Source organism: Phoca vitulina, unplaced genomic scaffold (assembly GCF_004348235.1).
Source record: "Phoca vitulina isolate PV1807 unplaced genomic scaffold, GSC_HSeal_1.0 scaffold22, whole genome shotgun sequence".
NCBI lineage: Eukaryota > Metazoa > Chordata > Mammalia > Carnivora > Phocidae > Phoca > Phoca vitulina.
Genome location: NW_022589725.1, coordinates 14,027,472 through 14,301,241, shown reverse-complemented (window position 1 = coordinate 14,301,241; position 273,770 = coordinate 14,027,472). Strand labels below are relative to the sequence as shown.

The window sequence follows — 273,770 nt, the reverse complement described above, 5'->3', positions numbered from 1 at the left end:
TGGCGGGGGCTCCTTCTCCACAGTTTTGGGAGGGTTGGGAGAATTTCCTGCCACAGCAGAAGGTGGGATAGAAACGTGCAACTCAATACAAAGACAAAGATAATAGCTGCCTTTTGTTGGGTACTTAGAGCAAGCCAAGCCCTATGCTGTGCCCTTTGCATACCTGACTAAAATAATCCTCACAACAAGTCTGTGAGGTAAGTATTTTTAGCTTTACAGATGAGGAAACAGGCTAATAATGGAGAAAGAACGCAGTTTCTATAGAGATGATGTAACACCATACAAACTATGGTTTCGTCAGAGGACAGCAGGCATCATGGCACACAGCAGGACAGACTAGGGAGCAGTTTGTCTCCTTTCAGTTTCCAGAGAGGGCCTTCGAGAGTTTTTAGAAAGCATTTGTGTTTGGGGTACAGAGCCTTAGTAATAGAAGAGATTCCTGAGGTGAGAGAACGGTGGCCCAGGATGTGGTGGTGGAGGAGGGGAGCGCAGGGGGTACTGGTTAGAGGGGATGTGCTGTGGGTTGACTGTGAGGGAAAAGGGGAAGGCTGCATTCTGGGGAGATGTTGTGAAGGGAAGGAAGCTCACTCAGAGGCCTGAGAAGTAACATTAAAGGGGGAAAAAAAAGAAGTACTACTCAGGCCCCGTGCGGAAAAGAGGCAGACACAGTGTAGACCTCGGAGACGGCACTGCATGTACTCACACACTTTGTATCAGACACTTCATCCTCCATGAGACTATTGTCGGTAAGGAGAATAAATCTTTAGTTTAGAAATTGAGGAAAAGGAGATTCAGAGAAACAAAGTAACCTGCCCATGGTTTCACAGCCAGTAAGTGGCAGCTCTCCTGATAGCAAGTCCAAGGTTCTTTCCACGCTGCCTCCCTCTTCAGATCAGGCGCCAGAAGGAATCTTTGGATGAAAATATACCGAGTTATACCAGTAACTGGGAGGGATTGATTGTGTTTGTTTTATGGGAACAGGTTCCGTGAGCTACTCTACAGTTGTTAAGGTTAGAGTGTGAGACCAGAAGAGCAGCTTTGAAAGAGAAGCAGAATTCTTTCAGTTTTGCCGAGGAAGAAGTCTGAAGGAGAGAGGCCCAGGAATTTTCCTGGAGGAGAGGAGTTTGCAGACAAAGGACAGAGGGAGAGAGAGTAGATTCCCAAAAGGGTTCCTAAGATAACACTGGCAGCTTTGGTTATCCAGCAGGCTGTTGGTGAGTATAGGTAAGGACTTCCACTGTGCCTTTTTAAAAGGGGGGAATAGGATCAGGGTGCTGGCTGTTTCCTTTTAAAGTCATAGCCCCATTAAACGCAGATCAAGGCAAGCACATGGCTGCCTCCATCCTTTGGTTCTGTCAGTACAACCTCGTGAGCTCTCCTTAGCCACCACTGGCCTCTTTCCTAGAAGCCCATTACTCACGCTTTCAGAAGCAGCGTACTAAACTGCTGTGTCTTGTTTGTGCTTGTTCAGGAGAACAGAAGAGGTGGACGTGTGGGAGGTGGGGGACGTACTGTTCTCTTTCTGAGTTTTTGTGGAATTTCCAGGGCTAGGCTCCCCTCTCACATCGGCCAAAGTGATGCGACTTGCTTTCCTCTGGCTGCCATTCCCAACTTTCCAGGGGCTGAGGTGCATGATTTTGGGTAGCAGGGAGGAACAGAATTTGACTTTGAGGGTAGGGGAAATTCCCTCCAAACTAGATGTTTAAACTCGTGCTTGCTCTCTACCCAATTCCAAGGTGCGTAGTAATCACTGGCATTATAAACAGGTAATTCCACCCTTGAGAAGAAGGAAGGACTTAAACCATGAAAGGCAGACGTCAGAGGCCTTTGAGATTTATAGTGAAGCAGGCAAATACGCCACGATACTTGAAGGCTCAAGTGGGACTAGTTTTTAGTGCTGCCTACCCCTTCCCAGCACATGACTCATGCAAAATGCAGCCACCTTTGTGCCGATCTTTCTAGGCAAATCTCCACTCGTGATGGGGAAATGTTTATCATATTACACTGCAATGTTTCTTCAACAAGAGGAATGGTTCCTGAACAGGACTTAGCTCATGTTAATGATGAGCAAAGCTCTCTGGGGCATGAACCCGCTGATCCCATCATCTCGTTCACGGCCAGTCTGTTGGATGAATGGTCACTGTAAGCAGCAGGTGCTAACGAGCTGAGCAAGCATTCTGTGGCCCACAGCTGTTTGTGCGGTTGGAGCCATCCCCAGATTCTCGTGGACAATCCCCAGATACCCCCTTTGCTCCCTTCACATGGAAAAGCCTCATGACCAGATTTTGGCATGACCTCTTCAAAAGGAATCCCCCTGTTGTAGCAAGTTGCTTTGCAGTTGGTAATCTGTGAGGAGTTTGTGAGTGATAGGGGTCTGTTGTCCCCCTTTTGAGAGTCCGTACAATAACTCCCATCCTCTCCCTTTGAGTTGATGTCAGGAAAAAAGCTCTGTCATCTTTGCTGCAGTTTTCCCCCTTCTCACACCCTCCCCCTGCCTCAACAAGAGAAAGGATCAGACTTCAAGATATTGGCTCCCCACTTTGGAAGGGCTGTGACCCCAGTTTAAATTAGAACTTTCTGAGCATAAGTTAGCCTTGCATTAACTTGCATTCAATGACTAATTTACCCATCTAAAAGAAAGTTGAGAGTCCTTTTCTAGATGCTAAACGTGTGGAAATGAAAGAACTGTGATACGACCCTTCAAATAGTTTGGTGAGGAGTTCTAATGCAAGTATGCTACCCGCTCATAATGGAGAAATGCATATGTGCTATGAGGGTCTGCTCGGGGAGGGGGGGTGGCACTCAGCACCTTGGGTGTTGGACAGGCTTTGCTAAAGAAGCATGGCCTGGGACACACAGAGAGGTGGTGGCGGGTAGGATGGGACCAGTACTGGTTTAGGGGAAATGCTGAATCTGCTGTTGCCTCCTTAGGCAGAACCTCTTACTGATGCTCTGCTGAGAAACCCGTCTGGCTCCAGGGCTGACTTCCCAGGGTGTAAATTCCTAAGCAAAGTCTTCTTCCTTCCCTGTTGCCTTTTGGGCATTTTATTGCTCTTTAGCACCTCCATGAGGAGGAGAATTGTGGAAAGTAGTGGGTGAGGGGGAGGTAGGGTAAAGAGGAGGAGAAGCTGCTAGCTCTAAATTTAGTGGAAAGAATATAAAAGTGGAGTTGGAAGAGAATAGTTGGAGTTTAGGGCTTTGACTTCCTCAGATTATCTTGCTTACTATTAGCCTAGGTAGTACTTATAATAATAGTTACCATTAAGCGCTTACTAGGTGCCCAGCCTTCTGCTGAATACTCTCTCTTCATCTCATTCAATCCTCAAACTATTCTTATGATTTAGGAGATTATTAAGCCCATTTTGTAAATAAGGAGAGCTCAGGGAAGTAAGTCAGTGGCTGAAATTCACATGGCTTTGAAGTGGAAGGGCTGGGATTGGAACGGGATCTGTCTGCCTCCAGAGCCCATGTTTTCATGGCATTGGGCTCCCTAACCCCAGGTGTTCTGATGTTTCAGGTGAAGAGATTGTTTTCTGAAGGCTGCGTTGGAGGCCGTGACAGAGCAGAGAGCCCGTGTGGAGCTGATGGGGAGGCTTTCTGAATAACATGGCCCTTCGCCATTAGTCTTGCCATGACCACATTTTTCACCAGCGTCCCCCCCTGGATTCAAGATGCAAAGCAGGAGGAGGAAGTGGGCTGGAAACTAGTTCCCAGGCCTCGGGGCCGGGAGGCGGAGAGTCAAGTGAAGTGCCAATGTGAAATCTCGGGGACGCCCTTCTCAAATGGGGAGAAGCTGAGGCCTCACAGCCTCCCCCATCCAGAGCAGAGACCGTATAGCTGCCCTCAGCTGCACTGTGGCAAGGCTTTTGCCTCCAAGTACAAGCTATATAGGTAGGTGACACTCCCATACCTCTTCCTGCCCTGGGGGTCCCAGAGGACAAAGCCAGAGGGACTTCACTGAGTATGAGGCTTTATCTGTGATAGAAGAGTAGAGGTTAATTGGCCCATAAGTGTACCCTGGACGCCAACCATTTGAACTTACTCAGTAAAAGCTAATACTGGTATTTGTATGCAGACACTAGACTCTGATGGGGAAATATCAGACGGTCATAAACAAACCAGATTGAACAATTTTGTCATTACTACCTTCCCCACCTTTCTCAGGTAATGGTGAGACTCTTAGCCAGAAATTATGAATTAGTCTTAGAACTTTAGAAGGAAAAGGAGACCCTCTGGTCCAATCTGTAAATTTTAAAGTAGAGGCTCAGAGTGGCAGTGCCTCTTCTTCTGAACCAGCCTGCTACTCACATGATTACTTCTGTCTCTGTAGAATCCCTGGTGTCCTCTGGGTCAGCGGCTGTTCTGCAACTTGTAAGCGCAGGAGCCCTACATAAAGTGAAATGGAATGTGAAAGTCCTGGTATAACGTAGATACGGCAGAGCAGCTTGGAAGGTGGGGGTGGGGGGGCGCTGCTCAGATTTTATCCTTGCCTTTCCATCAGAGGAACAGGAACATGCCCTTTACAAATGAGATAGACTACCCGATGCACACCCCTTCATCCATTCATCTAGCCAGCTATGATTTATTGAGCTCCTGCTACATACTAGGCACAGTGTTCAGTGCCAGGGACGCAGTAGTGAGCCAGACAGATGGGGGTGCTGGCCCTTCTTGAGTTCACTATCTTAATAGTGGGGACAGACAGCAAACAAGTAAATTCATGAACAAGATGACCACAGAACGCCTTAGTTCTTTGTCTGGAAAACAGTTGATAGGAACTAAAACAGGTAACAGGGTAGTGGGTGACCAGGATTGTCCTCATGACAGTTCTGTAGTTCTCAGGAATGCTTTGATTCTGTGTGCTCCTGTGTCTTAGGTGGACTCCAGTTGGGTCATCCTCTTAGACTTTCTTAGTGCGATCTGGGTGTCCATGGGAGGCTGCGGGAAGGATCCTGTTCTGGGGGGCACGAGCCCTGACTCCAGCTGTAGTCACTGTGTGAGCTTAGGCGAGGTACCAAACTGCTTAGGGCCTCAGGTTCCTCACTTGTAAAATGGAGGAAATGGACTCACTCATCACACCTCCCTATCATTTGTTATCCTGTCTGTTATGTCCCAGGAGGCTCGCAGTAACCCTCAGGCGTGGGCACTCACGCAGCATGAGTGTAATGGCTATGTTTGATACCTTCCAGGTCGGAAGGATCACCGGGTGCTGTAGTGAGGGCAGTGGTAGCATACCTAAGGGAAATCAGGTTTCAGGAAGGATTGTGTTCAAATTCAGCCTCTGCCACTTACTGACTGGTGGGTGGAGCTGTCCTGTGCTTTGGCCTCTTGTGGAGAACAAGCTTAATGACAGCTCACGCAGGGCCTGGTAAATATGGGTTCCTGAAGTCTTACTGAGTTGATTCTGAATGTCCTGTGGAGCTCTGGATTGTAACTCCTGGACTCTGAGCTGTTGTCCCTCCAGAAGGGAGCAGGTAAACCATGGGAACACTTTTTTAAGTGTTGCTGGCTTATATGGCAAACACTTTAAATGGTACAAATGGGCACTCAGTGAAAAATGAATTGTCCTCATGCTGAAAGCTACCATTTTCCTCCCCAGAGGTGTCCAGTGGGGTCAGTTTCTTGTGTATCCTTGCTAAGACATTGAAACATGTACTCCCTTCCCTTTTTATTTTCACAAGGGATTGTATTACACACACTATACTGAACTTCCTTTTTTGACTTAGCCCCTTACATTTTGGGATTGTTCTAGATTGGGAAGTTTAGATATATTTCATTTTCCTTTTATTGTGTCATTTAAAAAAAAAATTTTTTTTTTTTTTAAGATTTTATTTATTTGACAGAGAGAGACACAGCGAGAGAGGGAACACAAGCAGGGGGAGTGGGAGAGGGAGAAGCAGGCTTCCCACTGAGCAGGGAGCCTGATGTGGGGCTCGATCCCAGGACCCTGAGATCATGACCTGAGCCGGAAGGCAGACGCTTAATGACTGAGCCACCCAGGTGCCCCTTAAATATAATTTTTTGAAAAGGAAATACATGCACATAAAACAAAATTCACAAGGTACCAAAAGGTATATGATGGAAATTCTCCATCACACCCATAAGCTTCCTATCTCTTCTCCCCATGGGCAACCAGTGTTGTTAGTTTCTTGTATATCCTTCCAGAAATATTTTTTGAGTGCATATAAGCAAACATACATCATTTTCCCTCTTTTTCCTATGCATAGTACCATTCTGCCTGCACTGTTCTGTCCCATTGCTTTTTACCACTTCATATATCCTAAGAGCTTGTTCCCTGAGGGTACATATAAAGCTGCCTTGTTTTTTTTTTAAAAAGTTGAGTCTTCATGAACTAACCATAATTTATTTCACCAGTTCCCTATTGATGGACATTTAAAAAAAAAAATTTTTTTTTAAGATTTTATTTATTTGTTTGACAGAGAGAGACACAGTGAGAGAAGGAACACAAGCCGGGGGGAGTGGGAGAGGGAGAAGCAACCTTCCCGCCGAGCAGGGAGCCCGATGCGGGGCTCGATCCCAAGACCCTGGGATCATGACCTGAGCCAAAGGCAGACGCCACCCAGGCCACCCAGGCGCCCCCCCCACCAATGGACATTTAGATTGTTCCTGACTTTTTACTACTACAAACAGTGCCACAAAGACTAGGAGTACGTATGTGATTTTGCAGGTGGGCGAGGATATCTATAGAATTTAGACACTGACTGGCACAGTATCCCATTGCATTCCATCACGTGGCTTGACCATAATTTTTGTATCTAGTTCCGTCAGTGGACAGCTTTGTTGTCTGGCCAGCCCTTGTGATCTCCCTTCTTTCTTTCTCCTCTATCCTCCATCCCTACCCCCAGGCACATGGCCACCCACTCAGCCCAGAAACCCCACCAGTGTATGTACTGTGATAAGATGTTTCACCGCAAGGACCATCTGCGGAACCACCTGCAGACCCATGACCCCAACAAAGAGGCCCTTCACTGTTCTGAGTGCGGTAAGAATTACAATACGAAGCTAGGCTACCGGCGCCACCTGGCTATGCATGCCGCCAGCAGCGGTGACCTCAGCTGTAAGGTGTGCCTGCAGACCTTTGAGAGTACCCAGGCCCTGCTAGAGCACCTGAAGGCCCACTCACGCCGAGTAGCAGGTGGTGCCAAGGAGAAGAAGCACCCCTGTGACCACTGCGACCGGCGGTTCTACACTCGCAAGGATGTGCGGCGGCACCTCGTGGTGCACACAGGCCGGAAGGACTTCCTATGCCAGTACTGTGCCCAGCGGTTTGGCCGCAAGGACCACCTGACACGTCATGTCAAGAAGAGCCACTCGCAGGAGCTGCTCAAAATCAAGACAGAGCCAGTGGACATGTTAGGCCTACTCAGCTGCAGCTCCACAGTCAGTGTGAAGGAAGAGCTGAGCCCTGTGCTGTGCATGGCCTCTCGGGACGTGATGGGGGCCAAGGCCTTCCCTGGCATGTTGCCCATGGGCATGTATGGCGCCCACATCCCTACCATGCCCAGCACGGGCATGCCACACTCCCTGGTGCACAACACGCTGCCCATGGGTATGAGCTACCCTCTGGAATCCTCACCTATCTCTTCCCCAGCTCAGCTTCCTCCAAAATACCAGCTTGGATCTACCTCATACTTGCCTGACAAATTGCCCAAAGTGGAGGTGGATAGTTTTCTGGCGGAGCTTCCTGGAAGCCTGTCTCTCTCGTCCACTGAACCCCAGCCCGCCTCACCTCAGCCGGCGGCAGCTGCGGCCCTCCTAGATGAAGCACTGCTCACCAAGAGCCCCGCCAACCTCTCCGAGGCCCTCTGCGCTGCTAATGTGGACTTCTCCCACTTACTGGGCTTTCTTCCACTCAACCTCCCCCCGTGTAACCCGCCTGGGGCCACAGGAGGCCTGGTCATGGGCTACTCCCAGGCCGAGGCGCAGCCCTTGCTCACCACTTTGCAAGCTCAGCCTCAAGATTCCCCAGGAGCTGGGGGACCACTGAACTTTGGACCTCTGCACTCCTTGCCTCCTGTCTTCACCTCTGGCCTGAGCACCACCACCCTGCCTCGTTTCCACCAGGCATTCCAGTAGCCCCCAAGGAGGCCCTCAGTCCAGTCTTAGGCTCTGTCAGGGAGCCTCTGTACCCACCCTATCTGCATCCCCCATGAAGGCAGCTGAGCTTTCAGAGCTGGGTTCAAAAAGAAAAAATTCCAGTATCTGTATGGAGCACTTGGTTTGGGGGTTCAGGCTCCAGGATCAGTTCCAGGAGGAGCCCTGAGCCCCAGCCTCATGAAAAGATCTCATACCATAGAACTTCAGGTATTTTTACTTTTACTTTTTTGATCTGAATCGGGAGCCACACTTAGCTAACCTCTCCCCCTCCAAAGCATCAGAACCTCCTTCTCTTTGGAGAAGGAGGCGGTCTCTTGGAGAGACAGAGGGCTTTCACTTTGGATGACCTTGAGAGAAATAGCCCAAGAAGCCCGCCTCCTGGTCCCAACCTGCAGACCCCACAGCAGTTGGTCAGGCCCTGCTGCAGAGAGAGGGTCATTTGGCTCCGTCGCCTGCTTCCAGCCAGTGGGCAGGAGAGAGGGCCTCTTCTTCCCACCACCCCCGTCCCTCCTGTTCCGACACCTCCATTTCCAGTCAGTGTTGTCCGGCAGCGGTACCGTTTACACAGTCGTCTCAGACACCCCATTCACCTCCCTCGCCAAGCTGTTAGCCTTAGAGTGATTGCAGTGAACATTGTTTACACGCCGTGAATCCATTCCCACCAGTCCATTCCAGTTGGCACCAGCCGGAACCATTTGGTACCTGGTGTTAACTGGAGCCCTGTTTACAAGGCGGAGTCGGGTCTTGCTGACTTCTCTTCACTTGAGGTCACATTTTTCCCCTGTGGGGAAATAAACTGACTTTGGACTGCTTCAGTCTCTGCCATCTTCCATGACTGTGTCTGTTCCTGCCTTCCTCGGCAGTGTCCGCGAGACAGGCAAGAAGACTGGAGCCGTTTTCTCCCAGGTCTGCAATTCTGTTCTTCTCCAAGTACATCATGACCCCCCCCCCCCCCTTGAACTGGAGAGGGGAAGACATGAAAGGCATGCCCGCTTCCATCGCCCCCACTCCCCAACCCCTACCCCAGACATCATGAACTGTTATCATTAGTCTCAGTAGGAGGGACTCGGGTTCTAAGCTGGTGTGGATAGCAAAGGAGAGGGTGTGAAACCCTGATTCATCTCTCTCCTACTTGTCCCTTTTCCAGGAAGTTGTGGAATTGTTGGAAGAAGAGTTTTCAGGAAGTTAGGGCTGGGCAGACAGTTGAGTCCTAACCTGTGGGTACGTCATTGGCTCCCATACTAACCTTTTCTCTTCTCCACAGTGTCCCCCTCTCTCCACCTCTTTACAGTTACCATGGACTCAGGGCCACTGTGCCTAGGCCTCTCTGCTCTCCATCAAAGGAATTCCACCTTACGCTTGTGCTCCCCCCACCCCGCAGTTTGCCCCCAATACTTAATAGGGTTTCTTGCAACAAATGATTGGTTCTCTTCTGGCTTGTGGGGCTCCCTGCCACAGACCACACAGCCCTTGCCCAGCCGAACCCCAGCCCTGCTTCATTTCTCAGTTCTGCATGGGCTTCGCTCTTCCCACTCATGGGAGGGAGGCAGCTCAGGGACCACCAGTGTGGGACCCTCATGAGACACCTCCACTCTGATTCAGAAACACACTTCTACCTCTTTACTGTTAACTCCTACAGATGCGGTCAGTCGTGTGTGGGCACCTCTCCGCAGGGCCTCGTGCTGGCTTCTCCACTAGGGTTTCAGGACAAACTACCAAGGAACTGCCTCAGCCTCCTCCCAGTCCTCCTGTTCCCCCTTCCTTCTAGAAATCACTTTGCTTTATCATCAGGAACTGAGCAGGTCCAAGACCCAGGCTTCTGCTTCAGCCCAGGCCAGTACTCTTTGAGGTGAAAGCCTTAAAATGTAGCTCCCTGGCCCTTGATTGGAAGCAATGTGGAGTGAATAAGCATGTTTTGATTTAGGCAGGGTAGCTTGGGATACCTTTAAAAAAAAAAAACAAAACTAGATATAAAAATGTCTGGCAAGGTTAGAATCAGACTAGGTGATTTGCTTCTGAAAACTAGTTTCAGTGAGTCCCAGGGACTAATTAAGGTTTATTTTTAAAAGCGTCCCCCCTTGGTACGCAGCCACCTCCTGCATGCTGTGCATGTTACTGGGACTCGTATTACAGGGAATGGTGGTGAGGGTCCACGCAGGACTCGGTGCTCCCATTCTCCTTATCGTCTCTGCTCTTCATCACTAGACCCAGCAGCCCTTCACCTGCTCTCTGCCACCTTCCCTGCACCCCTCGTTTATAGGGGCAGGTGGGCCTCTGGCCACAGAATAGAAAGTCTCGGGCTTAGAGGAGTCCACTCTTCCCTGCCTGTCCTTTCCTGTCCCTTCCTTGAATTCTCTCCCCCATTAATGATGTTGGGAAACTCCTAGAACAGGCAGAGCAACTATTTAAAGCCTTGTAACTGGGGCCTTGCCCCTCCCTCCCCCTCCATCCTGCCACCCTCCTTTCCTCTTCCTTCAGTGCCCTCACCACACAAGGAATTTCTCTATCACTGTGAACTTTGCTGGTACATAGGAATATCTGCCTTCACCTTTTCTTGGACCATAGCCACCCAGCCGTTTCTTAATCTTCCCTTCCCCAAATTTGAAGGAAAAAAAAAAAAAAAAAGCCTTATTGGCCTGGTTGTTTGAAGGATAAGAATAGCTTTATCCTGCACTCAGTACCAAACCCACTTCAGTACCTTTACTGAGGCCATGAGAGCCTGAGGGGTGTCTGCCCAGGACAGGAGCCATGGCATGTGGCAGAGACCAAACAGGGACCAGGAAAAAGGGGCGATGCCCCCTTTCCCAACCACCTCCTCCAGCTTCAGCGATGAGCCGCCCTGAACGACGGGGCAGGCACCTCCCATCCTGCATATAGCTGGTCAAGGCTGAGTGCAGTCCTGGGGGCCAGGGGATGATCTACCCAGCTGTGTCAGCTCCAAGGATCTGTGCACATCTTAAAGAGGGAAGAGGTGGGAAAAGGAGCACCAATGAGTTTACCCCCCAACCTTTTACAAATGGCATTTAATGGAAATCCGGGAAGCAGGTGTGATTACTTTTTTGCTCGTAGATATTGTCCTAAGTTGAAATTCTTCCACTGCCCTAAACTTCCCCTAGTAGTCTGAATCCCTGCCCCCCTTCTTTTTGGTAGCTGTTTTCCCCATTCCCTCTACCTCCCCTCTTATCTAGGAGCTGTTTTTAAGCACGATTTTTTTAACAGTTTATATTGTACAGGATCAATATTTTGCTTTTTAACAAGGATATTTATGTAATAAAAAACTTTGCCTTAGGCAGGTGTTGGCCAGAAAAGTCCAGATTCCTCTGGGACCCCACCCTGGCCTCTCCTGGAGCTCTGAACCTGCTGTGGAAGGAATTGGCTATGACCTTCACCACTGGAGTAGGGTCTGCAGCAAGGGAAGGGGTGTTCTGGTTCTAACAGGAGAAGGATTCACCATGATGATGTAGTGCCTCTGTGGAGGGGTTTGGAAGAAGTATCCCAGCCTAGTTTCTTCAGATGCATGCTCACTTCGTAGCTGCCCCCTCCACCTCTGACTACTTGGCACCAGAACTCCTGAAACACCACTTCTCATTCGCCTCCCTCCCTCCCAGTGATCAAGGCTTTGGGGCCACTCTTTCATAATGCCAGATTATTTAAAGAGAGAAAAATACAAGACAAAAGCCTTCTAGCACTTTGTAAACACAGTGAATAACCTCTTGGAGTATTTTTGGCTTTATATAAAACAAGGTTTTTAATTGTAAAGTATAAGTGCCATTAGAAAATGCACAGGGCGTATCTTTGTTAAAGTAGATTTTTCAATGTTTTACAGAATTACATTTTCAAAAAAAGTTTTTATAATGAAGTTGTTTATTAAAAACTTCTGAATGATGTGTTTGGAAGTTGTGAACCTGTCTGATTGGGAAAGGGTTGGAGAGAGCCTGGGAAACCAGAAACTCCAGACATCTCTAGCCTCCAAGGGGATGGTGAGTGTAGGGTAGACGGTAACAACCCTTCACATTAGCACCTACAAACTTTGTACTTTAAAATTAAAGATCTTAATGGGATGTCTTTGAGGTAAGCGGCATCATACTATCACTTAAACTTGGATGCAAGGGTCAGAAAGATCAAATTGGCTTAATGAAATTTCACATAACTAAAAATGCCAGATGTAGCACAGTTTTTAGAATTAGTTCAGCCACTCAGACATGGTTGGCCTTAGCATTCCTGTGTCTCTTGGCCCTATCTTCTGTAGCTGTGACTTATCCTCAGGCCCTACAAAGTGGCTCATCCCTTTGTGTAGAAGTAGATTGCTGCCATGATTCCATCCCTGTCATCCTCACACAGTGCTGACCAGGAAGAGAAAGGAGAGAGGAGTTCTTGTATTCACAAAGCCCCACGAGGCATCTCCTGTCTCACTGGCCTTGATAGGGCTCTGTGCCCTCCCCCAAACCAGCCAGCGATGACAAGGCTGAGTGAAACAGAAGGAGTGGTTTCTCAAAGGAAACAGGCTACAGTTAGGGTGGGGAACGAATGCTGGTTGTCCCAAGAAAAGACATGCCATCCATTGCCCAGGGGGCACAGCTGGGAAGTGACAGCTAGGACCTGACCTTGCTCACACTTGGGCCTACCCACTGGGTTCAAACAAACTGTTGGGAGACTGACATAGCTTCTGACTTTGCCGCTTGGCCAGTCTCTAACAAAGGTGGTCATCACCATCCTGGGCCCTGTAGCTCTTCCTGAGATCCTCCCGCCCAGGGCTAAGACTGAGTTTGCTTTTCTGTGGTCTAGAGCCAGTGTCCATAGCCACGCAGTGTAAGTCACTCCTGAGTCCAGTCCAGGAGTCCGTGGGACAGTAACAAGTGTTAATGTGTGTAACAGGTGTTTTGTGTACAAAGGCAGCGTGCTGGCCCTTCATCTCTTTGGCCTTCCATCTACTTCATAAACGTTCAGTGTTGACCCCAGTGCGTTCAGATCCCTGGCCAGGGCCCCAAGGGAACCCACCTCACAGTGGGTCCAAGAGCTCAGAGTGATCTTGTTCACTGGGCAGGAGTAGGCTGAAGGCTCTCTGGAGGAGGTGGCCGGGACTTCCAGGCAGAGGGGGCATTAGGTGTGCTGACCTCCATAGGCCACAAGTTTGGGAGCCAAGACCACAGGAGCACAGATGCATTTGCAGGGCTGCATGGCTGCTTCATCCAGGCTCATCCTATCCAAGCACATTCCCTGTAATTCAGACTGGAGTTCACACTGGTGAAATGTCTGGTATAGAGCAAAGGTAGCCTGGGCCTAGGACAGGGAGGAAGTGTCCACCTTTCTGTCTACAAGCCCAGGAGGATACAGTTCCTACATACCGGTGGCAGTTCGCTCCAGGTTCACAGCGTTTGAGACATTCCCTTGCCCAAGATCCTTATACTCCAAGTTTGTTTCTTCCTTTCTCTGTATAAATACTTCCAGCACCTCCCTGTGCCAATCAACTACGATCATCTGCGGCTCCCAGTTTGAGTCTGGTTAGCCTGTTCTGCATATGCTGTTGTAGTTTATCCTGTGCAAAGCTACTAGTTTCCGACAGCCCCCCCCAAACCACAGTCGAGTGCGGGCGCCCGGCGGCCCCCACTGCCCACTGCAGATGGGGGGAAGAGTAATCGCTTGGTGTGGTGGCTGTGATGGAAAGTTCTTGGAAAGTTCTATCTGTCCGTGACCGGAGTTATGCCTGATCCTTGGTGCCCGCTCTGAGCTGCTCCTTGCTTGGTACACCCCTGCACTTCACCCCACTTCCACCTCCAGCGCCCTCCTAATCTGGGGCCAGTTATGTCTGGCGCTCGCGGTCGCATTCCCACCAGGCAGCCCCCTGCCACTCCGCCAGGCTGGCAGGCCCCTCGTCCCCCGCAGCCTGGGCACCCCTGCGAATCACACCCCGAAATGGGGCGCGAGGGGCGGAGCGCGCCCCTAGGAGACCGCGCCTCTCCACCTCGCGCCGCGCCGCGCCGTCCCTCTGGCGGGACCCGCAGTGTCGCCCATGCACCCTGAGTCCCTCCAGGCCAGAGGCTCCCGCAGGTGATGGCGGCCGAGGGGGCGGGGGGGGGGGGGGTGTGCCTGGAGCCGCCACGCACCCGCCACCCGACCTCGCCGCTGGGGTCCGCGAAGGTGCGGCACGCGGGCCCCCCCCCACCCCGAGACCGCCCCGCCTTTTCCGGGGCGCCGGGCAGCGGCCTGGCCCGGGCCGGGGCCCCAGAGACCTGCGGCGCCAGGGGGCGGGGGGCGCGGGCGGGAGGTGGCGGGAAGGCCGAGGAAGTGACGACTGGGCAGGGCGCCATCTTCATGGAAGAGGCGGAGGGGTGGAGAAGCCGCAGCTCGGGGAGGAGTTGGAGGGGGGGAGCTGGGGGGGGTGTGGGAGGAGGAAGAGCTGGAGGTGGGAGCCGCGGCGCAGCAGGGCCCGGGGCCCCTAAACCTGGATGGGCCAGCGGTGGACCCGCTGGAGGCCATCCAGTGGGAGCTGGAGGCTGGGAGTGCCCAGGCAGACAGGGCCTACCTGCGGCTGCAGCGCAGGTTTGGGCGCATCCGCCGTCTGCACCTGGCCCCTAGGAGTTTCGTCGTCCGGAATATTCCTGGCTTCTGGGTCACCGCCTTTCTGAACCACCCGCAGCTGTTAGCCATGATCATAACTCGTGATGAAGACATGCTCTGCCACCTGATGCATTTGGAGGTGAGGGAGCTCAGGAACACCAGGGCCCAATGCAAGTTCAAGTTCCGCTTTTGGAACAACCCCTACTTCCGGAACAAGGTGCTCATGAAGGAGTATGAGTGCAGATCCTTAGGACCGGTGGTGTCAGTTGGAACTCGAATCCGAGGGCACCCGGGCCAGGCACGCCCTGTTCTGGTACACCGGGACACTGTCTGCAGCTTCTTCACCTGGTTCTCGCAGCACAGCCTCCCAGAGGCTGACAAGGTTGCCCAGATTATTAAAGAGGACCTGTGGCCCAAACCCCTGCAGTACCACCTGCTGGAGGATAAGCCCCACAGAGCCAGGAGAGGCCTGGCAAGGTGGCCCACAGAGGCCCCTCCTAGGCTCTACAAGTTCCAGTTTGGCTAAGTCCCTCGCTAGGACCTGGCCCCTACATAAGACTCCCTTCTACCTGTGCTTAGGCCAATGACATAACCCTCTGTCTGCTTGCACTTTCATGCATCCTGGCCCCTCTGAACATTCAGTGGACTCTGATCCAAGATTGTGGCCTCCATGGCCAAGCTCTTCGGTTTCCATGTGGCCTTCATGCATCACATGCCACAGTGTCTACCCAAGCACCCAGTGCTATGGATGGGTACTGCCATCAGCTTCGTGGTCCGGGCCTACCTCTGATCATGGCCTTCCTTCCCACCCATTTTTTTTTTTTTTTTTTTGAGTAAGCTCTATGCCTATCGTGGGGCTTGAACTCATGATTCTGAGATCAAGAGTCTCAAACTCTACCGACTGAGCCAGCCAGACACCCCCTTCCCACGCATTTTTGACACGGGCACCCGCAAGTCATTGCTAGAAGGACCAGTGCCTCTTTGAGGCCTACTTCAAGGCCACAACATGTTGGGCTTCATATTTATGAGGGCAGAATATTGGTTGTGGCAAACTGAGTCTCATCACCCACGAAGAAGTAGGTGCGTCTGGTGCTGGCTGTCAGCCGGCCTCGGACACTCCATCCTCAGGGCCTCAGGACTGCAGGACCACAGGCCCAGCTTCCCCAGGCTCCTGGCTCCTGGGCAGCTGGTAGAATGGTCACACAGCCAGTAGACAACTACTGGGCATGGCTGAGGTCAAGGGCCGGAAGCAGTGGGCAAGGCATTCTTTATAATCACACTGCTCTTCTTACCCGTGTTAGTACTACCGCACAGCCTGCTATCTGCTTCTCAAGATCTGTGGTACGGTGCCCGTGTCTGAGTTCTGCCCGGGCTGCCACCAACATTGTTGCCTGCTCCCAGGTCTGTAAGGACCTCAACAACCACCTGCCAAGGCACAAGAAAGCCCCCAACTTCCTAGGAACTCTGGCACGCTGGCATAACTGGGCATGTGCTTCAGGCAGGGGCCATGATGGGGGGCCCTCCCAGAAGCCTACCTTCCTGAGCCCCAGTCACTGGGCTCACACGGAATCCAGCCCCCCACCGCCACCCCCAGTCTCTGCCTGTTTTTAGGCTGCCAGGCGGCAGGTACAGGAGGGGTGTTTCTAGTCATGGGGCCTGCCCAGATCGCACATCTTTCTTTTCATTTTCTTTAAAATGACAGCTCAAAAACAAATAATTGAAGAAGCAAAGTTTTAAAACAGCTAAGGAGGCCGTCTTTCTTATTGAATTTGCCCCTCTTTGACCGGCTCTAGAGAAGGAGGGGCGTGCCGTAGACTGCTGCGCTGGGTCTTCGCAGCCTCTTTCCCGTGCCCCGCCCCCTTTAACAAGCACCGCCCCCCCCACCCCGCCGGCGGGGCTAGTTCTTTGTTTTGTTCTGTGCTGTGTTCTTTTAGACCAACTCCTTTCTTCTCCTTCCACCAGGTCCAACCTCCACTGTGGGATTGTGTAGGTGGAAGAGTTTAGCTGCCTTCCGAAGTCCTCCTTCCGGTAGAAGGCCTTGTCTTTTGCTTCCCAGGACCTGGGGAAGCCTTGACACAAAACATGGTGGCAGATGCTCTCCGCAGGGGAATGCGATGGAAGCAGAGGCAGCTGGGAAGGTTCGGGTGGCTGAGAGACCATGGGGTGCAGGGAGCAGAGTCCCCTGGTTCTTCTAAACTTTTCTGATTCACCAAAATGTTTTTTAAATGAGAATTATTAACCGACCACTGAAATTTGAGAGGTTCTCTTGGTCCAGGTGTGACCTGTGAATGTGGAAAGTGAATGCTATTTTTCATTTCACTGCTTTTAAGTAAGACCCTATGCATCTCCTTCCCCGTTTCTGCCCAGTGGAGACATTGAGCTGGCTAGGACTGCTTATTGCTTTTAGTTGAGAACATTTACAAAAATGTCCATGTAATTTCTCCATGCCACGCCATTTGGAGACTTAGGTGGCTATTCGTGGTGGTGATCAAGTTGTTGTGCCCTGTTAATACAGCCCAGTACTCAGACGTAGTATGAATAAGGTGGTTCTGTAGGACTTAAAACTGGGAACTGTTAACATGTTCTGTTAACATGTTTCTTTCCAGAAAGAAATCTGTAAGGTCCTGATGACTGTGTGCCCTGGTCGCCATGATGTAATGGGCATTGCTGTAACTGGTGTCTCTGCTTCTAAACAGAGAAATGTTCATGGGATGGCTTTGTCCAATCAGAAGAGGATTCATGGCACTTTTGTCTTCTATCTGCATGGTTAAAAAATAAAAACCTTTCAGTCTGGGGAAAAAATAACTCAGATCATGTTACTCCCCCCCTCCAGAATCCTCCATTGGCAGAAAAAAAAAAGTCCTAATTCCTTAACAGGGCTGACAAAGCCCAGCACTGTCTGGCTCCTGCCGACATCTCCCATTGATCTCCTCTTCACTCACCCCTGCACTCGCCTCTCTGCTGCTTCTTACGGAGCACATTCCGGCCTCAGGGGTTTTGCACTTGTCTTTCTCTCTCCGGAATTTTCTTCCTACAGATATTGTCCTCTCTGGCTCCCTCCATTCTTTCAGGCCTCAGTCAAACGCCACTTCTCCGGAGGCCGTCCCGGCCTTGCCTGTCTGAAGTCATTCTCTACCTCCTTCCATCCCTTCTTCCCGCCCCTTAGTGATTTTCTCCACATCACTGTAACTCTCTGAAATGGTCTTGTTTTCCTCTCTTCTCCTTCCTCCTCTGATGGGGCAGGAGAACAGCGACACTGACGGGTCGCTATGTGATGTGTTGTGCAGCTGGAGCATATCTGGGAGTGAAAGGGCCACTACTAACAACGACTCCGGGACAAGAAGCCTGACTGGTACAGGACCGTCACCCCAAAGAGACAGAGAGACAGGAGCCTCCCCTGACGGACACAGGAGCTGGGCCGTCACTGCCCAGCTGAAAATCTTTGGGCAGGAACAATGCCTTGTTCTTTGCTCGGCCGGGGCCCGGGACAATACTCTGACACATCTGGATAAAGTCCAGCTTGGCATACAGCTTACCCCAAATGTGTGTGATGGGGGATCAGAGGGTGGAGACTCCCCTGACGTTGGGACACGGGAGCTGGGCCTTGAGGCAAAGGCAGCAGTTTAGGTAAGGTGGGGCTGGATAGGGAATTCCTGAGGGAGCCAACGGCATGACCAAAGGAGATGCCCGATGTGTTCAGGTGCCACAGTGGGGACCCTGGGTGTGGCTGCTTGGAAGAGACAACGCTGGATGGGTAGGGTAAGGCCATTTTCTGGAAACTCAAACTCTGAATGCAAAGCCAAGGCGTTAGCCCATGGATAGTGGGGAGGGGTATCAGAGGTGGTTCAGAGGAGGAGAGCTCACAGGGCAGCTGGAGGCAAGGGGAGGGGAGTGTCTGCAACTCCAGCTCTCTAGTATCTTCAGTTTGACCCTAGGCTGCAGCTCTTCCAGGAAGCCCTCCACGATTGCCCTTGCCTGCAACAATCTCTGCCACCTCCCAAGTGGCAGCCTTGAACCCCAACTTTGGATACTACTGCCTGGCTGGGCTACCTCGTCTGGGTTTCTCTTTTGTGTCGGACACCTGTTTGTGATGCTCCCAAGGGTATCAGAGTGAGCTTCTAAGCATTCTGGTGATCCTGGAAACTGGTACCCCAAGTCATTTGCCTGCCCTGCACCTGGTGGTTGGCAGGTGCACTTTGGCTCTTACAGGCCACATTTGGGCCCAGTCGCATACCACACATCCTTAGGCCCTAGACAATGGTGCTTACCAAAACGGGCATTTACCTGATCTTTCTGCTGCATGGCCAGTGGTACGATTCTTTCACTCTGTGACTGATCTCAGCAAGGGGCCATGCCAACCGTGTGTCCCAGCCACCCATCTGGGCCAGGAGTCTTGTCCTCAGAACCCACTTCTGCTTGCTCCCTCATTCAGATCCTGAGTCACTTATTTGTTTATCCACATATTTTAGCAACCACTCCATAATGGGCCCTGGGGGCACAAGAGGACTATTCTGATCTCTGCCCTCAGTGACCTCAAGAGCCCAATGGTGAGGCCGAAAGCAGTGATACTAACCACTGACGTTTAGTCAGCACCTACTACGTGCCAGGGGCTTCCATGGACACAGCAGCCAGAGTGGCTCTCTAGACCTGAGTCAGGCCATGTCCTTCCTCTGCTCCGAACCCTCCAAAGGCTCCAATCACATGCAAGAGGAAAAACCAACGTGCTCCTCACGACCTGCAAAAGCCTCATGATCTGACCTCTTGTCACCTCTCTAACTTCATCTCCTCTGGCTCACCTCCTCCAGATCACTTTTCTGCGACACCACCTCCTGCTAGTCTTCAAACCTGGCTCAGAAACTTGCTTGCTCTGCCCTGTGCCTGGAACCTTCTTTTCCAGATACAAGTATGCAAGGCTGGCTCTTCTATTCCTTAAGGTTTCTCAGCTCATCTGTTACAATTTCATCTCTTCGGGAAGCTCTCCCTGATGACCCCTTCTCAAAACTGCCCTGTTGGGATGCCTGGGGTAACTCCGTCGGTTAAGTGTCTGACTCGTGATTTCGGCTCAGAGTCGTGACCTCAGGATCATGAGATAGAGCCCTGCGACAGGCTCCGCACTCAGAATGGGGAGTCTGCTGGAGAGTCTCTCTCTCTCTCTCCTTCTCCCTCTGCCCCTCCCCTCATGTTCGCTCTTTCTCTTTCTAAAATAAATAAATTGCCCTGTCGCTCTCCCTCCCTTTCTGTGGTTTGAATTTTGTTAGAGCACTCACAACCACCTGACATTATATTCATTTATTCACTTACATACCTGCTTTTTTTTCTCCCCTTTTGGGGACTTTGTTTTATTCACTGCTGAATACCCCTCACCTAGATAGCCCCTGGCACATGTGGGGGTTCAGAAACTCTTTGTGGAATCAGTGAATACTTTACACACTCAAGGTTTAGGAGGGTCTTCCGGGTGGGCAAGGGGAAGATTATCTCTAGGAATAGGAACCCTGTGCGGCCAGTGTAGCCTTTTTCCAGGGAGTGTCTGTGCGCATTCCTGGTCCCTCCTCCAGAGAGATGGCTGCCTGCCTTACACCTGCTGTAAGAGGGGAGGAGGGGTTTCCTCCTCTGGGGTGGAGAGCAACACGAGCCTCTGACCCCAGGGCTTTGCTCACCTCTGCTCTCAGGAGTCCTCCCTGTTCTGTTGGCCTGGGAAGGAACTTTGGACAATTTTTACAATCAGAAAAATCTGTCCCGAAACTATAGTAATTAGTTGTTACCTGTAACTGCCCTGATTACAGTTTGGGGGACTTTGATTTTTTTCCTCCAAGGACATGATTTCAGCACAGAAATTCAAGGAAGTCTCTGGTATCTGTTTGCCCTTGCTCAGCAGAACTGAACATTGACTTGGGTCGGTGAACTTTGAGGCCCCCACCCCATTGCCCCCCCCATCAATGCTGACTCAGGATCTCAAGGGCATGGGGCTGTGGTGGAGCAGGCACCAGCTGGAAGGCTGGTAGGCCTGTGTGTTCTTGATTCCCCACTGTGTGGCCTTGGGCACGGCTTTCTGCAGTTCTCAGCCTGTTTCTCGTCTAAAGGAGAACTTGGAATTCCTTAGCAGAGGGAGAAATTCCCTGCAAGGTGCCTTACCTCCATTTACACCTCCAGCCTGCCAGGTGGCTGGCTCAGCAACAATGCTTCTGGTTGCATCTAAAAGAAACTCTAACTTTAATTGACCTAAACTCTCTTTTTTTCCTTACGTGAACATCCACAGGTGAGATGGGCTTTGGGGCTGTTTGATTCAGCAGCTTTAAGGACTTAGACCTTCTTCTCTGATCTGCCGTCCTTCCTGTTGGTTCCATCCTCAGCTTGTTGCCAAGATGGGGGCACTAACTCCAAGAGTCACTTTAGGAAGTGGCAACTCCAAAGAAGGCTGATTGTGTCTTCCCATGGCTTCCTTAAAACGGAAAAAACCTTTCACAGTAACTACTCTAGACTTTCTAGATCCTTTATCTAATTGGCCAGAACTGGGTAACATGTCCACTCTTGAATGCGTTATTGGCAAGGGGGAGCACAAAGCCATGACTTGCTTGGAACAAGCATCAGGGGTGAAATGGATATCTGCCCACAATGTCCAGTAACTTAACTGTCACAGAACAAAGCTCAAGAGTATTTGTAGGATTACAAAAATACCCAGCACCTAACAAGATAAAAATCACAATGTCTGGCATCCAATCAAAGATTAGCAGGCCGGGGCTCCTGGGTGGCTCAGTCGTTAAGCGTCTGCCTTCGGCTCAAGTCATGATCCCAGGGTCCTGGGATTGAGCCCCACATCGGGCTCCCTGCTCCGTGGGAAGCCTGCTTCTCCCTCTCCCACTCCCCCTGCTGGTGTTCCCTCTCTCGCTGTGTCTCTCTCTGTCAAATAAATAAATAAAAAACCTAAAAAAAAAAAAAAAAAAAGATTGGCAGGCAACATGATCCACATTGAGGAAAACAAGCAATCAAAACCAATCCACAACAGAAACAGATGTCAAAATGAGCAGATTAAGGACATTAAGTTATAGCTGTATTTCATACATTAAAAAAGTTAAATAGGGGTGCTTGGGTGGCTCAGTCAGTTAAGCGTCTGCCTTCAGCTCAGGTCCTGATCCCAGGGTCCTGGGATCGAGCCCGCATCGGGCTCCCTGCTCGACAGGAAGCCTGCTTCTCCCTCTCCCACTCCCCCTGCTTGTGTTCCCTCTCTCGCTCTCTCTCCATCAAATAAATAAATAAAATCTTTAAAAAAAAAATTAAAAAGTTAAATATATTCTCACACACACAGTCAAATGACCCTGAGATCAAGACCTGAGCTGAGATCAAGAGTTGGACGCTTAACCAACTGAGCTGCCCAGGGGCCCCTATGGTCAAAGAATTTTTGACAAAGGTGCCAACCATTCAATTGGGAAGGGACAGTATTTTCAACAAATGGTGTTGGGAAAAGTGGGTATCTACATGCAAAAGAATAAAGTTGGACCCTTACCTTATACCATATACAGAAATTAAACTCAAAATAGTTCACAGACTCAACTGTAAGACCTAAAGCTATGAAGCTCTTAGAAGGAAACATAGGGGAAAATCTTCATGACATTGTATTTGGAAATGATTTCTCAGATGTCACAACAAAAGCACAGGCAACAAAACAAATAGATAAAATGGGCTTCATTAAAATTGAACTTTTGTGCATCAAAGGACATTATCAACAGAAGGGACAGAGAACCCAGAGTATGGGAGAAAATATTTTGAAAATCACATATCTAACAAGGGATTAATATCCAGAATATTTAAAGAACTTCTTTAACTAAACTAAAAAAATGGGCAAAGGACATGAATAGACATTTCTCCAAAGACATACAAATGGCCGATAAGCACATGAAAAGATGGGCAATATCACTTATCATTAGATAAATACAAATCAAAAACATGAGACATCACTTCACACCCACAAGGATGGGTATTATAAAAAAACAGAAAAATAAGTGTTGGCGAGGATGTGGAGAAATTGGAATTATCATAATGAGAATGTAAAATGGTGTGGTCACTGTAGAAAACGGTATGGTGGTTCCTCAAAAAATTTAACATAGAATTACCACATGATCCAGCAATTCTACTCCTAGGTATATATCTCCAAAGAATTGGAAAGCAGGGATTTGAACAGATATTTGTATACCAATGTTCATAGCACCATTATCCACAATAGCCAAAAGATGGAAGAACCCAAATGTCCACTGGTGGACAAATTGATAAACAAAGTGTGGTATATACATACAATGGAATATTACTAAGCCTTAAAATGGAGTGAAATTCTGATACATGCTACAATGTAGATGAACCCTGAAGACATGCTAAGTAAAATAAGCCAGACACAAAGGGACAGATATTGTATGATTCCACTAAAGTAGTCAAATTCAGAGATAGAAAGTAGAATAGTGGTCACCAGGGGCTGCAGTGGGAAGAGAATGAAGAGTCAGTGTTTAATGAGTACAGAGTTTCAGTTTGGGAAGATGAGGAAGTTCTGGAGATGGCTAGTGGTGATGGTTGCACAATATTATGAATGTACTTAATGCCACTGAATTGTACACTTTAAAATGGTTAAAATGGTAAATTATTGTATGTTACACATATTTTACACAAAAAGTTAAATAGACATATGGAAGATATAAAAAAAAACCCACTTAAATCAAGTTTCTAAAGATTAAAAAGGCAATGTCTGAGATGAAGACCATACTGGACGGGATTAATGGCAGAGCAGACATGACAGAAGATTAGTGAATTTAAAGGCACAGCAAAAGAAACTATCTAAAATGAAACACAGAAAAAAGAATTAAAAAAAAAAGAAAAGAAAAGAGGCTCAATGGGCGGGTATTAGTGGTGAGACAACTTCAAGCAGCCTAACATATGGGCAATTAGAATTGCTGAAGGAGAGACATAGGGGACAGAAAAAATATTCAGATATAATGGTATAAAACTTTCTGAACTTACTGAAAATAAACACACAGTTCTAAGAAGCTCAATGTACCCTAAGCATAAGAAATATGAAGACTCACCAACGCATCCGTAATTGAATAGCTCAAAACCAGTGACATAGAAAAAGCAGTCAGAGAAAAGAGACTTGTTACATACAGAGGGGACAAAGCTAAGGACATCAGATCTGTTGTTGGAAGCAAGGCAAGCAATAAAAGACAGTGGAGTAACATCTTTAAAGTACTAGGAAAGGGGGAAAAAATTTGTCAACCTAGAATTCTATACCCCGCAAAAATATCTTTCAATAACAAAGGTAAAATTGAGATGTTTTAGACATATAAAAGCTAAAAGAATTAATCATCAGCAAATCTTCACTATGAGAATTGTTGAAGGATGTCTTTCAGGCAGATGGAAAATGATACCAGATGAAAATCTGGATCTATACAACAGAATGAAGACCACTGGAAATGGTACCTACCTGGGTACTTACCTAAGATTTATTATTATTCAAATTCTTTAAAGACAACTGCTTAAATAAAAATAGCAACAGTATATTGTGGGATTTATAAAGTAAAAAGGAATGATAACCATAACATGAAGGCTAGGAAAGGAGAAATGTAAGTATACTATTTTAAGGTTCTTATACTATATGTAAAGTGGTTTAATATTACTTGAAGGTAGACTGCGATAAGTTAAAGATATATATACAAGCCCTAAAGTAATCATTAAAATATCAAAACAAGAGGGTATAGCCAGTAAGCCAATGAAGGAGATTAAAATACAGTAGGGGTGCCTGGCTGGCTCAGTTGGTAGAACATGTGACTCTTGATCTTGGGATCGTAAGTTCAAGCCCCATGATGGGCGTAAAGCTTACTTTAAAAAAAAAAAAAAAAATACAGTATTCCCCCTTTATCTGTGGGGGATACATTCCAAGACCCCCACTGGATACCTGAAACCCAAGAGAGTACTGAACACTATATATACTATGTTTTTTCCTTACACATACATACCCATGATAAAATTTAACTTAAAATTAGACACAGTAAGAGATTAATAATAAAAACTAATAATAGAACAATTATAACAATATACAGTAATAAATTTATGTGATTGCAACCTCACTTCCTCTCAAAATACCTTATTGTCCTGTACTCACCTTTCTTCTTGTGATAATGTGAAATGATAAAATGTCTACATGTCAAGATGAAATGAGGTGAATAACGTAGGCATTGTGATGTAGCATTAGGCTACCATTGACCTTCTAATGATATGTCAGAAGGAGGATCATCTGCTTCCAGACCATGGTTGATTGCAGGTAGCTGAAACTGTGGAAAGCAAAGTCACAAATAAGGGGGGACCACTGTACGTGACTGTCCAAAGGAAGGCAGAAAAAGAAGAAAAAGGAAACAACAGATGGGACAAATAGGAAACAACTGGCAAGATTAGAGACTTAAACCTAGCCAAATCAACAATCACATGAAATGTAAATAATCTAAGTATTCCATTTAAAAAGCAAAGATTACAAGGTTGGGTAGAAAAGCAAGACCAAACTATATGCTGCCTATAAAGAAACACTTTATTATTTTATTTTTATTATTTTTTAAAAAAGATTTTATTTATTTATTTGACAGAGAGAGACACAGTGAGGGAGGGAACACCAGCAGGGGGAGTGGAAGAGGAAGAAGCAGGCTCCCTGCTGAGCAGGGAGCCCGATGTGGGGCTTAATCCCAGGACCCTGGGATCATGACTTGAGCTGAAGGCAGACGCTTAACGACTGAGCCACCCAGGTGCCCCCAGAAAACCACTTTAAATATAAAATGCAAATAGGTTAAAAGTAAAAGGATGGACCAACATACACATGAAAAGATGCTCAACATCACTCATCACCAGGGAAATGCAAATCAAAACCACAGTGAGATATCACCTTATACCTGATGGAATGGCTAAAATCAAAAACACAAGAAACAACAAGTGTTGGTGAGGATGTGGAGAAGTAGGAACCCTTGTGTACTGTTGATAGGAATGCAAACTGGTGCAGCCACTGTGGAAAACCATATGGAGGTTCTTCAAAAAATTAAGACTAGAACTACCCTATGATCCAGTAATCCCACTACTGGGTATTTACCTAAAGAATATGAAAATGCCAATTCAAAGGGATATAAGCACACCTATGTTTATTACAACATTATTTACGATAGCCAAATTATGGAAGCAACCTAAGAGTCCTTCGATGGATGAATGGATAAAGATGTGGTATGTATATAATTATTATTATTCAGCCATCAAAAAGAATGAAATCTTACCATTTACAATAACATGGATAGATCTACAGAGTATAATGCTAAGCGAAATAGGGCAATCAGAGAAAGACAAATACCATATGATTTCACTCATATGTGGAATTTAAGAAACAAAACAAATTGGGGCCCTGGGTGGCTCAGTCGGTTATGTGTCTGCCTTTGGCTCAGGTCATGATCCTGGAGTCCCAGGGACCTGGAGTCCCATTTCAGAGCAAATACTATTATTAGGAATAAATTTATCCAGAGGACAATATGCATCTAATAGAGTTTCAAAATACATACAGCAAGAACAGAACTGCAAGGAGAAATACGCAAATCTAAATTGTAGTAAAAAATTGCAATACCCCTCTCACAATCACTGATAAAACAAGCAGGCAGAAAATCAACAAGGATATCATAGACTTGAACAACACTACCAACCAACTTGCCCACAGCACTACCAATCAACTTGCCCTGATTGACATTTATAGGACACTCCACCAAGAACAGCAGAATACTCATTCTTTTCAAGTGTACATAGACCAGATAGACCATATTTTGGGCCATAAAACAAGTCTCAATAAATTCAAAAGGTTCAAGTCATACAAAGTCTCTGCCCATTATGGTTTCTGCCCACAAGAGAATTAAGTTAGAAATCAGTAACAAAAATCCTTGAAAAAAATTCCCCAATATAGTATTTATAAACTAAATAATACACTTTTAAATAATGAAAAAAAAAAAAAAGAAACCAAACAGAAATTTAGAAGTATCTTGAGCTGAATGACAATGAAAACATAACATATCAGAATTTCTGGGATGTCACTAAAGCAGTACTTAGGAAGAAATTTATAACACTGAACACCTGTATTAGAGGGGAAAAAAAGGCTTTAAATAAATGACCTCAGCTACTACCTTAGGAAACTGGAATAGAGCAACTTAAAGAGAGATGTCCACTCTCACCATTCAGCTCTGCATTAGAAGTTGTAGCCAGTGCAATAAAGCAAGAAAAAGAAACAGAAGGCATTCAGATTGAAAAGGAAGAAGTAAAACTGTCTTTACTCAGACATGATCATTTATGTAAAAATCTGATGGAATCTACAAAAAAAGCTCCTAGAACTAGTAAATGAATTTATTAGCAAGGTTTTCAGGCTATAGGATCAATATATAAAACCTTGATTGTATTCAACGGTATAATGAAAAAACAGAAATAAAAAATACCATTTATAATGGCATCAAAAATATGAAATACTTAGGAAAAATCCAACAAAAAGATGTGAAAGACCAAAACACTGAAGACTACAAAATACAGCTGAGAGAAAATTGAAGGTAAATAAATGGAGAGGTACATATTGTTCATGGATCAATTCTTCCCAAATTGATCTATAGATTTAACAGAATCCTGACTGAAATTCCAGCAGGTGTTTTTGTAGAAATCAACAAGATAGTTTGAAAATTCATATGGGAATCAAAGGGCCTAGAAACCCTGAGAAAGAACAAAATTGGAGGGCTAAAAACACCTGATCCTAAGAATTATAAAGCTACAGTAACAAAAAGTGTGGTATTGGCATAAAAAATAGATCAATGGAACAGAATAGAAATTCCAGAAATAAATCCACAAATATATGGGCAACTGATTTTTGTCAAAGGCACAAAAACAAAAGAGAAAAGATAACCTTTTCAATAAATGGTAGGAAAAATGAACTTGGACCCATACTTTGCATCATATACAAAAATTACCTGATAATGGATCAAGACCTAAACATAAAACCTAAAACTATTCATAGAACTATGAAAGTTCTAAAAAAAAAAAATAGGAAAGGGGCGCCTGGGTGGCTCAATTGTTAAGCGTCTGCCTTCGGCTCAGGTCATGATTCCAGGGTCCTGGGATTGGCTCCCTGCATCAGGCTCCCTGCTCCGTGGGAAGCCTGCTTCTTCCTCTCCCACTCCCCCCTGCTTGTGTTCTCTCTCTCTCTCTCTCTGTCTCTTTCTCTGTCAAATAAATAAAATCTTAAAAAAAAAAAATAGGAGAAAATCATTGTGACCTTGGGTTAGACAAAGATGTCTCAGATATGACACCAAAAACCAAATCCATAAAAGAAAAATTGATAAATTTGACTTATTCAAAATTCAAATTTTGTTCTTCAAAAGACACTGTTAAAAGAATGAAAACCCAAGCCACAGACTGGGAGAAAATCTTTGCAAAGCATATACTGATAAAGGACTTGTGTGCAGAATATATAAAGAATTCTCAAAACTTAAAAAAAACCCACAACCCAAGCAACTCAATTAAAAAGAAAGGCAAAAGATTTGGACACTTCACCAAAAAAGATATATGAATGACAGATAAGCACAGGAAAAGATTTCAACATAGTTTGTCACTAGGGATACATAAATTAAAATCACAACCTGATAGGGGGCGTCTGGCTGGCTCAGTCAGAAGAGTATGGAACCCTTGATCTTGGGGTCATGAGTTCGAGCCACAACATTGGGTGTAAAGATTACTTAAAAAAAAAATCACAATGTGGGGTGCCTGGGTGGCTCAGTCTGTTAAGCATCTGCCTTCGGCTCGGGTCATGATCCCAGGGTCCTCGGATCAAGTCCCGCATCAGGCTCCCTGCTCAGCGGGGAGTCTGCTTCTCCCTCTGGCACCCCCCCCCCATATTTTTTCTCTCTCTCTTCTCTCTTGCAAAAATAAAATCTTTTTTAAAAAAATCACAATGTGATATTATGTACCTGTTAGAATGGCTAAAATTAAGATTACCCACAGAAAGCATTAGGATATGGAGCAACTGGAATTCTCATCTACTGGGATGGGAATGTAAAGCGCTACGGTCACCTTGGAGAAGGGCTTGGCAGTTTAGTTTACACGCCCTACCATATGATCTAGCCATGTCACTGCTTCACTTATTCACAGCAGCTTTATTTGTAATAGCCCCGAACTAGAAACAACCCAAATGTCCATCAACAGATGAACAGATCAACAAATTATGGCATATCCATACCATAGAATGATACTTGGAAATAAAAAGGAATGAACTACTGATGTACTTAACACCATGGATGAATCTCAAAATACTTATGCTGAATGGAAAAAGATGGGGGGAGAAAAGCATACCGTATTTATACAAAGCCCTAGGAAATGCAAACGAATCTACAGTGTTAGAAAATAGATCGGTGGTTTCTTGGGGAGGGTTAGAGGCTGGAGGGCAGAATTACAAAGGACACGAGGAATCTTGGGTTGATGGGTATGATCACTATCTTGATTGTGGTGTTTCATGGCATATGTACCATGGTTTCATTTTATATATATACACAGGTGTATAGTTCTTTTAAAAAGGCAGGTATGGTAGTGGTTGGAAGAACACATTTGGGAGTGTGTTTCAGCTGAATACTACTCCAGCACGCACCTGCCATGAGACCCGCAGCAGGCTACCTCAAGCATGGATACCTCAGTTACCTCCTCTGTAAAAAGGGGCTAATAACAGAACATGCCTTAGAAGATCATATTCAGGAGTAAATGGGCTAATAAATGGAAAGTGGAACAGCGTCTGAGCACTGGAAATATTCCTTGAATGGCACCCAGCACGCTTCTCATTGCAGATGAGGAAATTGAGAGATGGAGTTGGAGGGGGTGGGGTTACAATAGGCAACTGGCTGTTTTTGTTTGCTTGCATCCCTTACTGTGGGAAATTGTTCTTTCCACACATTCCAAGGGATTTGGGTGGGGCTAAAACTCGCAGTATCCAGTATCCTTGGAGTATGCAGCCTGTAAACAGAACTCTGTCTTCCTGTTTATAGTGACTGGTTCAAGATGTGCAAACAGGAATCCAAGCTGGGCCCATCAGAAACCTTCTCTGGGATTTACCTATATTAAATCTACTGAAGTAGGGAAGGAGAGATCTTTTTCCTCTAGGCTTTCCAAGTAACGTAAGCCTAGAGTGATCTGTGACCTGCCCTCACCACCTCCTCATAGGGAAGATTTTTGACAATGGAACCGAATGGGCCAGGAAAAAGCACAGTGGAGAAAGGGAGAACCCTACGGCTACCCCTGGAGCCCCCAGATCTATCCAGACCTGAAACCAAACCACTCCTTTCCTTGATGACTTATGAACCAATTTCCCTTGGGACATAAGCCAGTGTGACCTATGTTTCTATTTGAAGGAGTCTTAGATGACAGAGAGGTGAAGTGACTTGGCAGTAATATATTGGAGCTGGGAATCTAAAACCAGGTCTCACTGCTACCAAAGCTCATACCTGACTGCCCTTTCCTACTCGTGGGAGCAGGGCAGATGCTTGTGATTGAGGCTGGAGGGACTGAGCGGATGGGAGGTTCTGGACTTGTACCACACAGGGGAACAATAGTGGCCGAGCCCTGGAAAGCCTGACAGGAGACTGAGTTTTGAGGGAAACCCCTCGGCTCAACCCATTTGGGAAGTTGTCTCACCTCAGGCTCCTAACCCTTGCAAGAGATTCCGGAGACATGACAACAGGACAATGGCATATTTATTTACAATTGGACCAAAAAAAGGCATACAGGCATCTTTCAATTAAAAATAATAATGATGATGATTAAAAAAGTCAGAAAAATCGATGATGTTTGAACCGTTTGTGAGGAGTCCATTTCCCTACTCCCCCCGCAAAAGAGAATCTCTTAGGGAAAAAATCCGAGATTTGAGTGAACAAAAGCCTGCAATATCATTGTCTACTGCTTGGGTTCCCTTTTCTCCAACCTGATTCTTGGTGGACACCACCTGGCGATACGGAGTCACTGTGAACAAGGTCGAGAAGCTCACTGGTTTGACTGGTGGAGCTGGTAGGGGCTGCTGGGGGGAATCTGGAGTCAGGGTGCAGGGTGTTAAGGGGGTGGGGTGTGTTCCTAGCTTAGCCAGCATCCTGAGCTTTGTCTTGTGGTGGGAGTCCCAAAGGGGCCGAACCAGGGGTGAGTGGCTGTTACTTAAACCCTAATCCCAGGGTGGGTTTGGTCTCTTGCAACTTGAGAACAAAGTTTGGGACATGCACGGGGTGGGCAGGGGGTTGGGCTGCCCAGGCCTGCCACGTTAGTTCCTTCTTTCTACCTTGGCTCCTTGCCTATTCCTGGGAATTGGAGACAGAGCAACAGAACTGACCTTCCATCTCCCTTCCCACAAGCAGTTTTCTGGGTGTCCCCCAAAGGAGGCAAGAAACCAATGGGAGGCAGAGGCAGAGGGGATGGGACTGGCTAAGAGAGCTGGGCATGAACACTGAGGCTGGGGGATATCAGGGAGAGAACACCTCTCCCCAGCCACCTAAAGGAGGGCATGTGAGGTCTCCCAGCCTTGTTCTGCCCTGGAAGGGGGAGGGGAGAGGGCCCGCCACCAGCACACTTTGCAAAGAGCAGCAACCCCCCGAGGAAAGTACTGGGGAGCAATCCTGAGGGGTGAGGACCCTCATTCCAGACAGACATGTGGATGCTTGGCTTGACTCTAAATACTTGGCCCTGGATCCAGGGTTTCTTGGCACAAATAGTTCACTGCAAGTCTCTTCTCTGGTCCAGCAAACTCCCACTGCTCTGAGCAGGGGTGAGTCCTGCTGTCCTGGGGCACGTGGCCCCGAGTGCTTCCAGGGGATTTTCCTTGGAGCAACCAAGACCTGGTTGACCTGGAGGCCTGGCTGGAAGCCCTGCCTTGGGCCGCCCTGGGCGGGGGCTGGGGGAAGAGAGAGGAGGGAGGGGCAGGGCCGGCAGAGGCTGGCTGGCACTGAGGACGCGTGTCCGGGCTAGAGCTGTGCTTTGTCACGGCGTCAATGGTGAGCACGGGCCATGAGAGGCTCGGAAACCTCACCGAAGCCCCAGAAGGCCAGGCATTTCCTCTTCCAGTTAATCGTGGGGTGGCCAACAGCCTGAGGAACTGAGGTGGAGACAGTGCCCAAAACCCAGTGTCTTGGTGATTTATCCATCCTGGATCCATATGTTAAAAAAAACTAAGGAGAAAACCCCCAACCAAAAAAAATAAACCTGAATAAACAGGTCTGAGAGTTCCTGCTGGAGGGAACTTTCTTAGCACTGAAGAAAAAACAACCCACAAAAACCTCATCCCCCACAGAACTGGAATAAAATGATGAAGAAAAGTCCCAGATTTATCTACAGGCCCTCCCGCCCCCCACGCAGCCCCAGGATCCAGGAACACTGTGCCAGGAGTTACATTCCGAACGAGCAGGAGGTACTTTATTTGCGTGCCTGCAGCTCCCCACGCAGAGTGGCTTCCTGTCCGTGGACGGAGTGGGCCTGGCCATGGGCCACCCCCATCAGTCTATCTTCACAGCAGCGTAGATCTTGCGCACAAACATGTAGGCTGCATAGAAGCCGATGGTGCCCGTGAGAAGCCAGAAGGACAGGACCATGAGGGCTGTGTAGCCAAAGTACAGGAGAGAGGGGATGAACTCAACGATGTCCAGCTGGGGCGCGGGTGGAGAGAGAACAGAGCGGGGGACGCTTAGTGCCAGTCCACCATGGCCAACCGGTCCCCCCCGCCCCCTGGCCTTCTCACTGATCTCGTGGCGAAGCCGAAGCCTGGGAAGGGGAAGGGGCTCGCTCCTGGTGGGCAGTGAGGGGCGGGCAGAGCTCATAGCCACGGCGAGCCTTCGTCGGCACATGACCACCGTGGCAGCTTATGAACCTGCGCACAGATGGGGCACAGAGGGGTCCAACCACACCCACAGTTACCCAGCTAGGAAGCAGAAGGATGTGGGATTTCCAACTGGGGCTGGAGGGCTCGGGCGGGGGGGTCTATGGCCCAATTCCTCTGACTTGGGCCATTTCTTGGTGGGGAGAGGAGGGGGCAGGAGTCTTTCTGGAGCAGGGCCTGGGAGCTCACTGGGAGACAGGGGGCACTCCAGGGGCCAGGGCCAGAGTGCCTTAGGCAGGAAGGGCCACAGCTGTGTCACTTCTTCACCCTCCACAGTCCCCAGGACAGCACAGCGACATTCCGGGATGGCTGGAGCGGCCAGGGAGGGGAGGGAGGAGAGAGGCATCCAAGGCTCCCAGCTTGAAGAGCAGAGAGCCTCTGTAGGCCAGCCTACAGTCCTCGCCTCCTGACAACGCGTCTGTCACTTCTGTTAACATCTCCCAGGGGTTTCATCGGGGAGCACACTAGACTGCTCTGGAGAGTGTAGCGGCCTGGCAGGGACGCCAGAGGCCTGTGCTATGCTGGTGTTTGCTGGGCTAAGTGGAGCTAGTCTGGAACCTTGCTATCAAGACCTGCTCGGCACACCAGGGCCCGAGTGGGGACTGTGCCAGGGCTCGTGGACAAACACATGGACACAAATGTCAGGAGCTCAGAGCAAGTCAATAAAGACCTTCTCCCTAAGATCAAACATCCTCAAACTAGGGGGTGAAGGCCATGGTTTCAGGCTCAACCCTCCTGTTTCACAGGCTTTCTCAGGGCTGGAGAGGGGGTGAGGGAGGTAGGGGACAGGGCAGTGGTGAGTCCAGTGGTGAAACTCGGACAGGGAGGCAAACAGGCATGGCCAGAAAGGCCCTTAGAATTCGACAGGCCAAGGCTGTCATTTTACAGCCAGGCTCTGGGACTAGGGGTGGAGGTCTTTAGAACAGAGAGGAAAGAATGGGGCACAGGGAGGAAGGACAGGAGGTTTTGATATGACCCCGGGGGCAGTACAGGAGGCCATGTAGCTAAGTTTTGTTTGCCCAACACTGTCTCCTGTCTTCCATCTTCCCGGGGTTTTGGGGTACCCACTCCCTACTCTGTGGTCCTGTTGGGGCTGTCAGTTTTAATACAACAGCTAAGCTAGTTGATGAGAGTGCACCATCCCGCTGGGTAACAGTGAGGGATGGCATGTAACCTGGGCTGATGAGCAGCTTCCCTGGGACTGATCACTTGACAGTAGAGGAAAGATGTTCTTTTAGCTCTAGGGCTGTGAGGCTGAAAAAAGAAGACTCTAGGGCTGCCACTGGTCTTTCCACTCTGAGGCAAGATCCTGCGTGCAGATTAAAGCCAAGAAAACACACAGATCTGAGGCGTGGATACGGAGCCCCAACATCCTTTGAAATGCTGGATCTAACCATGCCTGATGCTAGAACTCCAGCTTCTTAAACCTTCCAGTGCTACCAGTCAGTACATTCTCTTTTTGCTTAAGCCAGCTGGAACTCAGTTTTAGTCACTTTCCCCTCAGGAGTTCTGATGAATATGGGCTAAAGAGGAGGGAAATCAGATTAGTTCTGAATGATTCTAGGACTGAGACTATGGCCTAAAGATGGAAGTGACAGGGTGGCAGATTTCAGTGTGAATCAAGGAAGACCTTGATAATGCCAGGAGCTAGCCAAAGAGCATGAGAATGCCAGGAGGGGGTGTCTCCTGTCACTGGATGTGCCACAGCGGGGGTCAGCACGCTTCTGCTCAAAAGGCCAGGTTATACAGAGCTCACGTTTCACGGGCCATGTGGCCCCTGTCACAACTACGCTACGTTACCACTAACACGTGAGAGCAGTGAACGAGCACGGCTGTGTCCCAATAACACTTTCTTTACGGAAACAGGCCCACCGGCACTCGTGCTTGAGTTTGCTGAGCCCTGAGCTCTGCGATCACTTGTTGGGACAGCTGGAGAAGAGGGGCACGGTCAGCAAACTGGGAGCCGCGGTGGAGCACCATCTTAGGATGATCCACACCATCCTTTCTAAGCTGACCATTTTGAGAAAGGGCGTCCCAAGCCTCCACCAACTGACCCGTGACTCTGGTTTGGGAACACACCCTGCCTGCAAGCAGAGGACTGCCTGGCTTTGGGTTCTGGAGACCCGGCCACTGGTGCACCCTGGGGGACACCCTCTTCGGTGGTAGCCTTGGGAGTGAGGGGCCCACCAGAGCGAGCCTACATTCCTCTCGGGCCCACCTGGCTTACGTGTCATGCGTGAACCTACCACAACTGGCGTGGCGAGTGGGGATCTGTTTATATTTTGCCTCACGCCACTCTTGGGGGCAGTGAGCTCTGGGGGTGTACCTGAGTTCCTAAATTTGGGCGCTAAAGGTGATTTCAGCATTTTCTGCTTGTATCTTTATTAACTCCTTCTCAGCTACTTTCTTTATTCTTTCATATTATTGCTCTTTTTTTCCTAGCTTGAGGTGTCCCTCGTATTTATTATGAATAGCACTTTAAGGGGAGAGATTTCCTTTAAGTTCTGCTTTGGCTGTATCTCACAGGTTTTGCATGCAATATTCTGTCACTTAGCCTACAGGCTTTCGTCTCCCAAAACACACAGAACACAGATTCTCTCTGTTCTAAAAAGATGCACGTTCTAGAACAAAATGGCTTTGGTTCTCCCCATTCTTGGCAGGAGAGACTCTGACACTTGGGTTTTTCCCTAGCATCCTCCTCTCCCCCAACCTGCCCTGAAAGGGCTGGGGCCTTCCTCACCCAGGGCAGTACCTTGTTAACAAAATAGAAGATGGCATAGACGAGGACGTAGAATGCAGATCCCCCGGAGACTAGGAAATTCCTCCACCACCAGCGGTAATCCTGAAGAGGAAACAGAGTAGTCCTTATCTCCAGGTGTAATCTCTTGCCTGAGTTTCACGGTCCCCTGAGGAGCTAAAGACTTGAGGCAAGAACAGTAATATTTGGGGTGACGGGAATGTTTTATATCTGGACTGTGACAGTGGTTACAAAAAAACCATACGCATTTCTAAAAACTCACTGAACTGGAGACTAAAAAGGGTGAGCTTTACTCTTCATAAATGAGATCTCAATTAAATCACCAAGGACCACAGCAAAAGGACAGTAATAACAACAACTAACATTTCTTGAGCAAACGCTAGCTACGTGCCAGGCACTATGCTAAGTGCTATACGTGAATCAGTTCATTCCCTCCTTGCAGCAGGCCCGAGTCAGGCCCTATTGCTGCCCTGTCACATGACGAGGGATGGAAGGCACAGACAGGTTAAGCAACTGCCAACCAGAGCTACTAACAGAGGAGCCGGGGTTTCAGCCCAGGCCGTCTGTCCCAGAGCCCCTGTCAAGGGGCTCTGCCAAGAGCTAGTCCCCAGAGGGAGGGAAGGTCACCCAATCTGCATCAGCTACTGGAGAAAACACCACTGGAGTGGACTCTGTACTGACAAATCTACCAGCCTTCTCTCGTGTTGCCATGACGACTTCATGTGACTATGCTGTGAGGTAGGGATCATTAACTCCAGTCTACAGCTGAATAAATGGAGGATCAGTGAAGTGAAGTGATGTACTTGCCCAAGACCTCATAGGCAGAGGAGGGAGGCCCACATGGGAAACCCAGACAGCTTCACTGACCCATTCAATGCTAGACCCAGCTCTCCTCACCCCCAACTCCTGACCCCATTCCCCTCACCTCTGCACAGAGCTGGAAGTACACCATGACGATGCTGATTTGTGAACACGACACCACCAGGATGATGAAGACAAGGAACAGGAAGCCAAAAAGGTAATAGAACTGATTCTCCCAGATGGCCTGCGGACACATCACAGCTGGTCTTCAGCTTGGCTTGCCTCCACCCAGCATACACTGCCTGTGCTCAGAAAGCCATCCCGCAGTTACGACTGCCACACCACCTGCCACCAGGGCAGGTATGGAGAGCCACCATCATGATACCACTGGGGCCTGTGGGCCTGGCATGTGGCTCTGACTGGCCCTTGCTCCCTGAGTGAGCCAGACTGTTCTCAGGGAAGGGCTGGGGCATGGCTGACCCTGCAGTGGGTGGGCCCCAGCCTGAACTCAACAGCTTGTGGCAAATAATGAATCCCACCCGTCCCAACCAAAATTACACAGCAACCACCTCCACTCGGGCAGCCTCCCGCGTGCCGGGCACGGTGCTCCATGCTTTATGTGCATCTCCAAATGTAAGCCTACGAAAGTGTGGCCATTCACGGATGAGGAAGCCAAGGCTCAGAGAGGCTGGTGATTGGCCCAGAGTCACACAGAGTAAGGTGGCCTCCTGGCGGGGGGGGGGGGGGGGGGGGGCGGGCAGCCAACCCATCCTCAGACCCTTTGCCTAGGCAGGGCTGGGTGGGCAAGTGGGTCTCAGCAGGGAGGGCTTGTCCAGCACAGGCTTGGTGCACGGCACCGAGCTGGGTCAGCCAGGCGCAGATGGCTCTGAGGAGCCCTTCCGCCAACTTCCATCTTGGCACGGCTGGGACAGGAGTCATCATCATCACGACAGCCACTATTTAACAAGTACTGCCTGAAAATCAAGCATGTGCCTCTTACAGACATTCTCACTCCAGCCTCACAGTGATCCTGAGAATTAGGAATCATTCCCCCCCCTTTCCTGAGAGTTCTGAGTAGCAGGTCAAGATGTGTGGGGGCCTGGAACTCTGGCTGCAACGTTACCGAAGCAGCCCCTACTTCCTGAGCGCTTCACACACACCAGACCCCGTTCACGTGGCCGATCTCATATATCCTTCCAAGCCATCCTGAGGGGTGGAGTGGGGACCCCGAGAGGTGAAAGGGCCCGTCTGAAATCTCATGGGTGGTGAGAGGCAGAGCACATTAAGTGGAGGGATGGGGACTGGGCTAGCGGTGGGGGGGCGGGGGGAGGCTGTGTGGGGAGGGGCGCGGGAGCACCCCCACCAGCCCCCTGGGGCTGACGAAGCCCTGGGGAGAAGCGGTACTCACGCTGAAGATGAAGAAAAGCTCAATGAACATGGCGCCGAAGGGCAGGATCCCGGCCATGAGAATGCTGCAGCAGAAGGGGAAGGTTAATGCGGCGAGGAGACCCAGGCCACCGGGGGGGGCCCCAGGCTCCTCCCAGGTGGCACAGAGGACAGTGCTCACGCAGCTGCGGTGGTTCCAGTTCTCGGGCAGGCTTTCGTACCATTACAGCCTCCTGAGAGGGTGGCAAGGTGAGCATCACTCTCCCCATTTTACTGATGGGGAAACTGAGGTAGAGAGGTAGGGTGAGTTGCCGAGATCGAGTGATGGTCTTAACCTGTCTCACCCGTACTTTTCCACTCCTCCCTTCCCTGTCCTGGTTCCCAGGCCAACACCAAGTCTGGTTACAACTTGGTCCTCTTGAACCTGCAGTGGAGTTAAGCTTTCATGAAGTCTACCAGAGCCTGCTGGAGCTGCAGAACACCAGTCACAAGGCCCCTGGGGGAGGGGACTCGTTCCATGTCCTCCTAAGTAAATGGCTCCGGGCAGTGTTGGCCTTGCCCACTCCAGAATTCCCTGGCCTTGCCCCTACCGGAGACTCACCCAACAAATCGGTTCATGTACCACCGCTGTTCAGGGATCTGCCGGGGAATCTGGTTGGTGCGCACAGGGTTGTCATACGGCTGCTTGCGGAAGCCGAAGTAGTAGCCCAGGTAGACAAGGGGCAGGGAGATCCCGAACCACATGCACAGCAGGGCCACCATGGTGGGGAAGGGCACCTGTGGGCACAGCGCCATGAGCCCCCCCCCCCACAAGGCCCTGATGCCCAGGGCCAGGGGCTGTGCAGGGGGAGGTGGGCCCATTGGGTCCCACGGAAGGAGGGCCACCATGGTGGGGAAGGTCCTGCAGACCCACCCCCACAAAGCTCCTGGCCAGAACCTCCTGGGGCTGACCAGCCCCGGGGGAAAAGCGGAGGGCAGATGGAGGACCATTTGGGCTGTGAAGTAGAGAAGGAACCATGGCATCCCAGAGGAGCTTGTCAGCTGGGAAGTGGGGAAAGAATGAAGAAGGACTGAGAACATGAGGGGAAGATGAGGCCAGAATGAAGGGGAATTATGTGGTATGTGAACTGGAGACAAAAGGGAAAAAACAAAAGTGCACAAACTGTGTGTTCCCGATTTTGTTAAAATAAAACACCATAATATACTACAAAGTAAAAAAACCAAGTTATAGAACTGTATGTATAGGACTCCATTTTAACAGAAGCATCCCAATATTTATGTTTATGTGCCTACAGAGGGCTCTGCCCAGAAGTTAACAGTATTTCCTCAGACGGGATGTAGCCCTTAGAACTGACTTTTCATTTTCTTCTTTGTCCTATTCTATTCAGTATTATGTTTTTACAAGAATCATGCAAACTGGAAGAAGCGAATTAAGATATGCAAAGCGTTTAGAATAGTACTTACTCCAATGTAAGCACAATATAAATGTTGGCTATTTCATCATAATTTTAAAGTTACATCATTCCATTTTAAATATAGCTAAAAAGACTACAAAAATATACTAAAGATTACATCAACTTCTCTGGACTTTCCAAAATTTCTACAATGAATGTTTATCATGAGCGGTTGGTAACTGGGAGGAAAATGTTAAAAGAGAGAAGGAACACAGGTAGAAAAGAGGAAGTGAGAGGAAGAGCATGACTCTCTTTCCTGAGGGCGGCTTCCCCGACTCTGCGAAGAAGCCAGTCCTCTGGCACCCCGGACTCCCAGCCTCACCCCACAGCCTCTAACAAATGGGCACCTGCAGGTGAGGGGAGGCGGCTCTATCCACTAAGGCTGGGATGGCGAATGCCTGCCCCACTTCCACTGCAGCCCTGCAAGGGAGCGAAAGCCCATCTCCCCACCCCCGCTGAAGTTCACAGTCCTTCTCAGTGAGTCCTGGGCAGCTGCTAGCAATCACTGGGGCTGGCAGGATCCCCGCGCTGAGGGCAGGACAACCCGCGGGGGCCGGTGCCGAGGGGCAAGGACAGGAGGAAGGAGAGCCTTGTTTGGGATACTGACCTAATAAACTCGCACCAGGCAGTTTTCCCTTGGCTGAAGCAAAGGGAGATTCCCCAGCTGGCCCCTGGACTGTGGAAATCTCCCTTTGGAGAAGTGAGCTTTGGCCAGCTGTCTGCAAGAGCCCACAGGAAGGCCAGGGCTGGGGCACGGGCAGCTGGATGAGCAGGGAGGGGGGAACCCCGGGTAGCCCTCGGGCCCTGGGGCTGGGAACAGAACTCCGGGGATTCAGAAAAGGGAAGAGAACAGCAGGAAGTAATCTGCCTGAGTGACCGAGCACAGCTGGTCCCCCCCTTACTTACTGCTCCTGATGAGTGCTTTCCCCAGATGAAGCAATTCAAAACGAAGCAGATGCCAAAAACCACGCCAGGGTAGAGCGTTGCCGTCTGGAAGCAAGGGAGACCAGGCTGGGGAGCTGCCACCTGTTCCGGTGGGGCCCCCAGACTAGAGGCTCTCAACCCTCCTTGTCCTTCAGGATCCAGCTCCAGGGTAATTCCTTCCAGGAAGCACTCCCTGAACTGCCCGCTCCTTGCCCTCATCCCCGTCTGTGACTATGTACTGTTACCCGGCCAATGCCTGCTGACCCCCAGAGACTCTTAAGCTCCTTGGGAGGGGTGTGTCGTCGTGTCTCCCCCCACGCTCCCCCGTTCACTGATGTACGCCCAGCGTTTACAACACAGTAGCTGCTCAATAAACATTTGTTGAACAGGAATGAATGAATAAAACTTTTACAAAACACTTATGTGTGGGGCCCAACCCAAACTGCCTAGAGTTGTGGGTAAGCTTTAATTGAGTCTTAGGACTGGCGGGTGCTGGCCTCCACACACATCAGCTCACCTAATCCTCACTATGGGATTATTAAAGAAGAGGACACTGGGGCACTTGGGTGGCTCAGTCAGTTAAGTGTCTGCCTTTGGCTCAGGTCATGATCCTGGGGTCCTGGGATCGAGCCCCGCATCGGGCTCCCTGCTCAGCGGGGAGTCTGCTTCTCCCTCTCCCCCTGTGCTCTCTCTCTCTCAAGTAAATAAATAAAATCTTAAAAAATAATAATAAAGAAGAGGACACGGGGGCCCAGCAATGGTAAATACACACCCCAACTTCATACAGTTAAGGGTAAATCAGAGAGGTTCAAACCCAAGCAGTCTGACCCCAGGGGCCAAACCCGTGACCCACTGCGCTGTATTCCATCCAGTCACAATCTCTCGGGCTGGGGCCCAGGCACGTGGAACCAAAGCCCCAGACCTACAGGAGCCTCCTTCACTGCTGTGGCTGCCTGAGCATCCAGGAGGGCCACTGACCACAACGCCTGAGGCCCCCTGCAATCTGGTACTCAACCTCCAATGCCAATTTCACCTTTAGCCCATAGCTCTCCCACACCCAGTAACTGGTCGCTGCTCCTGCACGTTGCTGTCCCTGGGCCACTATGTATGCCGAGTTATCAACATCTCTGGGTATCTGTCGCCTGAGTGTTAATGCTGTGCCAAGGGCCTTCCACGTAGTCTCTTTCCATCCACAAAACAACCCTGAGAGGTAGGTACAACCATCCCCCACTGGAGAGATGGGGAAACCGAGAAAGAACAGAGCCAGGATGGGGATCTAGGAGATTCCAGAACCCCAGGCCGCCCTGCTGGCTGCTTCGGTCCATCTGAAACCCTCCCCTTCAAGGCCCAGCTCAGACGTCATTTCCTCCCTGCCTGCATGTTCCTGCTTTACTCTGCTGTATAGCAGGGCATTCGTCTGATGAAACGTACAGACTGGACATTGTGCTATAGATACCGGGAGTGAGAACAGGCAGAAAGTTCCAGTGAGGCAGACCGACCCCCCAGTGGAGAACCACCTCCATGGGACTACTTGTAGGCACAAGGCTCTTGCCTAGGCTCCTCCGGGGTGCCAAGGAGGACACGGAGGTCGGAATGGGGGAAGAAGGGGAGGAAGCTTCTAGAGGGTGACACTGGAGCGAAGACGTAAAGGATGAGGTGAGGGGAGTGAGGGAGTCGTGTGCCCAGGCAGAGGGGAAGACAGAGGCTGGAGAGAGGAGCAGTGGGGCATCTGCATTGCCGCGGGCCACAGCACATGCCCTCCGGTGTGTGGAGGGAGAGCACCAGGGAAGGGTCAGGATCTTGCAGGACACCAGGGACGCCTAGGACAGTCAAAGGTCTAGGTGAGAGGCAAAAATGCCCAAAACCTGGGCAAGAGTTCTAGAGCCAGAGCTGGAGCTGGGAGGGAATTTATGGACTATTTGGCGGGAAAACCCTCAACATTTGTTGTCTGAGAGGAGGCGGGCAGAAGGGAGTAGGAGGTAAGGAAGCAACCCAGCGGTCTGGCCTGGGGGTCCGGGAGAATGCTGCTGCCACCAGATGCGAGGAGCAGGTGCGGGGCAGAGAGGCGGGGTACGGCGTGGGGTCTGCGGAGGGAGGTCCTGCGGGTATCTGTGGGAGGCCTCCCAGGGAAGAGCTGCACAGGGAGTTGCCGGGTTCCACACGTCTGTAGGTCCCCAGCTCTTGGCCCACAGTGGTCTGAGGAAGATGCTCGATGCATCAACAATTCAGGGCCTTTCTCTGATTCTTCCAGAAGAGTCACCTTCGCAGCTCTTCTATAGTGAGGACTTCCTCTATGCCGGGGGTGTGGCAGCCAGAGCTGAGACGCCCTGGGCTCCCCGAGGGCTTTCGACAGAGTGAGAATGGTTTCAGAATGCTAGGACCACAGGCTTCTTCCAGTCTGGCGCCAAGGGCTTCCCAGGGCCTGAGGGGCCTCACTTGTCTGGGAGAGGGTCAGGGTCAGGGCTCCCTGGCAGGTAGGGTTAAGTCCCAGGAAGGTAGGGTCAAGTCCCAGGCATCTGCCAGTTTCTATGGTCTTTTCTGCCGCCAAAAACTCTCCTGACCACCAGGAGGACAGAGAAGGGCAGAAGTTGTCTTCCCTGAAGAGGAAATGTAGGCACCAAAGCCCGAAGATGGGCTGAAAGCAACATGGGCCTGGCAGGTAGTTCTCTCTACTCCACTGGGTAGGGTGTCCTTCCAGCAGCCCTGCTGATCAGGTTTTGGCCTTAAACTTTGACACCTAGGCTTGGTGTCAAATCCTGTTATTCTGAATCTTCTATTTCTTCTCTTGTTTGAACCGTCAGACAATGTAGGCTAAAAATCACCTAAATTCAATCCGCTCTTCTTACGGATGCAGCAGCAAGGGCCCTCAGAGGTCCCAAGGTGCCTGTGGTGAGAACCCAGGGCTGCCTACCCGTGGGTGTGTGCCCCCCCCACTCTATCACATTACCGCTCTGCCTCTGGTTCTAACCCCCACACAGACTGCCTACACTGCTGAGGAGCCCAGGAAGAAGCTTCTCAGCTCCACACCAACACTGCAAGGAGGTTAGGACACTTACACAGAACGCTCCTTTCTTCCACCGATGGCCTTTCAGAGTACGGTACAGACGGCCAGCAGAAAATCCACCAAACACCCTGTGAGGAAACGGCAGGGGTCCACACCATGGGGATTTGTTAGCTGGAGGGCAGGGTGCCTGTGCCAGCCCCGGAATCCACTCAGACACACCTACCCCATGAACATGAAGAGGAAGCAGGCTGTGGTCATGAGAGCTCCCCGGCTGGAGGGCGACAGCATCCCGAGCATGGCCACGACTGTGGAGGGAGGGGGAGAAGAGACAGACAGGGTGGCTGATGGCCAGGGTCCTAGGCCCCAGCCCCCATCCCAGGCTGGCCCACAGGGCCCAGGGCAGATGAGGCTAGATGAGGCTCCCTTCTCCCTTGGCCTTCCTGACAGCATACTCCCTTGCTCTCTACAGGAGAAGACCGGTCTTAGCTGGGGTTCACAGGGGAGCAGCAGTTGCTGGGCGCTGGCTGCCCACATCTTCACTGCAGCTTCCAGCCCACAGCGCACTTGCAACCAGCCCGGCACCGAGCTGAGACCGTTCTGAATGCCAGCTCACTGCACCTGCCTTATCAGCCCTGCGAGGTGGAGGCTGGTTATCCATTTCTCAGATGAGAAAACTGAGGTTCACAGAGGTGAAGTGAGTTGTCCAAAGTCACAAAGCTTGGAGGTATGAGCCTGAGATACAAACTCAGGCAGATCAGCTGCTAAGAGATTAGATCTTAAATGTTCTTATCACAAGAAAAAAAATTATGTAACTATGTGCAGTGATCAATGTTAACTAAACTTACTGTGGTGATCATTTCACAACAGACACATACAGCAAATTATTGTCCTGTACATCTTAAACTTACACAGTGTTATATATCAATTAAAAATATTAAAATGGTAAAAAAATTTTTTAGGCAGACTGACTTCAAAACTGTCTATAATTACTATATATTAGGATTTTGGGGAGTTGTTTTCTGAGAAAAGACCTGGTGCTGACTTGCGTAAGTCACTTAACGCCTGACTGCGGAGGGAGGCCAACCTCACAGCACTGATGTGTGGCTTCGCTGATGGAGTGGACGTGGTAGGCGATCCGCGGGGCCGGAGAGCTCTGAGGGGCAGCAAATCACCAGAGCCTGGTGCTGAGAGGACCCGGCCCTCCTGCTGCCATGAATGACTCTGTCTGGCCCAGTGATGCTGACGTGCCCCGTTCCCCAGGGGGGGAGGCCACCCCTCTCTCAGACTCAGGCCTGTGCTCTCTGGTGACAGGACCCCACCCTCAGCCCCACCAGGCCCACTCACAGATGACGATGAGGATCATACAGAAGAGCTGAATGCCTGAGCCCAGGAGGGAGCTGAGGATCATGGGGTACTGGGGGGGCCTGAAGACGTCACCGTGCACCAGCTTCCACCCAGACTCTTCCATGGTGTCTTCCTGCAGCAGAGGGTCAGAAGTGAGGCTGTTTCTTGGGGTCCAAGAGGAGGCAGCTCCTGCAGGGACCCACGACCCCTGACTAGGGCTGAGGGTCCCTCAGGTGTCAACCAGCCTCCACTCTGACAGGAGTGTAAGCGACATGAGATAGTACTCCCCAGAGAAGTGTCACATGGAAAAGGAGGGCACAAACGCGAGGCTTATAGCTACATAAAAGGCAAACCTCCTCCCCAAATTCCGCAAGCCTGATGCATGGAAAAATAATGTAAACATCAACACACTGAAATGTTAACTGTGAGAGTTTTTGAGTGGTGAGATTTAGAAGCCTTTTTTTTTTTTTTTTTACTGATTATAAAAGTAATATGTGCTCTTATGTAATAAAAAAGTGAAAAAAAATTTTTGGCATATGGCATGATATTCAAATGAATAAGAAGTAATAAATGTTTACAGTAGAAAATTTTTTAAAAATCTGGAAAGACTGAACAAAAGATCTAAAACTCATAAGTAAACATTCAGAAATTTAAAAAACCCCAGAAAGACAGAGAAAATACAATAGTTTATACTCCCGGCACTTACTGATACCATTGTTTTGATGCATTTCCTTTAGCCCTTTATGTGTGTGTGTGCGTGTGTGCATGTATATATATATATATTACACACACATATGTACATATATATATATGCATATGTATATATAATTGTTAAACACTAAAATTAGAACCAGACCCGGGGCGCCTGGGTGGCTCAGTTGGTTAAGCGACTGCCTTCGGCTCAGGTCACGATCCTGGAGTCCCGGGATCGAGTCCCGCATCGGGCTCCCTGCTCGGCAGGGAGTCTGCTTCTCCCTCTGACCCTCCTCCCTCTCATGCTCTCTGTCTCTCATTCTCTCTCTCTCAAATAAATAAATAAAATCTTTAAAAAAAAAAAAAAATAAAATAAAATAAAATAAAATAAAATTAGAACCAGACCCTATTTACTGAGTACTTTGTTATTTTCAGGTGATGCTTGATCATGAGCATTTCCTCATTTCCAATAAGTACTCTTTGCAATTAATATTCTAATGTCTGTACAGCTTTCCATTGTATACTGCACCATCTCATAGCCAATCCATTATTATGGAATACCAGGCTACATCCAGTCTATTTAAATTATAAATAAAACTATAATAAATATTTCTAGACCAAGTCTTTGTGGTTTTGATGGTTTCCTTTGGAAAATTCTAGAAGAATTACTGGGTCAAAGCAAGTTAACTATTTTATAGTTCGTGGTGTATAGAGCCAATTCATAACTCTTCAGAAAACTACCAATGTATACTTGCATGGGTGGTGTGGAAAGGTGCTTAGCTCCCGTCAACCTTGCTGCCAACGACTACTATATGAAAACACACTTGGACTGATTTGAAGGTCCCAAACTGTCTTCTCATAACTGTTTGAATTTGTATTTGGCAGGGGCGGGGAGAGATAACCATCCCTGAGGTAAAAATGGTTTTTCACATGTTTCCTAGCCATGTATAGTTCCTAGTCAGTAAATTTTTTGTTCATTCTCAGATTCGAGATTTTGGGACTTTTTAAAACCAGTTCTTTTAACTATTGCCTCTTTTTTCAAGTTTGTCGCAAATACTGTTTGGCACTCTTCTGTTTTGTCTATATATTCTGACATGCAGAACAGTTTGTAGACTTTTCTTTTTAAAGTAGGTCTGACACCCACCATAGGGCTTGAACTCACGACCCTGAGATTAAGAGCTGTGTGCTCTACCAACTGAGCCAGCCAGGCGCCCCCAGTTTTCAGATTTTTAACGTCATATTCATTAAGTTTTCTTTCTGTGATTTCTCCCGTTGTTTTTATGCTTAGCAATTAAAATGCTTATCCCTATCATTTTGGGTCATTAAACATTTTTTTCCTTTTCAAACTACTCTATGACACACACACACACGCACACCACACACACCACACACACCCTGGGTCATTAAACATTTTTTTTCCTTTTCCAACTACTCTATGAAACACACACACATACACACACACGCACGCACGCACGCACACACACCCCACCCCTTGACCCTCGGTCTGGTAGGCCCGGAACCCTACTGCTAGTCTGCCCTCCCTCTCCAAGTCCATCCCTCCCCAGCCAAGATCTCGTACAATGTCATCCTCCTTGTTATAGTTGGCAATGTCCTTCCGGAGGGTCCGAATGATGATCATGCTCAGGATGCCTGAAACAAATAGGGGTGGGGAGAAAGAGGCATGAGCACTGCCAACGGAGTCTTGTGGGCTGCATGCCCTCCTGCGCCTGGGGTTTCGCTGAGTGCCGGCTGGCACGCCTGGCTTCCTCCGGTGGGCAGTGGCTAGGCGGCTGCCTCAGGTCCTCTGCTGAGCAGAGCTCCACCTCAGCTATCCAGAGGTGGGCACACGGAGGGTCACTCCCCTGGCAGGGGAAGGAAAGAGCCACTGGGATGGGTTTGGGCAGTCCAAGGACACTGCTTTTTATTCCAGGGAGAACAGCACCCCAGCTGCTCCCTGTCTTGGTCCTCCTGACCTCTGCAGCCTCGCTTCCTCCCGGGCTTACCTCCCACGCCGCCCTGCTTGCTGTTCTGTCATCAGTTCACAGCCTCCATGCCTCTACTGGGGCTGCTTCCTGTTCCCTTGGCCCGCGATGCCCCACTCTGCCCTGACGGCCGCTCCCACTTCAAGACTTACCCCAGGCATCTTCACCTTTCCACACCCCAGATGGCTCAGAGGCCCCCCACTTGTACCTCCACAGCACCCTGTTTCCTCTCCAGGCAGCCCAGTATAGTGGCTAAGACAATGGGTTGTAGGACTTCAAGCTAACTTAACGTTTTAGGCTTGGCTCATGGAACCTGAAGGACTGAGAGGTTTGTGAAGTGCTTATGAACACAGCAGCTGGCCCCTCAGTAAATGTTTAATAAACAGCACCTAGCATTATCTCTGCTTCCCATATGACACTGAAGCGACCGGTTTCACTCCACCTCTGCCCACTACCCTCCCCCTGGCTCGCCGGCCAGCTTCTCACCAAGCTTGTCCCACTGCAGGGCCATGACCTTTGCTGGACCAGTCGTTCCCTGGGTCTCTGAATGGTGGCTCCTCCCCACTCAGAGAGGTCTTCTCTAAAGCAGCCTTCATCCTTTCTCAAGAGTTGTGTATCTGGTCACCCTGTTTATCTGCTCTATAGAACTTATCACTGTCTGGACTCAACCACTTCTCTGCTTTTCTGTCTCTCCCACCACCAGAAGAGACTCTTTGAGGGGCTGGGCTTGCTCAACACCATATCCCCAGCATGTGGCACAGCGCTCGCACGGACCAGCAACAACGAAATCTTGCTGAATCAATCAGTGAAGGTGTGCACGAAGGGATGTATCCGTCTTTCCCTAGGGAGCTCTCCAGAGTAGAGACTGACTCTTGTTCGCCTTTGCATAGCTGATGCCTAGCACTGACCCTGATGTCTGTTTCTGACCTACATGTGGCCCCAAGAACACCCTAGAAGTCCCCCTTCAGTCGTGTGATGTCTCAGGCCTTCATCCCTCACCCCCTTGTCTCTCCACCTCCCATCCCACAGATCTCTCACCTGATAGGAAGAAGACCACCACGACAGAGTTAATGATAGAAAACCAGTGGATCTGTACATCACTCATGGTCAGGTAAGTATCCCATCGAGAGGCCCATTTGATGTCACTTTCCTGGAGGGGGAGGGAGACAGGGTGGAAAAGCAGCACTTAGAGTCAGGCCTCGTGTTAGACCACTCCTGCCCAGACCAGAACCCTCCTCCCCTGCCATGGATTCCGGCCCCTTCTCACCTCCCAGTGTACAGAGTAGGTGAAGTACAGCTCATTCTCCTTGCTGGGGTCAATTTCCTGGGGTGAGGAGTTGGTACCCTCAGGCAGGATGCACGAACTCTTCTCATCTGCTTTGATGTCTGTGAGAGACAGAGACTCAGTCTGTTCCTGTGGGGACCAGTGCCACTACCCAGGGCTGCTCTGGGGGGGGTGCCCTCGAGGCTGCCTGCTGCTGGAACCCAGGGTCTGAGTGGAGGCAACAAAGTTATTAAACTTCCTCCCCAGAGCCCTGACCTTCCTAAGAGCCTTTGGAGCTGCCGGGTGTGGAGGAGGGGCTCTGAGTCCCTCATCTGATCTCTCTTCACGCAATTCAAGCATTCATGTATTCACTTAATCAGCCCCACTGAAGAAGAAAAACACCACCGAACTCCTGCTATCATGTTTACTCATTCATCCAGTCCCCAAAGTCCCAGCACGTCAGTAACTCAATCACCCAGATACTTCTTTTTTCATTTATTCCTCCGTTCATCCCATTATCTGTCCATCCATTCAACCAACCACCATTTAATAAGCACCTACTCTGTGCCCAGGACCCTGCTGGAGAGATAATGGTGAGAAGGAGACAGAGTCTCTAAACTCCGGGAAACGGTTGAGGGGAGAGATGATGTCAAAAATATCATGCAATAAATGTGACGCTGTGCTCGTGGCCCTCACCAGGACGGGCACTATAATGCTCTGAGAGCACAGGATCCATGTCTTACATGAGATCTTTGGATATGATTTTGTTTGAAAACTAGGTTCCATAGCTTTAAAAAGAAAAAAAAAAAAAGCCAGAAACCCACCACCACTGTGGACAAAGGCCAAGCCTGCTGAACTGAAGTGTGCCCTGGGTGAGCACGGGCAGACAGGTGAGAAGCTGGACCAGCTCCTATCACACCTATAGGGCTGGGCTCTCAGATATCCCGCAGAACTGTTGACCCTGGGCCAAGTCTCGTCTCTGCCAATCACTTACACAGAGGAAGAAACACAGAAACCAGTTGCCTGACTGCTCTGTCTGCATCCCTGCCCCTTGTTCTTCAGCCGAGGGGAAGCTGGCTGGCTCTTCCGAGAGGCCCAGGCAAGTCCTAGTTGCTGTTTGTCCTCGGCCAAGTCACCAACCTCTCTGAGTCTCCAGTTCCTCATCTATAACTACCACACACTTCCGGGGGTTGCGGGAGGTGGTAAACCGGGAAGGCACCAGGCCAGGACACAACCAATGTCAGCTCTCCCCTTGCTCACCGCCTTCTCTCACGGGAATGCAGGGACCCTACCTTGGCTGGGCCCATATGCCACACTGTGGCCTATCAGCCATCTCAGAATCAAGTGCGAGAAGACCCTGGGTGTGGAAGCCCAGGCCCATCCAGCCCTGCCCCTCTGGTCATACCTCCCCACTCACCCTCCAGCCTGATGCTCTGGGGAATCACCTCGAAGCGGACGACGCGGTATGTGTGCTCCTGTTCCTCTTCCAGGTCCTCCCGGTGGTAGTAAAGGATGAACGAGAGGTGATTGTGCAGGTAAATCTAAAACAGCAATGGCGAGAACAAAATACCTAGCGGTCGAGAACCAACCAGAAAATCATCCCAGGTATCAGGTCCCTCCCCTTGTCCAGCAGGCCCAGCCGTTTCAACCTGCTAAAAGCACTGCTCTCACAGCACTCCCGCTCAGAAACCCTCCAGGGCTCCCTGGGGCTTACCAGATAACAGCCCGGATCCCTCAGACCTGGCATTCATGGCTTTCTATCATGTGCTCACAGCCCGTCCCTGCCCCGTGAGCAGTCCCCACGGTGCAGCTCTGTTCCCGGCATTCACGCCGGCTGGGATGCCACCCCTGTTCGCACTCAGCTCAAGCCTCCCTATTTTTCAAGGCCCGCCTCCGCCGTGACAACCTGAATGCACAATGAGCTCTTCTGAGCTCTGCTGGCGTTGAGCTCGGCACGAGCACCATCAGCGATGGCAACTGGGACTTAGGACGCAGGGTCCTACATGGTCAGTTCTCTTCCCAAGTGGGGTCGGAAGCCCTCTGAGGTCAGGGGCTATGCCTCAAAAGAAACGGTTTTGTCCTTTATTCCCTAGTAGAAGGCGCTCAGTTTAGAAAATTAGAAAGACAAGAGAATCACTGTTACTATCATTGCTATTATCAGCTATTATTAGCATATTTCTCAGAGGCCGCGCTATAAAGTAGCAGACACACAAATCATCCGCTTTACTCTGCTTAAACAGCCCTAAAGGGCAGCTATGCACACTGCATGCATTTTACAGGTGAGGAATCAAAGGCTCAGAGAGGAAACAGGCAGGCTCAAGGGCACTCAACAACTAGTGAGTGGTGGAGGTGGGGTCCAATACCCAGGGAGCCAGCACGCTCCTGACCACTATCCTACCTAGCTCTCCTACATACTGTTGAAATTCCATCTTTGTTTGTTTTTTTGTTTTGTTTTAATCTTATAAATACGGAATCTGACTTTTTGAGGGACTGGGCCTTCCACTTCCTGTGTAGCATCTGCCAGAGCCTTGCCCAAAGCACAGACTCTTCACAGACCACACCCAGGGGCACCAGGAGAAACCTGCCTTGGTCATCCCACCTTTTGTTATAAACCTAGAGCTAAATATTTCCACCTTCCCTGTGGCCCCAAGGGTTCGTGACTTACCAGGTGAAACTCCCCCAGCCCTTCGAGCACGCCGAGACACTCTACCTTGTTGACATCTGTGAAGCCGAGCCGGTAGCCGTGTTCAAATTGCACATCTTTTTCCTTCTTCTTGTCATCACCGTCGCGGTTGGAGTACAGCTCCAGCCGGGTGGCCACAGGCAGGTTGTCGGCGATGCTGGAAACCCAAGGCCCCGCTCAGTCCCCCTGGACCGCCTCTCCCATCTGTGCCCCACCCCACACCAAGTCGGGGCCAGCAGGGAGCAGAGGACAACTTACAGGTGGACATAGTAGTCTTCCGTGATCCGCTCGGCCACAAGCCGGCTCTGCTCCACGGTCAGGGTCACTGGCTTGTTGGACTGGCTGCACAGAACCTCACACTTCTTTTCGCTGTTCATTAGCACCTGGAAAGGGGTGTTGACAATCCGGTCCCCTCTCAGCACCTCTCCTGCCGTAAGAGAGACACATGGATCTCAGAGCTTCAGCCCTGAGGTTGCTGAGGTCAGCAGAGCCATGGAGACACTGCTGACTCGCAGGGCCCTTGGCAGTTCCACAGCCTGGCACTCGGTGTGCTACCCTACCTGGAGAGAGCTGGCCCCTCCAACTCCCACCTGTCCTCTCCGCCCCCTCTGTGACATGCCACCAGACTTCCCAGGGCACATCAAATATGCCTCTAGGCCTCATGTGCCACTTCTTGCCCGCGTTCCTGGGTAACTCCTCCTCACCCTGTGAGCCCAGTTTATGTTTCCCCTCTGGGAAGCCCTTCCTGACCTCTTCAGGGCTGAGCTCGTCACTCTCTCCACTGATTTCCCTCTGTGTAGAGGCAGCATCGTACAGCGGTGTAGACAGGACCGGCTACCGAGCCCTTGCACTTAACTATCTTAGCGGTCTTGGCCAAGTTACGTAACCTCAGTGAGCCTCAATTTCCGTATCTGTAAAATGGGGATAATACCAGTAGCCATCTCACAGGGTCCCAGTGAGAAATCAAGTACGAGGCACAGAGCAGGCCAGCAACAAATACCATCTTTATCGTCAGCATCACCTCCGCACCGTTTCATATGCTGACGATGTGACTTTGCGTGACTTTGCACCGTGCGCTGCCATGTTAAGGGTCTGCCATCCCTGACTATGAGCTCTTTTAAGGGCAGCAATGTTTCCCATTGATTTCTGTGTCTTCAGATCCCAGTTCGGGCAGGGAGGGAGGTGGGGTAAAATCCAGCACCTGAGATTTTTAGCCAAAACAGGTTTTTACTAATGAACTGGCACACAGTAGCGGCCAGGCGCGCAGGCGCGGAGCAGCTCAGGGCTGCCAACGACAGCCAACGACAGCCAACGGCACTTCCATTCTGAGCTGTTCCAACGGTTCTACCGGGATGATGTGACACTGGGGCAAGCTGAAGACTGACCAAAGCCAACAGACGAGGCTAGCGCCTGCACACACACGGAGTCCAACACGGGCCTACCAGCAGGGACCTGCCTGGAAACGGCCCTCTCTGCCTAGTCAGTCATTCCTTCATTCATTCACTCATTCCCAGCATCTACCTGGTACTGCTTATGTGCTGGGCCCTGAAGATGCGTTGCTGAACAAACTCACGGAGCTTATGGTCTAGTGGGAAGACAGACTTGGTGAAATCATCATGTAACAAGAGGAACTTGCTCTAGACATGGGGAGCAGGTCTAGGAAAGTTTCTCTGAGGAAATGATGTTTGAAGTGAGCTCTAAAGGAAGAGGGGCATTGACTACGTAAACAGACAGAGGAAGAACATTCTAGACAGAAGGAACAGTACGTGCGAAAGCTCCTGGGGGTGGGAGACGTGTGCTGAGCTGGAGAGGCCTGTGTGGCTGCGGTGGAGAGAGCAAGGGGGAAAGTGACATAAGGTGAGCCCAAGAGATGGGCTGGAGCCGGACCTCAGGGCCTGTGGGCCGTGGCCGGAAGTCTGATCTTTATCCAGAGAGCGAGAAAAGGCCGTGAAGGGTTTCTTTTTCTTTTTTTTTTTTTTTAAAGATTTTATTTATTTATTTGAGAGAGAATGAGAGACAGAGAGCATGAGAGGGAGGAGGGTTAGAGGGAGAAGCAGACTCCCCGCTGAGCAGGGAGCCCGATGCGGAACTCGATCCCGGGACTCCAGGATCATGACCTGAGCCGAAGGCAGTCGCTTAACCAACTGAGCCACCCAGGCGCCCCGGAGCAAGTCTTTTAAACCCTCGAAGCTGCCGTTCCCACTACTAAGAAACGGGAGCAATGATATTGGTGAGGGACTGGGGCAAGGAACTGTACTTCCTTTTGCCTCACTTCTCTTACCTACGTCAAGGGGATAGTAAGAGGAGCTACTTAGTAGGGTTGTCGTGAGAATTAACGAAGTTAAAGCACAGAAGTGCCTAGAACAGTGCCCGGCTCACGACGAGAGCCCTGTAAATATTAATGGTGGTGATGATGAGAACACAGAGTATAAGGCTTCCCATCTAACAGGTATTTAACCAAGGAATTTTCTCCTCTATTCAGGTAAGACACTAACATTGACTGAATCCTACTGTGTCAGACATGGGTCAGAAGTGGGAGAGAGAGAGGACTATAAGGCATGATCCCTCCACTCTAAGAACCCGTAGGCCATGGAAGGGAAGCATTCTACAAAGACAGAATGAGATACAATGTAACAGGATAGCTTCTGTACATAAAAGTTTCCATTTCTGTGAGGCAGAACATTCCCCAGCTTCATGGAGGATGCAGCAGTGGCTCAGAGAGCTTAAGGTCACCCAATATCACACCAAGGTGTGCCCAACTGCTGAGCCATGGGCTGCCAACGAGTCCACACCAGCTCATGGGCAAGGGAGGAGCTGTTCTGTGGTATGGAAAGGGAAAAGAAGGGTAAGTGAGCAGCCCAGAGAGTCAGTGGAAGTCAGCCCAGGCCCCAAGACAACAGTGCGAGGCAAGAAGAAGGGACAGGAGGTGCTGCCTGCTTTGGGTTAAGCTGACTGCAAGGCCTGCCTCCTGCTGGTCTGGGACACCCAATACCTGGTCGTAGATACACTTGTCAGCTAGGGGTTCTGGAAACATCTGAGCCAGGGGTAGCTCTGACAGAGAAGGCAGACCTTTCGGAGGCCTGCTCAAGAACCAGTTCTCGCCTTTCTCCTTCCTAAGCTATAGGAGGAAAGTCTCCTAAGTTCCTTGAGGTCAGGGACAGCATCTACCCACATTTTTATCTCCAGGACTCAACACCAAGACGGGCACAGGGTAAGTACTAATAATCGTGTCAGGAATAGAGGCTTCCAAATGTCTTTTGCTTTAAGCCTGAAATTCTACCAAATGGAGAATTATCTGAATTAGAATAAAATGGCTACTATTTATGGAACACATATGCCAGACACTGCGTTGGGTGCTTCACACATTATTTGAGGCAAGTCTTGCACAGTCACTTAGCAAGAACTACAGTGATGTCTCTGCTTCCTTTAGGGCCGGAGGTAACGACTCACTCTTTTAATTAAAAGCAGAAGAGGTTGCAGAAACCATGAAAGAGAAGGGAATATCTAGAAATCAAGGTGAGAGCCGGTCTGAGCAGTCGCCCAGGGCTGCAACTCTGAAGTCCTACTACATGGACTCCAAGCCCAGCTTAGCTGTTAATTAAAAACATAACCAGAGGCAAATCACTGCACCTGTCGAATGGGCATAAACACGGCAACTGCCTCCCCAGGGCTGTTATGAGGCTTGAATAAGCCGCTATGTACGTAAACTATGTAGAACGGTGCGCAGCACACAGCAATGTCAGGGTTAACTGCTACCATCGCCACGTGAAGATTCGGCCTCCCCTCCGGGACAGGCTGACAGTGAGAGAGAACTTACCCAGATTCTCTGCCTTGTAGGTTATTTTGCTGGGCTGGCAGAAGGGCAGCGAGTAGTATTCATAAGGTAGCTGGGTTCGAGAGCTGGTCAGCTTCACAGCCTAGTGGGAGAAGAGAGGCTGTTGCTCATCAACCCAGAAACCCAGACGGCTGTTTCAATAATCCACGCCCCGCGCCCCGTACCCACACACACTGGTACACTAGCAATTCACTGCAGCACGTCAGAGCTGCGGTACACTGGGTACTACACGGTCTACAATTCTGAGTGATTTCATGTTTCATTTAGTTTTAGACTATATTATAGATCTTGTTTAAAATAATTACCAAATTTAATACATACTGAGAGTCTGGTATCCTTTGACCCTATAATTTCACTTCTGGGCATCTTTCCTAAGGAAATAACTCCAAATGAGAATAAACCTTAGGAACAAAGAGGTTCACTTCTTACTCATAACCACAGTGCTCTCCTGCTTGCAGTTCCTCGAGCCCGTCCAGCTCTCTCCCACCCCAGGCTCTGCACCTGCTGCCCCTCCCCACCTGACTCCATGCCTGTCCGGCTCCTTCGCACACTCAGGTCCCAGCTTACGGCCCCTCGCCTGGAAGTCCTCCCTAACTAGCTCAGCTAAGGGCATCCCCCCATTTGCTCTATTCCAACATGTGCAGTTTCCTAGGTAACATGTCTGATAAAACATAATTATTTTGTTTACCTGTTGTCTTAAAAAAAAAAAATCAGTCTCCTCCTAGAATTTAAGAGTTAGGCTCCATGAGGACAAGGACCTATAGAGCCAGGCACACAGCAGTGCTCATTAAATGTTTGCTGAGTGACTGAAGACAGGAAAAATGGGAAAACAAGTATAAGCCCCCACAATGGGAAACTTGTCAATAAATCATAATATACTCATTCAATGAAATATGATGCAACCATTAAAAACAAGGTTTAAGAAGACCATGAAGGAGGGGTGCCTGGGTGGCTCAGTCATTAAGCATCAGCCTTCAGCTCAGGTCATGATCCCAGGGTCCTGGCATCAAGCCCCGCATCGGGCTCCCTGCTCCGCGGGAAGCCTGCTTCTCCCTCTCCCACTCCCCCTGCTTGTGTTCCCTCTCTCACTATGTCTCTATCTGTCAAATAAATAAATAAAATCTTAAAAAAAAAAAAAAAGACCATGAAGGAAAATGTTTAGGAAGTGATGCACGCACACAGAATATAGCTCTGGAAACAGTGACTGTCATAGGCAATGCCAAACCATAGATAAACAGAACTAATCAAAATGTTACAAAAAATAAATTCTGATCCACATGCAAATAAAATTATCTTGGCTATTTAGAAACTACCAACCATTCCTATGCACCATCTAAAAAAGTGTAAATAATTTTTAGAATCCAGGTCCACGATTCTTATTTAAAACTCATAATTTGGGGGGCGCCTGGGTGGCTCAGTCGTTAAGCGTCTGCCTTCAGCTCAGGTCCTGATCCCAGGGTTCTGGGATCGAGCCCCACATCGGGCTCCCTGCTCCGCGGGAGAGCCTGCTTCTCCCTCTCCCACTTCCCCCTGCTTGTGTTCCCTCTCTTGCTGTGTCTCTCTCCGTCAAAAAATAAATTTAAAAAAACTTTAAAATAAATAAATAAATAAATAAATAAATAAAACTCATATTTTGGAATTAGGAATTATTTTGGTTTTAAAAGGGCAGTATGGACAACGCCCCCCCAGCTGGATCTGGGGCAGTACCCCATATTTAATGACTATTTGCGCAAAGAAATGCAAAAATATTCATTCTAAGTAGGATAAATAAAGTCAAACACTTCAGGCCAAGGCTTGTCTATGAGAGCCTAGAAAACTGGGTTTCAGAGGTTTTTAGATGTTGGACTAAGGGACTGAGGACTACTATTAAGCATTTCATAAACTGCTTGAGCCGAAATGGCCAAAAAGTTACTGTCTATTATAACAGCTTGTTATTTTGTGTTTCTTATATTCTCTCTTTCTGAATAATCAAAAAAGAGTCCACGTTACAAAGAGATCGAGTCCCACCTTTATGTTCCCTCCACCCCTCCCGCCCCTCCCTCCCCAAAGTGTACCCTCTCACACCCCCAGCCTGTCAGGCCTGGAAGCCAGAGCCACCCTCTCTCCTCCCTGGGCCACAAGCTTTGCTCTGGAGGGGGCTTTTGGCAGAAGCACTGGGAAGAAGGGTACTGCGGTAGGTAAGAGATGGAGTAGTTAAGGACTAACCCTATGTCTTCCTCACCACATGACCTTGGGCAAGGTGGTTTACTTCCCTGGGCCTTGGTTTCCATACCTGTGAAATATACAGTATCTGCTTCAGAGGGTTCTTGGGGGGCATCTGAGTTAAGTCACTCACCCATAATGCCTGGTATGTAAATAACCCTCAATAAATGTTACTTTAATTACTCTTCCTGAAAGTTACAAGTCTGACTTGGGAGGAAGAAATATGCTCACAATAATGCAACACATGTAATGTTACGTTTACTCATTAATTACTGCTTAGTTCTAAATGAACTTTTTAAAAAAGATTTTATTTATTTATACACATTATTTACTTATTTAGAGTGAGCAAGGGGAGGGGCAGAGGGAGAGGGAGAAAGAATCTGAAGCAGACTCCACGCCGAGCGCAGAGCCCAACACAGGGCTCGATTCCACGACCCTGAGATCATGACCTCAGCCAAAATCAAGAGTTGGATACTCAGGCATCAGAGCCATCCAGGCACCCCTAAATGCAGATGCTTTTTAATAGCCATTCGTCAGACATATTTATCCACCCTGCCAGGCTATGTATTAGGAGCTCGTAACACAGCAATAATTGGGACAGAGAAGATCCTAGCTCTTTTAGAACTTGATTCCTAGTAGTTTTCATTTTCTTTTTAAACAAATGTATTATTTACATATTTATCCTCTTAACTGGTTAATTCCCCCTGGATAATCACAAGTTGCTTGTATGTGATGCCTCAAATAAGCATGACATGTAGCAATCTGCAATTTCACTAATACCTAAAATGTGACGGCAAACAAAGGGGCATGTACATGACGGCACATCTGTGGCTGGTCCTTTGTGACCCTGTCTTCTGCTGTGATGCTCAGGAAAAGATAAACACTTGATTTTCACACAATCTTACTGCTTTGCTTTTGCACAGACCAGTTAAGACGTGGTTCAACACAATAAGGAGGCAAGAAATGTATGTTTATTTTAGGAACAGAATTTATTTTCATAACCTTATAAGTTTTGTTAGCCCTTTTTACACAATCACTAAGGGTCTGAACGACTACTTAAAAATTTCAACTACACATTACTTTGCCAAGGGAGGAACAAGTGTGGTAGTCAAGTAGTTGGGGATTTACGGAGGTGAGAGAATGCCAAGTGTCCTACACTGTAAACACTGCACAGAAAAAAAACAACCCAGAAAAATACCAAAGTATTAAAAGTGGTTATATTTGGCTGATGACAGAGGAGAGTCCCTTTGGCTGGGAGCCCTTGTACAAGGTTACGCCCCTACCCTGGTGGTAGTCTGTATCCAATGACTGCTTCATGGAGGGATACAGAGAACCAGTCCTCTTGCTTCAGTCTGGAACACCTCCAAAGGGCCAGGCATTCCAGTTCTAGAGCTTCCCACAGGCCTCTGCTGTACCACGGCTCAGTGTCTCCCTCTGCCCTGTCCTGCTTCCCTCACTCCCTCCCAAGTGCTGACCCTGAGAGCTTATCCAGGCAAACTGCACCATATCTCCACCTTGGAGTTTGTGCCCTGGGAAACCAGATCCAAGAAGATCCACCACCAACCCCTACCCCTGCTTGGGGCTCTGAGAAGGCCACCAACACAGTACGCTGTTAAGAGCCATTAATCAACATGCCAGCCTACCCACTGCCCCCGATCAACCATATTTTAAGTGACTCCCTCCCCACCTTTGCCAGTTGATTGACCCACAGTGGGCATCTAGCTTGAAAAGCAAAGGTGCCTGGTTGGATGGCTTCTCTCTAGACTTGAATCGTTCATGCACCAATTTGCCTCATCTACTTACCATTGATTCTACTATTTATTTGAATCTGACTCATTTTTAGAGAAATACATTTATTTAAGGAGCTAATACTACATCACTATTAAAAATGGAAAACCAGGGGCGCCTGGGTGGCTCAATCAGTTAAGCGGCTGCCTTCGGCTCAGGTCATGACCCCAGGGTCCTGGGATCGAGTCCCGCATCGGGCTCCCTGCTCGGCGGAAAGCCTGCTTCTCCCTCTCCCTCTGTCTGCCGCTCTGCCTACTTGTGCTCTCTCTCTCTCTGTTAAATAAATAAATAAAAATCTTTAAGATAAAAAAAAAAAGGAAAACCAACAATAGCCATAAAATCATGAGTTGAAGTAGCAGCTATATTTCTTAATATATATTAAAAGAACATAGGTATTAAAATAAAATATATTTGTCAACTCCTTAAAATCATCTCATATGCCACCACTCAGACAGGCCGGACGCAGTTTGGAAAACCCGAACTAAAGAATCCAGCTGGTGGCAGAAGCTGCAAGTGAAAACACAGAGGCCGTAACAGGCTGTGTATGTGCAGACAAGCTGAGTCATGTGGAGAGAAGCTGGCAACAGAGAGGAGGATGGAGCCAAATGAAACAGGGAGGCAGGCTGAGAGAGACAGACAGACACACACACACACCTAGAAACCGAGGCACGCATGAGGGTGACAGTGAGAAACAGAGCCATGGAAAGAACCAGAACCAGAGCCAGAGAGAGAGCTGAAGAGAAAGAGAGGGACACAGCGAGAAGACACGCGCACAGGCAAAGCCGCAGAGGGGGAGAGAGAGAGATGAAGAGGCAGAGCTGCTGGAACTGTGGGTTCCCGAGGGCACTCCCCTTCCAGCCACGCAGCAGGCAGCAAACCTGCCTTTTGCCACGGTAACTGGCACTGGCTTTTGTTCTCTGCAAGCGCAGGACGGACAGCACCATCTCACCAGGGTCCTCCAGCCAGGCTGCCCCGCACAGAGGCTCCCACAGTCCGGCATCGCACCTACCTTGATTTCTACAGGGTCGTTCTGGTGGAAGTTGATTGGTGCAACCCCAGGGACGTAGAAGGCACGTGTATCACACGTGAGAGAGAGAAGCAGCAGGGACCACGGCAACCAATCCTGCTTGGAAGAAGAGAGGTCATAGTTGGAATGGGGGAAAGAAGTACGTATCTCTCTGGGCAGATCAAGTCATAGCACCTCCACATCTGCTTTAACTGACCCAGTCTCATCCCCACGCTGTAAGCGCTGTCTTCCAAATGCCCCCCTGAGTCCCACAAGGCACTGATTCTGCACTTCCAGAAACGAGTCACAAAACGAGTGAAGGACTTAACATGGGGACAAAAGGGAAGACTGTAATCCAGTAGCCACAGCTCCCCACTTCCAGATCAATGTTCTTCTCACTATTTCACACTGTGTCACTCTCCAGTATAGTTAGCAGGAAACAAAGCTCCATCACGTTCCACCAATTCCCTTTTCTCTATACAGCAAGAGGCTCACTTGGTCAGGAAGCTCCGATGTGACCAACATATTTTCCTACAAGCCTTCTCCAGATTGTACTGACCTCATCATCTGCCACTCTCCTCCTCACTCAGCCCCAGCTACACTGGCCTTCTTGCTGTCTCTTGTCAGCAAGCCCTTCTCTACCCCTCAGGGCCATCACCTTTACTGTTCCCTCTGCCAGAATGCCCTTCCCAACATACCTGCGTGGCTAACCTCATTCCTTATTTCATTCCGATCTCTCTCAAATGTCAGGTTCTCAGAGAAGCCTTCACTGCCGATCCTACCTAAAATAGCGTCCTCAGGGCTCCCATTCCCCATTCCCCACCCCTATACTTCATTTCTCTTCATGGACTTATCTACAGACATGCACAATATGCATGTACATTATCTTATCATGTACAATATGCATTTGTTTATTTGTGCAGTCTGTCGCCCTCCACTCGAATGTGACCGCTGTGGGAGCAGGGACTGCGCGTCTCCAGGGCTTGGCACCCAGCAGGCGCTCAGTAAATGACCTGCATGCAGGATGGTCACCTGGGAATTAAAGGCAAGAAAGACCAATTACTGGCCTCAAGAAATGCACTCCATCAAAATGTCTTTCCCTTCATTAACAACATGCTTCACCCCCTCAAGGAACTAGATGAGCTTCCTGATTCTCTCTCCCCACCTGGTGTGAACAAGGAACTCTTACCCAGACACCTGGATCCAGGACTCACTGGTGCTCCCGCCTCTGCCCTCTCTCTCCATCCCCTGTACCGGCTACAGCTATGCAGACCCTCGTTCCTGTCTGCCGGACACTGGCCACAGCCTTCCGACCACCCTGCCTTCACAGCCCCTCCATCCTTCAAGTTACCACCACACACACACACACACACACACACACACACACATTCTCTCTCTCTCTCTCTCTCTCTCTCACTCACTCACTCACACTCAGATGATTCTTTCTGGAACTCAGCTTTATACGGAATCAGAATCACTAAGGGGCTTGCTAAAAATGGAGACTCATCTGCATTTTTACCACTAATCTAAGGGTCTGAGCTTGGTGCACTTTTTGTAGATACATAGCTTGGTCAAAGTCTTTTTTTTTTTTTTTCAAGATTTTATTTATTTTTGAAAGAGAGAACACGCATGAGTGGGGGGAGGGGCAGAGGGAGAAGCAGGCTCCCAGCTGAGCAGGGAGCCCGATGTGGGCTCGATCCCAGGACCCTGGGATCATGACCTGAGCCAAAGGCAGGTGCTTAACCAACTGAGCCACCCAGGTGCCCCCCAAAAAACTTTAATTTTAAAATAAATTTGTATTTACAGAAGAGTTGCAAAGGTACTGTGAGAATTCCCATATACACTTCACTCAGTTTCCTCTAATGTTAACATCTTATATAACTACGAGCAGGCAAGGCTTTTAAAAAAATAATTAGTTTAAAAACAATTTGAAAAAGTAGCACATACACAGTAAATAATTCAAACACAGTACAAATGGGTATACCGTGAAAAATAAATCTTCCTCCCACTTGGGTTCCCCATAGACAACTGCTATCACCAGTTCCTTGAAAATCCCTCTAGAGACATTTTACTCATTCACAAAGGGAAGGGCTTAGTAGTAGTATGGGTATGCCTTGAATACAACAACAACAAACAGAATTTATTCTTTCTGTGATGGAAAGCCTTCTGACTGTGGGCTGACTGCTGCATCTGATTTCCTCTCGATCAGATAATTTCCTCCAATTGACCTGTTGGCAGAGATTCTGGCCCTCCCTCCCTGGAACCCCATGCTAGGCCTCAGTCTTTAGAAATATGAGCGCTTCCAGTGAGAGAAATAAGCCCTGTCCTCTTTGTACATAAATTCCAGTTAACTAAACTACAAGGAAAACAAATGCTATAGTACTGGCATAAACTGCCACATAATGTTTGTTTTATTTTGTTTTTTAAAAACTACACAACGCAACTCTGAATTTTTGAAAAATGATGCAGACAGATAATCCTCGTACAAAGATACAATCAACAAACCACAGATCAATTGATCTTAGAGGAAGGATCAACAGACAAAAAATGGCAAAGGATATTTCCTAATGTGCTACAATCTTTGAATAATATAAGTTGGCAACCAAAAGCAATTCAGAAGTTCAGTTTAGAATTAATGACAGCATCACAATGACACTCAGTTTTAGATATTAAAATGTCACGATTTTGATATTCTCATATGGCTAGAGGGATAATTAGAACACTCCTGGGGGAGCAGTCTGGCACTCTATCAACCACCCCCCCGCCAAGTGTATACTCTGACCCTGCAATTCTACTTTCAGACATGTTAAGAAAAATATGGCAAATATCCCAAAATGTACATAAAAGGATGTTCACCACAGCATTATCTAAAATAGTGAAATCAGGGGCACCTGGATGGCTCAGTCAGTTAAGCGACGGACTCTTGGTTTTAGCTCAGGGCAGTACCCCAGGGTTGTGAGACCAAGCCCTGCGTCGGGCTCTGCTATCAGTGCCGTCTGCTTGAGATTCTCTCTCTCTCTTCCTCTCCCTCTGCCCCTCCCTCCCCCTTCACACATGTGCATGCGCACTTTCTCGTCCTCTAAAAATAAAATAATAATAGTAAAATAAAAATTAATAAACAAAATAGTGGAATCATTCACTACTTTTAATAGTAAAATATCCAATATTGGTGGAATGGGTTAAATTATGGTGTATTCACTTACCCATTTAAGTACTCATTAAAAAGGAAATATATCTATATTTTAAAGATTTTATTTATTCGAGAGCGAGAGAGTGCGTGAGAGAAAGCACAAGCAGGGTGTGGGGAGAAGGAGAAGCAGGCTCCCCACTGAGCAGGGAGCCAGATGTGGGGCTCGATCCCAGGACCCCGGGATCATGACCTGAGCCGAAGGCAGACGCTTAACCAACTGAGCCACCCAGGCACCCCTAAAAAGGAAATCTTTCTTGAGTAGGAATGTTTAAGCTTTAGATTTAAGTAGAAAAAGCAGGGGCTAGAACACTGCGTAGCAGGATCTCCTCCCCCCCTTTAAAAAAAGTTATCTTTGAGAAAATGTTTAGCAGGCAAAATGGGTTATCTGAGTGATGGACTTTCTTCCTTTCTGTATATCTCTATATTCTATTTTTTCTTAGGGGATTATAAAGCATTTATATCACTTAAGAAAAATAATAGAATAAATCAGGAAAAAAAAATCACCACTCTAAACACCTAGGTTACAGTAATTCTAGCTCAGTATGGAAGGCCCCCCACCTGCTGGCCCCAAGATACCTTTCTATCAGCACCTTCCACCTTTTCCTTCTAAGCCTTCAAGAAGATCCCAAGATTGTCCTGGGCCTTGGGGAGCAGCCTTGGTCAGGTGAGGCTGCCTTCAAGCCTCTGCTCAAGCTGTTTTTGACACCTGCCCTCACCTTATTCAAGTTCCACCTACCCTTGAGGCCCAGTGGAAATGTTTCTTTCTTCAAGAAACCCCTCAGATCTCCACAAGGGGAATTATTCTTTTCCTTTCTTTCCAAGGCACCTTGTAAATATCTCTATGATGTCACTAGAGGAAGAGATGGAAACTACCCAATACCCAACTGAACTTTCACAACTATACATGTTCAAGGATTAGTGCTTAAGTTAGTTGACACATATTTAAATATGCACTTGTCTAAAGCACTGCTATAGTACATTTCATGTTAAATGATGGTCATCTAAGTTTCTGCCATCTCTCCACCTCCACTAATTGCTTGTCTAGCTTTGTTATGGGAGTACTCAAACAAATTAATAATAAGCACTAACCAACCTCTGATTTATAAAAATATAAAACCATCCACTCACATAAGATTGACTGCTATGGTTTGTTTGTTTCGTAAGCACCACACCTAATATGGGGCTGGACTTCATGACCCTGAGATCAAGAGTCACATGTTACACTGACTAAGCCAGCCAGGTGCCCCTGAATACTTTGGTTCTTAATCTTTGCTGTATCCCCTTGAGAATGATATTTTTTTTTAAGCCTCAAATTTAAGGAGTTCTTGATACCTCCCACCTTTCTATCTCCAAGGACCTAGTCTGAGACTCCCTGAGAACATCTATTACCCCTATACCCTATTTGTACATCTAAGATAGTGGTTCTCAACCCTGATGCATATTAGAATAACCTGGAGGGTAAGTGGATTAAATTCCCAATCCAAACTCATACAGTGGCTGAATGGATACAAAAATAAGATCCAGCGATATGTTGTCTACAAGAAACTCACTTTAGATCTAAAGACACACATGAGCTGAAGATGAAGGTATAGAAGAAGATATTCCACGTGGTAACCAAAGAAGATATTCCAAGTGGTAACCAAAAGAAAGCAGGGGTGGCTAAACTTATATCAGACAAAACAGACTTTCAGTTAAAAACTGTGTCTAGGGGATGTCTGGGTGGCTCAGTCCATTTGGGCATCTGCCTTCGGCTCAGGTCATGATCCCAGGGTCCTGGGATCAAGTCTCGCATTGCTCAGCAGGAAGCCTCCCTCTCCCTCTGCTTGCTGCCCACTCCTGCTTGGCACGTGCTCTCTCTCTCTCTGACAAATAAATAAATGAAATCTAAAAAAAAACCTGTGTCTAGAAACAGAGATGGTCATTATATAATGACAAAACGGTCAATTCAACAGGAAGATATGAGTTATAAATATATACATACCCAACATCAGAGCACCTAAATGTATAAAGCCAATATTGACAGATCTGAAGGGAGAAATTGACAGCAACACAGTGATAGTAGGGGACTTCAATATCCCACTTAAAATAATGGCTCGAACCTCCAGACAGAAGATCAACAAACAGCTGACTCAAAAAAACTACAGACCAAATGGACAACAAACATATATGGAACCTTCCACCTGATAGCAGAATACACATTCTTCTCAGGTGCACACAGAACATTCTCCAGGACAGATGACATGGTAGGTTCACAAAATAAGTCTTAACAAATTTAAGAAGACCAAAATCATTCCATGTATCTTTTCTGATTGCAATGGAATAAAGCTAGAAATCAATTAACAAAAAATGGCAAATAGCCAAATATGTGAAAAGTAAACAACACATTCTTGAACAACCATTGGGTCAAAGAGGAAATCAAACAAGAATTTAAAAGTACCTCAGACAAAAGAAAAATACAACATACCAAAACTTACAGAATGCCACAAAAGCAGTACTAGGAGTAAACAACTACATTAAAAAAAAAATCCCCAAAAACCTAACTGAACACCTCAAGAATCCAGAAAAATAACAAGTGAAGCCCAAAGTTTGCAGAAGAAAGGAAATAATAAAGAAGAGGCAGAAATAAATAAAAAGAAGAATTTTATTTATTTATTTATTTATTTTTTAAAAGGAGAATTTTAAAACTAGAAAAAACCCCTACAACAGAGGTAAGTTGGTTTTTTTGAAAAGATAAAAATCAACAAATGAAACGAAACGAAATTTAACAGCACCGAGAAAAAAAAAGAGGGAAGAAGGCTCAAATAAAATCAGAAATGAAAGAGGAGACATTATAACAGGTGCCTCAGAATTAAAAAGGATTATAAACAATTATACATCAACAAATTGGGTAACTTAGAAGAAATGGGTAAATTCCTAGAAACACATATAACCTCCCAAAATGGAATCAAGAAGAAACAGAAAACCGAAACAGACCAATAAAGAAGGGGGATTGAATCAGTAATCTAAGACCTCCCTTCACAGGTGAACTCTCCCAAATGTTCAATAAAGAATTAACATTAATTCTTCTTAAACTCTTCCAAAAATAGAAGAGGTAATACTTCCAAACTCTTTTTATGAGGTGACCATCACCTTGATACCAAAACCAGACAAAGATACCATGAGAAAACTATAGGCCAATATCCTTGATGAACATAGATGCAAAAATTCTCAGTAAAATGCTAGCAAGCTGAATTTAACAGCACATTAAAAGAAGCATACACCAAAATCAAGTGGGATTTATCCCTGGGATGCAAGGATGGTTCAACATATGCAAATCAATCAGTGTGATACACCACATTAATAAAATGAAAGAAAAAACCACGTGATCATCTCTATAGACACAGTAAAAGAATATGACAAAGTTCAACATCCATTCATGATTTAAATTCTCAACATAAAAGGTATAAAAGGAACTTACCTCAACACAATAAAGACCTTATATGAAAAGCCCACAGTTGATATCATTATTTCTAGCTAATCAAAAATTTTTCCCTCCCACAAAGCCAGACACCAGACCTTTTTGCCTTATCTAATACGTGATTTGAAGCCAGGGCAGAGGATTACAATCTCCTATAGTCATCAAGCCAATTAAATCTAAGAAGTTACTCCAGCTCTACCTTCTTGTGAAACAGAATTCTCCAATCTTAGCAGAGAGATGCTGCCCCGGACAGCTGAAGTGCTCCCTGACAGCTTAGGTTGCAAAGAGATTAAAAGCAAATCCTGAAAGATTCCAACAGGCTTCTGTTCCAAAGTCTCAAACCAATAGCACGAGTATACACACAAAAACCAAAAACAAACAAAAAGACACAACAATGAGGGTAATACTCACCCTAGCGGAAAACAACAAAAAGCAACAAGTAGTCATAGAGTCACTGAGCACCGGCCAAGTAAGTACAAGTCACTGTGGCACACAGTCCTTTCCTTTTTTTTTTAAATTAAATTAAATTTTATTATGTTATGTTAATCACCATACATTACATCATTAGTTTTTGATGTAGTGTTCCATGATTCATTGTTTGCGTGTAACACCCAGTGTTCCATGCAATAACGTGCCCTCTTTAATACCCATCACCAGGCTAACCCATCCCCCCACCCCCTCCCCTCTAAAACCCTGTTTCTCAGAGTCCATAGTCTCTCATGGTTCGTCTCCCCCGATTCCCCCCCTTCTCCTAATGTCCTCCATGCTATTCCTTATGTTCCACAAATGGGTGAAACCATATAATTGACTTTCTCTGCCTGACTTACTTCACTTAGCATAATCTCCTCCAGTCCCAGCCATGCTGATGCAAAAGTTGAGTATTCATCCTATCTGATGGCTGAGTAATATTCCATTGTATACATGGACCACATCTTCTTTATCCATTCGTCTGCTGAAGGGCATCTCGGCTCTTTCCACAGTTTGGCTACTGCAGACATTGCTGCTATGAACATTGGGGTGCATATGGCCCTTCTTTTCACTACATCTGTATTTTTGGAGTAAATACCCAGTAGTGCAATTGCTGGGTCATAGGGTAGTTCTATTTTTAATTTTTTGAGGAACCTCCACACTGTTTTCCAAAGTAGCTGTACCAACTTGCATTCTCACCAACAGTGTAAGAGGGTTCCCCTTTCTCCACAACCTCTCCAACAAACAAATGTTTGAAACAACAAAGTTTCTTGCCTTGTCAATTTTTGCTATTCTAACTGGTGTAAGGTGGTATCTCAGTGTGGTTTTGATTTGAATTTCCCTGATGGCTAATGATGATGAACATTTTTTTCATGTGTCTGTTAGCCATTAGACACTTTTGAGAAGTGTCTGTTTGTATCTTCTGCTCATTTTTTGACTGGATTATTTGTTTTTTGGGGTGTTGAGTTTGAGAAGTTCTTTATAGATCTTGGAAATCAGTGCTTTGTCTGTAGTGTCATTTGCAAATATCTTCCCCCATTCTGTGGGTTGCCTCTTTGTTTTGTTGACTGTTTCCTTTGCTGTGCAGAGCTTTTTATCTTGATGAAGTCCCAAAAGTTCATTTTCGCTTTTGTTTCACTTGCCTTTGGAGATGTATCTTGAAAGAAGTTGCTGTGGCCGATGTCGAAGAGGTTACTGCCTATGTTCTCCTCTAGGATTTTGATAGATTCCTGTCTCACATTGAGGTCTTTCATCCATTTTCAGTCTACCTTTGTGTATGGTGTTAGAGAATGGTCGAGTTTCATTCTTCTGTATATAGCTGCCCAATTTTCCCAGCACCATTTATTGAAGAGACTGTCTTTCTTCCATTGCATATTTTTTCCTTTGTCGAAGATTATTTGACCATAGAGTTGAGGGTCCATATCTGGCTCTCTATTCTGTTCCATTGGTCTATATGTCTGTTTTTGTGCCAGTACCATGCTGTCTTGGTGATCATTGCTTTGTAATATAGCTTGAAATCCAGCAACGTGATGCCCCAGCTTTGTTTTGCTTTTTCAACATTTCCTTGGCGATTCGAGGTCTTTTCTGATTCCATACAAATTTTAGGATTGTTTGTTCCAGCACTTTGAAAAATGTCATTGGAATTTTGATTGGGATGGCACTGAAGGTATAGATTGCTCTGGGCAGCATAGACATTTTAACAATGTTTATTCTTCCGATCCATGAGCATGGAATGTTTTTCCATCTTTTTGTGTCTTCTTCAATTTCTTTCATGAGTGTTCTGTAGTTCTTAGAGTATAGATTCTTTGCCTCTTTGGTTAGGTTTATTCCAAGGTATCTTATGGTTTTTGGTGCTACTGTAAATGAAATCAATTCTCTAATTTCTCTTTCTACAGTTACATTGTTAGTGTATAAGAAAGCAACTGATTTCTGTGCATTGATTTTGTATCCTGCCACATTACTGAATTGCTGTATGAGTTCTAGTAATTTGGGGGTGGAGTCTTTTGGGTTTTCCACATAAAGTATCATGTCATCTGCAAAGAGAGAGAGTTTGACTTCTTCTTTGCCAGTTTGAATACCTTTTATTTCTTTTTGTTGTCTGATTGCTGTTGCTAGGACTTCTAGTACTATGTTGAACAACAGGGGCGAGAGTGGGCATCCTTGTCGTGTTCCTGATCTTAAGGGAAAGGCTCTCAGCTTTTCCCCCATTGAAGATGATACTCACTGTGGGTTTTTCATAGATGGATTTTATGAAATTGAGGAATGTTCCCTTTATCCCTATACTCTGAAGAGTTTTAATCAGGAAAGGATGCTGTATTTGGTCAAATGTTTTTCCTGCATCGAGAAGACCATATGGTTCTTCTCTCTCCTCTTAATTAGTGTGTTCTATCACATTGATTGATTTGCAAATGTTGAACCACCCTTGCATCCCAGGGATAAATCCCACTTGGTCGTGGTGGATGATCCTTTTAATGTACTGTTGGATCCTATTAGCCAGGATTTTGTTGAGAATTTTGGAATCCATATTCATCAGGGATATTGGTCTGAAATTCTCCCTTTTGATGGGGTCTTTGCCTGGTTTGGGGATCAAGGTAATGCTGGCTTCATAGAGTGAGTCTGGAAGCTTTCCTTCTGTTTCTATTTTTTGAAACAGCTTCAGGAGAACAGTCCTTTGCATTTACAAGTCCCTACTTTGTGCCAAGTTACAAACGCTGACTTGCACCATTCCCACAGTTGACTGCTAGTTAACCCGAGACCCAGAGATTAAATAACTTGCCCAAGGTCAGAGGCAGAGGAACAGGTATGCTCTCTTCAGGCAGGTGAGCTGCATTAAAAGATGATGAGCATGTAACGATGATCCTGATAACAATGGCAGCTAACATTGACTGAATGATGATTATGTTCTACTAAATATTAAAATATAGAGCTATCCAATTTTAGTATATGTGCTGCCGAAGCGAGCACAATATAGAGCTATCCAAACTGGTACCGGAGAAGACAGAAAAGACTTAAACACACAAACTGAAATAGAAGTGTGAGGAGAAAATACAGATATACTTTTAAATATTTTATTTTATTTATTTTTTAGAAAAGCAGGTGGGGAGAGAGAGAGAGAGAGAGAATCTCAAGCAGGCCCCACACCCAGTGCAGAGCCCGATGCAGGGCTCAATTTCACAACTGAGATTGGACCTGAGCCAAAATCAAGAGTCAGATGCTTAACTGACTGAGCCACTCAGGCGCCCCAATACAGATATACTTCTAAACAATCTTGACATGGCAAGTTTCCTAAGAATGAAACAAAACCCAGAAACTATAAAGAAAAAAGGATACATAGGAAGAAGGAAGAAAAATTTAAAAATATATACATCATAGACAAAGAAAAACACAATTTGGGTATAAATATTTACCACACACCTGACAAAGGACTATTCTTTCAGTATACCAAGAGCTCTTATAAACCAATCAAGGACAAATAACCCAAAAGAATATGAATGGGCAGTTAAAAAAAAAAGTTCAAAAGGCCAAACACAAAAAGATGGTCAACATCATTCATAATTTAAAAAATGCAAATCAAGGGGCGCCTGGGTGGCTCAGTCGTTAAGTGTCTGCCTTCGGCTCAGGTCATGATCCCAGGGTGCTGGGATCGAGCCCCACGTCGGGCTCCCTGCTTGGCGGGAAGCCTGCTTCTCCCTCTCCCACTCCCCCTGCTTGTGTTCCCTCTCTTGCTGTGTCTCTCTCTGTCAAATAAATAAAATCTTTTAAAAAAAAATGCAAATCAAAATAATGGCTTCTGATTTTTTACCTATTAGAGTCACAAAGCTTTAAAAAATCTGAATATACTAGCTATAGGTAAACTGGCACAGTGTTTGGGTAGGGCAATTTAGCCCTCTATACTTAAATGGAAGGTAGAACTATTTTCGAAGGACTGCCAACATAAGTTATAAAGTATAAAATAAATAAGATGCACAGCAGTGTGTGTATAGTATAATCTCATTTATCTAAAAAAAATTTTATTTTTTTATTTTTATTTATTTATTTTTTAAAAGATTTTATTTATTCATCTGAGAATGAGAGAGAGAACACGAGAGGAGAGAGGATCAGAAGCAGAAGCAGGGAGCCCGATGTGGAACTCGATCCTGGGACTCCAGGATCATGACCTGAGCCGAAGGCAGTCGCTTAACTAACTGAGCCACCCAGGCGCCCCTAAAAATTTTAAACCTGTACCAAAGCCAAAGACATCACAAGAAAAGGAAACTTACAAACAGTCCTCATGAACACAGATGGAAAAAATCCTTAATAAAATATTAGCAAATCATACCCAGCAATATATGAAAAGGTTTATACATCATGACCAAGTGGGATTTACCCCAGAAATGCAAGGTTGGCTCAATATCTGAAAATCAATGTAATACACCATATAAAGGACAAAACCACACAATCTTCACAAAGAAAAAGCACTTGACAAAATCCAACAGATATTCATGATAAAATCTCCCAACAAATTAAGAATAGAAAGGAACTTCCTCAATCAGATAAAGAGCAGCTACGAAAAACCCAGAGCCAACACCATACTTAATGGTGAAAGACAAATGCTTCCTCCTAAGATGACTGACAAGGCAAAGATGTCCACTCTTGCCATTTATATTCAACATTGTGCTATATAAATGCAAATAATGTTCACTGAAGCAAATAATTAAAGGCATCCATACTGAAAAGAAGTAAAGGAGTTTTTATTGTAGATCACATATCTTGTATTTAGAAAATCCTAAGGAACCCCAAAACAACTACTAGAACTAATAAAGTGAGTAAGGTCGGAAACTACAAGATCAACATATAAAAATTAATTGTATTTCCACATACTAGCAACAAACAACCCCAAAATTAAATTTAAAAAATAGCTCCATTTATAATACCTTCAAAAAGAATAAGATATTTAGGAATAAATTTTTTTTAACATATATTTATTCTAGAGACAGAGTATGCACACAAGCAGGGGGAGGGGGAGAAGGAGAGGGAGAGAATTTCAAGCAGGCTCCGACTCCCTGCTGAGCACAGAGCCTGATGCAGGGCTTGATCTCACCACCCTGAGATCAGACCTGAGCAGAAATCCAGAGTTGGCTGCTTAACCGACTGAGCCATTTAGGCTCCCCAGGAATAAATTTTTTTAAAAAACTTGTATACTGAAAATTACAAAACATTCTAAGTAACTGGAGAGACATTCCATTTTCATGGATTGAAAGACTCAATATTGATAGGATGGCAATTCTTCCCAAACTGATCTACAGATTCAAGGCAATCCTTATCAAAATCCCAGCAGGCTTTTTTGTAGAAACTGACAAGTCAACCCTAAAATGATTTGGAAACACAAAGAACCCAGAACATCCAGAACAACTTTTAAAAATAACAAATTTTAAGCTTATTTCATTTCTAAGCTTATTATAAAGCTACAGTAATCAAGACGGTGTGGTAAGGATATGCAAAAAGATCAATGGAAATTAAAAGTCCAGAAATAAATCCATATGTTTATAGTAAATTGATTTTCAACAAGTTGCCAAGGCAATTCAATAAGAAATGGATAGTCTTTTCAACAAATGGTTCTTGGACATTTGGGTAGCCGCATGCAAAAGGAACCTCACACCATACACAAAAATTAACTCAAAATCTATCTTAGACTTGAATAGACAAGCAAAAACTATAAAACTTCTAGAAGAATAGTTATGAGAAAATCTTTGTGACACTGAGTTAGGCAAAGATGTCTTAGATACAACACCAATAGCACAATCTATATTTAAAAAATTGATAAAATTGATTTCATCAAAATTTAAAACTTTTACACTTCAAAAGATATCATTAAGAAAATGAAAGACATGGACCTAGAGGGTACTTTGCTAAGTGAAGTAAGTCAAACAATAACAAATATCATATGATGGCACTTATATGTAGAATCTAAACAACAAAACAAACAAATAAACAAGACAGAAACAAACTCATAAATATAGAGAACAAACCAATGGTTGCCAGAGGAGGTGGGATGGGGGGATGAGCAAAATAGGTGAAGGGGATTAAGAGGTACAAACTTCCAGCTATAACATAAGTAAGCCTGGGTGGCTCAGTTGGTTAAGAGTCTCCCTGCTTCAGGCGCTTTGCTCAGTGGGGAGCCTGCTTCTCCCTCTCCCTCTGCCTGCCACTCCCCCTGCTTGTGCGCGCACACTCTCTCTATTTTTAGTATATGTGCTGCCGAAGCGAGCACACGCTCTCTCTAATAAATAAATAAAACCTTAAAAATAAAATAAGTCATGAGGATGTAAAGTACAGCATAGGAAATGGAGTCAAAAATACTGTAATATTATATCTTTGTATGGTGACAGAGGGTAACTACACTTACAATGGTATCCATTTTATAATGTATATAAAATATCATATCACCATGTTGTACAACTGAAACTAATATATTGTATGTCAATTATACTTCAATTTTTTAAAATTAAAAAAAAGAAAGACAGGCCACAGACTAGAAGAAAAATCTTTGTAAATCACATATCTGATAGAGAACTTGTATCCAGAATACATAAAAAATTCTTACAACTTAATGATAAAACAAACAATCCAACTTAAAAAACTGGCAAAAGATCTGTATACACATTTCACCAAAGAAGATATACAACTGGCTAATAAGCACATGAGATGATGTTCAATATCATTCGTCATTAGGGAACTGCAAACTAAAACCAAAATGAGGCACACCACACATCCATGAGAATGGCTAACCTCAAAGACACAGACAATAACAAGTGTGGACAAAGATGGACAAAGTGGAACCCTCATGTATTGATGGGAACATAAAATGGTACAGCCATGGGAAAGTTTGGCAGTATCTTTAAAAAATTCAACATAAACTTAATCATACTACCCGGCAATTCCAATCCTAGGCATTTACCAAGAGAAGAGGAAACAGTTGTCCATACAAAGACTTGTACATGACTGTTCCTAATAGCTTTGATCAAAAAGTCCAAAGCTGGAAACAATCCAAACACCCATCAATTGGTGAAGGGGGAAACAAAATGCAGTACAGCCATGCAATGGAATAGTATTCAGCAATAAAAAGAAGTGAACTACCAATTCCTTTACACGATTGACAAACCCCATAAACGTAATGCCAAGTTAATGAAGCCAGATGCAAAAGTCTATATGGTGTATGATTCCACTTAAGTGAAATGCCCAAGAAAGGCAAATCTAGAGACAGAAAGATCAGTGGTTGGCTGGTGTGGGAGCAGGGACTGACTCCAAGTGTCAACCCCTCTGCTGCAAGGGAACCTGATGGGGTGACAGAAATGTTCTAAACTTTGTGTTATTGTGATGATGATTGCATAGGTCTATACATTCACTAAAATTGAATGAACTATATTCATTGAACTACACACTTAAAATCAGTCATTTGAATGATAAATTAATGAACTATATTATTCATAATATTCAGTTCATAAACGGAATGAACTATATTCATTCAACTATACACTTAAAATCAGTCATTTTATGGTGTTAAATGACACCTTTATAAACCTGAAGAAAAAAAATAACCAGCTCAAGAGAGGACTTGTCACAGATGAAACAAGTCTGGCAATATAATGGTAATTCTTGAAGCTGGGTGATGGGTTATGGGGGTTCCTTATACTATTTCTTCTACTTTTGTAGATGTTGAACATTTTTTATAATAAAAAGTATTTTTAAACAGACATTTTCATGTGTACAAAAATGTTCTAGGGAAAAAAAACTTTTCAATCAATGACTATGTACCTCTGATGAATGCCTGGGGGTAGCGGGGTGACTTTCATTTCTTTTATAGCTTTTTTATCCTAACTTTTCCATGTACATGGATCACTCATATTCAAAATAAATATTTACATTTTAAGATGGGGAAGGAGATGGGCTGCCTCTGAAAATACTTGGGCAAATTCCCCTGAAAATGTACAGAAAATGGAAGCTATAAGGTAAGAACAATGCAGAGGGGATTCTGGCAGGATGTGAGTAACCAGTGCTCATTTCGGTAGCACATACACTAAAATTGGAACGATAAAGATTCGCATGGCCCCCAGGCAAAGACGTGTGAGTAACCAGACCAGATCAGTAATCCTTAACTGTAGGGAGAGTATTGCAGACCCCTCTGAGCATCTTATAAGTCACCAAATGAAAGGTACAGCACAGGGAATAGTCATGGATATTGTAACAATGTTGTATGGTGACAGATGGTAGTTACACTTGTGGTAAGCATAGGTTTAGAGTTGCTGAATCAAGTTGTTGAATCACTATGTTGTGTGCCTGAAACTAATACAACATTGTGTGTCAACTATACTTCAATTAAAGAAAAAAATGCTATAGACCCTGTTCCCAGAAAAAACACTCCAAACACAATCTGATGTATGATTCCAGGAGGATCAAGGACCTAGAAGTTCATGGGCCCCAGGTAAGACCCTTGTACTGGTTACCATTCAAACCTCTTTGTGACTCTTTCACTTCATTATCTCTGCAGCTCAGACAGCCTGATAGAGGACACTGGACCCATAGTTCATTTCTGTAAGGAAGTTGGAGAGTAGCAAAATACCTGCTTCTTGGGAAATTCCTTTGTATCTTCCTTTAATTTTCAATTGATCATCATAGGAACTTCCATGCGAAGTTCAGTCTGAAAAGCCAATTAAGTATTTAGCAAATGCCTGTTCAGAGCTAAGAAAGGAATGGGAGTGCTAACATGTGAACCAGCTCATTCAACGTTATTTTGCTTCACTTGGTTTCCAAGTCACGAGATAGCAAAGGCAGCATGTCAAGAAGCAAGGTGATAGCAATCTAGAAGCCCTTCATGCTGTAATCTAACACCCCACCACTGGCAAAGATATGGGTGACCTGGAAAGTTATAAAGCTCAAGAGACCCAAGAATCAAGGTCTTGGCCTCCCAATGTATTTTATTCTTGGGGGGCTGGGCATGCAGAAAAAACTCTCCCAAGAGCCCAATGAAGAACTGCTAGAACTAAAAAGTACCCTTCACTTCCTAAAATTTGCTCCACCCAGTTTGAAAGGTGTGAACAATGAACTTCTTCCAAAAAAAGAAGAAGAAGAAAAAAAAGAAGTTTCCTCCTGCAAACTAAAAATTAGTTCATTCACTCACATTTCTCTGTGGCCAGAAGTTAGCCTTTTCTCTTCTGGAGCCCCCTGCCTTGCAGTCTTCTTTCCCGTAAACAGCATCACCTAGCGATTGACTCTGGCCTGTCTGTGGACAGCCTTTCTGGCTCCTGGTTCCTATCCCATACATTTCCTGCCACAAAAGCAGCACCTTCCTCAACAGTAAGCTAGATTCTTCCATTTCCTTCTCAAAGATACAGTCACCATTTTAAGATCATGTAGTAACTGCTCCCCAGATTAAGAAGAAAAGAGAAAAAAAAAAAAAAAAGAAAGAAAAAGGCTGTGGGGCACAGTTTGCCAACAGTTAACTGAAATCAATTACCCAATCAGCTAGAGCTCCCCAAGAATTCAACCACACATGCAAGATGGCTAATGACAGCTCAGGACCACTTACCAAGCAGCCCCCATGGAGCTAAAGAACTCACAGAGGAAAAAAGAAAAAGAAAAAGAAAGAAAAAAAGAACCAAATTAGCCACAGGAGGCTCTGAAAATGTAGCCTTTATTTCAGAGCCCAGAGATACAGAGTTGCCGTTGAGCAGAGATACATAGAAAGACTCCAAGCTGTTCTTTGGGAGTAGGGAAAAAGGGGCAGCCAGCTGTGGAAATCCAAGTGAAAGTAGTCACTACCCTCACCAAGCAACGGACAACCCGACCTAAACCTTGAGGCCAGAAAGGGCAGAAATAAAACACAAGAACTGCACTGACCTTCCCTCTCCCCTATGGGCATTTATAAAAGAACGCTCAGTTAGTTGAAGCAACCGGCTTAAATGGTTTGCCTCTGGAAGACTTCAAACCTTGGAACAGAAAAATTAAGAGAGCTCTCTTTGTGCCATGAGCTCTCATCTCATATTTTATTTAATAATCACAACAATCCTTTGAGGACAGTGTCACCCCTCACTTTAAAAGTAAGGAAATCGATTCAGTAAGGGATAATAAAAAGTTCTGAAGATGGATGGTGGTGAGGTGGTGGTTGCACAACACTATGAATGTAATTAATGCCACCAATCGTACACTTCAAAAACTTCAAACGATACCTTTTGTTATATATATGTTACCACACACGCACAAAGATTTTTAAAACGGTTAACTGCGGTTTAAAAAAAAAAAAAAAGCTTGTCCAAAGTTATTAAATCAATCACAGGTCCTTAGACCAAGCCTTAGTTTCTTCACCTGTAAAATGGGCTTTCATAAGGATCCCATGGAATATTGGATGGGCATATAGTTTATCAACTGAAATGTATCGTGAGAGTAGAACCTTTTCCCTTGAAGTCAGGTCACATAGGGGATTACCACACACCTTTAATAGTTTTTGAATCAGAATGTCAGAGTAGGAAACACTTTATAGAGAGACTATCTTATTCAGGAGTTGCAAATTCAAACACGTAGCAGGACCATGCAAGTGACCTAAACAGTGAGACCGCTCCGGAGTGATACAGCAGGGTGCCAAGACAGGAAGTGATGAGCTGGGCCCTGTGTGGAGCATGCCTCTGACAGGGAATCTTGGCCCAAATTCTCAAGAGAAAATGAAAACCTAGCTTTTAAATGTGAAATCTCCCCAATTAAATGTTGGCAACCAACTCAAAAACTTTTAAGTCTGGTGCCAGTCAAAAGCAAAGCAAAGCAAAGCAAACCAACCCACCCCAAATCAAGTCCATGTGGAGATGTGGTCCACGGACTGCCAAATTTACAGCATCTGATGTACCATGAGTAGAAACTGAGGCTCAGAGATGGTAAGTGACTTGCCAGGGTACCCAAACTCCCTTCTAAACTGGCTTAAGAATTCAGTTCCAACTTGTGCTTTGATTTTGTTTTTTAAGAACTGCTAGCAGCACTTAGCATATCCTCTGAATACAAAACCTGGGGACTTCAGATAGTGGAAGGCCTGTTAGTTTAATGCTCAGGCATAGGTGAGAAATCATGTTAGGAAGGCAGAGAAGGAAGTAATGAAGAGGACTGAGATGGAAGTCCTGGGTGTCCCCAACAGTGCCCCATGTGGGAAACACTAGTGTCAGCAAATGGTTCAGGGATCAAAGCAGGTTGGGGGGTGGTAGGTGGCTATCATTCTTCTGTGGCCAGATGGCCCTGCTCATCCTGGCTCCTTCCCACCTTCCTGCCAGTGCCCAGAGATCAAAACTCGACCTTCTCCAACATTCTGCGACCTGTTTCTTTAATGCCAAGATCAAAGGGGAACTTTTGTCCAAGTTGTAAAAGAGAAACCAAGAGGCAACATAATGTTGTCTCAGCCTCCTCTGTACTTCCTGAGAGGATGAAGGCACTCCTTTAAAGGGACTGCTCAGAGAAACACATCTGACCCAGGGCCTGGTGTTGGCCCCTTGGCTCCAAGGGACACAGCAGCTCCTGCAGAATTCATGCCAGGTAGGGCAACTGGAGAGATCAAAGAGACAGCACAACCAACAGACAGCAGCTTGGAAAACCTACAGAAACTATGATCATGGAAAACAAACAAACTCAAATTCGAGTATTCTAAACTACAGAATTTTCAACCTGAAATTTTGCAACCATCAAGTCCAAACCTTCATTTCATATGTCATCCGTGGCTACAGACCAAAAAAGCCAAAGTGATCTGCCCCAGGCCACAGGGTAGGTCAGTGTCAGTGCTGGGGCTAAGCCCAAGACTGCTGACTCCGGCTCTAGGCCTCCATCCTCCATGGGCTGATCCCAATCCACACTTGAGGCCCAGACAAGACTGCAACTTCGCACACATGGGACCGGTGGCAGAGTGCAGGCCTCTACCGTCCAGACTTCGCCACGAGAAACAGTGCCTGTGCTTTTGACTGGGGCTGCGGGGCTTGCCTAGCACGGCCTCCATCTGCTCAAGTGAACGCTGTGGCCATTCAGCCCATTCCCCTGCCTCCGGACTGGATCAGAGCACTGTCAACTGACCTAGCAATTCTAAACCTAGGTACGTGCCCAAGAAAACGGAAAATATGTGTTCTCATAGAAACACATATGTGCACATAAATGTTCACAGTAACATTCACAACCTCCAGAAAGTAGAAAAAAAAATCCCAAAGTCCATCAACGGATGAAGGGCTAAACAAAATGTGGTGTATCCGCATAATGGAATATTATTCGGCCATAAAAAGGAATGAAGTACTGACACTTGCTACAACATGAACTTTGAAAATATTATGCTGTCTTAAAAAAAAAAAAAAAAAAAGCCAGATACAAAACACCACATACTCTATGATTCCAGTTATATGAAATGTCCAGAATAGGCAAATTGTATATAGACAGAAAGTAGATTAGTGGTTGCAGGGACTGAGGAGAGTGGGGAGTGGGAAGCCATAGCTAATGGGTTTCTTTTTGGGTGATGAAATGTTCTAGAAGTAAATGGTGGTGAAGGTTGCACAACTTTGTGAATATATGAAAAAGCACTATAGTGTCTACTTCAAAAGGGCAAATTTTAGAGTATATGAATTATATCCAATAAAGAAAGGAAAAAGATAAAACCCAGATAGTATGGACAATGATAGATGTGAGAGAAGCAGTTTTATTCTCCAAATGGAGGTTTCCAGACTCCTGCGATGCCTACAAATGTACTCAGAGGACACTTTCCAAGTTCCACCAAAATAATATTCCCCAGAGCATATGCCATATGCTCAGTATTTCCATAAGGAATGAGATATGAGCCTGCCTCTCACCTAAGACCCAGGTGGATCAACTCAGTATCCTGTAACTTTATAAAGTCATCTAAATCCAGGGTAGGAGGAAAGCAGGAAAAGTAGAGAGAACTTCTGCTGACACCAGCTAAATCTCTGCTATTGTGGGAGAAATGTTGCCCTGCAGGTTTAGGAAACACCCATTGCGCTAACACATCTGAGAGGTGGCAGCCAAAGCCCTGGGGAAGAAGAGCCGTTCACTAAGAAAAGCAAGGGAGGGAAAAGCCAATAACATATCTCTAGAAACCCATAACCCTAACTTTCTTTTTCAAAGATTTTATTTATTTATTTATTTGAGATAGAGAGAGCAAGAGAGAGAGCGAGCGAGCGAGCAGGAGCCGGGGGGAGCTACAGGCAGAAGGACCAGGGTTCGATCCCAGGATCCTGGGATCATGACGGGATCGTGACCTGAACTGAAGGCAGACGCTTAACCGACTGAGCCACCCAGGCGCCCCCTAACTTTCAAAATCTAAAAGACAAACCAAAAACCTAGCTTGTTCCCACGGTCACTGAATCCACTAGCTTAATTCCTCTTTGGTTGTATGAATTGCCACAGAAACTCATATACCCCAAAGCAGATCCACACCCCCCATCCCCACCAGTTGTGAAAGTTAATGTATACAAGGGTGTGGGGACTGTTCTGACTTCCTGTAATAAAGTGCTTGACACAGCCCAAACTCAAGTCTATCTGTGACCCCACTTTGCCTGTTACACAAATCCCTCTGTAATAAATTCACTTCCATGCATTTTCACTATTGCATCAAACATGAAGTTTCTCATGTGCACCCTTTAAACTGGCCTCTGTGGGTCACTGTACACATTACATCCTCAGTTTCTTAACATCAGTTACTGTATCCACCATGAAAGCACACAGGACAAGACTCCCAAGTGACATGATATACACTGAATCACTGTGCTTTCCACTCAGCTTACAATAAAATCCCAACTCCTCTTCATGGTTTTTTGCAGGCTGAAAGCACGCCGGCTCCCCTAGCGTAATGTTCTGAAGGGTAGGAAGGGGGGAAGCACCCTAACAGAACAGTCTATTTCAACACACAGCCCATAGACTACAAACTGGAGACTACAATCCACTGCAATTATAGGTGGGCTTTTAGAAACACAGCTGCTCCTGCCTCTCTCCAGTTTCATCTTGTATCAATCCTTCCCACCCTCACCCCTCACCATACTTCAGTCCCTCCAGCCTTCTGTGTTCCTCCAATATACCAAGCTCTTTCCCACGTTGGTCCTTTACACTTGCAATTTCCTTTGCCAGGAACACTCTTTGCCTTGCTGGTTCCTTCTTGTCAGTGGGGTCTCAACTCATGTCACCTCTGAAAAGACTTCTCTGACCATTTAATCCAAAGTAGTTGTGTCACCCCATCACTCCCAATCACTATCACTTCGCCCCTTGCTGTCTTCACAGCATTTACCACTATCTGACGTTATCTTGTTCATCTACTTGTTGACTTGTTCACTGCCTGTCTCCTCAGACTAGAAAAGCTCCACAACGGTGGGCATCTTAACCCTCTACTTCACAACTACATTCCTAGGTCTTGGCACAGAGCAGACACTTGTATATTTGTTGATTAAATCAGTGTGTGCCAGAAATATGTACTGCTAACTTACTACCTCTTAAAAACCTCTGAACGGGGTGCAATGCTATAAATGCCACTTATATTAAGTTTTTCCCTATGGCAAGGGAGGGTGTGACTTTTCCTGTTACATTCTTATACCATGCTTGTTTTTTTTGAGGTTCTAGCAGGGGAGCGCAGCTACTCGTATACCCTTGACTGAAGAACGGTCCTCCTCTATCGGGGAAGGTCGTCCTCTTCGACCGAGCGCGCAGCTTCGGGAGGGACGCACATGGAGTGGTGAAGGAGGAAGGGGACACCTGCCTAGCCAGCCAGATCAGCCGAATCAACCCTGGCGATCAATGGGGTGACAGATGTCGCAGCCAGATCACCCTCACATCCTACCATGCTTGTTCTGAATGTGGTCCAGAAAAAAATTTGGTTTCGACATCTCACTCACTCATGGTTTAAATCGAAGTCTGAGACCACAGAAATCAGGCAAGGCTGGGAAATCTTGTACCTGACCTCAGGTTCTAAATAAGGAATCCCTCGTTAAACAACAAGGATGTTATCTGTTGGGGCGCCTGGGTGGCTCAGTTGGTTAAGCGACTGCCTTCGGCTCAGGTCATGATCCTGGAGTCCCGGGATCGAGTCCTGCATCGGACTCCCTGCTCAGCGGGGAGTCTGCTTCTCCCTCTGATCCTCCCCCCTCTCATGCTCTCTGTCTCCCATTCTCTCTCTCAGATAAATAAATAAAAAATCTTTAAAAAAAAAAAAAAAAAAAAAAGGATGTTATCTGTTGGTTAACAGAAGGAGGGAAGCTCATTGCCGGCCAATAACCTACCCTTGTTTGGAGAAAGCCAACACCAAAGAATTTAAACAAGAATCTGCCTTTGCTAAAGTCAAACATCACCTCCTTTTTTTTCCTGTGTTTTCCTTTTCATTCACTCCTAGGATGAAATTATCTGCAGAGGAAGCAACATACAGAAGACCTAGAAAATCACTCTGGACAAAGTGACTTCAATTCTGGTTTTGGTCTCTTGACAAGCAGAATGCGAGCTGAGCTTCTGGAAGAAAGGCCACTCCTTCATAGGTCTACTTCCAGGGTTCTGTGCAGGAGCCAGTAAGTTCTGACCCACTTTCCAGGCACCGCTCTTTCACCTGCACCCTTATCCACGTACAGCCTTCATCTTAACGAGCTCCGTTCTAACCAACCTTTTCCCTAAAGGGTTGTGTGGTCCTGCAGGGGCACCCAAGGGGGAGGCAGCCAGACAAGGCTAGTAGAGTGTTTTTCAAAACATAGTTCACAGATCACCTGCATCATAATCACTGGAGTGCTTATAAAAGTGCAGATTCCTGGGCATCACCTAGACCTACTGAATTAGAACTTTGAGAGTGGGGCTCAGGAAACTGCATTTTTAACATGCCTCCCCCAACACACCCGAGTCTTATGCACAGTGAAGTCTGAGAACCAATGGGATAAAAGCTCCCCAGGAGAGAGGCAGACAGTTGATTTAGAGAAGACCGCATAAATGTTTAGGAAAGGTCTGGAAATAGAAAATGGACGAGAGGGGTGTAAGGGCATGCTCCAGGGTAGCGGCAGTCAAGACCTGTGCGCGGTGGGAACAGTTATTGAAGGTGGACATGAGGACAGGGCTCTGGAAAGGATCTGAGACGGGGCTTGAGCTGGGTGGCTGGTCAGTGGTGAGGTCGCATCCGCGGACTGGTCAGGACAGAGGGGAGGCGGAAGGCGGAGAGCAAAGTCTGGACGTAAGGAGGAGGAGCGAGGGTGGGAATACGGGGATCTTGGGAGAGATCCGGGCTGGGACGTGAAAATTAGAAAAAGGGGGTCACAGGAGGCGGAGACCAAAGCAGTAATAGGAACCGGGGGAGACGGTAACCGAGACCTTTTCTCCGACCGAGTGCCTCCCCCAAAACTCCGGGCCTTGACAAGCCTGAGTGCGGGGCCAGGGTCGGGGAGGGGGAGTTTGGGAGAGACAAGCCCAGTCAGGGACATCCCTCAAGCCTGAGCTACGGGACCCGGAGGTGGCTCGGGCCAGGCATGGGGCGCTGGAGGGTCCTGGGATCCCCCGGTGAGCCCCGCTCCAGCTCTGGCTCCCGGAGTCTCCTTCACTCACCATCGCAGCCGCCATCTTGGATCCACGTGTTGCCGTAATGACGTCAGCGGAAGTGGTGTTTCCCTGGTTACGGAGTTTAACTCCGCTGGGTGCTGCCTGGCTTCAAACTCTCCTGTAGTCGTGGTCAGCGGAGGGGTAAGAAAACTTTGCTCCTGATCCGCAGCCTGGTCTGGGCAGTGAGGCTGCTGATTAGGTGACGAGCGGATGCTGTAACTATGGGAGCCATATTAACTCCTGGCAGAAACTGCTCCTCCTCCTCCTCCTCCTCCCCCCCCATTGTATTGTGGGTAGGGGGTGGGTATACGCGTCTGTTCTCTGGACGCCATCTTTACTATTGGCAGGAAGACCAGTTGCCAGGGTTACCTGAGGCCTTGATTTGATGGGTGGGATTGGTACCAGGGCTCCAGTAGCAGCCCAACTCCGGGAATAATTTGTAATTAAATGTATAATTATTTACTTGACTACTTTATATCCTCTCTAATAGACTGTAATCCCTAAGAGGGTAGGATCCTGTCTTTTATTTAACCTTACTTTACCTTATTTTCATTGGCAAAATAGGTAGGGGATTATAGTAAATTTATGATGAGGATTCAATGACATAATGTTACATAGTATGTATTCAATAAATAATTGTCATTATACACTTATGTATACTTCTTCAGGTAGATGGTAAGTGCCTAATACAATACACTACTTATTAAAGGAATGAATGAAAAGCAGTGTCTTTAGTAGAGGAAGACATCTTTGAATGCAGACTTCACCGTGGTCTGGTTAGCTAAGAGTGTGACCGAGGTAAGTCACTCAGTCTTCCTAAGCCTCAATTTCCGATATCTGGAAAGGGGACTCAAAGAGTCACGGTGTTAAAATTGGGAGAGGCCAGAAAGTTCATTTATTCCATGTATCACTGTAAAGTGGATACAGTACCAGTGCTACCAGTGACTGTTTCAGAAAGTTGTTAAAATAATAATAATGATTAAAAATAATCAGCACTTACTGAGCATTTGCTGCGTGCTGCAGCCCTTAGCATTATGCTAAAACCATTCATAAGACTCTCTTATCTAATCCTACCTCTTGGCAGGGGGCAATTGAACTCTGATCCCCACCTATGAGTGCCACTGTAGTGGATTGTCACAAACAGGGCTGCCAGCAAGTCCTCCTGTCTTCGCATGAGCATGCTGTTTCTCCCATCAGGAGGTAGACTCTATTTCTCTTCCCTTTGAATCTGGCTGGTCATGTCACTTGCTTTGACCAAAGCATGTGGTATAAATGACTCTGCTAGTTCTGGTTTAAGCCTTAAGAGGCTTGGCGGCTTCGGCTTCTACTGTCTTCCACTGTGTCTCCTACTGGAGAGCCACATGGAGAGGGAGGGAGGCCCAACCAATTTGAATCCTCAAAATATTCTAGAAACTTCAGCTGAGCACTACACATGTGAATGAAGTCATCTTGGACATTTCACCCCCAGCTGAACCGCCAGCTGAATGCAGCCACATGCATACCCCTCATCAACACCATGTGGAACAGAAAAACTGCCCAGCTGAGCCCAGTTGTTTAAGATTTTGGAGTGGTTTCTCATGCTTCCAAAGATAATTGAAACACACATCCATTAATTCTTGTGACTCACACAACCATCCTAAAGAATAGCAGAATTGATATCATCCCCAAGGGTGAGGAAAGATTTAGAGACTAGGAGGGATTTTCCTGGAGTCTCAAAGCTGGTAAACCATAGATTCCAAACTTGCAACCAGTTCTCCTGGTGCTTGAATCCTGGGTGTTTCCCACCATTTCTGGATGCCTAAAGAGGGATGACTGATAAGGAGCAAAGCTCCATGAATGGCATATTATTCCTCAGTATTTCCATTTCCCCCCCTCCTCGTACTTTCCATTTCCCCAGAGGCCTTTCATATCTCAATCTCTTTTGGTAACATACACCAGAATCCTAAAGCTAGACTGCCAGGGTTCAGATCTCATCTCTACCACCCACTAGCTCTATGACATGGACAAGTTGCTTCTTGAAAACGTTTTCTTTTCATTGTGGTAAAATGTACACATAAAATTTAGCAGGGCGTATACTTCTAGGTACCTTCAAAAATGCTTCTCCAAGGAGAATGGGAAGGTAGAGTTGGGATTAGGAGAAGCAAATCTGATCCTTAGGTGTCTCCAAGGAGAAGGGTATGATGTACTAATCTGTGTTCTTTTCACACTGGTTTCATTTATTTATTGCTAAATAACCCAGCACCCTAAAACTCAGTGGCTCAAAACAACAATATTTTATTATTTCTCTTGACTCTGTGGGTTGGCAGTCTGGGCCATTCCAATTGTCTCACCTGAGATCTCTCATGCACTTTCAGCAGACGGCTCAGCTGGGGCTGTAGGGTGCATGGTGCCCTCTTATGTCTGGGTGTTTGGTGCTGGCTGTCACCAAGGCCTCTCTCTCCATGTGGGCACTCATCCCCAAGGAGGGTAGCAAAGGATCCTTCACGTTATGGTCTCAGGTCCATGGTGGTGAGTGAAAGCTGCAAGGCCTCCTAAGGCCTAAGTTTCAGAACTCCCACAGCATCAATTCTGCCACACTCTGTTGGTCAAAACCAGTCACAAGGTCAGTCCAGAGTCAGAGTGGGAGGGGACCACACAGGGCATGAATTCAGGGGGGCATGATTTGTTGAGGGTCATTTTGTAACAATCCACTGTGCCATCCTTGCTTCACACCCCCACCCCCTGTCCATGAGGCCTCTGTGGCAGCCTTCTATGTGGCTTCTTCCTGCTTGCTGCTCCTGTCACCTCTAATCTTGATTCTCCATTTAATAGCCACTGTGGTAACATAAAATCTCAAGTCTTCACCATGGCCTGCAAGGCCCTGCATGATCAGGCTTGTCTCCTACAACTCCTTCCCTCACCCACAGGGTTCCAGCCACACAGATATTCCTGGAACTGGCCCTGCTCATCTGCACCTCAGGACCTTTGCACTTGCAGTTCCTTCTGTCTGGAAAACTCTTCTCTCAACATTTTGTGTGGTTAGCTCCTTCTCATGTTTGGGTCTCAGCTCCACTGTCACCTCCTTAGAGAGGTATTCCCTGGCCACATACAGATATAGATACAATTTGGTCATTTGTTATTCTCTATCTCCCATGAAGACTTGGACTGGATTTATGTTGTTACCGACTGTGTCCCTATTAAGTATGTGCTCAAAAAAAAATTTTTTTTTAATGTTTGCATTATGAATTATCTCAAGCCTCATCCTATCAGTTAGGAAAAGATCCAGCTGTAAGGAAGAACCCCCCCAACACACACACACTAAAATAATAGTGGCTTAACAAGTCAGAAGCTTACTTTCCTCTGTCTTAGCTTGGCTTCCTCCAGAAGCCAACTCTGAAACAAGGATTCAAGCCAGAGTAGTTTATTTGGGAGGTGAAGGGACACCAGAAGTCAATGGCATATGCAGGAGCTGGCTTATACCGCTTGCAGGAGCCAATAGTTAAATTTTTGGGAATTTCGTGAGCCAACTGTTGGCCAAGGCATTATTGAAAATTAAGTTATGTAAATTTTAAATTAAATAAATGATATTAAAACCAAAAGTATGAAATATGCAAAACTCTACTTCCTAATCATTTTACTATATTTTACCTATGCTCAATCTATGCTCTTGAGGTTATTCATACCTATTTTATCTGTACAATAGAAATACTATGAAATGGTGCACTACTGCACGTCTTTCCCCAGTTCTGAGTTCAGTAGCACTGAATTGGTAGCAGAGCCAACTTATCCATTAATGCAGTAGGCACAGTACACAAGGCCCACTCCACTTTTAGAGGCCATGAAAAGAAATTAATTTCTTTTAAAATCAGAAGGAAAATATGAATTTTGGGGTTGAAGGGAAAGTGTTCATATGTACTATTGGTATATTCATCTTTCTATCAATGCAGTTGTTGACTATATATTTAATATTTGAATAAATATTTATATATATTAAATAGGTAGATATTTAAATAAAAATATTCTTATTTATATTTATAAATATAAAATATAATTATATATTTTATAAATATAAAATATATATTTTATAAATATAAAATATAATATTATATTTTATGAATATAATATATAAAATAAAATAAAATATAATATAATATATATTTGTAGGGTCCTACAAAGGCAGAAGTGCCTAAGGTCCGTGCAAGTCATAACGCATTTCTGGTTGGAAGCTTGAAATTGGCAATGATGAGAATATTTATACTCCCCTAAATCAGCAAATGCTACAAATCAGGGCTTGAACTTTTGTTTTGCTACCAAACATTTTCTGTAAAGGGCCAGATAATAAATACCTTAGGCTTTGTAGACTGTGTGATTGTGTCATAATTCTCAACCTGCCTTGCAGTACAAAAGCCACTACAGTCAACAAATAACGGGCGTCACTGTGTTCCAATAAAACATGGTCTGCCCTAGTTTGCCAAACCCTGGTCTAGACTTCACGTGCTAAATAAAAAAGCAATAGTGCAGATTAAGGGTTTAGTGTGCTGTATCTGTATCTGTTACATTATGATCAGCACAAAAATGTGACAGTATTTGAAGCTCTTACCTGAGCTGGCAAAGAAGTTGCTCATGTCATTGACTAATGAGTGAAGTTCCAATGTACATCTTCATTATTTCATTTCCATTTTATTCATGAATATAAATGAAACTATCAACCCACAGTCATGTCAGAGCTATACTTGGGGAAGGTATGTTGTCAAGCAACTTACCTCTGTGAGTAACTGAAGCGTAATCCCATGGGGAAACTCTGGGAAGCAACCCAAAACACACACCTCACAGTTACCGCACCAGGGGAGCAAGGGAGCTGGGGTATTTATACACCAACTCCCAAAAGTCATTAGTTGAGGATTTATCCCAGAGTGGGTGAATTCCTCAGCACTTTTGGCCTTCTGGGAACACTGGCAGCTGAGCTTTCTGCAGCTTTAGGAAAAGAGCCCTCAGGCATACAGTGGTGCAGGTAATGGTAGCTAAACATCTAATCCCTTCGAGGGATCCTGACAGTGCATGCCACACCCTCTGAGGTAAAAGTTGGAGGACCTTCTAGTTGCTATGGTGGTGTACTTAAAATATTTTAAGAGATCTAGGCCCTATCCAGCTTTGCCATCCTTTGAGTTAATTCATGTTCCTCAGGGTCCAAGGTGGTAGCTAGAGCTCCAGCCTTCACATGCATATTCTAGGCAGCAAGATAGAGGAAGAGATGAAAAATAAGGGGCAAAGAGCCCACATCAGTTGTCTTTTAAGAAAGGATACTGAAAGGTGCTATAGCACACTTCCACTTACAACCCATTGACCAGAACTTAATCACCTGGCCACACTTAGCTGCAAGAGGGAGTGGGAAGTGCAGCCTTCATTCTGGGTAGTCATGTGCCCCTGATAAAAATGCTATTTCTCTGGAAGAAGGGGGAACATGGATATGGCAACAACTAGCAGTCATTGCCAACTTCCAAAAGGAATGCAAATTGATATAGCCTTATGTCAGAATATATGGTGATGAGGACAGACACATGACAAAACTGAGGGCCCAGGTCAGGGAATAAGGAGGCAGTTTTATTTCAACTCACAGGGGGAAAATGAAACAAGTACTTTCCCTGTGTTTAAACTCAAAGGCACAGCTAGATACTAGATTACAGCAAGTCATTGACATCTTAGAATGGGGCACCTTATCTATGCCTTCCTTTGATGCCTCCCAGGGGAGGAGTGCATGCAGTTTTCCCAAAGAATTGGTGGCATTAAATTTATCTCCATGTCTTTGTTTGCTTTTTTATTGAACAGACTTTATTTTTTAGAGCAGTTTTAGGCTTACAGAAAAATGAATAGAAAGCACAAAATTCCCATATGCCCTCTCATCCAGCCCCCGGTTTCCTCTATTATTCACATGTTGCCTTAGTGGCTACATATGTTACAGTCGATGAGCCTGTTGTTATTATTAACCTAGGTCCATAGTTTACATTAGGGTTCACTCTTTCTGTTGTACATTGAGTTTTGACAGATGTTATCTATCATTAAGAGTATCATACAGAATAGCTTCACTACCCTAAAAATCCCCTATGTTCCATTCTGTTCATCCCTCCCTCTCTGCTAAACCCCTGGCAACAATTGATCTTATTATCTCTGCAATTTTGCCTTTTCCAAAATGTCCTAAAGTTGGAATCTGTTAGTATGGAGCCTTTTCAGATTGGTTTCTTTTACTCAGCTACGTGCATGTAAGTTTCTTCCATGCCTTGATAGCTCATTTCTTTTGATCACTGAACAGTATTCCATTATATGGATATACCACAGTTTGTTTATCCACTCACCTGTTGAAGTGTATCTTGGTTGCTTCCAAATTTTGACAATTATAAATAAAGCTACTACAAACATTAGTGTGTAGGTTTTTATGTGAACAGAAGTTTTCAAATTGTTTCAGTAAATATCAAGGAGTGCAATTACTGGATTGTATGGTAAGAACATGTTTAGGTTTTTTTTTTAAGATTTATTTATCTGACAGGGGCGCCTGGGTGGCTCAGTCGTTAAGCGTCTGCCTTCAGCTCAGGTCATGGTCCCAGGGTCCTGGGATCGAGCCCCACATCGGGCTCCATGCTCCGCAGGAAGCCTGCTTCTCCCTCTCTCACTCCCACTGCTTGTGTTCCCTCTCTCACTGTGTCTCTCTCTGTCAAATAAATAAATAAAATCTTTAAAAAAAAAAAAAAAAAAAGATTTATTTATCTGACAGAGCACAAAGAGGGGGAGTGGCAGGCAGAAGGAGAGGGAGAAGTAGGCTCCCCGCTGAGCAAGGAGCCTGACGCGGGGCTCGATCCCAGGATCCCGGGATCATGACCTGAGCCAAAGGCAGACCTTAACCGACTGAGCCACCCAGGTGCCCCAGGAATATGTTTAGTTTTGTAAGAAACTGCCAAATGTCTTCCAAAGTGGCTGCACTGTTTTGCATTCCCGCCAGCATGAATGAGAGTTCCTGTTGCTCCCTGTCCTTGCCAGCCTTTGGTGTTGTCAGTGTTTGGATTTTGGTCATTCTAAGTAGTGTGCAGTGGTATTGTTTTAATTTGTATTTCTCTAATGACATAAGATGTTGAGCATCTTTTCTTTTTTTTTAAAGATTTTATTTTTATTTATTTGGCAGAGAGAGAGAGACAGCAAGAGCAGGAACACAAGCAGGGGGCGTGGGAGAGGGAGAAGCAAGCTTCCCACGGAGCAGGGAGCCCGATGTGGGGCTCGATCCCAGGACCCTGGGATCATGACCTGAGCAGAAGGCAGACGCTTAACGACTGAGCCACCCAGGTGCCCCTTGAGCATCTTTTCATATGCTTATTTGCCTTCTGCATATCTTCTTTCGTGAGGTGTCTGTTCAGGTCTTTGACCATTTCTTTATTGGGTTGCTTGTTTTCTGATTGTTGGCTTTAGGGTTCTTTGTATATTTTGGATATCAGCCTTTTATTAGATATGTGCTTTGCAAATATTTTCTCCCAGATTGGAGCTTATCTTTTCATTTTCTTTTTTTTTTTTTAAAGATTTTATTTATTTATTTGAGAGCAAGAGAGAGAGCACAAGCAGGGGGAGTGGCAGGTAGAGGCAGAGAGAGAAGCAGGCTCCCTGCAGAGCAAGGAGCTCGATTTGGGACTTGATCCCAGGACCCTGGGATCATGACCTGAGCTGAAGGCAGACACTTAACCGACTGAGCCACCCTCATTTTCTTAACAGTGTCTTTCTCAGAGTAGAGTTTTTAATTTTAATGGAGTCTAATTTATCAATATTTTCTTTCATGGCTTGTGCTTTGGTGTTGTATCTGTCCCCATGTTTTAATCTGTCTTTCCTGTGACCAGAGGCATAAATCACAGTATAGGCAGTGTAAACCGAAAGAGCAGGAGGATGCGAATTGACCCCTGGTCTTGTCTATGTAGCAATAGGCTCCCTCTTATGGATTACTGAACAGCAATACAATGTACCACAAATTATGAGTGCAAATTCCTACTAAAGGAGCCTGAGCTCTGCTTTCAGATACCCAAAGACATATCCCAAAGGAGAAAGCAGGAGAGAAATTCCGTTACCAACTAGGTAAGTTGAAACACTGCTACCTTCATTTTCCACAGCTTATTCCCAGTTCCTCTGTGCTACTCAGGGGTGCAGAATCAATTCAATATAGGGTTCCAGGGGCCCCTGGCAGGTGCTGTGATGTAAACCCTTCAGGAGATGCAGTAGTATAGAAAGGTGTCAATGGTTCCCCATCTCGCTCTCCACCTCTTCCCAGCATTCCCCTTACAACGAAAGCTAATGCTTTCAACTGAAACAACATGCAGGAAGGGCCCACTGCCTCCTTGTCTTCTCCGCTTCCATCCCACATCTCCCTCCGTTCCACTGAGAGTTTCCCATGCAGGCTACCAGATACCTCTCAGCAACCACATCTCCAGACCCTGGTATTCCTACAATGGTGGGTACCATCTTAACAACCATGATGGCTGCTTGGCCATGGGAAATGCCCAGGCTGCGGACAGCCCTGCAGCCCTAGGGGAGACCCAGACTAATCAGCTCGTGTATCAGTGCAGGTTGTCGGGAAAGTCAGGGCCCCAGTCATGAAAAATCATTCTCATCATCTTGGCAAACTCAGCTCTTTGGAGACAAAAACCCATCCAGCGTCCCTGTGCCAGTGTGATAGGCAGAATAACGTCCCTCCTCCACACCCAAGATGTCTGTCCTAATCCCTGGAACCTGTGAATGTGTTGTCTTACGTAGCAAAAAAGGGCTTTGCAGATGTGATTAAGGATCTTGAAATGGAAAAGTTAGCCTGGATTATCCAGGTGGGCCCAGTGTACCAACAGGTGTCCCTACAAGAGAAAGAGGGAGGCAGGGGACAGAGAAGGAACTGTGATGACAAGCAGATTGGAGTGATGAGTGTAAGAGAAGCATGAGTTGGGGACGTGTCAGCCTCTAGAAGCCGGAAAAGCCAAGGAAATGAATTCTCCCCTAGAGGCTCCAAAATGCACACAACCCTGCCAAACCCATTTCAGACATCTGACCTCTGGAACTGTAAGATAATGAATTTGTGTTTTAAGCCACCAAGTTTGTGGTCATTTGTTACAGAAGCCATAGGAAACTAACACAGCCAGTGACTATTTGGGGGCAGTTAGAAACCCTGGGAGCCTTGGACCCCACTTGTCTTCATACTCCTGGTCTTTGGAAGGGTCCTTCCCCCCTTTCTGACTCGTCATCCAGCAAAAGGGCAAATAGATGATATTCAGGAACTGGCAGGACAGGACAAGCTGATCTGTCAGTAAAGCCTTTAGCATTTGTATCTTTTATTTAAATATTTATTGCATTATTTTTAAAGTTTCCCATCCAAACCACAGCTGTAACTGGAATCCAGCTGTCCCAGGCAATAGAAATATCAACTTGGGGTCTCCTGAGGGGGGCAGATTGTAGATTGCTGGAGTCAAAAAGAGATTGTTCCGGTTCAACCCCTTGACAGATGAGGAACTGTGGCTGGAACTGGGGGTGGGTGGTGTCTGGGACTGGGAAGGCAGGTGGCGCTGGAGGCACCTCTTAGACCCCGCCCGGGTCCACCCATCACGGCTGCTGTTGGTACTGGCTCTCAGTGGCCGTGTAGAAGTCGTCCAGCACACTCTGGATATATTCGAAGGTGGGCCGCTCCTCAGGGCGGTTCTTCCAGCAGCGTGTCATCATTTTGTAGAGCTCCTCAGGGCAGTGCTCTGGTCGAGGCATGCGGTATCCACGCTCCAGTGCCCGGATCACCTCAGGGTTTGTCATCCCTGAGAAGGAGCCATGGAATTAAAGAGGGAGGGACTGGGACAGGGAAACCCGGGGTGACAGAGACTGTTGCCTCCCCAGCAGCTATCACTTCCCACCTCCCCTGGTAGCTGAGCCCCCCCCCCACTATGAAAGTCAGGTACCCCTTCCCCAGCCTCCCCTACAGCTAGGGCAGGACCATGGCACCCAATTTTGGCCAATGGGAGCTGAGGAGCATTGTCCCAGGAGACTGCCAGGAAAGGTGTTCCTCCCTTGGAAGATACACCCTTCCTCTTTCCAACGACACTGAGAAACGACATGATCCTTGGAGCTGAAGCACCACACAGGGAAGACAATCACAGAGAAGCGAACCCACAGACCTGAGTGCTGTTGAGCACCTGAACTAGCCAGTCACCAATGCCAGACTCCTTATCATAGAGGTTAATAATTTGCCTATTGTTTCTGCCATTCTTAGTTATTTTCTTACTTAGAGCCTAATGCATCCTAATGGATTTGGTTCCATAACCCAATGCCTGGCTTTTACTGGTGTACTCTCAAGACAAAACAGGCAGGCTGTCTCAGTGTCACTCTGTGAATGGGACTATTTCCTTGTTCAATTGAAGTTTATGTTAGATATCCTTAAGAACAATCTTCTACATGTCTACAATGCCCAATTTTACATTATCAGTCTAGAGCTCCAAACTCATATATCCGAGGGCTTCCTTCAATATCTTTACTTGGATGTTACAAGTCACCTCAATGTAAAAGGGCTAAAGCAGAACTCTTGAATTTCTAACCCCAGACTATCACCCACTTGGCTGCTCAATTAACCAAGAGGATCAACCTTGATTCTTCTCTCTCTCACCTTCCATATCAGCAAGTCACATTTTTCCTTCTTTTGAAAGATATTATCAACCCATCGATTTACCTCTGTCTCCACCACCTCTCCCTATCCCACTGCTGTGGCTGCTACCTTCTCCCCAGCCCCCAATCCACTCTCCATGCTGAACCAAAGCATCACTTAAAGATGGAAATCAGATGATGCCACTTCCCTGACTCAAACCCACTAACATCCACAGTCCACAGTTTTCAGCATGGCCATGGGCCCTCCCTGATCTGGCCCCTGCCGACCTCATCATTCACCATCTGCTCTCATTCCTTGTCTCCAGCTACCAGGCTTCCTTGTTCTTTCTTCAGACACACCTCAGAGCCTAGGAGCTAGCAGTGTCTTCTACCTGGAATCTTTCCCCTAGTTCCTCACTGAGCTGTCTTTCAATTCAAATAGGACCTGCTCTGACAGGAGCTGGGGAGCACCACAGGTGCCCCATGTCACTCCCTCTCACTCACCCTGCTTCATTCTCTGCTCAGAAGTAACCTCCAGCTGAGAGTGTGTGTCTGTTGTGTGTGTGTGTCCCTCCAGGCTAGAATGTGCTCGACTCACCATATCCCCAGTGCCTAACACACAGGAGGGATTCGATCAAAACCGATGAATGAACCAACTGTCTATACCTCTTACTTCTAATCTTCACAACCACGTCTGCAAGGTAGACACCATTACCTATATTTGTTTAAAGGTGAAGACACTAGGGTAGGAGAAGTGAAGTGAATTTCTCCAAGTGTAATTGCTGATGGGGTGAGATTCAAGTTCAGGATGGTTTATATACAAAGTCAGGGATTCTTTATATCTGCCTTTCTCCTTCTCCCCAGTGTTCTGGCTACAGAACAGGAGACATCTCAACCAGAAAGGAACAGAGAATAACATTATTTATGGACTCTCAGGCAATCTACATGTTGGGTATGTCTTTGTGACTACCTGGTCTACTCAGCGTAGGGTGCTGCCCGTAGGCATGGGGATAAATTAATCCATTCAACGAACAGTTATTAAGAACCCACCATGTACCAAGAACAGAGGTGGGCAGTACACATACTCTAGTGAGGAATACAGACATGATTTCTGACCTCACGGAGCTCAGTGTCTGGTGGGGGAAAATATTAAACAAATCTGTAGTTGTCAATTGCAACGAATACTATGAATGAGACAATATGGGGTATTACGAATGAGAAGTAGGGGTCATGTATGATACTTTAGATGACTGGATGGTGGGGTACAGAATGAGATGAAGCTGGAGAAGTAGGCAGGGGCTGGATCATGTAGGACCTACAGGCCATAATTAGAAGTTTGAGATTTTGTCCCAATTACAATGAGAGACCATTAAAGAGTTAGAGGTGGAGAAGGGACAAGATCTGTTTCACAATTCTACAAGGATCCCTCTGGCCTCAGTGGAGAATGGCCTGTCGGGGAGAGGGACAAATGCAGGGAGACTGCGTAGGAGGCCACTGTACCATCAAGGTGGGAGATGATGTTGGCCTGAATGTGGGTGGAGACAGTGGAGTTAGACATGAGCATGTATTTAGGAGGCAAGTGGCCAAAACCTTGGGACTGCTTTGGATGTAGTAAGGGGTGAGAGAAAAGGAAGGGCCAAAGATGTCCTCAGATTTTCAGCTTAAGAAACTGGGTGGATGGTGGTACCTTTAACTGAGATGGGGCAGATGAGGGGAGGTTGGGGGCAAGGATCAAGAACTCCATCTGAATGAATACACCGACAAGAGAAGAGACCCAGGCTGGGCCATGGAAGCAGCTGCAAGCTGATGCCCCCTTCGCTACCTGGGTAAGGGATCCGGCCATAGGTGACGATCTCCATCAGCAGAATACCAAAGGACCAGACGTCTGACTTGATGGTGAAAGAGCCAAAGTTGATGGCTTCAGGGGCTGTCCACTTGATGGGGAACTTGGCCCCTGTGGGATTGGACAGAGCAGAGTCAGAGTCTGGGAGCAGTCAGGGCTGGGTGTCTGCTAGGGTGAGGAGCAGGACAGGGGCAAGGCTGCTAACATCTGCCCCTACGTCCAGCCTCCACGGAAGCAAGGGCTATCCATCCTGAGGACAGATGTCTAGAGTGGAGAGGAAGGGGCAGAGGGGTTTGGGGTGTGCCAGGGGAGCTGGCACTCTGGACTATCTCATTGATTCAGCCAATATCCCAGTGAACTACAGCTCCCAAAGAGTAGAGTCCTTGAGGACTTCTATAAATGGAATCATACAATATGCAGTCTTTGTCACTTAACACGATGTTCTGAAAGTTTATCCACAGTAAGCATCTAGTCCTTCCGTCCTTTATTGTGGCCGAATAATGTGCTCTTATTGCTTCTACTTTTTGGCTGTCACAAATTATGTTGCTATTCATACACAAGTTTGCCTGTTTATGAATTTTATGTAAATGGTGCCATCCAGCTCTCCTTTTTTTTTTTGGTCTGATTTCTTTCATTTCAATATTATGTCTTTGAGAGCCAACCATTTGGTTGGATGGAGCACTGGTTTGTAATTTTTCATTGCTGCCTAATATTATATTACATGAATGTACCACAATTTATATATTGGTTCCACTACTCATGGATATTTGGATTCTTCCCAGTTTTTTTCTATTACGCATAAAGTTGCTCTCACCCTTAATTTCCACATGCATTTGGCTAGCTCAGCCTAAAATTGATCAGAGTCACTTGGTGAGAGTCTACAGACCAGGATACTCTGTCCAGAAGGACTCCAGCAAGCTTACTAACACATAGCTAATACGGAGACAGACACATGTCTTGACTCTCAATGCTCACAATCCATCCAAGTGGGCCCCATGGGTCCCTTGGCAGCGCTCCCTACCTTCCCGAGCCATGTACGCGTTGTCCTCGATGACACGTGCCAGGCCAAAGTCGGCGATCTTACACACCAGGGACGCAGAGACCAGGATGTTGGCGGCTCTGAGGTCTCGGTGAATGTAGTTCCTCTGCTCGATGAAGGCCATGCCTTCTGCAATCTCCACCCAAAACAGAGACATCCTCATCTTCACATCTGGCCCAGCCCAAGGCGGGTCCCACCCAAAAACACAAGAGGAGTGTCTAAGTTTGAGAAAATGGGAAAATGTGTGTGCCAGCTTCCCCTTTCTTGTGGAAGGGTCCTGAGCGCAGGTTGGCATTTCTCTATCTCCCCATCTAGGTTGGGGGGGAATCTGAGGGCTGGGTCACTTTAGAAGCTTCTTTGGGATTCTAAGACTTCCAGAGACTACTTTGAGGAAAGAGCAATGGCGTTATTTCCTCAGGACCTACATACACACACACCAGAATACTATGAGGTCCTCTCATCCCCAGCCTTCTTTCTGGAAGACAAGCTAGGCTAATGTCATATTCTGCTGTATCTCTTGTACCTTCTTCATCCTCAAGCCTGGGTAGGGAAAATTCATGTATTCATTCAACAGGTATCTACTGAGTGCCTCACGGGTGCCAGGCATATTATTTGAACAGCTGGTGAGCCAGGCAAGACCACTGCAGGTAGTAGTAAGTGCCGTAAAGGATAAAGCAGGATAGCAGGACATGAAGTGTAGACTGCGGTTTTGGATTGAGTAGTCAGAGAAGGCTGCTTTGAAGAGGTGAAATTTTAGCAAAGATCTGAGTAGTGACAATAAGTGTGTCAAATAAGAGCATTCCTGGCAGTAAGAACATCATGTGCAAAGGCCCAGAGGTAGGAATGAATTTGGTGTTCATGGAACAGGTGGCTGAGCAGAAGTTGCCACAGAGAGATGGGGGCGGGGTGGGGGGAGTTGAGGTTGAGAGGGAGGCTGCTGACTGTGAAGAACCTTCTAGGTTTGGAGGGGAGGTTGGATTGTACACTGAGCGCAATGGGAAGATGGTAGAAGTCCTCTAGCAGGAGTGTGACATGGTCTGATGTATATTTTAATGCCATCATGGCTGCTGAATGAATAATAGACTGTATGGAGAATTCTCATTCACATTGGGTCCCTGGAAGCCTCTGATGGAAAGATGTGGGATCTTTCCTTAGGGACTTTTTTTTTTTTTTTTTTTTTAAGATTTTATTTATTTGCCAGAGAGAGAGAGCGTGCGCACAAGTAGGCAGAGCAGTAGACAGAGGGAGAAGGAGAATCAGGTTCCCCGCTGAGCAGAGAGCCTGATGCGGGGCTTGATCCCAGGACCCTGGGATCATGACCTGAGCCAAAGGCAGATGCCCAACTGACTGAGCCACCCAGATGCCCCCTTAGGGACCTTTTTCAAGGGCTTGTGCATTAACCCTCATAAAGAGGTTTATAATTAACACTCAGACACCTAGAAAACAGCGCTTATGGCTTACAAACTGGCCTTTGAGCTCCTCGAGCCAAGTGTTATTACAATCTCGGTTTTACAGAGCAGGGGACACTTTTTCCATATCATCCCACCAGGAAAATTCTCAATGTCAGACTCAAACCAGTCTGCAGATTTCCAATCCCTGTGCCCCATGTTGCCTCTAATTACTGCAGAACTCCAGCGCTCTGGAGGACTGCAGCTGGGTGCAATCTGGTGCGATTTGTGGGGTGGGGTCGGGGAGCCTGGCAAGACAGACCAGACCAAGACACAAGCCTGCTCAAGGTCAGAGGCAAGGGGTGGCGCACTTGCGGGAAGTGGTCAGCAGGGGGAACCTGGTGGCTACCAGAACCGAGGTGTGAGGCTTCAGACTTTGTAACAAAAACTTGAGACTGATTTTGCTTGGAGTCACAAGCCTGGGGTGAGATGAGACAAGGTCTTGTGGGGGGCAGAGGGGTGGGGAGGGGAAGGGATTTATCAGGAGTCCTCAGACAACAGAACAGTTAACAAGGGCTATTATGCTAATGGCAGGCACTGTAGCTTCCTCATTTACTATGAGAGGATACTTGAGCTTAAACAGCATTTGCTCTGTGCTTTGGGGAGGTACGCCTGCTATCAGCCCTACGTCACGGGCAAGAAAGCTGAATTCTGGAGAAATAAGTAACTGGTCCAAGTGGAGACCAGTAGTGGAACTCCAGCATCCCTGCCCAGGGTCTGGGCACTGATCCATCACGCTACCTGGACTTTTGGCCTTGGATTTGGCACTAATGCGGCTAGTTACCATTTTTTTCAGTACCCACAGGCAGACATTCATGTTATTGATTTTCGCATGCACTCAGGGGGGCAGGTGGGATTAACCCAATTTAGGAGACTGTAGAGGATACTGCCTAAGTAACTCCGCAATTACTCTGGAGTTGGACCAGCTCAGCCTGAGCCCCACAGCTCTGGGACCTCAAGCAAGCTACTTCCCTTCTCTTGCCTTACTTTTCTTCTCCGTAGAAGGGAGGACATCAACAGAACCTGCTTCTGAGGGGTCATGTGAGGATGAATCCTCTAAGTCTACATCAAGGGTGTAGAACAGTGGCAAATAAGTATGCACTTCAATTGTGGCTCTTCATGCTCCCTGGTGAGGAAAGTGACATTCAGAGAGGTTAAGCATCTGGCTCAAAGTGACACAGGCAGAGCTGGGTTCAAAACCAAAACTCTATGTGACTCCTAAGCCCAGAGGCTTACATAGTGTTGTTTCTCAAGGATTGAATGAATGAATAATGGAGAGGTTCACTGGGCTCAGGGTTGGTCTAAGAGCTAGGGGTTGATGAAGTGGTGACATTTCATGACCACCAAGCAGGCTGCCCTGATGTTGGGCATTAAAACTTGGGTTTGAAAAAAACAAAAACAAAAACTTGGGTTTCCTTCTGAGAGTATCAGGGAACCACAAAATCAGAGCTGGAAGGGCCTAATCTGGGCTCTTCCAACTGAATCCCACTGATTCCTTGGGGTTGCCGGTGGGGGGGAGTGGGGGGACAAAGCAAAGGGCACCCTCTTCAATCTGAGCAGCTCTGTTTTGACCTATTTTAAAATGTTCAGCTGCTGTATAAGATTTCATTTGACCAACAGATTTATGGCTTTATAAAAGGCTTTTGAACTTGAGAAGCACAGATGTGGTCTAATTCCCTCATTTGACATATGAAGACCCTGAGGCCTGTAGTAGGTCTGAGGCCCATACAGCCAGTGGGTGAGACATGTTCTACTACACCGTCTGCCTTTCTGGGACTGGAGGTGAAGACCTGGTCCCAGGTTGCCTCCTTCCTCTCCCTGGGCCCTCTGCTCCTGGTTTCTGTTCTCCCATCTGTGAAGCAGGGAGAGTGGCGTTTGCCCAGGCTGACTCTCCCCCAACAAGAGTTCTGCCAGTTTGATGGTTATAATTTAGTTATAGGCCAGACTGTTGTTTCCCTAGGGACAGGGACCACTAAAGTGAAAATGCCAGGCCTTGATTTCCATATGGCTCTGGCATTCCAGGCTCCAAAATTTAAAGCCTTTATATATATCTCTATATATCTCTATATATCTCTATATATCTATATCTGAACATTCCTCTCCTGGGATTTGCATACCCCCATGAGTTCTGCCTTAGGGATCTCCAGAAGGCCCTAGGCAGGTCTCCCTTAACACCCTCCAGGCTGCAAACCACACCCCCTTCATCTTTGCCAGCCCCAGGTACGGGCTGACCAGGCCCAGCTCTTTTGCTTTTTCCCATGGGCTTTGGCACAGGCTGTTTCTTCCATCTAGAGTACCCTCCTCTCTCCAATGCAGCTGTCTAACTTCCACTCGTCCTTCAGGGTTCAGCCCAGAAGCCACTTCCTCAGGGAAGCCTTCCTGGGTTGCTCCTGGACCAGGCTAATTGTTCCAGCCACGACCTCCCACAGCATGCCTTTCCTCCCCCGTTTTCCAACAGAGAGGAGAGAATGAGAGAGGACAAAAGCGAAAAGCACTCAAGCGGGGAGTAAGAGGAACTGCAGAGAGTGAAGGGAAAATGAGAGAGAAAATAGGATTTTCAGAAGTGGTCCTTTGGTTTGTGTACATTATTTATTTTGCTGGATACTGCATCCTTCGGCACTGATCCAGGACCACTTGGGTAATGCCTCTCTTAGAGATCCAATTGTTTAATGTCTATAAATTCTGGGAGGACAGAAATACTCTCCATTTCATTCGCTGCTGTATCCTCCCACCTCAACACAGTAATTTAGGCAAACTACTTCATCTCACTGGGCCTCAGTTTCCTCATCTGCACTCAACTGCTTCGCAATGCCTTACTTTCCTATTCTGTAAAATGGGATGACCTGTCTGTGGCTGGACTGTTAACATTGGTGGCCCCCAATGGACTGTGCCTCCTGGGACTCATGCTCTTATGCAGCCCCCTCCGATCCTGAACCTGGGCTGGGCCGTGGGCCATGCTTTGGCCAATGAAAAGTAGCAAAGCATGATGGGAGCAGAGGATTCACAAGTGCTTGCACATTAGGGCTTGGTCCCTTGGAACACTCCCTCTTGGAACGTAGCCACCATGCTGTAAAGAAGCCCTGGTTGGGGGCGCCTGGGTGGCTCAGATGGTTAAGCATCTGCCTTCGGCTCAGGTCATGATCTCAGGGTCCTGGGATCGAGTCCCGCATCGGGTTCCCTGCTCAGTGCAGACCTGCTTCTCCCTCTCCCTCTGCCACTCCCTCTGCTTGTGCTCTTCTGTCTATCTCTCTGTCAAATAAATAAATAAAATCTTTAAAAAAAAATAAAAAAAAAAAAGAAGCCCTGGTTGGACTGCTGAGTGACGAGGGGCCACGGAGAGAGATCCCAGAGGCTGAGCCACCATGCCGGACATTCTGGCCCCAGGCAAGCTCTCAACAGAATGCATCCATGTGACTGACCTCAGTCTAACCACCCAGCCAACCCCAGTCAACGCACAGCATCACAAGAAATAATAAACTGTTGTTGTTTCAAGCTACTAAGCTTTGGAGGAGTCTTACATAAGAATAGATAATAAAGGGGCGCCTGGGTGGCTCAGTCGGTTAAGCGTCTGCCTTCGGCTCAGGTCTGATCCCGGGGTCCTGAGATTGAGTCCCTGGTTGGCTGGCTCCGTGCTCAGTGGGGAGTTTGCTTCTCCCTCTCCCTCTGCCCCTTCCCCACCTCATGTGCTCTCTCGCATGCTCTCTCTCTCAAATAAATAAATAAAATCTTAAAAAAAAATAGATAATAAAAATCCCACTCTCTAAGTTTGATGTGAGGACAAATGTGTTAATGCCTGCAAGACACATACAAAAAGTGTACAGTTGACTCTTGAGCAACGCGAGGGCTAGGACCCCTGCACAGTCAAAAACCCACATACAACTTCCCTCTCCCCCAAAACTGAACTACTAATAGCCTACTGTTGACCCCAAGCTTCACCAGTACCGTAAACAATGGATTTATACGTGTTTCATATGTTATATGTATCATACTCTGTATTCTTACAATAGAGTCAGCTAGAGAAGAGAAAATGTTATTAAGGAAATCATAAGGAAGAGAAAATACATTTACATCACTGTATTTATAAAAAAAGAATCTGCTTCTAAATGGACCCAGCGCAGTCCAAACTCACCTTGTTCGCGGGTCAACTGTACGTTCATACTGAGCACTCAGTGCCTGTCACCTGTTATTGCTGGTACTATTATAGCCCGAGCCCAATAAGCATGTGTTGAAGAAATCATTGAGTTCCTGCCTCCCCCCCACCGCAACGTCCTCCTTCGACTCTCACCTGGGCTGAGAAGTCAATGAGCTTGGGCAACGGCTGCTTGCTGCCCTCCGCACTTTTCAGGAAGTCCAGCAGGCTTCCTGTGGGGGGAGGGGAAGCAACACGTACTACTCAGTACTCACGCTCCCTTGGTGTATGGTTAAAATTGCTCGTAGTCATGGATTGAAATAGGGGCACCTGAGTGGTTCAGTTGGTTGAGCATCTGCCTTCCGCTCAGGTCATGATCTCAGGGTCCTGGGATCAAGCCCTGCTTTGGGCTCCCTGCTCAGCGGGGAGCCTGGTGCTCCCTCTCCTTCTGCCTCCTCCCCCCTGCTCATGCTCTGTCTCTGTCTCTTTCTCTCTCTTAAATAAATAAATAAAATCTTTAAAAAATAAAAAAAGTAACAGATTTAAATAAGAATATTTATTTACCATGTCTAATATTTGGGAACTAGAATTTCGGTGTTTTAAAAATAACTGTGTGATTACTGGACGGGGACAATCACGATTTCTTTGACTGAGATAGCTTTCTGAGCCTGGTTAACTGGGGGGGGGGGGGGGGGTGCTTTCCTGGGGCTGGCATAATTGTGTATTTAGAAAATGAAAAGCGTTTTGAGATTTCAAAATCACACCCAATGAGGTTGTGTGAGATGTTTCTGTTTATCGAAAAATGGGCAAGGATTGAAGATGGTGGTGAAGTGGTGGCCTTAAAAAAAAAAAAATCCCTGGGAAGTCTTGGATCATGGGCGGGCAGGGTGGGGGCAACCTGGAAGGAATGCTTTGCCAACTCTCTTTTCCAGAGCATTGGTCCAGACCCGGAAGACTGCAGGAGAGGCACGGAGCTGCCCCCAGCCTCGAAGGCTTATCCTAAACCCATAAGCCTTTCCTACCATCACCCAGTCCCCTCTCCTGTAGCCCCGTGAGCTCCCCTTCTCCTGGCATCCCCTTAAATGATTTCACCCCATTAACCAGGAGAGCTGGGCCATTGCCTGTCAAGGCCCAAGTACTCAAGTTCAATGAGTACTTGTCAGAAGAGCTCCTGGCCAGACTGGAGGGCAAGAACCATGTCAGGATCACCTTTGAGTGTGCAGTTGACCAGTATGAACCAACGCCTGCATCCCCAGTGCCCAGAGCACAGCACCTTTGGCCATGAACTCCGTGATGATGTAGATGGGTTCCTCTGTGACCACTGCATGCAGCTTCACCAGCTTGTCATGCTGCAGAGTCTTCATCAGGTTGGCCTCTGCCAGGAAGGCCTCCACAGACATGCTCCCTGGCTTCATCGTCTTCACAGCCACCTTGGTGTGCTTGTTGTAGGTGGCTGGAGCAGGAGAGGGAACAGGAAAGGTGGTCAGAACCCACTGCTCCTTCCCCCATGGCCCTGGGAGGCCCCGCTGCAGAACTGCTTCCTCCAGAACGCCTTCCCTGTTCATCTCAGCCCTCAGAGAGGGGAAGGGAGACGCAGGCTTTGGCCTCAGAAAGATGTGGATTAGAAGGCTGGTTCACCACTTCTTAGCTGTGTACCCTTGGGCAAGTCACTTAACCTCTCTGAACTGTGGTCTTCTCATCTGCAAAGTGGAAATGATCAGCACTGCCTTTCAAGGGCTGTTGTAGGGATTCAAGAATAACCTCAGAACCTCACTCAGATTGTTCCTGGTGCACACACATACACACCACCTTTGCTTTGTTACTCACTCATACACACACACCATCTTTGCTTAAAATGCTTTAATCGCAACACTTCTCTCAATTAAATGACCAATCTCGTCATGGTCCACAAAACCCTGCAGGATTTGGCCTCGCCCACCTTGCCAGCTTCATCATCCACCAAACACTCCCTTGCCTTTTGCGCACCAATCAGCCTGCATATCAGTCAGTCTCAAGCACCCAGCTCCCCCTCCCACCACAGGGACTCAACCCACCCCACCCCTGCCTCATCTTGTTGATCTTGTAAATCTCATAATTACTGTGTTTCCATTTTTGCCTTGGCTGCCAGGAAGCTCAAATCTAGATTTGAGGTCTTCCTGTAGTGAGAGTCTAAGGCCTTATATAATATTTTTAGTTTTCCAACCTTATCATTCAGATCCACTTTACATTCTTTATAATTTCTCTGCCACATTCTCTTATTCAATGCCTGGCACACAGCAGAGTCTCTGTAAATGTAGTTGAAATGTGTGGATTTTAAATTTATTTTTTCTGGCTGAATTGTTTGCATCTCTGTAGGTTGTCTTCGCTCCCACTTGGAACATGGTGGAGTGCACCAGGCATCAGGCCAGGCATTGCACCTACCCCGCATTCCACAAAGCAGGCATTGCTGTTCTCAAGTTATTAGGGGCAGGACGGCAGGGGTGATGCACGCCTTTTTGGTGCCCCACAATGCCCTCGCGTGGCGCTGGGCACATGACGGGTGCTCAGAGCAGCTTGCTCATCAGTTGCCAACACTGAACGTACCTGAAAAGTCTCCAAACTACATTTCCCCACTCTTAGTTTCCATCATCCTAAGACGCCTCTGATGATCTCAACCCCAAACTGGTGGACTGTCCCAGCTCCATACGAGGGAGGGGGAGGGGGACCCCTCCTGCCCAGAGGGGAGATTTGGACCCCAACAAACCTGGCCTCAAAGGCAAATCAGCGTTTGCATAGCAGGATAATGTGGTTGCTTTCAGAGGAATTGCTCCTTTACGGTTATTATTCATATCTCCCCTTCCCCCCTTGGTGGCATCCCCACTTTGCCTCCAGCCGTTCCTGGAAGCAATGACCTCCCTCATTCGGCCCTCCCTCCACCCTCTGGCCCTGGGTCCTTACCCATCCAGACTTCCCCAAACTGCCCGGCTCCAAGTTTCTTCTCCAGCTTGAGGGATTCCCGGGGTATCTCCCAAGCATCTTTCTCCCACGGCTTCTGGGGCTTGGAGGACACGCAGGGCACTGTCAGCTTCTGGCAGAGTCCATCACTCCCCTCTGGAACACAGCCCCTGGTCAGTCGAGGGCAGCCAGCCAGAGACTTCCCCTCGGAGGCCTCCCTGCCCGGTCCACTGCCTGTGGCCAATGTTCCAATGGGTTACCGCTATCGGGGACACGAGCACAGAGCATGATGAGATGTCACCTTGACCCTCCTGTTCAACAGGACTAAGACTTCCAGAGACTCAAAGCAGCTATTTGTCTGGGGAGGGTCAGGAAGAGCTCAGAAGGCCTCAGAGGCTGCAGCGCACCCTTCACTAGGATTCCTAGGAGACGGGTCCAACCTGGTTGGGATGCAGCCCTGGGCAGGACTCACTCTTGTAGTGGGCCACCAGCTCCTGCAGGGTGCTGAAGGTGCTCCGTGGGGAGATGTAGAAGCCCCCACCGTCCAGGGTCCGGATCTTGTAATGTTTCACCGCGTCCCTGTGCTGGGGGTCATAGTCTCGCACAGACAACGAGTAGCTTCCTGCACGGGCCAGAGAAAAACCCCTCAGGAGTGAGATCTCAGAGCCCGCCACCTCATGTTAGCACCCTGACGCCTGTTCCTGGCACCCCCGTGGGGGCACCAGGGCAGCGGAGTGCAGGGGAAGAGTGGGCTGTGGGGTCAGGCTCTCTGGTTCTCGTCCAGTCTCCTCCATGTCCAGCTGTGAGACCCTGAACAAGTGACCATGTCACTGCTCTGTGCCTCAGCTTCCTCATCCGTAAAATGGGGTTGGTCATCATACCTCCATAGCTCATCACATTGCCTGATGATTAAAAGAAGTAATGCTGTAAAGCACTCAGGATGTGAACACTCAGCACGTGTTGGCTCTCATCAGCATCTTCATTGTCTCGATCTATCTATCATCTATCCTCTATCACAAAAGCCAAGACACCACATCAGATTGGTAAACAGGTTACTCAGAAACAAACAAAAAGATCCACAACAACAAACGCAGTCTGACTCTTGAAATGTAAACACTGAAATGTAAATGTCAACATTAGATGTCATGGTAGGCTGAACAACAGCCCCCTGAGATGTCCGTGTCCTAATCACTGGCACCTATGACTTTGTTAGTTTAAAGGGACTTGGGGGATGTGATCCCGGTAAGGATCTGGAGATGGGGAGATTGTTGTAGGTTGTCCAGGTGGTCCCGAGGGAATCACCGGGTCCTTATAAGAGGAGGTGGGAAGGTCAAAGTCAATAGTAGGATAGGTGAAGATGGAAACACAAGGTTGGAGGGATGTGAGAAAGGGGCCATGAGCCAAGGAATGCTGCTGGCCTCTGGAAGCTGACAAAGGCGAGGAATCAGATTATTTCCTGAAGCCTCTAGAAGGAACCAGCCCTTCGGACACCTTGACTTGAGCCTAGCGAGACCAATTTCAGACTTCTGACCTCCAGAACTGTAAGATAATAAATTTATCTTGTTCTAAGCCACGAAGTTTATGGTCATTTGTGACAGCAGTAGTAGGAACCTAATGAGCATGACATCACACAGACCAGAAACACACAAGTCTTTCAGTCCCTGACCATGCTTCTGCATTTGCAAGCTGTGCATCATTGGGCACGCTATTAGCCTCTCTGTCTCTCATCTGCTCTGCGTGCACTGTGGGTACTATGTCATAGGATTTTGAGGAGTACAGCTTCCTCATCTGTATGTATCTCGATGATGTATCTCATCATCGAGATAATAATGATGCTGATGAGAGCCGACATGTGCTGAGTGTTCACATCCTGAGTGCTTTACAGCATTAATTCTTTTAATCATCAGATATTGTTGCACGAATAACAATTGACCAGATATGCCAGCCACTGTTCTAAGAACTTCGTCCAAATAAACTGTGAGTGAATATGAATAATTGTCACAAAAATGGATTGTAATTATATGAATATAAGGCATTATGTTATTCATTATAGTGAATGAATAACCCCATGAGGTCAAGGTTTTAGATCACCGTCATTTTAGAGGCAAGGAGACTGAGGTCCAGGCAGGTGAACTAACTCACTTGCAGTCATGCAGCTGGGAAGGGGCAGAGCCAGGATTCAAACCCAGGCAGCTGGCTCCGGGCCCCACTCTTTGCCACTCTGCTGGGCCAAGGTGAGGCTGGCTTGACTGATACTAGATAGGGGTGGGGTAGAATCCGAGAAGCAGCAGGATGGGATTCAGGGCACTCACGGTGCCAGTTTTATTAAACTGGCTCAACTGGCCCCTCGGGTCCTCTGTCTGGGGGGACCTGTGAGAGTGAACCAGGCTCACCTTCCTGCCCTTCAGGGCTGGGGTGGTTTCTCGTCTCCCCAGCCACTATCTTCAGGATGGACCAGCTCAATCAATCCCCCAGCTGTCCTGGGAGCAGCTGGAGAGAAGCTGGGGACTGTGTACAGCTTTGCCTTTTTTGTCCTATTTCCCTTGCCCTGAGGCTTGAAGGGGGCTGGTTGCGTGGGAGGAAATAAAGCCTAAATATGCACTGGCCTGAAACAGTGATGGTGAGTGGCATTATCCTACCACGTTCGGGCTTGACCAATTTGGATATCTAGGGGTAGAGAAGAAGGCCACGCAGATGCCTTTGATGGATGTCCCCAAAACTGCTCAGGATACTGTGAGGTCACACTTTATGCAATTTACTTGCTTAATCTGAGCCAAGCAGCTTTGAGACCAAACATATTAGTTAAGGTGCACCCCACGTGTGAAGTCTGAAATCACGAGACTCCTTCTTGACATCCATTCCTTTGGAAAAATTAGCCTCAATGGATGCTAGTTTATGTGATGTTTTTGGGTACTGTTCTTCCTTCCTGGGTGACAACCCAGCAGAAAGCCCCCGTCATAGCACAGGAATTTCAGGAATTAGTTCGCCAACATGAAAACTTCCAAAAAACATCAAAAGAGCCAGTTTAAGCAGAGTCTCAGAGGAGCCTGGCCTGGGGCTCTTCCTGCGGCCTGGTCTACCCCTTCCTTATGGAAGGAGGGGGAATCAGGCTTCTGGACAAGATATACTGTGATGGGTATTTTAAGTAATATAAGCTAGTGAAGGTCAAGCTTCAACAGAATATTGTTTTTCGGGGTCCACAACCACTTGGGCCTACGTCCAGGTACCCAACCAGGAACTACAGAGGCTGAGGACACCTAAACCAGGCTCGAGCAAAGGGCAAGAGAAAAGTTGGCAGTCTGGTGGGCTGGGTGAGTGGCTCAGCCCTCCCGGGGCATTTGCAGAAGGAGAGTGGTGGCCAGTCATGCCTGGGGTACCCCTGCAGGGTGGGGCAGGGTGGGCAAGGCTGGCGTCACCTTTGGTGGTCTCGCTGTCCCGGATCAGGAAGGAGCCCAGCACGTTGCCCGGGGCCAGGAGTTGGCGCTCTGCATCCTTCCGGCTGATGTCCTTGAAGAACCACCTGGTGGAGAGGGGCGGGAGCAGCGTGTGAACCTGGGGTAGGGGGTCCTGCCCCGTTCACACCGGGCACCAAGAGACTGAGAGCCTGGCTTCCTGTAGCATCGATTTCCCCACAAGATTCTTTTGGGGAAAATAACCATTCTTTTGATACGGAAACAGACATTTTACCAGGAGTGAATTCAGTTTGCTGAGATGGAAACTTACGCAGTTTGGGGAGCTTTCTTGAAGAAAAATAATACCAAAAGAAAGATTTCCCCCAAAAAAAAAGTAAAAAAAAAAAAAAAAGAAGAAGAAAAAACTTTTTTTTAAAGAAAAAGAGTACAGCATTACAAATACAAAATGCCCATGGGTCATTTCATTGCCACCCAATGTGAGGGATATGGTGATGGATAGAAAAACTGACTGGTAAGATACAACAGTCTCAACCAACTGTGGTCGAAATCTTGCTTTTGCCAATTTCAGAGGTACACATGAGCATCCTCTCAGGGTCTCAGACGTCCATGTGAGTGGGGGCCTGAACTTTGTAAACTTTACAATGTATCCTCTTCTGTGTGTGCAAAGTTGAATACAAAGTCAACATGAATTTTCAAGCTAAAATGTGAGATTTCAATAATTTTATACTTGGACCTTTGCATTTTTCTCCCTGAATGTTTGGGATATTGAGTGGAAAAGCCCAAGCTGCAGCAGCAGCCAAATCCATTCCTACCCTCAGCAGGGTGAGGAGTGGTTCGTGTGCTGTAACGGAAAACGTCCCAGACCTAAGGTCAGCTGGCCTTGCACCTGCCACAAATCTGCTGTGTGACTTTGAGCAAGTCACTCTCCCTCTTTGGGCCTCTGTTTCCTCTGTATCAACTAGGGGAGAAAGACAGCTAACACTCATCAAGTTCTTGTTATCCACCCAACAACTGTACGGAATTATGGCCCTTATTATCCCCATTTTATAGATGGGGAAACTGAGGAACAGAGAGAGCAAGTTACTTGACTGGTGTCATATAGCTAGGAAGTAGTGGAGGCAGGATTCAAGTCCAGGCGATCTAACTCTGGAACCCACACTCTTCGTCACCATGGGACACTGCCCACCTGCCTTCCCTGCTTTCATTTTTGAACTGATTTGTGCTATGGTGAAATATTCAAGCAATATAACAGGGTACACGGTAAGAGCTGTCTCCCTGGCAATCCCACCCCTGGGAAGTTATCCCAGGGATTTTGCACAAGGAAGAAATGACAGATGCACAAGGAGAGTCACTATAGCCCAGGATTGGAAGCGGTTTCAGTGACCACTGAGAGGGGACGGTAGGGCGTCCGCATGATGGACACTGAGCCTGTACAAGGAAGGTGCAGGACGGTGTGTGTGGAAACTGCCACTGGTGTAAAATAAAGGGAGATCTATGTATTTTCTTACACAAGTATTAAGCATTTGGGAAGACTCATAAGAAACTGGTTGCTTCTGGGGAGGGGAAGTGGCTGGTTGGGGATAGGGTGGAAGGAAGACTTTTCACTCTGTTCTATGTCCTTCCGCACTATTTGCATTTTGAAACAAAGTATTGTCTACTTCAAGGAGGGGGAGGAAGATTCCTCCCCACCCCCCTTCCTTTCCAATGCCCTGCCCACCCTCCGCAAGGCGCCCTCTGCTGGCGGTTCCTTGACGCAGACTCAAGAACGTGGGAGTGCACTCGGCAAGCCCGATGTCTGTTTCGGTCAGTGGTTCTCAAGGTGAGTCCCTGGACCAGCAGCATCAGCCTCACCTGAGAACTTGTTAGAAATGCAAATTCTGAATCAGACAGTTGAGGAGCAGGGCCCAGAAACCAGCATTTTAACCAGCCCTCCAGGTGATGGTGATGTACTCAAGACCGAGAACGACCTTTGTTCACAAATGATAGCCCATAATACATGTTGTCTGCACCCTGCCTTTTCCATTTAGCAAGAATGCTGCCTTGAGGAGTACCACCAGCAGGTGCCTCCTCTAAGGCTGCTGGGAAAGGTGGGGTGTGGGCATTCTGTGAGTGTTCAGATCCTGGAGTCTGGGAGCAGACCACTGGATGCCCCAAGAGAAAGCCTAGAATGAGTAAGAAGGAACCAAGCCCCGCCTGCCGCGTGTAGGGGGTGTGCTAGGGGGTGGTCCAGGACAGAAGGGTCAGAGGTGGGAGAGGGGCCTTCCTCACGGCCACAGAGGGGCCAACTTCACATAGCAAAGAGGTTTCATGTGCACTAAGAAGGGCATGACTTTAAGATGGGGAAAGCCCAAACATTTTAATTTTTAGTAGGTCAGCATTTCAAACCCTCAACACCATTGAGCCAGAGGGAGGAGGAAGAAGAGAGAAAACTATAGGGACTGCCATTTCTTAACTTTTTGAATGGCTGCTTGTGAACGGGATCTGTCATCACCCCGTAGCTTGGCCATCCTTTCACTCGCCAATCTCGCCCACCACGCTGTGAACATCCCCAGGGAGGAGCCCTGGGTCACCTTGTGTCCCTGGAACAGGGCTGCTGGATGTTCAACAAATGTCTGTGGGGTGATGAGACGGATGCATGAATGCCCTATAACTGTTTATGTTTTCAGAGTCAAGCTAGACACAGAGGAGAACTTGCAGCCTAGCCTGCCATGTTACAGGGAGCTCTCTGAGGGCACGGGTAGTCCCCTGTCTGGCACAGGGCTTGGTGATGGGCGGGCACATATTTACTGAATGAACCAAATGAGGGATGGCTGACCAGGTGTGGGCTGGCTCGCCTCTCAGAAGACCCTCTTTGGTGTGACCATATCCTTCAGTCAACAAATACGTATTGAGCACCTACTGCAGGCCGGCTTGTGCTGAGGATGCCCTGGCAGACAGACAAGGTCCCTGTCCTCAAATGCTCCCACCTAGTGGGGGACACAGGCAGTGAAGGTGTGAGCAACCACAGAAACAAGATTGTTCTTGCTAGCGAGAAGTGTTCAGAAGGGAACAAAACAGGTCTCCACGAGAGACAGAGGCCCACAGGGGATCTGCCTTAGACAGGGCGGTGGCCTGAGACCTGAAGGGCGAGAAGGAGCCAGGCAAGAGCAGACCCCTAGGAAGAGTGTGTCATGCAGGGGAGACAGTGAGTGCCAGAGCCCCGAGGCAGGAACAAACCGGATTTTGCTCATACTTCCTTCTGTGGGGCAGGAAAAATGGAATACTTACTCCTCTGTCTCCAGAGAGTCAATGCGGGCAACGTAGTTGCTTGGGATATAGCCTTCTTTCCGGGTGGCCAGGGATCGAGCCTTCCACCATTCCCCAGACCTGAGGACAGGAGAGAGCAAAGGAGTCAGGGAGCAGAGGGAATCCCCTGGTCCTCCTGGGCCCCCCATCCTTGGCCTAGAATACCTCCCCCCCAAACCCAGGAAGCAGATAGGGTAAGAGGCAGGGTCACCACGGTCCCAGCCCCCAGCACGCACTCCATCATTAGGGTAGGGATCTTTATAACAGTCCCCACTGTGCATCCGAGGGTCTAGAATCAAGCCCCGTCCCTGCATTCATAGCCCACAGCCCTAGGCCTCTGGCCCCACTCTTCCCCCGGACTTGCAGTGGTCCATACTTAGGGTATGGGGTCCTGTGCCCATGGCAGACTCATTTGGGCTAACAGCCACAGAGAGTGGTGTGACCAAGCATAACCACTCCCATTCTTGAGCCCCAGCACACAGTGACACTACACGGAGGGTGAAGACTATAGAGGACTGGAGGTAGGAAACTTCGAGATCCAGAGATTTGTGAATGCAAAGGTACCTCCGCAGGGTCTGGTCTACAGATAAACCTGTAGCTTAATTACAGGAGCCCGAGGAAGGCCTCCCTGAGAAAGCACTTTCACCTGTTCATTGTTGCCTGGATGTGCACTGCTAGTAAGTACACAAGCTCCTTTGTTGTGGCTCTCGTCCAGGTTAACAGCAAACCCTTCATCCTCTATCATGATTCTTATCAGCCATTTACCCTCTAGTATAAGATAGTCTATCAGGTTCTTTATTGACACACAAAAGAGAGCATGATTGAGTATTGGAGGTAGCTATGTCTTAGGAGTGGGATAGAGACTCACTCTTCCAGGACCACCATCTGATCTCCCTTCTGGAAACTGAGGTCTTCGTGGTGAATGGCGTCATAATCATAAAGGGCAATCACAACGATGTCATCAGGACCTGCTGGGAGAGAGACACGCAGGATGGTAAGGCTTTATCTGAGCACCACCACGGCTCTGGGTGTTTCCTATCCCAACAACTGGCACCCAGCCCTGGACCCACTGACATGTCTGTTTCATGGTATAAATAAGGATTTTGCCATGTGGGGTGCGATTCTAGAGTTTAAAGCTAAAGGTTTGCATTAGTAGACAGTGTAATAGAAACAAAATAGCCTGTACAAAGTACTTTGGGAGCAATTTAAAAGATTTGCAAGGGTGATTTTGACTGTTTGGGATTTTTGCCTTAATCTCTAAGCACCTAACCTAACCCTCTACATGACACAAGACTCCACCACATTACGTTTGCCAAATACTTACCATCTGTGGACCCTGGTGGGTTGTTGTTGCTGTTGTCAGGATGCTGTGGGGAAGAAATGGGAGAAGGGGATGAATCTAATAGTGTGTGGGGAACCACAGAAGGTCTGTGTCAAAACGGACACCCAAGAGTATCTCATCCCAGCCCTGTGTGTCACGGGAGGAGGATCTGAGAGGGCTGGGGACATAAGTGAGGTCACACAGCCCATGAGGGACACCACAAAGATCCAGGTCTCTTGGGTTGTGGCCTTGGCCTTGGACATACTGGGGGCCTCCCTTGACGTATGGTAAGGGGGTTGGTCCAGATCAGTGTTTTCTAAGATATGTTTGAAGAAGCTGTAGGTCTACCAACATGTTCCATGCATAAAGCCTCCATTATGTATATGAAGGACCCTAAGTGATCATCCAGAAGGGATCTGATGCCTACATGTGGTGCTCCAACAGCCCTCAGGGAAGTGGAGCTTCATTCCCAGCACAACTAGGCCTTAAAGATACACTGTTGAGTGAACAAAGCTAGTTCTTCAGAATGAGAAACACGATCCATAGAGAACACGTACACACACATCCTAAATACGTTCTGTGGACACAAACTCTATGTGTGTGAGCAGGACATTGGTCAGAAGAAACTGTAGCTTTCACTGTAATTTGTGATTTTTCTTTTCAAGGGGAATGTGTTTGTATGTTGCACACTTAAGTAAACTTAGAGAAACAGGTGTGGGAAACAATGAGAAGTTTGTCTTTTGGGGGGGAGATCCACAAAGCCCCTTAAGATTTATAAAGCTCTGAGGACTCCCACAGGGAAGGAGCCTGTTTTGTCCAGTATTTTGTAAACTGATTTGGCCTGGGAACCCTTTCTCTGAGGAACACTTACTAACTTACCACTGAACTAATGCCCTGCAGGAGAACGACAAATGGCTGATAAGAGCATCCCTTAAATATGATGCTCAGAAGACAACCAAAAACTGGTGGGAGAAAACCCTCTGTTTCCTACTGGTGTCAAGCTAAGAAGGCCTTGGAGAACCTGGAGCCCTAGCCACAGAAAGGGCCCAGGGCCATGCAGGTTAGGAGAGAGAACACATCTATGAGTGACTAAGGGTTTAGGATGTCAGTTCAGGACATCACTGGTGTGAGAAGCTCATATCATCTCAGGATGTATTAATAGAGGTCAAGTGTCAGAGGGAGGGAGGTGACAATTCCACGCCCCCCCCATTCCCAAAATTAGCCCTGTTCTAGACATCATGCCTGGAGAAGGGCAAGCAGAATGGAGAGAGGCCAGGAACCCACGTCGTGTGAAAAGATGATTTGGAAGGAATGGGTGGGTTGGGATAAGATCTTTGCCTTCATTCTCTAGTGGTTGTCCTGGGGCAAAGGGAGTGGCTGTATTTGGTGCGGGACTAAGGGGTAGGTTTGGGAACAAGGGGTCAGGGTTATGAGACAATAGGCCTCCCTTCAATCTGAGGAAGAACTTTCTAAGGGCCTGCCCTGGAAGGAGAGAGCACCCCAGCCTCGGGGTTAGAAAGACCCAGCTCTGCTGTTCCCAGCTGTGTGGCCCCGGGGAGGCATTTCACCTCTTTGAGCCTTAGTCACAGTCACAGTGGCATAACTGTTGCCTCACAGCTTTTGGTGAGGACTAACGGTGTAGAAGCGCCTCGCCCCAGTGCCTAGAACATAGCAGATTATTACAGCCATTCCTGCAACTATAGTACCGTCACCACCACTCCTGGTTCTGTTACTGCTACTGCCACAGCCTCTCTTCTATCACTCTCATGACTGCAGTCCCAGGGGCCCTGCCGCCGTGGCAACTGTGACCCCCATTATCACCACGAGTACCGCCCTGACTGCGGTTCCTCATTAGCATTTGCCTTCCGCCTCTGTTTCTCCTGCTCCAACCCCTGGTACTTTGGCACTTGCACGGCCCAAGTTTGAATCCTGACCCTATCCCTCACTACCCGTACGGCCTTCAGCACGTTATTAAACTCTGTGTCTCACCTGTGTAATAAAAATTGAGACCTAGGATTACTGTGAGGCTTTAAGGTGTTGATAACCGTAGAGCACTTAGGACAGTGCGTGGTCCGTCGTGAGCCCCGAGTAAGTAGAGGATAAGTAAGCAAATACCTCTACTAGTATGACTACTTCTCTTACTTACTGCACCTGCGCTTGCCATTATACTCCCGCAGATCTTGCTGTTACAATTGTTATTACGGTTATTGCTATAGCACTAATACTACCATTACCATCACTACTTCGACTGTTGTTGTTACTGGTCAGGTCACTGACTACTCTCAGCACTGCTTGTGCTACTGCCCAGGCTCGGAGCCGCTGCCCTGCCCACCAGGACCTGGTCCCTGGAGCCCGGGTGGAGGGGCCAAGGCCTGGGCAGCCGGACAAGGAGGAGTGATGTCATTGCCCCAGGTCCTTGGTGCAGATGTATTCCAGAGAGTTAGGGCACACTGTTGGTGACGGGCCAGCTCCATGTCACCCCAAACATACCCTGCTGACAGTTGGGAAAACAGGAGGCTGTTAGGGCAATTTGGGACAGCATGGGGCAGCCCCTCAGGCGGCCAAACCCCTTTCTTGCCCCACTCACCCGCTTGCTTGCAGACGTGGGATCTGGCACATACACAGGGCTGTGTGGGTTGGTACTGGGCTCGGTTTTTGAGACCTTGCCTCTGTCCTGGAGGAATTTGGACTTCATGCATCCCATCCTGCATCAGAGATAAGGGAAGTGAGCTTGGCTTGCCCAGAGCCCCACACAGGGAGTCCTAGATGCTGGGTTCCAGGTCCCCTGCCCTCAGGCTGGCTCCCTCTCCCCTACCCTGTCTCCCCCCCCCCCCCCCCCCCCCACCGCCCCTGCCAAGCCCACTCAGTCCACCCTTGCCACCTCTGGGCTTCCCCACGTCCTTGTCTGCCACATACCCACACAGAGCTGACAAGTTTTCATAGTCATGCTACCAAGGACCCCTGCAATAGGGAGTTTATTCAGAGAATAAATCATGAGGATGATCAAAATTCAACATGCAGAGCCTTGGAGCAGAGTGGGTGGTAGTTACCACAGGTTCTGGGATCAGAAAGCCTTGAGTTGACACTTTACCCCTCCACCCCACCAACACCTCACTCATCACTCACCCTACTCCTCAGTCTCAGTTCCTCATCAGCAAAGTGGGGATAATAATAATACAACATACTCGCAGGGTGTTGGAAGGATGAGAAAACATGTAGGCAGGGAAATACTTAGCACAGCATGGGACTCAGAGCAAACAGTAAAGTGAAACTATACTATCATGTAATAAATTACCATTTTATATTAAATGACCAAGATGAGGTCACATAATATGGCTCAAACAATCTAGCTAAATAATAGTCAAGGCATCATCTTCCTTGTATCATTTTATAACTGCCTTATAATAGTTTCCTTCCTCCCTCCCTCTCTTTTTCTTTCTTCCTTCTTTCTCTCATAAGTTTATTTGGTCATTCATTCCTTTGTTTACTCAGTAAACACTTACTGAGCACTCTTCTACACCATGAATAAGATAAGCGAGTTCATGCTGTTATGGAGCTCACCCTGGGGATGAATGGGAGACACAGACAATAAACAGGTAAAAAATACATAAGAAGGTAAATTTAATTAGTGAAAAGTGTGAGGACAATCATCAAGGATGTGATAGGAAACAACAGTGCAAGGCTTTTTTAGACAGGGTGATAGGGGAAGGCTTCTCTGAGGAGGTGACATCAGACCTGGTACCCAAATGGCACAAAGGAGCCAGTCATGTAACACAGTGAGGGAACAGTGTTCCAGGCAGAGGGAACAGCAGGAGCAAAGGCCCTGAGGCTGGAATGTGCTTGGAGAGAATGAGGTACTGAAAGGAGGCTGGTGTGGCTGGAGGTCACAGGCAGGGAAGAGGAGTGTGGTTTGGGACAAGGCTGCCACATCTTTTACAGCCAAGGAGGAATCTGGATTTGATTCTAAAGATGATGGGAAACCTGGAAAGTTTTAGGCAGGAGAATGATGGGATTCATTTGCATTTCAAATAATGGCTGCTGGGTGGAGTAGGGACTCTAGGAGGCAGGGCAGGGAACCTGGTCCACCGCAGGAGTCCAGGCATGAGATCATGGTGGCCTGGCCCAGGGGTGGTGACCACCAGGGAGGTAAGCAATGGACAGATTCAGGGGGACATTTTGGAGGTAAAGCTGACAGACTTTGTCAATGGGTTCATGAAATTTAAAGATACTTAAAGAAAACATGTTTATTCAGATCAGAGTCAAAACTTAATTGCAAATGTGGCAGAAATATTTTATTTCCTCTCTCAAAATGCTCACATGTACTTGCTGAGAAGATGAGCCATAAGCAGCCACATGAGAGAGTAATTGTTTTCCTCAGCTCTACACAATTGTAATTCTCTTCTAAATCAGAACTCAGTTTTCTTATCTTGTTAAAATAAACACATGTTTGTGGTTTAAGAAAAAAAAATCCATATTTCTAGGCTTAGAGGAGTTATTTTTTTTTAAAAGATTCTTTTTATTCACAAGGATGTTTTTGTCTGTCCTTGTGGGAATTGGCAACAATTTACCACTTCAAGACTTAAGCGGTTTCTGCCTCATTTGCCCATTGTGAATAAAATAAGGAACTTCTTCAGACTCCCAGAGTGCTGGATCATTAATTTGAAAAATTATCACAATTAATCACTGCTTTATAATGTACTTATATGCATTTAAAACACCTCTCTTTGACTTGTGATAAATGGGTATTACAGTTCTGGAAATAAGACAGCATATTGTGTGGTTCTGTATGGCATACAATCATATTACATTCCATATTTTTTTGATTATATAAGAATGTGTTGGGAAGGACACTACTGTGTGATGCAGGGCAGCTCCTTCTGCTTCTCTGAGCACTTACTGAGTATCATTTATACCAGCAATTTACATATTCGAGAGGGCCACAGGGTCCTGAGCGACAGGACTCTGCTGTCCTCATGTTGATGCATGATCCAAGGCCACCTCTGAGAAAGGACACCGGGCTTCTACCGCACAGGGTGGTGGTGAGCACGGAATGAGTTGAAAAATGTAAAGGTTCCTGGCACACAGCAAACACTATAGAAATGTTAACCATAACCAATTCTGTTTACTAGCAAACGTGGACCTGCCCTGGAGGATAAAGCAAACACAGATTGCAATTCCTCTGACCCAGGAGCTTAGAGATACAGCAACACTTAAGAAGTTAACTTTTTATTTGTATTTTATTTTATTTTATTAATTAATTAATTTATTTTAAGTAAGCCTGAAGCTGAACGTGGGGCTTGAACTCCCAACCCTGACATCAAGACGTGAGCTGAGATCAAGAGTCAGATGCTTAACTGACTGAGCTACCCAGGCACCCCAAGAAGTTGACTTTTGAAAATAGGGAGTTCCCATTAGTTCAATTTTTGCACAATAAAATATGATTTTAAAAAAGTTATATACTGGCAGGAGTCAAATTTGTATAAAATGTGACTGTCCCCCTAAACCAGGAGAACTGTTCCACTGCTTGGCATGGCGTGGCCTCAGACATGCTCATTTTTGTGACCACCAGACCTGGAAATGTAATGGGAGCCATGTATATAATTTAAAAATTTCTACAGACATATTTTTCCAGGTAAATAGAAATTTTAAGGTACATTTATTTTCCCTAACATGTCAAAAATTATTAACATGTACTCAGTATAAAAATTATCAATAAGGAGCGCCTGGCTGGCTCCGTGAGTAGAGTATGCGACTCTTGATCTCGGGGTCGTGAGTTCAAGCCCCACATTGGGCCGAGAGTCTACTTAAAAATAAAAATAATAAATGAAATTTTTAAATGTTAAAAAAATTACCAATGAGATACTTTATACTTGTTTTTTGCACACTAAGTCTTCCAATCCCAGTGTGTATGTTAGAGGTATAGCCCATCTCCCTTAGGACTCACCATGTTTCAGGTGCTCAATGGCCAACCTGTGGCTGGGAGCTGCTGAATGCAACAGTGTAGACACAGAACGTCTCCATCATTGCAGCACAGCAGAGGCTGGTCCTACTCCTGCCTGTGTCCCTCAGTGCTTGTCTTAGCATCTCCCTGGCACATAGTAGGAGCTTAAATCACAATTAGTGAATAAATGCATGCCCAGAGCCTGTAATCAGTCCAAAATAAAAGCATCAGGACATGGTTCCTGTTCCAGGGACTGAGTTGAAAAGGGAAGACTGAATATACAGGATTATGTTCCAAAGTCACAAAGAAGCTGTTACATTTTGGCAAAGACCGTCAAAGCCGTGCAAAGATCGCCAAGACACTTAATGAGTAAAAAAACAAACTTCAAAAGATATATAATATCAAGCCATTTTTGTAAAATGAATACATCTGGGTTCTGCTACTAACATGTGTATGTTAATATGTTCATAGAAAAAGCAACCTGTTTATAATAATGAACAGCAGGATAACATTTGGGTTTTGAAGAATGGGGAGGATTTCAGTCAAAGTCAAGAATGTTCTAGGGGCGCCTGAGTGGCTCAGTTGGTTAGGCGACTGCCTTCAGCTCAGGTCATGATCCTGGAGTCCCTGGATCGAGTCCCACGTCGGGCTCCTTGCTCCGCGGGGAGTCTGCTTCTCCCTCTGACCCTCCCCCCCTCTCATGTGCGCTCTCTCTCTCTCTCATTCTGTCTCAAATAAATAAATAAAATCTTTAAAAAAAAAAATTAAAAAAACTGTTACATTTTGGATGTTCCAAAGGGGCACCTGGGTGGCTCGGTTGGTTAAGCGTCAGACTCTTGGTTTCAGCTCAGGTCATGATCTCAGGGTTGAGAGATTAGCCCTGCATCTGGGTCATGCTCAGCAAGGAGTCTGCTTAAGATTCTTTCCCCCTCCCTTTCCCTTCCTCTCTGCTCCTCCTCCCTCCCCCCAAATGAATAAATAAATAAATAAAATCTTAAAAAAAAAAAAAAAAGAAATGCAGAATCACAGCCTGCCCCCAATCAGAATGTGCATTTCAACAAGGTCCAGATGATTTGTGTGATCATTCTAGTTGAGAAGCAGTGAACACTATTTGCTCTTGCTTCCTCAGCATCCATCCCACTTCTGATAACAGCACCTGGATTTTCCTTGAGAAATCAGCCTTCTTCCACGCAATGCAAGGAGCTTCCGAAGGCTAACCCCTCCCTTGCCTTCAGGGATTGACAACTTGGTACAGGTCTGGCCAATCAGAGGATTCCACGTCCCCCTGACAACCAGCAGTGGTTGATTCAGTTATAGGTATAAATGTGATCCCAACTGAGGCCATCAGAATTGGCCCTGGCATTTTGCTGGGAAAATGAGGAAAAAGGCACTCTATTTCTATAAGAATAAGCTGATGTAGGTGTAGGTGTAGGTGTAGATGTAGGGAACTGGAGCACTTGGGAGTCATTCTGACATCATGAAGGGAGGCACGGTCTTAGTGTGAAGCCATTACAGAGGTCAGCAGAGCTGAGCGATGGAGACAGAGTGATTCTTGAAGACATGTATGAACACCTGGATCCAGCGATGCCTGAAACTTGCCAACCTCAGGATTTTTCCAGTTTATGAGCAAATAAATTCTCAATTTTGTCTAAGATAGTTTGAATCGGATTTTTACTGCTCGCACCCAAATAGTCCTCACTGCTTCTTGCATATCCCTGGGCTACAATTGGGACTGAATGAAGCAGAGTCTCTGGGGATGAGGGCCTGGAATCTGCATTTCTCATAATTCTTCAGGAGCTTCTTATACACCCTAAAATGTGAGATCCACTAATGTAGTGGCGTGAGGGTTGGACTTGGGGTCAGAATACTTGGGTTTCGATCCTGGTTCTGCCACTGGCTGGCTGTGTAACCTTCGGTAGGTCACTTCCCCTGAGCTGCATTTTCTGCCCTGTAAAGTAGGAGGCCCTTGCTTCTCAGGCATGGCCTGAGGTCCTGGGTGACAGGGATGTGAAAAGTTTTTTAAAACCTCTGAACACATGATTCTTGTCTAATGTGACTCAGAACCAGGCTCTGAGAGCAGAAGTTGCTTGCCTGGTCCCAGACTAGCTTAGAACTGCTGACCCCTGGCAAAGACACTTCCTCAGATCACTGCGAAGCTCCTGGAAACTGAAACCCGCTCCTTGCCCCCTCAGCTTCTGCAGGCGTTACACGGAAGGGAAATGAGAAAGGTCAGTTTATTTGCCCTGGGTGCTTCCCATGGTCACCATGCAGGCTGTGGAACCTCAGGGACTCCTCCTGCATGCTCGGAGTGAAACCCAAGGGGGAGAGGCCAGGGTGCTGCCTGGGCATCCTGTGGAGTGGGCAGGAGATGGTTTTCAAGGAGCTTTTTGGCTCAAGCAGAGGCCTGTGAGGGCTGGGACTGAGGAGCGCTGGATTCTGGTTTCGCCTCTGCCATAAGCTCACTGTGTGAGCTCAGGCAACTCCCAACCTCTCTCTGGGCCTCAGTTTCTCCAAATATGAAGCAAGATGTTGGATGATAGTTCTTTCCTGCATAGTCTCCGCTCCCCCTTTTTCCGAGAACAGCTCCCCAGTCCTCCTTTGGGAACCACCTCTCTCTCATCCTCATTTCATGGATTGGGGTAGAACTGACTTCAACTTCTGGCTGTAGGTGTGTGTGTGTGTGGGGGGGTGTCTGTGACCAAGTCTGACCAAGCAGAGTTGTAGTAACAGAAGCAGAGGTAGACACGTGACTCCATCCTGGACATTAAGAGTCATCCATTGGCCTTTGGCTGGAAAAGAGTTGCAAAGCAGAACCAAGAAATGGAGAAACACAGATTCGCAAGCCCTTGAATGCAGCCCTTCCTGAAGCGGATGTGTTCGTGGACTTCCCAATAATCTCCCTCTGCTGCATGGGCCAGTTTGAGTTGGACTTCTGCCCTCCTTAAACGTCAAAGAGTGTTGCCCAGTGCAGAGGAAATTCTTACCAGGGATTGTAATTCATACCTAAGTGTAAATGGCTTATGGCAAAGACTTCATAGATAGTAGGTTCTGATGGATGAGAAGAGGGTACTAGATCCATTAGAATAGGTGAGGATGTATGGAATATGGACCCCAAGAAGCTGATGGCACTGACGCCATGCTTAGAAAGTGTCTGGCATGTATTAAGCCCTCCCTATACATTTGTGGAGTAAATATACTGTGTTCAACCTTCTACAGGCCTGACCATACTTGGCTGAAGTCAGCAAGACCAGAATTAAGAGCCCATTTTACAGATGGGGAAATGGAAATCCACGACAGAGAGGTTTCCCAGGTGGTCAGTGGCAGGTAGAATGAGAAACCAGCTGTCTTGCCTCTCATCCTCCACTGGGGTCAACCCCAGAGGCTACAGTGGGGAACTGCACGATGAGGATGAGGAACCCAAACAGGAAGTTCAGGAAGGTAGACCTCCAGGGGCCCAGGGCTCAAGACTGTCCAATTAGAGGAACTTTCCCTTCTCAGTACAGCTCAGCCATGGAGGTGGAGAAAATGTCTTCCCCCATCAGGGACAGTTTCCGGAAGAGTTTCCAGGTGTGCAGAGCCCTACGGATCCCCCTCCTCTGGTTCCCTGACTGTTTTCTCAATGAACCACCTAAACACCCTAAGTGACTGTTATTCCTAATGGACATGTGGGGCTCACCCCTGACTCCTCATCTCTCCCCTTTCCTGACCCTCAGCTTCTTTCTGATCAAAGAGCTCAGAACTTGGACTTTGCAAACAGGAAGGGGTTGGAGAGACCTTCATTATACAGGTGGACCAGCAACCCCGGAGAGGGTGAGCATTGTGCCCTGGTTTACACAACAGCAAGTGACAGAGCAACATGCTGAAGAGGAACTCAAGGCCTCTGGTCACTCGCCTGACTCGGCCAGAGGGCTGGTTCTGACATGCGTGTGTGTCAACTACTTGTTCTAAACATGTAGTCAATTCCTAGCATGTTCGTTGTTACCTCCGGGTCACCTGTTCAAGTCCAGAATTCAAGAGCAATTGTGAACCTCCTTAGAATAATTTTATCTCTAAGGTAAGCACGTGGCAGGCAAGTTTGGGAACCTATAGGATGCAATTTGATGTCACAAAGAGCCGGGTTTGAATCCCCATTCTGCCTCTTATAGACCAGCAAGCCTTTTAAAATATAAATCAGGTCATATGCCTCCTCTGCTTAACAACTCCTGGGACTCCCATCTCACTTGGAATAAAAGCCCAAGACCCCTCTGTGGCTGACAAGGCTCCATGATCTGGGCTTCCCCCAACCCTGCAGTCCTGCCATCCTCCTTTGATGTTTCCTTTCCAGCCACACTAAGCCTCTCGCTATTCAATTCCCCAAACATGCTTCCACCTCAGGCCATCGCACATACTACTTTCTGGAATGTTCTTCACCCCAAACGCCTCTTTCACGTCACCCAAGTCTCTTTGCAGATCTCACTTGCTCCGAGAGGCCTTCCCTCATCACCCTGGTTAAGAATAGGAACACCCGAGGCGCCGGGGTGGCTCAGTCGTTAAGCGTCTGCCTTCGGTTCAGGTCATGATCCCAGGGACCTGGGATCGAGCCCCTCATCAGGCTCCCTGCTCCGTGGGAAGCCTGCTTCTCCTTCTCCCACTCCCCCTGCTTGTGTTCCCTCTCTCGCTGTGTCTCTCTCTGTCAAATAAATAAATAAAATCTTTAAAAAAGAATAGGAACACCCACCCTCAACTCCCATCACTTTCTAGCCCTTCCCAGCTGTATTCTTCATGGCTTTACCCGCCAGCTGATGTGGCGGCCATGAAGATGGGCCTCTCAGATCTCCGACTGCAGAGAGTGGAACTGACCAACGGCCCCAGCTGCCATCCATCATCCCTATTGCCATGGGCTGTTTCCAGCCAGTGATGGAATGTGGCAGGGATATTGAAGCAGCGGGACCTCTGACAGGAGGCTGTGGCTAAGGGCTCCCCAACAGCCTTGCCAAGCTTTCCTTGGAACTGCACTGGTGTCTAAGATACTTCCGCCTCTCCTTCACTTCTTCCTTCCTGCCCTCCTTCCCTCCTTCCCTCCTTCCCTTTCTCCTTTATTTGGAGTCCAACATGCCTTGCCATGTGCTGACTCTCCTAGCCTCTCCTAGTTGCCCCCACATGCATTCACGCTGATATATTTCTCGCATATTTAATCTGAGATGAGAGTCTGCTTCTCAAAGGACCTGAACTAACACTAATAAATTACCTAGGGATCTGTTTATCATCTGTCATCCTTGGAATGTAAGACACATGAGGGTAGTGATTGTTTTGTGCACTGCTCTATCTCAGTGTGTAAAACGAGGACAGAGTAGGTGCTCAGTAAATTCTTGAATAATTTCAAGCTTCCTGGGTGCCCTGATTTGAAACAAGTTATAAATGTGTGTTTAAACTGAAAGGGATATCCGTGTTTCTTCATCTCTGCTTGGAGAAGAATGAAGCCCCTCCTTGACTGGAACTGAGTGGAGATTGCCCCCTTGAGACAGGGCAGGGGGGACCAACATTTAACTCTAATTTCCCATCATGCTCCAAGGTCAGCTGCCCCCAAATCTGTCCCCCACAAATAGAAACCTTGAAGCCGCAACAACGCATGCTCTGACCTTTCGACAGCTGCTTTTTTATACTTGACAGAGTCTCAGTTTCTTTTCTGTTTTGGAGGGTATGTATTTTGTTTTTAAAATTACCTTTCATCACCTGGTGAGACAGTAAGTACATCGTCCTTATTAAAAAGGAAAGCCTTACAGATAGATCTAAGGTGCCTTTGGATTACTCCGTTGACAGGCTCTCCATGGCCACCCCTTCCCCCTCAGGTCGCCGCTGCCTCTGCATTGACTCACATGCGTATGGACGCACGCACGGCTATCTGTCGGTGCGCCACCCACCACTCTGCCCTTTACCGTCTCAGAGCACTCCGGCTGGCAGCCTCTGTATTTCTTTGCCTGAGAGATTTCTCTGTGGCCATTGGCACCTGCTCTGCCCTTGAGCTTGGCAAGTGGAAGTGCTAGAGAAATCCCCCAGGAGCAGCCTTCAACCAGTGACTGACAGGAGCAGGAGGATAAATACCTCAATTCCCTCGCCTGCCGCGCATGCTCACTGGCTCCCAAGTTCCCTCACCTGCCGCGCATGCTCACTGGCTCCCAAGTTCCCTCACCTGCCGCGCATACTCACTGGCTCCCAGGGCTCCCAGCCGAAGTGATCTCCCAGTGCCCACGGTAGTGACTGGCTTGATAACACACTTTTATTGGCCGCCTTCTCTTCTGACTCACTTCCCCACTCTCCTCCCAGGGGTTTCTGGGATCCTCTCCCAAACAGACTAAATAGTAAATGCACATGGCACCTTTTCGAGGGTCTGCTTCTAAGGAAACTCAAACTAAGACATACAGGCCTGCAGAAAATATGGAGTATAGTTTTTTGTGTGTTGACATCAAAGGACTTGTACTACGTGAGTTGGGAGGTAGTATCCTTATTCCCATTTTTCAGACGAGGAATCTGAGACTCAAAGAGTGAGGGGATTTGCCGAATGCATCGCAGCTTCTATGAGGCAATGTGGGCACTCCCACTCAGGTCACCCGTGCTCTATTTATGGTTCTTCATTTCTCTGGCAGAGATGAGGAAAGGTCTCCTATTTGCTTGGCTGCACCTAAATCTCCCAGACCAAAGGATTTCAGGGTGATGGTGAGAGCTTGGGTGGGTGTCTTAGGGTAGTATCAGGACTGCAGGCCCCAGGGCAGTGCCATTCGGAGGGTGGAGTGACACGCAGAGGGCGCGGCATGTGTGGCCACAGGCACCGGCCAAGAACAAGGGCGCATTTTGCAAGGGTTTCTTGTGCATCATTACCCAGGCCCCCGGAAGTATACTAAAACTCCCAGCCCTGGGGTGGAGGAAGTGGGAGACACGGGGTGGGGATCAAAGTGCTGTGGGGGTTGTTTAGAAACATGGAGGCTAAGAGAGATTGTACAGGTAGTGTGCTGTGTAACTTCGGGAAAGCTACTTAGCCTTTCTGGACCTGACATTCCTTTTCTATAAAAGGAGAGGCCTTGTCATGGTTGGGGGGCAGGACTTGAAAACTCAAATGGCCTTAGGGGCCTACAGGGGTACCCACTTGAGGAAAGTAGTCCAAGAAAAGGTGGTGCAAACCAACAGCTCAGGGTAGTCTACAGGGCAGCCCCTGCAAAACTTCACCTGCCATGAGTGAATAGCAGAGGGGCATGGGAGACAGAGTCTCTAGTCCCACGATTACCAACTTTCATAGTTTTTCAAAAGACAGAAATCCAGATTTGTGTGAGTTCCCTTGACATTAAAACTTGGCAACTAACTAAAAAGAATCACGGGCGCCTGGGTGGCTCAGTTGGTTAAGTGACTGCCTTCGGCTCAGGTCATGATCCTGGAGTCCCGGGATCGAGTTCTGCATCCTAGAAACCCCTGGGAGGAGAGTGGGGAAGTGAGTCAGAAGAGAAGGCAGCCAATAAAAGCTGCATCGGGCTTCCTGCTCGGCAGGGAGTCTGCTTCTCCCTCTGACCCTCCCCCCTCTCATGTGCTCTCTCTCTCTCTCTCATTAAAAAAAAAAAAAGAATCACTACGTGGGGCCAACTGAAATACACCTATGTGTTGAAGTATCTCAGGCAAGGAAGGGGAGAGGTTGTTCAACATTCCTACATGCAAAGTTTCTGAGGCCCTACTATGTGCCAGGCACCTACTATGTGTTAGTGATACAGTGGTTTAGGAGACCAACATGTCTTTGCCCTTACTTTCCAGGAAGAGTTTAAAGTGCAAGACCTGGCTGGTCCCTTGAATGCAGACAATTTTCTCCTCACCCTCAGGAGTCAGGGCCCCCAGGGAGCAGCCTGGTTGGGGTGAGATTAAGATCCATGCTTCCCATACCCACTAGGATGGCTATAATAATAGGAATTTTTAAAAAAGGAAAACAGCAAGTGTCGGCAAGGAGGTGGAGAAATTGGAACCCTTCTACATGGCTGATGGGAATGTAAAATGGTGCAAAACAATCTGGCAAATTTTCAAAAAGTTAAACATGGAATTACCATATGACCCGGTGATTCCACTCCTAGGTATAAACCCAAGAAATTGAAAACAGGTGCTCAAACAAATACCTGTAGGCACATGCTCACAGCGGCACTATTCACAACAGTCAGAAGGTGGAAACAACCCAAATTTCCATCTACAGATGAATATATAAGCAAATTGCAGTATATACATACAATGAAATATTATTCAGCCATAAAAAGAACTGAAATACCAATACATACTACAACTTGGGTGAACCTTGCAAACATTATCTTATGTGGAAGAAGCCAGAGTAAATTAATCCAAAGATACAAAAAGCAGGCTGGGGGTTGCCATGGGCTGGGGGGAGGGAGGAAGGGGAGTGACTGCTTTAATGGGTTCAGTGCTTCCTTTTGGGGAGATGAAAATATTTGGGGACCATACAGAAGTGGTGGTTGCACAACACTGAATGGACCAAATGCTACCGAATTGTTAGTTTTAAAATGGTTAAGTTCATCATGCTATGTGACTTTTGACTCCAAAGAATTTACAAATTGTAAACTACATAAAAGTGCTTTCCTAGGATGGTTAAACAAATTATAGTGTACCCAAACAGTGGAATAATATGTGGTCATTAAAAAATCCAAGGGGGGCGCCTGGGTGGCTCAGTCGGTTAGGCGTCTGCCTTCGGCTCTGGTCATGATCTCAGGGTCCTGGGATCGAGCCTCACATCGGCTCCCTGCTCAGCGGGGAGCCTGCTTCTCCCTCTCCCTCTGTGTGCTTGCTTGCTCTCTCTCTCAAATAAATAAATCTTTTTTTTTTTTTTAAGATTTTATTTATTTATTTGAGAGAGAGAGAATGAGAGAGAGCGAGCACATGAGAGGGGGGAGGGTCAGAGGGAGAAGCAGACTCCCTGCCGAGCAGGGAGCCCGATGTGGGACTCGATCCAGGGACTCCAGGATCATGACCTGAGCCGAAGGCAGTCGCTTAACCAACTGAGCCACCCAGGCGCCCTCAAATAAATAAATCTTAAAAAAATAAGAATAAAATAAAAAACAAAAAAAATCCAAGGATATTTTGGGGCCCCCGGCTGGCTTGGTTGGAGGAGCATGTGGCTCTTGATCTTGGGGTCATGAGTTCGAGCTCTATGTTGGGTGTAAAGATTGCTTAAATAAATAAATAAACTTAAAAAATAAAACGCCAATTTAAAAAAATCCTAGGATATTTTAATGACATGGGCAAATGTTTACAATGTAGTGCTAAGCAAAGAAGTAGGATGAAAATTGTATACCCAGCAGTTTACTGATTATGTTAAATAAAAAGTGCACAGAAAAGAAGACTATACAAAAATAAACTAAAATATTTGTTATCCAAAAAGCTTTTTTTAAAGGAGTCAGGCTTCCATTGCTTGAGTTTCTACCAAGTGTCAGGCAGATGAAGATCTTTCCTCTCCAGCAGTGGAGAACAGGAAACCGGGGACAGCGACCCTGAGAGGTCAGCAGACCCAGACACTCTGTCCTCTCTGACCCAGACTCCCTGGGTGACCCTTCCAGGCCTCAGTCCTCCTCCCACACAATGAGAGAGGGCCACAGATGCCCCCTCTGGAGACCCATCCAGCCTCTTGGGGTTTTCCCAAGAAACACCTGCACCCTCCCACCCCCATCAGGGCCATACATCCAGGATGGTCCCAGCACAATAGTTTGTTGTCATAAATACCTTGTTCCACACCTGAATGTCCAGCAACGGGGAAATGAGAAATAAGGTAGGGTGGTCACCTGCTGGGACACTCCACTGAGAAGGAATGAACTATTTATGCCTCTGTTTCTCATCCTGGCTAGACCCTGACAACTTAATGATCAGGCAAGGAAAAGAAAAACGACATTGCAGAAGAATCTCACAGCTGGGTAGCATTTTTGGAGATCTTTAAAACGCAGAAAAACAATTCTATGTATTATTTATGCATCCATATCTATGTAATAAATTCTTAAAGGCACAGACTAGAAAAGACTATATTTCATGACAATGGTTGCCTCTGGGGAGGGAGAAAAGCAGGACTGAGAGAGAGACAAGGTGGAGAGGCTTCAATTTTATCTGTCACTTTTAATAAATTTATTTAAAAAAAATCAGAAGCAAACATAACAAAATGCTAACATTTAGTACTGGGTGGAGGGTTCATGGGATAGTTAGTATATTATTCCCTTCACTTTTCTTTATTTTAACATTCCCCCCCCCCCAAAAAAAAATGGATAGTGAAGAGAAAGCCATGGGATAAAGGAACCAATATCTATTGAAGCCTTTCTCTGTGCTGGCCAAAGTCTACAGCAGTGGTTCTCAAAGCGTGGTCCCTGGACCAGGAGCGACAGCATCACCTGGGAATGTAAATTCTTAGAGTCCCAGGCGGACCTACTGAACCAGGAACTCTGGGGTCAGGGCCCAGAAATCTGTGTTTTAACAAGCCTTCCAGGTGATTCTGGTATACTGCCAAAGTTTGAGAAGCACTGGGCTAGACTGTGATAGCTCTGACAATAGTTCACCTGTATTAACATGTATACCTGTCATGTTGTGCTCTAAGAGCTTCCCATCAATAACAACCTAACCTTCAAAACGACCCTGTGAGGGAGTCATTATTATTAATATCCCCATCCTAGAGGTGTAAACACGGAGGCACAGGAAGGCCAAATCCCTTGCTCAAGGTCAACAGGCAGGTTGCTCCCAGAATCCCACTTCCCCTTGCATGACCCCCATGGACTCTAGCTCATTATAGCCTTGGAGAAAGAATAATAGCCCCATCTGACAGAGGAGGAAACTGGAATTGGGAGAGAGAGAGCGACTTGGCCCAAGGTCTGACGAAGAGGAAAGTGACGGGGCAGACACCCTGTGGTCTGTCCGGGAGGTTTTGAGTTTTGACCCAGACCTGCTGGGGACCAGCGCCTAGCGCGGGAGGAGGCGGGAGCGCGGCGAGCCCGCCCAGCTGCAGCCCAGCCCGGGTGTGGTTCGCACATCACGCTTACGGCCATCTGTCCCCTTCCCCACGACGGCTGCCAACCCGCTGCCAACCCGCCGTGACCCGTCACCCACCCCCACCAGGAACCGTAAGGGCCTTCCCCTCCCGGTCTCCGTGAAGCCCCATCCCTTCCTTCTCGTTTTTCTTTTCTCTTGCAGAAAGGGAACCTGGACGGCTCCGAGAAGTGGAGGCTGGATGGAAGTCACTCGGTGGCCAGAGCTCCCCTCCCCAGAACTGCTCCAGGTTCGCAGACGGGCCATCTCCTCCGCCCGCCCCTCATCCCCTGCCCGCCCGCCGCTCCCCCCGCCCTCCCCTTCCCGCCGCACCCCAGCCGGCCCTGCCCACCACCCCGGGATCCCCCCGCAGCGAAGACCCTCAGGCAGCGCTCAGCGGCCGGGTCCGCGCCACTCACCTGGGCGCCCGCTCCTCGTCCTGCGGGCAGCCCGGATCCTCGCAGCTCGAGCGCCCCCCCAGCTTAGCAGCCCCCGGGGTCCCGGGGCGCCCGTGCCCGAAGGGAGACGGGCTGACTTTCAAGAAGAGGCAAGGGCCCTGCTCTGAGGGGCCTGGGCGGCGCGCGGCTTCTCCGGCTCCCCTGACGCTGAACCGCCCGCGTCCCCTCCCGCTGGCCTCTAGGCCTCGGTGGTGCGTCCCGGCTGGGACCAGGGACGCGGTGGCACCCACAGGCCATCTGGGTTCCTTAGCCGCGCCCTGAGCGATTCTAACCCCACCCCCATGCAGCCTAACCCCGCCCCTGAAGGGTCTAACCCCACCGCAGGGACTCTAATCCCACACCCCACCTCCCAGACCCTAATCCCACCGCCCAAGGACTTTTTTTTTTAAAGATTTTATTTATTTATTTGATAGAGAGAGAGACGGTGAGAGAGGGAACACAGCAGGGGGAGTGGGAGAGGGAGAAGCAGGCTTCCTGCGGCGCAGGGAGCCGGATGCGGGCTCGATCCCAGGACCCTGGGATCAGGACCTGAGCCGAAGGCAGACGCCCAACGACTGAGCCACCCAGGCGCCCCTCACCAACCAAGTACTTTTTTAAATAAAGATTTTATTTGTTTATTTGAGAGAGAGCAAGAGAGAGAGCGAGAGAGAGAATGAGAGCAGGAGCAGAGGCAGAGGAAGAAGCAGATTCCCCGTTGAGCAGGGATCCCGGTGAGGGACTCGGTGCCAGGACCCCGGGACCATGACCTGAGCGGAAGGCAGACGCTTAACCGACTGAGCCATCCAGGCGTCCCCAAGGATTTTTTTTTAAACACCGCCCACCCGAGGCTTCTAACTCTGCCCCTAAGGATCCTAACCCCGCCCGGAAGGATAATAAACCCGCCCCTAAGAATTTTAATCCGTCCCCCAAAGATTCTAACCCCACCCCCTCCTCCAAATACCTTACACCTGCCCTAATGCATTATAATCCCCGCCTCCCCAAACCCTAATGCGGTCCCCAAAGGGATTAAACCCGTCCTCACAAGAACTGCAACACCATCTCTTCCCAAAATCCTAATTCTGCCCCCAAAAGGATTTTGAATCTCACATTTGAAGGATTTTTTAGCCTCACCCAACAGGAGTTTTCTAATCCTGCCCCCAAGGATTCTAATCCAGCCAACCAAAGGAGCCTACCCCTTCTCTTCAAAGGATTCTGACCCAGCCCTCCAGATTCATAACCCTAACCCCAGGGAATCTAATCCTGCTCCTGGATAATCCCAATCTTGTTCCCAAAGGATTTTAATCCACCCCTCAAGATTCCAATCCGATCCATCCAAAAATTCCAACCCTACTCTCAAGGATTTTAACCCCTCATCAAAAGATTCCAACTCAGCCCCCAAGGATCCTAACCCCTATCCTCGGCACTCTCACAGGATTCTAATCGCCCCACCCCCCACCCCCGCTTAGCATTCTAATCGGGTTTTCCCTACCATTTCAATCCACTCCTACGAGCCCAGGCCCCTCCCCCACACCGTGTCCCAAGCCTTCCGGGTCCTTCTGTGGTCTGTGGGTTCCGCTCCACAGGCCCCGCGCTATTCAAAGGGCATGCAAAGTTTCTCACCCGCAGGCACCGCCCTGGCTCATTCTTGGCCGGTTTCCGGCAGCTCGGATGACTTTGAAAATTGAGGGGGCGGGATGCCCGGCTGGAGGGTCCCACATGAATGAGATGTGCCCAGGACCAGGCAAGGACAGAGCACATCTGCTCCTGGAAAAAGAGAGGTATTGTCGCACTAAATTCTGCCAAGTACACTTCCAAGATGTGTAAGAATCTTACAGCCTTTCTGTATTCCCACTGCTACCAGCCACTTCAGGCTACCATCATCTCTTCATTCACTCATCCATTCATTCATTCATTCATTCATTCAGCAATACTCTGCTGAGTGCAGGGCTACACAGGGCTTCTCAACTTCAGTACTATTGACATTTGAGCTGCATAATTCTTTGTTGTAGGGGGGTTGTCCTGGGCAAGGTAGGATGATGAACAGCATTCCTGGACTCCACCTACCAAATGCCAGTAGCAACCTCCTTCTCCACTTGTGACAACCAAAAATGTCTCCAAACATAACTAAATGTGTGTGTGGGGGGGGAGGGGCGGGCAGAACCATGAATTAAAAGATAATGACCCTGCTCTAATGTGTTTGCTGTCTGTGCTCAAATACACATACGTGATTTTAAAAATAAATTTTTAAAAGATTTATTTATTGATTTTAGGTGGGGAAGGGCAGAGGGAGAGGGAAAATCTCAAGCAAACTCCACGCTGAGCGCGGACCCCGATGTGGAGCTCCATCCCAGGACCCTGAGATCATGACCTGACCTGAAACCAAGGGTTGGACGCTCAACTGACTGAGCCACCCAGTGCCCCTTTAAAAATAATTTTAATTCTGTGTTTAGTTTACTTTAATAGTACTTAATTTTGTGCTCCCCCCCATTCCATCACTGTTATTAACATTTAGCCACGTTGCTAAAGGTCATTGTCTACATCTCCACAGTTTATTTGTCCATCCCCCTAGTCATGGACACCTAGATGGCACACAGCTTTGGGCTACCATGTCCCTGGTGGACTGGTGTAAGAATTTTGTAAAGATTTGCTTTGCCAAGAATGATGGATGCTTGCAGATGGCTGCTGCCAAAATTCTTCTCCTAACATTTCCCCACATCTTTTTTTATTTAAATTAATTCAAACAGTCTTATAGAACACCCAGTGCTCATTACATCACATGCCCTCCTTAATGTCCATCACCCAGTTACCACATCCCCCCAACCCCCTCCCCTCATTTCCCCACATCTTGACTGACTCTTGGTATCATCCATCAGTCTTTAAAAAAAAAAAAAAAGATTTCATTTATTTATTTGAGAGAGAGAGAAAGACAGCAAGAGCAGGGGAGGGGCAGAAGGAGAGAAGAAGACTCCCCGCTGAGCAGGAAGCCCGACACAGGGGCTCAATCCCAGGACCCTGGGATCATGACTTGAGCCAAAGGCAGATGCTCAACCAACTGAGTCACCCAGGTGCCCCTCATCCATTAGCCTTAATTTGAGTTCCCCAGAAGTAGACCCTAGACATGGATTCAAGTGAAAGTAGGTTATTTTTTTTTAAAGATTTTATTTATTTATTTTGACAGAGAGAGACACAGTGAGAAAGGGAACACAAGCAGGGGGAGTGGGAAAGGGAGAAGGAGGCTCCCCGCTGAGCAGGGAGCCCGATGCGGGGCTCAATCCCAGGACCCTGGGATCATGACCTGAGCCAAAGGCAGACGCTTAACAACTGAGCAACCCAGGCGCCCCTGAAAGTAGGTTATTTGGAAGATGCAGAAAACACTGGTAGGGGTGTAGGTGGATAAGATAGGAGAGGGAAGAAAGCCAATTAAGAGAGCATTGCAACCAATTACAACTGTGGGCTCCTGGAACTCACTCCTGCTGGAGAGGGAATTCTGGAGACACTGTAGTATTCCCACTTCATAGTTACCTTTCCTGGAAGATGAGGGCGCTGAGGCATTTATGTACCAACTCCTGGCAGACATTGGATGAGGGATGCTCCTGGGGGGTGTTAATCCTTCAGCACTCTGGCCTGCCCCATGCATACTCCAACCACCAGAGAGAGAGCCTCCAGGAAGAGAGATACATGTTCTGAGGACACAAGAGGGTCATCATTAGCATCAGCTACACCTTCTTCCATAAGTTTGTCATTCTGATGGCAAAGGACCACAGACAGCTGAAACATTGTCCTGTTAACAGCCAATTCCACCTACCCCTCTTTTTGCTATTGAAGTAATGCTGCAATAAAAATCTGTGCATGTTTCCAAAGCTCCTATCAACTTTACTATGGCATAGTTTTATACATAAAATGCACCATTAAAATACTCAGCTTGATGAATTTTGGTAAAGGTATACACCTGTGTAACCACTACCCTAATCAAGATATAGAACATTTCTACCACTCCAAAGAGTTCCCTTATACCCTATTGCAGTCAACTTCTCCCCCCCTTCATTGCCTGTTTTTGGCTTTTTGTCTATTGTAAATTAGCTTTGTCTTTTCTAGAACTTTAAATAAATGCAATCATACCATATGTTTCTTTTATGTCTGTCTTCTTTTACTTCCATATTACTTTTGAGATTTTCCATGTTGTTATATTTTGCAGTATTTTGTTCCTTTTCACTGCTGAGTAGTATTCCACAGTATAGATGTATCACTATTTGTTTATCCATTTACTTGTTGATGGACATTTGGGTTGTTTTCAGGTTTTGGTTACATGAATAAAGCTGCTATGAACCTTCATGTACAAGCCTTTGTATGGACATGCTTTATTTCTCTTGAGTAAATACTTAGGACTGGAGTTGCTGGGTCAAGTGGTAAGTGTATATTTTAGTATATGTGCTGCCGAAGCGAGCACGGTAAGTGTATATTTTAACCTGATAATACACTGCTACATTGGTTTTCAAAGCAATTATACCATTTTGCATTCTGACCAGCAATGTATGGTTTCCAGTTTCTCCACATCCTTGCCTATTTGGTATTGTCATTCTTTTTAATTAAAAAAAAATATCTCCCGTCTAACTCATATTAGCATCAAAGAACATTTATACAATTACAAATTTATCCTAAAACACTGCCTTACCAGTACTTGGGGTGGCAAACATTTTATCCATTCATTCATTCATTCATTCATTCATTGTCATGGGGAATATAGCTGACCACAAGAAGTAGTGCTAAATGCTGCATCTTTGGCATCAATCTAGAGTTCAAACCCTGGCACTGCCATTTATCAACTGAATGACCTTGAACAAATCAAATCACTTCTCTGAGCCTCAGTTTCCTCATCTATCGAGTGGAAATGACAATAGTATTTATCTCAGTGAATCATTGTGAAAATCAATTGACATCTTATGTGCAAGGGTGATAGGATTACAAGAAAAATAAATCAGAGCAAGAGGGTGGGATGTGACTTGAGACAGAGTGGTCAGGGTAGACCTCTCTGAGGAGGTAGCATGTAGCAGGGACCTGCTGAACTGGGGGAGTGAGCCATGTGATAATCTGGGGGAAGCATGTTCCAAACAGAAGGAACAATAATGGCAAAAGTCCTGAGGTGCAACCGCACTTGGTGTGTTTAAGGAATAAAGAAGGCCATGTAGCTGGATCAGAGTGGGTGCAGAGGAGAGTGATGGAAATGACGTTGGAAAGGTAGTGAAATCAGAATGTGAGGCCAGGAAGTCTTGGTGTTGATATAAAACTTTAATTGACACAAGATGGGAGCCATTGGAAGGTTTTGAGCAGAGGAGTAAGCCACATTGGCTTGTGTTTTAATGGGATCTGTCTGGCTGCTGGGTGGAGAATGGATTGGAGGGGCATGAGGAAAGCAGGGAACCCAATGAGCAGGCTGAGGCAGTCATCCAAGGATAATATGATGGTGGCATGGGCCAGGGTGGTGGCAACTGACAGTTGTAAGAGCTCAGAGAGAAAAAAGATCAGAATACCTGAGACTTCATGAGTATGCACAAGGGAAGTCAATACAGCACCACTTTTACTAGGAAAGGGTTGGAAATAATCCAGATATCCATCATTTGGGGACTGGGAAAATAAATGATAATACAATAATGGAGTACCAAGCTGTTGTCAAAAAGAATGAGGATGTATAAAAACTAATTGTATTTCATTTATTTATTTATTTATTTGGGTGGGGGGCAAGGGGAGAGAGGGAGAGAGAATCCTAAGCAGGCTCCACACCCAGCACAGAGCCCAACATGGGGCTTGATCTCACGACCCTTGATCTCTTGATCTGAAATCAAGAGTCAGACGCTCAACTGACTGAGCCACCCAGGTGCCCCAAAACTAATTGTATTTCTATACACTAGCAATGAACAATCTGAAAATAAGGTTAAGAAAACAATTTCATTTACAATATCACCAAAAAGAATAAAAGGTTTGGGAATAATTGTAACAAAAATAGTGCAAGATAATTTAAAAACTAAAAAATCACCCTTGAAAGAAACTGAAGAAGACCTAAACAAAGTCATCTCATAGGATGGGAAAGATATCTCATGGAAAAGACATTTCTTCTTAGATTGGAAGACTTAATATTGTGAAGGTGATGATAGTCTTCAAATTGATCAACATAATTCCCATCTATTAAAAAAAATTGACAAGTTCACCCCAAAATTTATATGGAAACGCAAGGAATCCAGAACAGCGAAGCAATCTTGAAAAAGTAAAACAAAGTTGGAGGACTCTGAAACTTACTATAAAGTTACAGTAATCAAGACAGTGTGGTACTGTCATATAGAAATATGTAACAATGGAACAGAATTGAGAGTCCAGAAGTAAACCCTCCCATTATGGCCAAGTGATTTCCAACAAGAGTGCCAAGACAATTCAGTGGGGGAAGAATAGTCTTTTCAATAAATGGTGCTAGAACTAGATATCCCCATGCAAAATAATGAAATGGACCCCTACCTCACACCATCCACAAAAATAAGTCAAAATGGATCATAGACCTAAATGTCTGAGCTAAAACTATAAAAATCTTCATGATTTTAGGTTAAGCAAAGCCTTCTTAAATGTGACACAGGTAGCAAAAACAACAAAAACTGATAAACTGGATTTCATCAAAACTAAAAACTTGTGTAGCAAATGAGACAATCAAGAAAATGAAAAGACAATGCACAGAATGGGGGCGAATACAGATCTCCTAAGGGACTAGTATCCCAAATATATATACACTACAACTCAACAATAAAAAGACAACATAATTGAAAAGTGGACAAAAGATTTGAATAGACATTTCTCCAAAGAAATTATACAAAGAGCTAACAAGCACATGAAAAGATGCTTATTATCATTAGTCATTAGGGAAATACAAATTAAAGCCACCATGCGATGTCACTATATAACATTAGAATGATTCTAATCAAAAAGACAGATAATAACAAGTGTTGATGGGCTGGGTGACAGAGCAGGGAAGGAGGCTTACTGGTCCTAGTATACCCTTTGTACTCTTGAATTTTGGACCACTTGAATATATTAACTACTCAAAAATTAAAAGTCAATTTAATAATCAGAGACTTCAGGGGCGCCTGGCTGGCTCAGTCTGCATAGCATGTGACTCTTGATCTTGGGGTTGTGAGTTTGAGTCCCACGTTGGGTGTAGAGATTACTTAAAAATAAAAAATCTTAAAAAAGTAACAGAGACAGAGGTAGAATTGAGGCTGGGTAGGATTTTTAGAGGATGAAAAAGTCAAGCAAAGTTTTTGGTGTGTACTTGACAATGGGTCAGGGATGGAGGAACGATGGAAGCAAAGGCATTGAAGCTAGACTGAGTACTTTTCACTAGCTGTGATTTTGCTTTCTCATCTGCAAAGTGGAATGATAAGAGTACCTACTTCACCAGATCATTAAATTATTGCGTTAAAAGCTCTTATTATTGTGCCCTCACTTATATCATCTGATTTAATCTCTTTTTTTTTTTTAAAGATTTTATTTATTTTTATTTGAGAGAGAGAGAATGAGAGAGAGCGAGTACATGAGAGGGGGGAGGGTCAGAGGGAGAAGCAGACTCCCTGCCGAGCAGGGAGCCCGATGCGGGACTCGATCCAGGGACTCCAGGATCATGACCTGAGCCGAAGGCAGTCGCTTAACCAACTGAGCCACCCAGGCGCCCTGATTTAATCTCTTTGAGATAGGAATGATTATAAATGGATGGCTCAGAGAGGTAAAGACACCTGCCCAAGGTCACACAACCAGCTAGCGACAGAGCTGGGATTCAAACCCAGGTCTGTGAGTCTCCGGTGTACCTCCAGAGCCCGTGCTTGTAATGAGTACACAAACTCAGTAAGTGTGCCCTGGAGACTGAGGAGTAGAGAGACAAATTTGGATTAAAGGACACATCCCAGGGCTCAGTCCTGGAGGGAGGGCAGGAGCTGGGGAACAACGCAGGCTTCACCTTCACCTTGAGTCAGATGATGGCTCTTTCAAAAATATATTTTCCTATCTCAGAAGGCATTTGCATTTCATATTTCAAATTCTTTGGGACCACTGTTGATTGTTCTATATTCAAAACAGTATGGGGGATGGGGAAGAGAGCCACAATCATTATTTCAGGGCTCAGATATTTCCCCTTTTATTTGCAAAGTAGCCAGTGCTCATTTCACAGCAATACCCTCCCAGGCAGGTCACTGCTGCCCTCATTTTCCAAGAGAGGCAAATGAAAATCTGTGAAGACCAGCCCCTGAGAAACTCACAACAACACCAACAGGTCCTTGATGCCCCTTCCTAAAGTTCCCCCATTCTCCATCACCTCTAGTTCCTTCCCTCACCCTGCCTTAGTTTTCTCCAGAAAACTTTTCATGTACGTATTTATAATAAGTTAATGTGTTTATTGTCTGTCTCTCCTGCTTATTTGCAAGTTCCATGAAGGTACTATTCATGTGCCCATTTTACAGATGAAGAAACTGAAGTTCAAAGTTTGGAAACAGCCAGTGAGGAATAGCACTGAGATCCAAACCCTTCATTTTTTGATTAATTCTATTAATATTTATTAAGGGCTTATTGTGTGCATGTCTGCCAGGGGCTGGAAGCACAAAAAGATGAACAAGATAGTTTTCAAGCAACATCCAAATGAATTAGGGAGATAAAAACTTAAACTGATAACCCAGATACAGAGTGGAAAATGCTGTGCATATTGTAGGACCAAGTAGGAGGGATATTGGTCCAGCCTGGGGTGCATCAAGGAGGACTTCTTGAAGGAGGTGATAGGTCGACATTTAAAGGATGTTAACAGAAGATCATGGCAAAGGGTTTTTCAGACAGAAGAGATAGCCTGACAAAGACTGGAGGAAGGAACAGCCTGGCTTGACTGATGAACCACAAACACTTCTGTGTCCTCGGTGCCTGAAGCCCCTGGGCACAGACAGGTGGAAAATCAGCCTTGGAAATGGCAGCAGAAGCTGATAAGGAACTGGGGCTTTCTCCTGTGGCTGAATGGGTAGACTACGGGTGTCTTGGAAGCTTACCTACACCAGGTACCATCCTAGAGTCAGCTGACCTCCTACTCAAGAGTATGGCGGGACTGGGCAGGAATGGGGGTGCTGAGGGGAGCCCAAGAAGTTGTTTTTCTGCCCCCACCTGCGTGGCCTCCTCCAGCTGACGGGTTTCCCCGTCCCCCCCCAAGGGGGTTGGGGGACAGTTCAGTTTCACAACCCCTTGCCTTCCCCCAGCGTCCCCGGAGGGTAAGAAAAGAGGAAGCACTCATCGGACTTCCTCCTGGGTCTGGGTGCACGCAAGCTCAGGCAGGTCCCCTCAGGGGGCGGGGGTGCTAAGCCAGACCGGCCACCCGCACCCCAGCATTCCGCGAAGTAACAGGGCCTGGACTGCCCCCATTCAGTGGCGGTCACTCCCGCGGGGTGCGCCCAGGCCCCAGAACGAGGAGAATGGGTTCCCGTCCCAGCAATTCTGATACGCTGTCTGCCCTTTGACAAGACCTTCTCTCTGAGCTTTGCATCTTGAACAAGGCACATCCTACTCAGCAATTTAAAACTGAGGCAATGTGCACAAATTGACATGGAGAGATCCCCAAGACACACTTGCAGAATAGTATGAAAGTACACTCATTTAAAAAGTAACACGGTTTTGTATTTACCTATATCTGTATGTAAACGCAAAGAGAAAGGTGTGGAAACTTTACAGCGGACAAGAACAGAAGTTGTCACTGAAGAAGATAGGAACGTTGGAATCAGGGGGAAGAGATGGTGACTGTTTCTCAGGTTTTTTGTTTTTGTTTATTTCATTTTTAACCTAGACTGTGTTTGCTTCTTTTTTTAAAGATTTTATTTATTTATTTGAGAGAGAGAGAATGAGAGAGAGAGAGCACATGAGAGGGGGGAGGGTCAGAGGGAGAAGCAGACTCCCTGCTGAGCAGGGAGCCCGATGCGGGACTCGATCCCGGGACTCCAGGATCATGACCTGAGCCGAAGGCAGATGCCCAACCATCTGAGCCACGCAGGTGCCCGACTGTATTTGCTTTTATTTGTGTAATTAAAATAGTAATAATAAATGAGAGGACTGATATATGCGGTTATTGAAGGTCTTTTCCTCAAACATTTTGCTATGAAAATTTCCAAACATACAGCAAAATTGAAGGATTTACAACAAAACCCCTACAGTACTTACCATTGACATTCTACTTGCTTCATCACAGTCGGTCCATCTAGCTATCCATCAATTCATCTTGTTTTTTATAGATTTTATTTGTTTATTTGAGAGAGAAAGAGAGCACGAGTGGGGGGAGGGGCAGAGGGACAGCAGACTCCCCACTGAGTGCCCAGCAGGGTGGGTGGGTGGGGGGCTCGATTCCAGGACACTGAGATCATGACCTGAACCAAGGGTAGACACTTAACCGATTAACTGACTGAGCCACCCAGGTGCCCCATCATCAGTGCATCTTTTTAAAATGCATTTCAAAGTAAATTTCTTCAGCCCACATATTATTAACTAGAGTTCAAAGTTTGTTTACAGAATTTTTTTGGGGGGGAAGGGCAGAGGGGGAGAGAGAGAGAGAGAGTCTCAAGCAGGCTCCACGGCCAGCGAGGAGCCCCATGGGGGGGGTCTCATCTCAGGACCCTGACATCATGACCTGAGTGGAAATCAAGAGTCCGACGTTTAACCAACTGAGCCACCCAGGCGCCCCTGTTTACAGTATTTTTTATGTAAAATTTACATATAACAAAGTGCATAAGATTAAGTGTACATTTGCTGAGTTTTTACAAATGCATATGCATCAGTGTAACTTCAACCCCATAAGATATACATTTCTATCATTCTAGATAGTTCCCTCTTGTCCTACAGTGTATTTTAATTGCCAACATTCTATGAGTCAGCATTCAACACAGGGCCAGGTATATAGTAAGTGCTCAGTAAATGTTAGCTGAGGGGTGCCTGGCTGGCTCAGTCAGTGGAGTGTGTGACTCCTGATCTTGGGGTTGTGAGTTTGAGCCCCACGTTGGGTGAAAAATAAAATCTTTTAAAAAAATAAAAATAAATGTTAGCTGAAGGTATGAATGTGCACATGGCCTATTTCCCTGAAGGCAGAAGCATTTCTTTTTCTCTTGCACTCCCCCACAGAACTGAAATTCAGTAAATGCTTAATAAAGACTTATTGATTGCATCAGGTATATATTGTGTAACAAACTACCCAAAATTTAGCAGCTTAAAACATTATAAAGGGTTATTATCTCACACACAATTTCTGTGGGTCAGGAATTAGGGGGCAGCTTAGCTCAGTGGTTTGACTTGAGATTTTTCATGAGGCTGCAGTCAAGAGCAGCCTGGAATTATCTGAGGGATTGACTGGGGCTGGAGATCCATTTCCAAGATGCCTCCACCCACAGGACCATTGGCAGGAAGCGCCCATTCCTCACCAAGCGAACCTCTCCATAAGACTTGCTTGAGTGTGCTCCTGACAGGGGGGCTGGCTCCCCCCAGGAGGAGTGATCCAGGAGAGCAAGGTGAAGTATCACAATGATTACACAGGCCATCCCTATCCCTATTCAATGTGGGAGTAGTCTACACAAGAGCAGGAATACTATGAGGCTAGACTAACTGGGGTCTTCTTGGAGAAGGTAGTCATTATGAACACGTATTCAAATTTTCTGAGCACTCGCTTTGTGCTGGGTGTGATGCTGGGCTCCAGGGAACGCAAGAATGAGTCAGAACTGACTATCCCTCTTCTCCTCACACGATGTATGTGTGTACGTGTGTGTGTGTGTGTGTGTGTGTGTGTGTGTTGGAGTGGCGGATGGGGGGGAGATCAGACAGACATGGAAACAGATGGTGTTACAGAGTACAATAAATATCACAATAGTGGTTTTACAAAATTGCTTTTCTGTAATTCATATTTGTGGCACAACATTTAAGACACAGCATGAAAGTTTCCTCCTCTCCTTATTATATAGCTATACACTCTTCCAGCTTAGATGCGACAACTGGAACCTATTTCATAGATCCTTCCAGAACTATTCTGTGCATATACACAAAGAAATTTCCCACCCTCTTTAAACAAAAAGACAGCACTAATCAAAGTGCATTCCTCTGCACCCGGCTTTTCCTCCCTTACTTAATCTTGGAAATAATTTCCTATCAGTTCATAGAAAGCTTCTTCATTTTTATTAATGGCTGTATGGCATCCTATTATATGTGTGAGCCTCGGTTTATTTAACCAGTCTCCTCTCATTGAACATTTGTTTATTTCTAATCTCAACGATTTTCCTTGCACATCCATCACCTCCACTTGAGTAAGTGTAAACGTAGAAGTTCCTGGCAGTGGAATTGCTGCAAGGGGTCCATGCATTTAAAATATTGTTAAGTAGGATTGATAACAACGTACCCTTCCGCCAGCAATGCATGACAACGTCTGTACTCACACGCTGAGTGACCAGACTTTCCAAACTTAGCCAATCCAGAGACTGAACAACGTTCTCTCCATGTGTTAATGTGTGCTTCTCTTACTATGGGTGAGGTTGGCACTTGCCACATTTCAGAGTTACTTGTGTTTTCTTTTCTGTGGACTGTACAAATAATTTGCCTATTTTTCTATTGCACTGTGGGTGTTTATTATTTATTTGAAGGTCCTCTTTACATATCAAAGGCACTATCCCTTTGTCTACACGACAAGCTTCAAAAACAGGGGTTTTTTGGGTTGTTTGGAACAAGTCGCTTTTAGACAGAAATGAGAAGTTTCTGCAGGTGCTGACATTTTCTGGGCATCACAGCAGAGCTGCCCAGGGTCTAAGGGAGCAGCTGTGCCCTGTAGGGTTCTGGTGGTGGGGGGTGGGAGGTGGGGTGGGCAAGGAGTCAGTCGTTAACTCTTGCGCTGAATGGAAAGGGCTATCACAGAAGACAGTGAACCCACCATCACAGGAAGTGGGCCAGACAGGCTGGCCTGGCTCTAAGACCCTTTGCCCTTCATCTGAAATGTCTGAGGATAGACAAGAAATGGGAGGACACACCAATAGGGCTGCCAATTTCTGATCATTTAAGCCTGAATGGGTGGAGACTGCATCCAGAAATTCCAAGCAACATTACTTAATAGAAATATAAACTTTCTAGAATGTAAACACCATGAGGCCACGGTTTAAGTGCTAAATACATAGTTGTGGAATGAAGGAAGGAAGGAACGAATGAATGAATGAATCTAATCAAAGGATGTGAGAGGCAGCGTTTCTGAGCGAGGAGGGAGCCCTCTTACCCCTGCCCCTCCCTGAACGTGCTCTCTCCTCTTCTTTCCTCCATCTGAGTCAGGTCTCAGCCTCGGTCATCAGGTCCTGCCTCAGCTCCCAGGGCCCAGGCTCTCCTCGGCTGTCCAGTCAACCCTCCTCCCCTTCAGTAAAATGCAAGCCCTTTCAGTCACTCCCCTTTACCTGCACTTCGAGGGCCTTCTCAATCTGCCCATTCCTCTGCTTTTCTCTCCTATAATCCTGCTCCTCACCCTCCACACCCCATGTTCCCAGCAATAGTTATGATCACATTTATTGAGCACTTACTGTATGTCCCCTTACATGGATCTTGCTGAAGTCTTGCAACAAACTACGAGATCTATGAGGGTGATGCTATTATTATCCTCATTTTATAGATGAGGAAACCAAGACCAGAGACATTTAGGAGCTTATCCAAGGTCACCCAACTAGCAGATGATAGAATTGGGATTCAAAACGCACTCATTCTGACCCCCAGGGCCGTGGTACCTAACCACTGCAGTAGAGCCAACTGGTTATCAGTTTTGGGGTGTGCCATGCTCCTTCGAGCTCCCTGTCCTTTGCTCGTGATGGCCCTACCTGGAGGGCTCTCCTGTCTACCTTCCTCTACCTGCCCAAAGTCTTGCTCATCCTTCAGAGTCTTGCTTGTAAGTCACCCGCCCCCCACCCTGCAAAGCCTTTTCTGTTTTCCCTAGGAAGAGCTAGTTGCTCACTCTTCGATTTCACAATTGAGAACTTTATGCTGTAATTATGTGGGGACCTGTCTCCCCCATCAAGCCGTGAGCACCCCGGGACAGGAATTGTTCTATATCTCCCTCTTGTCTAGCACAATGTCTCTAGTGCATGCTCTTAGTGCATGCTCTCTAAACATTTGGTGACCAAAGGACAGTGGCCCGAGGACGACTCCCCAACATGCCGCTGTGAAGGTCTGCTAGGAGTCTCTGGCGGGGGGAAGCTGGGAGGGAGTAGGAAGTTGCAGGACCCCAAAACGAAAGGAGCCACACTGGAAGGGGCAGCTGGAGACAATTTCACTAACGTCACCACTTGTTCATGGATCAAAACTGTCCCCAGGAGATCTAGCTGGAAGGGGAGTCCCATCCTTACACCACCCCTAGAGGTCTTTGGGAAGCAGCTGTCCCACCATCCGGGGTTTTCCCCCTCTTGCAGTGCCAGGAATGAAACCATAATGGGAAGTGATCCTGGAAGGGTCTCTGGATGCTACAGTAGGAAGTGTGGCCAGAGTTCTCATGCTCGGAGCCTGGACTGCCCCAGACAGGGCCCTTTGGACCTCAGCTACCAAGGGGTTACGTGGCTTTGGTAAGAGGGTAGTTCCGGGATGGGTGGGGACTTCCTCAGCGTGTGAGGGAAATTGCTCCATCCCTTGAACTATGGGGTAAGAACTGTCCCAGTGACTCTCAGGGGCCCTGTCACTGCGCTTCTCCCTCGGTGTCTCCCTTATGCAGGAACTTATTAAAGTTCCCCAGAGTCTCAGGACAAATGCCTCAGCGTGTGGTCACCACATCCCAAAAGCTGGTGGACAGGATAGTCAAGGAGTTAGGACTATGGGCTCTGGAGTTGGCCAGATATGGGTCCAAATCCCAGCTTACTGTGTGACCTTGGGGCATTCACTTCATCTCAAGCTCCAGTTCCCTCATCTGTAAAATGAAGATAAATAAATTGAAAACATCAAAATTAAGGATTTATTCAATGGAACAAATTTGTTCAAAGGACGACACAATGGGCCAGTGGTTTGCCAAGTGTGCTCCCTGGACCATCAACATCACCTGAGTATTTGTTAGAAATGCAGAATCTGGGCGCCTGGGTGGCTCAGTCGTTAAGCGTCTGCCTTTGGCTCAGGTCATGATCCCAGGGTCCTGGGATCGAGCCCCGCATCGGGTTCCCTGCTCCGCAGGAAGCCTGCTTCTCCCTCTCCCTCTGCCTGTTGCTTGTGTTCCCTCTCTTGCTGTCTCTCAAATAAATAAATAAAATCTTAAAAAAAAAAAGAAATGCAGAACCTCGGGCCCCAGCCCTGCTCTACTGAGTCAGAAACTCTGGGGTGGGGCTCAGTGATCTGTGTTTTAACAAGCCTTACAGAAGATTCTGGTGCATGGTAAAGTTTGAGAACCACTACCCCAGACAAACCTGACATGAGCAACATATTAGGAGACGATATTGGGAACATCAACATCCAACAAGGCATTAATATCTAAAATTTACAAGCTACTTCTGCAAATTGACAAGAAAAAGACAGGAAACCCAATAGATGATGGGCCCAAGACATGAATGGACAGTTCACTGAAGGGGAAGTCCAAATGCCTGACAAGTGTAGAAGATTCTGAATCTCATATTATCAGAGAAATTCAAACAATGAGATGCCACCTTACATCCAAACTATAGGCAAAAATTACAGTCGGATAGTGTAAAAGCAAATGAAAATGTGGGGAGACAAGCATCTTTCACATGCCACAAATAGAATTTAGTGACATTTAAAACACATATGTGATTTACTAATTCCACTTGGGTATAGGGTCCAAAGAAATTTTCACATAGGCCCACAGGGTCATGTTCAAAGATGTTCATCACAGTGTTGTTTGTGGTGAGAGGAAGTTGGAAGCCACCTTGGTGTCCATCCCTGGGGTGGGGGTGGGGGTGGATAAATAAAACCATGGATGCTCAGCTGGGAATGCTTTGCAGCAATTTGCTGTGATAAGCTAGATATTCCCACAGCAACATGGGTTATCTTAAAAATCATATGATAGAGTGAAAAGAAAGCAACAGAATGAGATCTTTACACAACACCATTCATGTAGGGTAAATACACACACAAAGCATTGTGTATTATATGTTCAGGGCCATATATCAACACGTAGGGTGGGTGCGCACAGTGGGAAGGGGAAGGAGTGTGGGGAATGTGTGGCTAGAAGGGGGAAATAAACCAAAGAAAACATCAGAGGGCCTTGAAGGACTAATTATGATGGGATGGCCATTTGCTACAAACTGGGTATAAATCATGGAACTCTGGACCTGAAGCCCTAATAATGTTACTTTAAAATTGGTGATAATTGTACCTACCTCACGGTCTCAACATGGAAGGCTCTGTAAAGTTTTGCAAATGAATTTTAGCAATTCTGTGTGAGTCTCTGACATTCTCTCAGGACTCATCCCTTTTAGCCTCCAAGCCTTTACTCAGGCCGTGTTGAATGTTGTCCTTACGCTGACTTCTCTACCTCTCCAACCCTGCCATCAGGTTTCTTCAACGATCACGGACTCCCATGATGGCAGCCTGTGAAGTCTTGGGGACTTTTCATTTGCGGCTTGAACCCAGAGCCAGGGTGTCATAGAGCCGTGAGGAGCAAGTCCTATTTCCTCTTCACAAACTCCCCCAAGGGTCTTCTTACAGCCCACCCCCCACCTCAGTTCCCACCCCACTGCTCCCAGGCAAGACAGACAGACCAAATCTGAAAGTGTTAGATGTGGAAGGGAACAGCTTTTATTGGGTGCCTATCATGTGCTGGACCCAGCACTAAGGTCTTGACTTTTGTTAGTACCCAGAACCACCCTGTGAAGCGGGAGGGGCCCACCTCATCAACAGATGAGGGAATGGAAATCACCAAGAGGTGAGAACACTAACCGGACAGGAGCCCTAGGTCTGTCTGGCTCCAAATCCAAGACCTGAACAAGCAACTTGTTCAGAGTCTTAGGGCCAGGACTGGGACCCCGATCACCTATTTCTGACTTAAGTGCCAGTAGAGAAAAACCTCTATTTCACACTGATGATCCAATTCCTGCCATCAGGGGAGGGGCGACCCTGCCATTTAGAGCCCTAAAAAGACCCTCGACGCTATTTAGTATGGTTAGTTTGAAGTAATATCTAAGGAGAAATAGGAGATTCCCTCAAGTTTCTTCCCCTTCTTTGAACCTCAGTTTCTCAAAGTGTAAAACAGGAGGCACAGCGGTCTGTGGGCTCTGGGAATTCTTTTCTCAGTCCGCCAGCAGGTGGAGCCCACCCGTCATCCCTCCCTTGGCCTCCAGAAAGCTGCGGGAGTCGCGGGAAAGACGAGTTGTCCTGGGGCCGCGCCTGGGGTTAGTGGGACAAAGCAGGGCGCTGCCCAACCGGGTCTGGCCGAAGGGCCTGCTGAACCCCAGGCGACTGCCCAGGACTTTAGGGTCCCGCCTCCTGCAGGACATTCTCGGTATTGCAGGGACTGGAGCCCCGAGGGTAGGGACGGACACCCCGGGGAGTGGAGGCCCGCGTTCGGTGCGAGGGGGGTCCCAGGGCCCGGGATCCCACAGGCGGGAGTGCAGGTGTGTCCCCACCGACCGCATGGGCTGCGGCTACAGGTAGTTGTCCTCAGCTGCGTCGCCCCCGCCAGGGGAGTCCCGGGCCTCCTCGTCCGTGCTTTCGTCGTCGGGGGCCAGCGCCTCGATGTCGTGCGTGATGTCGGCCAGCAGCCGGTGGAAGGCCTGCGCCTCGGGCCGCTGGGCCGCGCCGTCGTAGCTGCGCACCGCCGACGCCGACGTGGAGCTCATGCTGCGCTTGATGCGCCCGAAGCTGTCGGTGAGGATGCCGCCCTCGCGGATGCCCACCCCCTCCAGGAAGCCCTCGAAGTAGCCGATGTCCTGGTCCGGGATGAAGGGCCGCATCCCTGCGGGGCCGACAGGCAGGGGGACTCCTCGAGGGTCAGCCCTCCCCCTCCCACACTGGAACCACCTTCTGCAGAGATCTGAGTTCAAATCCCCACCCCGCCGCTGGCTGGCTGTGTGGCCTTGCACAAGTTCCTCGACTCTGCTCCAGAGAATAATGACCTAATGCTCGGCACAGAGTAAATGCTCACTACAGGTTAGCTTGTTACTGTAACAGTTACATTCCCAGTTATTCGTTGTGTGATCCTCATTAAATAGCTACTCCGAGCCTTACTTTCCTCGCCTGTGAAACGGAGATAATTGCACCAGTTCTCCCGGTAGGGATGTGAGGAGGTGCTTAGCACACACACTGAGTGTCCCAGACAAGTCAGCTTGTTTGGCTTCCATCTCTACTCATTAGCTATGCGACTTCAGTACTTTACTTTGCTTCTCTGAGCCTCAGCTTCCTCATCTGCAATATGGGGAGCCTCAGTTTCCTCATCTGCAATATGGGGGCAATAAGGTTCTACTTTCCAAAACTGGAGCATTCAATGGGATGATGCTTGACACAGGGTAACTGCAAAATGCCCGTTAGCTTATTAGTACTATCATTCCTGGTGCTATTATTAGCCTTCCTTACCAGCTGTGTGACCTTGGACAAGCTCCCTAGCCTCTGTGAGCCTCAGATGCCCCATGGGGTAAATGGGGAGAATCATCCCCTCACCCAGCTTTGCTATGAAGGTGAATGGTTGTATTAGTGCTCTTCTTAGGCCCCATGACTGCAAGCAAGTCCATCCTCTGTTCTGCACCTTTCTCCTCAAAAGCACCATGGATTTCTCGATCTTGGCTTTATTGGAGGCTGAAGAATAAGAGTGAACACTTCTAGCCTGATGCCTGATAGGGAATGTCATGGACCATGTAGGGGCCTTGGCAGACCTTGGGGGGGGGGGGTTGGCAGGTGGCTCACCAAGGAGGAGAAACTTGCGCCGGTCTCCGTAGAGCTTCAGCAGGCCTGCGCAGTAGTCCTGGATGGGCAGCCCCAGCCGGTACTCCCTCAGGAGCACCGCAAACTGCTGGATCTCAGGGGGCCCCAGTTTACTCCGCAACTGTAGGGACAACATTCAAGATCAGTCCCGGGGAGCAAGCCCCACCCAACCTTTGCCTAAAAGACCCAGAGCCCTATCTGTAAGGGTATATTTGGCCAAGACCTCCCTTGAAACCCTCCCATGGCCTACTGGGGGGCATCAAGACCCTCTGGGCTGCATCTAAGCATGGGATGTGGACTCAAGCTGCCTGAGTTCACATCCTGGCCCCTTGGTCAGCTCTGTGATCTTGGGTACGTGACAACCTCCTTGACCCTTACTTTTCTTATATGTAGTGAGGATAATGGTGGCACCTCCTACTTTGGTCATTAAGAGGATTAAAATAAATGCATAAAAAGTGCATAGAACAGTGCCTGATACAGAGCAAACACTCAGGTAATGCTAGCCGACACTAGCTAAGGCTTTCACAAGCTGGCCTCAGTTTACTCTCCTAACCTCATATCCCGCCCTGATCTTCAACGTCTGCTTCAGTTATGTCCAGGATTATTCATGATTCCTGAAATACTCCCTGTGCTTTCTCCAGCCTCCGGGCCTTTGCTTGTGCTGTCCACATTGCCTGCCCCAGCTCACCGTGACCATGTAATCTTGCAACTGCTCGAGGCCCAGGCCGCTGTGGTCACTGCCGCTGCAGTGGGAGCCATGGAAAGAGGGTGTGGACGTACCACTATAACACGCTTCAAATGTATCCTGGGAGCCATTGCTGCAGAGACAGGCAGAAAGGGGGGCCCTCACTCAGCTCCCTCGAGCTCCTCTCCCTGTAGCAGGTGGAGCTGGGAAGGCACAGCTACTGATGCTCTGGGCCCAAGGCCGCATCCTGGATCCCATTTTGGCCTCCAAGGCCCCACATTATCTGGCCCCGGCTGCCTCTGTTGCTGCACCGCACCCTTGCTCTGCATGCTCAGGCCACTCTGCCTTCTCTCTTCTCCTCTAATACTCCAAGTGCCTCTTCACCCCTGGGCCTTTGCACATGCTGTTCCCTCTAACTCTTATTCATCACTGGAGCTTAAATGTCACCTTCTCGACAAAGTTTTCCCTGACCCCCTCTCCCAATGACTGCGTTAGATCCTCTGTCAAATGTGGTCACAAACCCATAAGTCTAGCCATGACATGAGAGGCCTTTCCAGATCCCCCCATCAATGTCCATGGCGGCCTCTTGGCTTCTCCTCAAATGCACCAAGCTTCATCCTGCTTCAGAATCCTTGCACTGTCTGCCCCTCTGCCTGGGGCCCTCTTCCCTTTTCCTCCTCTGGGTCTCAGTTCAAGTGTCCTCAGCTCTGAGAGGCCCTCCGGACTCCCCAGATGAGGAAGGCTCCCATGGCCTCTCTCTCAGTACCCTGAGGTGCTTATTCTCTTTCGTGCTTATCATTAATGCTTATTTCTATTAAATCATGATTTCATTGTCTCCTGTGCTAGACACTGTGCTTGCGCCATAAACCATGCAGAAGCAGGGACGTTGGTTTCTTCCTTTGTTAAGTACCTGCCCTGTGCCAAGCACAGGTCTCATCCTTGTCTTGTTCCCCACTGTAACCCTAGCACACAGCACAATCTCTGGCGCATGATAGGTACTCAGGAAATCTTGCTTAATAAAAACTCAACCTGGGGCACCTGAGTGGCTCAGTCGGTTAAGCATCCGACTCTTGATTTCAGCTCAGGTCATGATCTCACGGTTGTGGGATGGAGCCCCACATTGGGCTCCAAGCTTAGCTTGGAGTCTGCTTGGGATTCCCTCTCTCTCTCACCCTCTGCCCCTCCCCCTGCTCATGCACACACACGTTCTCTCTCAAAATGAATAAATAAAATCTTTTTTAGAATAAAAGATTCTCTCTCCCTCTGCCCCTCCCCCTGCTCTCTCTCTCTCTCTCTCAAAAAAAAAAAATTTTTTTTTTACCTAAAATAAAGGTCAACCTGCCTCCTGGTTTCTAAATTGTTCCAGAACCATCTTGCGTTATTACCTACAGAAAAGCAGTATAGCATAATGGTTAGGGGATGTGGACCTGGAGCTAGCCTGCTCAGGTTCAAACCTCAGGCCTACAACTTACTAGCTGCTTGACCCTGAGCAAGCTGCTTAGCTTCTCTATTCCTCAGTTTCTCCATCTGTAAAGTGGGATGACAAAAACCGATGTCACAAGAATTAGAGGAATCTCTTCATATGGCACTTAGAGTCATGGACTACAAACAATAAATAAACAAGAGCCACTGTAATGTTGCTATGTTGATTTTTTTAAAAAGATGCAGGGCTTGGGGGCACCTGGCTGGCTCAGTCGGTAGAGCATGTGACTCTTGATCTTGGGCTCATGAGTTCAAGCCCCATGTTGGGGGTAAAGTTTACTTGAAAAAAAAATGAAGTGCTTTATAGAATAGCACTAGGCACACAGCAAGCTCAAAGGTTAGTCATTATCATGATTGCCATCTCTCCCGGGGATATCATCAGGTTGTTTAAGGACTGGCCCAAGAGCACACAGTATTAAGAAGGCGAATATATTGCCACCAAAGAGGAAAAAAAAAAAAGTAAGGCATATATTACCGGCAGAGATTGCTACCTGTCAAGTCTAGACCTTAGCAGAACCAGCATGACCCACTTGTCCCAGTTTGCCTGGGACTTCCCTGGTGTTTGTACTGAAATTCCCATGTCCTGGGAACCCCCTCAGTGCTGGAGGCAGGGGTTGGTCATACTAAACAGAACCCTGGACAATGTTCCCAGGTGAGTTTGTTAATACGGCACTCCCAGACTTGCTGGCAGCTCGTGGTGGCCACGTGACCAAGTTCTGGCCAATGCAACACAAGCAGAGGCATGAGGTGGGACTCCCAGCAAAGCTCTTTACCGAGCCCCCTGGCAGGCCACCGCGATGACTGGAGCTATGACCATCATCTTGGTCCATGAGGTGACTTTGAGGATGGGAGCAAGCGCCAAGGAGTGGGGAGAAGAGAAGCCTGGACCCCTGCTGACCACAAGGCCATAAACTCCTGGTTTATTTTATATAAGAAACAAGGTGGAAAAAAGCTATCTTGTTTAAAGCTCTATCTTTTTTTAGGGTTTTCTACTATATGGAATTAAAACTAAAGTAAACCAAAATTATTTTTTGGTATTAGCTGTGGTTTGGGCTCTGCAGGCCACTGTGTCTGGATGACGAGCAGAGAACTGCAGGCCTACATGGGCCCAGTTCTGGGTTCTGGCTCTCCCCTGGGCCTGTCAGAGTCTGGGTCTGGATCCTCTGAGCTCACTGAAGCCCACAGAGATCAGTTTACCTATGCCCTCCCCCACCAGGGCCCAGGGCATCAGCACAAATCGAGGTGGGGTCATCTTCTCCCACCCTCTCTTGCCCACGGGGGGCTCAAGAATGCCCAGAAGAGTGACCCGGTTTGTGCAGGGGTGTAGGAGGGGGGCAGGGTGGTACCCACAAGGAGCTGCAGCAGCTGAAGTCGGCGTCGTAGGCGTAAGTCCCATCTGTGCGGCAGCTCTCACCTGGGGTCAGGAGACAGAGGGGCGGTTAGAGGCAGCAGACCAGGGACCAACATCCCCAGCTCCCTGAGGCCCCAGCCTCAGCCCCTCCCTGTGGTTGGGATGGTGGCTGGAGCATGGATGGCCTTGTAGGCACCCGTAAGGGTGTTAGCTTTTACCCTGAGTGAAATTAGGCAGCCACTGGAAGATTTTGACCATGATTCCTACCCCCACCACCAACACACAGCCAACCTTGGGCAACTTACCTCCTCTCTCCTGGCCCTCAACTTCCCCAAGGTTGGGACAATACCACCTTCCTGCCTGCCTCATGGGGGTCTTGGGAATAGCAGGTGAGGGAACAGGTGAGGTAATGTTTTGAAAACTGTGTTTGAGGCAAGGAAAAAAAAAAAAAGAACTTTGAGGGAAAGAACCTCAAATCTTGAGAGGATAGAAGCACCATTTACAGAGAACTTGCTCTCTACCTAGCCCTGTTACCTCTCTGAATCCACTAACCTTACCCTTCTGATCTTGGCTCACTCAGTGTCACTTCCTTGCGACACCCCCCTGACTTCCCAGGTGAGGCCGGTTCCTCAGTCTGTGTTCTCAGAGTACAACATGTGGCTACATTTTCCTTGTGTAACTATGTAATTACTGTGGGCCTACCTCAGCAAAGCAAGCCTTGTGAGAGCAGGGCCACGTCTGGTCCTGCTCCCCGGTACATCCTGCTGATAGCAGGTGCTTCAGTAAATATTTGTTGAATAGAATGAATTTGTTGAAATACTTGTTGACTTATCTCATTAATTTACCCATCATCCTGTGAGAGTTGATGAACCATCCCAACTTCCCAATAACCACGGTTCTCACGGATGGGAGTGCCTCCAGGAGGAAAGAGCTCTGTTGCTGGAGCTATGCAAACAGGGAGCACATTGAGGGGGCTGTGGCTGAGGAAAGTCACTTAGTGGCCTGGAAAGTAGCATGGGAGGAGCTGCAGGTAGAAGCTTTAGAAATCAGACACACCTGGGTTTGAATCCCGACTCTCCCACTTACTCGCTGAGTAAGACCCTGAGCAATTTACTGACTACTCTGAGCCTTCATGTCCTCATCGGTAAAACTGGAATCATAAGGCTTCAGAGAGTTCTTTCATCTACTCAAAAAACACTTGTCGAGCATCTGTGGTGTCCCTAGTCCTGTGCTAGGCACAGGGGATACAGTGGCAAATAGGACCGACAAGGTCGCTATGGGGATTAAATAAGACTTGGCACATTGGTACTGTGCTTGGCACATAGTTGGTGCTCAATAAATGCCTCTATTAGCTCGTTCTCATTCTAGCCCTTGATTGCATTCAAGGGTGGGTCTGGAAATCTTGGTTTTCACCTAGATTCCTAGTGGAGCTAGACAGCTCAGTGAATAGACAATGCATGTGCCTGGATTTCTGCAAAGCAAGGACATCAAAAACGAAAGTGGGGAAAAAAGTTCAGCTTTGAGGGGCTCATTCTGAATCTGGCAACCAGAATATCTGTGAAGAAGCTAAGTTTGAGGTCATAATGAAAACTGACATTTTATTTTAACTACATAAGGGCAGCAGGGTTGGGGGAGGACACTGTAATTATGGTAGAGCTCAGGACCCCTAAAGGCGTTCATTGGCCCTGAGTCCTGGGGCAGCCCCCCTCCCCGGCCTTTGGGATGTTTCACAGCGGGGGGCGGGGGGCAGCCAGTTCCAGTACTCACTGCGACTGCAGAGCCATGGCCGCTCGGGCGTGGACGTGTAGTGGTAGCCAGCCCGGTCCACGCACTCAATGCTCTGGTCCCCGTAGATGATCTGGAAGACCTGACAGATGAGGGCACAGGACTCCTCGGCAGCATCCTGGCCCAGGGAGGAGGACAGAGCGCTCAGGCCTCTCCAGTGCTCAGGACACCCCTGCCCCCTTAAACAGTGTGAGGAGGCTCGGAGGGCCACACACACACCTATGGGCACCTTTAAATCAACTTGGAGGGCATTCCCCATCAAAATTGTATGGCCATCCTCTGGATCTTGAACTCTGTAATAGAGTCCAGCAGCAACTCTGTCTTCTGCTCTGAAAAATGCAACCCAGATTTCTAGGGGATTCATAGGACCTTCTAAAGTTTATCTAAAATAAGCCCTAGGGGCACCTGGGCGGCTCAGTTGGTTAAGCATCCAACTCTTGATCTCAGCTCAGGTCTCTATCTCACAGTCATGAGTTCAAGCCCCATGTTGGGCTCCACGCTGGGTGTGGAGCCTACTTAAAAAAATAAATAAATAATAAAATAATATAAGATAAAATAAGCCCTAGTTTAGTTAAATTCCGGTAGGAAGTTGAGGCTCAGAGAGGTGAAATGATTAGCCAGGACTAGAACCCAGGACTCCTGATACCTACTAGGAGGAGGAAGAATTACATGTATGAAAATTTTAGGCTCAACATAGTTACTACTACTGGATGCCATATTTAGATCTGAGCTTTCTGGCACCCAGGGCAATAATGGAAGTAGGATGAATACATAAACTTCAGTCTCTGATAGGAGGCAGGAATTTCAATTCTTGGGTGAAAGTTTCTTGAGACTGCAAATTTGAAGAGGAATTTGCCTTTCTAATTTACCTCTTTATGTCTTTTTTTTTTAAAGATTTTATTTATTCATTTGAGACATAGAGATACAGAGAGAGAGAGAGAAAGAAAGCATGAGCAGGGAGAGAGGCAGAGGGAGAGGGAGAAGCAGGCTCCTCGCTGAGCCAGGAGCCTGATGTGGGGCTCGATCCCAGGACCCTGGGGTCATGACCTGAGCCGAAGGCAGACACTTAACCATCTGAGCCACCCAGGCGCCCCTACCTCTTTATGTCTCTAAGCAAGAGATCCAGAAAGACAATCACTGATGAGACCATCTTCATGGTACCATTTCCTATTTTGTGCCTCTAAAAAGCCTAGGGTATGAATTAAAATGTAACCCAGGAGAGGCAGGATTGATCCTTACAATAACCCTACAAAACAGGGGAGAGAGTATCCTTCTTTTATAGTTAAAAGCACTGAGGCTTAGAGTGGCTAGGAGACTCTTCCAGCTCACACAGCAAGTTCTTAGCATTAATTACTACTGGCACTCAGGTTTTTTGATTCTAACTCCTGTGCCCTCCTTGGGACCACAAGCCCTTGGATAGGAGGCCAGAGAATCAGATACTCCTGAAAAACAAATCTTCATAGGATAGGACTAATTCTCATGTAGCCCTATTTTAGGCACTGGGCCAGACTCTGAGGTCTCAGGGGTGAATTAGATGAGGTCTGTACCCTCAAGCCCTCACAGTCCAGTGAGATAGACAGGGAGCACTGTTCCCTCTGCTTGGAATTCATTTTCCTACCAATTCGCCTTGCTGACTCCTTCCTCCCCTTCACATTTCAGTTTAAAAGGCACAAACTCACTTTCTCTATGGAAAATGGATCTCCTCCCTCATTATCACTGCAATCTGTTTGTTTTCTTCTTGGTCCCCATCACAAGGTATAGGAATATAATACGCATCACTTTATCCATTCATTCAATATTTATCACGTGCCAGGCACTGTTTTAGGTGTCAGAGATACCATAGTGAACCATCCAGAATGCACAGGTCTCTTGCACTCTACAAGGACACCAGTCTGGCTGGAATGAAGTGCAGAAAGGGGGACCTAGAAAGAGATGAGGCCAGAGAGGAAATGGGCTTCAGCCACCACGATAAGGTGGGAGGCCTTATAAGCAGTTGTAAGGTCATTAGCTCTTACTCTGAGTGAAATGGGGAGCCACGGTGAGATTTTGAGCCGTGATATGATGAGACTTATGTGTTAACGGGACTGCTCTGACTGTGGGGGGATCAGGTTATAAGCAAGAGCCGAATCTGTGATCTAAATGCATGATCTGGATGATAGAAGATGGAGCGTGGACCTGGGTCGGGACAGTGGAGGGTGGGGAGAAGTACATAGGCTTGGGATAGATTTTAAAAATAAGGCAAACAGGATTTATTGACGGAATGGATATGTGTTGTGTGAGAGCAAGATGAGTCACAGATCACTGCCAGGTTTTGATCTGAACAAGGGAAGGACAGAGCTGCCATTAATCAACACAGGGAGACCAAGGGAGGAGCAGGTTTGGGGGAGAAGACTGGGCGCTTAGCTTTGGATGTGTTAAGTTTGAGATGGTCATTAGCCCACCGTATGGAGAGGCCGATTGGAGAAACATGCCTGGAGATTTGCTGAGAGATAAAATTTGGAGTTCTCAGTGTTTTAAATGCCATGAGACTGTTTTGTTCGCTAGGGTACTACGGGGTGGGGGGAGGGGTTGGGGGCCCTGGGCCAGAGGAAAAGTTTAGACAACTCAGGACTTGATGGTGTCTGCTAGATTGAGCTCCCGAAGGGAGGGCACCAAATATGTCTTTGCTCATCTCTGCATCCATAGCACTTAGCCCAATGCCTAGGACAAAGCTGGTGCTCAATAAAGATGGTCAAATGAATAAAAGCAAGGGTGAATATGGAGAATGGGGGCGAGGGGAGGAAAGGCAAGAATGGAAGGCTTCTGCCTTGGATGACTGCCATAGTTAACAAGAGTACAGGCTTGAACTTCCCTGGTCTCTGTTGAAACCACCACCTGGTTCCTGTGTGACCTTCCACAAGTTACTTAGCCTCTGGGTCTCACTTTCCTCCTCTCTAGAATGAGGAGGCTTGTAATGTTTGCCTCTAGGGGTTAGTGAGAGAATGAAATGTGTTAATGCTGGTTCCTTGCCTGGCATGCGTTGGCATTCCATTCGTGCTGGTAATGAGTGTCCTCATGATTGTTACCGTGGTAGTGCGGACATTGACAACGCGGGAGAAAGCAGGGCTGGAGGAGGGGTTCGATCCAGTCTGTTTGGGCTGTTTGGAGTTTCCATCCCATTGGGATGGCAAGGGGGAGGTGTGCAGGCTGGGGATTAGAAGCCCTTTGGCGTCGTGGATACACAGGTAGTACCTGAAGTCCTAGGTAGGGCCTCAGGAGGGAGAAGGAAAGACCCCAGGAACGGAGCGGGGTGGGGTGGAGAGCGACGCCTTCCAACCCCGGACGCGGCCGGGAGGCAGGGCGCAGGGGCTCCGGGTGCCCTCGGGCTCACCCTGTTGGCCACAGCCAGGATGACAAGGTTGCAGTAGGCGTCGGGGCTGGGGTCCTGCGGGTCGAGCGGGTTGGAGCCCGGGTGGCGCCGCTCCCAGCTGCCGCCGCCGCCGCCGCCCGCCTGCCTCCGCTCCCAGCTGCCGCCCGGCTTGCCCGCGCCGCCGCCGCCGCCGCCGCCGCCGGCGTGCCTCCGCTCCCAGCTGCCGCTGAACGTCTGCCGCCGCTCCCAGCTGCCCGACGCCCGCGCCCCGGCGCGCTGGCGCTCCAGGCTGCCGCCGCCGCTGCCCCCGGCTCGGGCCTCTGCGCCCGCGCCCCCGCCCCACGCCATCCGCCAGTCCAGGCTGCAGATGGTGTGGCGCCGCTCCGTGGTGCCCCCCCGCCGCTTCTCGGGCGCCGCGCCCGGCTGGCCCGGGTCGCGCCCTGCGCCGCCGGGGCTGGCGTCTACGCCGGCTGGCACCGGGTCCACGCCCAGACCTAGGAGAGGCGGGACGGCGGTCAGGAGATCCGGGCTAAGAGCCCCCTCCCGAGACCAGCTGCGGACCAGCGGCGCCTGGCCCCACGTCTGCCTTCAAAGTCTCGAGGCCAGATCCGCCCCCCGCGTTGTCCTTACTTTTGGGGCCCGCCCCCGGCCTCGGCTCCACCCTAGTCTTGCTTGCGGTCTGACCTGTCCCACCATCACTCCAGCCAGGAGCTCCGCCTCCTCGGCATATGGTCACGCCCCTAGCTCAGACTCCGCCCCTCGCCCGAGCTCTTGGCGCGCCTCTGTCTTGCTCAGCTTCACCACGCGCTTTAACTTCAAGTCCCAGAATTTGGGCTCCTCCAGCCTTCCCAGCCCCGCTACCTGGCCTCAGGCTGGTGGCTCAAGCCGTCCACCCTTCAAACTCAACCTCAACCTGGGCCCGCGTCTTCTTGCGTATGGCCATGGCCTACTCTTAGTCTCGGGGTAGTGTGGTTGGCCTTTTCCATCACACACCATCCACCCTCAGCAACCCACCCCCTCCCCACCCCAGGTCACTCCTTTCCCAAAACTAGACGCTGGGCCCTTTCTCTCCGCGTTCACCTCCCGGCCCTGCCCCCGGCCCCGCCCCGCCCGCTGTACCGGTCTTAAGCACCAGCAGGTGCAGCGCGTCGTCCTGCAGGTAGGAGGCGGCGGCGATCTCATGCGTGGGGATACGCAGGATTAGCTCTTCGTTGTCGCGCCAGGTGAGCAGCAGGCAGCGGGCCGACAGGCTCAGGATACTGTCCTGCTCCGCTGTGGTCTTCAGCGGCAGCTCCTTCAACTGCTGCAGGGGGTTCGGATCTCTTGGGTCCCCGAGGGGCTCGGGTGGGAGAGGAAGAAGAGGACAAGACCCAGCCCTAACCCTCCCCAGGGCCTCACCCTGGCCGTGTCCAGCAGCTGCAGGAGCTCGTCGCGGCTGGAGGGGTTCAGTGAGGAGGTAACCCAGGTGAGGTGGCCCAGGAACTGGACAGGAAATGGGAGGTAGGGGTGGGAGAAGGGCACAGAGAGGTCACCTTGAAGCCTTGGATAACCCAGAACTCCTCACTGACCCAGTGAATATAGACTGAAGTAGAAATATCTGAATTGATCATAACCTGATGATAGCTATTAAGGTGGTCACAGAAGCCAGACCCCAAAAAATGATGCCCCAAATCAATATAATAATTCTTCATTCATTCTTAGTTGAAACTTAATGTTATCCCGAACTTTAATGTTATTCAATGTAAGAAATTAACTTTATTTTTAGTTTTGTTCTTCTAGGTGAATTCCACCAATCAAACCTTTTTCTTCTTTTATTCTCTATGAAATTTCAGTCCCCAATATTTAAGTGGATTTATTAGTTAGCTTTACCCTCCATATATGGTAAAATACAAGACGCCAGCTAAATTTGAATTTCACATAAACAGTGAATACTTTAAAAAAATTTTTTTAAAGTATTTTTAGTCCCATGCAGTATTTAGGACATATTAATACTAAACAAGTACTCGTTGCTTTTCTGAAATTCACACTTAACTGGGCAGCCTGTTTTTGCCAAATCTAACACTCCTACCCCCATATCAATCTTCCTTGGGTAATGAGGATTCTCCATTGCTCCTTCATGGTGCTCATGAAACAGTAGTAAAACCCTTGAGGGACCTTAGTCCCCTCTGGCTTGCTGACCTGGGTTCCTATAACAAGTTCATCTACTATCTGAGTAGCAACAACATTACTGCAGTAAAACCTCACAGAAAGGTATGGCTTTTCCCATCTGCTCTCTCCTGTGAGTAGGTTTTGAGCCCTGTGTTGAAATGGAAACACTGAGGCTGAGTGGGTGGAGGTCATTTGCTGAGGGTCCACAGCATAAGGCAGGAGCTAGGCTGTCATGAACCCAGGTCTCTTTCCTCTGAGCCTCCCCTGTGTGAGACCGGGCTGGTCAGGGCTTGGTGTGAGAGAGGTACAGTCTCTCCTGATGGGATCCAGAACACACTACCCCCAAATATGGCACGTTGGCATATTGAATATCTTAAGCTTGAAGGAGTTGAAGAAAATGGTAGAAGCAGGAAGGTTACTCTGACCTTCCCCCACCCTTCTTACCCGAAAGCAGGAGAAAAATCTCCCACCTGAAAAGTACCCTCCCTGTACCTGGAGGGAGACCTCCTTCTCACCAGACACAGGGAATTTAGGGCCAAGAAGGCTGTAAAAACAAACCTTGTTATTTCTTCACCTTTTACTCCCCTAGCCCAAACCCTTCTCCCTTGTCAGCTCTTCATAAATTTAGTGTCAAAAAGATATAAAAGCTTCCTGCTCTGGTCACTTCTTTGGGTCTTCATTCCCTTGCGAAAGCTCTCATAGACATGTAACCATTTAATAAAATGTGCACACTTTTCTCCTGTTCATCTGTGTTTGTTGGCCTCATTATCAGACCCAGCCAGAGACCCTAAGACAGTTAAGGAAAACCTTACCCCTCCTTTACTCCTCACCCCAAGATTCTGCCCACCCTTCTCCTCACCCTACACATACCTTGACCTCTTTCTCCAGATAGTCACACAGCAGAATCTGAGGGTCGATGAGGTAGTCAGGGGGGTAAAGGGGCATCGAGTGCAGGGGCCGGCGACTCACACTGGTCCGAAAGGCAGCCCGGCGCCCAGCCTTGGGGAACACCAGCCTCCGGATGGGGGATACAAAGCCCTGGGAGGGGGGGAGGCAGGGAGATGTTGGGGGGAACAACAGTAACAACAGCAACTGACTTTATTGAGCACTTCCACATTCGGCATTTTACTTACTTACCTAGTACCTAATTTAATTCTCATAGACTCTGCAGAAGGGGTACCTCTGTGATCCCCATTTTACAGATGGAGAAACTAAGCCTCAGAGAGATTCCCTCTCTCGCTGTGTCTCTCTCTGTCAAATAATTAAAATCTTTAAAAATAAAATAAACACCCAGGTGAGGGCAGAGGGCGTGCTAAGGCCCAGGCCCAGGCCCAGACTGAAGGAGTGGGTCTAGACTGGGGCAAGTAAGAAAAATATTAAGAGTCGATGTGGCTGAGTGGTGAGTGCACAGGTATTTGTCATGCTATTCTCTGTGCTTTCCCCCAAATTAGAAATGGCCAGTAAGTACGTTTAAGGAGAATCCAACAGACACCTGCACAAAAAATGGCCTACAGCAAGATTCAAGAAGCCAGTTCTAGACTCCAATGCAGCCCAACAGAATCTAAATCTCACAGGAAAGTGTGAGCACCATTTTAGAGCAGTTCTCAGCGAGTGTGGTTCCTGGGTCAGCAGCGGCAGCACTGAGGAACTTAAGAGAAATGCATATTCTCCCATTCCATCCTAGATCTACTGGATCAGAGCTTGGGGGTGAGACCCAATGATCTATGTTTTAACAAGCACTCCAGGTGATTCTGATACAGGCCCAGCTCATATTTTAAAACCAGTATCTTGGAGCCTAGATGAAGTATCTGGAAGCTCTGAGAAATGAGAACAAATGATCTGGGAAAGGGTATTCCAGGCAGATGTTCCAGGCACATATTTTGCACGTGCAAACCCCTGGGGCTGGCTGAGCATGAGCCTGGGGAAGATGCACGTGGTCTATTGCAGCTGAATGATGAGATGAATGAGCCATAGAGGGCCTGAATGCCAGCTATGGAGCTGGGACTTGATTCTGTGTATGTGAATGTGTGTGTGTGTGTGTGTGTGTGTGTGTGTGTGTTTGTGTATGGAGTGAAGAGCTAAATGTTTTGTTTGTGGCCTTTAATGATCCAGCCCTGCCCACCTCTCCAGCCTCATTTTACGCACCCCCGCACCCCCCCACCCCGCCCCTCGCTCCTGCCCTCCAGCTACAGGGCCATCTTTCCAGTCCTCCCTACTTGCTCTGTTCCTTCCCACTGCAGAGCTTTTGCACATGCTGTTCCTCTGCCTGAAATGCTCTTCCCTACTCCCTTTTCGTCCACCCATCAGATCTCAGCTCAAACTGACCAGTCTAGGGTTGGGTCCCCTAATATTCTATATCCCAGCACTGTGTATGGAGTCTCTTATGCAATTTTATATTCATTGCTTTTTTTAAAAAGAGTTAAGAGTTGCTTTCCCCACTAGAATGTGAGCTCCAGGGAGGGAGCAGAGACCTTGTCTGACTTTGCTCACCACTATATCATCACCAGTACCAGGCACCATGCTTGGCACATAATAAGGGTTCAGTAAATATCTAGAGAGGGGATAAACCCAGAGAGAAGCAGCACTATGTCTTGACTCCCTTCTGAGCCCTCATGATTCACATGGGAGCCCTTTAGACCAGCCTGACCTCAGTTTCTTGGAGGAAGAGAGCTGGGTGGCGGTGGGAGTTGGAATCTGAGGGACCCCCTGAATAGCAAAGACAACCAGGTGAGGTGCCCAAGGAACCAGACTAGAAAACTGACGTTAAGGAGGGGTGAGGATCTATGGGGTGAGGGGGATGACCCTCAGGCTGAGGCCTTCGGAGAAGAGCTGTTCTGGCATAAAGATGGGGAGGGGGCAGGCTAGGCTGGAACCCAGCAGGGGAGCAGGTAGGTGTCTCAACCTGGATAGGCAGCCTTATAGCACAGAATTGCCCTGGCTGAGCTCCTTCTGCCTGGGGAGGTAAGGAGCAGAGGAATGTGTCTTTTCCGTGTTTGTCTCTCGGTGTGAGGAGCCCCCAGGAAAGCCATGGAAGCAGGTTGGGAGTATCTCCCAAAACAATCTGGGTGGCTGGGTTTCCCCAGAAGGTGCCTGTTTTTCTGTCTATTCATTCCAGGGATGGCAGACGCCGCTTGTGAGTGGGGAGACAGGTTAGGGAGCTTGAGTCCAAATGTCTGACTGCCCAAGGGTGGGAAGGACAGTCTTTTCTGATGAGAAGAGAGACTCTACGCATGCCACTCACTGCCCCCACCCCCACCCCAGGCCTCCCACTTTACCAGCTCCATGGACATTTCTTTCCCCTGCATCCCTCCCAACTTCCCACCTACCTTTTTCCCTTTCTTGACTTCATATTCCATGGTGAAGCGTCTCCTCTACTCTTGCCACCCTCCTGACCATCTCCTCCACCCTCTCCCCACCACGCAGTTCCTTTGTTCTTTTTCCTGCCTGGTCGGAAACTCCACCAGCCCCGGAGTTCCTGCCCCTCCCGTCTGATAGTGAGCAGAGGTGGGGGGCCGGAGGCGAGTGGAGGATGCAGGCTTGGGCCCCTCCAGCTGAAGAGTGGAAGGAAGCCCAGCCAGAACAACCTACCCGGGGAGAAGGCCTCAAGCCTCCCTCCAGAAGGCTTGCTGTTGAGGGGGCTTGGGAACTGAGTAAGGCTGGGGAAGGGCCCCCCAGTTTGGAGTCTGAGAACCCTGAATTCCAACTGTACTTCTGCCACTGACCTTGTTGTGTGACCTTGGCAAGACAAGTCATTCCCTCTTGTGCAGCCTCGGTGGCCCCCTCCTCTCTATGAAGTAGGAATAAATATCGCCTCCCTCTCTGGCTGCTGTGGTGAGAAATAAATACAAGAGTGGATAGGAAAATGCTTCCTAAACTATAGAATATTGTGTCCAAGCAAGTTATGATTTTAAAAATTAATCATTAGCATTAAGGGAGGCAGTATTCATGGGGTTCGAGGATAGGCTGCCTGAGTTTGAATCCTGATTTTATCACTTACTAGGGTGATGACCTTGGGCAAGTCCCTTACCCACTTGTTTCCCCATCTATAAAATGGGCATAATAGCAGTCTGACCTCATGGTGACCTTGTAAGGATTAAATGCACTTAGAAGAGCTCCTGACACATATGAAATGCTCAATAAATGTTAACTATTTACCTACCTATGTGTCTGTGTGTCCTGGGCTGTTTTACCGTCTCTTGGGAGAGTATTAGTGAGGCGAGTTTCCCTTTGTGATTCTGTGCTGAGCACTTTACATATTTCATCTCTCTCGTTCCTTACAATATTGGGGTATCATTATACCTATTATACAGATCCAAAAATCAGGCTCAACTGCAGAGGCTGACCCAAAAAAGTCATCAAGTTTATAAGAGGAGGACCTGGGATATTTGGCCAGTCTGGATCTGAAGCCTAGTTCCTTACCTCTAGGGCCAGCGTGCTCAGCATATCCCACCCAGGACAGTTGGGAAGGTTCCGAATGACCCATCCACACCTTGCCATGACACCTGGGTTCTGGAAGCCCTAGTTCTGGAACTGATTTGCTATATGATCTAGGGCAGTTTGCTTATTTTAACATTTCTGGGCCTCAGCTTCCTCATCTTTCCAATGGGAACAATGATCCCAAATGCCCTGCCCTGTAGTCAGAGGTGTGGTGAGAAAGACATCGGACTATGGATGAGAAAGCAGCTGGAAATTGTGAAATGCAGGAGCCAATGCACTGGATTGTTTTGAAAGTTTCTTCTGAAAGCACAGGTGTGCAGAAAGAAAGAGAAAGAAAGGAAGAAAGAAAGAAAGGAAGAAAGAAAGAAAGAAAGAAAGAAAGAAAGAAAGAAAGAAAGAAAGAAGAAAGAAAAAAGAAAGAAAGAAAGAAAGAAAGAAAGAAAGAAAGAAAGAAAGAAAGAAAGAAAGAAAGAAAGAAAGAAAAGAAAGAAAGAAAGAGAAAGCAGGTACAAGTGTTCCAGGTCAGTGCCCATTGGAGTGAGAGAGAGCTCCCCACTGCCTCTGGGTGTGGGGGCCTCTGGAGCCTCCAACCACTCACCTTCCCCCCTTCCCCCCTCCGGGGGAGGGGAAATGGTCCAGGCTGCTTAGTGCTAGCTCACAGAGCCCCTCCCTGGGGCTCCCCTGTATCAGGGTGGCTGTCTCAGCAGCAGGAAGTGAGATCTCCACCAGCATGCCAAGCCAACAGGAAGAAGCCAGGATGTGCAACCTAATCCCTGACTGCTCCAGACACCAAAACTCCCACTTAACTCCTTGAGCAAGTGCCAAGTTCCTCAGTTTCCCTATCTGTAAAAGGAGGACTTCTGTTATTCCTGAACTAACTCGAAGTATCACTGAACTGCTGGGAATATCAAATAGGACAAAAGCATTCGGAATGCTGCTAGAAATAGCAAACTCTCTTTGCATAACCTGCAGGGCCCACCCCAGGGCCACGAACAGGTCAAGTGCTTAGTAAATGTCAGTGGAAGTAGGTGGAGACAGGTGGACATAGGTTCAAATGTGTATGACCTTGAACAGGTGATTTCTCAGAGCCCCAGAGTCTTATGTGTCAAAAGCAAGATAATGATGATGCTTGCCTCATAAGGCTGCTGCAGGGATTAAATGGGAATAGAAGCGTATACGATGGTAACATGATGATTAAAATTGGCTTGTGAGGATAAAGAAGAAGTTGTATATATGTATGTATATACAAATTCATACACACACACACACACACACACACACACACACACACAATGGAATATTACTCAGCCATAAAAACGAACAAAAACTTGCCATTTGCAACTATGTGGGTGGAACTAGAGGTGTTATGCTAAGTGAAATAAGTCAGTCAGAGAAAGACAAATACCATATGATTCCACTCATATGTGGAATTTAAGAAACAAATGAGATGAACATAGGGGAAAGAAAAAAAGGAGGGAGAAAAACCATAAGAGACTCTTTTTTAAAAAGATTTATTTATTTATTTGAGAGAGAGAGCGCGCTCACACTCGTGCACGTGTTGGGGGAGGGGCAGAGGGGGAGGGAGAGAATCCCAAGCAGACTCCCCACTGAGTGCAGAGCCAGACGAGGGGCTCAATCCCACAAGCCACAAACGTGAGATCATGACCTGAGCTGAAATCAGAGTCAGATGCTTAACTGACTGAGCCAGCCAGGCACCCCAAGAGATTCTTAACTATAGAGAAAAAACTGAGGGTTGCTGGAGAGAAAGTGGGGGGGATGGGCTAAATAGGTGATGAGTATTAAGGAGGGCACTTGCGATGAGCACTGGGTATCATATGTAAGTGATGAATCACTAAATTCTACTCCTGAAACTAATATTACATTATATGTTAACTAACTAGAATTTAAATAAAAACTTGAAACATTAAAAAAAAATTAGGGGGGTGCCTGGGTGGCTCAGTCGTTAAGTGTCTGCCTTTGGCTCAGGTCATGATCCCAGGGTTCTGGGATCGAGCCCTGCATTGGGCTCCCTGCTCCACGAGAAGCCTGCTTCTCCCTCTCCCACTCCCCCTGCTTGTGTTCCCTCTCTCGCTGTGTCTCTCTCTGTCAAATAAATAAATAAAATCTTAAAAAATAATAATAAAAAATAAAAAAATATTAGGGGTGCCTGGCTGTCTCAGTCAGTAGGTGTGTGACTTTTGATCTCGAGGTTGTGGGTTTGAGCCCTACATTGGATGTGGTAATTATTAAAAATAAAATCTTAAAAAAATAACTTGTGAATCGAAAAAGAGGAGTAAAACAAAGTCCTTGCTCTCAAAGACTTAACGGTTGTGGCAAATAGGATTCATCTCTTTTGAGACACCTCCAGTGGGTTGGCAGGGGCTGCCTCGAGCTCTATGTAGAAGATTTTAAAAACCAGATCTACTCTCAGCATGAAAAAGAGATTGATTATCAATGCCTGCCACGGGACAGGAGGCGGGAATGTGGCAGCAGGTGTACGGCGCATATGCTGACCCTGATCTGGCTAGAGAGAAAGACACGTAAGCAAAAACTCCGAGACAGGCCAAGCGACTTGTTTGGGGAAGGCAGAATCAGGAGCCATTCCACCAAGCCCCGTTATATTCAAGCCAAGCCTTGAAGGACATAGGGAAGGAAGGTCACTCTAGACAGAGGAAATAGCTTGAGCAAACACACCGTGCCTGGGTTGTGATGCTTTTGGCTGCAGAGAATAGGCTGCCCAATCAAAGGGCTTTGACAACAAGGAAAATATATTACCTTTCAAGACAAGAAGTCCAAAGGCAAGTGATTTCAGGGCTGGCTAATTGAGCAGCCCAAAATGGCATCAAGTTCCATACATTTTCGACTGTGCTGCCGTTATGGGCTGAATTATGTCCCCCTGAATTTATATGTTGAAACCCTAACACCTAGTACCTCAGAATGTGGCTGTTTTCGGAAATAAGGCCTTTAAAGTGGTAACGGAATTAAAATGAGGCTGTAGAGTGGGCTCTAATCTAAGCTGACTGGTATTCTAAGAAGAGGAAATTCGGACACACAGAGAGATACCAGCGGCGCACACACACACACACACACACACACACAAGGACAGAGCGAGAAGGCAGCCATCTACAAGCGAACGAGAGAGGCCTCAGGAGAAACCAACCCTGCCGACACCTTGATCTCAGCTTCTCGCCCCCAGAACTGTGAGAAAATACATTTCTGTTGTTTAAGTCCCCAAGCTGTGGTATTTTGTTATGGCGGCCCTAACAAACTCATACAGTTGGCCAGATGGCTGCAGTGGTTTTTGGAGTGATACAGACATGATGTCATTCATCATTATCCTGCTTTTGATGTCATCCACCCTTGATGAGGCTGAAGGGTTTCCCCTCCTGTGTGTCTTTTTATTGTGCGCCTGTCCCACAGATGCTTCAAAAAACTTCCCTTAGGAGTCTAGGAGCCAGATGTATTTGCCAGGATATATTTTGGCTGCAACAAAGACACAAATAACAGTGGCTCAAACATAATAGAAGTTTCTCTCTTCTATCACCTAAGCAGTTCAGGGCAGCATACCTGGGACTGCTGGGTCCGGGACCCAGGGGCTTCCTATCTTACTGCTAGGCCATACTGGGATTTTGTTCTCACCTTCAACACAGCTACGGTCCAGCCAATAGGAAGGGTAAACCCAGCCAGGAGAGCACAACCCCTCCCTTTAAAGGGATGACCGGTAAGTAGTACAAAATTCTACTGCTCACATCTCGCTGACTAGAACTTGTTTCCTTCGCCACGGCTAATTGCAAAAGAGGCTGGAAAATGTGGTCTTCTATTCTGGGGGGCCACCGGGCCCAACTAAAAATTCCTTTATAGACAAAAGAGAGCATGGATACTGGGGAACACATAGCAGTCTCTGCTACACAGAATTGAGTCATATGCCCCTGCCCCCACCAATCCTAGGTCAGGGGAATGATCTTGGACCAGTGGTTCTCAAACTTGAGTGAGCATCAGAATCACTTGAAAGACTTGTAAAAAGATGCTGCTCTCCACCCAACCCCACAGGTGGCTAATCAGGTGGGTCTGGGTGATGCCTGAGAATCAGCATTTCTAACAGATTTCCCAGTAGTGCTGGTCTAGGGACCATGTTTTTTTTTGTGTTTGTTTTTAAAGATTTTATTTATTTATTTGACAGAGAGACAGCTAGAGAGGGAACAGAAGCAGGGGGAGTGGGAGAGGGAGAAGCAGTCTCCCTGCTGAGCGGGAGCCCTACACAGGGCTCGATCCCAGGACCCAAGGACCATGACCCGAGCCGAAGGCAGATGTTTAACGACTGAGCCACCCAGGTGCCCCTAGGGACCATGTTTTGATAACCACTGTCTTGGACCAATTGTGACTTGCCTCCTGGGGCCAAGTGGGAGTTACATTCCCTGAGCATTTGGGATGGGGGTCTCTAGGAAATGGGGCTCCACCTGCATGAGAAACTAGTGAGAAAAGCTGTTGGGTGGCAGGCAGGAGAGGCTCACAAAAACAGGAAGATGAATGGTTTGGAGAGGCCAGGTGGGGTAATGTTGGAGATAAGGATCAAGAAGTATTTGGCGTCCAGTAGTGAAAAGTCAGCATCACGCAAAGGTTTCAATCTTTATCCTGAAGGCCCTGGGGAGCCACGGAGGTTCTAAAGTAAGGAACTGTCATGATCAGATTTGTAAGAGGATGAGGATGCATTAAAGCAGTGATCCTCAAAGCAGGGTTCTCAAACCCCTAGCACCAGAATCCCCTGGAGAACCTTTAAAATGCAGACTTCAGGGCAGGCTCTATCCACCTCCCTTCAGGAGATGGAAACCTGCATTTAAAAAACAAAACCCCCTCCATCCCAGGTGATTCTGTGCACTTTGAAGTTTGAGAACCACTGGATAGAGGGTGGAAACCCTGGAGGCAAGGGAGATCTTTTAGGGGCAATACTCACTGGAAAGTAGTAAGCTCTATGAGGGCAGGGATCATGCTTGTTTTATATCTTTCTTGTTCACAGTACCTAAAAGAGTGCCTGGCACATAATAGGTGCTCAACAAATATTTGGTTTAGTGGCGTTAGGAACTTCAGTCTGGGTTTTGATTTTTGTCTCGGATTCATTCTAGGACCCCTGGTAAGTCTGTCCCCAAGTCGCATCTCTTTTTTCCCCTTATCTGTAAAATAGTTTGGAGATAATCCCTAAGAACGTGGGGGGGGGGTAGGTACCATGGTGAGCACTGTGTGTTGTATAAGACTGATGAATCACAAACCTGTACCCCTGAAACAAATAATACATTATATGTTAATTTAAAAAAAAAAAGAACGTGGGAGGGGGCATTCGAGTTGATTGATTGAGGCGCTGTCCAATCAACAGGGATTTCTGTGTACTCTCCTGTTCCTCTCTCAACCAAATGTTTTTGTCTCTTTAGGGAACCCGAGGGGTCCTGGCAGAACATATCCTTCCTTCCTTCCCTCTCCCTCCTTCCTCTTCTCCTTCCTCTGGCGCGGAACAACCAAAACAATAGGACACAAGCAGCACGTACTGAAATGACTTTTAATATCTCATGTCGCAGCAAAATTAAAAATATACAAAAAGTTTGTGGTGTACAAAAGAGTCTCAGTACAGAAGCCCCAGCTTGGGGTCTCCTCCCCCTCCTGGGGGAAGCGCAGAGGGGTGAGTGGGGGCGGGGGACTAAGGATGGCACAGATGTAGTAAATACCAGGAGGTGGGACCAGGAATGGGAAACAGAGGTGGGCAAGGGTGGGGGCCGACTAGGGAGGGAAGAAAGAACCTGGAGGGGAGAATCACCCGGAATTGTGCTGAGGGAGGGATGTCAGCCCCTCAATCATGGCTAGTGATTCCTGGAGTTGGAGATAGAATGGAGGGGAAAGCATCAGTGCTGGGAATGTTCTGGTGGGACCCCGAAGGACCTGGGTTCTGCTCCCACCCTGCCAGCAACTGGCCCAGTGACCTTGGGCGGGCTGCCTCTGTGGGTCTTCCCCCTTCAGTAATACAGGATGCTGGATGAGTAAACCAGATTCCCAACTTGGGATCCCTAAGGATTGGTGGAGGCAGGAATGGGGGCGCATGAGTGCTCTTTTGAGAATTGTGTGTTAAACACTCCAATATAATACAGATATTCCCCCACCCTCAAGCCCTAAAAGCTAACTTGAGGCCTTGGTAGCATTAATGTATGATCATAAGCTCAGCTTGTGTTAATTTAATGTGGGAAGATTAATTATTCTTCAAGAAGTGAGGCTCATTTGGAAGAAAAATCTCCCGAACTATAGGATCCTCAGGGGTGAAAATTATAAGAGGGGGCTCTGGGAATCATTCAGGTCCTTTCTAGCTATTTTACTAGTTTGGCAAACCAAGGGGGTTAGTTGGGGGCTGTGTTTATCAGAGAGCACCCTCCCTCCCCCTACCAAGTTCAGTGGGTTAGCCCAGTGGAGACAGGTCTGGTTTGGGTTCTGGGATATTTGGGTGAGAGAGATGGAGGAATATCCCCCCAACTCCCCCACCCCCTACCGCCCTCCTCCCCCACTTTTGTCTCAGGCTACCCTCCACTCTGGGATTATTGCAGGTGCCCCAGGGCCCCCACCCCTTCAGCCTGGCCTGGGGGTGCCCTTACAATGATTGTGCATAGAAAAAAGGCCAGGACTGCTGGGGAGAGGGCAGCGCCCACCTTGCTGTGATCAGGGAAGCGTGGATGGGGCCAGGCATTAGAGGACCAGCCCTCTCCCCACTGGGGAGTTTTCTGCTTCCAGGAACCAGGCCATTCCTGAAAGGGGCGTTCCTTTCCCACTTCCACAGTTTGCTGTTCTTCCTCCCCTTGCCTCCACCTGCAGCAGCGGAGGACCCAGGAATGTCCTAGCCCCACCCCAACCAGAATGGCACGTTACAGTCCCTTTGCCCCACCCCAGGCCCAGGGTCTTGCTGGGGAGAGGGGCTCCGCCACCATGCCCGCTGCTGCCCAGGTGGCTTGGCACTCATTCAGTCCCTTTCAATGAGACCTCACAAAGCATATCAGTATAGAAATTTTTAGCTCCTCCCCCTGCAGGCCCTACCTCCAGCTTTATTTGGGAGGGAGACAGGTGCCAAAGGGTGACAGGGGCCAGGACGAGATGGGGGCAGTTGGGTCTTGGTTTTCAGTCCTTATCCTCTCCCTGGACTCTCCCTTCACACATCGCAGGTTCCTCCTAACCAGGGGCCCCAACACTGGAGAAGACCCCAGCCTCTAAATTGCCCCCTTCAGGCATGGAGGGGCCTCTAGCCCTTATCAGATGATGGTTTCCCAGGCAGGGACCCTGTGAAGGCCTAGGTCTCCCTCCCCTTTCCATTTCTCAGATGAAGGGGGAAGGGAGGACAGCTCTCAGGTGGTCAGTTGGTGGGGGGTTAAAAAAGTCTCAGAGGGAGTCAGGGCCTCTGTCTTTGACTTCCCCAGAGGGATTATCAGACTCTGCACGGCTTCCTAGAACCTTCTCAACATTTGGAACCAGAGATTTCACACTGGTGGCCCATGGGCCAAATCCGAGATTAGTTTGGCCAGCACAGGGTTTTCAAAAAATGCGAGCTTTAGGTCCTATTGGCAGGGACAGGCACTCCCCTGTTTTCCAGAGTCCCCACCACTCCCTATAGTATAGCACTTGCTCTTCCCTCATTTTCTTCATTACCTGAAGTCATCTGAACTTGCAACCCATACACCCCTGTCTGGGAAAACCTCCTCACTGCATACAGTTTCCGTGAACTCCAGGCCCAGGTGAGCTCCAAGGGAAGGACGTGGGACTTTAGCCCTGAGGAGGGCACTGGGTTGCCAGGTAAGAGCTTCCCTAGATACCTCCAGCCCCCTTGGCCCTCGCCAGGTCTCGCCCTCCCTGGCCTCTGCTTTCCCCAACTCTTAGAGTGACACGCCTCTGTGGGACTCAGTGTAGCAGGGAGCTGGCTGGGTAAGGCAGATTTGGGGGAGACACAAGGGTGGGACAGATGAGAGGAGGGGACCAAGAAAGCCTTCCTGTTGGGGAGCCCCTGCTGGGGAGGGGTGGAGGTCTGTGCTGTCCAGTCGGGGTGACAGTTACAAGGCACATGGTTTATCAGTGCATGGAGGTGTGATGAGGGTATGCGGTGCCTGGGAGGTTTGTGGAGCACAGTCAACAAGCGGGGATCAGTTCAAGAAAACCGGGAGACAGAAGTCTCTACCCTAAAAATGGGGACAATGTCTCCTGCGGGTCGAGATACTGAGGGCGAATTTGGTACTCAGTGTCCTGTTCTCTTCCCGGCAAAATTAAGATGGACCCAACTACCTCTCAGCTCCAGGAAAAGCCTAACTCTGCCACTGAACTTCTGTGTGATCTTGGGCAAGTCCCTGGCTCTCTCTGGGCCTCCATTTTTCCTCTGTAATAGATGTGGAGGGCAGGTAGCTTAGGGGACCCCAAGGGTCCCTCTGGGCTGTGGTTCTGGAATATTCTCTCACTGCAAGGACCCTGTAGGGATTCTGGGAAGGACCAAGCAGCCAGGCTGGGGTGCAGGACAGAGAATGGGGAGCAGGAGGCAGGGACCCAGCGGGTCCAATTCTGGCAGGGAAGAGAGGGACTGGCTGAGGTAGACTGTGTCACAGAAAAAAACCACGAATGGGATGGTGCCCCTTCCCCACTCTGACTCCTCTATCCCAGTGAAGCAAGAGGACTGACAGGGACCAGATGAAGTGGGGATAGGCCAGTGGAGAGCATGACCTCAGGACAGGAAGGGATGGGGTCCTGAGCTCCTGGGCATATGGGTGCGGGGGGAGGGGGGTGGTCCTTGGAGGCCTTGGAAGGTCCTTGGAAGCTCTTTCCTGAGGGTGAGCAGCAGGAGAAGGTGCCTGTGGCCTCTCTGAGGGCCCTTGACTGTGGCCATTTCCAGGGCTCGGTTGTCCTTGCAGGCAGAGGCCCCAAAGATGGGTTTTGTGGGAGAGAGATGTGGGGGGTGGGGATGGAGGAAGGTCCAAAAATGTGGCCCTGGTTTCCCTGAGACCCTCATGCCACATCTTAGCACTGCCGGCTCATTCCTATTCCCTGGTTCTCTGGTGGCTTCTGGAGCTGTAAGGACTCCCAGCTCCCAGGGAGTGTATTTTTAACTTTTCCTTCTAGAATGCTGGCCAATGGGGCAGCCAGATGGGCCATTTGAAGACACTGGGGAGTAAAATAACTTGCCAAGGCTGACCCTCATGTCACTTCTCTGAGCCTCAGTTTCCTCCTCTGTAAGCTGGGGTGCTGAGGGCTCTCTTGTAGAGCTGTCGCAAGCAGGAGGGAGTTAAGCGGAGAAGCCGTCAGCCGGACCTGGGTCTGCTTCCCCAGTGTTGTCGCCTCACAAAGGGCTTTAACGTGTAACTGGCCGTGGAATTTGGTCTCTGGAGACAGATTTGAGTAGAAGACAAGGTGGCTGGATGAACCCACCGGAGGGGGTCTGGGTCAGCCCCAGACCTCCTCCGCCACCCTTCGCCTCAGACCTGGTTCCTGAGGCTTCTTAGGGGTTGGGGAAGTAGAAGAAAGAAAGTAGTAAAAGCATTCTTTGTGTGTTGGTGGGAGGGACGCACACACCATCTGGGTCCGTGTGGATGTCTACGCAGTCGCCTGTATGCCAGAGGGGTGAGGTGACTTCTCTCACGGTGTGATGTGTACTTGTGTACATGTGTATGTGTGTATGTGGGCAGTCCTGCCCTCTCTGCCTTTGGGGTCACCCTGCACCTTGAATGTGGCCCTCTCCTTGTATCCTCAGTAAATTCATTTTCACCCAGTATTATCTGATGGGACAGCAGGATTCTGGGACCCGTGAGACTAGCTGCCACGCTGGGCCTCAGTTTCCCCATCTGTCACCCAAGGGAGGCTGAACCAGAGAGGGCAAAGTGCCTCTCTAATTTGCATAGTCTAGGATTCTCATGGGCCTCCTCACCCCCAGCCCAGGTCTGCAGCTGTCCTTAATATTGCCTGCTGTGCCCTTGTAGTGAACACTACTTGGTTGGCATGGGGGAGTAGGGACATGGGGGGGGTGGTTCCAAGCTCTGTTTAGAGGCTCTGTCCCCTCACTCCACAGAACTGCCTGCTTCTCGGCTCCCATCCTCCCCCACCCTATCCAGAACTGGCTGTCCCAGATAAAGAGGAGGGGCCGTGGGCAAGTGGTCCCATGGGCACCCCAGGATGTTTGGGGATAGACTACAGGTTCTAGAGATTTGTCAGATCGGAGGCAAAACAAGTCAGTTTTCCAGCTGCTATCCCAGAGAGCTGCATCTGCAGGGTGGCTGAGAGCCAAGATTTATGTCATGTCCCCAGAGCTAATTTTTTTTCAGCTGGAAACCAGTTGGCAGTTGAAATGTCTCAAGGGTTGTGAGGACGATTTCCTCTGGGGAAGATGGCTGTGGACCAAGGTGGATGGGGCATAGAACTCCTATAAACCCCAGAAATCTAGAATGGGAGGACCCGTTCCTAGAATATTCCACTCACATGGGGCTCTAGAGCCGCCTCCCCCACTCCCATGTCAGGAGCTAGAATCTCCCAGAGCAGAACAGCAGGGCCCCAGTGCCTTCGCCCTCATCACAGAATCCAGATCAGAGTGACTCTAGCACATTTTTATCAGCTAAGTGTTCTAAAACTTAATCCAGAATCAAGAATGTCTCTCTGGAACAGTTTCTCTGCTAAATGTGCTAGAACCTCATGTATAACTAGAGTATCTTCCTAGACATTTTATCTGTTGTATTCAAGACCTTTATCTAGAAGAAATGTTCTAGATACTCATCTAGAACAAAGAATGGCTCCTGGAAACATTTCACCTGAGGTGTCTGGAACCTCATCCATAATAGAGCCCAAAACAAAGGGTGTCTCCTGACGAGTTCACTTTGGGAACATTCTCTATGTGGTGGATTGAGGGTTCCCCTCCCCCAAACCTGCTATCCCTTCGCGCTCCTGCTGGCCTACACCCCTCAGTTGCCTCAGGGTTCTTCCCCCTCTCCAGCTGCAAGCACTGTCAGCCCCCATCCCAACTCCCCACCCCACCCCAACTCCCTCCTTTAATTCCCCTCTTGCCCAGGCTCCGGACCTCGGACCCCACAGGAACTGTACCAACCTTGTCGACCAGATGCTCCCACCTCCCCTCACATCTTCCATGGCCTCCTCCAGCCTTCTCGGAGATCTCCTCTCCCCAGAGAAGCAGCCCACCCCCCACACCCCTTGAGGAACACAGGGCCTAGGACATGGACCCCAGCCAGTGCCCTGTCTCTGGCAGGTCCGCCAGGAGCAACATGTGGGTGACTCCAGGCAGGGGAGAGGGTGGGGTGCCCCTGGCACCAGACGCGTATGGAGGCCTTCATGAAAGTGGGGCAGCTAATGAGGAGTGTAGCACCAGTTGATTCCCTGGGCCCTAGGTTCAGGGGAGTTTAGGAAATGGGCCACAGGGCTGAAAACAGGGCCTAGGGCTGGGGCCTCCACAAGGCTGTCCCCTCCCCTGAAAGAACCCAATGGTGGGCCACTCTGCCCTTGGACCAACAGATCCACACCCCTTTAGCTGGGTGGCCCTGAAATTCCGGGCTCAACACTGTGATTGATGTGGGGTCAGCCAAGCCTGTCCCTCTTTGTGGGGGAGACTGTGGCCTACACCGTGGTCTCGTACTCCAGCAGCTCCTGGGGGACCCCCACGCTCCGGTACTGCAGCCGAGGCGTGGCAGGAGAGGCGTACTCCAGCGCCAGAATGGTCTTCCGGAGCCGGCGGTCGATGAAATGAGCATCCCAGGCAGGGTACTTCTTCCGGGGCAGGTCAATCCGAATGACAGGCCCTTCTGTCCGCAAAGGGCGAGCCACTGGTGTGGGAGGCAAGCCAGGGCGCACCTGGAAGACAGGTGGCGTGGGGGTCCCTGCACGCTCGCCCCCCACTGAGGCCCCATCCCTCTCAGCGCCTGTAGTCCTTGGCAGGGATCTTGGGGGACTTGTGACGGCGTCGGCTGGTGGGCCACAGGGTCCTGGGGACTCCGGGCAGATGCAGCCAGGCGCCTGGGGACCCAGCATGGGCCCGTTGGGGTGCAGGAGGCAGTAGTAGACGCACATGAAGAAGATGCCCAGCGCGAAGCTGGAGGCCACCACACAGACCAGGATGAGCGAGCGGAAGTCAGGGGAGAAGTTGCGGCTAGAGTACCAGAAGCCAGTGAGCACGGCATTCTCAAGCAGGACGATGCAGTAGTAGAGGGCCATGCGGCGGCGGCTGCGGCCCTCCTTGACGTTGAACCAGCAGAAGATGTAGATGATGCCCACCACCATGTTGTAGATGATCTCCTCCCACTTGGACATGCAGAAGTCCGTCTCGCCCTGGATGACCCAGAAGGTCATGACGCACCAGTGGGCCACGATGAAGATGCCAAAGTAGAGCTTGTAGACGCTGGCAAAGAGTGCGAAGGCCAGGCTGCGAGCCGCGATGGTGAACAGATGCCAGAGCACCTGGGCCACGGCGCCCTTGTAGGACAGCGGCCGCTTGTCGTCCCGTGAGTCCCGCAGCACCTTCTGGTAGGAGGCCAGCGTCCAGGCCAGGGACACGAGTGAGGCAGAGGTGGACAGGGCTGCAGAGACAGGGTGAGGGTGGGGTGGGCTGGGTTAGGGGTGGGTCCGGGTCAGGGTCTGGGGAGAGGGGGACGGTTCTGGGTCAGGAGCTGGGTTCTGAGGAGGTATGAGGGAAGGGTCTATAAATCAGGAGGGCTGTGGGGAGGGTCTGGGTGGGCGGTCTTCCAGAGCGATGATGGGAGCAGGGAGAGCGGATGGGGCTGGGTACTTCTGTAGGAGCGGGAGCATAAAGGAAGAGGGAAGGTGGGTGACTTTGGTCTTCATAAGGGTCAGGGCCAGGTCTCTAGACTAGGGATGTCAGGGTTCAGGGGTCTTGGTGGGAGGGTGGGAAATTAGGGTCCAGGATTCTGGGAGTGAAAAAGAAGGTGAAGAGTTGGGGGTGGGGTCATGATTAGGGCATGGAGGAGCCAGGAGGGGACTGTTAGTAGCTATAGGCCACCAGGGTGAAGCTGGGGTGTGGAGAGGGGCATCCAAGCTGAGCACAGCTGAGGGCATGGGAAGACATCTGCCGTGGGAAGTTCTGATTGGGGCCCAGTATCCTGGGCAAGGGGTCCTGAGGGGCCTGAGAGGTGGTGATAGAATCTTCTGGGTCATTGAAGGTGGGATGGACAGTGTCTGGGTGGGAGGAGCTTGGGGGACTCCCAGGATGTGGTGTTTCTCTGACAGGGAAGGGGTTGGCCCGGTCTGTCAGAGTTAGGGGAGGGCCAAGGTTGGGGGACCAGGACTAAGCCTGGGAGGAGTCCCTCCCCATGGAGTAAAGACCAGTGAGAGGGTAGATAAACAGGCTCTCTGGAGACTGAGGGTGACTGAGCAGGTCTGTGAGTCAGGGGTGCCCCCGGGGGGATGCAATCTGGGATCAGGACACTTTGGGGAATGAAGGGCCGGGCCTGAGGTGTGGCGATGGTGTCAAGGGCCTCTTTGGACTTAGGAGAAATGGGGTCTGCTCTGCCCTGGCAAGGGGGAAGGGAGGAGGGTGAGAGCGGGGAGCACCCAGGGGTCCCAAAGGGAGGCAAGGAGGTGGAGGGACCAGCGCCCCCCCCCCCACCCCGGACAGGAGGGTAAGTGGGCCGCTGGAGGGGACATGGGGGTCTCCAGAGGCCTGGAGGGTGGTGAGAGTAGGGGTGGGCTCCAAATCCCGGACAGCGAGTGGGCCGGAGTGGGGGTGGTAGGAAGGCGGGGCCCCCCTGCAGCGGACTGCGGTGAGGAGCGAGCCCCCGGGGCGAGGGGGGTGGGAGGGCGGAGCTCACCGGGCAGCAGGTCGGGCTCGGCGCCGCGCTGCACCAGGAGGCTGAGCTGCAGCACGAGCTGCGGCGCGCTGCGCAGGAAGGTCTCCAGCAGGCGCAGCATGCTCACGTCCGCGCTCTCGAACAGCATCCGCCAGTAGAAGTGGCGCCGCAGCCGCTCCCCGCGCCAGCGGCTCTGCAGCCCCAGGTACAGGGCGCGCAGGTACCTGCGGGAGGGACGCCGTGCTCAGGCCCCCGCGCGCCCGTCCCCCTAGCGGCTGTGCAGGCGCCCCCGGCCGGCAGGCGAGCGCCAGGGGCGGGTGCGCAGTGTGTCTTTGCTCACCGCGCCCGGCAGAGCCCGTGTCCTCGGCTGTAAAATGGGCATATCGGAACGATCGCCTCCGGGGCTGTCGTTGGGGAACTCTGAATGGGCTCATTAGCCTAAAGCACTGGCACAAAGTGAGCCCTGAATTCAGCATACCGTCATTCTTTCTCTGGGGCCTGCTTTCTTTGCAGGATTCCTGACACCTTACAGTGCACTGAGGTTCCGCTAGCCCCGCTGTTGTCCTCACTTTATAGATGAGTAAACTTGAGACCCAGAGAGGTATGCCACCTGTCCAAGGTCACCCAACGAGGAAGCAGTGGAACCAGGATTCCAACCCAGGCAGCCTGGTTCCTTCAGGAACGGTCCCTGGTGCCAACCCCCAGCTTCCTGGCCTGTTCCCCAACCCCACTCCAGCCCCACCCCTGGTAACTCCTGCTTTTCTTCCAAGGCTCAGCTTTTAAACAGTGACCTTTTCCAGGAAGCCTCTGTTGACCACTTTCCACCTGGGGTAGGGACCTCTCCAGACAGGCTTCTGTCTAACCCACAGTGGGCTGGGACTGCCTACTTATGCATCCATCTCCCCCAGACTGTGAGCTCCGTGAGGATGACTAGGTCAGCTCGCGAACTGCTGTTCCCTCAGTTCTTAGCACGCGGTAGCTGCTCAATCCCTGTTGCTCAGAGCGAATGCAGGCAGGACTGCAAGTTTGTTTGAATTGAATGGAGCCCTGGTCACCCAGTAGCGGGTATGGAAGGGATTCTGAAGTCCTGAGTTCAAGTGCCAACTTCACTTCTAATTTACTGTGTGCTCTTGAGCCAGACCCTCTTTGAGCCCTAGTGAATCCCTCTCGAAGTGGCTGTGAGGATGAAATGGATTTGAAAATGCTCTGCACCTATAAAGTGCAGTGCCCGTGTAGGATGAGAAGGGGCCTGCCACCCAGAACTCCTCTCTGCCCTGGGTCTTTGCCCAGCAGCTCTGCCCCTGCCTGTTGCAGCCATAGAGCCCCCCCAACCCCCGAAGTCTCTGATTCATGGGGGCAGGCACACCCTTTGCTGAAACCAGAGAGTACTCCTCTAGAAGTTATCTCCTCAGAAATCAGGGAAGAAAATCCCAACACAGATTCAGTGATCCTATTACTTGAAGCTGAGATTGGAGAACCAGGTATCTGGGGGGGGGGTCTACTCCCAGATGTGAGGTGCTGACATTTTTAAGATATTGTTTGGGAACCTGGGGACCAACTGTATTCAACTGTGCGTTGCCAGCCCAAGAGAGGAATCACAGTACTCCCTGGAATTTGGGATCAGCTGATACCCAGAGTTTCCCCGGATGAGTATCCCAGTCTTAGGAATGGTGTGGTCCTCCCTGGGACTCAGTTTCTCTATCTGCCAACAAGAAGGATGGGCTTAATGACTCTGGAGATCCTTTTAGAGCTAACATTCTGGGACTCTCCTCCCCAAAACATGGCTAGAAACATCCCATTCAGGGCCCTCCTCCCCATCCCTGGGTCTTCCCAGCACCAATCAATGGTGTAGACACACCTTCAACATGACACCATGTGGGACCAGCAGCTGGGAAGGGGAAGAGGGCTGCTCCCTCAGAAGCAGAATCAACAAAAGCAAAGGCCCCTCAGTCTAACTCTCCCATCCAGTGCTAGAATTCCTTCGGCAAATCCCAGCCCTGTGTGTTTCCACCTTCTGCTTGCATGCTCCCCAGGATGGGGAGTCCCTACCCCTGAGGCAGGGCCTTTGCCTTCTGAGCACCTCCAAAACTGGACTGTGTTTCTTCCGATGCACAGAAATTTGTTTCCCTGTACTTTCCATTCTCTGGGCCCCTGACTTCCCCCCACATGAGGATCCCTGCAGCATATATTCATGGACCAAATATATTTTGATCGCTTGTTATGTGCCAAGCCCTGTGCCCTTAAGTATCTCAGAGTTCCGTGGGACAGAGACAAGATAAGATCTGAAATAAATGCTCTAAGATGTGTGGAACCCAGAGAAGAGACGGGTAACTTTAGCTGGAGTGGGGAGGAGATCAGGGAAGACTGCCCAGAGGAAGAGACATTTGATCTCAGCTTTAAAGCTTGGGTAGGATTAGAAGGCCCGCAGGAGGCAGAAGGGCCTTCCAGGCAGAAGAACCAGGTGAGGCCGAGGCAGAAAGGCACGAGAGGGCCCGGCCTTTTAGGGGAACGGCCAGTGGTTTGCTGGGCCTGGAGGGGTGGCTTTTCACGGGAAGGGGCATAGGAAGACTAGAATTGTGAAGGGCATCAAATTCCAGACTGAAGAGTTCATATTTTATTTTAAATCTGAATTCTATCCCACAGTCAGGGGGATGTGATCAGCTTGCTGGCTGAGAAAGCTCGCTCTGGAGACTGGCTTGGAGGAAAGCCAGGAGAGGCTGGGGTTTGGTCCAGGCCTGAGCTGACAGGCTGAGCTAAGGCAGGGCACCGAGGAGGCGCAGAGAGCAGAGGTGGAGATGGCCAGGGGTGGGGTGCTATGGGAGAGAGAGCAGGACGGCCTGTAGGGCTTCTGGGGAGCCCAGAACACAGACCACATTTCCCAGCCTCTACCTTCCTCCCCAGACCTATTCCCTTCTCCATTCCTGTGGCTCTAGCTTTGAACAGAAAGGAGAGACCAGCTGGTCCAACGTGAAGGGGCCTGGGGAGTTGGGGGGAGGGCGACACCCTGGAAGTTTCTCTCAGGCTGGAGGACCATCTGTTTCCTGGCCCGGGTCAGCATGAGGGAGGCCCTGGCCCAGCCAGCATCCATCACCACCTGACAGGCTGCCTGCCCACCTCCCCGCCCACTCCTGCCCCCTCCTCTGCCACCTCCCAAGGCCCCTCGCCGCAGATAACCACAGACAAAGGGCTCACCCAGCCCAGGGCTGCTGTGGGCCGAGTAGGGAAGGGGAGGGGAAGAAAGGAGGCCTCTGAATCCCAAAAACGTGGCATTGGGCAGTGTGGAAAGACTACGGCACAGTCTGGGGATGAGAGGACCTGGGTTCAACCTCACTCTGCCTCTTTTGGCAACAGGACCCAAAACCGTGACTGTTCCTTCCAGCCGGCACTAAATGCTCGTTGCCAAGGGCCTGCAAGGTTTTCGCGGGCCTAGGAAAATGTTGGAGGCCTGGAAAAAAAAATTGGCTCTAAAGCACAGGGAAAAACTGCAGAATCAAAATTAATAAATGTTTAATTAAATATCTGCAAAACAGAACATGATATCAGCCAGTCGACTGCAATTTGGCTTTTATCTGGTTCTATATAATTTACATATGTTGTTTGATGTGGCTGCATTTTAATATGCTTGGTAGATGTGGGGCCCACAAAGGTTTTAAAGCAGCCCTGCCCAGGACATGTAACCTAATTTCCCTGTGCCTCAGTTTTACCTTCTTTAAGAAGGGGCCAGCACTCACCATCCTGCCTGTGTCACAGCCCCTGTGGTGAGGATCAGAAAGGCAAGATGGCAAAATGCTGGGCTTGTGGATTTGCTTCCCAGCCCTGACCTGGATGCTGTGTGACCTTGGGTGGTCTCTTTGCCTCTCTGTGCCTCATTTTCCTCTTTATTGTGAGCATTGAATGAGGTGATGGGTTTGAAAATAATTTGTACACTAAGAGGGGTGTGCACATAGAGAGCGGGAACACATGCTAGGCGGAGGCCTCTGGCTCCTCCTGATCACCAAGCAGCCTCTCTTGAAACCTCCTCCAGGAAGCCCACCCTATTCCACTCTAGTTGAAGGGAATTTGGAAGAAGCTGATTTTCACCACAAATGGGACCAATACCACCCACAGAGAAGGATGTCTCATCTCAGAGAAAGGAATCCCACTTGGGGGTGGGGGGGTGGTGCATCTGGTCTCTAACAAAAGGCATCCCCAGTCCATCCATTCTCTCCACCCTGGTCCAGACCACCATCATCTTTTACCTTCTCGATGGGCTCCCTGTATCCACTCCTGCCCCCATGTAGTCCATTCTCCACGTGGCAACAGGCGGGATACTTTAAAAACCAGTCAGATCGTGTCATTCCCCTTCTCAAAACCTTCCAAGGGCCTCCCATCACACTTGGAATAAAGTCCAAGGGTTTTCCCTTGACTTGCAGGCCCTAAACCATCCGGCCCTGCTTGTTTCCTCGTCTTGAGCCACTGCTTTATGTGTTGCCGGCACTCCAGCTGCCCTGGAGGTTCCTCGAACCCAGCCTAACGTTCCTGACTCAGGACCTTTGCACCTGCTACTTGCTCTGCCTGAACACCCCTCCCCCAACACCCTCCTGAGACTAGTTCCTCAACGGCTCCCACGTCACCTTCTCAGAGCGGCCCCCCGGGTCACCCATCCCATGTTGCCCTCCGCCCTCACCAAACCACTCTCATCTGTCACACTGCCCTGTCGGATCTTCTTCGGAACATACTCTATCAAACACTCTTATTAATGTACACATTGATTTTCTGTTTTACCACTGCAGCTCTATGAGGGGAGGGACTCGGTCTGCCTTGGTCACCCCTGTCTCCTCAGCATCTGTATGTGTAGTAGGCACTCAATAAATATTTGTTGAATGAATTAAAGGTGAGAGAGTGTTTGCCTGTGTCTTTCTCCTGACCTTGGAGGCCCCGGGGCTCCTCTGCCTGAGTTTGCTTACTGCCAGGACACCTCGTGGGCAACTCCTGTCCTCACTGACTCATTTCTGGCCTTCCTCCTCCCGGAAGGTTTCCCTGATACTTGTTCGCCTGGTTGGGCCCCCCACAACACTGACTTCAACTGCCCAAGGCCAGTGTGAACCAGACCTAACAGGTTTATCACCACCCACTTTACAGTGTGGGAACAGATGCTCAGGGGCCTATTTTGGATCTAATTTGCTGACTGCCTGTCTTGTGCTCAGAGAAGCATGTCCAGGAGGAAACTGGAAGAGCAGATAAGTGTGTATTGTTGAAGGTGAGGTTGGGGGCAAAAAACACACAACCCTAGGGAAGAGAGAAGGCAGCAGGTAGCATGTGAAATCTCTTACTCAGGCATCCAGAAAGCTCTCTCTTCTGGACCCCATTGCCTCTGAGAGCAGGCGGCAGGGTCAAGAAATGGACGGGGCTCACTCCCTGCTTCTTGGGTCTGGCTGTCCTTGTGACCCAGGAACCTCCCATTGTCCCCCTGACCTCGAGGGCTCCTCTCTAATGGGTAGAAGGAAGGAGGAAGGAGGAAGGAGGAAAGGATCTCATGTCCCTGAGAAAGCCAGGAAGCTTCTGGGCCAGTGTCGGGGTTGCCCTGTCTCTCTCCTGGTTTTGGTTCTTGTGTCGGCTGGAGTCTCCAGGACTAGTCAGGATTTCTGATCCATGCAGATGGCCAGCTTGGACCGGTCCTTTTGTCTGCCCTCACATCCTGGGTCTGGGTCACTATCTCTGTCTGTCACTCAGATCAGCCTGTTGTTGTGTCTGTCCCTTGAATGTGGGGTTAGCCTATTTATTTATCTGTCTATCTGTCAATCTATCTGTCCGTCTTGCCCTGGACCCTGGGTCAGTTCACCTGTCTGTCCCTTGGACGATGGGTCATGTTGTCTCTCAAATACTATGTCCATCTGTTAGTCAGACCGACCCTAGGGTCCTGGGTCAGCCTGTCTGTCTGTCTGTCTGCTCTTCGAGGCTGGGAACATCAATCTGTCTGTCCATTGGATGTCAGGATAGCTTTATCTGTCCCTTTGGATACTGGGCTTGCTTTTCTGTCTGTCTGTCTGTCTCTGGAATTCTAGGTATGCCTATTGGTCCGTCTGTCTGTCTTTCAGTCTCTCGGCTGCTTGGTCCATCTGGTGGTCTGCTGCTCAGCTCGAGGCTCGGCATGGCTGCTGGCTTCCCTGCCATCCTCCCCTGCCTGCTCCTCTCCCGACTCTGGGTCTCTTTCTGTTTGTCTGCGTCTCTCACATCCTCAGCTCCTCCATCTGTCGGTCTCGGCGTTTCTGAGTGTGTGTTCTCGCCCCTTTCCACTCCCCCTCATGGCTCTGGGCCAAAAACACAGCAGCTTCCAGCAGCTACCCCACTCCGGCTCCATCCAGGAACCACCCCCCTGCACGGCGAGCTCTCTCGTCTCCCACACGGGCCAGGCCTGCAGACTCTGGAAGCTGAGCAGGTGGCACGGGGCAGGAACCCCACAGGGGCTGAGCCCCTTACTGTTCTGTGGGCTTGTAGGGGGACAGTGTGCGAGTGTGAATAATAATAATAGCTCACATTTATTGAGCGCCAACTGTATGCTAAGCCTTGTTATACGGATTGTCCATTCCTCACAGCCAATCTTTGAGGTGGGCACTATTACTATCCTCATTTTACAGATGAAGAAACTGAGGGTCAGAAAGGGAGTGGGGCTTGTATAAAGTCCCACAGCAAGTTAGCTGCCAGACCTAGGACTCAGACTTGGCTCTCCATGGGCCCCTACCTCGGAGAAGATGGTTCGGTTCCCTGGAAGGTGGGCGGCATGGCTGCCAGGGAAGACCCACGTTGGACGGGGTGGAGGCACGGGTTCAGAGGAAACAAGAGGAGGGGTGACTGTACTCACTGGAGTTAGGGGACCCAGGCTCAACACTTCACTAGACTTTCTGGGAAAGTCCAAGCCCTCTGGGGGCCTCCGTCCTCCTCTGCAAAATGAGCCCTAGTAACGGGATTCTTGCTTACGGAAAAGGGGTTTCCATGCAGCCCCTCACCCCACCCATCCAGTTCTGCTAACAGCCAATGTCCTGAACCCAAGTACTTCCTTCCACCAGGTGGCACCACTCTGGCGCTGGCCACTGAACTCGGAGCCCTGGGGGCTTCCTGTCCCCCTGGTCTCCTTCCTTCCTTGCCCTCCTAGAGCTTATTCCTAACACAGTCGCCTGGGGGATCCTGTAAAATCCTAGAGCAGGTCGTGCTGCGCCTTAGAGTTAAATCTTCACTGCGACATTTGAGGCCTAGTGCAATCTGGGTTCGGACCTCATCTCCCTCCACCTTCCCCCTCTCATGAGTCTCCAGCTGTTTCCTGAATACCCCAAGCCCATTCCAGCCTCAGGGCCTCTGCCTAGAAGGGGCTTCACCACCGATGCCTGGCAAATTCTCATTCTTTTCATCTCAGCTCAGTGTCACCTCCTCTGGGAGGCCTTCCCAGATCCCCCTCACCCCCCTTCCAAAGCACTTCTACCCGCCCCTCTGGCCACTTTCTGTCCTGTCATCCTGTTTTCTTTTCTTAATTAACACATATCACAACCTGAAATGGTCTAATTTTTCGCTTCTGTATTTGTTGTCTGTCTCTCTGATGGTGTGGGGCCCCTGGTTGTCCTGTTTTCTGCTATGCCCCTCGGGCCTGGCATAGAGTTAATGTTCAATATATATTTGTTTCTTGAATGAGTGAATGTGTGAATGTACTTTATAAACTCTGCTTTATAAGCTCCCCAAGTAAAGGTGGCCAGTACAGAGGGAAAGGAACCAAGCTTGGGAGTCAGGGAGACCTGGGTTCAGATTCCGGATCCATCATTCACTGTCTGTGTAGTCTTGGGCAAGCTGCTTCCCGCTCTGAACCCCTCAGCTCAATGCCCACTTTATGGGGTAGCTATGAAATCAGAAAGTAGTGATAGGCATAAAATTCCCAGCCCAGTGTTGGGCACTCGACTGGCACGAGGTTTGAGGAGCTGTCTGCCTCAGAGAACCCAGCAGGAAGAGGAGGCCTCGTAGATTCCAGTTTAGTTCCTGGTAGACCTGAGACCTGCTCCTCGGCTGGCTTTCCCAGGTGCTCACTGAATCTGTCCCCAGGAGGCAGAGGGTCAGAGAAGTCCCTTTGGGGGGAATCCTAGGGCAAGGTCTTCTTTGGGGGTCTTTGTCCTTCCCCTGAAAACTGCCACTCATTGAAAGGCCCTCTGAATGTACTTGGCTAAAATCCTCCCTGCAGCCCTGGGAGGTTTTGTGGGCATGATCCCCATTTTCCAGATAAGGAAACAGTCTCAGAAAAGAGGAGGTTTATTTGACATTGATTCACCCAGCATTTTTTTTTTAAAGATTTTATTTATTTGACAGAGAGAGACACAGCGAGAGAGGGAACACAAGCAGGGGGAGTGGGAGAGGGAGAAGCAGGCTTCCCGTGGAGCAGGGAGCCTGATGCAGGGCTCGATCCCAGGACCCTGGGATCATGACCTGAGCAGAAGGCAGACGCTTAACGACTGAGCCACCCAGGTGCCCCAATTCACCCAGCATTTTTAAAAACTTACTATGTGCTGGGGCGCCTGGGTGGCTCAGTCATTGGGCGTCTGCCTTCGGCTCAGGTCATGATCCCAGGGTCCTGGGATCGAGCCCCGCATAGGGCTCCCTGCTCCACGGAGAGCCTGCTTCTCCCTCTCCCACTCCCCCTGCTTGTGTTCCCTCTCTCACTGTCTCTGTCTGTCAAATAAATAAATAATACCTTAAAACAAAAAACTTACTATGTGCCAAGAACTGTGCTAAAATGCTGGTGGACACGATAGTGAGCAAGACAGACCCAGCCCACCTGGTGTTGCCCAAGTAGGAGACCTGGACATTGTTTAAATCAGCATGTAAACTGGTAAGGACAAACATTCCATGGGTTCCAGACATGCTCCAAACAGGACCCTGTGCTCCAGCACCGAGGAAGACCTGGCCTGGTCCTGCTTGCCGAGGTGTGGCAGTCAGGGAAATCTGGAGGGGGCTACCGAGCCGTGATCTGAAGCAGGCACAGGAATTAATGGGCTGAAGGAGGGAGGAAAGGGAATTTCTGGTGGAGGAACAACATGGGCAGAGGTCCTGAGTGGCAAGGAAGCAGTATATGGTCAGAAAGGCTGTAGCTCAGAGAAGTAGGTGAGAAAGTGAGGGGTGAAGGGGGCCATGGTGAAGCATTTGGCCTTTATCATAAGAGTAATGGGGAGCCACAGAGAGGTTTTAAACAAGGGAGCCACGGTAGAGCTAGCTAGCACCTCTCTCTTTTAGAGGGAGAGCTCTGTGGGGAACAGAACGGGGAGAAGCAAGGGGGCAAGGTGGGAGACCAGTTACAGGTGAGAATTGAATATGGCCCCCACAGAAGGGCAAGGACTCCAGAAGCAAGTAGCAGGAGCTTGGAGAAGTGACTTGCCCGAGGTCAACAGCCAGAAGCATCAGAGTTGCATCTCAAATAAGGAACGGTGACTCCCCCATTTCATCACCGGGTGCAAATCAAGCTGAGTCAGGCCCTGAGGACCCAGATGCAGTCTGTGGGTCCTCTGGGAAAAACTGGGCCCTCTCCCCTTACCTGCAAAGGGACCCAGGAAGCTCTTGTAGGGAATGGCCTTGAGGCTCCCTTCCCATCTGTCTATCCCTCAATGCTGAGCACTCCTGTAAGAATGCAAAATGGGACCTTCCTGGGGTTGGCAGCCAAATGAGTCATAAATGTCAGAAAAGAATGTGATTTTACATGTTTGGCTCCCATTTCGTGCAGTGCTGAGAGCTGGGCTGTTTCCCTCCTCCTTAGCAGCCCTCTATGAAGTCACGGCACCTCTTTTTTTGCTGGGCTAAGGCCAAACATTTCCCTGCCACTAATTTTAGGCTCTGGCTGAAAAGCTGAGACCCTCTCCCCTTCCACCCACTGCCACCAGCTCTTCTTTTCACTCAGCAGGGAAGCAGGCAGCCCCTCTCCAGCAAAGCATCTGGGACCGGGTCCCCACCTCTTTTGTCCTTCACTGTATGAAAGCAGCCAGATCTCTTCCTCTCTCTGGGTCTCATTTTCCCTATCTGTGAAATGGGTGCAGAGTGGAGACTAAAGCCCAGTACCCCATACTCTAGCCCAGGGCTCGTTGCCCCTCACTCCCCGCTTCTCTCTTTTCCTGATATCCCTGGGCAGAGTCGTCCCTGTGCGTCAGGGTATGAGCCAGTGTGGGAAGAGGGTTGGGTCCAGTCTCCTGGTGGCATCTGAAAGTACTTGGAGACGAAGGAAGGCAAAAAGTACCACTTCCATCTGTCCCTAGCCTGTGAGCCCCTAGAAGGTAAAGAGGCCAAGCTGTTATTATTGGGTACTCTTGGGAAGGAGAGATGGGTGCCTTGTCTAGAAAGTAGAGCAGCTCTAGCTGATTGCTGCCCTAGGAGAACGTGAGCCCAGTGTGGATGGAATTTCAACTTTTTAAGAATAGATGGAACTTAGAATATTTGTGCAAAAAAAAAAAAAAATTTCCAATTTGGAAATGTTGGCAACTAATTTTTAAAAACACCATATGAATTTTTATTTTTATTATTATTATTTTTTTTAAGAGAGGGAGAGAGGATGGGGCAGGTGCAGAGGGAGAGGGAAAGAGAGAATCCCAAGCTGGTTCCATGCCCAGCACAGAGCCTGACTTGGGGCTCAATCTCACTACCCTGAGATCATGACCTGAGCTGAAATCAAGAGCTGGTTGCTTAACTGACTGGGCCACCCAGGCGCCCCTACCATATGAATTTTTAAGAAATTATGATTCCTTGTTTAGGGTGTGATAATGGTATTCTGTATTTTAGTTGTACTTTTTAAAAGTCTATATTTTTATTTATTTTTTAAAAAGATTTTATTTATTTATTTGAGAGAGAGAGAGAGAGAGAGGGAGAAGGCATGAACAGGGGGAAGGGCAGAGGGAGAAGCAGACTCCCTGCCAAGCGGGGACCCTGATGCGGGGCTCAATCCCGGGACTCTGGGATCATGACCTGAGCTGAAGGCAGACGTCCAACCGACTGAGCCACCCAGGTGCCCAAAAGTCTATCTTTTTAGAGATGTACTGAAATACTTATGGATGCAGCGATATGTCGTCTGAGATTGGCTTCAAAATAACATGGAAGGGAAAGAAACAGGGTGGGGTCTAGACCTATGGTCTGCAACATCTATGTGTCCTACACTAACCACATATGGCTATTTAAATTTAAATTAATCAAAATTAAATACAATTTAAAATTCAGCTTCTCAGTCACACTAGGCACACTTCAAATGCTCAGTAGTCATGCATGGCTAGTGGCTACTGTACTGAACAGTGTAGGCACAGAGCATTTCCTTCACAGAAAGTTCTATTGGATGCCACCGGCCTAGATAAAGCCAGGTTGGCCAGGAGTGAATTGTTGAAACAGGGCGGTGGTGGCACAAGGGGGATCATTATCCTGTTCTCTCTACTTTTGTATATTTAAAAGTTTTCCATAATAAAAAGTTTCATCAGGCAGTAGGGACAAAATACTGCGTGGGCCAAACGAACACATCCTCAGGCTGGATTTGCCCGCGGGCCACCGATTTGCAACCAGTGGTGTGGCGGCTAAGCCTCGTAAAGCCCCCCAAGTTCGATCACAGAGTCTTCAAACTGTAAGGGGCTTTACAGATCGTCTAGTTTGCCCTCCAAACAGAGGGCAGGAGGCCGTGCTACAGCTTCCCTGACAAAGTCAGCTGCTCCTGTCTGCACGCATGTGGCCCCGAGGAGTTCACAGCCTCAGGAACAGCCCGCTCTGTTCCTGGACAGCCTGACTGTCTAGCTGTCTTGTTCCTATTCAAACAGATTCTGCTTCCCTTGGACCTTGGGTTGTCATCTGTCCTCACACTCTCTCTGGAGCCACAGAAAAAAAAGTCTCCTTCCTTGAAAGACTGTCTGTGGATGAGGATTAGCAAGCGTTAGGACCCCTGATGCCCCTCCTCCATCCCCTATCTTGTAACTAAGTAAGTGGGGTGGGCTGCTACTTGGGCCAATAATAATAGTGATAGCAGCACATATTTTCTGAGCATAGAGTATGTGAAAGTCCTGTGCATTTATATTATCTCAGGACATGTTTACAAGAAACTTAAGAGGTGGATACTATCACCATCCCCATTTCACAGATGAGACTAGAGCTCTAGCTGCTGAAGCAACTTGCCCAGGGTCACACAATGAGGAAATCATGGAGCCATGAGCCCACCAGCACCCCAAGCTCTCAGCTACCCTGCCCTCGTGTCTGAGTCCTAGGGAACTCAGCCAGTGTTCTCGAGCCCCTAATTGGACTTGACAGATGGGGTAACGGAACCCCAGGCAGTGAAGTGTCTTGCTCAAGATTCTGATTTCAAAGATTCCATTCCGTTCACACGAACATTTATTGAGTACCTGCTGGATCCGTCTCCTAAGCCAGCCAGGTCACTACACCAGCATCCTCTGGGGAACCTAGCCCCAGGGCTGTTCCTACCACATCTTATACAAATATAAATGCACTGCCCTTAGCCTGCATTTGTCCACTGCCAGTGTGGAAGGCTGCAGATGTAGGCCTAGTAGACCCCAGCTGTGCCCACCGCTGCCCCGGGGTCCCACACTGCCTTAGCATCCCCCGCATCAGTCACGGATACAAAGCCTCCTTCAACAGACTCATGTTCTAATAACTGCTAGGGACCCCGCCAAAGCTGGCCAGGTGGAGGGTCCCCAACAGCAACAGAGGCTCTGCTCTGAGCCAGTCACCATGGGGGCCAGAGAAAAGAAAGGGCAAGGCCTCACCTCCCCAGAGGCTTGTAATCTGGTAGGAAAACCAGCTATGTGGGCAGGCAATCACAAAAGAATATGATCAGGACTGTGGGGCTGAAGAGGAATGAGTAATTGTGCCTAGAGGGAAAGTCTGAGAGGAAGAACCCAGCATGTTAACAGTGGGTACTTTATATTCAAATCAAAATTTAAAAATATCTTTCTCCTCTTCCCAAAGCAATACATGATTGATTGTGTTGTAAGAGTACACTTAACTAGCGGAGGGCAGGATGGCTTGGTGGTCACACATGTGGGCTTGGGAATCTGACTGCATCCCTTTAAGCCCTGGCTTTGCTACTCACTAACTGGGAGGCTGTTACCTCTTTGTGCCATATTTCCACATCTGTCATACAGGCCAATAATGCTAGCTCACACTAATTGAGCACTTATGATATGCTGAGTCCTGTGCAAGGCATGTTCCTTACATTTACCAATAAGCCTTCACAACGGCTACCTGTCTAGCCATGGGACATTAACATCCCATCTCACAGATGAGGAAACCGAGAGAGGTTAAGTGACTTGCCCAAGGTCATACAGGTACACGTGGCAGGGCCAGAGTTTGAGCTCCAAAATCCTTGTTCTTTATCACTACACCCCCTACTTGACAGAATTGTGGTGAGGAGGAATGATCTCATTGAAGTTTCTATAAAGGTAACTAAAATTTTCAGTAGGATCTGACTTTTTAAAAGCAGGTAAGTGCATACGTGTATTTCTTGGTTAATTAAAAACCAAAGGAAATCTTTAAGCAGTACAAGAAATATCTAATTAGTAAGTGGAAATCTGCCATAACCCCACCTCTGTGCCCCCCCCCAAGATAATGAGGGGAGGGGAGTCTTCTTTATACCTTTTCTGTATAAAGGTATACACCACCTGAGGTTTCAACAAGAGCCTATGGTTCCTTTATAAACAGACAGGACAACTAAACAATTTCCACTTTAGATTAAAAACAACAACTTGCCTGACTGAGGGAGTGGGAGGTGGGGTCTGAAGGGTTGAGGGCAGAATGGGTTTGTTCAGGGAAACTTCTCAGAACAGGCAGCATTTGAACTTGGCTTTGAAGGATGTGCAGAATTTCACCAGGAGGAGAATGGGACAGGGTGTCGTTAGAAGGACCACAGGCAGCTGCTCAGAGGCATGAAGGGAAAAAGTGTGTGGCTTGCTTCTTAGGGGCCCGGAGCAGTGAGGAGACAAAAGGGCAAGAGGCCAAGGGCTCTGATGCCAAGCTAAAGCATCTGGACCTGCTCGAGGGGCAGAGGGGAGCCCGGGCTGGCCCTCTGGCTCCAGAGTGGTGGAAAGGTCGGATCCGAGCATTCGAAATATCCTTTCTGCTGCAGGTGGAGGCAGGATGGGGCGGTGTGGGTTGGGGTGGGGGGAGCTGGAGGCTGATAGGATTTCCCAGGGGATCAATTTCAAGACCCTAACAAAGGCAGAGTGGTGAATGGAGAGGCCAGAGTAGATCCCAACCCATCCTCCTTCTCCTCCCTAGGGACCTTCGCCCCAGCTGCCTGGGTTCAAAGCCATTTCCTGGCAGCCCTCCATCCTCCCCACAGGGCTTCTCCTGTGTGGTCTTTATAGATCAAACAGGGGACGCTGGGCCCAACTGCCGCCAGCCGCTGTGTCTGTTAGGAGCAGCTCTAATGGCCTGTTGCAGCCGGATGGGCGGGGAAAAGAGGGTGGGGGGAGGACAGAGCACCTCCTGGAAAGGGGTCTCCCAGGAGGTGGGTGGCGAGGCTGGCCTGGAACAACCCTGCAAAGTCAGAACAGGGAGGAACCTTGTGGATAATCATCGAGTTTGGGGGGCGGGTTGTAAACATGTTTCAGCTGTGGTACAGACAAAACACAATCCTACATCGGTAACCAAAATATCAGAAAAGAGAAACTCAGAGATTTCAGGTTGAAAATGATGGTGTGAAGGCAGTGAAAGAGTTTGAAAACCACTATGGAATCCAATCCCTGGCCTGTTTTATAAAGAATAATACAAATAGTAGAAGCTGAAGAGAATTGCACACTTCCTGTGTTCCAGGTGCTGTGCTAAACACTATGTGTACGTCATTTAATTTAACTGCCCCCTCAAGCCACATGGGAAAGGTATTATTATTAGAATGTCCATTTTGCAGATGAGAAAACCAAGGCGCGGACAAGTTATGCCATTTGCCCCAAATCACAGAAAGTGGCAGACACAGGATGCATAAGGCTGATTCCAGAGTGCGAGTTCTTAATCATTAACATTCTGGCCCCAGTGGGGAAAATGACAAAAGAGGGACAGATACCCTGTCCACTGTGCCTGAAACAGACCCCCACCCCTGCGGCTACTACCCTGGTCCAGCCCCCATCTTCCCTCACCTGGATCACAGAGCAGTGGTGTCCTCCCGGGTCTCCAGGCTTACTCTGGCCTCCCACCGCTCTATTTTCCAGCAGCCAGAATGCACATTGTAAAACACAAGTCAAGTCCACCCTATTCCTCCCCTGCTCAAATTCTCTGGGGCTCCCACTTCAAGCACAGTGAAAGCCCTAGTCCTCCCCTGGCCTATGAAGCCCTGCGTGATGTAGCCCCAGCCAGCCTGTCTACCATCAACCCCTCCACTGTCCCCCGACTCTCTGCTTCGGCCACACAGGCCTTCTCCTTGCTCTTCTCTTTCCCTCTGCCTCGGACATCCTTCCCAAGGCCTCCATGCAGCTCACCCTCACCTCATTCAGTCCTCTGCCCACATGCCATGTCCTTGCAGGGGCCTGTCCTGACCACCTTCCCTCAAAGAGCCACACCCTCCTCCCTGGGACTCCAGCCCCCTGCGCTGTTTCACTGTTTCCATAGCGCTCAGTTGACCCTTTAGATTTCAGATTATGTTTACAATATATATTATATGTGATTTTACTTGTTTATTGGTTTCCCCCATTAGACTATTGATCACCATGAGAGCAGGGACTTTGTCTTACTCACCACTCTATTCCCGGCATGTAGCACAGTGTCTGGTGTATAGCAGGTGCTCCTTATACTAGCGGAATGAATGACTACAGCTTAAATAAACAGGTACCTTCGAGGCCCTCGTGCCCTCCTGCCCCCTCCTTGGCCGTGTACGAATTGAACAAATCTTCCACAGGGAACAAAGACCAGGCTGATGGCACTACTCACGTCAAAGTGTCCTGAATACTTAACAATGGGACCAGCCCTTTGCTAAATCCTTGGTACACCTTATCAGATGAAACCTAGAAACAACCCAAGAGGTGGTACTATGATGGCCCCTAGATGACAAAGGTGCAACTCAGGCACCGAGAGATTATATAGCTTGTCACCATCACATATAGGAAGTGAACTGAGGACATTTGAATCCAGAGTCTGTACTCTTAACCATTAAGCCAAGAATATAGCTTCCCAGAGAGAAAACCCAGAAGCTGACTTTCACACCCAGTTGGTCACTAATTCATTTCAGAACTTCTCTTGAGTGCAGGTTTGTGAGGAGGCAGAGGGAGCAGTGCTGGGGCATAGAGGGAGTATTTAAGGTAAGGCCTTCCCTCTAAAGGTCTGCCTGCCTCCCTCCATCCCTCCCTCCCCATGTTGGGTCCCCAGATCCTGACAGCCTCAGAGGAATCCTATGCCAGATCATCTCCCACTAATTGGCTTAGCAAACTATGCTTATCTGGGAAAAGCTTGGGCCCAGTGAGTTCAAGATTAGGGAAAGCAGGATTCATGGTTTACTGCTCTGCTGCCCACAGGGTCAGAGAAGACAGGGTTAGGACTTTAATTGGCTTAACAACCCTGAGCAGCTTAACAGCTCCGAGGGTTAGGGTTGGGCGGGGAGGGATCAAAACACAGGTTGCTGTCCCGCTCACAGCCAGCTTCCATGTCCCACCAAAGGATCTGTGGTTGATTTTCTCAGGGATCCATCTGTCTTTGTGTGGGGCCATTGCTCCGGGATCCTCCCATGCAGCCAGTGTAGGGGTGCCAGAGATAGGACTTGGGCTTGGGAGATGAAGAAAGCTGGGCTGGCACCTCCCCTCCCCCCACTTCCTCAGTGGATGAGTTTGGACGAGTTACTTGACTTCTCTGAGCCTCATTTTCTTGTCTGATTGGGTATATCAATTGCCACCAGAGGGGAGGTTTCAGGGTAAAACGAGATCCAGTGTCTAGAGCACCTCATCTGGGGCCTGTTGGTACGAGGTGGGTGCACAGTGCCCATGAATTCCTTCCCCTCCCCTGCCTCCTCAGAGCCCCATTTTGTGTTTAAAATAATAGTAACACCCATTTCACAGGGTTGTTTGGGAACAGAATCCGGCCTAATCAGCTGAACCCATGTGCTGTCACAGGTCTGTGTTACCTGGCTCCTCAAAGTACTGAGACTTTTGATTCAGCATTGTATAAGCTTGAGGAGTGGCAAGCAATTTTTATAATTCAAATTATTTTATTCAGAATTGAGGGTGTGGGATCAGAAGGTGGACTGGCCAGTCTCCCAGCGTGGGTCCTGTAGGGCTCAGACACGCCTCACCTTCCTCATTACTCCAGGTTTTACCACTCAGAACACCTGCACCAAGGCTGCTGAACAGTGAACATGTTCATTGTGGGAACATTTCACGTGGTAAGCAAACATATGCCAACACTGCTTAATTTCTAGGAATGCCAGCCCCAGTGGCTTCTCTCTATCTTGTCTGGGTTTTCCTCCATTTAGCCAGACCCTTGGCCATTTTAGAATCCAGAGCTTTGGGGACAGGGGTCCAGAGACTTCAGCTCTGATAACCAGTCCCAGAGTCAGAATTCCAGAAAGGGAAGGCTCCTAAGGTCATCAGATCTGATATTCTCATTTCACATACAGGGAAATTGAGGCCCAAAGATGGGAAGAGTCTCACCCAAGGTCACCTAGCGAGCTAGTTACAAACCCTGATGTAGCCATGGGTTTCCTGATCCACGCCCCCAGTCCAGCACTTTCCCCACAATACACACTCTCTCTCCATCCTTGCCCACAATGTTCAAATCCCTCCCCCGCCTTTCACATTCTTATCTCAGTGCAGCAGAAGCTCTGACTTCCTATCTCCTGGAATCTTGGGATCTCAGACTCATAATTCTTTGAGCTTAGGGGACACTTTAGTGGCAGAACTGCAGGGTGGATAAATTGAACTTGGGCTTTGAAGGCAGAGAGTCCTGAGTCCCAGGTCTTCTATTCCTTAGCTGTGTGACCTTGGGCAAGGATGCCCCCTTTCTGAGCCTCTAGTCCCTCAGCTATTAAGTAGGAATAACAATACAACCACATCCCAGGAGTATTAGGAGGGACACAGGAGATGAAACAGGTAAAAAAGCAACCAATAGGCTTGGCACAAAGTGATTGCTTAATAAAATAATTGTTATAGAACTATAAATTAGGGCTCTCATACCCCTAATGCCTAAGTGAAATGGTCCAGATGTGATCAAAGGGAATGAAACTGGACAAACTGAAACAAACATACCCTGTCTAAATTGCTACAGGCCTGATACCGCTAGATTCCTTTTTTTTTTTTTTTCCCCAAGAGAAGCTAGAACTCTGGATTTTTGAAATACTATACAAGCCAAACAAGACACTTCTGTATGCCATATTCAATTCCGGGGCCATTAGTTTGTCATCCCTGCAAAATCGTCTCATCCCAACCCCCTCACTTTACAAATGGGGGAGAGTGGAAATAGCCCTTTTATCTGAGAATCTATGGTGCTCCAGGGACCCTCAGCCATCTCCAGCCACTCCCTTGAGACCTCCCCTCCCTCCTACCCCCATGGTCATTTTTTGCCCTGTTTGAGGGAAACTCAGTTTATGTTCAAGAAAGAAGTATTTGTTTCTTGTAAGTAGATTCTGAACCAGGGGAGGAGGGGGTTTGAGGTAGCCAGTGAGTTGAGGGGCAGCTGGCCCACTTTAGGCTAAAGGGAAAGGAGGATGAAGCTTTGGCTACCAAGAATAGGAAGTTACCATTTCAGAATCTAAAAATATCTATCACCATCTGTCCACTCGGGCACAGAATGATAAATGCAGATTAGTTCCTGGATGTAGACATGAATATTTTTATGTGTCAAGCTAATAATAATAACACCACCTTGTGTGGATAGAGCTCCACCTCCGTATTCCCTCAGGGCAAGCTAAATGGAATATACACATCATCTCAGCAAGGCATGGATGGGGAAACCAAGGCAGAGAGAAACTCAGCAACACAACAAGGGTGACACAGCAAATGAGCAGCTGGGACAAACCCTGGGAGTCCTGTTTCCAACCCTCAGCCCAGTGCTGAATCTTCTGAGTTAGGCAGAATGTGTTAACAAATAGCAGAATAAATATAACAACAGCAGTAATTACCCTTTACTTCTCTATAGTGATTTTGACTTTTTCCATGCTTTCCCCACATCTGTGATCATGATAATCTATTACATTCCTAAAATACATTACAGTCTGCAAGGCCTTCACACAGATCTCCTCTCACCTGACCATCCCAACAGGTAAGAAAATGTGATGGTAGACCAATGAGATGAGATAAGGAAGGATTCTCCCTCATTTCACAGGTGAGGAAACTAAGGCTTGGTGGGAGGTTTATCTAAGATCACATAGTGGGCAAGTTCATTCTGTCAGTGCCCAGTAGAGCCTAAGCTACCAGAGCAACTTTGATTCAAGGGGAAGCCCAGGTTCAGAATTCCCCATCTCCAATTAGCTCAGCTCAGCAGACAGCCTGGAAGTGGGCTGCTTGTACAAAGCCTCAGTTTTGTTTTACTGCCCTGGGATTAAAGGACAGCTAGTGGCCATCTAATCTCTGATTCAAGATCCAAAATCCCCTCGGCTCTGTGGGGGTTAGGGGAGACACTGGGGGAGTCCTAAGCAACAGAAGAAGCCAGACAGCTTCTCAGCAGGGTCTGGCTCACCCTTAACCAGAAGTCCAAAAAGTTTGGGCGGGATATTCATTTAGCTACCTCAAATTCTGTTTCTCCCAGGAGGCTGGGAATGGACTGCAATTCCAAACTGAGAATCTTTTGAGAGCAAGGAAGGACTTCTGAGATCTTTCCTAAGCTGAGGCTTGGCACTCAGGCAAAGGAGTGGGTCAAGGCTGGAGGGAGACCTGGGGCCCTGTTCCAAGCTTCACACATCCCCTTCAGCCCTGGGCCCTCCTCATTCACACCCCCAAGGATCACTTTCTCTTCTTGCCCCATCCCTTCTTCCCTCAATGGCCAGATCAGAGAGGATGGCACTGGGGTTGGTCAGAGTTTGAGGGCAGAGGTCAGAGAGAAGCTGGCAGAGAAGAAATCAGAACTGCAATAGGGTGGGGCGGGGCGGAGGTCAGGACGCAAGGGGGGTCTGGAGAGGTCAGAGTAGGGCTGGGGCGGCAGGTAGGCCCTCGCCACCCCCACTCCTCGAGCTCAGCTCCCTCCACCTGCGCTTCTCCTACCTCCAGACCTGGCCGAGCTGCAGGACGTGGACGAGGGTCTGCAGCAGCCAGACGCAGAGGCGGCAGCAGCGGCGGCGGTAGGCGCTGGCCGAGGAGGGCGCGGGCCCGGGACCCAGCTGGGGGCTGCCTTCTTTGGTCCGGAAGGCGGCGGCGCTGTCCTTGGTGCTGATAGAAGGCCCGCAGGTGCCGCTGTCCTTGGTGCTGACGGCGGGTCCCGGGGCGCCCGCGGGCTCTGAGTTGTCGTAGACGAACCAGCGGAAGCTGAGCAGCTGCACAACCAGCGAGGGCAGGAGCACGAATAGCAACGTGAGGCCGAAGTAGGTGCGCTGACCCTGCAGGTAGTAGGAGGCCGCCAGCCACAGGTCCGTGGCGCCGTCGGAGAAGAACACGAGCAGCGCGCACAGCACCCAGAAGCAGTCCCGCAGCTCGTAGCGCGGCCCCGAGCCCCCAGCCCCGGTCACTCCGGGGCCCTCGGCCGCCGCCGCCGCCGTCTCCCCGCGCCCGCCCGCACCACTCCGGGCTCCTCCGGCCGCCCCCTCCGGCCCCGGGCCGGCCGCGGCCGCCGCTCCATCCGACTTCGCGGCCATGTTGGCGGAGCAGGAGGCGGGGAGCGACTTCCGGGCGGCGGAGGGGGTGGGGTGCGGAGTGGGAAGGACCCTGTGCGGGAGGCTCCCGCCTCCTCCTCTTCCTCCTCTCCTCTTCTTCCTCTTCCCCTCTACTTCAATTATTCATTCCCCTCGGCGCCTCCCCCGTCCCTCCCCGACCCCGCCCGGGCTGCGGCCGGATGGGCGCAGGTCCACAGGGAAGGGAGAGGGGGAGGGGAGGGAGAGCATCCCAGGTCACCCTCTCCTTCCTTCCTCAGAGGCGTGGGGCCCCAGCCACACGCTTTCTGCCTCTCATCCCCACCCCACTGCACTTCCTTATTTCCTCTTTTCTTCACCGCCCCCCTCTCCATCCTCTCCTCTTCCATTTATCTCCTCTGTTTACCTCCAGTGGCCTAGGTCTGAGGAGGGTAGGGGATAAGGGACTTGGAAGCAAGGAGCTGCCTAGGCGGGCACCTCAGGAACTCTTTAGCAATCACTGGATGCTAACAAGCCATTTCCTAGTTTCCAGAGTGTTCGCATATTGTTCCATCCCCGTCTTTGATCTTGAAGAGTCCCCTTTCCTATTGTCTTTTTCTTACTGGTTTGAATGAGAAAATTGCAGCTCTGAGAGTTGCTGTCTCTTCCCCACTCTCCCCTTTCCCTCCCTCAGGGACTGCTTTCATCTGGCCACAGCCCTAGTAGAGTTGGGCAGGGAAGGGGCAACATCAGAGGGAAGGGGATGGGAGGAAGCACCAAGTAGAGGGAAGAGCAAGTGCAGAGGCCTGCAAGCCTGAGATTTGAGGGCACATTTTCAAGGAATTCTGGACCACAGATCCAGGGAGGTAGAAAACTGGGAAAGATGGGGCTGGAGAGTTCTGAGGGATGAGACCCTAAAAGTCCAGAAGATGTACTTCCCAGAAGCAATGGGAAACCACTGCAGAATTTGAGCAGGAGACAAATGTGATCAAATCTGGATTTGGAAAGAAGCCCCTGCAGCCAGAGGAGAGAAATGCTCACTAGGAAACAGCTTGAGGGTGGAGAAGCCAGAGAGAGAATATACCAATAATTTAGGAGAGGAGGTAGGGTTACTAGTACATCCTGGATACCCCAGCTCACCCCCAACCCTTTTGCTCAGATTGGATGTATCAGGCATTTATTGTACAAACACTCATGTAGCAGTTTCTCTTTGCCAGGGACACTGGAATCACCATACAATTACTAATTCACTTTATCTTCACAATTTGTGAGGTAGTTTATGTTTTTTTCCTCCCATTTTAGAGATGAAGAAATTGAATCACAGAGAAGTTAATTCATTTGTTTGGAGCTACACAGTTACTCAGTGCTAGAGCCAAATTCAAGCCATCATGTGGCCCTAGAGTAGGCTTTGCTATCTCACAAGGGGAGGAGAGTTTGGTGAGAAGGGGAAGAGGGCGGGAGGGGAGGCTTGAGGACCACCCTGCTTCAGAGTAGCTGGGAAGGGAAGATAAAGGGCGACAGCTGCCCTGGGTCAGGAAGGAGCAGCCATCCGCAGTCCTATAGCCCAGCATCCCTTTCGTGTCAAGGGACTGTTGTGGTCCCAGCAATGCTCAGGAGGTTGGAGAGCCAGCTGTGGCCCAAGACTGAAAACAGAGAAGGAAGAGTTAGGGATTAAGGGAGTTTTCTAGGCTGGATTCAAAGCTAATAGTCTCTATCCGCAGGCATGTGTGGAGTTTTTGTGGGTTGGGCTGGCGGGGAGTCTGAATCCCAATGTGATTCAGTCAGGAACAGTATCTTTTCCCTTTTTTTCTGTTCTACAGCCCTAAGCAGGGAGACTCATGGAGTGCACAGAGGCCTGGGCAGAGGAAAACTCTGCCCTTGGACCTCCTAATGGCTCTGGGCCAGTTCTGTACATGTCTGGATCTCTGCCTTCTCACAGGTGCCTCGATGGGGCCTGACAGTTAGGTTCTCACCTCTGGGCCCCACCCCAGTGGAGGCAGCTCCTCTACCTCCCATGCCTATCCACATCCTAGGATCAACCTGTTCAAACAGGCAGTAGACGACACGTTTTAACGTCTGAGACTCTAGAACCAGGAAGCCTGGGTTCAAAACCTACTCACCTCTTCCTGACTACATGACCTTGGGCAGTCACTCAATTTCTCTTAGCTTCAGGGAAATAAGCAAAATGGGGAACTGTAACCAGTGCTTTCCTCCTGGGGCTGGGGTGAGGATAATTAATGCTAATTATTAGCTAAGGTGATGCCTTCCACAGAAAGCCCTCCTGGATCTCCCTCCCAACAGTGCCCTGCTCCTTATCCCTCAGAGAAGTCTCTTTGACACTACCCTGTTACGAGCTTCCATGACATTTTAGTCTTTTCCTTCTTAACATCAGTACACTGACAATTTATCTTTTTATGTGTGCCTGTTTGGAACTGCCTGGGAGCTCCATAAGAGTTGGGACAATTTATCTATTTTCTTCAACGAATTGCTGAGTGCCAGTGCTGTGCCTGACACCCAATAGGCATTTTATAAACAACGCTGAATGCATGAGTGAGTGATCAACTCTATGAAATAGCTTCCGTTGTTCTCCCCACTTCATAAACCAGGTAACTGACACAGACAAGGGCAGTGACTCACGGCACTATCAGTCCTTCTGTGTGTCAGGAATTGTGCTAAGAACTTTATGGATATTACCACATGTTATCCTCAAACCAGCCCCCCCCTTTTTTTTTGCATGAGGAAACTGAGACCCAGGCAGGTGCTTTCACTTGCCCAAAGCCATTAGTTAGGAAGTAGCAGAGTTGGCATTCAAGAACTCTACTTCGGGCAACTGGAGCAGTGACAGAAGAAGGATTTGATGGGCTGTCTGAAGTGTGGACCAGGTGGGCGTGACCCACCTATCAGTGGGACTGTAGAGGGGGGGACCCTGACCTGAATGGTTTAGACTAGTGTGTTCTAAGTGGCCTTAGATCAAAGATCAGGCATTCAGACTAGGACCGATAAGGGAGTACAAGAATGGTGTTTTAGTGGAAGCTGTGTGGGGAGCGGGGTGCAGAACAGCTTGAGCAAAGGCTCTGCAATGGGACTGAGTCAGGCTCATTTAAGAGCTGAAAAGAGGCTGGGTATGACTAGTGTGGAAGGAGAAGGTGGACCACAGCTGTTTAGAACTGGACAGGCCCTGAGATCTTACCCAGTTCCTCAACCCCCTCTCTCATTTTGCAGATAGGAACACTGAGGCCCAGAGAGAAGTCCCACATCTAGCAAGTAGCAGAAACCAGTCTCGGAGCCTTTCCTTCGTCCCCAAGGGCATGGTCTCTGAGCTTTGTTGGGAATCTTGGGAATCACTCTTGGGAACATTCTTTATCATAACTGCAAGTTCAATCCATGCCTACTGCACCTTCTGCTTGGACCAGTTTCTAATAATTTTCCTTTAGTTCTTGTGTAAACTATGCACAAGATAATTGGCACAGCATTGTTTATAACTGCAAATATTGGGAATGACCCAAATGCCCATTGGTAGGGGACCAGCTAAATAAATCATGGACTTTCTGACAACAGAATGACAGGCGGCAGTAAGGGAGGTGATGGAGCTCTCCATCTCCTAATACAGAGAGGCTTCCATGGGGACAAGCAAGGGATAGAATGGGGGTGGGGTGGGGAGTGAAGCTGGGTGAAAGGGAGGATAATAATCTATCTTTGTATTTGTTGTATATGCACAAAGAAACTTTGGAAGTCTATATAAGAAAATGAGATTACCAAAGAAGGCACTGGACAGAAGGGGAACAGGGTGGGAGAGGGAGACTTCATATATGCCCATTTATAATTTTTTTTTGGAATCATGTAAATGTATTTACCTATTAATAAAATAAGGTAATAATGAGGCCAGCTGCTACTCAGCTAAGGCTGAATGCTGTCATATGGGAATAAGTGGTCAGTATGGTCAGATTTTCTAACTACTCAAGAGAAGCCAGAAATCTGGATTTTATTGTACAATCTCTTGGTTTTTAAATGTTGGCTCCATTTTTGCTCAGACATTTTTCAGGCCAAGTAAATAGGTCAGTGGGTCAGACACGGCCTGAGGGCCACCAGTTTCAGCCTCTAATGGCTTCCTGCTCCCAGGGCTGGAGTTCTCAAGCACCCCAGGGCCCCACCCTCATGTGGGCAGCAGAGGACAGAAAAGCACCTTGTCGTGCCCCCCTCTCCTGGCACCCTCAAACCCTTGCCCCTTGGGGCTGTGACATTTGGGGCTTTTAACTCAAGATCTGGAAGGCAGAGAGGGGTTATGAACTCTCAGATAATTCCCTCCCCCGGGGCCCTGCAGGCTTCGAGGCCCAGCTGCCTCCCGCTGCCCACCCATCTGTCCCTGGGAGGTGGGGACCGGAGTGAGGCTGGCAGTGATGGGGGTGGGCAGGAGTCCCCGCTCTGAGCCTCGGATCGCTGGGCTCTGTCCAGACTCAGAATCCAAAAGGAAAAATCTAGAGACTATGAGAAAAGGAAAACGGGCTTGTCTGCACCTACTTGGTGTATGCTGAGTTAATTCACCAAATTACTGAATGCCAGAATTGGGAAGGCCCTAGGGGACCATGTCATCCAACTCCTTCCTTGCACAGATGGGGAGACCAATCTCAGCTCCCCACCCACTGCCCCAGGCCGTAGCCTTGTCACCTCTCTCCTGGACAACTGGACTGCAGCAGCCTCCTCATTAGGCTCCCTGAAGCCCCTCTTTTGCTCCTAATGTTCAGTCTCCACCAGAGGGGTCTTTTTAAAAAAGAAATCTGATCAGGTTCCCTGTGCTCAAAACCTCAGGACTACTTCCTACCCCACCTCGAGCCAAAATCCTCAGCGCTGCCTACAATCTCTCTCCTGCTCTCCTCTCTAACCTTGCCTCCTCCTGTCTTTCCCTCCTTCATTCTGTTCCAGCCACTGGCTCTTTGCTGCTCTCTTACCATTCCGACCTAATCCCCCCTGCCCGGCTTTGTTCCCACAATTGCCCCCAGGTATTCACAAGGCTCCATCTTTCTCTTCTCTAAAATGTCGCCTCTTCAGAGGGGTTTTCCTGGTAACTTACCCCTGCCACTCTATCCCCTCACCTGCCTTATTTTTATCCACAACATTTATCACTGTATGATGTTATAATATGCATTTATTTGTTCCTTGTCTAGAATATAAGATCTGTGAAGGCAGCAGTCATGTCTATGTTGTTCACCATTGTGTCCTCCGCACTTAGCGCAACTTGGCACATAGATGTGTAGGGATCCCGAGCCAGCCGTGACATGAAAGGACACAGGTCTATAATTGAAGTGACAGCCAGTCCTGAATCTGCCGTTACCTGCTTAGGTGACCTTGAGCGAGTCACCTCACTTCTCTTCTCTGGGCCTCAGTTTCCTCATTTGTAAAACAAGGCAGTCACTAAGACACCTTCAATTCAACCATCCTGGAAGGTCTTCCCTGTTCTGATGTCACTTTCTTCCCTATAGAATCTGAAAGTCCTTGAAACAAACATAATTGTGTTTATTTATTTACTTATTGAGTAGTAAACACAGCCCCATGGCTCCAAGTCCAGAGGTGCAAAGGAGACCCATCTGTCTGTCCTACCTTTCCTGCAGCCATCAGTTCCCCTTTCCAGAGGCAATCAATGGCAAGTTTCCTTTCTCAGTCTCTCTCTCTCTCTCATCTACTTATCTCTAAACCCTATTCCACCACTTTGAAACACATAGCTTAATTATACATAGTTCTGTCCTTTGTCTTTTGTTCATGGAATAGCACTTTGGGAGATCACTCTGTGTCAGTGCAGAGAGATTGCCCTTGCTCTTTTTCATGGCTTCACAGCCTTCCCTTGCATGGATGGTCCATACTCTACTTCACCAACCTCCTAAATTAAATGGGCAGTTAGGTTGTCTCCAGCCTGTTACAACAATCCGTTAGTGAACACACCATTTTGGGTATCTATAGACTAAATCCATTTGCTGATGGAATGGTATGTGTGTTTATAATTTAGATAGATGTCTCTGTAGGGACCATGCCAATGTCTCCCACACATACTGGCACTGAGTAAAAATGCTTGTAAAAGGGCTTTTAAAATGGACTGCAATATGGCCTCAAGACTCCTTGCAGATGGGGAGATCACTCCACCTTGCTAAGCCTGTTTCCTCTTCCAAAAAATTATCCTACTTCATGATGTGTGGTGGTGAGGATCAAATGAGAAAGTGCTCAGCACATTTCCTGGCACACATTAGGGCCTCTATAAAGATTAGCCACTCCTCCTCTGCTTAATGTTGTTATCTGCCCCCAGACTGTGGGCTCTCTGGAACAAGGACCTTGTCTGCCCTGTTCACTGCCATAGCACAGCTCCAGGCTAATGGAAGGTATCCAATAATTACTTATTGAGTGAATGAGTCCACTTCTCAATGTCACTTTGCCCACCAGGCCCTCCATTGTGACCTAGCTCCTGCCTACCCATTCAACTTCATCTCCTATCCCTTTTCCCCCTTCTCCTTGGGCTCCAGCTACACTGGCCTTCAGGTTCTATCCTGCCACAGTGCCTTTGCACGTGCTGTTCCCCCCTGCCTGAAACAATTTCTCTACCTCACTTTCACCCATAGCCTCTCCATTTGCTAAGGTGAGAACGTTGGGACGTGTTGGGGGACTAGGGCTCAAGAATTGTGGAGGAAGATGAGGCAAAGAAGAAGTTGAGCTGACAGACAAGCACCAGGAGACACGGCCCTGAAGGGTCATTGCAGCACTTCTAATAAGATGGAAAACTACTTAAATGTACCCCCACGAGAGAATTGTTTAGTAAATATGATGCTTACCACCACACTGACAAGCCAGAGACAGGTGGATAATGCCTAATGTCGGTGAGGACGTGCATCACCAGTGGGGTGTAAATGAGTACAGCCGTTCTGGAGAGGAGTGTGGTAGTATTTAGGGAAAAGAAGCATATTCATGCCTGTGACAAGTGTGTAAGGGTGATCAGGGTGGCTCTGTGGGGATTGATGGGGAGAAAAAAAGGGAACTCAAGCATCCACAACCACAGGAAAGGACAAGTGAAATGTGGCAAGGGAGCAGCTCGGGTTCTCTGGAGCTTCCAGGAGGAAGGAACTAGAGATACACAGAGTAGATGGATAGAGCTATAAATATCAGATGAGAAAAAATAAAGGAGCAGGACATGAACATGAGTTGTATCACAATATTTATTGGGATTTAAAACACATATCCAGTTGATCAGTATCTATTAAAACTGGCCATACCTAGCAACTCTGCTCCTGGATATACACACAACAGAAATGCATGCATATGTGTATATACCCAAAGACACACGACTGTTCCTATCTGCACTTTGTAACAGCCCTACGCTGGAAACCACCGTATGTCACCCACGGCAGCAGAATGGTTTAACTGTGGTGTAATTCGACCAGTGGAATACTTTATAGCATTGAAAGTAAGTGATCCATCCACAACTACACAGGATAATAGAGATAAATCTCATGAACAAAATGTTGAGCAAAAGAAGTCAGACACAAAAGAGCACACAGTGTGACTCCATTTGTATAAATTTCAAAAACAGACAAAATCAATGTCTGGTGTTAGAAGTCAGGGTGGTGGTTACTCTTAGGGTAGTGGTTGGGAGGCCTTGGAGGGGATCTCCTAGTTCTGTTGTCTGATCTGGTTATATAGGCATGTTCCGTTTTTGAAAGCTTACAAACTATTGTACACTTATGATTTGTCTTCTTCTCTGCGTGTGTGTGATACCTTCATTAAAATTTTTAAAAATCGGGGCACCTGGGCGGCTCAGTCGTTAAGCGTCTGCCTTCGGTTCAGGTGATGATCCTGGGGTCCTGGGATCGAGCCCCGCATCGGGCTCCCTGCTCGGCAGGAAGCCTGCTTCTCCCTCTCCCCCTCCCCCTGCTTGTGTTCCTGCTCTCGCTGTGTCTCTCTCTATCAAATAAATAAATAAAATCTTTAAAAAAAATTAAATAAAAAAAATTTTTTTAAAGATTTTAAAGAGAGACACAGCCAGAGAGGGAACACAAGCAGGGGGAGGGGGAGAGGGAGAAGCAGGCTTCCTGCCGAGCAGGGAGCCCGATGCGGGGCTCGATCCCAGGACCCCGGGATCATCACCTGAACCGAAGGCAGACGCTTAACGACTGAGCCGCCCAGGCACCCCTAAAATATTTTTTTAAATCCATAAGCACACAAAACAACTACTATGCATTTTGGAAGCAATCTCAAATAAATAAGGACATCTATCAAACATGGAGAGAGTTTTGGTGAGGTCAGAATTGAGGGGGGGTGGGGGAAAAGGAGGAAATGGTACAAACAAGAGAGGATCCTTGCAGACTTCCTCCTGACCCTGTGCTAAGAACTGAGCAGTGGGACCTATTCAACCCTCTGTACTTCAGTGCATAAGAAATAAATGTAAGGAACACTTGGGTGGCTCAGTCAGTTGAGCGTCTGCCTTCGGCTCTGGTCATGATCCCAGGGTCCTGGGATAGAGTCCCGCATCAGGCTCCTGGCTCAGTGGGGAGCCTGCTTCTCTCTCTGTCTGCTGCTCCCCCTGCTTGTATTATCTCTCTCTCTGACAAATAAATAAATAAAATCTTAAAAAAAAAAAACAAAATAAAACCCTAAAAAAAAAATAAATAAGAAATAAATGTAAAATTTAATTTAGAAAGCTAGAAAAACAAATGAAATATGGCGCTTCTACACCATAGAAAACATGGCAGCTGTCGGAAAACAGGAGCGTGATCTAAATATACCAATCAAAAATGTCCAAGAGTAAATGGACTACAGAGGAATGCATTTGTGAGCAATGCCCTCCATACGTCTTCCTGCCCTGCCACCCACATGATGGTCTCCCATATTTTCTCAGGGTTCCTAACTATACCTTTAAATGAGTATCACCGTTCTGAAAAGACACACTCAAACTGGGACTCTAAGGGGAACTGGAATGGTGGGAGGGGTGTCAAAAAGGAACTTGAGTCTTTTCTGTAATGTTTTCATTCTTGGTAAGAAGAATCTATTCCTGGAATTTAAAATGAATAGATTTAGTATTCAAGGTAGTAGTAAAGGCCAGTGCAGGGAGGCCTGGAATGTTCTGGCCTTGCATTCTCTTTGAGGTCACTTAAGATTTTTCAAGTCAAGCCATGGGACCATCTGTTGCCTGATGAAATCGGGGCAAGGGGAGTTGGAAGACAGGTCCCCACCTGGCGTCCCCATCTGGCTGCATGACCTCAGAAGGGTCCCATCCCCTTTCCGGGCCTCAGTGTCTTCATCTGCCCTACGGGAATCAGGTTTCTGTGTTACTGGGGGGTGTGGGAGGATGAAGTGAGGGCACAGAGGAAGAGCAAATGAATATAAGGATTATTCTCTGGGTCAGGGGAGGAGAAGGAGGGGAGCCCTCCCCTCCACCTGCTAAGCCCACAAGGGCGCAAAGGAAGCAGAGGGAGGGGCTGGGGACCACCCAGGAGAGCAAATAGTCCATCTGTGCGACAGGGGCACGTTGTCAGCAGCTGGGAGGCCTGGCCTGGACTACTCACAGGCCAGAGCCCGTGAGGCAACCACCCAGGCTGCCTGGAGAATTGGGATGTTGAGCGGGCTTCTTGTTCCTCCCAGCCCCAGTGCAGCCACGGTCTTGCTGCCTCTCCAAGCCCCCATCATCACTCTCCCACCCTTAACACCCCACTCCCAGGGCTGTACCCCCCCTTTTAGCCCATCCTAGCCCCACAGCCAGAGAGTGCTTTCACAAAGTAAACTCCATCATGTCCCATACTTCCTCAAAACCTTCCAGTAGCTTCTCACAGATCTATGAACAAAATCCAATCCCCTTACCTTAGCCAACAAGTCCTGGCATGATCTGCCACTCCCACCGCCCACCTCCAGCATAGGGGTTAAGAGCCTGGCGTCAAAGAGAATCTGCCCGGTTTAGAGTTCTGGCTCTTTTCTTCATTCATTCATTCAAAAATGTCTATTGACCACCTACTATGCACCAGGCACTGTTCTAGGCATTTGGGATACATCAGTGACAAATGAGACGAAGATTCCTGCTCTTGTGGACCTTCCTTTCTAGCAGAGGGAGATTAACAGTAAATACAAGTAAGTTAATTACATAACACACTGGAAAGTGACAAATGCTATGAGAACAAGGAGAAAAAGTAGAGCAGAGGAAGTTGATCAGAGTACAGGGAGGGGCAGGGTTTACATTTTAAAATGCAGTAGAGTGGTCAGGGTAGGTCTCACTGAGAAGGTGAAATTTAAGCCAAGACTTGTAGCAAGTGAAGGAGGGAGACAAGCGGACATGAGGGCTGAGGGAAGCAGTAAGGAGAGAGGTGGGAAGTGCCTCAGAGAGGCAGGGCAGGGCAGGCAGGTTCTTGTGGGCCCCGGCAAAGAGTTTGGCTTTTACTAAGTAAGATGGGAGTTTTGGGGGTTTTGACCATAGGGAGTGGGGGAGGCAGGACAGGGAAGGAGAGGAAGCCAAGCAGGCCTTGCAGATGTCATGCGGATGGCAGCTTCAGCCTGATCCCACGGTGGGGACTGTGACGTGTAAGTTATACCTGAGTTATCCACCCACACCCGCACCAGCGTCCCAGGCAAGGAAGGTGGGCTTTCATATCTCTGAGATAATGTATTATAGCTTAGGGGGAAGCTAAGTCACCCCAGGGGGCTCCAGCAGCCTGTGGGCGGTCCTCCCTAAGGAGAGAAGCAAATGCTGGTCACTGAACGCATACCCAAAGATGGCACACAGTAAAAGGGGATCCTAGGGGGACGGGTACAGCATTGCCCTTGTTGGCTCCAGTCCCCAAACACCCAAGTCCCAGCAGCCATTCCCTTTTGGCCTGGGCTTAGGGTGGCTAAAGATTGGGGGCATGCCCAGTGTGACCAGGCAGGGTTTTTCTGGTTAGGGATCACCCTCCCAGGCACCCCCATCCCCAAACCCCTACCCGAGGCTGCAGAGGGATACATCTCCGCAATATCCTGACCATGTGGCAGTCTAGGCTTCCTTCTAGGATTTGAACTAGTTACCCTTGAGTTAGCTCCGTTCATCTTTGAATACTTTGGATTTTAGAAAGTTCTGCTTCGTGTTGAGTCTACTCCTTCATTCCGTAAACATTGGCTGAGCACCCACTGTGTGCCAGGCACCATTCTAAGTTCTAGAGACACAGCAGCGAACAAGATAGATACGGTTTCCGCCCTCGAGCTTACGGCTGGAGAGGGAGCTGATTGGAGAAAAGGATAGCATTTAGGCACAGAGATCGGGGAAGCTGGGGAAGCTGTGTGGGCCTAGAGGAGACTCATGACCCCTGGGAAGATGTGACACCAAGCTGATAAGTGGAGGTGTACCTGGACACAGGTACAAAGGTGCAGGAGAAAATTAATCCAAGCTAATGGAGGAGTGAGTGCAAAGGCCCTGAGACACTCCCCCCCCCCCCCTCCCCGCCCCCCCCACTGCTACTCCCTGGGGCAGTGACCATCCCCCTCTTACTTGGATGGTTGTGGCAGCCTCCTCTCGGGTCTCCCACAGAGGGGCAAAGAAGCTGGGATATGCAGTCACTAACTCTTTTCTCTTCTTGGTTAAGGGCCACTGCTGTGGGCCTTAACTCACCCGCATTCCCCAACTCAACTCGCATCGGTGAGCGGAGAAAGCAGGAAGCCACAGGCTTGTGCACCATCGTCTGCAGCTGACCTCCAGGGAGGGCTTAACGGGTTTGGGCGGGGCACCTACAGCCCCCTCCGTAGAACCGTCTGTTTAATGCCTCCTTCCCCTTTCTGGCCTCATTTCCTACCTTCTTCCCCTTGCTCATTCTGTTCTACCTACACAGGCCTTGCTAGTCTTTCAATTTGCCAAACAAAGCCTCATCTCAGGGCCTTCGAATTTGCTATTCCCTCTGCCTGGAACACTTTTCCCTCAGACATTCACAGGGCTTACCCCTCACCTATTCCACATCTCTGCTCCAGTTCAACCTCTTCAGAGAGCCCTCCCTGACCACCTTGTTGCAAATAGCCCCTCCATCAGTTTTTCTCTACCTTGTCCCGTGCTGTTGTTTTCCGTAACATTTATCCGCCTGACATATATATTTACTTGTTCGTGTGTTCATCGTCTGTCTCTCCTGCCGGACTGGAAGCTTTCTGAGGGCAAGAACCATGTCTGGTTTTTGCTCATGGCAGAAGCCCTATAACAGAGTCAGGGAAGTCAATAAATATTTGTGAAATAGATGGTTCTAAACATAGATGAAACATATGACTTCCCTCCCCAATACTTCCAGTGGCCAAGGGTGCTCTCTAGGGGCCAGTCACAGTCAATTTGGAAGCCTACTTCAACCCTTCCCCATCCAGGCCCATCTGGCAGGGGTCAAGGGTCAGCCTGGTCTATCCCTCTTTGGGCCCGCATGTGGAAGAGACCCAGTCCTGGGATCTAGGCCCCAGGGATGCCTGGTAAGCCCTGTTTCTCTTTTGGCAAAAGTTCCTCCTTCCTTCATAGGACCTGTGCCTGCGTTTCTGAACCAGAAGGTGTTTACACAAAACATCTTGGGTTTGGCGACAAATTCACCCTCAGTGAGGAATCCTTAATGAATCTTCTTCTTTCCCCATGCAGGGCAGCTGAAGGGAAAATTAGCTCTGCCTCTAGCACTTGAAGGAAGCCAAAGGCCAGGCAAAGAGGAAGTGCTACCGGGGCTTCTGGGGCCACAATCTGGGGGAGAGTTTTTTTTTCTAGGGTCCAGAGACAGCTGTGGTATGGAGACCAGAATGCTTCTAGACACACGTTTACTCCCGACTTTCTGTGTGACAAAGCATTGCTCTTCTCCTGGCCTCAGTCTGCAGCTATGAAATGGGCAGTAATAACCCATCTGTACAAAAATTGTGAAATTCAAGTAAGGCAAGGGTTGTAAAAGGGCTTGGTTACAAGGGATCTAATGGAGAATAAAAAGCTGGAATCAGGGAGGCAGGAAGTCAGAATTCTAGTCTCAGGTCTGCTGTTGATTTTGTAAGATCCTCACCACTCTCTGGGCCTCAGCTTTTTCAGCTGTACAATGAAGGGTTTGGGCATGAAGACCTATAGGGAACCTTCTTGTTCTGAAGGGCAACCACATTCCTCCTGCATGCCTCTTCTTGGAGGTCCTTCCAAATCCCATGACCCACGCCAATTTGCTTTCTAGCACTTACAGAACTTCTTTTCTGAGCTGGCACTTCATCGCTCACTGCACATGGTTTTCCAGCCCCTTCCTTGGGTCTAGGTCAACTACTCTGGACATTGGGCCCAAGAAAGGGGCTCAACGAATACTGGTGAAAGCTGAATTTTAAAAATGATTCCTGCCTCCTTCTGATCCTGCAGAGAGACAATGAGGGGGATTTTTATTCACTCCCATTTTATAAATTGGAAACTGAAGGTGTCAGAGGTTAAATATAAGTCACACTGACACATGGGCCTTCTTGGTGTTCCTTAAACAGGGGAAGAATGATTTGTATTACTCCAAAACACTTATCACTGCTCGCCATAGTATGTAACCACTTGTTTGTCATGAACTGTCGGTGTTTCCCACTAGGATGAAGTTGCATGAGGACAGGGACTGTGTTTTGTTCACTGCTGCACCCTCAGCACCTAAAACTGCCTGGCACCTAGCACGTGCTCAAGAAACCGGAAGGGAGGCAGGAGGGGTTAAGAGGCAGCTCTGTGGACTATGCTCTCTGAGCCTGCAGGGGGCGCTCCAGTCCCGCCCCCAAAGCTAGGCCCCGCCTCCCGCGTCCTGTGGACGCTCGAGGGTTGGAGCCTGCGCGCCACTGTTCTTTTAATTGCGCGTGCGCGCCGGAAGTTCTGCCCGTGCTTGTGCGCGGCCGAAGCGGATCTTAAGCTGAGTCGCTGCCGATCTGGGTTGAGTCGGAGCTGCTGGGTACCATGCTATCACCTGAGGCGGAGCGGGTGCTGCGGTACTTGGTGGAGGTGGAAGAACTCGCCGAGGAGGTGCTGGCGGACAAGCGGCAGGTAGGAGGCCCGTCCGCGGCGCTGGGGCCGGGGTTCGGCGGTTGGGGCCTGGCGGCGAGCGCCGTAGGGCCGCGCGCAGGGCCCGGAATCCGGCTCCAGCGCAGGTTCCCAGTGGGCTGGTGGGCTCACGGCCGTGACCATAGACGTGGGGCAGCGGTGAGGCAAGGTGGGCCAGACACCTGGCCCGGCGCCGCGCTTCACGCATTTATTAGCACGTGTTAAGTGCGCGCCTGCTCCGTGCCAAGGATTCCCTGTCTCCATCCTTCCTCCGCCCCTCGCCGTGCCCTCCGGACCCGAGCCATTACCTCTTTGGGTGGTTTACCTGCACACCTTTTTCAAAAGGCAGTTCCTCCTCAGGCCCCGTGCCACTGACCGTGGGTGCACTGTCTTCGCCAAGGCTCTCGGGAGAAGAGGAAAAGAGGCCTGAGTAATCTTGAGATTGGGCAGGTGGGGACGCTTTGTACACCTGCATAGGAAGTCTGGGTCTTGTGCTAATTTAAGTGCTAAGTGTTTGGAGGGAGTTAATGGGGAGAGGGAGAATGATGTAATTGGATTTAGGCTTTAAAAGGATTCTTCTGGCTGCTGTGTGGAGCACAGAATGTAGGGGGGCAAGGGGCCCGTGAGCGGCCACTGCCAAGGTTCCTGCAAGGGATGGGTTGGGGCCAGGGTGGTGGTGATGGAGACGAGTGAATGGGTCAGAGGTATATTTTGGAGTTGGGTTTAGTAGGCCTTGATGATGCTTACATATGGGAGGTGAGGGAGTAGGAGTGAAGAATGATTCATGACTCCTCATCTCCAGTTAGAATAAGTGGATGATTGGCAGGGTATTTACTGAAAAGTGGAAGACTTGGATAAGTGCCCATTAAACACTGCATCAGGGTATGCGGGATGATAATAAAGTAGTGATTAAAATGTCTCAGGCACTTACTGTGTGTCAAGTACTATGCTAGCTCGTTTAGTTCCTGGCTCAGTAACGTGTGAGGTAGGTGCTGTTCATACCTCCATTTCTCAGAAGGTGAAATTCCACAGCTCGCAGTGGCCAGCAGGATTCAAACCTTGGTGTTGCGGAGGCTCCAGAGTCAGCACTCTCAAGAAACTGTTCTGCCTCCTTACTTCCTTAGCAGCTTCTGTGGTGTTAGTACCATCTCAGTGCCCCCCACCCCTGCTGTTGCTGTCTAGTATCATTGGGCTTCTTGTGATACTAGGTCAGAATGAGCTGGAGGAGCTTGTCCAGGGAGAAGTTTCTACTCCCCTGGTGATTCTGAAATGCCCTGAAGCTTGAGCATTAGCACTCCAGTGAATAATAACGAATTACCCGTTTAATCAGCAAACATTTCCCCAGCACCTTCTCTGTGGGGAGAACACCTGCACAGAGCATTGTCTTTAAAGACCTGGAAACTGAATAGGGGAAGAAATACATTTACACGAGTGTGTTTTAGGCGTGACATTGGAAGAAACCCAGGAATGATGCCTTGTCTCTATTGGGTTTTAATAGCCCCTGGTCTGTTGGGAGGTGATGGTTTGAGGCAAGAGGGAGCTGAGTTCCCTCCTGCCCCTGTGCTTTGCAGATTGTGGACCTGGACACCAAAAGAAATCAGAACCGGGAGGGCCTACGGGCCCTGCAGAAGGATCTCAGCCTCTCTGGTAAGTCAAGGTTTTGTCACTGCAGCCCTGGAGGTGTGTTGTTTTCCTTCTAAGGCTTTCAGCTTGTCCCTAATAGAGACAGAAAACTACACATGTGTGACACAGCCTGTGGAGATGAGGGAGAAAATGTTACAGGTCTGACACTGGTCTGCTTGCTGTTCTAACACCCCAAGCAAATTACTGATCTTTGCTGTTCCTGATTCCCTTGCCTGGCTCACTCTTTCCTCAGATGGCTGCAGGGCTCATGCCTCGCTTTCTTCAGATCTCTGCGCAAATGTTACATAATCAGTGAGGCCTTGTCAGACCATCTGGTAAAGTAACAAGGTCCTCCCCTTCTCTGGCATCCCCCATCCCTCTTACTCTGCTTTATTTTTCTCCAGAGTACTTAGCCTTATCAGGGCCTCACGGATCGTATCTTTGCTTATTTATTCCTTCTCCTCCACTATATCATAAGCCCAATGAGGGCAGAAACTTTGTCTTGTTCTGCTGTGTTTTCAGCATCTAAAACAATGCCTGGCAGAGAGTAAGTGCTCAAAAATATTTGTTGAAAGAGTGACCATTTGCCATTTCAGAAGATGTGATGGTTTGCTTCGGGAGCATGTTTATCAAGATGCCTCACCCTCAAACGAAGGAAATGATTGAGAAAGGTAAGACCTTCTGGGGATGGGTCAGGGACACGTCTCCCCCTGCCAGCCTCGGTCTTAACCCAGAGCTGAGAGTCAGACTGTGGGCCATTTGATGAGTGGCAGCTCTGTTATAGGGCTCAGACAGGTGTGGGTTTTAATCCTTGCTCTGCCACTCTGAGTTATTTCCTCATCTCTGAAGGAGGGGATGCATCTCCAGAGCACATTTGTGAAGTGGGGATAAAAGTGTGTGCGTACTTATCAGTGCTTGTTTATCAGTGAGGAACAAGCTGGGCCACAAATACAGAAAACCCAACAAATGGAGGCTTAGGAAATCTGGTTCTGTTTTTTTCGTCAGTTGTCCAGAGGTGGGGAGTCAAGGACTGGCACGGACGCTCAGCAAGTCACCTTCACGTATTCTTGGAGCGGCTGTGTCATCATTGCAGGCCTTATGTCCACAGGCCAGGCTGCAGGAACGGCAGAGGGCCAGCTTTCTCCATACATGGCCTTGCCTTCTATTTCCAAATAATGCTGTCCTCCTCAGAGACTGCTGACATCTCATAGGCCAGAACTAAGTCACGTGCTGCTGCCCCCCCCATAGCTGCAAGGGAGCCTGGCAGAGTGCGCTTTTATCTTTCACATCACCTGCCATAGAGCCAGTGGAGGTTTGGGGAGAGCGAGCCTCTAGGGTCTGCCAAGGCCTAGGCACTCGACATGTTACTCAAATCTTCATAACCACGATCCTGGAGGCTCTTTGGAGAAGCATCATAAAGGCAAAAAGTCAAGGTGCAGATGGGTCCTTGGCTGGAAAAAGGAAAAATTATGCATGTTTCCTCTTTCCCCACCCTTGAAAATGTGTGTGCCAAGAGAACCAGCAAGGTCGCCTCTGTCCCTGAAGGCAGAATCTCCCTATCCCTGTTGAAATAAAATTTTAGCAAAGGAGACTATATCAGCTTAGAGAAGTTTCCAGCTTCCTGTTGAAAAATGCACACTAATGTTATGGTTCTAAAATTAAGAGTTGTTATTGCATGTGAGTGATGGGCTGCAGGCCACTCAGGCTGAGCTTTCAGAGGGGGTCACTTGCCTGGGTTCAGGATCTGGTCGTCAGCTGTCTTGGCCCACAAATGTGGTCTTGTCACCATACGCAGAAGGGTTCTGGGACATTATCATCACTGGTTCTCAGGGGTCGATGTGAGCTAAATAAGCTCATAAGAGACCAGGGTCGGTCATTTACCATGAGTACTAAAACCGTTGCCCAGGCGAGAGGGCTCGGCTGCTTGGGGCTTCTCCCTATCAGAAAGAATGAAAATCTGTGGGGAAAACAGACTAGCCAGCATGTCATCGTGAGCAGGTGGAGTCGGGTGACATTAGGCAGTTGTGTCACCAAGCTTTGTAGCCTCTACTTCCTCATAGTGCAGTTTGTGTTCACGTGCGATCCATCTTGGCAAGATAATCTTTTCTGTTCATGGTGAATTAGGTTAAGCTTGAGCATCAGGCTTGCCCATTGATTGTTTAGGTCACATATTACCACCGTCATGTTGTTTAAAAACCGCTCACCTTGATGGACTTGGGTTTGTAAGATTCCTTAGCCACACATTTTCCAGCCATCTTGGATGGGCTGGGTCTAGGTTCTTCATTCTGGTCTGATGTTTCAATTTTCTGTAATTTCATTGTGGGAGGGGGACCTAAAGTCCAGATATTACCCACCACCACCACCACTGAGCAGCCCGAGGTACTTTGAATAATGAAAATAGGTCAGTGGACAGGGTGCTCAGTCCTGTCCTGGGCTCACTCAGCCATCTTGGGCAGATCACCTCCCTTCTCTAGCTCTTTAGTTCCTTCCTCAGTTGGTCTCTGAAGTCCCCTTCTTCCTGAATGCCAGGAGCCCTTGCTTTCAAGGAGGCTAGGCAGAAGCTGACGTCCCCAGCTGCCTTCGGGTCACTGTGTCTAGTATAACCCCATCCTCCGCCCACCTCATTTTTCAGATCAGGATCACCTGGATAAAGAAATAGAGAAACTCCGGAAACGACTTAAAGTGAAGGTCAACCGCCTCTTTGAGGCCCAAGGTATGGGCCTGGAGGGAACTGGAAACCAGGAGGGGAGAGAACTGTCAATGTCAGCATGGACTTTGCAGAGCACGGTTGGGAAGCCCCTCCCAGGTGGGCAGGCGAGGGCCTGGGCAGCATGTGGGCCGTGTAGAGGCTGTGGGCAGGGGCAGCGGTCATAGCCGCCCAGAGATGGAATGGGCAAGGAGGGTTGCGGGGTCTTATTCCTGTCAGGAGTCTTTTTCCTGCCATAAGAGGAACAGCCTGGGGTATCTCACATGATATCCTAGGGCGTGGTATAGGAACCAGGACAGCTCTGACTGAGGGGACGCAGAAGGCCTTAGTCAGATGGTCAAGCTCAGAGCTGAACTTCTGGGTAAACCTAACCACTCCAGATTGGTCACAGGTCTGGCAGAAATCGGTAGGTTTCTGGGCAGCAGAGTCGTGACTCTGCAGGTCCTTGGTGATTCAGGTGCCTCGTCCAGTGCATTGCAGAATTTGAGGCCCTTCCCTGTTAGACCTTAAGGCCAAGTGTTTGGCAGCATGAATGCAGCATAAGCCCCTTTCCTGGGCCTGACTCCAGGGCCAGCAGGAGGTTGGACAACAGGAGGCCCAACTTGCTGATGGATTGTTTTCTCCCCCTAGGCAAACCAGAGTTGAAGGGTTTTAACCTGAACCCCCTCAACCAGGATGAACTTAAAGCTCTCAAGATCATCTTAAAAGGATGAAACTCAAGAACCAAGATGGGGTACCAAAGACAGCTTCTCCTCCTCCCCCCCCCCCCCCCAGCGGTCATGGAGGACCCAGGACTCTCCAGCTTTATAACCTGCAAGGACATGATCTACCCTATTAGGAGATAGGCGTCAGGAATCTGAGCATGAGAAGCCTCTGTCTGTGGGGATTGCTGCTCTGTGACGGCAGGAGGGAGCCCTCAGCCTGCCAGTGTCTGCTGGGTCCGACCACTGGAGCTGGATGGACACAAGACCCATTGATAGGCCCCGGCAGCCACCAGTGGGGGGTGGGGGCCGTGCCTGTGAGGGTGTGAGAATGACCACAGCAGGCACTTTTAACAAGGGCCTGCTGTTCAGATGGGCCCCTGGCAGCCGCGGGGAGCATCATTCCTGCATTCCTTTCAGGAAGAGGGGCATTCTCAAGCAGCATGTAGTGGAATTGGAATAAAGCGGGCGGCTCACAGGTGGTTTCTGAATGAAGGGCAGAATCTTGGTGCTTCGTAGTTCACCTCAGCCTTCTGTGGGGCACACGCCATTCCCCACCATGGCCTCCACTTTGGCCCTTTTTTCCTGCTTGTCCCTGGGATGGAGCCCAGTGTGGATGCTGCGTCTCAGACTCATGCACCTGCTATTTAGTCAGGAAGGCCTTACAGAGTCCTGTACCACGGATGGGGGAGGGAGCTGCCTCTTCACGTGGCCCTCCGCCACCTCTGAAGGCAGGGCCCGGGCCAGACTGCTCAGAGTTCCCGCCCGCCCGCCCTCAGCGGTCTCAGATCCGGGGGTGAATGTGCTGTGAGGACAGCACTGTGTGTTTCATGTTCTTTGAGGGCTTAATAAACGTTTCCTAAATGAATGAACAGTAGCTTCTGTTCTTTACCTCATCTCGGCCTTAATTGAGGGCACACTGCCTTGAGGACACCACCTGCAAAGGGACAGGGGCTCCTGCTGGGAAATGATAGCAGGACTCGACAGGCAGTAACAATGATGGTGGCCTCACCTGGCCCCCTCGCTCCACTTGGCTCCAGACCATAATGATATGGGAACATAGGCTGGTATGGCCAGATCTTAACATTTTGTGTTGTTTTTTTTCCAAGAGGAGCTAGAAATTTGGATTTTTAAGTTGAATCTTCTGTCTTTTAAATATTGCTAATGCAGAAGTTTTTAAAGACTTGGGTGTTGGCCAAACAGAATACTTTACATAAGGCACATTTGACCCATACCTATGATTTTGCATCCTCTTGAGTTTTTTAAGTAGAAAATAGCATGCGTTTTCCCCATGATGGCCCTGAAATGGGGAGGTGGAATCAGAAGCTAGGTGTCTGTCCGTAGTAGACTAGTTAAAGGAACCGATAGCTCCAGACAGTGGAATACAGTACACCTGTCATCAAGAAGGAAGCTCTCGAAGCGCTGACTGGGAACAAGTTCCAAGGTGTAGTGGGTGAGAAAAGCAATGGACAGATAGCGTCTAATCCAGTCATTTGTGTGCAAACACTGCATGGCTCCCTCCCAAGACAGAAGCTGCAGGGTTGGAGCACAAGGTTCAAAGATAAGGACACATGGCTGCTGTAGTGCCTGGGACGTGGGCCTGGCTCACGACTCGTATGGGAACGTTGCCCCTGCCTGTCTAGCGGGGTGGTGGCTTAGGCCAAAGAGCCAATCAGATTGGCTGTCCTGGAAATGAGGAGCCTGTGTCTGGGGCTGTGTGGTCTTACCTCCATCACAAGGGTGCAAGGAAGTCCCCACGCTCTGGAGGCAGGAGGCCCGGAGTGGCCTGGCTTCTGGCCTTCCCAAGGCTGGCTGGTTCACTTCTGGGGTTTGCCAGTATTTTTCCTTCCAAAACTCTGCTATTTGCAGCCAGAGCTGTCCCGCAGCAGGGAGAGTTGCAATGGGAACTGCCTGGGTCCCATAGTAGGTCCCCCGTGGAGCGGTTCACCCCCAGCCTGCCCTGTGGCAATGTCTCTCAAACGAAGAGGAGGCTTAAGAATGGGGAATATGGAGAGAATGCAGAACTTTCACCTAACTCCCTACGCCATCTCCTTGCCTGCCAGGCCAAGGCTTTCTGGAAGCTCAGCTCCCAGGAAGACGAAGAGAGGCACTTCCATTACCCAGCTGACCCAGATGAGTGCACCTTTGCAGAGACCCTCACTAAGCAGCTCTGCCTTCCCGATCCTTACCTTGTCCATCTGAGAAATGGGGATGCTCTGGCCCACTGGTTTTCAGATGGTCAGGGGAGCTCCATGAGCTCCCTGACACACCAGGTCAGGATGTTGAAAGGAGACAAAGATGTATTTAAGGCTCAGCCCTTTCCCAGAGCCCAATAAACAATCTAATAACTGTTTGCTTTGCAAGTACACCTTAAGACCAGTTCCCTAGCCCCTGAACCCCTCCTCCTGAAGGATCATTTCAACCTTTGAGACATCAAAGGGTCAAATCGGGGAGGACTTGGCTTCAGCCATCATCAGCATCCCCCGAGCCGGGGCCCAGGGCGCAGTGACTCCAAGTAGGGCCTGTGTTCCTTTATTAGACGCGGTCTCTCTGGGGTAGCAGGGCTTGCCGCAGCTGTCCTCGCTGGGCCTGATCGCCAAGCCAGTCCCGCAAGGTTAAAACACAGTCCCAGGGATTGGCTGTCTCCGGGTACAGAGGTGCCTGGGGTGGGGTGGGGGCGTCCAGGGGACCCAGACAAGCGGCAGCAGACAGCGAGCAGGCAGCGGCCCACCCAGCCCGCAAAGCTGCTGCCAGGCCAGAGGGAGGGAGGCAAGTGCTCTGAGGCGCCGCTGTGCTGGGAACGGGTCGGGAGGGGACTGGGGGGGGCACCTCCTGGTCGGGTCGCTGTCCCTGCTGCCGGGACTAACTGGAGGCTTTCTTCTGGCTCTGAAGGGAGCGGAATAGCTGCCTCAGCTGGTTGTTCCGGTCATTGACGCAGCCTGGAAGGGAAGCCGAGTGTTGGCTGGGATGGCCTTGGTAGTGGAGGCACAGGGGGTGGGGGGTGGGGGGAGCTGGGAGGGGCGTGCACCCCCGGATGGCCTATGGTTTGCATCCTGCCTGCACTCCGTGGCCCTTGAGCAGGTCATTGACCCGCCTCCAGCTTAGTTTGCTCATCTGTAAACCAGGATACCCGCTTTCAGGAGGGAATGTAAGAATCACCAAAAGAAAAAGTTAACATTCATTTCAGCTTACCCCGCCCCAGGTGCTGAATGTGGATTAATGTGTTGAGCCCTCACAGGAATGATGTGGAGAAGAGAAACTGAGGCTCAGAGAAGTTAAGAAATGTGCTCCAAATCACACCAAAAGTAGCAGAACTGAGACTTGAACCCAGGCTCTGTAGCGCCAGAGGCCAAGCTCTTAACCACTGCTCCACACGACCTTTCCTCTTGGCTGCGCTTGCTGGAAACACATCGCAAGCTAGCATAGTGCCTGGTCCCTAACAGGTTAAGCGTTAGCTTCCTTCCCTTCCCCAACCCCATAGGGCAGGCACAAGTGGTTGAGAGATCAATTTTCCCCACAAGCGGCCCCTGCGTTCCTGGAAGTGTGTCCTAGGCGGTCCCTGCTTCCGAGATGCCTCCTCTTCCAGCACATTCACGGTGTCACTCACTTCCTGCTTGTCCTCACAGCGGGTCTGTGAGGCAGCTCCATGGTCATTAAGTTGTGCCAGGCACATGAATGGCACTCACAGATGCTGGCTGAGTGACTGGCTCGCTGTGGCCACAACTATTCTGTCCTGCAGGCATCTGCCATCTTTCTTAGCAGCCCCGAGCCCCATCCCTGCCTCCTAGGCACTCACTGGCTATCAAGGCTTCACCCAGCTGAGGCCCACTACATGTGTCCCCAGGGTTTGCCAAAGCTTTAATTGGTTCTTTCACAACTCCCAAATCTTCGTGTCCAATGCAAACCTCTTCTTGGAGTTACCTGCTGATCTTTTCACCTGGAAACCCCTCAACATTTCCCTTACTCACTCTGTCCATGCTCTTCCCACCCCAACCAGCTTGTCTTGTACTCACTACCATCCACCCAGACACTCGACTGGAGACTTGGGAATTATTTTAGAGACTTCTAAAGCAGTGGCTGTCAACCTAGGCTGCACTTTAGAGTCAGCTGGGCACTTTTAAGAAGACTAATGGCCAGACCAACTGTATCTTGACCTTCAGCAGGCATTAGTATTTTTGAAAGCTCCTGCAGAATTCCTATAGCAGCCAAGATGGAGAGAACCACTGTTCTGCATCTTTGCCACTCGAACCGGGCCCGGGCACCAGCAGCATTCATATCTGAGGCGGATGATTGGCAAGGATAGCTGCAACAACTTCCGTTCCTCTATGCACGAGTCTCTGCAAGGTGCTTTGGTGCTCCTCCATCTGGAGGTGGGGGCCACTTCCTTGCCCCGTGAATCTGGGGTGGAGCAGCTTTGACGGATGGATTGTGGCAGAATGACACTATACTGTGGGGCTTCTGAGCCTAGGCCCCAAGAGGCTTCCCTAGGACTTCTCTCACCTTCTCGGAACCCTGAGGCTACCATGTGGGGCTGGGCTGCTGGAGGACGGGTGGCCGCCTGGAAAGAGAGACCCAGCTGACAGTCTCAACCACCACACGTGTGAACGAGGCTCTTCTAGGCCACCGGGTCTCAGTGAGTCTGCCGGGCGCATGCAGCCCTCTGAGCAACCCCAGCCAAGACCTGAAGAATCCGCAAATAAGACAGTAGTTGTTTTAAGCCTCGGGGTTTGGGGAGGATTGGTTTGTTACATAACAACTGCTAACTAATAGAGCACCACCTGGGAGCTTGTTAGAAATGCAGAATCTTAAGCCCCCACTCCAGACCTACTGAATCATAATCTGCATTTTAACAAGATTTGCAGATGATTACATGCACATTAAAGCTTGAGAGCACTGGATAGTCATCTTCCAACAACATAACTCGGTAGACCCTAGGGAATCGGCTGGGGAAAAGCCTTTCATAAATGCCCTCTCCTCCGCCTTCCTCAAGCAAATTACTTGACATCCCAGGCTTCCTTGCAGTTATTGTGGCCACGTGACCCAGTTCTTGCCAGTAAGATGTCAGCCCCAGGAGGGTTTCCCTTTTGGAATAGAGTCCAAACTTGAAGGAAAGCCTTGGCCCTCAAGCCTTCCTGCTTCTTCCTGCCTGGGACAAGGACAGTGTCTGGAGCTGGAGCAGCTATCTTGCAACCATGAGGCAACAAGCGAAGTGTGGCAAAGCGGAAAGAGGAAAGCTCTGGGTCTCTGGGGGCATTTTGCCTCCATTGTGTCAGCCCTGCCTGGCCTACCCCAAGACTTCCTGTGGCTCAAGACACATCACTCGCCCTGTGTAACTATTAGTTGGCTTTTCAGTTGCTTGCAGCCAAACTCAATCCTAAAACATACCAAACTCCAAAAAAGATTTAAAACTTCATAAAAAAAAAAAATAAGCCACAAATAAAATTTAAAAGCAAATAACAAATTCAGGAAAATATTTACCATAAGTTTGACAGAGGGGTAATATCATCAATGTATTAATATCCAAGGCCTTTATAAATTTAGAAAACAGTCTACTGAAAAATACATAAAGAGTATGGACAGCTTACAAAAGAAGAAACGCAAATTGAAAAATCCAAAACCTCACCAATAATCAATGGAACACATAAAACAAGTCAGAACCTTTTTGCCTATCAAGTTGACAAAGTTTTTTTTTTTCTTTTTTTTTTTAATTCAGAGCAGGCAAATTTGTGTTATCTTTCTAGAAAGCAATTTAGTTGTAATAAGTCCATCCCTCTGACCCAGTAATTCTACTTCTAGGAATCTGTCCTAAAGAAATAGCCAGAAATTTCAGCTGAGCTTTATGTGAGAGGATGTTCATCATGGCATGGCATTATTTATAAAAGTAAAAATTTGGAATCCTGCCAAATGCTCAATTATAAGAAATGGATTTAGTAAGGTCAGCACATATACAAGCTGGAATATTTTACAGCTATATAGTAATTTTGCTTTTAACTGTGGTAAGGGACAGGATTTTCTAGCGGCCAAGCATTCAGGTTTTAGAGTAAGAGAGACTAGGGTTCAAGTCCTGGCTCACCATTTATAACTGGGACCCTCAGCAAGTTATGTAAGATCTGGAGACCATTTCCCCATCTGTAAAACGATAGAAGCTGCCTAAAAATGAAATAATGTATGTAAAATATTTAGCTTGGACCTAGCCGGAAAGTGTTTCCAGAAGAGAGGCTCTTATTAATATCGTTGAATGACATGGAATATGCTACATGGAAAAGTGGGACCCAAAACTCCAGCCAGTGCCCATTTGGTGAAAGAAAAAGTGTGAATATACACATTTTTGAAACACTGGAAGGAAATACAACAGATCGTTAAAGTTGGTTATGTCTAGGTGGTTTATTTCCTTTTGGTTTTCAAATATTCTACAAGGAGTAAATACTTTTTATAATCAGGAAAATTTTTCACTTTTTTAAAAGCCAAGTTTGAAGTCAAGCACTGGAGTCCTTAATTTCTTTTAACACAGTGTGCTTTTTTTTTTTTTTCACCTAAGTCTCTTGAAATCCACCTCCTGGCAGATTAATAAGATCTCTTGCTATGTACCAGGTGGTGTTCCAGGCATATATTGAGAGTAAAAACTCTTTAATCTCCATTTTACAGATGAGGAACAGAGAGGTTCAGTCCCTTGCCCAAGGTCACACAGCTGGTAAATGGTAGGACAAATGAAAACAGTCTAACCACTGTGCCAAGCTGTCTCCTAGACTACCTGGCTCCTCTCATGACCCATCCCCAGTGCCCATTCCCCACCTGGCCCCACATACCAAGGTGTGTGTTGGTCACAAAGTTCCCCATCCCCGACAGGTCAGGAGCCCCCTCTTCTCTGCTGACAGGGCCATCATTCCACATGAGGTCAAAGCCTCCCACTCGCTTCTCCCTTCCTGTGAGCCTGGATGGGCAGGAGATACAAGGGGATGATGAAGGTGCACCTGGTGGGGCCCGAAGACCCAGGCCAGTTCCCCGCTCCCTCCCTGCACCCTACTGGTGCCCATGCTGTCAGAATTCCTTCTTTTGTCCACCCATTTCCCGGGGGCCCAGACAGGACTCAGAGGGGTCATCTCCCCTATTGTCCCCAGGCTCCCACCCTTGCCCTCAGTAACACGAACCTACTTATACTTAAAGTCTGCCGTCCTTCCCGGACCATAAAATCCAGGAAAGCAGGGACTAGGTCTATTGTGTCCTTTACTGTGTCCCCAGGGTGTGGCACAGGTCCTGGCACATATTAGGGGCCCAAATGTTTGTTCAATGAATAAGTGATGGTAGATATAGAGGACACTTGAGGTTCTGCCTGCTCAGCACCCATTTCAGCTTCTTTCAGCCTAAGGGTACTTGACTTTTCCAGGTACTCCTCCCTCTCTCACTCACATGCCTCAGGTGGGGATGATCCCACCCTTCTGGGAGATGGGCACAAGATGTAGGCCCAGTCCATCAGAGTCACAATGATTGGTTCAGAGATGGGCATGTGACATAATCCCCACCTATACAATCCCCACCTCAACCTTTCCTGGAATAATTGGGAAAAAGCTAATGCATAGGAAAGAAGTGGGGGTTGGGGAGGGAGAGGGAGAAAGGGAGAGAAAGGGAATGAGAGAGAGAGAGAGTGAGCCAGTGAGCAGACAGACCAATCAATACCGACTGAGCACCTGGATTCAGCCATTCCTGAAGTCAGACCCTGGATTGTCCCATTATATACACATTGTTAAAACAATATATAGTCTCTTACTGAACACTTACGGTGAGCTAGACACTTTACAATAAATAATCATGGTAAATTAATTTAACAACCTTGAGAGGTAAACATGATGTTTCCCATTTTACAGATGAGGAAACTGAGGCTCAGACAGGTGAAGTCCAGGGTCTCACGGTCAGGAAGTGTGGAGGAAATCCTGCTGGGCTGAATCTCAGAAGCTGTTGGTCCTGCTCTGCCCCAAAAGGGCTGAGTCCTTGAACCAGGATATAACCCTGTGTGAACATCTCAGTTTGTCCATCTATGAAATGGCAAGCAGGCCTGAGCCACCCCTACATACTGCTCAAGTCCCAGTGCTGTGAGTTCTGTCTTCCTTGCTGGGGGCCCCAGCTGTCATGTCCAGGGGTGCCTGAGCGAGGCTGCCCCCCATTACCTGGCCTCCATGTCCACCACATGCAGGGTGTCTTCCAAGAGGCAGGTCTTGAGCTCATAGTCCTCCTGGCTGCTGGCTGTCAACGACGGGGACGCATTGACCTCCAGGAGCCACCTGGGGAAGGAGGGGCATGGAAGGCCTTAGGGTTACCTGGTCCGTGGGGCCCCTGAAATTTTGCCGAGAGGCTACATGTGGTGCCTGGGCCCAACCCTCAATTCAACCAAGGTCGTTCTTTCCATTTTTCCACTAGAAGAAAGGACTCAGCGGCTAAAACTTTTTGAAGACAGTGGTCACAAACTTGAAATCCCCACAGGGGCCAAGTGGTACCTAAATGAGGCAAGCTGGAGGGGTGGAGTGATCTTGCCGCCCTCCTATTGCTCTTCCTTCTTCCAATAGAGCCCTAGTGAACGCTTGCCTGCGGAGGGCAAGTGCCTGGCCGCTGGGGGTGGTGGGAGCAGGGAGGAGCGGAGACTGGCGAGCAGGGAAGAGCCTGCCACTGTTGCCACGGCACCTCCAGGACACTGCTGCCCTGTGGGAGTGTGGCCCAGGGTCAGCAGACCCTCTGAGTTTTCCAGAAAAGGCAAAACTCCAGACTGTTGTGTAAATATCTCCCCGTTTTTTAGAGATCATCAATGAATTTAAATAAAAAACCGTATGAAGTCCAAACTCAAGTGTCTGTGGGTCACAGACACAGAGGAGGTTGAACTGATGAGGAAAACAAGCCTGAGGTGGTAAGGACCATAGCGATGGGTCCCAAGGGCCCCCAGCTTACAAACTTTGGTTTTGCGCAACCAGGTCGTTGACGGACAAGAACCTGGGGTCCAGAGAGGGAAGGGCTCACCGGGCAGGTCGGTGGCAGACGCGGGCCCTCCCCCTCCCAAACTTGTTTCCCCAGCCACGTCCTGCTGCAGGGGGCAGAGGAGAGACCCACTGGCCCCAGGACCCTGTTTCTCTTGAAGCTATCTGACCTAGGCCTCATTCTGGGGCTCCAACTCCTGGCTCTGAAAACCCCTCCACACCAGTCCAGTGACCCCGGGGAGGGGATTGGCTCCAGGAGCCGCAGTACTGGCCCAGAAATGATGACCCTGGGTCTGGCTCTGCCCTTGACTTACTGCGTGGCCTCAAGCACCCGGAACAACCCCGCTGGGCTTCTGGGTCCTTTTGTATCACATGGGGGCCATCACTGTGGTCCCTACCACCTCAGGCTTGTTTTCCTCCTCCGTTCAACCTCCTCCGTGGGCACTGTGGGGTGGCGGGAGCAGGGAGAGTGGAGACTGGCGAGCCGGGAAGAGCCGGCCACTGTTGCCAGATTCTTGGCAGAAAGCGACATGATAACAATATTCCCTTATGTGGCACTTTGCATCCTGAAAGCGGCAGGGCTTACAAAGAAGTTTGCCCGGGACTAGGGAAGGATCCCTGGCTCAGCAGATGTTCCAGAAAGGTCTCTCAGTGCCAGGCCTGGGGTTCAGTGCTCTACGGACGGTACCTCATTCATTCCTCATACTAATGCTATAAGCACAATGCCCATTTTACAGATGGGCCAACTGAGGCGCAACACAAGGAAGCGGCAGAGATCAAACCCGGGCAGTCGGGTACAGCACGTACAACAGCCCCCCACTCTCCGGGCTGCCAGCCTACCCACTTACGGCTTGAGGTTCTGGTCTATGAGGATGTCATAGCCGTACAGCTCAAAGCAGTGCTTGTCGCTGATGATCACCTTCTGCACACTCCGCAGGCTCCTGACAAAGATGTTGTCCATATCGCTGAAGAGCGTCTCCACCGCCTCGGGCCCGTGCTTGGACGCAAGGTACTGACGGAAGCGCTGGAGCATCCACTTGCAGCCCTGGGGCCCCGAGCACCCAGGTGGGGTGGGAGAGGGAGCCTCAATTAACCGGGACCCGGCCTGCTGGGACCCTCAAACAATCAGCATTGCATGGCCCTTGGGCTGGGACAAGAAGGGCCCAGGCCTGAGTCCGGTGAGTAGGAGAACTCTGAGTTTGTCCCTCTTGTGGGGCAAGGCTACTGCATGCTTGGGGGTGGGGGGTGCCCACCCAGAGCCTGTGCCTCTCTTTCTAGAGCACAGCCAGGGTACTCAGGACCCCGTAAGTCACTGCCCAAACAGCCTGCACAGGCTTCTTCCCTGGGCCTGCCTTCCTGGGGACAGACTGCACTGACCATGTGTGTACCCCAAGGCCCAAAGACGACCAACTGGTTACTGTTTTCAGGAAAATGGGAGTGTGTGGGATGGAGCTGGGGGAGGGAAAAGAAGCGAGTGGGTGTGAGCTGGGGGCCAGGTCTCCCTGTGCCCCACTGTTCTGGCTCTTAACTCTGAGAAGTCTGAGAATTCTAAACTTGAACCTGGCCTTGCCAGGTTATTAGATAGGTTATTAGATTATTAGATGGATGGATGGATGGATGGATGGATGGATGGATGGTAGGGAGAGAAAGAAAGATGGATGATGGATGGATGGATGGATGGATGGATGGATGGGAATATACTTGTCAAGGTAGGAGGATAGAACACATTTTGTTACAGGGTGTGTTTCTTTGAGTTGTAACTTTACTATTTAGACACATGATGTGTGGGTCTCCATCTGTACTCTTGCCTTGGGCCCTGCAAGTGGGAAGGGTGGTCCTGACCTCACTGGTGAACTATGAGCCCAAGATAGGCCTGTCCCGGGCTCCTTGGTACCCCACCTCCCCACCCCAACCCGGTCCCAAAAGGCTGGCCCTGGAAGGCAGAAGCCCAGCTTCCTTACCTTCTTTGGGTGGTAGTCAGGAGATGTCTTTTGCACAGCAACATTGGTGAGGTGAACATCTGGGTGAGGTTGGTGGTCAAGGACTAGTGCGAGCAAGAAGGATGAGCCCTGTGCCATGTAGCCCCCAGAGACCAAACTAAGACTTGCGCTTGGCCATTGATGAGGAAGGCTACCAAACAGCCCAGACAGCACGGATGTGGGCCTTGTAACCAGTTGGGCCTGGGTTCAAATCCCACCTGCATCTTTACTGGCTCCCCCCCCGCCCCACCTCGAGCAAGTCACTTAAACTCTGAGCCTGTTTCCTCACCTATTAAGCTGGGTACATAGGTGGGAAAATAGGCAAAGAGTAGCAAACCATCAAAACCAATCTGTAGAGAAGTGGAACTGATTAGTTATGAACTCTTTCAGCAGGAAATTTTTTTTTTGCTTAGAAATGATAATAGAAATCAGAGGAAGTCAGTGGATGGGCCAACTATGTAAACATAAAAATAATCAGATATCAAGACAAGAATGAAAAGCAAGCATGACTAGAGACAAGATTTGTAGCAACTCTGATAGGCTAATGTTTTGTCACATGAAAATCCCACATAAATTGTTAACAATAAAAATTTATGACCCTAATAGATAAGTAAATAGAGGGATATGAACACATCAGAGGAGACGTAACTGGCAAAAGACCATCTGGGAAAATGCCTAACGTTTCCAGTAATAGACGATACCCAATTTTAAAGGGATGCAAATGGGGCAAAAATACAATTGGAAGAAATGCAAATTCTAAGGCAAAATCCTGCTTCCCCTTTAAGTCAGTTACATATGTTTCAACCTTTTTATTTGGAAAAACTCAAAACTCACAGAATCGTTGCAAGTATAATGAATGCCCGTATATGCTTCACCTATACGTGCCAGTTGTTTTAAAAATGTCTCTTTAAAATGGTTGTCTTCAGAACCGGAGAGCAGGGATAAAATGGGCCCTGTCAATGGAAGGGTAAAAATACAAAAGAACCTTCTGGAAAACAATCTAGCCATAAGCCCTTGACCCAGCAGTTACACTTCTGCAATGTCATCTGAAGGAAAAAATTTAAATATAGTAAAAGATTTATGAAAAATACATTTCTTTGTGGCACTATATGTCATAATTGGAGGAAACTGAATACTTCCCAAATGCCCACAGCGTGGAGGATTAGTAAACCAGTAAATCCAACTCAGTGGAATATTTTATAACTAATAAAAAATGTCTGCAAGGAAAATACTGACATGTTTAGTGAAAAAACAGTTATGTTTATATGGTGGGATCACTCCTTTATAAAATACAAACAACAACAACAACAAAAAACCATACAAATGAACCTAGGAGGAAATACATCAGAAGGATAAGTAGTTGTCTCTGGAAAACATGACTAGAGAAGGCCTTTCTCCCCCTACCCCCTTTTTGTACATTTTCTGAATTTTCTGATTTGTCTTTAAAAAGCTATACTATTTGTATTGTGAAAGCTATACTCTTTAAATATTTTATTATATTTATTATTAAAGTAATACATAATGGTTGTAAAAAACAATTGATAATACAGGAAAACACGTAAAGTTGGAAATAAAAGTTCCTGACCTGATTCTAATCCTCTGTGGTTTTCAGAATTAATAAATTAGTGAACATCCTTTCTTACCTTCTTCTAAACAGAAACATCCTTCCTTAAAAGCCAAATCAGGATCATAAACCTACCAGTTCTATATCTGTGTGTTGTTATTCACTTAATAGTCTATCTCAGATGACTTTCCATGACAGTTCAATTGACCTCATTGTAACAGCTGTGCAATTTCATGCAGATGCTTTATCATTCCTTTTACCACCCCACAAAGGCGTTTTAACTTATTTCTATTTATTATTACAGTGTTGAGGTGGTTACTTTTGTATTTTGTGTGTGTACGTATATATATGCATATATTATTTGAGTAACTGTGCATGAGCTATATATAAAAATGTAAATATATATATTTAGCGTCAGGTTAAAATATGTCTTATTATTCTGTGATCCAAAGTTGCTTTATTATGTATATATTTTTAAGAGGTATTTATTTATTTGAGAGAGAGAGAGCAGGGGGGAGGGGCAGAGGGGGAGAGAGAGTCCCAAGCAGACTCTGTGCTAGGCACATAACCTGACGTGGGGCTCGATCCCACAACCCTGAGATAATGACCTGAGTTAAAGCTAAGCATTGGTCACTTAACTGACTGAGCCACCCAGGTGCCTCCAAAGTTGCTTTATTATTTTATTTTATTTTATTTATTTATTTATTTTTAAAGATTTTGTTTATTTGACAGAGACAGAGACAGAGACAGCGAGAGCAGGAACACAAGCAGGGGGAGTGGGAGAGGGAGAAGCAGGCTTCCTGGCGAGCAGGGAGCCCGATGCGGGACTCGATCCCAGGACCCTGGGATCATGACCTGAGCCGAAGGCAGACGCCCAACGACTGAGCCACCCAGGCGCCCACGACTGAGCCACCCAGGCGCCCTGCTTTATTATTTTAAAAGTTGGGTGTGTAATAGAAGCAAATGTGGCAAAATATTAACATTTGTCAAATCTGGATGGATGCCTGGATTTCTCTGATAGTCTTTTCTACATTTTTCTATACGTTTTAACTATTTTAACATTTAAAAATTAAAAACAATGAAAAGAAGTTATGGAAAATAATGTGTATTCACTCACTGTGCAAGCAGGAAAGCCTCATTAACTAGAAAGTAGTCCTGGAGGAGGCTGGGATTTGCTTATTAAGGCCCCACGACCCCAGAGATACACAAACACTTGTAAATAGTGGGCAGGGGATGACTAAGGCGTGCTGAGCACTCACTCTGGGCTCAGCACTGTCCTAAATGCTTTACGTGGGTGATTTAATCTTAACAAAACACACGGTGGCCAAAAAAATGAACCTAAAATAGATGTTAACTTGCATATGACAAATGCTTGTTAGAATTACAAAATGAAACAAACATACTAAAGATGCTAAAGTTGGAAAGATGGGGGGAAAGTTGTAGGAAATAGCCAGGAGGGCTCCCTCCCATTCCAGCATGCAGGCAAGTAGCTCAGACAGACCCATAATCGAGAGACAAAATTAAGACGAGAGGCGCGAACTGGCTAGAAGCATTGGCTGGGTTGCCCTCGTCAGCAGCTTAGCAGACGCAGCACCTTCCTTTCCTTCTCTCCCACATGCAGGCCATCTCGTCCTGCTGATTTCTCATCTCCCCGTTTCTGGACTGTCAACCTCTTTTCTTCTGATGCTCGCGTCTGAAAATCTTAGAAACATTATTTTTGATGTGGATATTCTAACCGAATAATACACTCTCGTGGTTCAAAAACGAAAAGGCATCAAAATGTGTCTGAGGACATATGTCCTTCCCCACGCCTGTGCCCACCTGCCCAAGTCCCCTCCCAAGGGCAACTTCTGTTTCCAATTTCTTGTACTTCCAGAGATGTCTGTGCACAGATACACAGAGAGCGATCTGTAATGTGAACGGAAGCATACTTTTCAGAGTTCTATACTTTGCTTTTTTCCAACTGACAATACATCACCGAGATTATTTCACATCTGCACATAAAGCATGGCCCTCATTCCTTTTTAACAGCCACATAGTATTCCATTGTGTAAATGAGCCATTGGTTTTATTTCCTATCTTTTTTTGCTCTCACAAACAAGGCTGTGCAGTGCATAACCTTTCAACCTCCTTTTCCTATACCGTGAGTGTATGTGTCAGGTAAATTCCCTGAAGGGATTGCTGGGTCAGAGGGCATGTGCTTTTTGTCTTTTGATAGACATTTGCCAGGTCGCCTCCAAAGCGGTTGTACCAACTTATACTCCCCCAGCAGCACCGGTATTCCCCCAGCCTCGCCGACATAGTGTGTTACCAAATTTTCGGTCCCTGCCAGCGTGGTGGATGAAGAGGACATCGTGTTTGAGTGAATACATGAGCCAATGACTAAAGCACATGAAAGGATGCAAACGGTCTCCGGAGAGGCTCAAACTCTCCCGTCCTATGACCGTGAACCAGTGCGGATGGCCGGCACACCACCAAAATGATCGTCAGGCAGAGCAGTTTGGGGTGAGCTGCTCTGAGCAGAGCAGAGCCGCTCCCCTGGGATCACTGGGGGCTCCCTACAGGACTGTCAGGGCCCGGAGGAAGGGACCAGGCCCGTCTTGTTCGCTGCTGTTTTCTCCTGTGCCCAGACCCCAGCTTGGCGCTCTGTGGAATGAATACGTTCTCCCTGACCAGCTGGGGGATGGGAAGGGGCAGGGTGCATGGGAGATGGGCAGGCAGCGATCCCAGGATACATTGGTCATCAATGCTGCTCAGGGTGAAGCGGGTGTTGGAGAATCGGGCAAAGCCGTCCCGGTACAGCCAGGCCCGAAGCGGGAGGTACTGCGTCCAGGAGGGAAAGGAGGGGGAGGCAGGGGTGGGGGTGAATATGAGCACTTTTGCCCCTCTGAGCTTTTGCACCTGCTGTTTCCTCCACCCAGCGTGCCCTTCCTTCCTTCCCACATCACCCCTCAAGAATCTGCTCCAGGGTCAGCCTCCTCTGATTCTAGCCCCTCCTTCCCTGGTGCTGGGGGTGGGAAGAAGATGCAGAAGGGAATAGAATGAACAGGCCTCTTCTCTGCTCCACCACCACAAGCAACACCCCAGCTCAGCGTGTGTCCATAATCCCCACCAGACAGTAAGCTCCAGGAGCACAGGGCTGAGCCTGCGTCCCACACCCTATGTCCGGTGCCCCGCACAGAGTGCCATACCATGAAGGTCTGAACACTGTTGAATGAGTGGGGGGGGTGGGGAGCACAGCAACTCCTAGTTTGAGAGCAGACTCTGGGGCTAGGCTGCCTGGATTTGAACCCCAACTCTGTCGGTCACCAGTGTGTGACCTTGGACAAGTCACTCAACCCTGCTGTATCTGTTTCTTCATCTGTAAAATGAGGATAAGAATCGAACCGACCTCCCTGGTTATTAGGAGGACTGAATGATATAAAATCTGCCAAATACCAGGGCTTGGTACTTAGTAGGTGCTCACTAAAAGTTAGCTGCGGTTACCATGGATGGCTGGGTGAATAAAGGACAGGTAGAGGGCAAACCCAGACCCTGGGATGGCAAAAGTGGGATCTGTTTACTCACCCCCCTCTTATCCTCGGATGCCCCGTGGGCTCTCCCAGGCGGGCAACATCAGACAAGCTCACACAGGTGCCCCCCCCCAGAATGGCTTCTGCCCCTTGTCTCCCTCCAGCTGTTCCTTACCTGCGGCTGGAGGAGGGGCCCCTCTTAGCTACTCACCGACATCACCAACACGTAGACGCGCAGGTCAAACTTGCGGCCTGCCGGGCAAGGAGAGAATTCATGCAACAAATACCGACCGTGGGCAGGCACCGCGCTGGGTTTGCAGGTTATAGTAATGGACACACAGGGGTGAATGCCAATAAAAGCACACGAGGTACAAGGAGAGGGTGACTGGCGGGGAGGGTTAATACCTAGAAAAGCCTGGGGTGCCTGGGTGGCTTGGTTAAACATCTGCCTTCGGCTCAGGTCATGATCTCAGGGTCCTGGGATCGAGCCCCATGATGGGCTCCCTGCTCAGCAGGAAGCCTGCTTCCCCCCTTCCCTCTGCCCCTCCCCGCCCCCCAGCTCGTGCTATCTCTCACTATCTGTCTCTCGCAAATAAATAAATAAAATCTCAAGATATGCTGGGGAAAGGCTGAAGACATGGAATCAAGGAAGGCTTCATGCAGAAGGCTCCAGGAAGAGAGGTGCCCAATAACCCAGAAGGGCGGGCCTTGCAGGGGCCCGGAGCCAGCAGAGTGGAAGGAGATGGGGTCGGTGAGGTCAGCAAGGTCAGCGAGGTCAGCAGGGGCCAGCTCATGTGCAGTTTTTGCATTTTGTTTCACCAACCACGGGAGGCCACTGAAGGGTGCCTTGTCGCCCTGGCTACTGTGTTGGAGTGGAGCACAGGGGGCCAGAGCAGCTGTGGGTACCAGTGAGGACAGGAGGGGACAGTGGCCAGAACCGGGATGGAGGTGGTCAGATGGATTCAAGAGCTGCGTGGGAGCCTGATGGAGGTCAAAGCGGGGAGGAGAAGAGAGGGGCACACCCGGAATGGTCTTCGACCTCTGGCTTAACACCCAGGGCTGGAGGGGCTGGGGACATGGGGAGGCTGGGGAATGAGCCCCATGGCAGGAGGAGGGCGAGGTTGGATGTTAGGCTCGCTGTTGGGTTTGAGTTGCTGGCAGGTGCCCAAGAGGGCATGCCGCAGGCTGTGGGACATCAGGATCCGGGGTGTTAGGGCGAGGTCTCAGCTGGAGACAGAAAGCTGGGGGGTCACTGGCATATGGAGGGTGTTTAAAGCCACAAGAAAGGATGGGGTCACTGGGGGAGAGAGGGGAGGACGTTGCCCGGGGAGGTGAGAGCAGCCAAGCAGCACAGACGCTGTTCTGGGCAGAGGGGTCGTCTCACCTCCTATCAGGTAGGGGTTTTCGATATAGCGCTGAGCTACGTAGTTCTCCACAGGGATCTCATCCTTCTGGTCGTCAGAACTTCTCGCATCCTAGTTGTAAAAATAACGATTATTGACATTTATGGAGCATTCCTTGTGTAGGAGGCATTGTGTTAAGCACTCTCCTCGGGGTATATCAACCCCGATCAGGGAAGTAAGTACTCATGTTATCCCCAGTTTACAGATGAGAACCTGAAGCACAGAGAAGGGGAGTGACTTGCCCAAGGCCACACAGCTGTGCAGTGGTACAGCTGGGAAGTGGACCCGCAGGCTGGGCCCAGAGCCTCGGCATTTAACCTCCAGACCTGCGCTGTCCATTTACATTTAAACTGATGAAAAGTAAGTGAAATTAAATACCCCCACATGGATGTACCTTGAGGACATTACGCTAAGTGAAATAAGCCAGACACAAAGGACACATACTGTTTGAGTCCACTTAGATGAGGTCTCTAGAGTCGTCAAATCCGGGGAGATGGCAAGTAGAAGGATGGCCGCCCGGGGCTGGGGTGGGAGGAGGGGAAATAGGGAGCCAGTGTTTCTTGGGGCCAGAGTTCTGGGAGTAGATAAAAGAGTTCTAGAGGTGGACGGTGGGGAAGGTTGCACAACAGCGTGAATATACTTCATGCCACTAAATTATACACTTGAAAGCAGTCAAAATGGTAAATTTTATGTATATAAAAGAAAGGAAAAGAAATGTAAAATCCAGCCCTTGAGTGGTACCGGCAGCTTTTCAGGTGCTCAATGTCAACACGTGGCTAGTGGTCGCCATACCGGGGAGAGCGCAGGCACACACTGGTCCACCTCTGTAGAAGGTTCCACCGGTCAGACGCCCAAGGACATTCCTGTCCCTTCTCTGCCTGCGAGTTCTCCCCCCCGCCGCCAGCCCAGCTCAGGAAGACAGCAGTGCCCTCTCTCACACCTGTGTGGCACCTCACCGTCCGCAAAGCCCTTTCTCACCCACTGTCCCCCTTCACAGTAACCTTGTGAGGAAACCGAGGCCCAAAGGCAAGTGTCACTCACTTGGTGAGGTCACACAATAGCCCAGTGGCAGGGAGCCCCTGGAATTCAGGGTTCCTGGCCCCCAGGGCAGAATTTCCTTCACTTACTATCACCCCACCCCAAGGTAACCGGGCCTCCCCTTCCTGGGCGCCGGACCAGCCCCTACCTGTACTCACATGGCTGCCAGAGGGATTGACAGTGCTCCGGGCCGGCTGGGCCTCTAAGCTGGTCAGCTTCTTGCCCGCGGTGCCCTGCCGGTTTCATGGGCAGAATCAGGACACACAGGGCAGGGGGGAAATTCATCTATTGAGTACCAGCTCGTGCAGTGGGTCTGGTTGTGAGGGAGCTGGTCATCCTACTCTTCTCCCTCACCCTGCACTATTAACATCTCTAAGGTTCAGAGGGGTTCAGCAATTTTCCCAAGACCGCACAGCTGCAGAATGGCAGAGGCAGGACTGGAACCAGGATTTCCTCTACGCTATGTCTGGGACAGGGATGGGGTGGTGGGGAGGGAGGGAGCTACCTCAGGCTCAGCCTAGGATCTACAGGAAGAGTCGGCCGAACTCTCCCCAACCAGGTGAGCAGGAGGCCCAGGTAGAGAGGCCATGTTCTCAGGTTTTAGGCGTATTAACTCATTGCGTCCTCAGCGGGTGCTATTACTACTCATTGCGTCCTCAGCGGGTGCTATTACTACTATCCCCCATTTCCTTGGGCACAGACAGGTGAAGTATCTTGCCCAAGGTCACACAGCTATTAAGGGGAAAAAATCAAGATTTAAACCCGTGCAATCTGGCTTCAGGGACCCCATTCCTATGGGCCTGCCCCAGAGCTTCCTTGCCAGCCCTCCAAGCTTTGAAGGAGGGACGGCGGGGCCCCTCATTGCAGCAAGGGCAGAGGTAAGCTTACCTTCCTCCAGTCCATGATGTCCTTCAGCCTCCGGAAGAGGAAGATGCCCTTCCCTTGGGACCGGGCTACCTGGGGTGGGGGTGAGTGCAGAAAGAGCAGCTCTCAGCTCCGTGTTGCTCCTCGTTGGCCCCTGTGCCTGGGCCACCTCCCCAGACTTCGCTCACAAAGGCACACAATGGCATGAATAATACAAAAGAGCAGACAATTAAAAAACCATTTCTAACAGTCTCGGGAACACATCATCCAATTCTTTTTTTGGAAATCAATTTGCCTTCCTAATTAGGTTTTGCTTCAGCTAATACTGATCAGCCTGCATTTACTGAATCCCAGCATGGGTAATTCATAGCTTCACAGAGTCCAGGGGCTGGGGACATCTTTAATATCATGCAGAGCAGTCAGCACCAAAGGCATTACTCCCTCCTGTGAAATCCCTCGATGATGGTCACCTGCCTGGCCTTGCCCGTCCACAGTGCCGGGGAGCTCACTACCCTCCCCCACCTCCCGACGCAGCTCATCTGTTGCAGGATAGCGCTAGTCAGCAGTCATCCCAAAGGCATAATTAGGTGACTACTGTGTGCTGGGCACGCTGCTATCGAAGTGACCTAGACCTCACGGAGCCTTCACAGCCTAACCCGTGTTGAGCTCAAATTTGCCAGCCTGGCTCTGGGCCTGTAGGGCCTCCTAAAACAAATCTGATCCCTGGGTCCCAGAACAGCCCTTTGATCATCTGTAGCCACTGAGCAGGTCCCCCTGAGTCGTCTTTCCTCTAGCATTAAGGCACCCAGGGAATGCAAACTCTTGTTTCCCTCTGGTCTCCTCTGAGCACGGCCCAGCTGGCCAGTGTGAAGCTCTCTGTACAATGTAGGGGCTGGCAGAGCGGTTGGGCATGGATGGCCAGGTTGCCCACTGCGTGAAGGGCTCCCGGTCATGGAGGCAGTGGGAGCCCAAACCCAGCTCCGCTCTGCCCGCAGCGCCGTGTGCCTGATTCAGGGTTGTGTACACCCAGAAGACGGGTGTGGAGCACAGGTAGGGCTCAGGGACAGCTACCTGTGCACCGCTATTTTGGAAAGCAGCTCATCAGTGTGCATCAAGGGCTTCCATTGGCTCACGGCCATGCAAAAGACTTAAATCCACTTCACAGAAGGTCACCCAATGTGAACAATGAAAAGTCACTCCACTTCATTAGTCTCAAGGAAATGCAAATGAAAACCCCAAGAGGATACCACTCCATGCTCCTTGAGAGTGGTTAAAATTAAAAAATGAACAATAGGGTCGCCTGGGTGCCTCAGTAGGTTGAACATCCGACTCTTGGTTTTGGCTCAGGTGACCATCTCGCGGTGGTGAGATCCAGCCCCACCTCGGGCTCTGCGCTCAATATGGAGTCTGCTTCAGATTCTTTCTCCCTCTCTCTGCCCCTCCCCACTCTCTCGCTCGCTCTCTAAAATGAATAAATAAAATCTTTTCTAAAGGATTAAAACAATGAAAAACGAACAACAGCAAGTGTTGGTGAGGCTGTGGAGAAACTGGCACTCACAGCTGCTGGTGGGAGTGCACATTGTTGGAAACGAGCAGCACCTGCTAAAGCTGAACACAGGCACCTGCTCTGACCCAGAAGGGCCTCTCCTAGGCCCCCACACGGCAGAAACGGGTGCACCCAGGCACCCACGGATGCATCCGGGAACATCCGCAGCGGCACGATTCACAATGGCTCCAACCTTGAAACTGCCCAGAGGACAAAGAGTCACGTGGTGGAACAGTATACAGCCGTAATGACTAGCAGTGGGCAGTCACCCGCCTCAGTCAGGATGAATCTCGTGGACATAATGTTGATGGAGAGAAACCAGACGCAGCGCAGCAATATCTCATGATTCCCATGATACCAAGTACAAAGGCAGACAGATGCATCTATGCTGTTAGGGCCTAGAGGGGTAGTGAGTGGGAGAGGGTCTGGGGGGAGCTGCCGAGGGGCCGGCCAGCTCTGTCTACGGCCTGGGTGCTTGTTACTCAAGTGTGCTCACCTCCAGAAAATTTACCAAGGTGCGCCCCCATAACTCGGGCATATTCTGTTTACTAAACTTCAATTGAGAAGTTTTATTAAGGCTCCTGCCTTTTGATCTGGGAGCCCCCACCTCCACCTTCGTGGGCCGCCTTCCCTACAGTCATTCCCTTCCTTCTCTCTGGCCGCAGAGCCCACGTTTCACACGGAGGCTGGGAAGACCACACACCTGTTCTGTCAGCCTCTCTTGCAGCTCTTGGGAACCACACAACTAGTTCTGGCCAATGAGACCTACAGAGACATCTGCTTAGGGCTTTGGGGCTTCTAAGAATGACTTTCTTCCTTGTTAAAAATATCAGGATCGAGGAGGAGGAGAGAGAGGGAAGGCGGGAGCCAGAGATGCCTGGCTCCTTTCCTTCTTTCTCTGAATGCTACAGTCTGAGGAGCTGAGGCCTACAGCTGTCACACATGGTGGGACACGGTGACACATCTGATGGCAGAAAACCAGCACACAGAGGGCTTTTAACGGTCTCAGTGAGCCCATTCCCAAACCTGGAACTTCCTACCTCTGGCTTTCTTGTTAGAGGAGGTAATAAAATGCCTTTATTGTTTAAAGCATTGTTAGTGGGGCGCCTGGGTGGCTCAGTCGTTGAGCGGCTGCCTTTGGCTCAGGTCATGATCCCAGGGTACTGGGATCGAGCCCCGCATCGGGCTCCCCGCTCAGCGGGAAGCCTGCTTCTCCCTCTCCCGCTCCCCCTGCTTGTGTTCCCTCTCTCACTGTCTCTCTCTCTGTCAAATAAATAAAATCTTTAAAAAAATAAAAAATAAAAAAAATAAAGCGTTGTTAGTATGTTAGCAAACATGCCTGTTCCAAGAGATGCCTTTCTAAGGGAATAATCCTCAAGAGTGGAAAATAAACTTCCTGCTTGGTGATATATCAGGGTTTTCAAGACTGGGAAATCACCTACTATCTAGCTCCAGCAGATTGTAGTTTGCAAAAAGAGTCACAGAAATATTTCCAGTCCCATATGTTCTTCCGGAACCTTGCTACCCCCATCCCCCCACCCTCCATGAAGAGGTGAAGTCGATGTGCCCTCCCCTTGAATCTGGGCGAGCATTTAGGACTGTCTCTACTGATCGCATATGGCAGGAGTGATGTTGTGTGGATTCCAATGCTGGGTCATCCAAGGCAATACAGCGTCCACACAGCTTTCTCTTTGGGGGATGGTTGCCCGTGGAACCCAGCCACCATGCTGGGAGGAAGCTCAGGTCATATGGAGAGGCCCACACGGAGGGCAGCTGAGTCTTCCAGCCCTCCACCCTGGCTGAGCTCCCAGCCAGCAGCCCGCACCGACTTGCCAGCCGAGTGAGTGAGCCAGCTTGGAAGCGAATCCTCCAGCCCCCACGGGAGCCGTCCCAGTAGACGCTGGAGCAGCCAGGAGCCTTCCCTGGCAAGTGTTGCCCAAATTGGAGGCTCGGGGGCTAAATAAGACATGACTTTTGTTTCCAGCCACTGAGTTTTGGGGTGCAGCAATAGAACGCGGACACGAACGTTAGGGGAATGGTTTAGAACGACAGCAGATGTTTCCTACGCGCCAGGCACCAAGATTTACGCACCTTACCTTGTGAAAGCTTTACCAAAAAATCCTCTATGTAGGCATTAATACTATCCCCGTTTTGCAGCCAAGGAAACCAAGCAACAAGACCAAGCACTCTGTTCAAGGTTACCCAACCAGCAGGTGACAAACCCAGGTAGTTAAATCTGTGCTTCACAAGCCCGAGGCTCACGCACCTCCTGCAAAGTGCCAGGGAGTACACAGAATCACACGACAGACATGGTCCCACTCCTGGGAGTATCGATCTTACTTGATAATTTGGGAGTAAAACATATTATTTTTCTAAAAAGACAAATCAATTGGAAAATAATATGGATTATGAGAATGAGCCATACTTTGATTTTGCAGCACCTGCGGCCACCCAGGGCCCTGACCCCCCGCTGCCACTGCCTGTCCTGCCCCTGGGGCCGTTCATCACGGGGCATTCACTGGGTGTTACCCATGGGGTTGGTGGTCTACTCAGCTACCCTGAGCAGGGAAAAAAATTCCCTTTTTTCTCTGCCAACAAAATCCCATTTGTTTTTTTCTTGTTGTTTGTTTAACGTAAGCTCTACCCCCAACATGGGGCTCAAACTCATGACCCTGAGATCAAGAATCACATGCTCCACCAACTGAGCCAGCCAGGTGCCCCCAGCAGAACCCCATCTGGATCACCTCTTCCCAGTGGTCCTGCCCCCCCGGGGGTCTGAGCCCTCCCAGGGGTCCCGCCGCACGACTGGTTCAGGTGCAGGCCAGCAGGTACCAGGGGAGGTGTGCGGCAGTGACCTCTGGGAAGTTCGTGTCTTCTTCAAAAGGGACACAAGACCAGGGTGTTCGTTTATTCCTGCGGCGGGTGGAGGGGTCAGGAGGCGAAGCTAAAGGTGCGGCAGGCGTGCTGTGACTGAGAGGAGAAGCCAGCCCACTGGGGTGGGGATTGATGATGCTGTTGAGCTGCCCACCAAGGTTGTTGAGTCGTTCCTGGAACTGACCTTTCATGATTAAAGGAAATGTCCTGGCGTCCATAAACTTGAATGAGAAGAACATCTTTCATCCTAACCAGATTTTCCCATTGCCTTCCAATTATGAATGCGGACAACAAACCGTAGTAGTATTAGCCACGCCTGTGACTTTACTTTCAGAAGAAATCTCAGTTATTTTTATATCACATTACGGTTGTTGCAGATATCTCAGAATATTGTTTATGCTCATTATGACTTTGAAATTATGGTAACTATGGGCCTGCTGTTAGACTCTCTTCAGCTGTGAATGAAACTTCTACGGCATCGTGAGAGGCTCTAGCGGGTCTCTAACGGCAGGACCATGCTGACTGCCGGACTGACGGCCTCGCCTGCAGGGGCTGCTCCTGCCACAGACGGACCGACCGAGGACCGCGGGGACAGGAAGCCTGGCCCACTCCTGGGAGATAGGGACCTCCTCTGGCCGGAGGCCTCCCCCAGGCCTCTAGGTGCTTCTCTTCCTTCCCTCTCTCCCTCACTGGGTCTGACAACTGTCCCAGCCCTTGTCCCATTCCCTCCCCCCATTCCTTACAGGCAAAACTCCCCGCACGTTCAATCTTGCCTTTGCATCTGTTTCTCAGAGGACCCACTAACCGTTTGTTTGATAACTGTTTTTCAATATAGTTGCTTCCTTTTATAATCAAATTACTTTATCCTTTTAAAAACACTCTTCTGTGACAGTGTGAAACACAATTTTCGCCAGATGCCCAGGAGACCCAAGACGAGCCCCTGCCCTCTTGTTTGAGCTCCCATTAGTCGGCGCTTCTGTTATGTGCTGCCCAAAGCACCCCCTGACTCTTTGAAGATTGCAGTGAAAAGATCTGAGAAGGTCTGGTGGGGTAAACTTGAGAAACGGGAGGTAAAATTCTATTCTTCCTGTCCTGCAATTTGGACAGAGGCCCCCAGAGCTGGGAGCAGCCTAGTGGTTGCCCGGGATGCTCACGGCTTTGAGTGAAATGTTAAACCAGATCTGCAGACCACTGATGGACAGGCCCCAGGACTGATGGACAGCCCTGGGCCCTGACAGCCAGCACCTGCCCCCCAGCCACGTGAGGGAGGCTAGAGAAGCAAGCGTGGTCCCATGGTCTGGGTCCTGCCAACCTCCCGCCCACCCAAAGGGCCTGAGCTGGTGGGAGGGGAGAATGTTCAGATGGAAAAGAAGTTTGGACCGATGCAATTTTTACATCATCTGGGCTTTTAAATGGCAAACCCAGGGGCTTGTTCCTACACTCTGAGAGTGACAGCAAAGCTCCGAGATGGGCTGGGGCTCAGGCTCCATGGGAAGAGGGGTCCCCGAGGGTGGCGTGGAGGGGACGATGCTGCTTATTCCTTTCTGAGTCCAACTCACCCCCTCATTGCCCCTGCTCTGCTTCCACTAAAGAGGAAGATGCAGACTCAGCAGGCCTTAGGGGACCGTGCAGAGGAGGCGCCGGAGGGAAAAGCAGGCCAGTGGCTGCCTTCACGGGCCCCACCACAGCAGCTATGTGAAAACTCGTGTGTGTGGGTGCATGAAGACAGCCCGTCTCACAGAGACAGGCCTTGTGGGAAGAGTGGAGGGATTTGGGATTTTTTCCCTTTATTTTCTAAATTTGGAGTAACGTCCTATTTTTTTGTTTTGTTTGTTTTTTACATTTTCCCTACCCCAAAGGAATCCAAACAACAGGACTTGTGATTGATTTTGCACCACCCAGTACTCTAGCCCAGTGGCTCACAGTTCTGTTGCTCCGGAGAACCCTGGCTGCTATATCTGGAATGTTGCTAGAAACGCAATTCTTAGCCCCCCCCCAGGCCTACTGAATCAGACACTGAGGGATGGAGCGGGGGGGGGGCTTTAATAAGCTCTCCAGAAAATTCTGATGCACTCTAAGGCTTGAGAATTACTCCTCTCCAGTCTCAGTCCTCAAAGTGTGGTCCACGGACCTGCGGCAAAGGCCTCACCCGGGAGCTGGTTAGAAATGCGGACTCTCGGGCCCTACGCAGACCTGCTGAATCAGCCTCTGCCTTGAACAAGATGCTGAATGATTGTGGGCACATGGTGGGTTTGGGAAGCACTGACCTAGTGCTTTCCAGGGGCAGGGGGAGAGAAGGTGTTGCCTGGACTCTTGGAAATCACAGCAAGGATGGTCACTGACTGGACACCTAAGTGCCAAGCCCTTTACATGACTTGTATAACTCATGTATATAACATGTTATCCTTCACTGGATTCTCTCCCAACCCTGGCAGGCAGGTACACTTGTTAATTCCACTTTACCTACGATGAGGATGCAGACTTAGAGGGGCTGAAACCTGCTTGGGGTCAGCCGGCTCATAAGCAGCAGGGACAGAGTTAAAGCCCAGAGCACCCACTCTCTGCACCCCATACCCCAGACAGGGCGTGGCAGCTCTGCAGGGGCAAGAACGCCTGCACGCAGCCAAGATGCCGCCTCTTAATTACAGCTGCCTTGTGTCTGCCTCTGACAAAGGCCGTGGGCGGGGAAAGGAATCAACTTAATATGCGATTGCTCTTTCCAATTAGCACAAATTACCATTTGTCCGGGAGGATAATGCTGGGAGCTGGAACCGCCCCGTGGGTTGCAGTTCTCGGCTGCCTAACCCCTTCCGCTCTGGCTGCAGAGAAGGGGATGCAAGCCTCCCAGCAGGCCTCACCAGGGACAGGAGCAGGAGGCCCCGGTAAACGCTGCCCGGGACCAAGTTGGGAGCAGTGAATGCTGCCCGGGACCCAGTTGGGAGCATCTGTGGTTTTCGTCTGCCCTTCCGAGCACCTGTGCTACTGACTGCATTGGCCAGCACCGGCCCTAGTCCCCAGCTGCACAAGGAAGGGCTGCCCCGTACTCTGCTCCCCACAGCTCCCTTCCTGGGGCCTGGCACATTCCCAAGCCCGGGAAATAGTAGGGGGCTTTGCTGATGCCCATTCAAGGCTCTGGTGGCTTTGCGGTGAGAAAGCAGCCCTGGCACGAGGAAGGACCGAGGGGCTGGTGGGTACTCTGCCACCTGTGCCCTCCACTCAGTTTCTGGATCCCTGAAGGGCTACCTCTGGATGCAAGGCCTTCGTGCATGCGGTTCCCTCTTCCTGGAATGCTCTTCCCCACCTCTGCCCTTCTCCAGGCTGATCCTCTGCATCCTTCAGGCCACAGCCAGTACTAATTCTTTTGATAACAGTGACAACAGCAGTGGCGGTCCCTTACGGAGTGCTTCATGCTGCGCTCCGCCCGCCGTAACTCAGTCACACAACAGCGTTATGCGACAGGTACTGCCGGCTCACTATGCAGATGGGAAAACTGGGGCACAGAGAAGTTAAGTAGTCTGCCTGAGGTCACACAGCTAGTAAGTGGTACAGGCAGTATTTGAAGCAAGGGGTTTGGCCTCGGAGCCCAGTCTGCCTTCAGAAAAGCCTTCCGGGCAGCGGGGAGCCTCCTACCCTTTCCTCTCTACTGACATTTAGCACAGCTCCACGCACGCAGGTGTCCGTATTGTCTGCGCCCAAGGAAGGCGGAGACCCACTTCCGACTCGCTGAGGGCTGCGTCCCCAGCACCTAGGTCTGTGCCTGGCACGTGGCAAGTGCTCAGTGAGTATTTATGGAATGTCTGAATACATGGGTCTCAGTCTCCTCATCTTTAAAATGAGGTCATAGCTCCTCCCAAGGGCCATCCTGAGAACCGGGCAGCGCAGGTCAAGTGCTTGGCATGGCTTGGCCGCCACCGGTTCCTCTCCTGTCAGGAAGAGAGGGGGGATCTGAGCTCTAGCAAGCCTCGGGATTCCCTGCCCTGGTGTCCTGAGGATCACTTGTTCAGCTAGGAAACACGCATTGAGCACCTACTGTGTGCTAGCTGTCACAGCTGCCGGGTCCACACACTGCAAGGAGGAAACGAAATCAGCCCTCGGGGGTTTGGGGGAGGCGGATGGTGCATCTGAGGCTGAATTGCCAGGCAGAATTTTGTCCTGGGATGTGCCATGAGGGATCCCTGCTCTGTCTGGTGCCCGGGAAGGCCTCCCTCCCACCGCCCCCTCCCCCTGCTCCCGGCACTGGGCACGCACAGGCTTCATGATCCAGGTGATTCCCGGGTTTTTGCGGAACTCCTCCACGAACAGGTGGTACTCGCATGGCATCTCAAAGGTTTTGGGGAAGAAGTCGCACTTGGCTGCCTCCAGCTTTCCGGCCTCGCGCTCCAACTGTTTCCGGAACCGCTTCAGGTTCTTCACCATATAGTTCTTGCGGGTCAGCTGGGCAGCAGGTGGGCGAGCAGGCCGTTAGTGCCTGTGCCCACTGCCCTGCTCCAGCTCCCAGCCCCAACCCCCCAGCTTGTCCCCGCAGCCTCGGGCGCGCCAAGTAACAGTCGCAGTGAGAGTAACTCTGAGAGCCTGTTGTTCTATAGTGATCCCCACTTCACAGGCCAGAAAACCAAGGCTCAGAAAGGTTAAGTCAGCTGCCCAGAGTCACCCAGCTAACAGAGGCACAGCCGGGATTTGACCCAGGCCTGTCTGACTCCCAAGTTCATGTTTCTAACCTCTAAGCTGCACTAACCTTTTCAAATCTCAGCATCATTGGCTCCTCCGGTCCCATCTTTGTGGTCTGGTTCCTCCCGGACCTCCCTCCCATCTCTAGACTCCCACTTGCTCAACTTGCCTCTCCCCTGAAGTCACCATATGGCTCAAACATCCTGCTCCTTCGGCCCTTGCCCCACCCATCTCCAGTGCTGAAATGCCAACCAGACTGTGACCTCAGTCCCCACAACAAGGCAGCCTGTCGTTCAGGTACCAGATCCTCACTCTCTCACACTCTTTAGCTCCTCGTGTATCTTGTGCACGTGTTCCCCACCTGGCACGTACCCCACATTCTCTTCCACTTTTCCATGCTGGTCCTTGCACTCCCACACCTGCTCATTGCCACATCCAGTGACACGAATTGGCCGACTCAGTGCCCCGGCTGCCCCAGCTCACCTCGTAGTGGTTTCGGAAGTGACTGATGCGCACGTGCTCGTCCATGTAGGTGTGGTCAAAGTTCTCCCGGAGCCAGCTGACGTCACACCAGTAGAAATCCCACTCCCCTTCACTGCGGGTGGGGGGGACAAAGGTCATGACCCGAGGCCCTCAGCACTGCTGGGGGGCCTGGGGCCCAGGGAGGTGCAGCCGAGCGGGGGCAGGCGGCAGCGTGTTCAAGAGGAGTCTTCGGGCGGTGGCTGCCCATAATGGGCTCTGTGAGGCCAGAGTGAAAACCAGAGAGATGTTCCTGCACAAATCCAGGCTGCTGGCCTCCTCTGAATGACCAGCAGAGCAGTCGCACGGAGCCCTGACGCCCCCTGGCACCTGTCAGCTGGAGGGAGGAGCCACCGCCAAGTTAGACAGGGACGCCCCCTCCAGGTCACAGTCCCCAATGCTCCCCACGGCCCACGACAACCAGCCAGCCTCACCTGGTCATGCTACCTGCCTGGGCGCTGGAAGCATCTCTGTTGCCCACCCCCCCCTCCCCAAAAGCCCTCCTCCCGCTGGCTCCTCAGAGCAGCCTCAAAAGGTGACAACAATCATCCCTGGAGTCCCCGGACGAGGATGACCCTGCTCACCGAGGCCCTGGCAGCACCAGGATTCCTACCCAGTCCTGCCCGGCTCCAAATTCTGACCTGCTTCTTCACCACCACACTAAGGAGAGGGACAGGAAAGCAGGCTAATCACCCCAATCTGATGGCACAGCTGTGGGGCTGAGAGGAAGCGCTTGCAAACTATGTGGCGGGAAATAAAACAAGGCCGCCATGACTGCTTCCAACTCCTTCTTAAGTACAAAACTACAGCTGTAACTGAAGCCCCGTGTGGACGAGACTAGACTCCAGTGCCAGGCAGTGGGAACCACGGATTCCCCCATTCACTCACCTGTTTCCTCATTCACGGAGAGGCTGCGAGAACAGGGTGGAGACGAGCCTGGGTCTCCGCACACAGACTGACCAGGTGCCGGCCTAGCCCAAGCCCTGACAAGCCGAGTGGCCTCAAATACGGCAGTTTTTACTCTTCTGTGTCCAACTTTCCCACTTTCAGTAAATGGGTATGATAACAGCACCTCCCGGAAGGTCTGCTCCATGATTCAGAGGTCATGCGTGTAAAGTGCTCAAGAGCGTCCAACAGGCTTAGCTACTTTTAGGCAACAATATTCCCTGAGCACCGTGTCAGGGCAGCTGGTTGCCCTCATCCCTCATAGTTATTTTCTCCTTTTTCTACGGTACCAGAATTCCCGACATTTACCTGGGAACATGTCATCTGCGTTCTCCAAACTAAGACTACATTTTCCAGATTCTCTTGCAGCTAAGCTAAGTTCTGGCCAACGTGAGACACTTCTAGGCTGAGCTCTTCAAGGGCAGGGCATGCATTTTCTTGCCTCCTTCCTACCGACTGTGGCTTGGACTCGGGATGTAAGGGCTGGAGCTTCGCCTTAGACCGTGAGGACAAGGGCCTCACTCAAGTGATAGCAGAATGGAGAGATGGAAGTGGATGGATCCAGATTTCTATACCATCTCTGAACTTCCTACATCTGGACTTCAATGGGAGAGATAAATAAACTTCTAGTCTGTCAAAGCCTCTTTTACTTTGGGTCTCTGTTACATGCCTCCAAACCTTAACCCTAACTTATATTAGCACCTACTCTGCGCCGGGCATTGGATGCTTGTCCCATCTCAGTATCCCCAGGGCTCAGCATAGAAGAAATGTGGGCTTGGGGTCAAGTAAGTTCTTCAAGGTCACAGAACCAGTAAGTGGCCAGGGAAAAGCAGCCCTTGACCTGGACCTGCCATCACTGGAGGATTCAAGCCAGCTAGTGGGTGATGGCTGCATTCGTTGATTCTCTGGAGAGCTCTAGGACACTGGCTATGGAACAGTCCAGCTGAACTGGGTGTGAACCCCACTTTGACCCTTACATGCTGTATGACCTTCAACGATTGGCTTAATACCTCTGAACATAATCATATCTTACTGGATGGTTGTAAGGCTTAAATAAGACAGAGGGTGTCCGTAAGGCGCCTGACACATTTTGAGTGCTAAATAAATGTTGGTCCCTATCACAGCCAAATTGGGACAAGTCCCAGTAGCCACCCAAGGCAACTGGGAGAAAACAAAGGGAGACAAGGATCTGTGAGGCAAAGGGAAGAAGGGATGAGGTTGGCAGGGGGTGGGGAGGTGTCTTACTCCTTTACTTCCACCCATCCGGGCCTGTGGCGAAGGACATCCATGAGAGTATTTATGAGAGTGGTCTTGAATCGGATTGATGCTCTCTGCTCTCTGCAAGACAAAGCAACGGAACGCTTGCTCAGGATCACACAAAAACCTGCATAGGGATGTTCGTAGCAGCTTTATTAATAATAGCCCCAAACTGGGGGACACCCGGGTGGCTCAGTCGGTTAAGCGCCTGCCTTCGGCTCAGGTCATGATCCCAGGGTTCTGGGATCAAATCCCACATCGGGCTCCTTGCTCAGTGGGGAGCGTGCTTCTCCCTCTGCCCACCGCTCCCCCGCTTCCCCGCTTGTGCTCTCTCTTTCTCTGACAAATAAACAAATAAATAAATAATCTTAAAAAAATAGCCCCAGACTGGTAACAAACCCAGATGTCCTTCAATAGGTGAATGGTTAAACAAATAGTGGTCCATCCATACGATGGAATACTAGTCAGCAATAAAAAGGAGTGGAATATTTATACATTCAGCCTGGATGCGTCTCTAGGGAATTATGCTGAGTGAAAAAGGCCAATTCCAAAATGTTATTATATACTGTACAATTCCATTTACATAGCTTTTTGAAATGACAAAATTATTGAAATGGAGAACAGATTAGCAGTTGTTGGGCGTTAAGGACAGGGTGGGGGTGGGAGTGTGGGAGAAGGCAGAGGGAGGAGGAGGGAGTGGGTATGGCTATAAAAGGGTCATATGAGGGCGCCTGGGTGGCTCAGTCGTTAAGCTCTGCCTTTGGCTCAGGTCATGATCCCAGCGTCCTGGGATCAAGCCCCACACTGGGCTCCCTGCTCGGCGGAAAGCCTGCTTCTCCCTCTCCCACTCTCTCTGCTTGTGTTCCCTCTCTAGCTGTCTCTCTCTCTGTCAAACAAATAAATAATATCTTTAAAAAAAAAGGGGTCATATGAGGGATCCTTGTAGTGGTGGGAATTTCCTTATGGATGTCAGTATCCTGGTTGTGATACTGTACTATATAATTTTATTCTCTGTTACCACTGAGGGGAACCAAGTACAGGGCACATGGGATCTCACTGTATTCTTTCTTAGAACTGCATATGAATCCACAATTATCTCAAAGTCAATATCTAATTTTAAAAAATGTAACATATCTTTAGAAGTCTGGATAATGGCTACTTTTGTGGGGGAACGATTGGAAGAGTATGAATGGCATTCTGGAGTGTTGGTGATGTTCTGTTTCCTGCATATTAAGTTGATGAAAATTCATGAGCTGTAAACTTATGATGTATGCACCTTTCTGTATACACAACAGAACTCTCTAACAAAATATACCACAAATAAAGTTAAAGGACTGGCTATAGATTAAGATAAAATATTTGCAATGCTTATAATCCATAAGACATTAGGACCAAGTACAAAAAGAGCTCCTACAAATAATTAAGAAAAAGACAAAGAACTCAATAGAAAAATGCCTAAGGAAAAAAAAATGCCTAAGGGATATGAACAGGCAAGTCACAGCAGAGGAAACTTACCAGTATGCATGTGAAAAGATACTCAACTTTCCCAACAACACAGTAAACTAAAATACCAAGGAGAGGATTTCTGCTACAGGTTACAACATAAAAGGATGTGAAACAACAAGGGGAAAAAAAGTACAAAATAAATATCACACTTGACTATGGGGCTAGTGGAGAGCAATGGACAAAAGGAAACGTGACCAACTGATTCCAGAGAGAAAGGAGCCCTTCGTGGGGGAGCAGAGAGATGCCGCAGTTTCTAGGTCTGGGGGGGTGTCTGAGTGCGGGCAAGTGGAGGAATGAGCCAGCCGTGGAGGGGAGACTTTGCAGGCACCAGGGGAAAGCAGCTGAGCTTAGACGATACTAGGGTGGCCAACCAAATCAAAATCTGGCAGAACCCCCTTCCAAAACCAAACCAAGCCAAACCAAACCAAACCAAACCAAAACAACCCAAAACAACATTGTGGCAAATTTGCTTAAGAAAGAAGTAGTAGAGAACACAGTAAAGCAGAAAGAAAACCCATATTCCTGCACATTGATGTGGTGTGTGTATTTGGGCAGCCCTGCCAGAGTTGAATCCAAAAGTGAACCAAAAAACCATAAACAAACAAACAAAAACAGAACGGCCCGTCCAGCCCCCTCCCTCCCAGGGCAGAAGATCAAAACAGCAGTATAGGAGGCTGGGCTTGGAGTGAACTCAGCGTAATTAAAGCTTCAGTCCAGCCCATGTTCTACTCAGCTTTAGGAGGAATCCAATGATTTAGGAGGAATCCAATCTAACTACTAGTCGGAGGAAGGGGCTTACAGTCTCTGGAAAATCAGTCTCTCTCTCTTTCCCTCTCTCCACACATTATTCCTTTTGTAGGTCTGAATCTCCATCTGGTATAATTTTCCTTCAGCCTGAAGAACTTTCTTTAGTGTTTAAATACATGACAAAAATAACAGCACAAAGGACCAGAGGGGAGTAAACAGAGCATGCTGTTCTAGGGCTCTTAGGTTGCGCAGGAAGTGGAATAATATTGATTCAGGGTAGACAGTGATGAGTTAAGGGTGCATATTGTAATGCCCTAGAATAGCGGTTCTTGATGGGTGGTCCTGGTATTCCTCGGGGTCTTCAGGGGTTCACAAAGCCCTCCCTTTCCCAACTACATATCTTTGTGACGCTGGATTTTCTTCCTATTCTTCAACCAAAACAACATATCAGAACAGATTGAATCCAGAACATTTAGGAAGCCAAATGTTTTATATTGTGCCAGACGTTAAGGAAATTCACAAAAATGTAAAAACAATGACTACTCATCTTAGTAATATTGCAGGAGGGAGAACACAGTTATAAGTTCATAAAAATACATTATTTATGCTACCAGGTAGAGTACCTTGTTGCTTTTTCAATGAATTAATAAATATTTTTAACTTATCATTTTAAATTTCTAATACGGTATTGATAAATACAAGCCACACAAAAATTAGTAAGAGTCCACAATAATTTTTTAGTAGTAAAGAGATCCTGAGCTCAAATTTTAAGAACCACTGCTCTAAAGTAGTAAAGTCAGGAGTATTTAAAATTTAATCCAAAACAATGAAGAGATACAATTTCAAAATCCATCAGATTGGGGGAAATGTTTAAAATCAGACAAATACCAAGTGTTCGCAAGAATGTGGAAATGATAATTACCCTATAATGCTGATGGAATTGTAAATTGGATAAATCTTTAGAGAGCAATTTGGCATATTAAAACTGTCAGGTACTATTCATACACATTAGACTGGCAAAAATCTAAAAGTCCAAGTTTGGCAACAATGTGCTAAAATTGGAAACTCTCCCTGTGCTGGTAGAAGGCACTCGGGAGAACCACAAGGCAGTACTTAGTAAAATTGAATTTGCACAGACTCTAGACCCAGCAGTTCCATCCTAGCTTTATACTCTAGATAGATACCCTACATATGTAACTGGGCATTATATGTACAGGGATGCTCGTTTTGTAACTATTAATATTTTTTATAGAAATAACCTGCAGCACACAGTTGGTGGTCCGCCCTTGTCCCTTGGGCATTCTCCATTCCTGTGCAAGTCAATCGGAGGGTCTTCCATTGCCAGCACCTGCAGCTCTTTGCCTGAGGGCTTTTTCTGGCCCCCAGAGTCTGCTCAGCCAGTGCTTAAAGCAAATCCAAAGTGCCCCTCCCCCAACAGCACACAACTAATGATAACTGGAGTTGATGCATAAATCTTCCAGCCCCTCATTGCTCAGTTGGGATGAGTCTGCAGTGTGTTTTGCACTATCTCCTAGGAATCCCCAGTGGGACTGAGCCCACCTGCCCACCGCAATAACCTGTCGGTAATGCACCTTTTATTGGTTTCTTTCCCTTAGCTGTCTCACATCCCCACTTCCCTGCCAGTGCTTACTGGAATCACCTTCCAACCTTCCAAATAAACCGCTCAGGGTCTGCTTCTGGAGGGAATCAATACTAAGACACAGCCTAAAGGCCTTTCAACAGGAAGTAGATAAATAACTAGTGGTATACAATGGAACACATATAGTAGTTAAAATGTATCCAGATCTACACGCACCAACACAGATAAATACTGAAAATACAGCTTTGTGTGACATAAGCAGCCCGCAGAACAATAATAGTATGACATCACCTACGTCAATAATAGTATAACATCACCTATGTAACTTATAGTCCTAGCCTCATGCAGCCTGGGGGGTCTAGGTCACACAATTCCGGTCAGTAAGATAAAAACGTACGATTGCTAAAGAGGGTGCGTTCTTGGAAAGCATGGGTTCTTTTGATTAAAATAAAGAGAGAAAGAGATGCGGCTTGAGACTTCCTCCCCCACTTCTTCCCATCTTGATCTCGCCATGAAGGCTGGGGCTATAGCAGCTACTTGGTGTCCATAGGGAAAAGGTCAAGACCAGCACGGAGACAGAACTCTGACCGAGCTGAACCACTGCACCAGCCCTCCAGGCTCTTTGTTACATGAGGAAAGTTAATACAATTTTTTTAAAGCTGCTATTGGTTGGATTTCCTATTGCTTGTAGCTAAACACATTTCTAATGGGTGTCTATCCTAATAAAACAGATCCTGTTAACTGAAGTGCCCTATTTGGGGTTGGGGCGGGAGTGGGTGTTTAAGTTGAGGGTCAGCGTCTGGGACTGTGCTTGCATTGCTCTGATGGGTGCTGCATGGCGGAAGGGTCAGAGGCCACACAAGCCCTCCCCGGTGGCGGTGCAACCAGAAGCAGCTTTAGAAAGTGGAGAAATATCTAATGAAATAGACTATGTGCTACAGCGTGTGCGATGTAACCTCCTCTGACTCCCCAAAAAAACGTCAGTCAAGTCTACATTGCTCCCTCCTGCTCCGTGCAAGTGGATTCCCTTTAGGGGATCCGACGAGGTGCTGAGTTCTGCACCCGGGTTACTGCCGCAGAGGGAAGCAGAAGATCAGGGCAGAGTTGACATTGGGGTTACCAAGTCATCACATGGTTGTTGAAGGAGACAGGAGGGCATAGGTAGAGACAACATGGGCCCTGGAGCCCGGCAAGCTCTGTCACTAACTGATCCTATAGTCGTGAGCGAGTTCCCTCGCCTCTCTGAGCTTCAGTTTCCCCACCTATAAAACGGACCCAATAGTAGTATCTATTTCGAAGGATTGTGATACGGACTCAAGGAGTTAATACAGCCGGGCACATGGTAAGTGCTCAGTGATGCAGAGCTGGATAAAGGGGAGGAAGGACGGACGGAAGGGAGGGAGGAAGGAAGGAAATTACTTTTGTGTTTATTAGATTGCGTGGGGACACTCACCGCTCTTTTCCCTTTGACAATCCATGGCCCTTGTAATTTTGATTCTGCAAGGAGAAAAGAAAAGCGATGTAACTGGTTCTGCATATCCACCCTGCCTTCCCAGCTCAATTTACTGCAGATATTAAAATGCTCAAACCATCAGACACAACACTGCCCAGATCCTTAGGCGTGAAGGACCAGCCTGGCCAAGTTCACATTGGTCAACATGTGCCCAGGAGCTTGGTCCTTGGAATAAATCACCAAGTATTCAAGGTATCAAATCGCCCCACTTCATAGGATTGTTCCACAGGCATGACCAGTAGAGTGAATACCTAGTTTTCAGTGCTCCAAAGGTCCAACCCTGAACCCCAGTTTTGAGGGCTGAGCTCAGCCAGCTCTGTGAGAAGGAACTGAAACTTGAATATTTGATTAGATCCATGGTCCAGAAGGGGAATGGATCAAAGACTCAGAGTGAAGTTAATTTCTGCACCCAAAATGGACCTTTCAAATCCTCAATGGGGGTTGGGGGGTGGGTATTATTTTGCTTCTACCACGTCTAAAACAGTTTGGTCTTTAGTCCTGGTAAGACTGATCCCTAATGGCAGGTATGAAAAAAGAAATCAAAATTGGTCTTGTGCAGGATGACCATTGCAACTTGGACAGACTTGTCATCTGCATTAGTTTTCTATTACTGCATAACAAATTACCACAAACTTGGCGGCTTAAAATAGTACAAATTTATGTCTTGCAGTTTCTGTGGGCCAGGAGTCTGGGCATGGCTTAGCTGGATCTTCTGGCCAGGTCTCACAAGGCTACAAGCAAGGTGATGACCTGGGTTATGATTCTCATGCATCGGCTTGGGATCCTTTTCCAAGATCATCCAGATTGTTGGCAGGGTTCAGTTGCTCGGGATTGCAGGACTGAGGTCCCTGTTTACTTGCTAGCTCTTGACTGGTGACTGCTCTCAGCAACTAGAGGCCCCGTGCAGTTCCTTTCAACATGGCCCCCTAGGCAGTTCACAACATGGATGTTTGCTTTCCTCCAGGTCATCAGGAGTTCATCCCTCTGACTTCCAATCCTCCCCACTCCAGGTCAGCCACAATAGAGTCCTATATGATGCATGGTGCATAATCATGGTAGTAACTATCCCATCAAATTCACAGGCTCTACCCACACTCAAGGGGAGGGAATTATACAAGGTGTGTACACAAGGGGTGGGAATCTTGGGGGCCTTCTAGAATTCTGCCTACCACACCATCCTATCCCTCAAAGAGCCAGTAGAAGGGATAGAGGATACTACTTTATGAAACTGACAGAAATTAGCCCCCTACAAAAGCACGTGAACTCTTTTTTAAATTTATTTTATTATGTTAATCACCAGACATTACATCGTTAGTTTTTGATGTAGTGTTCCATGATTCATTGTTTTCGTCTAATACCTAGTGCTCCATTCAATATGTGCCCTCTTTAACACCCATCACCAGGCTAACCCATCCCCCCACCGCCCTCCCCTCTAGAACCCTCAGTAAGCCCGTGAACTCTTTTTTTTTTCAAAAACGAATTTTAATCTTTAATCTTTAGTTTGATTTAACATTGCTTTTAGTACGATGCTGACACCAGCTGTGCGGAAAGGGCTCTGGAGAGATGTTCACAGCAGCACACACCTGCGGCTCTTCTTCGGTTCGGGAGGCTCCAAGGCAGCCAGTATTGCTTTGTCAAATACATTCTTTAGGCCTTTCTGTGTGAGTGCAGAACACTCCACATACTTGACGGCCTTCAGGTCGCGGGCCAGCTTTTCAGCAGTCTCTGGAGTGATAGGCTTCTGTTTGTTCTTGGCAAGTTTCTCAATCGTAGAGGGGTCATCTCGGAGATCAATTTGGGTCCCAACAAGCAAGAAAGGAGTCTTTGGACAATGGTGAGTTATTTCAGGCACCCACTTTTCCTTCACATTTTCAAATGAGGATGGAGAGACCCCTGAAAAACAGACTAGAAATCCATCTGTTTGTGGATAACTCAGCGGTCGTAATCTGTCATAATCCTCTTGCCCTGCAGTATCAAAAAGTCCAAGAGTATATGGTTCTCCACCAATCATAACTGTGACTGCATGGTTGTCAAAAACAGTCGGTACATACTCAGATGGAAATTTGTTTGTTGTGTAGGGTATCAGAAGACATGTTTGACCAACGGCACCATCGCCCACAACAACACACTTAATTGTCTGCATTGCTGAAACAGTTTTGTATCCACTTTAAATATTTCAAATTCGATGATGACCTCAGCTTCTCCGCCGGGGCGTTGGCCAGCACGCGAAGTCTTATCCCAGTAGTACATTCAAGTCCCTCCAACTACCCCAGCACTAGTAAGGTGTCCTTCTCTTTTTTGATTATATCTTTTATACTCTTTCATATTTTCAGTTCTATTTCCCTTATGTTTATCCAGTCTTTGGTTGAAAAACTTTTCCTGGGGCACCTGGGTGGCTTAGTCAGTTAAGTGTCTACCTTCAGCTCAGGTCATGATCCCAGGGTCTTGGGATCAAGTCCCGCATCGGGCTGCTTGCTCAGCAGGGAGCCTGTTTCTCCCTCTACCTGATGCTCCCCTTGCTTGTGCTCTCTCTCTCTCTCTGACAATAAATAAATAAAATCTTTAAAAAATAAAAAAGAATAGGAAAACTTTTCCTGTCCTCACTGAATTGCATTGATTCTTCTGTTAAAATTCAGTTGACCGTGTACATGTAGGTCTATCTCTAGACTCTTATTTATTTGTCTACCCTTATGTTGCTACAACACTTTTTTTTTTAAAGATTTTATTTATTTATTTGACAGAGAGAGACACCGTGAGAGAGGGAACACAAGCAGGGGGAGTGGGAGAGGGAGAAGCAGGTTTCCCACGGAGTAGGGAACCCAATGCGGGGCTTGATCCCAGGACCCTGGGATCAGGACCTGAGCCGAAGGCAGATGGTCAACGACTGAGGCACCTGGGCGCCCCAGCTACCACACTATTTTAATTACAATAGCTTTCTAGTAAATCTTGAAATCAGGTACTATAAGTCCTCTAACCTTGTTTTTTTCAAAATTGTCTTTGCAATTTGGGGTCATTTGCACTTCAATATAAAGTTTAGAATCAGCTTGCTGGTTTCTACCAAAAATGTGTGTTGGAATTTTATTGGGATTGTACTAAATCTATAGATTTTGAGAAGTGACATCATCAAGTATTGAGTCTTCCAATCCATGAATATGGTCTATCTCTCCATTAATTTAAGTCTTCTTTAATTTCTTTCCACAATATTTTCCAGAAGTCTAGGACGTTTTAAATTAAATTTACTCATAGGTATTTCATTTTGTGATGCTATTTTAAATAATATTTTTAAAATTTCATTTTCCAATTATTTGATGATAGAATATTGTGGTAGACAGAATAATGCTCCCCCAAAAGATGCCCATGTCCTAATATCCCAGAACCTGTAAATACCTTACATAACAAGGGAAAATTAAGGTTGCAGATATAATCAACTGACTTTAAAATAGATTATCCTGGATTATCTGAGTGGGCGCAATGGAATCACTCGTTTTTTTGTTGTGAGAGGGAACTAAAGAAATGGGGGTGCCAATTCATGAGAAGCAGAGCACGGGATGAGAAGCAGGCTAGTGGGAGGGTGCTGGATTCTAGAGTAATTCATTTCCCTCCTTTGGGTCACATTTTTCCCATTTTAAAGTGGGGGAGTTGGCCCGTGCACTCTTAAGGACAGGAATTTGTCTGATTCACCTGTGTCCTTATTGGTCAGCACTGGGCTCAGTTTAAAGAAGGCACTGATTAGCGTTTTAGGATGAATGTATTAGGAATGGATGGATGGGTAGGCAAACGGGAGGCGGGATGAGCGTAACCTCTAAGAGCTTTTCCAGGTCAGGAAATCGAAAATTCTGAGGTTCCCCTAGGGTCACAGAAATCGCTGAGTACAGTTTAGAATCCCGGATTTTCGTAACTTTCCCGCCAGCGAGCCGGGTGGTGACCTCAGGGCGCAGCACCTCCCGCGGCGCGCGGCCAACCGGGGCTTGAAGTCTTTTCTCTGTATTCATCGTTTTCCTCCCACTCTATCCGGAATCACTCCGCGGGGGCCCCCAAGTCGGAATGCCTCCGTGGCCTCCCTCCCTTCTCTAAGGACGACGAAAGCATCTGGACTCCGCGGCACTCCTACCTTCGGGCGCGACATGGTACGATTCCCCAGGGCCGGACCCAAACCGCCGCCGCGCCGCGCGCGAGCCTCCGCGTCCCGTTGCCAAGGCGACGGAGGGCGCCCGGATCCGCCGCTCTGATTGGATGAGCCAAGGGCCCGCCTCCCCGCGCGGGCTAGTGTCCAATCCCAGCCGCTGAAAGCTTTTGCGCGCCGCGGCGGCCCAGACCCCCTTACTCGCTCGACCTTTGTCTCCCAACCCCTCGCTTCCGCGACCCTGGGGCGCACCGGCCAGAGACTGGCTGCCCTCGGCGGGCACTGACTGCCCAGCGCCTCTTCCAGCTGCGTTTCGCTAGACCTACGAGCGCTCAGAATGAAAAGCTCAGCTTTTGGTAAATGTAATGGTACTAAGTTTCCTTACTCGGTCCCTCACTGAGTCGCCTTATCATTTGGTTAGTTGGTAACGCGGCCAGTTATTCTGCTTTTTCTCGGGCACTCTCTAATTCTTAGGCACCAACCTGATGCCAGGATTCACCTCAACTCCTGTAGTAGCCTCCTGACCAGTCTGCCAGTGCCCACTCTTGCCCTAGCCATTCCAGTTCATTCTTGGCACTGCAGCTGAAGAGCACAAATTTGTGAAGAACACAAATCCGATCCGGCCTCTCCACTACGTTAGCAATTTATTCGTCATTGCACCCTGTATTGGCTCCCTGCCTTTCCCTGCCTCCCTTCTCCACTGCCCTGGGATCTATGCCAACCATAGCTGATTAGAAACTGTTAAAAATTTTATTGTTTGTTTCATAGCAACAAAATATAAGTTATGTAGGAATATATTTAATAAAATATATGCAAGACATTTTATTAAGCAACAAATTCTTAATAAGCCTCTAGTTTATGGCATGCCTCATTCTTGACTCTATGAGGATATAGCAATGAACAAAACCAACAAGTATCTGCCCTTGCGGAGTTTATATTCTCATAGGAAAAATTAGAAAACATTGAAGGATATTAAAGAAGCCCTGAATAAATGGAGGGATATACATGTTCATGGACAGGAAGACTCAATATTGAAAAGATGTGTATTTTTTTAAATCCAACAAGGACTTTTGAGAGACCTTCTCAACCCAAGAGAGGCAAATATCAATGGAATAATATAGGGATCCTAGAAATAGATACAGGTGTGTGTGTGTTTTAACTTTATGTACAATAGGAGTGGCATCATAAATCAGTAAATGGCATTGAGAAACTGACTTTCCATAGGAGTGAAAAATAGATGCCTAATTCAAGCAGGTTAAAGAATAAATATGACAAACAAATATTTCAGGCTGTTAGAAAAAATATTTAAGTATATATATAATATTTTATGATGTGAGGGTGGGGAAGGGTTTCTTTCTTTCTTTTTTTAAGATTTTACTTATTTATTTGACAGAGAGAGCACAAGCAGGCGGAGCGGCAGGCGGAGGGAGATGGAGAAGCAAGCTCTCCGCTGAGCAGAGAGACCGATGCGGGGCTTGATCCCAGGACCCTGGGATCATGACCTGAGCTGAAGACAGACGCTTAACCGACTGAGCCACGCAGGCACCCCAAGGATTTCTTAATAAAGCACAACTCATAGCGGAAAAAATTAATCTGTGGCTCTCTCAGAATCTGAACTGCCATACAACGAAAGACATTGTAGGTTCAATTAAAAGACAAGCTACATAAATAAATAATTAAAATGTTTAAAAAGGGGGTGGGATGCCTGGGTGGCTCAGTCAGTTAAGTGACTGACTCTTGGGGTCATGGGATCGAGCCCAGAGTCAGCTCTGCTCTTGGTGGAGTCTGCTTGAGATTCTCTCCCTCTCATTCCCCCTCTGCCCCTCCCCCCCTCACGATCTCACATGTGCCTTGCTCTCTCTATCTCTCTCAAATAAATAAATAAGGCACCTGGGAGGTTCAGTCAGTTAAGCTTCAGACTTCAGCTCAGGTTGTGATTTCGGGATCCTGGGATAGAGCCCCAGGTCGGGCTCCCCGCTTGGCAGGGAGTCTGCTTGTCCCTCTACCTCTTTCCCCCACTCATGCTCTCTCTCTCTAAAATAAATAAATATATAAGATCATTAAAAGACAAGCTACAGGGCACCTGGGTGGCTCAGTTGTTAAGCAACTGCCTTCGGCTCGGGTCATGGTCCCAGGGTCCTGGGATCGAGTCCCATATCGGGCTCTCTGCTCCGCGGGAAGCCTACTTCTCTCTCTCCCACTCCCCCTTGCTTGTGTTCCCTCTCTCGCTGTGTCTCTCTCTGTCAAATAAATAAATAAAATCTTTAAAAAAAAAAAAAAGACAAGCTACAGACTAGGAGGCAATATGCGCAATGTATATAACAAAGGACTAGTACTCAAAGAACTACAACTATTAAGAAAAAGACTACCCCACCTCACAAAGAAAAGAAAAATGGACAAGGGATATGAACAAAGAACTATCAGCAAAAGAAACTCAAATAGCCAGTAAGCACATCAAGATATGTAAATCATAACAATTATAAAATATTATTTTATACATATCACCTAGACAAAAATAAAAACACGTTCAAAGTCAAGTGTTTTTGAGGATGTGGGGAAAGTGAATCTTTATATGCTGTCGGTAGACTCACACTTTAGGAGGCAATTTGCAATATCTCATAAAGTTGAAAATGCACACAACTTACAACCTGATTCCACTACTGGACGTATATCCTATAGGCTCTCTGAATACAGCTGCACAGCCCAGGGACTATCACTTTGGAGCTAATGTGCAAGGTGACATTCCTCCCTAAAGAAATTCTCATCCTTGTTCATAGGTCATATGTACAAGGATGTTCACTGCAACATTCTTTATAATTATGGGAAATACTAGAAACAATCTAAATGTCCACTCATAGCAAGATGGATTAAGAAAATGGAATATATTCTAAAAAAATACTATTCATTGACAAAAATTAATGGTCCAGATCTATATCAACATAAAAATATCCCCCAAACCTACTGTTGAATGAATAAAAGAGAGTTGGAGGGCACCTGGGTGGCTCAGTTGGTTAAGCGTCTGCCTTCGGCTCAGGTCATGATCTCAGGGTCCTGGGACCGAGCCCCACATCAGGCTCCCTATTCAGTGGGGAGTCTGCTTCTCCCTCTTCCTCTCCCCCCTGCTCCTGCTCTCTCTCTTACTCCTGTTCTCTCTCTCAAATAAATAAAATCTTTAAAAAATAAGAGTTGTAGAATGATAAATATTTTTCAAGGTTAAAATTTGTATTAATTATAAACATATGAAAGTATATTCTAGATACTTATGGGTATATTGGTATTAAAAGTTTAAAAATACAGACTAGAGGGGCACCTGGGCGGCTCAGTCGGCTAAGTGTCTGCCTTTGGCTCAGGTCATGATCCCAGGGTCCTGGGATGGAGCCCACCCCACCCCAACCCCGCTCAGCAGGGGGCCTGCTTCTCCCTCTGCCCCTCCTTCCCACTCGTGTTCTCTCTCTCAAATTAATTAATTAATTAATTAATTAATATTTTTAAAAAATACAGACTATAAAGATGAACACCAAATTCACAATGGTTTCCTCTACGGAGAGTGAAGGAAGAGGAGAGAGGAGAGGAAACTTCAACTACTTTAAGTTTATTTGGAATGTTTTGTTTTACTGAAACAACACAGTTGAAGCCAATAAGCCAAAGTATTCTTATCTGGATTTATTTATTCTTTCTTTTTTTTTTTTTGCCCTAATAAGAAAAAACTATCAGTACTACAGGGCGCCTGGGTGGCTCAGTCAGTTAAGCGTCTGCCTTCTGCTCAGGTCATGATCCTATTAGGGTCCTGGGATCAAGTCCCCCATCAGGCTCCCTGCTCAGTGGGGAGTCTGCTTCTCCCTCTCCCTCTGCCCATCCCCTCCCCTCTGCTCGTGCTCTCTCTTTCTCACTTGCACTCTCTCTCTATATATATAAATAAATAAATAAAATCTTAAAAAAAAAAAAGAGAGAATATCAGTACTACCCTAGAGGAAGAAGTTTAGGATGCCTTGGGAATGCATAACGGTGGGGTCTAACCATTTTTAACTGGGGTCAATTAGTCTGATAAAGGGGATGGGAAGAGTATTCCAGGTGGAGGGAACGGCATGTGCAAAACTGGAAATCAGAGAGAGTGAAGCATGTTTGTGGAAATGAATGCAGATCAGTGGCCAGGAAAAAGTGGGGAAGAGGGGAGAGACGAGGCTGCCAAACCCCTGTGTTGTTGTTTCCTTTATTACAAATGTGGAAACAGAGCCCTAGTGAGGAGAGCAGAACCAGGGCCTCCGAACTCCCTGTCAATTGCTCCATGATAATAATAATAATGACAATGATAATAATGATGATGGATTATGTTGCTGGTCTCTCTACTAGGTACTTGAAGTATATCCTCTCATTTAATCTCATTACAGACCTATAGCGGATTTTCCTCCCCATTTTACAGATGATAAAACTGAGACTCACGAAATAACGAAAGTTAAGAAATTTGCTCAAAGTCACAGAGGCAGAAGCCAGATCCCACGAGGCCTTGTGTGCGATGCTAAACAGATTGAACTTTTTCCTAAGGGCATTGGTGAGTGTATTAGGTTCCTATTGCAGCTGTAATTACCACAAACTGAGTGACCTAAAAGAACACAAACGTATGAGCTTATAGTTTTTGAGGCCAGAAGTCTGAAGTGGGTTTCACTAGGCTAAGATGAAGGTGTTAGCAGGGCTGGGTTCCTAGGAGGCTTTAGGAGAGAATCTGTTTCCTTGCTTTTCCACCTGCACTCCTTGGCTCATGACCCCCTTCCATCTTCAAAGCCAGCAATCATAACACTCCCGACCTCTGTGTCTACCATCAGATCCCCGGCCCCCAACTCTATACTCCTGCCTCCCTCTCTCACTTATAAGGACCCGGGGAATTGGGCCCACCCGAATAATCCAGGACAATCTTTCCATCTCGTGGTCAGCTGATTAGCAACTTTAGTTCCATCCACAGCCTTAAATCCCCCTTCCCATATAACATATTAACATTTTCTATGAATTAGAGCACAGACATCTTCGGGGAGATTGTTATGTTGCCTACCACAATGAACCACGCTGAAGGGTTTTAAGCAAGGAAGTGACAAAGTGAGACCTGCATTTTAGCATCTTCATATTCCTGGTTTTGTAAAACAATCTCTCCCTGACTTATTTAAGGCAAATTGAGCTTCGTGACAGCTAACACTTTCGAAGGCGGAACAGTTCATAGACATTAAATGTGTTAAGCCTAATAACTACAGCTGGTGTTTGTACAGAGCTTTTAATGTGATGGAGTTCCTTTGTACATGCAGTTTGATTATTCCCCCAACAACCCAGTACGAGTCCAAAGCACTGTTAATTATTGCCCCTTTGTGGATGAGGAAACCGATCCGGGGGCATTTAGTCGCCTGCCCAGGGCCACAGAGCTGCTAAGGCCAGGGCCAGGACTAGGAACTAGTCTTCAGACCCCACCACCAGCATTTCTTTATGCCATCTGTGGGGTTGGCATTCTGGGAAACTCAAGTCACACAGCACATCTTTGGCGTCATTTTTCATGCATAACTTGATGCCCAATAAACATTTGCTGAATAGATGAAATCCTGCTTTCACTTCTGGAGCACCAACAGTGGTTTTCAAGGCAGGAAAATGGGGAATGGCCCTAGAATTCCTCCCTCTCCCCCACATTCAATCTATTTCCTAGTCCCATCAGCTGTGCTGCCAAAATATTAAGTCTGTCCCCTTCTTTCCAGTTTCTCTGCTCCCGCCGTGTCCCAGGACACCACCACCTCCCTGGCCTCCCTGCTTTGCCTCTCTAATATATTCACTCTGGATAGGGGCCAAAGTGATCAACTTAAAATGTAAACCGGATGACAGGGCCAGCCTCCCTTGTTAAATTTGCCCACCAGATTTCCATCATACAGAGGAGAAAAACCTAAACTCACAGTTATGGCCATACACGGTCCTATACGCTTGGCTCCCCACTCCCTCTTTAGCCTCAAGCTCCTTGGCCCCCCTCCTCTCCAGTCCCACTGGCTCCTCATGAAGGCCAAACTCTTTCCACCACAGGGCTTTTGCTTGTCTTGTTCCTTCTGCTGGAAATCTCTCTACTCTTTAAATAGCTGGATTTCTTATACATCAAGTCTCAGCTCAGATGTTGCCTATTTAAGGAAAGTTCATCCTGCCTCCTTTTCTTTCCCTCACTGAAACTTGTGAGCATTTGTAATACTCTGTTTGCTTATTTTGTTTGCCTTCCCTCCTAGACCTGAGATGTCCGATAGGTAGCTACCAACCACATACGGCCGTTAAGCATGTGACGTGTGGCTAGCCTGAACGGAGATGTGCTCAAAGTGTAACGTACACACTGGATTGTAAAGACTTAATACAATAAAAAGGATGTAAAATGTCTCAATAATTGTTAAATATTGATTGCATGTTGAAATGATAATATTTTGGATATACTGGATTGAATAAAAACATTATTAACAACGTGTTTCTTTCTACGTTTTTAATGTGGCCACTAGAAAATTTAAGATTACACGTGTGGCCCACATTATATTTCTATTGGGCAGTGCTGGTCTACACTGTTAGCTGTCGAAGGTAGGAACCATCTCTGCCTTAGCCACCTCTGGGTCCCTAGTACCTACCATATAGTAGGTGCTCTGTAAGCATTTGTTGTAGTTTTTATGAGAATCCTGTGCACAGGGAGAGGTGAGACAGGCAGCCCCATGTACACTGTGAACTTGAGGAAGAAAGAAATGCCAAAGACAGTTTTATCTCTCTCCAGTCACTGCATTTCAAACAGGTTCTGTCAACTCTCCGTCCTGCTCTGTACTAACATTTCCCCCATAATCACCTACTACTATGGACGCAGGGCGGAGGGTGCCTGGAGGACCCAAGCTGGCTCGGCTGCTTCTATTTCAGACCCATAGGAGGTGCCCGGTCTCAAGTATTTTACATTCTTCAGCTTTGGTCCTAGCAGCCAGAAAGGGCTCACCTCCACACACTGAGACACACAGACAGGGCAGCTGGGAGCCATGGGGAGCTGTCCAGGGTCACCCAGCAGGTCAGAGCTGAATAGGGCTTGGAACCTTTTCAGGTCCAGTACTCTGGCCTCTAACTACATCCTACTGTAGTCTCCTTTATTCCAAGGGACCCAGGCGTCTGGAACCTCCCCCCTTGCCTCCCTCTCCTCACATTTTACCTCTGATCTCTTGAGGTCCCTGAGGGCAGTTATGCCTGGTCTCAGCAGAGCTGACCCAGATGACATCATCCGCATAGAGGCCAATGTGGATGGGATGAAGGGATGGGAGGGAGGGAGGGAGGATGGATGGATGGATGGATGGATGGATGGATGAATGGATGGACCGAGGGAGGGATGAATGGGTGGACTGGAGGATGGGAGGGCGGATGGCCGTATGAGTGGGGAGAGGAGGACGGCTGGCTGGTAGGATGCCTGCATGCGGGCGGGGTAGCAGTGAGGATGTACAGAAGGAAGGAATTACCCACACAGTATCTGAATATAGGGGGACCCACAGCGATCCAAGTCCAGCCCCCGTCACGTTTCTGCTAGGAAACCGCGGCCAGGCGGAGGGAGCGCCAGGGCCCGCAGGGAGGTCCGGGGCAGCGCCGGAGCTGGGATCTGAGCGGCTGCGGGGCCGGCCGGGGACTCTTCCCGCCCCCGCGCCCACCCCGCCCGCGCCTGACGGTGCCAGGTGGGGGGAGCGCCCCGCCCCCACCTCCGGAGGTGGCGGCCCCACGCGGCCCAACAAGCTGCCGTTGTCCCGCGGGCCCCGGGCCCGGCACACTGGGGCTTTGTCCAGCCCCCTGCCGCGACCCACGGTGGGGGGGCCCCACATGACCGAGGGGGTAGGAGGAGCCTGCGGCGGTGGTGGCGGCGGCGGCGGCGGCGGCGGTGGCTCCACCACCATTTCCCTCCCTGGCCGGGGGTCGGCGGGCGGTGGTGGCGGCGGCGGCGGCGGCGGCGGCGGCCGGGCAGGGGCCCCTGTTCCCCGCCAGGCTGCAGGCGCCGGGCCTGGGCCAGCAGGGCAGCTGCGACCCGAGCGCTCTCCGGGCGGCGAGCTGGGGGTGCGCCCGGACCCCCGCCCCCGGGATCATGGGGAATGGCATGACCAAGGTAGGGGGGCGGGGATCGCGCAGCCCGCGCCTGGCCGCCCCCAGCCCCGCCGCGGTGCCGGTTCCGCCTGCGTCGCTGTGCCCGCCTCTGACCTTCTGGCCCTCGCCCTGAGGCTCCGTGTGTCTAGATCTCTGTCTCCCGGTGACTCTCTGACCCTGCATCCCTGTGTCTCTCTGCTCTCGTCTCTGTCTCTCTGTGTGTCTCTGGCTTCGGTCTCCGTGTGTCGCTGTCTCTGCCTGTTTCTGTGACTCTATTTCTTGTTGGGTCTTTCTGTGGCTCTCTGTCACTCCCACACTCTATCTCTCTGAGTCCCTTTCCCTGTCTCCAGGTGTCTCTGTCTTCCTTGTCTGTGACTCCTTGGACTCTCTGGTGCTGTTTCTCCATCCTCACCCCTCTGCCTCTGCATGACCCTCCCCCTGTCCCTGCCTTCCCACCTCCCTCCTCAGAATTCCCCACCACCCACCTGGCAAATTCACCTCTCCCCTTGCCCCCCTCCCCTATGTTCCTCCTCTCCTCCTCCCTTTCAAGCTCTCACCCCTACCCAAGCTGGCCTCCCCTGGTGCCCTCCCTCCTGCCCTCCCCAGCCCCTCTCACAGAGTCCAGGCCCAGGAGGGGGAGGAGATTGCTCCCTGAGTCCTGGGGTCCAGACACCTGTCATGGGATGGAGATGGGTTGTGGGCCCCCAGCTAGCCAGTGGGAAGGCGTGCACCCCTACCCCACTGACCCTAGCCTGTCTCTCCTGTAGGTACTTCCTGGACTCTACCTCGGAAACTTCATTGGTGAGCACTGCCCACTCTGTCCCAAGGCCATGGCACTCTGCCTGTCCCAGGCCTGTGTCCACCATTCATGCTCTGGCCCACGCACCTTGGAAGCGCTCAGGAATGGGGCTGGGGGCAGGGAAGCAAGACCAGGCTGGGAGGGAGAAGGAGAGCTCATGAGGACTAAGGGATATGTGGGTGGGAAGTGTCCCCAGTGCAAAGGGCTTGCAACACCTGCCAGATGCCAGGCAAGTCTGCACCTGCTCTGAGCCCCAGGCTCTCCCTCAGCACAAGGCCCACTCACCTCTAAGGGCTCTTACAGCCCTGAGTTCTGGGTTGAGGTCTGTTCGAGGGTGCTGCTTCTAGCTGGGAAGCTGGGAACCTTCCCCCTACAACCTTCTACACAGAGGGGAGATCTCTGGAGACTGGACTCTACCCCAGAAACTTGTTAGTGAGCACCACCCACTCTGTCCCAAGGCCACGGCCCTCTACCTGTCCCTGGCCTGTGCTAAGAGACTGGCTGATCCTGAGACTCCACACTTTTCCATGTGGAGTCAGAGAAATCTTCAGAGAGGAAGGGGCATCTGCCCCAGGACAAGGCTTTCTCCATCTACGCCTGCCCCCTTCCCCCTCCCCCCCCCCTGCCCTGGCATAGGTGCTCCACTCCCATAAATCTGATCTCCTCCTCCCTGGGAGCCACCTCAGCCGTTCATGCTACTTGATTTTTGAGTATTGAGCCAAGGAAGCTCTGGATCCTCTTGAAGTCTGTAGGCCCATGAGGGCAAGGGCTATGAAGTTGCCCCTACACCTCCATGCCCAGCCAAGGCCGCACATAGTAAGCACACAGGAAACGTGTTGAATGAAGTAGACCTATGGAGAGAGGGGGGATATGTGTTATTTATTCTGATTCTAAAAGATCCACATACACTGGATTCCAGCCCCTGGAGACAGCCGCCGATAGAAGTGTGAGGTTTATCCCTGTGTCAGTTTTCATATATCTTTGTAGATGCAGATGTAACATTTAAAACAAAAATGGAAGTCTATTCTGCATGCTGTTCAGTCACCTGTTTCCTATTTGATAATATACTGTGGACATGCTTGCACATCAGCACAGAGAGGTCTTTTCTATCCAATGGCTGCACAGTATTCAAGTATGGATATACCATTATTTATCCAGTTCTCTCAGGGTGGACGTGTAGATTGCTCCCATTTTTTAACAATTTCTGGTGTGTTTACTGTTACGAGCAGTACTGCAAAGAACATCATCTTCTACACACAGCTTTCTGAGTGAGCAAACCCTTCTGTAGACAGGATTCCTGGAAGTAGAGTTGCTAGATCAAGGATATGCCAGGAGAGGGTGTTTGCCGTGGAAGGAACTGCAGGGGCAAGGCCGGGAAGAGGCTGGGCTGTTACTTGTGGGTACCCCAGCGCCAAGACTGAAGCCTAGAGGTGTGGTGGGACCTGTCAGGCCAGGAGCAGGAGGCTGGCAGAGGGTGGGCCAAAGTGGAGAGGGAGGGGTGGGGAGGGGAGCTGGGCAGCGAGCTCCCACCTCTCTTGGCCGTCAGGGACACGTAAGTCGCACCGACCAGATGGGCTCAGGCATTTTGTTTCTTTCAGATGCCAAAGACCCGGACCAGCTGGGCCGGAACAAGATCACACACATCATCTCTATCCACGAGTCACCCCAGCCTCTGCTGCAGGTACTCTTTACCCCTGTCCTTGGGCTGTATACAGGTGCAGAGGGGAGCTTCAGTGCCCCCACAGCACCCATTTATCAAGTACTTACCATGTGCCAGGCCCTATATTGCCTCTCTGACCCATACTAGGTCATTCTGTTAAAAACTGACTTGTTTTACATCAGCATCCCCATTTGATCCCTATTTGTTAACTGAGGTCCAGAGAGGTAAAGTAACTTGCCTAAGGTCACACATCCAGGAGGCTAAGGAGCTAGGAGTTGACGCTCTGACCCCAGAGGCCTCACCCTGAACCTTAAAAAGGCCCCACACGGGCTTCCCTTTGCCTAACTGAATAGATGACTACAAATGGATGATTCTGGGTTCCGTGTCTTACTGTGTAATCTTGGGCTGTGACTTCACCTGTCTGGGCCTCTGATCCCTCAGTCCTGTCTGCCCCCAGAGGGGCTATTGTGAGGATGCAAAGGGGCTGCAGGATGGTGAAGATGCTTTGCACACAGTAAAGCATGGCGCCCACCGAAAGGATTGGTGCTGGTTTTATCCTGGAAAAGAGAGGGTAAGGGTGTTCTAACACAGAAAAGGAAAGTAGTAAATCCAGACCACTTCTGTAATCTCGGGCACAGGACTTCACCATTCTGAGCCTCAGTTGCCTGATCTGTAAAATAGGAATTTTATAAAGATTGATTTATTTATTTGAGAGAGAGAGAGCACGAGCAGGAGGGTAGAGGGAGAGAGAATCTCAAGTAGATTCTGCGTTGAGTGCGGAGCCCGATGTGGGGCTCAATCTCACAACCCTGAGACCCTCGACATGAGCAGAAACCACGAGTCAGACACTCAACCGACCACACCACCCTGGATTGGTGATTTTATAACAGCACCTACCTCACTGAGTTGTTGAGAGCCACATAACAGCCAACAAATTACAGCTGATATAGCAAAGTTAATCATATTCTTATCCCATAAATAGAGCCCCTTCCTCCTTATCTATTAGAGTGTGTGTCCCCCACTAAAGGGGAATTAACTGTGGGTGGAAAAGGGCTCTGGAGATCTGAAATCCAAACCAGATTCTATCCCAGATTTGCTGTGTGACCTCAGATAGGTTCCTTCCCCTCTCTGGGCCTTAGTGTCCCCATGTGTCAGCATTGATGGTCTCTAAAAGCAACCTCCAATAATCTGTGATTCTCAGTGTCATTCAAACAAGAGATTTCCATGTCAGTGGAGTCTGTTTTTCTTTATAGGACAGGCTTGTTTTGGAGTGTTTGGAGTATGCAGTCACTAGATTGCACAGGGAAGGTTGTCAAGTCATGAATAGATTGACTAATGAAATGACTGCTTGCCAAACGAGTCCCCACTCCAACAGACTTCCCTTCTTCCTACAAGCAGCCCTGCCTCCCCATCTATCAGTGAACTTACCAGTCAGGGTTTGATAATGCCAAGCAATCCCAAGGCCAAATGTGTTGCAAAGTGAAATTGCAAACCTTGCAAAAGATGCAGGATGGTGTGACCTTGGGAAAAGTGAGTCAGAGAAGGGCTGGAATCTCACACAAAGCCATTAACAAGTGAGGACCTGGCCCGGGGCCCCTTAGTCAGGAATGGTGGTGGGCCTGGCACTGGAAAACAATCATTTGAGTATCAAAGGATTAAAAGAGGTCCTTGAGAAAAGTGATTCTTGGAACAGGAGCACAAATCATCTTTATGATCTTGTGTGAAGGTTAAGCATGAAGTAAAGAATGTCATAGCCAGTTTGTGGGAGACAATTCATCCCTTGATTATTTTAATAATTAGCACGTAGTTTTATAACCACAATTAATGAGCTATGAACTTATTTTCATGGTTTTTGTTTCCTTTCAAGATAATGAAATCTGTTTTTAATAAGACCTTTAAAAAACCTTTTTTGGGGGATGCCTGGGTGGCTCAATCAGTTAAGCGTCTGCCTTCGGCTCAGGATATGATCCCAGGGTCCTGGGACTGAGCCCCTCATTGGGCTCCTTGCTCAGTGGGGAGCCTGCTTCTTCCTCTCCCTCTGCCTGCCGCTCCCCCTGCTTGTGCTCTCTCTCTCTATGAAAAAATACTTAAATAAAATCTTAAAACAAAACAAAAAAATGCTTTTTTAAATTAAGTAATCTCTCTACATCCAACGTGGGGCTCGAACTCACAACCCGGAGATCAAGAGGCTCATGCTCTACCAACTCAGCCAGCCAGGTGCCCCTGTTTTGCCCTTTTTTTGGTGTAATTTTGTAATCCTCATTTGGAGGAGAGTCACTGTTACTGGCCCTTTCCCACCTATTAAATAAAAGGTTCCTGAATACTTTTTATCAAGTCCTCATGCCCAAGTCACCTATGAAGTTAGGATACCATCTTCTCAGAAGGTTCTGGAACGACAGACAGATAGAGCTGGGAGGTGCTCAGAGGTGATAGCTACCCTCTTTGGATAGAGAGGGTTAACAGTGGCTCAGAAAGGGGCAGGAACTGGCCTGGGGTCATGAGGTGCTCGGCAGCCCTGGCCAAGGTCAGGGGTGCAGCCAAGGGCCCCCCACTGCCCATGTGTATTTTGTACTTGCAGGACATAACCTACCTTCGCATCCCTGTGGCGGACACCCCCGAGGTACTCATGTAAGTTCTCTGGAGGCACCAACAGGGGTGTCTTCTGTGGTGGTGGTGGTAGGGAGGGGGAGAGGTGGTCTGGGGGAGGAAAGAGAGGACTCACGCCAGAAAGCTGTCCTGGGGAGCCTAGCACAAGTGCTCACTCAGACCTCTGTTTGACCCTGTGTCAGCTACGCCCTTGCCAATGCCCCTGGCCGCGACCTTTAACCTCCCAGAGCTCAGTGTCTTCAGCTGTGAAATGGAGAGAGTACCCAGACTTGAAGCGGTTAGGCTCCGCCAGTTCCTGGCCCTGGAGTCAAGACATCTGGGCTCCAGCCAGGCTTTGCCATTTACTTGCTGTGTGACCTTGCACAAATCACTTTCCCTCTCTGAGATCAGATGGCACAGGTTGAGGATCCGGGACAGGGCCTGGCATGTAACGGGGACTCAGAAAACAGGATTTATTTTGTGTTATGAGCAGCAGTGCCTCCCAGCCTGGGAGTGACCCACAAAGACACTCCTCCCAACCCATGGCTGACCAGCATTGTCCCTGCAATCAGGCGCTCTGATTGCACACCCCAGAGGAGTGGGACTCCTCTGTCTCCTCCCACCCATGTCCTTGAAAGACCAAGATAAACCCTCCATGAAAATAGGATCCACAGACCCCATGGGGAGGTGCTCCTGCCTCTGTGGTGGGATTTCTCGTCATCAGCCCCTTTCACTGCCTGAAATGCTACCGTTGTTGCTTCGCACCCCGCTCCCCTTGTACTGTAGTCCAGGCCCTGTTCGCTGCTTGGGCTGGCTGCCCTGAGGACCCAGGGCTCTTGACAGCCCATCAGTGCGGAGGGGGACAACTCCTAGGACACCTGCCCCCCAATGTTCCCGACCCTATTGCTTTCTTCTCTAGCAAAAAGCACTTCAAAGAATGTATCAACTTCATCCACTGTTGCCGCCTCAATGGGGGGAACTGCCTTGTGCACTGGTGAGTTAAGAGAGGAATGAGGGGAGCAGGTAAGGGGCTGTCCTCCATTACACGCACGCACTCACCCTATGGGGCAGGAGGAACCTGGGATGGACCTTCTCCAGCCCATTGCCATGCATGACAGTCGGCCATTCACCTGAGGGCGGCGATCAGGGGCTCCAGTCAGGGCTCTGTCCTTTACCAGCTGTGTGGCCAAGGCCAAAGTGCTGTTTCTCCCTGAGACTCCCATTTCCTCATCTGTAAAATGGAGAAAAGACTGTTGCCTGCTGGGCTATCAGGAGGGGATAGGTGAGGTCACGCAGGTAGCCCAGCACCCTCCAACTGTTCTGGTTCCCTCTCCTCCCCTCCAGGCTTTTGAGGAAATAGGGCAGAGCAGTGGGGAACCCCAGGCTGGAAGACAGGACTCACAGCACCGCCCCCCCCCCCACACACACACCAGTTGATGTCATTCATCCCATAACTTCCCACTGAGCACCGACCCTATGCTGGGCTCGGGACGGCTCTGCCAGAGCCCTAGTCCTAAGAACAGCTCCTCCAGCCTGTCTGTCGCCCTCTGCC

General features: G+C 48.7%; 10 protein-coding genes and 1 long non-coding RNA gene across 13 annotated transcripts in view; 5 read left to right on the top strand and 6 right to left on the bottom strand.

Annotated features, from left to right (window-relative positions):
- Nucleotides 1-13,592, top strand: part of PLAGL2 (PLAG1 like zinc finger 2) — a 15,509-nt gene extending 1,917 nt beyond the window's left edge. Inside the window, exons 2-3 of one of the 2 annotated variants that reach the window (XM_032419823.1) lie at nt 3,518-3,891; nt 6,864-13,592. In XM_032419823.1, coding sequence (XP_032275714.1) covers nt 3,632-3,891; nt 6,864-8,094 — 1,491 coding nt within the window. In that variant the 5' untranslated portion in view covers nt 3,518-3,631 and the 3' untranslated portion in view covers nt 8,095-13,592. Of the gene's footprint in view, nt 1-3,500; nt 3,892-6,863 lie in introns of both variants that reach the window. The other variant, XM_032419825.1, reaches the window with a different exon arrangement.
- A 574-nt stretch (nt 13,593-14,166) lies between these two features.
- Nucleotides 14,167-15,199, top strand: LOC116641942 (putative testis-specific Y-encoded-like protein 3). Its single transcript, XM_032419950.1, has 2 exons — nt 14,167-14,470; nt 14,511-15,199. Exons 1-2 carry the CDS (start codon nt 14,167-14,169, stop codon nt 15,197-15,199), a joined length of 993 nt encoding a protein of 330 aa, XP_032275841.1.
- Nucleotides 15,200-30,223: 15,024 nt separating this feature from the next.
- On the bottom strand, nt 30,224-83,637 carry TM9SF4 (transmembrane 9 superfamily member 4). Its single transcript, XM_032419352.1, has 18 exons — nt 83,399-83,637; nt 59,724-59,837; nt 54,707-54,806; nt 51,148-51,316; nt 50,917-51,046; nt 49,624-49,747; nt 48,210-48,328; nt 47,981-48,092; nt 46,540-46,610; nt 44,268-44,400; nt 43,147-43,228; nt 42,976-43,051; nt 39,902-39,985; nt 38,143-38,318; nt 37,564-37,627; nt 36,280-36,399; nt 35,349-35,438; nt 30,224-32,366 (listed from the first exon to the last, which is right to left on the bottom strand). The coding sequence occupies exons 1-18, from the start codon at nt 83,411-83,413 to the stop codon at nt 32,217-32,219; spliced, it is 1,929 nt and encodes a 642-aa protein (XP_032275243.1). The 5' UTR covers nt 83,414-83,637; the 3' UTR covers nt 30,224-32,216.
- Nucleotides 83,452-132,552, top strand: LOC116641580. The gene is made up of 3 exons (XR_004301202.1): nt 83,452-83,533; nt 130,538-130,622; nt 132,473-132,552. It is a non-coding gene; the product is annotated as an uncharacterized LOC116641580 (long non-coding RNA).
- Nucleotides 92,696-131,064, bottom strand: HCK (HCK proto-oncogene, Src family tyrosine kinase). 2 transcript variants are annotated; one of them, XM_032419353.1, is made up of 13 exons: nt 130,792-131,064; nt 116,003-116,120; nt 113,419-113,461; nt 112,963-113,065; nt 112,077-112,175; nt 108,813-108,916; nt 105,869-106,018; nt 105,400-105,552; nt 103,736-103,915; nt 102,619-102,695; nt 96,868-97,021; nt 95,826-95,957; nt 92,696-93,183 (listed from the first exon to the last, which is right to left on the bottom strand). In XM_032419353.1, the coding sequence occupies exons 2-13, from the start codon at nt 116,117-116,119 to the stop codon at nt 92,981-92,983; spliced, it is 1,515 nt and encodes a 504-aa protein (XP_032275244.1). In that variant the 5' UTR covers nt 116,120; nt 130,792-131,064; the 3' UTR covers nt 92,696-92,980. The 2 variants fall into 2 exon arrangements, with proteins under 2 accessions (XP_032275244.1, XP_032275245.1); XM_032419354.1 differs by having other exon boundaries at nt 112,963-113,062.
- Nucleotides 132,553-147,590: 15,038 nt separating the features above from the next.
- CCM2L (CCM2 like scaffold protein) lies at nt 147,591-163,917 on the bottom strand. The gene is made up of 10 exons (XM_032420036.1): nt 163,839-163,917; nt 161,383-161,550; nt 159,763-159,846; nt 159,484-159,667; nt 158,386-158,858; nt 154,998-155,133; nt 153,230-153,293; nt 150,401-150,530; nt 149,695-149,833; nt 147,591-148,750 (listed from the first exon to the last, which is right to left on the bottom strand). The coding sequence occupies exons 1-10, from the start codon at nt 163,866-163,868 to the stop codon at nt 148,440-148,442; spliced, it is 1,719 nt and encodes a 572-aa protein (XP_032275927.1). The 5' UTR covers nt 163,869-163,917; the 3' UTR covers nt 147,591-148,439.
- Nucleotides 163,918-171,488: 7,571 nt separating this feature from the next.
- Nucleotides 171,489-199,503, bottom strand: XKR7 (XK related 7). Its single transcript, XM_032419762.1, has 3 exons — nt 198,899-199,503; nt 178,767-178,969; nt 171,489-177,518 (listed from the first exon to the last, which is right to left on the bottom strand). Exons 1-3 carry the CDS (start codon nt 199,483-199,485, stop codon nt 176,563-176,565), a joined length of 1,746 nt encoding a protein of 581 aa, XP_032275653.1. The 5' UTR covers nt 199,486-199,503; the 3' UTR covers nt 171,489-176,562.
- A 13,751-nt stretch (nt 199,504-213,254) lies between these two features.
- On the top strand, nt 213,255-219,332 carry PDRG1 (p53 and DNA damage regulated 1). The gene is made up of 5 exons (XM_032420006.1): nt 213,255-213,436; nt 215,005-215,080; nt 215,653-215,727; nt 217,689-217,769; nt 218,394-219,332. The coding sequence occupies exons 1-5, from the start codon at nt 213,350-213,352 to the stop codon at nt 218,474-218,476; spliced, it is 402 nt and encodes a 133-aa protein (XP_032275897.1). The 5' UTR covers nt 213,255-213,349; the 3' UTR covers nt 218,477-219,332.
- Nucleotides 219,333-221,011: 1,679 nt separating this feature from the next.
- Nucleotides 221,012-259,112, bottom strand: TTLL9 (tubulin tyrosine ligase like 9). The gene is made up of 15 exons (XM_032419595.1): nt 259,071-259,112; nt 254,900-254,943; nt 249,582-249,674; nt 247,356-247,467; nt 246,453-246,638; nt 237,809-237,877; nt 237,079-237,153; nt 235,864-235,954; nt 234,691-234,731; nt 233,703-233,790; nt 229,386-229,444; nt 228,273-228,469; nt 226,627-226,740; nt 225,271-225,395; nt 221,012-221,403 (listed from the first exon to the last, which is right to left on the bottom strand). Exons 1-15 carry the CDS (start codon nt 259,083-259,085, stop codon nt 221,327-221,329), a joined length of 1,386 nt encoding a protein of 461 aa, XP_032275486.1. The 5' UTR covers nt 259,086-259,112; the 3' UTR covers nt 221,012-221,326.
- Nucleotides 256,430-257,172, bottom strand: LOC116641701 (cell division control protein 42 homolog). The gene has a single exon (XM_032419597.1). It carries the CDS (start codon nt 257,100-257,102, stop codon nt 256,527-256,529), a length of 576 nt encoding a protein of 191 aa, XP_032275488.1. The 5' UTR covers nt 257,103-257,172; the 3' UTR covers nt 256,430-256,526.
- A 7,962-nt stretch (nt 259,113-267,074) lies between the features above and the next one.
- Nucleotides 267,075-273,770, top strand: part of DUSP15 (dual specificity phosphatase 15) — an 8,937-nt gene continuing 2,241 nt past the window's right edge. Inside the window, exons 1-5 of the mRNA XM_032419596.1 lie at nt 267,075-267,195; nt 267,941-267,974; nt 269,571-269,653; nt 272,211-272,260; nt 273,138-273,212. Of these exons, the coding sequence (XP_032275487.1) occupies nt 267,175-267,195; nt 267,941-267,974; nt 269,571-269,653; nt 272,211-272,260; nt 273,138-273,212 (263 nt within the window). The 5' untranslated portion in view covers nt 267,075-267,174. The remainder of the gene's footprint in view (nt 267,196-267,940; nt 267,975-269,570; nt 269,654-272,210; nt 272,261-273,137; nt 273,213-273,770) is intronic.

What these genes read in the sequence shown, in the direction of transcription:
- LOC116641942 (XM_032419950.1), top strand. Translation starts at nt 14,167, where the DNA reads ATGGCGGCCGAGGGGGCGGGGGGGGGGGGGGTGTGCCTGGAGCCGCCA. An exon ending in AAGCCGCAGCTCGGGGAGGA is followed by an intron (nt 14,471 to 14,510) that starts GTTGGAGGGGGG and finishes GGGAGGAGGAAG; the next exon opens with AGCTGGAGGTGGGAGCCGCG.
- TM9SF4 (XM_032419352.1), bottom strand. An exon ending in GCTTCACAGATGTCAACAAG is followed by an intron (nt 49,748 to 50,916) that starts GTAGAGTGTCTC and finishes TTGCTGTTTTAG; the next exon opens with ATTTACCTGCACAATCACCT. An exon ending in TTCCTCTTCATGTTCATGGG is followed by an intron (nt 43,052 to 43,146) that starts GTAGGTGTGTCT and finishes GTTTCCTCACAG; the next exon opens with GGTGTTTGGTGGATTTTCTG.
- LOC116641701 (XM_032419597.1), bottom strand. Translation starts at nt 257,102, where the DNA reads ATGCAGACAATTAAGTGTGTTGTTGTGGGCGATGGTGCCGTTGGTCAA.
- TTLL9 (XM_032419595.1), bottom strand. An exon ending in ACTTCCGAAACCACTACGAG is followed by an intron (nt 246,639 to 247,355) that starts GTGAGCTGGGGC and finishes CCTGCTGCCCAG; the next exon opens with CTGACCCGCAAGAACTATAT. An exon ending in CTGACTACCACCCAAAGAAG is followed by an intron (nt 228,470 to 229,385) that starts GTAAGGAAGCTG and finishes TCGGGGCCCCAG; the next exon opens with GGCTGCAAGTGGATGCTCCA.
- CCM2L (XM_032420036.1), bottom strand. Translation starts at nt 163,868, where the DNA reads ATGGAATATGAAGTCAAGAAAGGGAAAAAG. An exon ending in AGCTGCTGGACACGGCCAGG is followed by an intron (nt 159,668 to 159,762) that starts GTGAGGCCCTGG and finishes AACCCCCTGCAG; the next exon opens with CAGTTGAAGGAGCTGCCGCT. An exon ending in TCCTGGCTGTGGCCAACAGG is followed by an intron (nt 155,134 to 158,385) that starts GTGAGCCCGAGG and finishes TCCCTGGGCCAG; the next exon opens with GATGCTGCCGAGGAGTCCTG.
- XKR7 (XM_032419762.1), bottom strand. Translation starts at nt 199,485, where the DNA reads ATGGCCGCGAAGTCGGATGGAGCGGCGGCCGCGGCCGGCCCGGGGCCG. An exon ending in CAGCTCGGCCAGGTCTGGAG is followed by an intron (nt 178,970 to 198,898) that starts GTAGGAGAAGCG and finishes TCCCTCCCGCAG; the next exon opens with GTACCTGCGCGCCCTGTACC. An exon ending in CGAGCCCGACCTGCTGCCCG is followed by an intron (nt 177,519 to 178,766) that starts GTGAGCTCCGCC and finishes CTGTCTCTGCAG; the next exon opens with CCCTGTCCACCTCTGCCTCA.
- HCK (XM_032419353.1), bottom strand. Translation starts at nt 116,119, where the DNA reads ATGGGATGCATGAAGTCCAAATTCCTCCAGGACAGAGGCAAGGTCTCA. An exon ending in GCTGGTGGCCCACTACAAGA is followed by an intron (nt 105,553 to 105,868) that starts GTGAGTCCTGCC and finishes GCTGTGTTCCAG; the next exon opens with AGGGGAGTGATGGACTCTGC. An exon ending in GTTTGGGGAAGTCTGGATGG is followed by an intron (nt 103,916 to 105,399) that starts GTAAGGACCCAG and finishes CTCCTGCTCCAG; the next exon opens with CCACCTACAACAAGCACACC.
- PDRG1 (XM_032420006.1), top strand. Translation starts at nt 213,350, where the DNA reads ATGCTATCACCTGAGGCGGAGCGGGTGCTGCGGTACTTGGTGGAGGTG. An exon ending in GAAGGATCTCAGCCTCTCTG is followed by an intron (nt 215,081 to 215,652) that starts GTAAGTCAAGGT and finishes TTGCCATTTCAG; the next exon opens with AAGATGTGATGGTTTGCTTC. An exon ending in CCGCCTCTTTGAGGCCCAAG is followed by an intron (nt 217,770 to 218,393) that starts GTATGGGCCTGG and finishes TTCTCCCCCTAG; the next exon opens with GCAAACCAGAGTTGAAGGGT.